Source organism: Coregonus clupeaformis, chromosome 14 (assembly GCF_020615455.1).
Source record: "Coregonus clupeaformis isolate EN_2021a chromosome 14, ASM2061545v1, whole genome shotgun sequence".
NCBI lineage: Eukaryota > Metazoa > Chordata > Actinopteri > Salmoniformes > Salmonidae > Coregonus > Coregonus clupeaformis.
In genome coordinates this window covers 46,048,844-46,316,475 of record NC_059205.1, presented here as the reverse complement: position 1 = coordinate 46,316,475, position 267,632 = coordinate 46,048,844, and the positions used below count along the sequence as shown (strand labels likewise).

The window sequence follows — 267,632 nt, the reverse complement described above, 5'->3', positions numbered from 1 at the left end:
AAAGCACTCACCCCCACCCCCGTCCCAAAGCACTCACCCCCCACCCCCGTCCCAAAGCACTCACCCCGGTCCCAAAGCACTCACCCCCGTCCCAAAGCACTCACAGGCGGCCCAGTCCTGCGCAGCAGTCCCTCCCAGCTGCAGTCAGAGCAGGAGATGTTCACCACTCCACGTCCAGACTGCAAATGAATCCCGCCCTGGCTTACATTCAGGGCGGGATGTAAATGTAGTATGTTTTTTACTCACTTTTTGTCTCTCCCACGACTTTATTTCTCCTACAGCTTCCATCACAATGACATGCACATGGGCAATTATGCAAATTTTGCAAACCCGATGATGTGTTTCTTCGCCCGAGTTTAGCGAACCAACGTCGCCATGATGAGATCACCTACAAGTGTGATCGGGAATTTCTATTGGAGAAGCAGTTTCTGCCTATCTTCATACTGTACCGTCTTTGTCAAAACTGTTCGAGAGCATCAAAACCGTTATGTATCATTGGTATATTATGACAGACTTGAATGATCTAGAAATAATATTGAGTAGTCATTTAGGATACAGGTTATTTGTAGATCAATCACTCTCAACTCACCTTTATCCCATTTAATTCAATCGTTTTTAATTACAAGCATAATTGTACGTTTTTACATCCATAGTTGTACGTTTTTATCTATACTTTAAGAGCCAGAGGTAATAATGGTGGGCAAAGTAGCCAAAGGTATGGGACTTTAAGAAAACAGTGTGATGACCAAATGATGCCAAACCAAGGTTAACATTAATCATTTTTTAATGAATATTTCTCAATGCTCATTGACCACTGTATCCTCCTTTTGAGGGGATGTTTGCAGTCCCGCATTGTCTCCACAAGACGGCAGTAGCAGACAAGTGTTGTCATGTTGTCTGCTGACAACAGTCTGAAGATAATCAAAGCATTTATGAAAATTAGGTTAATAAATCACTTACTTCAACTTACTCAAAGAAGAGTACATTATTGAAATACATTTTTTAAATGAAATATTAAAACTATCATGGCTGTAAATGTCACAATAAATAGCTTGCATATTCTCACCCAGAGATCCAACAGGGAAACCTTAAAGGCATAATGCGAGATTCTGGCATTTAAGGCCATGTTCTATTTACCCGGAGTCAGATTAACTTGTGGATACCATTTTTATGTCTCTGCACGCAGTATGATGGAATAGCGGTAGTTTAGCGAGCCAATACTAACTGGCGTTAGCACAATGACTGGAAGTCTTAAGGTACAGTAGCATTGCTATTCTAACTTCATACAGACATACAAGTTCATCGGACTCTGGGTAACCAGAAAAAGGGATTAAATGCCAGAATCTTGCAGTATCCCTTTAATGACATTTTTCACATTACATTATGAAGCTTGACTTCTGAAGTTTTATCTGTAATTTGTAAACCGTGCAAAGATGCTTGTGTGAAGTTATAGTGTGGGTGTGTCAGTTAGACGTAAGTGCACTTTTATTGCTGTTATCATAAATCACACTCAGTAAGGTCACTTCTAGAGATAAAATGACAATACATTCTGGCATTTGTTTGCTGTGGTTTGTCTAAATCTACCCTGATACTTTATGTGCATGACTAATATTTCCTAGGCCTACTGCATGAGCAGGCTCCTGAGCAGAGAGACTTCAGTAGTCTGACAATATATGCATTTTACACCCTAATGCTGGTGAAAACACAGATTTCAAGTAAGGATTTAATTTTCGGAAAATATCTCATGATATTTGTACAAGAGCCATCTTTATGGCTTTATAAACATTACAAAACTATGTGAGCTCCTTTTACATTCTCTTCCATGTCAGTTCATGTTATTGTGGCAATACACACAAGACACCTTTAGGTGGACATATACAATTTACAAACAAAGGGTCCAGCAGACAAGAGGAGCTGTGCTTTAGAGTATTGTCTGTTTGTTTCCATCCACTTCCTCCATTTCTAAGGACCAAGAGGAGACGCAGTCCAATGGCTTTTACCATGTCCCCTCCCATCATGGTGGAGGACTGTAGCGCTTGTTTAATTGGCAGTGTTCTGGGCAAATAAGTGTAGTGGTACACAATTTACCTGGTCACGGGATACTAGGGACTCTCAAGACATTTCCAGTCCATGAACCATTTGATCCAAAAATGTCCATGAACCATTTGAACCAGACATAGAATAAAATAACTCCACCATTGCCTTTTTCAACCCCTCAGTGCACTTTCCCATTCTGTAGCTTTTCCACTTTTACCTTTCCGGGAGAGCGCAGGACGCTAATGCAGCCACGGGCCATTTTATGCATCCACATGACGTTCATAATGTCTAGACAGAAACTGGGGCCCATCCAGGCACAACGGCCACCAAAAGTCACCCGGTAGAAGGGTTCCGTCCCGTACACAGCGTACATCCGGGTGTAGTACATCGGCATGACAGCTATCCTCACCAGGAAGAAGGATGCCGTCATGGCAATTCCGTTGACCATATTTGGTAATGATTTCTTTGGGTAACCAAGCACTTCAAAGAACCAGCTGAAAGATAGACACAGTTAGTACAGTTATGGTGACAGAGTGAGATGGCAGTTGAAGTTGGACTCAATTGTAATGGAGTCATGGATATCAACTGGCATTGTTCCAGTAAGATGACTCACTTTACACATATCTACAGTATACCCAGCACTTAAAGGTTTTAAGTACAATTCCTCAGGGAACTGCACCTCCCTACCTTCAGGCTATGTTCAAACCCTACACCCTAACCTGAGCACTCTGTTCTGCCACCTCTGGCCTCTTGGCTCTCCCACCCCTATGGGAGGGCCGCTCCCGCTCAGCCCAGACAAAGCTCTTCTCTGTCCTAGCACCCCAATGGTGGAACGAGCTTCCCCCTGACGCTAGGACAGCAGAGTCCCTGCCCATCTTCCGAAAACATCTGAAATCATACCTGTTAAACTAACACTCACACTTGACTCTTTTTCTACTAGCACTGACTTTGCTGATAGCTACTTTGAGTAAAAATATACTTACTATGACTGAGATATGTGGTTGTCCCACCCAGCTATATTAAGATGAATGCACTAACTGTAAGTCACTCTGGATAAGAGCGTCTGCTAAATGACTAAAATATAAATGTAAATGTTTAACAGTGAATCTGTATTTTGTCTTTGTTGGATTAAATCAGGATAATAGTATACAATTGGAAATGTATGTGACTCAAAATGTATTATTAAGTATGAAACATGTGTCTCTAATGATGTAGTTCAGACACTGTTCAAGCTTTCAGCTGGGTGTAACTGGTCTGACTCACTATAAGTAGTTAAACATTAACGGTCAATAGTGTTTCTGAAACGGTTGAATGCACTACTACCAACGACAAAAGCCACTATTCATATACTGTAAGGGCAAATAAATTGTTATTTTACGAGGTTCCCTCTACTTCCCAGTAAAAATTATGTTTGTGTGTGCGTGGGTCTATTTGACACAGAGGTTACCTACCGCTGGTTCACACAAGGAGTGGAAAGCTCTGCGACCAGACGGAAGTTAGCAAAATACGGCAACATTCCTATGCTCTAAAAGAGAAAGAGACAGAACAAAGTGCAAAGAAAATAATGGCAAGAGAAGTACCTTCAATAATATGCGAATTCATGATACATCATGATCGTAAACCTACCGTACGATCCATAAAAAATAAAAAATCTAGGTGTACTTACTGGGGTTCTGACACGGTTAATCAAGTTGGGTCACATAGAAATGTTCAAAATGTGTTCAAAAATTGGTGGTGACAATCCAGCAGTGCATGCTTGTACCTCTATGTACTGGTAAGTCCATACTGTTATTAGGCAACATGTGCTCTATGTACCACAACAGAATCCACTAGACAAGATAGGAAGGGACCCCTTCTATAGCCAATTGACCCAGGCCTGTTCTTTTTTAGGACCTTTTTTCATGTACTGTATTGTTAGCAGATTAGAGACACAAGACTGGGTTAATTGATCACACATGTAAGTGGAGGAGAGACATGGAAATAAATACCTAAACAGAAGAAAAGTGCAACTAGTGAGATCTGGCACCATTAAAAGCCCCCATCCCAACATTGAAGAAGAGAAAAAACATTCTAGAGAAAAAAAAAAAGATATGGACTAACTATGTGGATGCTGTTAATGTCTCAATATCCATTTCAAAACCTTACTCTATAATCCATTCTAACATTACCCCCAAAAAGGACTGGAAATTATCCAGTACATTTTACTAAGAAAAGTCAGTGGTGATTTGGAAAAATGAAATGAGAGGAGGACCCTGTCTTTGTATTGGTGTATAGGGTCTAGGGTCAAAAGGTCGAAACAAGCAAAAAGGCAGCATGCACCAATCACCATCATTACAGATTGAGAGAAGTAAGAGAATACATTATGCACAGAAACTCTACAGTCCGGTTTCCTGGAGACATGTTAATCGTTTTTGGTCAAAAAGACCGCAAAATATCCAGGAATTCAGCTAAAAATGTGTTTATTTTAGGAAATCTGTTCAAGTATTCCCAAAAATAAAAAAAGAGACTGAATGTAATCAAGGTATGAAATTATTGTTATTTTTTAAATACAATCTCTTTGTGGGCTTAGTTGTGGTCAATTTGCAGTGTACAAAGTTTGTCAACCATTTTCTCCAACAAAAATCGGCCCACGGCTGAATCTACTTGCCTAACCCTGGTTTACAGTGTTCTATTACTGTGTAATAACCCTAGTAAGTACAGCAAAACAACTGAGTAATAACACTTATAGCACTGTATTTATAGGTCAATAACAACACTGTAAATCAAAGTGTCTCACAACACTATATATCAAAGTGTTCCAAATATAGGCCTACACATATTGGGGATACTGAATGTAAATTGGAACCAAACTATTTCGTCCCTGATTAGCACTTTGTTATCCATTCTAACCCACCCCATCAAACTACATGGATGTTCACCCTTGGCCCTTGTCCCTTCCCCAGCTTGCCTGCACATTCTGCTCTGGGTCAGTAGGGAACTCACCAGTACATAGTAGTAAGCATACAGTGCTGCCAGGTGGTGGATTACAAAAAACTTGTCCCCTATCGCCAGCCAATAGTAACATATGAGCAGCATATCTGCAAGACAGACAAGGGAGATAGCTCACTGTATGGGTCAAGATAATCCATGGAAATATACAAAGTAATACAGGGGTTAAATATGTTTGAAGTGGAGACCCACCTGATATGAGGTAGCCACAGGTTATGGCCACATTTATTTTCACCAGTGACGGATCTCCCCTATTGGTAAGAAGGCACAAAGCACATGTGGAAAATATAGGGAAATATTCCAAATATAAGATTATATCAAGAATATCAAGAATTGCACACTTAGCAGTGACGGAGATTCTTACCAGACTGGGTCTTCATTGACGGCATTGTCAAATAGTAATATGTAGAGACAAAAAAGCCCCACTATCAAGGCGTGAAATGTAGACACAGTTCTAGAAAAAATATCACAGAAATACAGATACACATACTCATAAAAGCATACTAACTTAAACTTGACATTTGGTGGTAGCTGTGGGATTCCATGCCATGGAAAAATGCTACACAACGATATTTGAAAGGGTCTACGCTCAGAAATGTACTTTAACTGGGAAAATTATAATCCAATATGTATTCTGATAGGAGCTTTGAATGACATGATTGAATAATACCAAAATATCACTTCTCAGTCTCCTGATGCTGTACCTGGAGTTCCATTCTACGGTGTGTCTGGGGCTGAGACGGCGGTACCCAGGGCAGAACTGAGCAGAGATCCAGGGACTGACAAAATGGAACAGACACTGGAATGTCACAAAGCTGGTGGCAGCGATGGACAGGACCAGCGGAGAGAAGCTCGCCATTACCACTCGTTACTGAGAGAGAGAAAAACACACAGGGGAGTATAAGTTCATAGTAGAGATGCAAATAGGAACGTGAGATATACACCCGTACAGTAGAGTAAGTCAGACTTTTACCTACATCATGCACTGAATCATGTCAATAGGAGTTTGACAGATATTCTGCTACTGTACCTGTAGGCCTGTGAGCAGTGAGCACAAAGGGAGGAATCCTGACTTGAAATCTACAATACCAGTGTATGATTGACACCGTTTTGGCTATAAAGTAGTTAACCACTAGAGCCCACAGCAACAGACTGTAAACTGAACTTGACTTGATTTACAATGTATAGATAAAACACCTTTGTGGGTCAAAGGACAGATGTGCTGTAACAATTGGCATGCTTAGAACAGTGCTGCACGTTAAAGCATTTATGGTGTCTTTTTTAGTGTACTGTACAGTACAGACATGGTATCACCAACTGTAGATACTGTATACCCAACTATGTCAACACCTACTTCTGTAGTATCTGACCTCAGGCCAGGACCCATGTATTTACCACCGGCGGACCCATGTATTTACCACCGGCTGCCTTGCAACAGTTGGGAATATTTGTTGATTTAGTTTTATTATCACATTTTTTACATTTACATTTGAGTCATTTAGCAGACGCTCTTATCCAGAGCGACTTACAGTTAGTGAATACATTTTTTTTTTTATACTGGCCCCCCGTGGGAAACGAACCCACAACCCTGGCATTGCAAACGCCATGCTCTATCAACTGAGCTACATCCCTGCCGGCCATTCCCTCCCCTACCCTGGACGACGCTGGGCCAATTGTGCGCCGCCCCATGGGTCTCCCGGTCGCGGCCGGCTGCGACAGAGACTGGATTCGAACCAGGGATCTAGTGGCACAGTTAGCGCTGCGATGCAGTGCCTTAGACCACTGCGCCACAGGAGCTATCACGTTGTCATGGGTCAGCCAAAGTGCATGTACTACTACTACGCCCCCCCATATTTCATGCAAGGATTTATTTTGCAAGGCATTTTAGGAGGAAGCGAAACTGTATGGCAAACGGCGTTCTTCAATGTTACTTGAAATGTTGCAGTTCTAGTTCTTCTTCATAGAACAACTCTCATAAATTCTGCTCCCAAAAATAAGCTGATCCCTGCCCTACTAAGAATAACATGTCCGATTCGAAGTACTGTGTTGTTTCTTCGCCAAAATTGTGAAACATTCCTCCTAGTGCCCTTGAGAAAACGGTTGAATGAAACGAACCTCACCTTCAGCTAACATGTGTGGTGCAACCAATCATTGGCTAGTTCTGGAAAGTAAACACAACTCTTTGATCCCGTCTGTGTCGTCACTAGTTACCACAGTCATAAAGTAATACATCTGGCTAAACCCCACCTATTTCTACAATGTCTCTTCTTAAAATCAGATTTTAAACCTAACCACACTATTAACCTTATGCCTAACCCTAACCTTAAATGAAGACCAAAAAGCAAATGTTTGTTTTCATGAATTTTTACGCTAGAGACAATTTTGACTTTGTGGCTGTGGTAACTAGTGACAACCCTCGTCTGGCTCTGTGTCAAAATCACTGACGGTTTGTAACTAAATACTGAGGCACACGTTTATCCCCATACATGTCCCCACAGCCCAAACCCAAACCTGGGGGGAGCTCCAAGCTTTCCTCAAGTGTCTGGTCAGGTAGTTGTTGATCACAAGTGACCCTGTCTGAAATAGCCAATAACTGTGAGAAACGAACGTTATATCATATTGTGAAATACCCTAAATTGTTGCGGGTGGCAGGTAGTTAGTTAAGAGCGTAGTTAAGAGCGTAGTGACAGTAGCCGAAAGGTCGCTGGTTCTAATCCCCGAGCCGACTAGGTGAAAAATATGTCGATGTGCCCTTGAGCAAGGCACTTAACCCTAATTGCTCCTGTAAATCGCTCTGGATAAGAGCGTCTGCTAAATGACTAAAATGAAAAATGTTGCCAGACAGGAAATCTGAACAGCTGATCTGTTTTAAGATCAAGTATTCACAACCTACTTTTTCTAACTAAAGCATGAATAACTACTGTACAATAAAACAAGATCTCTACAGTAAACATTGACTACAGTATACTGTAGTAGTAGGTTATGATGGTAGATACTGTTTTGGCAGCATAAGAGAGTAGCACCATTGAAGTGTGATAGGCAGACAATTTTGATACAAGGCAAGCAAATTGTACATTATTGACAGAAGCATACTGTACTTACACTCAAGTCACCGACCTAGTTTCTAAGAAATTCTATATTCCACCGCGTACAGATACAAAATGTTTGAGTAATTGGCGACACTGACGCCTGCTCAGTAGATCTGGCACACCATTGCACTGGCAATGACGCCCTATACTAACCTTGCCGTCATTGTGTGATACCGAAGCGCGATAACGACAAGTGCATTTCAAGGGGAGCACCATTTCCCGAGATATAAATATCCCCCGTGATGTCGAAACCCAGCCTGTGTACAAGAGGCGTTGGTCGTTTTAAGGACAACTGTTACCGGCTACGCTACACCTTGGCTGAGAAACTGAATTGGGAAAAACGCTTAAAACTGGTTGACCGACATATTTACGCAAAATTACTCCACATTGAAACGCACATCGTAACGCAGGTCGTCTACAAGCCTATTCATTAAAACTATTCTGTTGCAAAACGTTTCTTAAACGAAAGCAAACGGAACGAAACGTGGAGGGACCTACCTGAATTTGGGAAAACGCGTAAAACTGGTTGCCCGACATATTTAGGCTAAATGCTGGAGAAATGTAAACAACCCTGGTTTGCATACAATAGTGAAGCTGTTCACTTACCTTGTTTTTCACATAGCCAATGATGCGAACGGAATGGATTTTAAATAGCCTAATCATAAAGCTGACTTTCAATATTTTAAAGAATAAGGTTGCTAAAATACAAGCTATATTTGTAATGACTATTCCTTTGTGGCTTTGTTTCCCCGAAATGATGTAAGCCTGTTTTGAAAGAAGCTATGGGCGATGAATTCATCTGATGTTTGATAATTGTAGCCTGATGTGGGAGGTACCATATGGTTGATAATTGTAACCTGATGTGGGATGTACCATTAAGCAAGCTTCTTCTTTAAAAAAACAATATGTTTTATAGTCTCTCCTTGTCTTCTCCTCCCTCCATTTCCCCCCTCTCTCTCCCTTTGTTTGTGTGTACGTGCGTTCGTGTGTGTATTGATGGTATGGTATGACGAAACAAAATTGCTAGAGCTGGGTCGCATTCAGTAGGACTCAACGTTTTGGAACGTTCAGATAGAAATAGGATATGTAGAATAAACATGCCTCTCTGACATATAGAATAGGAATCACATCGGCTCTTTTCATGGCATTTCTATCTGCAATGTTCGGAAACATTTGGCAACTGAACATGGGCCAGGATTTACTGTGCTTTGAAAACATCTCGGAAACTCGGAACCTCCGAGTTAAACATTTGCGTTGAGCTTCCTATTTGTTGACACTGATTCTTTCCAAGTGGGAAACTCTGAGCTCATCTTTCTGCCGCGTTCGCGTCTTTCGGAAACTCAGACATTTCCGACTTGCTTACTCGTAGAAAAATGATACCTGAGTTCCTCACCTGGGAAGTGTCAGAATCAACCAATAGGAAGCTCTATGCAAATAACTTAAGTTCATTTAAACTCGGAGGTCCCGAGTTTCCGGCATCTACCACGAGTTTCCAAGTCAGGTAATCATGTTTCAACTCAATTAGAACAAGTACCTCCCAAATAAATCAATTGTGTCAGTTCTTGCTCTTTGAGTTGTAGTTCCGAGTTGCCGTGAACGTAGCAATAGAGCAGGGAGGAGTGTCATACTACTACTGTATGGCGGTGTCATGCGTGATCTACAAATAATAATGAGTAGTTATTTGTGATGCAAGGTTATTTGTAGATCAGTCAGTTGGCTGTCGGCTGCTATGTCGAACAAGCCTACAGTCGTGGTCAAAAGTTTTGAGAATGACACAAGTATTGGTCTTCACAAAGTTCGCTGCTTCAGTGTTATGAGATATTTTTGTACTGAAGTATAATTACAAGCATTCCATAAGTGTCAAAGGCTTTTATTGACAATTACCTTAAGTTTATGCAAAGAGTCAATATTTGCAGTGTTGACCCTTCTTTTTCAAGACCTCTGCAATCTGCCCTTGCATGCTGTCATTTAACTTCTGGGCCACATCCTGACTGATGGCAGCCCATTCTTGCATAATCAATGCTTGGAGTTTGTCAGAATTTGTGGGTTTTTGTTTGTCCACCCGCCTCTTGAGGATCGACCACAAGTTCTCAATGGGATTAAGGTCTGGGGAGTTTCCTGGCCATGGACCCAAAATATTGATGTTTTTTTCCCCGAGCCACTTAGTTATCACTTTTGCCTTATAGCAAGGTGCTCCATCATGCTGGAAAAGGCATTGGTCGTCACCAAACTGTTCTTGGATGGTTGGGAGAAGTTGCTCTCGGATGATGTGTTGGTACCATTCTTTATTCATGGCTGTGTTCTTAGGCAAAATTGTGAGTGAGCCCACTCCCTTGGCTGAGAAGCAACCCCACACATGAATGGTCTCAGGATGCTTTACTGTTGGCATGACACAGGACTGATGGTAGCGTTCACTTTGTCTTCTCCGGACAAGGTGTTTTCCGGATGCCCCAAACAATCGCAAAGGGGATTCATCAGAGAAAATGACTTTACCCCAGTCCTCAGCAGTCCAATCCCTGTACCTTTTGCAGAATATAAGTCTGTCCCTGTTGTTTTTCCTGGAGAGAAGTGGCTTCTTTGCTGCCCTTCTTGACACCAGGCCATCCTCCAAAAGTCTTTGCCTCACTGTGCGTGCAGATGCACTCACACCTGCCTGCTGCCATTCCTGAGCAAGCTCTGCACTGGTGGTGCCCCGATCCCGCAGCTGAATCAACTTTAGGAGACGGTCCTGGCGCTTGCTGGACTTTCTTGGGCGCCCTGACGCCTTCTTCACAACAATTGAACCTCTCTCCTTGAAGTTCTTGATGAGCCGATAAATGGTTGATTTAGGTGCAATCTTACTAGCAGCAATATCCTTGCCTGTGAAGCCCTTTTTGTGCAAAGCAATGATGACGGCACGTGTTTCCTTGCAGGTAACCATGGTTAACATTTACATCATTTAGCAGACGCTCTTATCCAGAGCGACTTACAAATTGGTGCATTCAACTCATGATAGCCAGTGGGACAACCACTTTTTATTTTGATTTTTTTTTGTTATGGGGGGGTGGGGGGTGGGGGGGGGGTAGAAGGATTACTTTATACTATTCCAGATATTCCTTAAAGAGGTAGGGTTTCAAGTGTCTCCGGAAGGTGGTCAGTGACTCTGCTGTCCTGTCGTCGTGGGGGAGCTTGTTCCACCATTGGGGTGCCAGAGCAACGAATAGCTTTGACTGGGCTGAGCGGGAACTGTGCTTCCGTAGAGGTAGGGGAGCTTGCAGGCCAGAGGTGGATGAACGTAGTGCCCTCGTTAACAGAGGAAGAACAATGATTTCAAGCACCACCTTCCTTTTAAAGCTTCCAGTCTGTTATTCTAACTCAATCAGCATGACAGAGTGATCTCCAGCCTTGTCCTCGTCAACACTCTCACCTGTGTTAACGAGAGAATCACTGACATGATGGCAGCTGGTCCTTTTGTGGCAGGGCTGAAATGCAGTGGAAATGTTTTTTGGGGATTAAGTTCATTTTCATGGCAAAGAGGGATTTTGCAATTAATTGCAATTCATCTGATCACTCTTCATGACATTCTGGAGTATATGCAAATTGCCATCATCAAAACTGAGGCAGCAGACTTTGTGAAAATTAGTATTTGTGTCATTCTCAAAACTTTTGACCAAGACTGTATTGTCATTCACCCATAGCATGTCATTAAACCAGCCATATAAGGAGACAGTGCTGTGTGAACTCTATTGCCCCCATTATGACCAACATACATTCAGTTGCTCTCCTGTACAGCTGTTTATAATCACCACTAGATGGTAGGATTCCCTTTCTGTTTTTTTACTCTTGCTTTTTTTCACAAACGTTTTTCACTGATGAATCTATACACTTTCTTGAGTAGTCTCAGACAAGATAAGGCATTTTGACAATGCATAGCTATCTTATGTGGTATAATATCAGATTAAAGTACAACAACAACCATGATGTGTCACATAATGTATGATTAATAGGCTACTTTCTGCATTATTTCCTTGATCAATTAGTTAATCTCGGTTAACCCAGAACTAAAGTCTTGCGTAATTGGTCAGATGCTCTATTAAGTTCTGGGCCCATATTGCTGTGTTTAGACAGGCAGCCCAAATCTGATCTTTTTTTCACTCATTGTTTTTTGAGCAATCAGATCAGCTCTGAAAAAGAGCTGATGTAAAAAGATCTGATGTGATTGGTCAAAAGACCAATTAGTGGAAGAAATATCAGAATTGGGCTGCCTGTCTAAACGTAGCCTTTGTGTTAAGAGAAGAGATCGGAACCGGTGTTATTATACTGAGGAGTACACCACATCAGTCACTGGCTTCATCAATAAGTGCATCGATGACGTCGTCCCCACAGTGACCGTACGTACATACCCCAACCAGAAGCCGTGGATTACGGGCAACATCCGCACTGAGCTAAAGGGTAGAGCTGCCGCTTTCAAGGAGCGGGACTCTAACCCGGACGCATGTAAGAAATCCCGCAATGCCCTCCGACGAACCATCAAACAGGCAAAGAGTCAATACAGGACTAAGATTGAATCATATTACACCGGCTCTGACGCTCGTCGGATGTGGGAGGGCTTGAAAACTATTACAGACTAAAAAAGGGAAGCACCGCCGCGAGCTGTCCAATGACACAAGACTACCAGACGAGCTAAATCACTTCTATGCTCACTTTGAGGCAAGCAACACTGAAGCATGCATGAGAGAATCAGCTGTTCCGGATGACTATGTGATCACGCTCTCCGTAGCCAATGTGAGTAAGACTTTTAAGCAGGTCAACATTCCCAAGGCCGCAGGGCCAGACGGATTACCAGGATGTGTACTCAGAGCATGCGCTGACCAACTGGCAAGTGTCTTCACTGACATTTTCAACATGTCCCTGACTGAGTCTGTAATACCAACATGTTTCAAGCAGACCACCATAGTCCATGTGCCCAAAAACACTAAGATAACCTGCCTAAATGACTACCGACCCGTAGCACTCACGTCTGTAGCCATGAAGTGCTTTGAAAGGCTGGTCATGGCTCACATCAACACCATTATCCCAGAAACCCTAGACCCACTCCAATTTGCATACCGCCCCAACAGATCCACAGATGATGCAATCTCTATTGCATTCCACACTGCCCTTTCCCACCTGGACAAGAGGACCACCTACTTGAGAATGGTATTAATTGACTACAGCTCAGAGTTCAACACCACAGTTCCCTCAAAGCTCATCACTAAACTAAGGACCCTGGGACTAAACTCCTCCCTCTGCAACTGGATCCTGGACTTCCTGACGGGCCGCCCCCAGGTGGTAAGGGTAGGTAACAACACATCTGCCATGCTGATCCTCAACACGGGGGCCCCTCAGGGGTTCATGCTCAATTCCCTCCTGTACTCCCTGTTCACCCATGACTGCATGGCCAGGCACGACTCCAACACCATCGTTAAGTTTGCCGAAGACACAACAGTGGTAGGCCTGATCACCGACAATGATGAGACCGACAATGATAGGGAGGAGGTCAGAGACCTGGCCGTGTGGTGCCAGGATAACAACCTCTCCCTCAACGTGAAATAGACAAAGGAGATGATTGTGGACTACAGGAAAAAAAAGAGGACTAAGCATGCCCCCATTCTCATCGACGGGGCTGTAGTGGAACAGGTTGAGAGCTTCAAGTTCCTTGGTGTCCACATCACCAACAAACTATCATGGTCCAAACACACCAAGACAGTCATGAAGAGGGCACGACAAAGCCTATTCCCCCTCAGGAGACTGAAAAGATTTGGCGTGGGTCCTCAGATCCTCAAAACGTTCTACAGCTGCACCATCGAGAGCATCCTGACTGGTTGCATCACCGCCTGGTATGGCAACTGCTCGGCCTCCGACCGCAAGGCACTACAGAGAGTAGTGCGTACGGCCCAGTACATCACTGGGACCAAACTTCCTGCTGTCCAGGACCTCTATACCAGGCGGTGTCAGAGGAAGGCCCTAGAAATTGTCAAAGACTCCAGCCACCCTAGTCATAGACTGTTCTCTCTGCTACCACACGGCAAGCGGTACCGGAGCGCCAAGTCTAGGTCCAAAAGGCTTCTTAACAGCTTCTACCCCCAAGCCATAAGACTCTTGAACAGCTAATCACGGTTACCCAGAGTATTTGCAATGCCCCCCACCCCACCCCAACCCCCTCTTTTACGCTGCTGCTACACTGTTTATTATTTATGCATAGTCACTTTAACTCTACCCACATGTACATACTACCTCAATTACCTCGACTAACCGGTGCCCCCGCACATTGACTCTGTACCGGTACCCCCTGTATATAGTCTCCCTACTGTTATTTGATTTTACTGCTGCTCTTTAATTATTTTATTATCTATTTTTTACTTATCTATTTTTTACTTATCTATTTTTTACTTAACACTTTTTTTTATTTTCTTACAAACTGTATTGTTGGTTAAGGGCTTGTAAGTAAGCATTTCACTGTAAGGTCTACACCTGTTGTATTCGGTGCATGTGGCAAATAAAATTTGATCAAATTCAAATTTGATTTGATTTTTCACCACAGATGGTTTGTTTATGTTTCTACAGTTGTGGCTAGATGGAATAGGCATATAGCGCCATCTAGTGGTTGCGTCGGGGACAACAGTTGTTGACAACTGTAGCATTGTAGCTAAGCATAACCTTAACCCTCTTCCTAACCTTAACCTCATTCTCCTAACCTGCTATGTTAATTCACCTAACCTGCTGCGTTAATTATTTGAGCCTGCTACGTTAATTCACCTAACCTGCCACGTTAACTATCCTAACCTGCCACATTTGTTTATTTTTTATTTAACCTTTATTTAACTAGGCAAGTCAGATAACCTCTACGGGATCGGTGTCCCGTATACGGGACGGTGCACTAATGTGATTAGCATGACTGTTGTAAGTAACAGCAAACTTTCCAGGACATATGGGCAGAAAGCTTAAATTGTCGTTAATCTAACTGCACTGTTCAATTTACAGTGGCTATTACAATGAAAAAATACCATGCTATTGTTTGAGGAGAGTTCACAACAACAAAAAACGTATCACGTCAACTGGTTTGATACATTCACCTCTGAAGGTAAATAATGTACTTTCATTCAGTAATCTTGCTCTGATTTGTCATCCTAAGGGTCCCAGAGATAAAATGTAGCATAGTTTTGTTTGATAAAATCAATTTTTATATTCAAATGTAGGAACTGGGTTCTACAGTTTGAACCCCTGCTGTCTCTAGCTCCACACCCACCACATCCGGCCATCTAGATGTGTGAAAGTTAGTGTATAAGCTAATAATCCATAATGTATGATATTCCTGGGAGTGTGTAAACTTACATTTTGTATTACCATATCATTTTTGTATGTTCTCTATAGTTATGTACTTGAAAATGTATCAATTGACCAATTCGTCACATTTGGGCAGACTTCATACAAAATAGTCCAGTATTGCAATGCTTCACTGGATCAATCTGAAACATTGCACACACACTGCTGCCATCTATTGGCCAAATTTTTAATTGCGCCTAAACTGCAATATTATGTTGTGGCCTTTCTCTTGCATTTCAAAGATGATGAAGAAAATAAATACATTAGAAAACACATGTTTTTTTGTATTATCTTTTACCAGATCTAATGTGTTACATTCTCCTACATTAATTTCACATTTCCCAAATTTCAAAGTGTTTAATTTCAAATGGTATAAAAAATATGCATATCCTTGCTTTAGGTCCTGAGCTACAGGCAGTTAGATTTGGGTATGTCATTTTGGGCGAAAATCTAAAAAAGGATCCGATCCTTAAGAGGCAAGAACAAATTCTTATTTACAATGACGGCCTACCAAAAGGCAAAAAGCCTCCTGCGGGTACGGGGGCTGGGATAAAATAAATAAATATATATAAATATAGGACCAAACACACATCACAACAAGAGAGACAACACAACACTACATAAAGAGAGACCTAAGACAACAACATAGCATGGCAGCAACACACGACAACACAGCAAGGTAGCAACCCAACATGAAAACAACATGGTAGCAGCACAACATGGCAGCAGCACAACATGGTAGAAGCACAAGACATGGTACAAACATTATTGGGCACAGACAACAGCACAAAGGGCAAGAAGATAGAAACAACAATACATCACGCGAAGCAGCCACAACTGTCAGTAAGTGTCCATGATTGAGTCTTTGAATGAAGAGATGGAGATAAAACTGTCCAGTTTGAGTGTTTTTTGCAGCTAGTTCCAGTCGCTAGCTGCAGCGAACTGGAAAGAGGAGCGACCCAGGGATATGTGTGCTTTGGGGACCTTTAACAGAATGTGACTGGCAGAATGGGTGTTGTATGTGGAGGATGAGGGCTGCAGTAGGTTTTTTTATTTTTATTTTTTTATTTATTTCACTTTTATTTAACCAGGTAAGCCAGTTGAAAACAAGTTCTCATTTACAACTGTGACCTGGCCAATATAAAGCAAAGCAGTGCGATAAAAACAACAACACAGAGTTACATATGGGGTAAAACAAAACATAAAGTCAAAAATACAACAGAAAAATATACAGTGTGTGCAAATGTAGCAAGTTATGGAGGTAAGGCAATAAATAGGCTATAGTGCAAAATAATTACAATTAGTATTAACACTGGAATGATAGATGTGCAAGAGATGATGTGCAAATAGAGATACTGGGGTACAAATGAGCAAAATAAATAACAATATAGGGATGAGGTAGTTGGGCGGGCTAATTTCAGATGGGCTGTGTACAGGTGCAGTGATCGGTAAGGTGCTCTGACAACTGATGCTTAAAGTTAGTGAGGGAGATAAGTGTCTCCAGCTGTCATAGGCTGATGTGGATGCGGTGTTGGAGTCAGGCGCAGGACACAGAAGCTTAGTCGATCCGACTTTAATAGTCACAGAGGCAAAATACAAAACAACGGGCCTCAACAAACAGGAGGCGAGCGATTACGCAAACAGTGCGTAAAGTGCGAAAAGCACGAACAACAAGAAAACAATAAACCTACACCAACGGACAGGCGTACAACAACACACAACTACAAACAAAACCAAAGGAAACTTATAGATGACATAATCAATACATGATATGAAACAGGTGCACCAACCAGACAAAACCAAACAAACACAGAGAACATCAAACGGTAGCAGCTAGTACTCCGGGGACGACGAACGCCGAAGCCTGCCCGAACAAGGAGGAGGAGCAGTCTCGGCGGAATTCGTGACACCAGCTTCAGAGATTTTTGCAATTTGTTCCAGTCATTGGCAGCAGAGAACTGGAAGGAATGGCGGCCAAAGGAGGTGTTGGCTTTGGGGATGACCAGTGAGATATACCTGCTGGAGCGCATACTATGGGTGGGTGTTGCTATGGTGACCAATGAGCTAAGATAAGGCGGGGATTTGCCTAGCAGTGATTTATAGATGGCCTGGAGCCAGTGGGTTTGGCGACGAATATGTAGTGAGGACCAGCCAACAAGAGCGTACAGGTCACAGTGGTGGGTAGTATATGGGGCTTTGGAGATAAAACGGATGGCACTGTGATAGACTACATCCAATTTGCTGAGTAGAGTGTTGGAGGCTATTTTGTAAATGACATCGCCGAAGTCAAGGATCGGTAGGATAGTCAGTTTTACGAGGGCATGTTTGGCAGCATGAGTGAAGGAGGCTTTGTTGTGAAATAGGAAACCGATTCTAGATTTAACTTTGGATTGGAGATTCTTAATGTGAGTCTGGAAGGAGAGTTTACAGTCTAACCAGACACCTAGGTATTTGTAGTTGTCCACATACTCTAGGTCAGACCCGTCGAGAGTAGTGATTCTAGTCGGGTGGGCGGGTGCAAGCAGCGTTCGGTTGAAGAGCATGCATTTAGTTTTACTAGTGTTTAAGAGCAGTTGGAGGCTACTGAAGGAGTGTTGTATGGCATTGAAGCTCGTTTGGAGGTTTGTTAACACAGTGTCCAATGAAGGGCCAGATGTATACAAAATGGTGTCGTCTGCGTAGAGGTGGATCTGAGAGTCACCAGCAGCAAGAGCGACATCATTGATATACACAGAGAAAAGAGTCGGCCCAAGAATTGAACCCTGTGGCACCCCCATAGAGACTGCCATAGGTCCAGACAACAGGCCCTCCAATTTGACACATTGAACTCTATCTGAGAAGTAGTTGGTGAACCAGGCGAGGCAGTCATTTGAGAAACCAAGGCTATTTAGTCTGCCAATAAGAATGCGGTGGTTGACAGAGTCGAAAGCCTTGGCCAGGTCGATGAAGACGGCTGCACAGTACTGTCTATTATCGATCGCGGTTATAATATCGTTTAGGACCTTGAGCGTGGCTGAAGTGCACCCATGACCAGCTCGGAAACCGGATTGCATAGCGGAGAAGGTACGGTGGGATTCGAAATGGTCGGTGATCTGTTTGTTAACTTGGCTTTCAAAAACATTCGAAAGGCAGGGCAGGATGGATATGGGTCTGTAACAGTTTGGATCTAGAGTGTCACCCCCTTTGAAGAGGGGGATGACCGCGGCAGCTTTCCAATCTCTGGGGATCTCAGACGTTACGAAAGAGAGGTTGAACAGGCTAGCAATAGGGGTTGCGACAATTTCGGTGGCTAGTTTTAGAAAGAAAGGGTCCAGATTGTCTAGCCCAGATGATTTGTAGGGGTCCAGATTTTGCAGCTCTTTCAGAACATCAGCTGTTTGGATTTGTGTGAAGGAGAAGCGGGGGGGGGCATGGGCAAGTTGCAGCGGAGGGTGCAGAGCTGGTGGCCGGGGGTAGTGGTAGCCAGGTGGAAAGCATGGCCAGCCGTAGCAAAATGCTTGTTGAAATTCTCGATTATTGTAGATTTATCGGTGGTGATAGTGTTTCCTAGCCTCAGTGCAGTGGGCAGCTGGGAGGAAGTGCTCTTATTCTCCATGGACTTTACAGTGTCCCAAAACATTTTGGAGTTAGTGCTACAGGATGCAAATTTCTGTTTGAAAAAGTTAGCCTTTGCTTTCCTAACTGCTTGTGTATATTGGTTCCTAACTTCCCTGAAAAGTTGCATATCGTGGGGGCTATTTGATGCTAATGCAGTACGCCACAGGATGTTTTTGTGCTGGTCAAGGGCAGTCAAGTCTGAGGAGAACCAGGGGCTATATCTGTTCTTAGTTCTGTATTTTTTGAATGGGGCATGTTTATTTAAGATTGAGAGGAAATTACTTTTAAAGAACAACCAGGCATCCTCTACTGACGGAATGAGATCTATATCCATCCAGGATACCTGGGCCAGGTCAATTAGGAAGGCCTGCTCGCTGAAGTGTTTTTGGGAGCGTTTGACAGTGGTGAGGGGTTACGGATGCAGGCAATAAGGCAGTGATCGCTGAGATCCTGGTTGAAGACAGCGGAGGTGTATTTAGAGGGTAAGTTAGTCAGGATGATATCTATGAGGGTACCCATGTTTACGGATTTAGGGTTGTACCTGGTAGGTTCGTTGATAATTTGTGTGAGATTGAGGGCATCTAGTTTAGATTGTAGGATGGCCGGGGTGTTAAGCATATCCCAATTTAGGTCACCAAGCAGTACGAACTCTGAGGATAGATGGGGGGCAATCAATTCACATATGGTGTCCAGGGCACAGCTGGGGGCTGAGGGGGGTCTGTAGCAAGCGGCAACAGTGAGAGATTTATTTCTGGAAAGGTGGATTTTTAGAAGTAGAAGCTCAAACTGTTTGGGCACAGACCTGGATAGTATGATAGAGCTCTGCAGGCTATCTCTACAGTATATTGCAACTCCACCCCCTTTGGCAGTTCTATCTAGACGGGAAATGTTATAGTTGGGGATGGAAATTTCAGAATTTTTGGTGGCCTTCCTAAGCCAGGATTCAGACACTGCTAGAACATCAGGGTTGGCGGAGTGTGCTAACGCAGTGAATAACTAAAATTTAGGAAGGAGGCTTCTGATATTTACGTGCAGAAAACCAAGGCTTTTACGGTTACAGAAGTCAACAAATGATAGCTCCTGGGGAGTAGGAGTGATACTGGGGGCTGCAGGGCCTGGGTTAGCCTCTACATCACCAGAGGAACAGAGGAGTACTAGAATAAGGATTCGACTAAAGGCTTTAAGAACTGGTCTTCTAGTGCGTTGGGTACATAGAATGAAGGGGGCAGTTCTCCGGGCGTTGTAGAAAAGATTCAGGGCATTATGTACAGAAAAGGATATGGAAGGATATGAGTACAGTTGAGGTAAACCTAAGCGTTGGGTAACAATGAAAGAGATAGCATCACTGGAGGCACCAATTGAGCCGGTCTCGGCGTGTATGGGGGGTGGAACAAAGGAACTATTTGAGGCAGTTTGAGAGGGACTTGGGGTTCTACAGTGAAATTGTATAATAAGAACTAACCCAAACAGCAATAGGCAAGGCATATTGACATGGGAGAGAGGCATAAAGCAATCACAGGTGTTATTAGAGAGAGCTAAGACAACAACTGGTAATAGCGATAAAGTTTGGGCTGAGGCTAAACAGAATAAACAGGACAGGGTACCGTGTAAAGGAACAGTCCAGCAGGCATCAGCTGTGCAGCTGAGTGATCATAAGGTCCAGTGAACAGCAATATGTGAGTCCGAGAGCAGTTGAAATTGGTGCTTCAGCACAGCTAGCAGGGAGCACAGTTGTAGTTTGCGTGTGCTAGCGGGCCAGGGCTAGCAGATGGATCTTTGTGGTCGTCACAACGGGAAGCCTGTTGAAACCACATCAGACGATTTCGTCGGCAAACCAGTCGTGTTGGATCGGCGGGGCTCAGTGTCAACACTAGGAGGTCCCGTCCGGTTGACAGAGAGGTAGATAGCCGGGAGATGGGCCTGAGGCTAGCTCAAGGCTAACTGGTGCTTGATATGGGGCAATGGTAATTAGCCAACAACAGGTTGCAGCTAGCTGGTTGCGATGATCCGGCGCTAGGGTCCAGTGATTCCGGCAGAAAGTCCGATATGCTCTGGGTCGATAGCACGCTGTGCAGACTGGCCGACTTAATTGTCCAGGCTAGAGCTAGAGCTGGCTGGTGGATAGTGTAGGCCACGGACAATGGTGAAGACGCTAACGGTGACTAATAGCAAGTAGCCATTCAGTTGCAGCTACACTAGTTTCAGCTTAAGGTTCTTGATGAAAGTTATAAAGAAATAATAGAATCCTTTCCACGTTGGGTGAGGCGGGTTGCAGGAAAGTATATTTAGTTAAAGAATGAAAAGTAAAATTGAGAAATATATACAAAATAGACAAAAAAAACAAGAAACTGGATATTTACACTAGGACACAGAATAAAACCACGACCACACTGCTACGCCATCTTGGACCTACTGTATCTCAGATAGGGGGGAGTGAGGCCTAAGAGGGTTTTGTAAATAAGCATCAACCAGTGGGTCTTGCGACGGGTATACAGAGATTACCAGTTTACAGAGGAGTATAGAGTGCAGTGATGTGTCCTACAAGGAGCAATGTTGTGCTGGTAACGAACATCTAGCCGCTCGAGAGCACCCTTACCTGCCAATCTATATATTACGTCTCCGCAATCTAGCATGGGTAGGATGGTCATCTGAATCAGGGTTAGTTTGGTAGCTGGGGTGAAAGAGGAGTGATTACGATAGAGGAAACCAAGTCTAGATTTAACCTTAGCCTGCAGCTTTGATATGTAATAAGAGAAGGACAGTGTACCGTCTAGCCATACTCCCAAGTACTTGTATGAGGTGACTACCTCAAGCTCTAAACCCTCAGAGGTAGTAATCACACCGGTGGGTAGAGGGGCATTCTTCTTACCAAACCACATTACCTTTGTTTTGGAGGTGTTCAGAACAAGGTTAAGGGCTTGTTGGACACTAAGAAAGCTTTGTTGTAGAGCATTTAACACAAAATCCGGGGAGGGGCCAGCTGAGTATAAGACTGTATCATCTGCATATAAATGGATGAGAGAGCTTCCTACTGCCTGAGCTATATTGTTGATGTAAATTGAGAAGAGCGTGGGGCCTAGGATCGAGCCTTGGGGTACTCCCTTGGTGACAGGCAGTGGCTGAGATAGCAGATGTTCTGACTTTACACATTGTACTCTTTGAGAGAGGTAGTTAGCAAACCAGGCCAATGATCCCTCAGAGACACCAATACTCCCTAGCCGGCTGACAAGGATGGAATGGTCTACCGTATCAAAAGCTTTGGCCAAGTCAATAAAAATAGCAGCACAACATTTCTTAGTATCAACGGCAATGGTGACATCATTTAGGACCTTTAAGGTTGCAGTGACACATCCATAACCTGAGCGGAAACCAGATTGCATACCAGAGAGAACACTATAGACATCAAGAAAGCCAGTCAGCTGAATGTTGACAAGTTTTTCCAAAACTTTTGATAAACAGGGCAAAATAGAAATTGGCCTATAACAGTTAGGATCAGCTTGATCTCCACCTTTAAATAAAGGATGCACCATGGCTGCCTTCCAAGCAATGGGAACCTCCCCAGATAGGAGAGACAGGTTAAAAAGGTCAGAGACAGGCTTGGCGATGATAAGGGCTGCAACCTTAAAGAAGAAAGGGTCTAAACCATCTGACCCAGATGGTGTTTTGGTGTCAAGTTCATTATCCTAACCTGCTATGTAAATAAACCATCTGTGCCGACAAATTATCAGCATCACCACACCAGAACTAATGGTGCTTTCTAGTCAACTCAGAAACTCTGAGTTAAAATGTATGTACTTTTTTTTGCGTATAGCTTCCTATTGGTTGATTCTGATATTTTCGAAGTGGGAAACTGAGCAAATTCTTCTACAGCGAGTTTCCAAGTTGAAAATGTCAGAGTTTCAGAGTTCCGAGTTGTCTTGAAAGTGGCATAATGCTGCTCATTATCTCACGCATCCTGTTGTATCATGACAGATGATGTTTACGTAGTCTGTCCTCGAGATATTTTCAATTAGGCTACCTGAGGTGCCTCTACATGAGTGAATATGAATATGATTCGAACATGGTTTTATATCCAATGTTATGGCATGAGCTAAAGTATATGACTAGTAAACTATCTCTACATGTACCCCAGGCCTACCTGTTATTACTGTAAATGAGACCACACATCTGATGAAGTACTTTGGATTAAGTGTTACCTTAATTATGCAATTTACTCAAATTGGGTCATTACTCTGGATGTGTGTTACTGTGCCAATGTTATTGGATTGGATTCTGTCTACTATATTGTCTGTTTGTGGGTGGTAAAAAAGGTAGTCATCAGGCAACATAATCAAGTCAAAGAGAATCCATTATACTTGGGGGAGGGGAGGGGGGGCATGATCTCTCTCTCTCTCTCTCTCTCTCTCTCTCTCTCTCTCTCTCTCTCTCTCTCTCTCTCTCTCTCTCTCTCTCTCACACTCTCTCTCTCTCTCTCACTCTCTCTCTCTCTCTCTCACTCTCTCTCTCTCTCTCTCTCTCTCGTAGTAATAGTAGTAGTCGGCATGGAGCAGAAGGATGACCAGGGGAAAATAGTGTCACATTTCTAGGCTGGGTACAGGGGGATGTATTTGTCTGAGCTTTACAGTTGTTCTACTCTACATGGGTCAGGATCTCAGTAGCAGTGTGAAGCACCACATATGTCAGTGTAATCTGCTGATACAGGACCTCAGTCACCATTCTAAGTCTCTAGTTTTTTCCGCAGTCAGTTTCTCCATATTTAATAGGGATCCGAGTCCATGTTTGTTTGGAAGGAAACCATGCGTGACAGAGGGGGTCAAGATCCACAGCTGGGGAGCATTTACAATAGAGTTGGAACGAGTGGGATGGTTGGGTCACCATTATGGAGAGAGAAAGTTGGTGGAGAGAGAAAATTCCCATCCCTTCTTTCCCTAGTCTATGCAACTTGAAATGTTCAATAGGATCTGGCTCCAGCAGATACCTTCCCACACCACAGACGCTGGGAAACATACGAGATGAGACATGATGTCGAATGGTGCCAGATAGGATGGTGCGTTACCGCCACCAACAGCACAGGCAGAGAACTAGCTAGCTAGCTAGTGCAGTGTTTCCCAAACTTCGTCCTGGGGACCCCAAGGGGTGCACGTATTGTTTTTGCCCTAACACTACACAGCTGATTCAAATAATTAAAGCTTGAGGATGACTTGATTATTTGCTGTGTAGTGCTAGGGCAAAAAAAAAAAACTTGCACCCCTTTGGGTCCCCAGGACCGAGTTAGGGAAATGCTGAGCTAGTGTGTACTAGCTAGTGTGTACTAGCTAGCTAGCATGTACTAGCTAGCTATTTAGCTAGTGTGTACTAGCTAGCTAGTGTGTACTAGCAACAGTGGTTAACATAACGCCCTGGACCAGAGCTAGTGTGTCAACCGATATGTGTGTAGCACATTGACGCCATGGACCAGAGCTACTGACTCACGAGATACACTTGACCAACAAATGTCGACTTTTCAAGCGCACATACCGTTTGAGACACACGCGCATGCGCTTTGAGGCTCGCAGACCACACAGCGTCAGCGCGCATAGTCTGCAAAAAAAAATACATTTGTTGATGTGCCCTTGAGCAAGGCACTTAACCCTAATTGCTCTGGATAAGAGCATCTGCTAAATGACTAAAATGTACTGTATGATGCTCAATGTGTCACAATGGCTTTTTGGTTTCTAGTAAATCATAAATGACAGTAGGCCCAATGGCCACAGCTGGGGAGAATTCCGAGTTGGGATGGGGGTCTCACTGCATAGGAGAGGGAAACATGGAATTCCCAGAAATGTGATGACCATACAAGGGCATTTGAAATAAATCATGAGATAAGTACTTAAAGTACCAGTACTTTAATCCTAAGAAGCCCAGACATGGTCAGTACTATCTTTGCCAGTGGGAGCTATTCTCATGCTGGGAAAGATTGGAAATTGTGTTTTATTTTACTGGGTAGTATTTGACGGAATATGGCTAGTTGCCAGTACTCTACTCTGCTCTCCTCATTTTGGATTGGAGTTTGAGCACTACACACACACACTCACACACACACACATGCAAAACAAATCTCTTTCTGCCCATTTTTAACCCTCAGCAATAAAGATCCATGCCATGTATTTGCCGGCAGGACCTGATGTAGAGAGAGACAAAAATGAATGATGGACTTAACATTAAATGTATTGGCATTATGATGTGGCTTTCTGCCACTGCTGAAATAAGCCCACTGACAGTTTTCATGAGAAATGTCTTGCAGTGGCGATTTTAGCATGGGGCAAACAACATTTTTATTGTTATTTTTACATGCATGCCAGCAAAGCCACTACACAACACAACACAACACTAAACAATACATGAATTGCACTATAACGGTGACAAACGGTGCCCACAAACTGTTAGGGCCTACATAAAGCTGTCCCAAAAGCAGAGTCCCAACAGCAGTCCCAACACCTTACCACTGCTACACATGGCTATCAGCGGAGCCTTGTCTGGCAGCGAAACTGTTCATTCAGCCTCATTTACTGCCTTTAAAAAACCCATAGCTGATATGGCTGACTTGCTTAAACAAATGTGGTGTCTATTGACAATTGAGAAGTACAAACTATGGCATATCGGGATGACGAGCAGATAAGAGGCAATCCGTAATTTCGATTAAGACATTAATGAGCGAGCTAGGACGGACGTAGTCAATAAAACTATTTGTTCAGCACTTTTGAAATGTACAGCGACAGAATTCAGAACATTGGCCGTTCTTACAGTATTCTCCCTGTACACCAAGTCAGAACCGTAGGATAAATAAAGGGGGCATATAAGCAGACAATGAAAGCTCTTACAATATTTGATGATTACATTTCTCTAAAACAGTCTATAGGCTACATGTGCACCACCAAGTCAGAACAGTAGGCGACATTAAGAGGGGAAACGGGACCAAATTATTAGTGTGAGGCACATGGGCTACTAACAGCTTACTACACAACATACACTTAGTATTACTTTTTTAGCTACAGTATACATATCTCCCTGGCATATTACATAATTTATGCAGCAGCATAAAATACATTTTTGGCTCTGCCCCACTTGCCCTGAATGACGGGTCGCCACTGGATGTTTGTGATTTGGGCAAACACATTCATTTTTCAGGAAACTGAAAGTCTTAGCTGTCTCACTTCCTTCCTAAGGAAAAACACAACGGTTAACAGCCATTGCTTCAGTGTAGTGTGCCTACAGCATTTAGTAGTACACTACCTACAATACCTGTGCCGTTGGCAGTTGTTGTTGGTGAACAAAAAATTATGCACAGTAATAATTATTCAACAGGTTTAACAGGAACAAGAGCTGAATAAGATCAGTGGAATCTGTATAGTTTTACTGCTTGTGCAAACACGCAGGATAAATGACTGGAAAAAGGCAATTGAATTTCCATTCACAGTTACTTTTTCTCTTTTGTGGAAACTGTTACCTACCTAGGTGAATACCAATTCTCTCCCTTACTTGTTTTCTCTTCATCACCTAAGTAACAACCAAAACAATGGAATCATTCGCATGAATATGTTTCATGTTTCAGCATGTTTCATATACAGAATGAAAATATTAGACATACAGTACACCCTTAGAAAAGAAAGGTTCTGGATAGAACCAAAAAGGGTTCTATGCTTGCTTCATACAGTACATGTCACCGCTTAAGGTTCTATATAGAACCGAAATGGGTTTCATATAGAACCCTATATGGAACCCAAGGGTTCTATATGGAATCAATTTTGGTTCAGTGAAGAAAGGGTTATATATATAACCTTTAGGGGTGCCATACATGAAGCAAACAATATAACCTTTTTTGGTGTGTACCTTACACTCAATAAAACATGAATAATAACAAACACTTCAATATTTCTATGAGGCAAATGTACAGTGTTGTATATTTCCTCAACCTTTCAAACGACTTTTCTTCAGAAATGTAACCCAGAACTATTTCGTGAGTGTAAACAGACTTGTAGACTAGGCACTGCTCAATGGGCAGGAAACACATGGAAAGAGGAAGGGGGAGGGAGGGATGGAGGAAAGGATTTGTTTGCATTCGGCCAGCAAATGTAGAGATAGTATAGACAGAGACTAAGGTATTCTTTACTATAGGCTATTTTTAGAGCTGATCTCAGTCTAAATGGAAACTTAACTTATTGTCATTTCCCAATGATTTGTGGAAGGAAGCAGTATTTATGTCACTCCCATGCTTTGCGTTTCTATTCTAATCCATGTTTTTGAGGAAAATAGGCAGATATTTCATGACATGTAGCCTACTATAATGAAATGATATATCTTCATAAATACTTTTGATTGTTTGTCATTTTCGTTTAATTCGATTTTTGATGACATTGGGATATCAATGCAAATGTATCGAAAGGTAGGAGTGTCATATAGCCTAATCAGGGGAAACTTGACAAAACAAATTGTGAATCTGTTATTATGAACGTTCGAAGGCTTTCTTTCTAACATCCTTATATTCAGCGCTATCCATAGAGCTATCCTCCATTTAACAGTAAACGAGCGCAGAGAAAATAAAGGCTTCTGATTGGCTTACCGCAGATCTCTCTCGCGCTGCACACTTTTTTTGGGTCAAAAGAGGAGCTACTGCAACTCAAACTTTCTATGCAAACGCAGATCCTTTCTCTCTATCTATCTGCTCACCGAAGAAGCAGACTATCTCGGTTTAGGAGGTTGAAGGTTTCACATTGTTGCACGGAATTTGTTACTTTGTAACAGAGGAAACTTGGAAGAAGCTGCAACTTTTGTTGCAAATTATTGACACTGTTTTACGTTTGCAAAACAAAGGAACATGACTCAATTCAACAAGGGACCAGTGTACGGGTTGACTGCAGAATTGAGAAGCAAGGTAAGCGTGACTATTAGGACTATACCATTTTACCTATTGTTGGTGAACACATAATCAGGAGAGAGTTTACAGCACTATCAAATTGATGCAATTAGATTTTTTAAATATTTTTTTTTAGGAAACTAATTATTTGCATTCATCAAGTGACCCACGTGAAACTGCTTCGCATCAGTCGGTGCATTAATGTCCCTCTCGATACGACCTGGAACTGGTTTTCCTTTTATGGAAAGTGTGTGATGGCAAATGGCCACGTACTTCAGTAGCAAATGAATTATGCTCAATTTGTCAATCAATGTGCCCTTTGTCTTGTTGTACATTTTGACTTGAAAAGGATAGTCTACCAGGTTACAGGGTGCAGAATACTCCGCACAACACATTTCAAATAGGTTGTGATTTAATGTCTTCACCATAATTAATCTGCACTGAGAATGTCTGTTTTGGAACACTACCTTGGAAACTAGTGATCAACAAACATCACCAACTAGGCTGTAATAAAAATAATGTCCATTCTCGGTCCCCTTTTCCCAGACTTTAAACAAATGCAACCTTTAATTAGGCTACACAGATATGTGGGATGAAAAAACATATATATATATATACATTATGTACAATATTCCTTTATGATCTAATTTGATGCTACTGGTTCATGTCAAAGGAAAGGATGAAAGCTTCATGAATGAATGGCAAGGCCAACAACTCATTGTTGCTCCACATAGTGGGTGGAGCCTGTATGGGCGGTGTAGGGCCCCTATACTGCTGAGTGAAGTCTGCACTACTAGACAACATCCTCCTCAACAATGCTTTCTCCTTGTCTGACCTCACTGTAGTTTATTGAACTTTATACACAATCTAAAGCTGCAGCATTGCCTTCATTGTCAGACCTTATCTCATATGGAATCAACTTGCTACTATTAGATGTACCATGCAGCTCAGCTTGAATAGATGAATGATAGGCTGGGCCTCCTGCCAAGTTTTCCATGTTTTCTTGGCTTCTGCTTAGGGCTGGGTGATATGGCCTAAAAATTATATCCCTTTTGTTTTATTTTAAACTTATTCACGATATACAGTACCAGTCAAAAGTTTTAGAACACCTACTCATTCAAGGGTTTTTCTTGATTTTTACTGTTTTCTACATTGTAGAATTATAGTGAAGACATCAAAACTATGACATAACACATATGGAATCATGTAGTAACCAAAAAAGTGTTAAACAAATCAAAATATATTTGAGATTTGAGATTTTTCAAAGTAGCCACCCTTTGCCTTGATGACAGCTTTGCACACTCTTGGCCTTCTCTCAACCAGCTTCATGAGGTAGTCACCTGGAATGCATTTCAATTAACAGGTGTGCCTTCTTAAAAGTTAATTTCTGCAATTTCTTTCCTTAATGCGTTTGAGCCAATCAGTTATGTTGTGACAAGATAGGGGGGTATACAGAAGATAGCCCTATTTGGTAAAAGACCAAGTCCATATTATGGCAAGAACAGCTCAAATAAGCAAAGAGAAACGACAGTCCATGATTACTTTAAGACACGAAGGTCAGTCAATACGGAACATTTCAAGAACTTTGACATTTTCTTCAAATGCAGTCGCAAAAACCATCAAGCGTTATGATGAAACTGGTTCTCATAAGGACTGCCACAGGAATGGAAGACCCAGAGTTACCTCTGCTGCAGAGGATAAGTTCATTAGAGTTACCAGCCTCAGAAATTGCAGCCCAAATAAATGCTTCACAGAGTTCAAGTAACAGATACATCTCAACATCAACTGTTCAGAGGAGACTGTGTGAATCAGGCCTTCATGGTCGAATTGCTGCAAAGAAACCACTACTAAAGGACACCAATAAGAAAAAGAGACTTGCTTGGGCCAAGAAACATGAGCAATGGACATTAGACCGGTGGAAATTTGTCCTTTGGTCTGGAGTCCAAATTTGAGATTTTTGGTTCCAACCGCTGTGTCTTTGTGAGATGCGATGTGGGTGAACGGATGATCTCCGCATGTGTATTTCCCAACTTAAAGCATGGAGGAGGAGGTGTTATGGTGTGGGGGTGCTTTGCTGGTGACACTGTCAGTGATTTATTTAGAATTCAAGGCACACTTAACCAGCATGGCTACCACAGCATTCTGCAGCGATACGCCATCCCATCTGGTTTGGGCTTCGTGGGACTATCATTTGTTTTTCAACATGACAATGACCCAACACACCTCCAGGCTGTGTAAGGGCTATTTGACCAAGAAGGAGAGTGATGGAGTGCTGCATCAGATGACCTGGCTTCCACAATCCCCCGACCTCAACCAAATTGAGATGGTTTGGGATGAGTTGGACCGCAGAGTGAAGGAAAAGCAGCCAACAAGTGTTCAGCATATGTGGGAACTCCTTCAAGACTGTTGGAAAAGCATTCCAGGTGAAGCTGGTTGAGAGAATGCCAAGAGTGTGCAAAGCTGTCATCAAGGCAAAGGGTGGCTATTTAAAGAATCTCAAATATAAAATATATTTTGATTTGTTTAACACTTTTTTGGTTACTACATTATTCCATATGTGTTATTTCATCATTTTGATCTCTTCACTATTATTCTACAATGTAGAAAATAGTTTTAAAAAATAAAGAAAAACCCTTGAATGAGTATGTGTGTCCAAACATTTGGCTGGTACTGTATATGTCACAGTTCCCTCAGCCAGAACCCAGAAGCAGACCAGGACAAGGAGAGTTGAACGAAGGTGAGGGTTTATTTAGATACAACCAAAGGTGCAGAATAATCCAGGGACAGAGCGGGCGGCGTGGATGAGTAGTTGGGGGTGCAGCACAAGGTCCAGTGATGGCTCGGCAGCCGCCGACCATCAGGCAGAGGTGGGGTGAAGGTTCCGGACGTGTGACTGCAGGTGGAACAAAAACGGAGGTAAGGACACAAAAACTCAACAAAGTACAAAACAACAAAACTCACGCAAGAAACTCTAAACTGATACACAGAACACCTACTGTTCATGGCTAACGATCCGGCAGGAACTGGAGGTTTGGCCAGAACCTAAAAAAGGGTGATGATGAGGGCCAGGTGTGCAGATTGCTGACGGGATGCAGGTGCGGAAAACCAGAGAGCTCCCCGGAGCGTTCCCGAACCCTCGGGAAACAGGAGACTACGAACCCAAAACACTGGTCACCAGACAGGACCCGACTCAGACTGCCGGGATCGTTACAGTACCCCCCTCCGACGAACGCCCCCGGGCGGACCTCCCGGAGCGCCAGGATGGAGACGGTAGAAATCCCTGATGAGGTCAGCATCTAGGACCTGTCGCCGCGGAATCCAACTCCTCTCTTCAGGACCATACCCCTCCCAGTCCACGAGATACTGGAAACCCCGGCCCCGCCGTCTGGAATCCATGATGCGACGCACCGTGTAGGCAGGACCACCTCCGATCATCCGAGGAGGAGGAGGAGGAGGCGGAGGAGGCAACAGAGGACTGAGGAAGACAGGCTTGAGGCAGGAGACATGAAAGGTGGGATGGACTCTGAGCGTCCTCGGTAGTTTGAGTCGAACTGCCACCGGATTGATCACCTTCTCCACCACAAACGGACCAATGAACTTCGGTAACAACTTCCTAGACTCAGTCCGTAACGGAAGATCCCGTGTGGCCAACCAAACCCTATCTCCGATGGTATAGGTGGGAGCGGGGATCCCGGCGACGATTCGCCTGGAGCTGATACCGATCCGAACCTCTAAGGAGTGCCTTTCTGGCCCGATGCCAGGTCCGGTGGCAACGACGAATATGAGCCTGAACCGAAGGCACTGATAGCTCCCTCTCCTGAGAAGGGAACAGGGGGGGTTGGTAGCCATACAGGCACTGGAAGGGAGACATCCCAGTGGCAGATGTAGGGAGAGTATTGTGGGCATACTCAACCCAAGGCAACTGAGAGGCCCAGGAGGTGGGGTTGGAAGAGACCAGACAGCGTAGCGTGGATTCCATCTTCTGGTTGGCTCTCTCCGCCTGACCATTGGATTGGGGGTGAAAACCAGATGTGAGACTGACTGTAGCTCCAATGGCCAAACAGAAGGACTTCCAGACAGCAGAGGTAAACTGAGGACCACGGTCGGAAACGATATCACTGGGCAAACCGTGGACCCTGAAAACCTCCCTAACCAGGATCTCGGACGTCTCCGAGGCAGAGGGAAGCTTGGCAATAGGCACAAAGTGGGCGAACTTGCTGAATCTGTCCACGATAGTCAGAACGACCGTGTTCCCCTCAGAAGCGGGCAACCCGTGACGAAGTCCAGGGCCAGATGCGACCATGGACGCCGGGGAATAGGAAGGGGGTGAAGTAGTCCAGAGCTGGGCCGATTGGTACTCTTATTCTGCGCACACACTGGACAGGCAGCAACAAAACCCCGAGTATCCTCGGCCATGGCAGGCCACCAAAAACGTCTGCGAAGAAACGCCATTGTCCGAGCCACGCCAGGGTGACAAGCCATCTTGCTGGCGTGGGACCATTTGAGGACAGCAGGACGAACCGACTCAGGCACAAACAACCGACCGGGTGGACCGTTACCGGGACCGGGCTGAGTCCGAAGGGCCGCCAGCACCTCCTCCTCAATCTTCCACATCACTGCTCCCACGACGCAGTTCCGGGGGAGAATAGTCTCGGTCTTGGACCCACTCTCCTCCGTCTTGGAGAACATCCGGGACAAGGCGTCCGCCTTGCCGTTCTTAGATCCAGGTCGGAACGTCAGGGCAAACTTGAATCGTCCGAAAAACAACGCCCACCTGGCCTGACGGGAGTTGAGACGTTTAGCCGATTGCACGTAAGCAAGATTCTTGTGGTCAGTCCAGACAATAAACGGTTGCTCCGCCCCTCCAACCAGTGGCGCCACTCCTCCAAGGCAAGTTTCACCGCGAGAAGCTCCCGGTTACCCACATCGTAATTCCTCTCTGCAGGCGAAAGGCGACGAGAGTAGTAGGCGCAGGGATGGAGTTTACTGTCCGTGGAGCATCGCTGCGACAGGATGGCGCCAACTCCCACATCAGACGCGGTCCACTTCAACGACGAACTGACGGGGCCGTGTCCGGTTGAGAGAGAATCGGTGCGTTGGTGAATCGCCTCTTCAAATCCAGAAACGCTCGATCCGCCTCCGGATTCCACTTGAAGGTCCTGATACTGGAAGTCAAGGCAGTTAATGGAGCGGCCACACGGCTGTAATCCCGGATGAATCTGCGGTAGAAATTCGCAAACCCCAAAAATCTCTGGAGTTGCAATCTCGCATCGGGCTGGGCCCATTCCAGAACCGCTCTAACCTTCTCCTGATCCATCCTAATCTCACCCCTGGAGATGATGTACCCGAGAAAGGATGTAGTGTGGGCGTGAAACTCGCACTTCTCGGCCTTCACGAACAGGCGATTCTCCAACAATCGCTGCAGAACCTGCCGGACATGCTGGACGTGGTCGGAAGGTTCCTTCGAGAAGATCAGAATGTCATCCAGGTAAACAAACACGAAGAGACCGATCATATCTCTCAGGACGCCGTTCACCATACTCTGGAATACCGCTGGAGCATTGGTCAGTCCAAACGGCATCACCTGATACTCGAAGTGACCCATCGGTGTATTGAAACCCGTCAACCACTCGTCCCCCTCTCTGATCGGACCAGGTGATACGCATTGCGTAGGTCTAGCTTGGTGAACACCGTAGCACCCTGTAAGGAGTCGAAGGCAGAACTCATCAAGGGCAGGGGATACTTGTTCTTGACCGTGATGTCATTCAACCCCCCGATAATCAATACACGGTCGAAGAGAGCCATCCTTCTTTCCCACAAAGAAGAATCCTGCCCCCCAGGGGGTGATGACGAGGGACGAACGAGACCAGCAGCTAGGGACTCCTTGATGTAGGTCTCCAACGCCTCACGTTCAGGTCGGGAGATACTGTATAACCTTCCCTTGGGGTAGACAGCTCCAGGAACCAGGTTGATGGCACAATCATATGGTCGGTGGGGAGGAAGTGACAGAGCCCTCTGCTTACTGAAAACTTCCCCAAATCGTGATATGTCTCGGGAACCAGGGACAAATCTGGGGGTTTAGCCTCAATCACCTGACTGGGAACCGAATGGGGGCAGGCAGTCTTGAGACAGTTAGCATGACAATCAAGGCTCCAACTCGTTACCTTGCCCGTCACCCAATCGAACGTGGGATTGTGTTCCTTCAGCCAGGGGTATCCAAGGACCAGAGGAACATGGGAAGACGGCAGAATGAAAAATGAAATCATCTCAGAATGATTCCCCGACAACCGCATCTTAACCGGTTCAGTCCTCATCGTGATACGTGCCAGACTACTGCCGTTCAGAGTGGTCGCTTCAATGGCTTCCGGCAATTGCTCCTTGGAAAGCCCCAGCTGTTCCACCAACTTCGGCATCAAGAAAGCTTCCATCGGCACCTGAATCGATAAAAGCGTTAAGCGCTAAGCTCTGATTCCTGTTCACAAGGGTAGCCGGGAAGCGGGGTCTGACAGAGGTACTGAGAGGTTGAAACTGGCTCGCTAAAAGTCCTCCCAACTTTAGCGAGCCGGGCAGTTTGACGACCGCCGGGAACAAGTGGAGATGTACTGTCCCGAGCGACCACAGTAGAGGCAGCAGTTGGTCTTACGTCTATGTTGGCGCTCCTCCTTGGTTAACCCGTGCCGCCCCACTTGCATGGGTTCAGAATCGGGAGAGAGGTCCTCTCCACTAATCCTTAGTGGTGGAGAATGATCGACGTGTTCTGGTCCACCACCCGACCCGACTGGGAACTGAGAAGCTGATCGATTGGACGGACCCCATTGCTTCTCCCTCCTTCGCTCTCGGACTCGATTATCCACCCGAATAGACAAGGCTACCAAGCTGTCCAGGTCACTAGGCTCCGGATAGGAGATCAACTCATCCTTGAGCTGCTCCGACAGGCCCTGGTAAAAGGCCGCTTGCAAAGACTCCTCGTTCCATCCACTCTCCACAGCCAACGTCTTGAACTCGATCACGAAGTCGGCCACGCTGCGAGTTCCTTGGTGAAGAGAAAACAGACGCCTAGCTGCGTCCCCCCTCGGACGGAATGGTCGAAGAGCTTCCTCATCTCGGCCGTGAACCCCTGGTATGAAGCCATGCAGGGATCCTGTCGTTCCCCAAACGGCTGAAGCCCACTCCAGCGCTCGACCACGCAGCAACTCAATCAAAAAGGCTATCCTAGCCTTGTCAGTGGCATAAGAGTAGGGCTGTAGATCGAACACTAATCCACACTGCATAAGGAAGGAACGGCATCTTCCCAGCTCCCCCTCATACTTATCCGGCGTCGGAACCTTGGGCTCACGGAGGGACACAACTTCAGAAGCGGCAGGCGAGATGGGTGAAACCGGTAGTGGGTCCTCCACCGGACACTGGCGTTGGTTCTGGACCTCCGTCAGGCCGGTAGAAAGGTTCCGAACTGACAACGCGATCTCCTGTAGTACCATGCTATGCTGGCCCAACATCTTCTCCTGCTGGGTAATGGCATGGCGAACAGAGTCCAGGTCCGCTGGGTTCATATTTGGCCGGATCGTTCTGTCACAGTTCCCTCAGCCAGAACCCAGAAGCAGACCAGGACAAGGAGAGTTGAACGAAGGTGAGGGTTTATTTAGATACAACCAAAGGTGCAGAATAATCCAGGGACAGAGCGGGCGGCGTGGATGAGTAGTTGGGGGGTGCAGCACAAGGTCCAGTGATGGCTCGGCAGCCGCCGACCATCAGGCAGAGGTGGGGTGAAGGTTCCGGACGTGTGACTGCAGGTGGAACAAAAACGGAGGTAAGGACACAAAAACTCAACAAAGTACAAAACAACAAAACTCACGCAAGAAACTCTAAACTGATACACAGAACACCTACTGTTCATGGCTAACGATCCGGCAGGAACTGGAGGTTTGGCCAGAACCTAAAAAGGGTGATGATGAGGGCCAGGTGTGCAGATTGCTGACGGGATGCAGGTGCGGAAAACCAGAGAGCTCCCCGGAGCGTTCCCGAACCCTCGGGAAACAGGAGACTACGAACCCAAAACACTGGTCACCAGACAGGACCCGACTCAGACTGCCGGGATCGTTACAGTATATCTCGATAAAATATAAAAAGTTATCTAAATAAGCTTTGTTGTACAATTAAAGGTTTTACATTTTAGTCATTTAGCAGACACTCTTATCCAGAGCGACTTACATTGTAAGTGCATACATTTTCATACTGGTCTCCCGTGGGAATCGAACCCACAACCCTGGCGTTGCAAGCGTTATGTTCTACCAACTGAACCACATGGGATACACTGCAGTTCAAACAGTCAGCAATAATCAAATGAATTCAGGGCTTGTGAAGTTATACCTTGGCTAAATATAAGCCTTCCACAACCAAAAAGACCCACTAATAATTTAATTATTTTATCAAAATAGTTGAACCTGTTTTTTTGTGATAATCACTGATCTGGCTTTCAAGTCATCTATGAAAATGCCCTTTTTTGTAACAAATGTAACAGGAACCATTTAGCAGACGCTCTTATCCAGAGCGACTTACAGTTAGTGAAGGCATACATTTTTTATTTTCTATTATTATTATTATTATTATTATTATTATTATTATTATATATATTTTTATCAATCATGCATAATGCACATTCACTAATAATGACTAACTTCTTGTAACAGGCATTAAGCTATAGAAAATTAACACAGGTCTCATAAACAATCTCTCAAGCATAAGCCCACGTGCTAGTGAGTAGCCAGCTAATCATTATATTTCAAGTTTAGCCAACTTGGGTCAATTTGCCAGCTAACAAGGCAGAACAGTTGAATTGTTATGAGCACACCCTTCTGTCCGTCTCCAACTGTTTGAACAGCATGCCTGTCCACTTTGTTCAGATGTTGAAATCAAGTGCCCTACCTAATTTCTCAGAATGAGTTGCCGATTCTTTATATAATAGTGTTTTATGCTTATTGTACATTTATAAAACACAGACTAGACAGCTAGTATGAAAGTATTTGGCAGAAATGCTGCTAGCGGTAGACCATACTTGCTACTGCAATGCCGTGCGTGACAAACTGAGCATTAATTTTCCAGAATCAATGTTCATAGATACTCTCGTTTTAATAGTGTCTGCTCTGCGCGCAATTTGAGTAGTTGAGACATAAAAAGGGTATCGTTAGAAAGGTTAACTTCTCCTCTATTACGGTAAAATAATGTCTCAATGTGTTTTGGTGTCCATATGACCGATTCTGTTGGACCAAATGTAAAATGCAAATAGTGAGATGAAACCGCTTGTCGGAGAGTAAGAAGTGATCTCTCATCTTTGTTGGCGTTAGTGACAGGGGAGGGGCTTGGTGTGTGTAAACTGTAAACACACAGGAAGAGGTGAAGCGAGAGGTTTCACTCTTGCTAAAATCTTTCGAAAAATAAGCCCAATGCATTTCTATGGGCTTATTTTGGACCTGCACTTGTCGTCTGCCTTCCCGCCTTTGGGACAACGACTCCCATTGTTAGAGCGGAGACATGAGCATCTGTTCATTATATACAGATCGCTGGTGTAAATGGGAAGGTGAACACAGCATAGAAGGAGACGAGACCAAAAAGACAACATGAGAACAAGCGGATGTAAATGCTCATATTAATAAAAAAAATATCAACTAGATTCTTGCGATGCAGGCATTTGGAATATCGCGCAAAAACATACATTCAAATTAATCGAATTAATTCAATAAATAGCCCAGCCCTACTTCTGTTCAAGTGAGCACATTGTTCCTGGGGAGAACTCCAGATGGCCCAGAGGTCTATGAACCACACGTACAGTCTGTCCCACACATGAACTAAAGAGGTGGATCACCTCCCTTTGTCTGGGTACAAATGTACTAGAAATTATGAGTGCGCCAGGAGTTTTTCCTGACCACCTAACTTGACCCAGTTATAGCTAAGGTATATCTAGGGCCCAGAGTTTTCCGGGTCAAGCCAATCGTCTTTTTATACTGATATCCACAGCTCCTCTCCAGAGGCTTTTTGTCATTTCATTCCCTTTTTAAATGGAGCTCGAAGTGGGTCATTCCATCCATGCAAAGCAATGGTTCTATGAACTTCCATCCCTACCCCTGCTGCCTGCCAGTGTGAGCGGAGACATTTTCCACGTTGTCTGCCAGAAGATACGCTTTATTAGAAGTCTGACGGAGATATGCCAGCCCTTCAGTGGTCTGCTTGTGGAAAATAATCATGTTCCATAGGAAGTGCCATGAATGTCTCTGAACTGTCAAGCGGAGCACAAAACCTCATAGCCAACCCCCCTTGTAACTTTTTAGTATTTCTTTCTAGTGAAGATCTACGTAATGCAGTTCAGGCAAAGCCTTTGGGGCAGTTTCCCAGACACAGATTAAGCCTACTCCTGGACATAAGCATGCTCTAGTAGAAACTCCATTGAAAGTGCTTTTTAGCCCAGGAATATGCTTAAACTGAGTCCGGGAAATTGGCCGTAATAGTATAGTTAAAGCCCCAGTAGAGCCCTCCACATGGGTTCCTGGTCATGGTTCTTATGGTAACTCCTGGCAGGCTGGCACCCAGATGTGTTCCAGGAAGTAAACAGCTGATCACAATGGGAGGCTCCGATCACTTGGACATCAAAAACACAGTGGGAGCTTTGGTGTGTGTGTCACTGGCTGTCGTCAGCATCACCTTACCCAGACTTTATTACTTTGAAGGTTGAAAAGCACCACACAACATCTTCACAACTATGGCTGTATGTCAGACAGCAACAACGTAGGACATTGTACTGGAGTAGCAGGCTTGGGTGATTGGAGTCGATTCCATTTCAACTCAGTGGATTCAGGAAATTGATTATTGACTTACTTGAAATGGCATTGACATCATCCTATGTTTTTGTTAGCAGCTCGACACATCCTCTGGCAATTGGTTTGCATGTTTAGTTAGTTCTCCATGTTAAAAGGTACTGTTTACTGTACCTTTTCGCTTTTATTAGTGTGACGCACTTTAACAGTTTGATTAATTAGGAAATTCCCAGGAAATGCTTGTATGTGCTGTTTATGAATACTTAACATGCATGAGTACAATAGCGCTCTACACTACAAAGGACGTTGCTTTGTCCAGTAATTGCAACAATAATGAAAGTGAATTAGCCTACTTTGTAAATGACCCTCTCCCTGGCCTTCAGACATATTGCAAGTTGTGGCTTCCTGCATTGTGGCATCTGATACAACCTTCCAAAACGTTTCAACTATGCCAATACCTGGAATTATGAATCTGATACAGGGCTGAAACTGTTGCGGTTATAGCTTTTTCTTTAGTGCTACAGTAAAGCTGGGTGATATGGACAAAAATCCACATCGCAATAAATTGCCTGAATTGATGCGATGCAATAATTTGAACGATAAGTTTATAACATTAATGTACAACATTTGTTATTGTCCTTTTAACTACTACTACTACTACTACTACTAGTTTGATGGCTGTAGCCATCAATTGTCCCATTAACAATCACCCATATTAGCAATCTTATTTGATTTCAAACTTCACATTTCTCTAGTATAGGCTACTTATCGTACTGAACAATATCAGCCAAATGCATACGATAAATATGGTCGGTGTCGATCATTTTTGGTTTCTCGTCCCAGCTCTATGATATGTGGAGGACTCACAGCTATAAGACGTGCATTATTTTGTCATAACCCTTCACAGTGAGGACTTTAATACAGTGGTGCTGTGATGGCCTGACATCTGCGCTGGCTCGAGGAAAGGACACTTAAACCTCCAGTCCTCTAGCAAGAGAAAATAGCCATTTAATTATGAAAAACAGGCTGAAAGTATTGACACATGGACATGTGCCTTGCTCAAGGGCACATCGACTGATTTTTCACCTTGTCGGCTCGGGGACTGGCCCAACACGCTTAACCTCTAGGCTACCTGCCACCGTACCTATACCCCTGTGTAACCTACACCACTACTGAGAGATGCAGCACAGCGTTACAGTACATACAGAAGAAGTGTGCTATACCGGTACAAACATATTCACATCATGAATACCTGAACGAGGAAAGAAAGAGAAGAAGGGAAGAGAAGAAGGGAAGAGAGAAGGGAAGGCCATAGAAATGCGCAGAAAGAGAAGGGTATACAAGAACGTGCCTTCTTTCACGTGAACATTCAACGCATACTGGTTAATCTCACTACGAAGACGCAACTTGCATCATTTGCAATAAGGATGAATTCAAACCACCTTCCCTACATCTTTTCGCACCTCAAATTACTCTGGCCGAGCTCCTCTTGTCACACCGCCCTTGTATCGTACCTGCAGCTTATGTGTCTGCAGCTACATTTCTCTCCTGCTCACAAGAGATACGGCTGTGGTGAACATCATGTGCACAGTGCGCCTCATACATAGGACTTAAAATAGCTCCCCTGAATACAGTATATAGGGTTAGCCCATGTCCAGCCACACAGAACAAAGACATGTTTGTGGTGTTGGCTTGGCAGTTAGTTGTTTGAGAGAAGACTGAAGAGATTCCGCTCAAGTGTCGGGAAATATTTGCATGTAACTGCCAGGAATGATCCGACACTTGTTCTGTTTTGCATAATTGAATGTAAATGCAAAAGATTCAAGTATTCATATTTCATCAAACTGGGGGCTGTGTGTGTGCACACGTGTGTGCAAGTGTGTGGCTTCCCTTTTAATTAGCTCTACCACCACAACACGGATGGCTGTTGTGAGGGAATGTCATGTTTTTGTTGACACTGCTCTAAAGTGCTGACTTGGCCATCCTCCCTCCGTTGAGGAGGTCCCAGAGTGGCCCTTTAAACCCCACACTGACATCTCAAGGAGAACAGGAAGGAGTCTTCCTGAGTGCTGTTAAATAAACACTGGCTATAATTGCCCTTCAGGAAAAACACAGGATCGAGCAGCAGCACTTTCTGTTTGTGACGTATTGGGAGTCTTTTTCCTTTCTGGTTATTTTTATATCATCAGGTCAGGAGGATGTGTCCTAAGGATAACAGTGACATTTTGAGTCATGGCTCACTTTTGAGGATGGATAGAATTGGAAATGAGAACTTTATTGTTCACACAATGTGGAAAATGGCCACCTTCCAGCTTTAGTTGAGGCTCTCTGTTAACACGTTCGATTATGATTTCGATTATGATTTTTTTGGGGTTTAGATTATTTGGGTTGAGTGCTATAATAACACAAAATAAAACAATTAATAAAAGTCCCATGATGGTAGTGACTGCTCATTACTGCTCATCACTTATTAACCATTTATTCACATCACTTTAATACACTATTTCAGTAGTTGTGTATGTTACATTTGTTTTATTTGATGACTTTATTATTTCATGCCAAGTCATCTCATCTCTGTTGCCTATGCTGTCTGACAAAATCACTATTTTGTAGTTCTTCAAAGTAAGTAAGGCATACTTTTATGACTGCTGAATACCAACTATCAATCACTTAGATTATGTATTTTCAGGTAGAGATACCTCGCGAAACAAAAGCTGCTCTCTATATCCCCTCACGATGGCACATTATTCTCTTTTCCGTAGTAGGCATAAAATAAATACAGACCGGACAAGTAGATGCGCAGTGGATTATGGTCATTGAAGTTAATTACCATGTTTTATGCACTAAACTACACTACCGGTCAAAAGTTTTAGAACACCTACTCATTCAAGGGTTTTTCTTTATTTGTACTATTTTCTACATTGTAGAATTATAGTGAAGACATCAAAACTATGAAATAACACATATGGAATCATGTAGTAACAAAAAAAGTGTTAAACAAATCAAAATATATTTTATATTTGAGATTCTTCAAATAGCCACCCTTCGCCTTGATGACAGCTCTGCACACTCTTGGCATTCTCTCAACCAGCTTCATGAGGTAGTCAACTGGAATGCATTTCAATTAACAGGTGTGCCTTCTTAAAAGTTAATTTGTTTGAGCCAATCAGTTGTGTTGTGACAAGGTAGGGTGAGTATACAGGAGATAGCCCTATTTGGTAAAATAGTCCATATTATGGCAAGAACAGCCCAAATAAGCAAAGAGAAATATATGTAGATTATTGGCCTGTTGGAAACTACAACTCCCTACTACATCGCACAGTTCAGGCTGGATCTCATTTATCTCAAGAGAAACTGTGCATTGTGCGCTGTAAGGTTCTGTATTTTTATTTTCTTAGTCAACCTTGTGTTCTTGAACGTAGCCCTGTCTTTCATTTTTGTTCATTGATTTCACCTGTGTTAGTTACTCACCTGGTCTCATCAGCTCCATTTTAGTTCAGTTCATTCTGTTTGTGCCATTTTGACTCTACTAAGCCTTTTCCTAGCTCGTTTGTGAGAACCAGTTATAGCCTTCAGTCCTAGTTTTTGATTCTCCTGCCTGTTTGCCTACCTGTGTATGACCATTGCCTGCCTGGGACCATGATTCCTGCCTTCTGCGAAGGCGTAATAAACACCTGCCGCACTCTGCGCGTGAATCTACACCTTTTTATCCCTGAGTATTCATTACATGCGCATTGAGCTCACAGAAAAAAAACAGAACAAAATGGAATTCAAATAATTGAACCAAGTCGGTCAATTAGGTGTTTAAAAACCGAAAAATCTGTTAATCGTTCAGCAGTACAACAAACAGCACTATGACAATGGGCCTAGGGCAACATAAACAGACGTTGTAATTGTTTCTACCTCACCTCACACTCATCATCCCCGCATCAGTCCACTCCATTGAACATTTTCCAGAGCCACAGAAGGTTAATAATTTATTAACGCCTCACCAGCTGTCTCTATGGTCAAGGCTCCATTCAATGCTATTTCCTCTCCAATAAATGGATAACCAATATTTGGACAGATTGTGGGTTTTGTGGTAACATACAGTAAGAGGTTTTTGGAGGACAAAGCCTGTGATTTTTGCAACAAATGCAGTACAGTAAAGTCGTATCCATAAGGAGCGGCCCGTTTACGATACGGCGCTCTCATTCTTTTTTCAGTCCAGATGTTCTCTCCATTTCCCAGACCCATCAGGAAATGCTTCCAGTTGCGTGGGCAGGAGTGGTAGTATAAGAAGAAGGGGTTTCTTTCTATGCATGTCTGAGAAAAGAGAAAGATGAATCAATTCCTGCTTTTCTCCCCCTCTTTCCTCTCTGAATGCCTAGCTAGCTCGGCTCTGTCAAGTCCCAAGAACACTGGCGCTATTGTTGGTAGAGGAGAGATTGCAAGACTCAAACAGGAACTGTTCACACTCCCCTCTCAGTCAGCCATCCACGGGAAGTTCAGTGCAGTCAAAAAACGTGATTTTCCTGTGCTTTATATATATTTCCACACTGAGGTTGGAATAATACTGTGAAAATTATGATAATGCCCTTTTAGTGTTTGAAAAGACCGCCTGAAATTTCAGCCTGTTTTGGTGGGATGGAGTTTTGAAAGAATAAGAAAGAGTTCCAAACCTCTCTGCCAATAATGGCACATTTTCTGTTTTCCCCTCCGCACTCAGACCTCTCCCAGATAGTAATAGCAAAATTCTTGCTTGAGAAATTGCACTTCGTTAAAAAGCTATTTTTGTGTTTTTTTCAGCATTTTAAATGAAAACAGTCACAGTAAGGTACTTAATTGTTACCCAGAAATGATTTGATCTTGAAATAAAAATGGCAGCATTGGACCTTTTTTAACTCCCTGTGTGAGACTTGAGTCTCATAGCAACGGCTAGCATAGCGTAGCTTGTTTGGCACGACACAAGGTTGCGAGGGGCACTTTTTCCTTTATCTACCTTTCACGTTGACCTCTGACCCTTCCAATGTGGGATCAAAGTCTGATTAATTATTTCTGGGACATCACATCAACTTTCCCCTCCTTTTAATCCCATTAAAGACTATTTGCCCTTTTTGAAGACTGCTGGTCTTTGTAGGAACGGCTGCCATATTTCTTACACACAGCCTTTGGAGCAATACTGAAATAATTGTTCTCTCAAGTGTTTTCCCTTTTTCATCTTGATGACAGATTTCAGATTTGACTCTGTCAGGACTTGCGTGTGGGCGGGTGATGAACTATTAAACACAAAAGTCTGGTTTGTTATGTGTGTGAAGGGTGATGAACTGTTAGATACAGGAAAGGTGGGATTTGTTATGTGTGAGGTTGATGGGATTTCAGCCCTGTGTCTTTCTGAGAGAAGAACTGAAGACTTCTTTCAGCAGAGGTTAGTCTCTGTGTGTGGAGGATTAGGCCTATCACAGATGACTCTGAACCTTTGGAAAACCTCTACTTGTTTGCTTGTTTTCACCATAGGCAACAAGAGCTGCAGGTTTTGTGTGTGTGTGTGTGTCACCCAAGTGCAGCGTGTGGGTTTAATAAATTGCAGATGAGGGAACTCTTGGAACTACCTCGGCTCCTCCCAGCTAAACACACACTGCACACATTCTCAAACACACACACAGACCTTGAAGAGGGTCTGTTTTGACAATGTGGTAGCTTGACTCAGACAATGAAAACAGACCAGTAGTATTTACAATGGCTTTTTGTTTTTGAGGTTGATATAAACTTGAGGTTTAGTTACTTTGAGATATCTTTGTATGGTTCAGGTTCGGCACCTAACCTTTTATTCCATAATATTGCATGGCGATAGTCAATAGCCCATGGCTCACAATCTCTATTTGTGAAATCTTTAGTGAAATAAGAATTCATTGGGGAAAAAAAAGTATCTGAGAATGTGTAGCTAGTTTTTTTGTTACACGGCCAAAAATGTATTTATATATTTCCACACTGAGGTTGGAATAATACTGTGGAATTGTGAAAATTAGTATTTTTGTTACACAGCCATCAATAGGGTTTGCATTTTCCTGTCCAAAGACCTTGTAAGAGTCAGATGTTCTCCTTGATATCAAGGTACACTGTATGTAGAGTCTGAACCCCTCTGGTTTCCCCATGAGGCAGTCAGATCTGTGCTTGCGTGCCAGACTGATGATGTAATACGAGCTGCGAGGAAGACACCCGGTCGTTCGCTATTCCACATTCCTCCTGTATGGGGAAACTGCTGACTCCAGCGTCGTTACTGTACCATAACTTGCTTGGGCTGCTCCTGTGGCACGGCGAGGAAAAACAATACCTCCTTAGTCGATAATTAGCCCTAGTCAGTGGCGGCTCCTGAAAAAATTCTCAGGAGGGGCAATTTTTCTGATGATTTAGGTGACCTACACACATTTAAAAAAAGATATGTCCAGCAACAACATGAAGACAGGGGCAGCATATAAGTCAATACCAGAAGCATTTATTGACTGATCTCAAAAGTGTTGGCTTACCAGGGTTGGTGGAGCCCTCAGTTTCATCTTTGCCTCGCAAAGCTAACTCAAACACTCCGCAAAACTTCACACACTGGATTAGCCGGCTGAGGATGTGGCGGTTCTTGCTAATGTCGTAGTAAATATATTTGTTATAGTGAATATGGAATATGATATGTTGAGTAAAATGTTGTGCTAAGATCTATTTAGGTCAGGAGCTGGTTATAAGTTCTGTTCCTATCCAATAACAATGGACAAAAGGGTCCTATCTTGTCAGCCTTGTCAGCAGGTGGCCAAGGACAACACCCACGCCATAGGCCTCTCAGTTCTTCCAACTCACGAGTTCTTGCTCTGAGGACACACACACACACAAACACACACACACACACACACACATCATCACTGTTAAACACACACACACACACACATCATCACTGTTAAACACACACACACACACACACACAAAAATCCCCTCTCTTAGGCTGAACATTTGAAGACAGAGAACCCGACTCAGAGCCAATGCAACAGTGACAGTAGCCTGGAGGGGACCTCGCCCAACTCATCAGGACCAATCAGAAGATCAGAACTACTAGATTGAACCTACTTCATTTATTGCATAAAATGTCTGCACACAATGTTTCGGCTCTCTTCAGATAATAATAATAATAATAATAATAATATGCCATTTAGCAGACGCTTTTATCCAAAGCGACTTACAGTCATGCGTGCATACATTTTTGTGTATGGGTGGTCCCGGGGATCGAACCCACTACCTTGGCGTTACAAGCACCATGCTCTACCAGCTGAGCTACAGAAAGTGGATACTCATGGATGCGCATTGCAATTGTAAAATGTCAACACAATTGGAGACACCACGTCATTTTTGGAGACATGTTATTGACAGTAAACTATTGTAGATGCGACTGCTAACTAAATAAAACATTTTAGCTGGCTAGCTAATCATCTTAGCTAAATGTGGGGCAAACAATTCAGTTATTTACCGTTAATTTGAGGGATTGGGGTGAAAGAAATCGAGTTACATAGTGATACTTTACGATATACTGTATTGACAATATCGCAATATTTTAGCGCTAGTTGGCTGTACCTGCACCAAAACACCATTATTGTTCCTTCATAGCTTGTTCTCAATCTTTTCACATTGGGAGCCAATTAGTTTTCAGCACTTTTATTTCCATGACTGATCAAAACTCGTTCTCATGGCTTTCTGATCCCTCTGCAACAGACATATGGTGCGCAATAAAATCACAGTATCGAATCGCAATATGTATAGAATCATGAGACTCGCAATGCTGATGCATATATCTTATCGTGAGGTTCCTGGCAATTCCCAGCCCAAGTTCATTTGCCACAACAAATCTCTTCGCTAGCAAACGCGATGTCTTCTCCAAAACGACAATGTGTCTCCAGCAATGTTTACTTTTTTGACGTTCTATGGCATCTCCACTTTCCAAGCATATATGACCACATGTAATATTTTGGTAAGTGATGCAAATAGTGAACTATGTAGGGCCAGGATGTAAAATATATGTAGCTGCAGCAATTTCTCTTATCTGATATGGTAAGTAATGGGGCTTAATTTATAGCTCCCTAAGAGTTTGACGAACGGGTCCGTGAACGCGATTCCAGATATATTTACCTCTGAATAAACTGCCTTTATTACACCATATCCACATCCAGTAAACTTGTGATTATCAACACTAACCTCATCGTTGTGGCGGCGGACAGCTAGCCTGTATCCCTCGTCATCCAGTTGAGTGAGTGGCAATGTCTTTTTTCGTTTCGTACCAATTTTTGGAAAATCCTCGGGTGTAGGACTTTCCGCCTTTAGTAGAAACCTGTTGAATTATTAAATTTGGTCTGGGAGGTCCTAATTGTTTCGTTGCCAATTTATCTTAATTTGTTCGCCGACAAAAAGGAACTTCTTTCAAAGACACAATCGAGTTGGACTGAAGCCTAGCCATTTTGATAGTAGTAGTGAATTGATTGAGGCTGCTACCTGGTCTTTTCTTAGTTACGTTCATTCGTGGTTACGTTATGTATGACGAAAGCGCGTAAGTGCAAGCCCACAGACACCCATAGAGAATGTATTGAAAGCTTTGAAATTTAAAAAAAATAGATTTTACATGACAGGCTATGAGAGACTTCTGGGCGATTTTCAACCTGACTGAAATCGCCCAAAAAACGGGCGGGGCCATTTGAAGCACGACTTTAGCCTGATTTGACATTTAGTGGCTGGCAGATCAGACGTGAACACTGATAACTGCTGTTGCCGTGATATAATTTTTTTATAAATTTATAAAAAAATATATAATTTTTTTTTTTTTTTTTTATATAATTGATTAGAAAAAAAATCCCTTCCTTTTCCCGTTTGGCAGTGCGTCGCCCATATCGCCCTATTGAACAAGCCGTCCCTGGCCCTAGTGCCGTATGTATCAAGCGTCTCAGTTTAGCCTTTTAGATCACGATGAATGAGATTGTGGACAAGGGGGGACATGGGCCCTTGTTCATAAAGCATCTTAAAGTATGAGTGCTGATATAGGATCAGTTTAGCCTTTTAGATCATAATGAAAAGATTACATGGACATGGGGGGCCTGATCCTAGATCAGCACTCCTACTCTGAGACCCAGATCCTAGATCCGCACTCTGAGGTGTACATGCGGTCCCTGAGTGCTTTCTCTTGATTAATTAGCAAAAGCAGCAAGCAATGTATTTCACAGTTGGAAGCCCTGGGCTTCAACCAAGCAGCCAATGGAAACTCATTAAGATGACTGAGGGCAATATCCCTCTAATGTCTCCCTCCGCTACCTCACGTAACGTTGTCTCTGTGATGTTTTCATGTCGGTTTCAGACACTTTATTGCTCAGGACATCTCAGGAGTCTTTCTATCTTGCGTTCTGTGTGTGTGTCTGTCTGTCTTTCTCTCTCCTTCAAGTCATTGGGTAAAGCAACAGTGTTAGTCTGGACTGTGGAACCTGTGGAGCCGTCCCCTAAAGCCAGGGTTCAGGCATGGGGCAGCGGTCCATGTAATTTCCTGTGTATCTTACCACACCTGGCAGCAGGCCACACAGCAGTGATGTGGGGGAGAGGAGAGTGGAATGTTTTCCCAAAAAACTAACCTTGCAGTGTTGTCCGCACCTTTAGAATGATATGTGATAGATCGGCTTTAGCATCAGTTGAAAAGCTTTGGCCTTCTGTTGTTAGGACTGAAGCGCTACCTCAAGTGACTTTCTCTTAAAGAAAATACATTAATGGATAGAATGGATATCAGATTTTGTTTTCCTTTTGGTTTTAATTGTGTAATGCTTTCTCAGATGTTTTGTATTTAGATCAGGCTAAAAGCCTTATGAATTATTGTGCAAGTCTACCCTTTTAACAGACCTTATCTAACTTTCCCAAGGAGTGGGCCAGCTGGGCCCAATGACCATGAGTTATAACTATTGAGTGGGTGTGCTGCTCACTGCTTACTAAGCAATATGTTGAGGTTAGACTAATGCATTACACTTAACATAAACACTGTTTAAATTCTAATTTCTGCTTTTCTGTCTAGAGGCTATTAGAACTATCAGACTCACTCCCTGTGGCACACAAAGGCATAATCATTTTCATGTATTTATTTAACCTTTATTTTATCAGGGAGTTATACTGAGACCAAGGTCTCTTTTACAGATGAGCCCTGAATTACATAAATTACAGAAAATACACACATCAATATAAATACAAAATGCAAGCAGAAAGAACAATCATACCAAAAGGTTACAGAGTTTGCAAAGTAGTCTAGGTTTAGGCTTGCATTGTGGTTAAATGAAGAGCGGGTGGAGTTACATAATTCTTTTGTCTTCTCAGATCGCAGGGAAGTATGACCTGCAGAAGGAGGAGGAGCTCCGGTTCTGGATAGAGGAGGTGACGGGCATGCCCATTGGAGAGAACTTCCAGAAGGGCCTTAAGGACGGAGTCATCCTCTGCGAGTTAGTTTTTTTTTCTGTCTACACAAAGTGTAAGGGTTGTAAGCTGATGTATTCTGATGTTTTAGGTATTTATACATATTATACCATTCGTCCAATCCATATTCTTAGTTTGCATTATCCCCCCAACATGTGAATGATGTTTTGCCCTGTTCAGGTTACTGGTTTACAAGCCCTAGACTTCACCTGTCTTCAGCTCAGTTAGTTATGAGGATGTAGGGGAATACTTAGTCACATTCCTCTACAGATGATCACTCAAGTAGACTTAATACAGGATGTTATATTGTTGCCATAACAGTGATCAGGTGTTGAAAAGGTCTACAGAGGATTAGCTGTGGTCTTAATCTCTCCGGCATTCTTTTTACTACCACCAGGAACTGTGTATTATTTTTCATTGCTCTAGTTGAGAATTAGTTTTATGTTCATATCAAACTGTAAGGGTTTGCTATTTTCTTCTGCCTTAGGCTGATTAACAAACTGCAGCCTGGTTCCATCAAGAAAATCAACCACTCCAAACTCAACTGGCACAAGGTATGGGAAACAAAATAATAGATTTTAATGTATACTGTAACGCTGCCATTTCACAGAGGGAAAATGCTTTTCATTCGACGATACTAAATAATGAGACTCAACCGGAGTCTGATTTATTTTGTTGTTCTCTTCTAGCTGGAAAATCTGGGGAATTTCATCCGAGCCATTCTGAAGTTTGGCCTTTGTCCCAACGACATCTTTGAGGCCAATGACCTGTTTGAGAACGGGAACATGACCCAGGTCCAGAGCACACTGCTGTCCCTGGCTGGTGTGGTAGGTTCTCGATTAGACTCGGGTGAATGTAGAACCCTGAGTTGTTCTTGACCTTGTTATAACCATGTGCCATAACACCACACACGGTGCCATAGGAGAGCGTGACATGAAAAGGAGCCAAACAATGGTTTTTGGTTTGTTTTTGTTGTTGGTGCTGAAATCCGTGATCGAACAAACACTGGGGTTTTTATTGAAATGCTGGTGATTGAGATGTCGATGCACCACTATGTAGGCTCACAGTATAGTTGTAATTAGAGTAAAAACATTGTTATGTAAAACTGCAAACAACACTGACTTTGTTAATTTGTCTCATACCATGCAACAGGCGAAAACCAAAGGTTCAAACTCCAACTGTGACCTCGGTGTAAAGTACGCAGACAAGAAGACGCGCCATTTCGACGAGGAGATAATGAAGGCAGGACAATGTGTCATTGGACTGCAGGTGAGTCATACTAACACAATACCAACTACCACAGAGATAATGCTATCAGTGGATCTCATCCCCCAAAATATCCACTTAATAATGATATTATAGCAGTAGACAATAAAAATATATTTACAGAAAAAATACATATACTGAGTATACAAAACATTAAGAACAACTGCTCTTTCCATGACAGACTGACCAGGTGAATCCAGGTAAAAGCTATGATCTCTTATTGATGTCACCTGTAAATCCACTTCAATCAGTGTAGATGAAGGGGAGGAGACAGGTTAAAGAAGGATTTTTAAGCCGTGAGACAATTGAGACATTGATTGTATGTGTACCGTTCAGAGGATGATTGGGCAAGACAAAATACTTAAGTGCCTTAGAACGGGGTATGGTAGTAGGTGCCAGGTGCACCGGTTTGTGTCAAGAACTGTAACGCTGCTGTTTATTTTTTTCACGCTCAAATGTTTCCCGTGTGTATCAAGAATGGTTAATCACCCAAAGGACATCCAGCCAACTTGACACAACTGTGGGAAGCATTGGAGTCAACAGGGGCAAGCATCCCTGTGGAACGCTTTCGACACTTTGTAGAGTCAATGCCCCGACGAATTGAGGCTGTTCTGAGGGCAAAAGGGGGTGGGGGGGGTTGCAACTCAAGGTGTTTCTAATGTTTTGGTATACTCTGTGTGTGTGCGTGCGTGTGTGCGTTTTATCCTGTCTGTACCAAAACAATGTATACCAGTCTACTCTGAAAAACTAATTAAATTTGTGATCGATACCATTGCCAGACATAGAAGAGATTTGATTAGAGGACATTGTGACTTGAATGCTGTCTGTGTTTTTGTTCTGGGTAGATGGGGACAAATAAATGTGCCAGCCAGTCTGGTATGACAGCGTACGGGACCAGGAGACACTTATACGACCCAAAGTCACAGACGGACAAGCCCTACGACCAGACTACCATCAGTCTGCAGATGGGAACCAACAAAGGAGCCAGCCAGGTAAGAGTGTACTGTTTGTCTGTGGTGTATAAAGTACTGTGGCTCTTATGGTTCAATGGTTTCTGCTGCAGTGGATTCCTAGTCACTATAATCCCTGGAAGCAATTAGAAGTAATCTTGTATCACGGTGAGACATCAACCAACTAAAGGTTACTGTGGCCAGGTGCACACAAACAGACACACACACACACACATTCTTGCTCTCTCTCACAAACACACACACTTTTACTCTCTCATACGCGCACGCACGCACACACACACACTCCCACTTAACCACCAACCTAACCTTCCCTCCCTCTGCTCCCCTCCCTCCTCTCCCTCCCTCCTCTCCCTCCCTCCTCCCCTCCAGGCTGGCATGTCTGCGCCGGGTACCCGCCGTGACATCTACGACCAGAAGTCGGTGGGACAGACAGCAGACAGCTCCACCATCTCCCTGCAGATGGGCACCAACAAGGTGGCGTCCCAGAAGGGTATGAGCAGCTACGGCCTGGGCAGGCAGATCTACGACCCCAAGTACTGCACCTCCCCCACAGAGCCCACCTCGCCTGTTACCCTCGGCAACAATGCCGGTAGCCATGGCAATGGGAGCCTGGGAACGGGGACCAATGGATCGGAGATTAGTGACTGCGACTACCAGGCGGAGTACCAGTATCACCATGACGACGAGGAGGAGTACCGGGGTGGGTACCAACAGCAGTACAGCGGGCACTATGACGAGGACCAGGGCATCGACTATTAGACTGACTGTGTGTCAAATGGCACCCTATTCCCCTCTATAGGGTGCCATTTGATATTTTCCCTTTTGACTCTGTGGGCCTCATTTTGGCAGCTCAAAAAAATTGCGCTTGTTTTGACAACAGCGCTGCTTTATTGCGTTGTCAAAAAGTCACCCTGTGTAGCCGTAGTTCCAGTTGGCATAAGTGTAACACAGTGTGTCTGGGAATATGTAACGTTATAGTGGCCTTCTACCGGAATCGGGAGTGGAGTAGCATGTCCAAGTACCTTTACGGATCATATGAAACATAGGCCTATATATATAGTTTGATACAGTTTTGTGGGACCACATATGATTACGTTTTTTAAACTGATGCAAATTCTGTTACTCTGGTATAAAGCCACTGTAATGTAAAGTGAGTGTGAGAGAGTGATTTTGTTATCAACAGAGCAAGAATTTTACTATCCTTGCTAGCTTTAAAAAAACTAATGTTTTTTGCCCTATAAGGGAAATGTTGCCTTATCTGTCTTGCATTCCTTTTAAACTCTCTTTAGAATGGCCGTATTTTTCGACCAATCAGAATAATGTATAGAATGTGCCATGTTTTATGGGTTTTGTAGTTCTCATGGTTCAGAAACTCAACTAGGGAGTTCTGTGAGAGAAGCATTCCGTCACATCATGTTTACCTACTCCCTTCCTTCCTCCTTGTTTTCAATATACTCTATTGTTTGTCCTTTATTTCCTCTCCTTCAAATCAGTGGTGATTTTTGGTAAGAGACTTACACTGAGTGTACAAAACATTAGAAACACCTCCTCTTTCCATGACAGATTGACCACAGGTGAAAGCTGTGATCCCTTATTGATGTAACTTGTTAAATCCACTTCAATCAGTGTAGATGAAGGGGAGGAGACAGGTTAAAGAAGGATTTTTAAGCCTTGAGACAATTGAGACATGGATTGTGTGTGTGTGTCATTCTGAGGGTGAGTGGGCAAGACAAAAGATTTAAGTGCCTTTGAACGGGGTATGGTAGTAGGTGCCAGGTGCACCGGTTTGTGTCAAGAACTGTCACACTCAACTGTTTCCCGTGTGTATCAAGAATGGTCTAACACCCAAAGGACATCCAGCCAACTTGACATAACCGTGGGAAGCATTGGAGTCAACATGGGCCAGCATCCCTGTGGAACGCTTTCACCACCATGTAGAGTCCATGCCCCAATGAATTGAGGCTTTTCTGAGGGCAAAGGGGTTGAAACTCATTATTAGGAAGGTGTTCCTAATGTTTTGTATACTCAGTGTAGATTTTCTATATCCATTCTGAATAAACAAGCAATCATATTTTAGAGAAGGTTGGCAGGAGAAAAAGATGGATGGTTACAGTTAAGATGCTAATGACTGTCTAGTCCCAGTTTGACTTAAAAGCACTGGAATGATTTTGTAGTTCTGTTTGTAGTTTCTCTGCCTCTTTAAAACCTTTTACTGCAGTGGGCTAAATCAGGGTCACACAGTGTTTCTTGGTAGTCTTAAACAAATCTACTTTGAAACGAAAGTATACACCTCACACGCATAGTTATGGGGCTTACAAAAAAGAAGACAACTGTACCATGTCAGATATAGAGTTGAAATGTATTCAATTTTGAGTTTGCATCCCAGTATCACACTTCATATACATCATAGACGGCTGAAATATAACAAAACCGTTTGATACAGAAACACCAGATTTTCAGTGTTTGAAATAAAGTAATACTTATTCATTATGAAAAATATTAATAATGTTCGACCCATGAGGCCACTAGAGGGTGCTTTTGTCATTCGACTGTAGGAAAGGGTTTTTAGGACTCTTAGAAGAGAATCTGAAATGTTAGTTTCTGTCACATTATTTTATATCCCATTGATTCCTTGTGCCATAATGCCCCCTCTCTATGTGTGTAGAGCCCCATCCACTGAAGTGGTATTTATTGCCATTTGTCCCTATATAGATATGTCTTCTATTGTTTTGATTCTTTTGCATCAATAAATGTTTATTTCATAAAGTCTTACATGGTGTCTCCAGTTATATCTAAACAGAGTCACTCTGAGAACCCACAAGTGTTGTTTTACCTACTAATAACATCTGAAAGTCAAGTCATACTGACACCTGAGTCTGTCTGTGCTGTTTTGGCAGGACAATGACATAGAAGTTGGCAAGAGCACACTAATATACTGTTGAAGTCGGAAGTTTACATACAGTGGGGAGAACAAGTATTTGATACACTGCCGATTTTGCAGGTTTTCCTACTTACAAAGCATGTAGAGGTCTGTAATATTTATCATAGGTACACTTCAACTGTGAGAGACGGAATCTAAAACAAAAATCCAGAAAATCACATTGTATGAATTTTAAGTAATTCATTTGCATTTTATTGCATGACATAAGTATTTGATCACCTACCAACCAGTAAGAATTCCGGCTCTCACAGACCTGTTAGTTTTTCTTTAAGAAGCTCTCCTGTTCTCCACTCATTACCTGTATTAACTGCACCTGTTTGAACTCGTTACCTGTATAAAAGACACCTGTCCACACACTCAATCAAACAGACTCCAACCTCTCCACAATAGCCAAGTCCAGAGAGCTGTGTAAGGACATCAGGGATAAAATTGTAGACCTGCACAAGGCTGGGATGGGCTACAGGACAATAGGCAAGCAGCTTGGTGAGAAGGCAACAACTGTTGGCGCAATTATTAGAAAATGGAAGAAGTTCAAGATGCCGGTCAATCACCCTCGGTCTGGGGCTCCATGCAAGATCTCACCTTGTGGGGCATCAATGATCATGAGGAAGGTGAGGGATCAGCCCAGAACTACACGGCAGGACCTGGTCAATGACCTGAAGAGAGCTGGGACCACAGTCTCAAAGAAAACCATTAGTAACACACTACACCGTCATGGATTAAAATCCTGCAGCGCACGCAAGGTCCCCCTGCTCAAACCAGCCCATGACCAGGCCCGTCTGAAGTTTGCCAATGACCATCTGGATGATCCAGAGGAGGAATGGGAGAAGGTCATGTGGTCTGATGAGACAAAAATATAGCTTTTTGGTCTAAACTCCACTCGCCGTGTTTGGAGGTAGAAGAAGGATGAGTACAACCCCAAGAACACCATCCCAACCGTGAAGCATGGAGGTGGAAACGTCATTCTTTGGGGATGCTTTTCTGTAAAGGGGACAGGACGACTGCACCGTATTGAGGGGAGGATGGATGGGGCCATGTATCGCGAGATCTTGGCCAACAACCTCCTTCCCTCAGTAAGAGCATTGAAGATGGGTCATGGCTGGGTCTTCCAGCATGACAACGACCCGAAACACACAGCCAGGGCAACTAAGGAGTGGCTCCGTAAGAAGCATCTCAAGGTCCTGGAGTGGCCTAGCCAGTCTCCAGACCTGAACCCAATAGAAAATCTTTGGAGGGAGCTGAAAGTCCGTATTGCCCAGCGACAGCCCCGAAACCTGAAGGATCTGGAGAAGGTCTGTATGGAGGAGTGGGTCAAAATCCCTGCTGCAGTGTGTGCAAACCTGGTCAAGACCTACAGGAAACATATGATCTCTGTAATTGCAAACAAAGGTTTCTGTACCAAATATTAAGTTCTGCTTTTCTGATGTATCAAATACTTACGTCATGCAATAAAATGCAAATGAATTACTTAAAAATCATACAATGTGATTTTCTGGATTTTACAGACCTCTACGTGCTTTCTAAGTAGGAAAACCTGCAAAATCGGCAGTGTATCAAATACTTGTTCTCCCCACTGTACACTTAGGTTGGAGTCATTAAAACTTGTTTTTCAAATACTCCACAAATTTCTCGTTAACAAACTATAGTTTTGGCAATTGTTTACAGACAGATTATTTCACTTATAGTTCACTGTATCACACATCCAGTGGGTCAGAAGTTTACATACACTAAGTTGACTGTGCCTTGAAACAGCTTGGAAAATTCCAGAAAATGATGTCATGGCTTTAGAAGCTTCTGATAGGCTAATTGACATAATTTGAGTCAATAGGAGGTGTACCTGTGGATGTACAGTGGGGGAAAAAAGTATTTAGTCAGCCACCAATTGTGCAAGTTCTCCCACTTAAAAAGATGAGAGAGGCCTGTAATTTTCATCATAGGTACACGTCAACTATGACAGACAAATTGAGAGAAAAAAATCCAGAAAATCACATTGTAGGATTTTTAATGATTTTATTTGCAAATTATGGTGGAAAATAAGTATTTGGTCACCTACAAACAAGCAAGATTTCTGGCTCTCACAGACCTGTAACTTGTTCTTTAAGAGGCTCCTCTGTCCTCCACTCGTTACCTGTATTAATGGCACCTGTTTGAACTTGTTATCAATATAAAAGACACCTGTCCACAACCTCAAACAGTCACACTCCAAACTCCACTATGGCCAAGACCAAAGAGCTGTCAAAGGACACCAGAAACAAAATTGTAGACCTGCACCAGGCTGGGAAGACTGCATCTGCAATAGGTAAGCAGCTTGGTTTGAAGAAATCAACTGTGGGAGCAATTATTAGGAAATGGAAGACATACAAGACCACTGATAATCTCCCTCGATCTGGGGCTCCACGCAAGATCTCACCCCGTGGGGTCAAAATGATCACAAGAACGGTGAGCAAAAATCCCAGAACCACACGGGGGGACCTAGTGAATGACCTGCAGAGAGCTGGGACCAAAGTAACAAAGCCTACCATCAGTAACACGCTGCCAGGCACTCAAATCCTGCAGTGCCAGACGTGTGCCCCTGCTTAAGCCAGTACATGTCCAGGCCCGTCTGAAGTTTGCTAGAGTGCATTTGGATGATCCAGAAGAGGATTGGGAGAATGTCATATGGTCAGATGAAACCAAAATATAACTTTTTGATAAAAACTCAACTCGTCGTGTTTGGAGGATGAATGCTGAGTTGCATCCAAAGAACACCATACCTACTGTGAAGCATGGGGGTGGAAACATCATGCTTTGGGGCTGTTTTTCTTAAAAGGGACCAGGACGACTGATCCGTGTAAAGGAAAGAATGAATGGGGCCATGTATCGTGAGATTTTGAGGGAAAACCTCCTTCCATCAGCAAGGGCATTGAAGATGAAACGTGGCTGGGTCTTTCAGCATGACAATGATCCCAAACACACCGCCCGGGCAACGAAGGAGTGGCTTCATAAGAAGCATTTCAAGGTCCTGGAGTGGCCTAGCCAGTCTCCAGATCTCAACCCCATAGAAAATCTTTGGAGGGAGTTGAAAGTCCGTGTTGCCCAGCGACAGCCCCAAAACATCACTGCTCTAGAGGAGATCTGCATGGAGGAATGGGCCAAAATACCAGCAACAGTGTGTGAAAACCTTGTGAAGACTTACAGAAAACGTTTGACCTGTGTCATTGCCAACAAAGGGTATATAACAAAGTATTGAGAAACTTTTGTTATTGACCAAATACTTATTTTCCACCATAATTTGCAAATAAATTCATTAAAAATCCTACAATGTGATTTTCTGGAGAAAAAAATTCTCAATTTGTCTGTCATAGTTGACGTGTACCTACAGTCGTATGAAAATTTTTGGGCACCCCTGACAATTTCCATGATTTCCATTTATAAATAATTGGGTGTTTGGATCAGCAATTTCATTTTGATCTATCAAATAACTGATGGACACAGTAATATTTCAGTAGTGAAATTTGGTTTATTGGATTAACAGAAAATGTGCAATATGCATCAAAACGAAATTAGACGGGTGCATAAATTTGGGCACCCCAACTGAAAAATCACATCAATATTTAGTAGAGCCTCCTTTTGCTAAAATAACAGCCTCTAGATGCTTCCTATAGCCTCTAATGAGTGTCTGGATTCTGGATGAAGGTATTTTGGACCATTCCTCCTTACAAAACATCTCCACTTCAGTTAGGTTTGATGGTTGTCGAGCATGGACAGGCGTTTTTTCAAATCATCCCACAGATTCTCAATGATATTCAGGTCTGGGGACTGGGATGGCCATTCCAGAACATTGTACTTGTTCCTCTGCATAAATGCCCGGGTAGATTTTGAGCAGTGTTTTGGGTTGTTGTCTTGTTGAAATATCCAGCCCCGGCATAACTTCAACTTTGTGACTGATTCTTCAACATTATTCCCAAGAATCTGCTGATATTGAGTGGAATCCATGCGACCCTCAACTTTAACAAGATTCCCATTACCGGCACTGGCCACACAGCCCCACAGCATGATGGAACCCCCACCAAATTTTACTGTGGGTAGCAAGTGTTTTTCTTGGAACGCTGTGTTCTTTTGCCGCCATGCATAACGCCCCTTGTTATGACCAAATAACTCAATCTTTGTTTCATCAGTCCACAGCACCTTATTCCAAAATGAAGCTGGCTTGTCCAAATGTGCGTTTGCATACCTCAAGCGACTCTGTTTGTGGCGTGTGTGCAGAAAAGGCTTCTTCCGCATCACTCTCCCATACAGCTTCTTCTTGTGCAAAGTGCGCTGAATTTTTGAACGATGCACAGTGACACCATCTGCAGCAAGATTATGTTGTAGGTCTTTGGAGGTGGTCTGTGGGCTGTTTTTGACCGTTCTCACCATCCTTCACCTTTGCCTCTCCGATATTTTTCTTGGCCTGCCACTTCTGGCCTTAACAAGAACTGTGCCTGTGGTCTTCCATTTCCTCACTATGTTCCTCACTATGTTCCTCACAGTGGACACTGACAGCTTACATCTCTGCGATAGCTTTTTGTAGCCTTCCCCTAAACCATTCATGTTGAACAATCTTTGTTTTCAGGTCATTTGAGAGTTGTTTTGAGGCCCCCATGTTGCCACTCTTCAGAGGAGAGTCAAAGAGAACAACAACTTGCAATTGGCCACCTTAAATACCTTTTCTCATGATTGGATGCACTTGTCTTTGAAGTTCAAGGCTTAATGAGCTCACCAAACCAATTGTGTGTTCCAATTAATCAGTGCTAAGTAGTTACAGGTATTCAGATCAACAGAATGACAAGGGTGCCCACATTTTTGCATAGCCTATTTTTCACATCTGATTTAATTTCATACAAATTAATATTGCTATACTAAAAATCTTTGTCTGGACAATACCCCAGTACTCAGCTTTTATTAGAAAATGAATGGCATGCCACTGTGATCATTTTCTGTGACGACAGAGTAAATTATTATGCAGCCTCAGAGGGGTGCCCAAACTTTTTCATAGGACTGTATGATGAAAATTACAGGCCTCTGTCATCTTTTTAAGTGGGAGAACTTGCACAATTGGTGGCTGACTAAATACTTTTTTCCCCCACTGTATTTCAAGGCCTACCTTCAAACTCAGTGCCTCTTTGCTTGACATCAGGGGAAAATCAAAATAAATCAGCCAAGACCTCAGGAAAAAAATTGTCTGGTTCATCCTTGAGAGCAATTTCCAAACGCCTGAAGGTACCAAGTTCATCTGTACAAACAATAGTATGCAAGTATAAACACCATGGGACCACGCAGCCGTCATACCGCTCAGGAAGGAGATGCGTTTTGTCTCCTAGAGATGAACGTACTTTGGTGCGAAAAGTGCAAATCAATCCCAGAACAACAGCAAAGGACCTTGTGAAGATGCTGGAGGAAACAGGTACAAAAGTATCTATATCCACAGTAAAACGAGTCCTATATCAACATAACCTGAAAGGCCACTCAGCAAGGAAGAAGCCACTACTCCAAAACCGCCATAAAAAAGCCAGACTACGGTTTGCAACTGCACATCGGGACAAAGATCGTACTTTTTGGAGAAATGTAATCTGGTCTGATGAAACAAAAATAGAACTGTTTGGCCATAATGACCATCGTTATGTTTGGAGGAAAAAGTGGTTTTTGCAAGCCGAAGAACACCATCCCAACCGTAAAGCACGGGAGTGGCAGCATCATGCTGTGGGGGTGCTTTGCTGCAGGAGGGACTGGTGCACTTCACAAAATAGATGGCATCATGAGGAAGGAAAATTATGTGGATATATTGAAGCAACATCTCAAGACATCAGTCAGGAAGTTAAAGCTTGGTCGCAAATGGGTCTTCCAAATGGACAATGACCCCAAGCATACTTCCAAAGTTGTGCCAAAATGGCTTAAGGACAACAAAGTCAAGGTATTGGAGTGGCCATCACAAAGCCCTGACCTCAATCCTATAGAAAATGTGTGGGCAGAACTGAAAAAGCGTTTGTGAGCAAGGAGGCCTACAAACCTGACTCAGTTACACCAGCTCTGTCAGGAGGAATGGGCCAAAATTCACCCAACTTATTGTGGGAAGCTTGTGGAAGGCGACCCGAAACATTTGACCCAAATTAAACAATTTAAAGGCAATGCTACCAAATACTAATTGAGTGTATGTAAACTTCTGACCCACTGGAAATGTGATGAAATAAATAAAATATGAAATAAATAATTCTCTCTACTATTATTCTGACATTTCACATTCTTAAAATAAAGTGGTGATCCTAACTGACCTAAGACAGGGAAGTTTTACTAGGATTAAATGTCAGGAATTGTGAAAAACTGAGTTTAAATGTATTTGGCTAAGGTGTATGTAAACTTCCGACTTCAACTGTATCTGGGACTCAGGCTAGTGTCAGTATGCCTTGACCTTCAGAGATTATTTAATATATCTGAGATTGCCAGCAACCCTGGGACACCCTCTACAGCAGACCATGTCCTAACCACTGGGCTGAACATGTTGTAATAGACGAGCACAACCAGGAATGATGTGTATTGTGAAAATCCACTGTGGCAGAAAGTCTGGCTTGGACCCCAACTGACTGGGGAGCAACAGAACAGACTTCTTAGCAATCAACGGGATTCATGAGATCGCCCCCCTTCTCTTTATTCCCATCAACAACCTTTATGGTCAACCACTCTCGCACTCTTCCCGTCAACAACCTCTAGTCTAGTGAGTCTATGGCCAGGGGGAATAATCCCCTCTTTGTATGCTTGTGGAATTCTCCCTCCATAATACAATTAGGGAGAGTACAGGGGAAAGGGAGAAACGTTGTTACTTTGGTAACGCCTCCTTTCAGAGCGAGCTGAATGTCCAACCTTGTGGCACAACACACAGAGACTTTGGGCACTTCAACCTAATAGATAGATATACGTCATCATGTGTAATGGTTCTTAACCCCATACGGGGTCCTTGGGTCCACCATTTTTCCTGTTATCTCAAACTTTGAGTTCCATTGGTAGACTTACAGAAGCTTGTCTTATTGACCAACTTACTAACTCAATAAAGCAGATTTCATATGGTTTAAGTAACCTTTCAAAGTCCTTAAACTATTGCATTCCTTAGAGCGTCAAGCCTTCATCTTCTCAGTGGTAGTCTAATCACACGAGACAGAAGATTTAAAGAAGAGTAATACATTGGATCGTAAGGGAATTACCTTCGGTAATGAATGAGTTTGGTGCAGTGCTAAGATCCTATAGATGATAGTCTATAAAGATTATATCATCATACACAACTAAAATGCCTCTCCTTATACAACCATCCACATGAAAGCAATCGTTAAAGGGATTCTCCAGTACCTTTGTATACTTTTTAGCCAGTAGTTCTGAAAGTAGCACTCACGAGGCAAAAATGGTCCCCGAAAATCACATATGTGCAGATATATGCACCACGTCATTGCTCTCTCTCACTCTGCTGTGGGTGCATGATGTGCATCTTGCTACCTGTCACTCATATGGCGAGGGGCTGAGGTTCATTGGTTGAACTCTAATTGCTATGGGGCTAGCCCACGTGGGAGAAAATGTAGGGGAAATGGCGCAGGGCAGCTTCCAGAAAAACAGTTGCTTTCTAACTAGGGATTTAGTGGCTAATTGAGGTAAAACAGTAATTCTGCTCATAGATTATGCATGTATGAACTACACATTGACACATCCAGCGTAGTCGCCAAAGTTCCGGAGCATGTCTTTAAAGAACAGTTGTAAACATGTTTGGTATGAAAGACAAAAAAGCCTCAGAGCACAGCAGCCATACTTTCTACAGCATAGTAGTAAATAACAGGGCTAGTTTTTGTAGCTGTGCCAGGTATCCTAGTTGGAAGTGAGTCCCACAGTGACTTTATTTAAATCTCCCAGAGCAGAGCTGGGGTAAGACTGGGTGGTCTTCCCACACACAGGAACGATGGACTCACCATTCCACCAACACACCCACTCCCTGCCTATAAAGATAATTATGCATATGATCTTTTGACCTGTCTGGGTCTGGAGGGGCCTGTTCAGTAGGCCCAAAACGTGAGAATTTTTTTTGATACAGAGGCTGTTGTAGGCCTACCTGACTTTATCTAATGAAAAAGCTTGTGTTTGTTTTTCATTTCAAAATGTTTTCTCCCTGACCCTGGACATACACTGTTCACATGATTGCAGCATCGGTTGAAGTTCACCGTCTGCACCATGTGGATCCTAGTGACGTGCCATCTCAGTGTCAGTATGTTTACTGTTTGTATCACTCTACACTCACGCACGCACACATACACACACATTTAATTCATCATTCCTTGATGATTCATCAATCATTTCATTCATATATCATTCATTTATTTTACATAGGCGCTTACGAGTCAAGGCTCAGAAATGGTGTGATTAGAACCAGAACAGTGTGATTTAAAACAGACTAGTGTAGATGTATAAACTTGGATTTAGTTTTAATCCTGAGGAGTATTTTCCTGTAGGTCTCTATCTCCAGCTGAACACATTCCTCTTCCCTGTCAGATGCACCAGTTGTGGAAGGACAAGGCCTGGAAATGTTTCCCAAATCGTTCCACAAGGACAAGTTCTCACACTGGTGCTTGGGGTTGGATTTCGGGACACAGTTATGAGGAAAGTCGTGTTTTAAAAGTAAGAGTTGGTGACAGAAATTGGCTGAGTTGCCTTTGCTAGGTATTATATTGCCTCGAATTTGGGGTTATTGTTTGCAAGAACTTGAAGAATCAAACTCAGAACCCTCTAGCCACCAAGGCGACAATGCTCCACAGTCTAAACAATCATGGAAGTCATCATAGCCAGCATACCAAAGGCAGGTTTGTTACAGCACATCACAAAACCCTCATATCACTTTTTCTCAGTCATGTCTTGTTTTCAAAGCGGAGAGGAAGTAGAAATGTGGCATTTACCACATACACGACTGGGGAAAATCCACTTGAACGCCCCTCCAACTGGTAATTACAGCATCTTCGGCAGTTAAATGCAACAACATTTATTATAAAAAGCAATCTATTAGTATAGTTTTTTAACACTATAATTTGTTTGCAAGCATGATAGCTGTACATTCAGTTTATGGTTGATGCAGCTTGTTGGCCATTAGCCAACCAGCGTTTCTCAACGAGTTCAAAGCACTTGAATGCATCCAACCGGTATTTACAACTTCACAACTGGTAATTACCACCTTCCCACTCTGTCATCGATAGGTGTTACTGTAGCTCCCCGACTCGCTGCTTTTCCTCAGCCGTCAGTCAACGTCCAAACCCCCACGTCAACCCTCCAGTTAACCCTGGCTGACTGTTGTTGAACTCTGACCTCTGTGTCAGGGAAGGATGACAGAGAGGGAGGGAAAATGTCACGTCTTGTGACCAGATGTTTGCAGGCTCTATAATCCTATGGGAGAATTCCATTTTAAAGTAACTTTACTTAGACAAAATGTTCTGTACTGTAGGATAAATTGACCAGAGTTTGAGTAGTGTAAGGAGACACTGTCATCAATGTAGTGTATTATTAGGATAAACCATATTATCATGTGGTCATGGTTGATTGCTGTCCGCTGTATGCCCCAGGCCGTAAACAAGTCATAACATAACATTTGGAAATCAACTGTTTTACTGAGGTAAATAGCATCAGGATGTAAAAATTAGCTCATCAGACTTCAAAGAGCAGAAGTCTGGAGAAGCCACTGGAATGTGAACTGGCCAAACCCTCCAGTCTAGTCCAGGCCAGACCAGTGGAATTCAGGAGTAAGAAAGGGGGTGAGAGGATGAAGTCAGAGTCTTTGTCACATTTAACTCGGTCAGAAGCTGTCCCCAAGGTTAAGGACCATGAAATCCTCTCATTCCTGAGTGCCTTCGGAAAGTATTCAGACCCCTTGACTTTTTTCACATTTTGTTATGTTACAGATTTATTCTAAAATTGATTAAATTGTTTTTTGTTCTCATCAATTGATAAAGAAATGTGTGAAATGTAAGATATGACTAAAATGTCACACCCTCAGTTAAACTAATAATGTATGACTAATTAGTAGACTAGAGCTTAGAGAGTTAATCAAATGTGTTTATATCCCAGCAACAGAGTATTTGTGTCTTGTAATTAGGCAAGCAGAAGTGCAAAACGATTGAAACCAATAACAGGAGACTGGTTCCAAAAACACACAGGGAAAGGGGAGTGAAAAGGCTTGCAGGATATTGTGAGGATGGCGATAACTAAAGAATGCAGCCTGCCGAGCAAGGAGTAGACTATGATAAGAACATGTGTGTGTGTATGTATGTGTGTGTGTGTGTGTGTGTGTGTGTGTGTGTGTGTGTGTGTGTGTGTGTGTGTGTGTGTGTGTGTGTGTGTGTGTGTGTGTGTGTGTGTGTGTGTGTGTGTGTGTGTGTGTGTGTGTGTGTGTGTGTGTGTGTGTGTGTGTGTGTGTGTGTGTGTGTGTGACCTGATGGTCAGGAGAGCAGAGGAAAACGAGCACATGAGCTAAACCCAGGTGTGAGCTTACAAGATGTGTACAGTGGAAAAATACAGCCCGCCTAAAGCGGGGTGGGACTTTTCCTCTGACGTGTCGGTATAAAAAGATTGTACGACCATTTTGTTACAGAGCGCTCTCATGAATAAACATGCTGACCATTGCAGAATTGGGTCTTTGTTTAATTTATTCAAACTAAGAGATTTACAACCTTTTGGGAATTATTCAAAGATTTAAGAAGTAGTTGACTTCAACCATTGAGATAACAAAATTCTCGTGACAGCTTGGTCCTTCGAGCCGGATATCAATACCCGTCCTCTGTCGTTCCGGGGGACACCGAAAACCGTGCACGGGCGGATGATACATCCGTATAGACAAAGACCTGCCCTCTGAGATTGGGGGTTCAAATACAGGCCGGTGACATCCTGGAAACGACAGGAACGGTGACGATATCCAACCAAAATTGAGCTGCAAGAATAAGGTCAGTAATCTTTATTCATTGGATTTTGGGGGAATTGAATCTGTAACCTGCAGTAAGGATTTATGGAGTTTAAATTTGCTGTAATGAGGTTCCGTCAATAATCCAAAATGGGATCGACATCCCGGTAGCCCGTTTTTAGACATTTATCTAGAGAAAACCAAATGCGGCAGTATTCTAGATAAATATAAGACGGGGGCGGTTGTAAGATCAAAAAAGGAAGGAAGTGGGTCCGCAATTGACTCAAGGTAATAGGCCACTACCAATATAATCTAGGTAATATTGAGATTGTACAAGATACAGTCTTTACAATATAACCAGGAAGGAAGGAAGCGAACTTCAGCGTTTTTAGATATTTATCTAGAGAAAACCCAATGCGCCAGTATTCTAGATAAACTTAAAACGAGGGTGAAACTTCAAGGAAGGAATAATTATTGACTTGTGAAATAGATATATTAATCGCGATAATTAATTGTTTCAAGGAAGGAATATACGATAAAACGTATAATTCATTAAAAGTCGTAAAATAATTTGACACCAAAAATTTCATTAAAAGTGATAAGATCATTATTAGAGATTCTAAGTATAAGTTATCTATAAACCATACTTAGGCGTTTGTAAGAAGACTATTAAAACATATCCAATTAGTGAGACCTAATAATCTATCAACAGTCGTAATATAATTATTCGAGGGAGGGGGGATTTCTTATTTTTCCATTATGGGAAGCAAACCCTCCAAGGAGGTCCCGGATAAAACCGGGGATGAGAGATTTATGGAGTCAAGGGATAGGAGACACCTCCATTATGTGACCAGGTGGAGGGAGAGGTATGGTTTTGAGGGACGTCTGGACGCAGACAAACTAGAATCCATGGTAAAACAGATGCACAAGGTGTGTAAAGGCAGAGCAGAGAGAGAGCGAGTGGAAGGGCTAGATATGGCCAGAGTGTGGCTCTCGGAGTCTCGAAAGAGAGAGGAGGGTGAGAGACAGAAAAAGGAAGTTAAGGAGAAAGAAGCAGAAAGTCAGAAAGGAAGGTCTAAGACAGAACCCACAGCTCCCCCTGTAGAACAGTCTGGATCCAGATTATACCCCTCCTTGGCAGATCAGGCTTGGAGGGATAATCCAGACGATGAAGTAGTGGTGGTGAGGGGAAGGGTGCCACAACAAGTTGCTGCTGTGGAGCCCCCACCCCCTTACCTGAACCAAGGGGAAGCTGAGGGGGGGCAGGAAGTAGGTGAGAGTAAGGAAAAGGAAGAAAGTACAGTTGAGGTTCTTAAGAACCTTGTGGAACCACAGCAGCAGACCCAATTGAAATTGCAGAAATTAGAGAGAGAGAGAGAAAGACAGAAAGAAAAGGCTAAGAAAGTGACTAGAGTATTATGGTATAATAGGGGGGTTGAGGGACCGAAGGGTGGAAGACCCAGGTCCCTGTGGAGACTTCAACCCCACAACAAAAGTCCAGTCAGGAGGGAAGAACAGGAAGATTCAGAGCAGAGCTCAGGAGGGAGGCAGTATGAGTCAGAAGGTGAGGAAGGAGTAGGGGGGCAGTACCCAATGATAGCCTTACCCAATCCATTGGCAGGGAATGATGGAGCCCCAGCAACCTTAGATGTATACAGGCCATGGACACAGAGGGACGTGGCCCGAGCGGTAGAAGGAATGACCCACCCCAAAACAGGAATAGAAGGGTTTAGGATTTGGAAGGCTTGGCAGCAAGTTTAAAGTTAAACACGGGGGAAATTGAGAGAGCAGTAAGACAGATAGTGGGAAAGGATTGGGCTGCCGTTAGAGGGCAGTGGGTGCCAGGGAATGCCCAGAGGGCAATTTTGACATGGGCTGATGACGGAGATTATGTTGGGAAAATAACTGAATTGTGTAATAGCCTCAGGGAACATTACCATCGTCATGCAGACTTCTCTAATGTACATGAGTGTAAACAAGAGGATAGTGAGACTGTCAGCCAGTACTTAGAGAAGCTTAAATATGTGTTTGACGCAAACAGTGGCATACCCGAGCCAGACCAGGCACAGGGGAATGATACGCCCTACCATCAGCAGTTAAAGATAGCGTTCCTCAGTGGAATGAGACCAGAGATAAGAAGAACCATTAAAAAACTTTGATAGGGTGGGGAACGGCATCACTAGCTGAGGTTAAAAGACATGCAATCCATCATGAGCAGAATAACAGACAGGACCGAGCCAAGAAAGAGCAGAAGGGAGCAGAGTACCTAATCGCCACTCTGGGAGAGATGGCGGGTAGGAGTAGAAACCTAAGAGAGAAAGGAGATAGGGCAGATAAGAGTGAAGGCTACAACGGAGGGAATAAGTGCTTTAACTGTAACCAGGAAGGGCATTTTGCCAGAGAGTTTGAGGCCCTGTGCAAGTACTGTAAGAAAACAGGCCACAACCATCGAGACTGTAGATATAAAGGAAACGGCAAGAAGGATGACCGGGGAGGAAAGAGAGAGAAGCCTTACAGACGCCCACCCCCCGCCTTTGACATTGAAGAAGAGGAAGATGAGGCGTGACTAACCCTGGAGGGAAGGGAAGTAGATTCTAGTGAGGAAGAGACTGAGGAGCCCATTGATCCAAGTTGTGAGGTGTTTGAATTGGCTACTATTGACCTAGCACTTCAACAGGAACAGAAACCTTATTTGACATTGACAGTAATGGGTAAGAAAATTAAATTCCTATGCGATACAGGGGCTTGCAGGACAGCAATCTGTGCAGCAGACAAACCAGAGGGAGTGAGGATTGATGGGGAGAAAATCATTTTGTTGAAAGGTTATCAGCCCCAATAACCCTAAAACCTGACCAATCAGGAGGAGAGGCAACCATACCCGTCCTGATATCTAAGCTGTGTCCGGTAAATTTACTAGGACGTGATGTAATGACTAAATTGAATGTGGCCATCACTCCCACTGAGAGGGGAATGAAAGCACACATAGTCAGAGACAATATGGTGGTCTGTGGGGAAGTGGAACCATGTTATTGGTATAGTCAAGACTTGTTATGGGGGGGAATAACTGATATTCCCCAAACCTTAATTGAACTTGCTGATGATGTGGTACCAGGCCCCACTAAAATGTCCGCCGATGACCTAAACTGTACTCTCTGGTATAACCAACACCCAGGTCCAGATTCAATCTATGAGGAAGCACTATTTAAAACCACAGAAAGAACTGTAGAACTAAAATGGTTTCACTATGACAACACCCACGCAGCAGTGGAAGTGGAACTAGGGCCCCAAAGTCAGAGACTGTTAAGAGAGAAATGGAACCCACATGTGTCCCTAGCAAAGGAGCCAGCAGAGGACTGGAAAGACATGGGCCAGTGGGTATCCAAGGGTAAGAGGATTACTGATTGGGTCAACATTTAGAATGGAGATCAGCACAGCACATCCATGGATAGGTATCGTTGGAAATTTAATTGGAGAGCCAATTCAATTCCCGTGGTACATTTAGATGAGGGTACAGATTGTAGAGGATTTCCTGTGTGAAAAAAGTAATAGAAATTGGGTGATGAGAAATGTTGATTTGCATTGGTTAAGCAAGAATGGTATTAAATTCATGCTTTCTAGTTACGTGTATGCAAATATGTTATTCGTTTTTTGGTGGTGTGTGGATAGAATTTACTAATGCCAGGATTTAGTAAACGAAGCAGAGGGTAATGTGAAGCGGATGTCTGAATAGTTTGTTTATACAACATTGAGTTATGCAGACAGTTCACGTTGAACAATGGGAGATCGTTTTACTATTAGGCTGATGGCGTAGTAAATATTTTTCGTAGGTTCTGGATTTATTAAACAATAGGTTTATATTTTAATAAATTAATGCAACAGGTTTAAATCAGTAGATTACCGGAAAGTGGTTATGGGTTTGTTATTTATAGGTTTAGTGAATTTAATGAAACGTGGAGTTATCTGATGTGTTCTAAGGGGGAGTTTTTTTTTCTTTATTTCCCAGGATTGAGGAAAATCCCCTACAGTATATGTTAAGGGACAGTAGGAGACAACGTATCAATTTTTTTTAAATAGATGCCTGGGAACAAAATATCACTGCTTACTTACACGAAGTAAGGGATTATATTGGCAAATGAGTGAAATATGACATTAAGAAGGGTGACAGGAACAATATACGGGGAAACAGATATTTCCTATGTTCTTGATTACATTTTGCATTTTGGTCATTTGGCAGACGCTCTTGTCCGGAGCGACTTGCAGTTAATGAGTGCACACATTTTCATACTGTAAAGAAGACAGGATAAAGAATTGAACATGTGGAAAAAGAAAGGGGCAATCCTACGAGATAATGTCTGGCATAAGGATAAATTATTAATTTTATTAAAGTCACCGTTTTGATATGCGGAAATATTGACACATGAGTAAAGTAATGTGTCAATAGGGGGGATTGTAGAGCAGGTTAGGAAAAACTTTGGTAGAGCAGGAACAGGTTAGGAAACACTTAGGAAACACTTTGTGGCCTAGGGTATAACGAATTACAAAAAAATAATGTTTTGTTCCAGATGTGTCATCTGTGTACAGAATAATCACCAAGGTAGAGAGAGCACCCCAGGGGGAATATCCCCTGGCAAAATATCCAGTCCAGCATTTGGAAATTGATTTTATAGAGTTATCACGGGGTGAAGGGAAGAAATTGGGTACAATGTCTACCTATAGTATTGATCACCATTAGAGTAACCCCAGATAAAGATTGGTTATCCCCCTTCGAGAAGGTATTTGGGAGACCATACAGAATGCCCGAGTTAGGTAGACTAGAACAGGCAGACATAGAGGCAGAAGATACAATAGCAGAACACATGAGGAGACTGTTCGTTAACCAAACCCGTATGTCAAAGATTTTGTGCCCCACAGGAGAACTAAAGGAGAAGGTAACCCACTCTATCCAACCAGGTGTGGATCCAATCCTTAAAGAAGAAAGACTGGAAGTAGCCCCGCTGGGAGGGACCATACCAAGTCATATTGGTAACTGCCTTCGCTGTAAGAATAGTTGAGAGAGCCACTTGGGTCCACTGCAAAAAGGTACGCCCACATACCAGCACCGTTGAACACACACAGAGTTAAAGAGAAGAACTGAACCACTAGGGTTCAGGGTAAACTCTGTTAACGAAGAAACCCTACCCCGACCTTTCATCACTGTGGGGTGTTCCTAGAGGTGTGGGTATGGGGAAGTACCAGGCAGGTGGGTCAGGGATTGGGATGGCGGTTTTTGGGGATTTTGGGGGACTCTGAGCTGCATCATCGTGTTAACCATACTATGGATAAATCCAGGTCAACCTAAACAGGGAAATTATGAACAAAATAATACCAAGGCACTGATTCGATCTCGTAGAAATACTGAAACCAAGAAAGACTATTGGGGGAGTGATTATTTTATAGTTAAAGTCAGTTTAGGACAAGATGGGGGATTCAAAGTACCATTCGCCTTCTCCCATGAAGAGTTAGGAGGTTTTGGGGACATTGGTAAGAGGGGGGCGTGTACAAGAAAGGAAGGTCCTAGAAGGTATGGTAAATACATTTGCACTGGGGATAGCATATGTCCTTGGGCAAAGGTGTTTAAACATACCTGGGGAACATACTATGAGAATGGGATGGACGCAGCACACCGATGGGGAATTAAACAAACCCATGATAAATGTAAAACGGAACTGGTGATAACGGTAAAGTCAATTATGCAAGATGACATAGCAAGGAACTATTGAGTCTGTGTTGATGATGTCGGGGAAAATACATGTGTGAGGCTCATTTTTCAGGAGAGAAATGAATCTTCCACCCCTGAGACAGAACAGCAGGTAGATCCAATGTTATCACCAGAGGTATCAAAAACTAGTCTAACACCCTTTGGAAGGCCCTCAGAAGGAATCCTAAATAGCACTAAACCACCAAGGGTAGAAGATTTCCTCATGCAGGAAATGAACCAAGGAGAAGTAGAAGGAATTTCAAAAGAGAACTTCTGGGTAAAGTGGATGAACTACACAGCTAGGGTGTTGGGTCAAACTATGCCTGTTCAACAGGTAGGCCGACCCTTTTAACTGCATCTATGCCTCAGACCATGTTCTCTTGTATGATAGATTTGGGATCAAACCAAACCTCACCTAATTGTTCTGATATTAAAATATCTGCTTTTAAAAAAAGAGAATGTTAAGCCACCCCAATTCACCATGACCCCCAGAGATTATCAATGTTATAGATACCAAAGTAATGCGAATCGCAGATCAAATTGGAGAAGGGTTTACAACAACGTTTTTCTGGTGGGTTACAATTAATAAAAATGTTGACTGGATTAATTACATATATTACAATCAACAAAGGTTAATTAATCAGACAAGGGATGCAGTAAAGGGAATCTCAGACCAACTATCCACCACCTCACTCATGACCTGGCAGAATAGGTTGGCTCTCGATATGCTTTTAGCAGAGAAGGGCGGGATTTGCAAGATGGTGGGAGGTCATTGTTGTACGTTTATCCCCAACAATACAGCCCCAGATGGTACAGTAACTAGAGCACTGGCAGGTCTCACTGCATTGAGTGAAGAATGGGCTGAGAACTGGGGGGTGAATACATCATTGACCGGATGGGTTGATGAAATGTTTGGTAAATGGAAAACTATTGTTGCAACTGTTCTGGGTGCAGCTATAGCTTGTATGGGTATGCTTGTTCTTTGTGGATGTTGTCTTATTCCCTGTGTCAGAGGGTTGGTGAGCAAGGCGTTGTAGAATGCAGTAGCCCAGCTATGGGCCCATCCCCTACTCAGACCGATGGAACGACGACTTATATCCTCCCGCTCTAGTGGAGGATGCAGAAGATTTCAATCCTGACGAACCTGAATTAAATGAGACAATTTTCAATGTTTAGTATACTATCTTTTCAAATGAAGACCATAATGAAAATCTAAACAAGAAGTGTTATGGTTGGAAGTAAAATTTGGTAGCATTCCAGGCAAATTGTGTTATTATAGTGTGTTTTGTACTAGTGATTCATTTTATATGCAAATCAAGTTATATGCTTCGATGTGTGTGTTTCATTTCATGACAATGTATATTTTGAGTGTTTCATTTTATAAGAATTTATTTTAAATGTGTGTGTGAAATTTAGTCAAAGGGTGGATTGATAAAGAAATGTGTGAAATGTAAGATATGACTAAAATGTCACACCCTCAGTTAAACTAATAATGTATGACTAATTACTAGACCAGAGCTTAGAGAGTTAATCAAATGTGTTTATATCCCAGCAACAGAGTATTTGTGTCTTGTAATTAGGCAAGCAGAAGTGCAAAACGATTGAAACCAATAACAGGAGACTGGTTCCAAAAATACACAGGGAAAGGGGAGTGAAAAGGCTTGCAGGATATTGTGAGGACAGCGATAACTAAAGAATGCAGCCTGCCCAAGCAAGGAGTAGACTATGATGAGAACATGTGCATGTGTATGTGTGTGTGTGTGTGTGTATGTGTGTGTGTGTGTGTGTGTGTGTGTGTGTGTGTGTGTGTGTGTGTGTGTGTGTAACCTGATGGTCAGGAGAGCAGAGGAAAATCACATGAGCTAAACCCAGGTGTGAGCTTACAAGATGTGTACAGTGGAAAAATACAGCCCGCCTAAAGCGGGGTGGGACTTCTTCTCTGACGTGTGGGTATGAAAAGATTGTACGACCATTTTGTTACAGAGCGCTCTCATGAATAAACATGCTGACCATTGCAGAATTGGGTCTTTGTTTAATTTATTCAAACTAAGAGATTTACAACCTTTTGGGAATTATTCAAAGATTTAAGAAGTAGTTGACTTCAACCATTGAGATAACAAAATTCTCGTGACATCAATCCACACACAATACCCCATAATGACAAAGCAAAAACTGGTTTTTAGAAATGTTTGGTAATTTATTACAAATAATAAAACTGAAATATCACATTTACATAAGTATTCAGACCCTTACTCAGTTCTTTGTTGAAGCGCCTTGGCAGCGATTACAGCATAAAGTCTTCTTGGGTAAGACGCTTCAAGCTTGGCACACCTGTATTTGGGGAGTTTCTCCCATTCTTCTCTGCAGATCCTCTCAAGCTCTGTCAGGTTGGATGGGGAGCGTTGCTGCACAGCTATTTTCAGGTCTCCAGAGATGTTTGATCGGGTTCAAGTCCGGGCTCTGGATGGGCCACTCAAGGACATTCAGAGACTTGTCCTGAAGCCACTCCTGTGTTGTCTTGGCTGTGTACTTAGGGTCGTTGTCCTGTTGGAAGGTGAACATTCGCCCCAGTCTGAGGTCCTGAGCGCTCTGGAACAGGTTTTCATCAAATACCTCTCTATACTTTGCTCCGTTCATCTTTCCCTCGAACCTGACTAGTCTCCCAGTCCCTGCCGCTGAAAAACATCCCCATAGCATGATGCTGCCACCACCACGCTTCACCGTAGGGATAGTGCCAGGTTTCCTCCAGACGTGACGCCTGGCATTCAGGCCAAAGAGTTAAATCTTGGTTTCATCAGACCAGAGAATATTTTTTCTCATGGTCTGAGAGTCTTTAGGTGCCTTTTTTGAAAACTCCAAGCTGGCTGTCATATGCCTTTTACTGAAGAGTGGCTTCCGTCTGGCCACTCTATCATAAAGGCCTGATTGGTGGAGTGTTGCAGAGATGATTGTCCTTCTGGAAGGTTCTCCCATCTCCACAGAGGAACTCTGGAGCTCTGTCAGAGTGACCATCGGGACCTTGGTCACTCCCTGATAAGGCCCTTCTCCCCCGATTGCTCAGTTTGGCCTGGCGGCCAGCTCTAGGAAGAGTCTTGGTGGTTCCAAACTTCTTCCATTTAAGAATGATGGCAGCCACTGTGTTCTTGGGGATGTTCAATGCTGCATAAATGTTTTGGTTCCCTTCCCCAGATGTGTGCCTCGACACAATCCTGTCTCAGAGCTCTATGGACAATTCCTTCGACCTCATGGCTTGGTTTCTGCTCTGACATGCACTGTCAACTGTGGGACCTTATATAGACAGGTGTGTCCAATCAATTGGATTTACCACAGGAGGACTCCAATCAAGTTGTAGAAACAAATCCCACTCGAAGCTGTCGATAAAATCCAACTCGAACGTGTACACCGTTTGGGAAAAAGAGGACAGAAATATGAGCGCCCAATCGTTGCCAAATTTGCTTTTTTTAAGGATAAAGCTATGGTGAAAAGCCTAGGAAAAAGACTTGCTGGCACGAAAATAGGCATGAATGATCAGTTCCCGAGGGAGATTGTAGAAAGGCGCAAAGTTCTGTATCCAATCTTCAAGGAAAACAGATTAAAAGGGAAACGTGTTGCACTCGTGGTGGATAAACTATATATTGACAACCAAATGTTCAGAGACACAAAGACTACTCCATGGCTATTCTAAAAGTTGTAATAGAGGAGTCGAATATTGGAGCACCTGATACTAGCAATGATAGGGATTGTAATATTAAATAACATTTATAGTAAGTATATTATTTTATAAAAGGATAAAACGACATAACAAGCAGAATAATACATCTTTAAATACAAATAATTAGAACATGGCTTTTTTGGCGGGAGGTTGTTGTTTTGGCGGATGGTTGTTGTGGTTGGTCCTGTGTTCTCTCTGGCGTCCTTTCCCCCTTGCGGCAGATGTGGATGCGGGTGCGTTTGCACGCTCGTCCCATTTCTTCCGCAGTCAACCATGTGGTGTGCATTTTTGTGTTTGAAAAGGTGCCGCGTTAAGTGAGTGAGAGGGGAAATGGTTGCATATCCCAGAGCCGACCGGGGGTCTATGAGCAGGGGTAGTGAGAGAGAGCTTTCAATTTTGTGTAGATGAGGGATATACATTTTTAAATATAGTATACATCTAATCTAATTTTTCATTGTCCTATCATGATGGAAAGATCCCTAACCCTATAACTTGGACACCCACCTGAGCGACCCATACACCAAAGAGAAGTTCCCATCTCTTTTATGGACCTGCTGTGAGTATGCAGCCTAAACAGAGAAATAAATGCGGTCAGAGACCTACTTGAGCAGCACCGCACGAAGATGCTTGGGGAAATGGTTACAACAGGGGATCAGAGTGTTTGTGTCTCAGGTGAAGAGGGTGGATCTGATCTCCATCACCTAGGACTTGACATAGATTAAGTAGATTCATCAAATCTCTTATCAACTTCTGCTCAATCTGCATGCTTTCTCAATCAGCTTTAACTGTATGTGCACTCGTAAATCAAGCTATTTCTCGAGTTGGGCTCTGGGATATAGCAGCCGTTGAGTATTGGATTTTATGGTGGATTGTGGAAGAGGGAGGTTGAGTGTGTTGGAGTATGTGAGTATGTGCGTGTGTGCTTGTCTGGCATCTGTTGTGGGGGGGTGGGGATGTTGGGGGGGAGGGGTATGGGATGGACCACGGGAATTATTTGCTAGGATAATAATTGCTTGTCAATTAATTAAATGTAATAAAATGGCAATCCGGGTTATATGTTAGAATCCTACGCGTGAACTGCCGACATTATTACGCATATTAATTGATAATGATGGAAAATAGGATATGCATAATTTTTTTTAAATAGTTAAATATATATATAGAGAGAGAGAGAGAGAGAGAGAGAGAGAGAGAGAGAGAGAGAGAGAGAGAGAGAGAGAGAGAGAGAGAGAGAGAGAGAGAGAGAGAGAGAGAGAGAGAGAGAGAGAGAGAGAGAGAGAGAGGTGAAAGCATTGGAAATGCTTTTGGCGGTTAATCTGCTTCTGTTTAGTGGGTGGCACTGTGTGCTGTTTTCGATGGATGGGTCCTGGCCTCTCGGGGCCTTAGGGATCCGGAGGGACGTGGGTGGGATGCTGATCACTGGGATGACGGCTCAACTTGGGATGGGGAGGGCCTTTAGCGGGGGAATTAGTGGAGAACAATTGAAGGGTTACTCCGTAGCAATGCAAATATCACGGTACAGCTATATGGACACTCAATCATTACGGTATTTTTTATTGGTAAATTTACAAACATATATATAATGATAAATAGACTTGAAACTTGTATCTCATTATGGTGTATGGTGAAATAAGTATAGCCAGTTATAATTGTAATGGCTTAGCTGATAATAACAAAAGAAGAACAATATTTACATGGCTCAAGAGAAGGAATATAATATCTATTGTATACAGGAAACTCATTCAACAATTCGAGATGAAGTAGCGTGGATGGGGGGGAAATAATGATGATAATGGGGGGGGGGGGGTGATGATTCAAAATAAATTCAAAAGGGGTGATGATATTAATTAATAGTAATTTCGATCCGAATGTGTCACGATCGTCGGGAACAGAGGACCAAGGCGCAGCGTGGAAGGTGAACATATCTTTATTATTTGAGTAATACTATGAACAAAACAATAAACGATAACGTGACGTCCTCGGTTCAGACACAAACCTAAACAGGAACAAGATCCCACAAACACTGTGGGAAAACTGGCTGCCTAAGTATGGTCCCAATCAGAGACAACAAGCAACAGCTGATACATTTTGTTTGTTGCCTCTGATTGAGAACCACACTGGCCAACATAGAAATACTAACCTAGAACGAAAAACTAATGAAAACTCACACCCTGGCTCAACATACTAGAGTCCCCAGAGCCAGGGCGTGACAGTACCCCCACCAAAGGCGTGGACTCCGACCGCGCCAACCAAACACCACAGGGGAGGGACCGGGTGGGCACTCCGCCTTGGCGGCGGATCTGGCTCCGGGCATGATCCCCACTCCCTCTCTAACCCCCCAAAGTACCCCTGGTCCGGTCTGGCCCTGCTGACCGGAGCTGGACTGCACACTGGTGGAGCGGATTGCTCCAGCTCCGACGCGAAGCAGCTGACCCGTGCCGAACCAGGCACCGGTGGAACAGGCACGGGCTGTGCCGGACTGACGACGCACACCACTGGCCTGGTGTGGGGAGCAGGAACGGGCCGAGCCGGGCTGACGTAAACGCACCCCTGACTTGGTGCGGGAGCAGGAGCGGGCCGGACCGGGCTGACAAAGCGCACCACTGACTTGGTGCGGGGAGCAGGAACGGGCCGAGCCGGGCTGACGGGGCGCACCATTGACTTGGTGCGGGGAGCAGGAATGGGCCGGACCGGGCTGACGAAGCGCACCACTGACTTGGTGCGGGGAGCAGGAGCGGACCGCACTGCTCGGGCTGAAGCGCACCACTGACTTGGTGCGGGGAGCAGGAATGGGCCGGACCGGGCTGGACGAGCGCACCACTGACTTGGTGCGGGGAGCAGGAGCGGACCGCACCGGGCTGACGAAGCGCACCACTGACTTGGTGCGGGGAGCAGGAATGGGCCGGACTGGGCTGACGAAGCGCACCACAGGCTTGGTGCGGGGAGCAGGAATGGGCCGGACTGGGCTGGCGACGCGCAACACAGGCTTGGTGCGGGGAGCAGGAACAGGCCGGGCCGAGCTGGCGACGCGCACCGTAGGCTTGGTGCGAGTGGCAGGAACAGGCCGGACCGTACTGGGAACACACACCACTAGCCCTACACGGGGATCAGGAACAGGCCGGACCGGACTGGCAACACACCCCAGTACCTCTCGCCGTGCCTCTACATCCTCTTTCCCCCTGGTGACCAGTGACTCCCGTAACCTGGCGGCCTCCTGCTGCCCCGTTGTCCACGGCGTGAGCCCCCCCCTAAAAAATGTCTGGGCGTCTCTCCTACCCGTGGACCAGGTCTCCATGTCTCTCGCCAGACTTTCGCCCTTCTGCTTCCAAGTCCAGCCTCTCTCTTCCTCACACGGCTTGACCCAGTCGAGGAGGCGAAGGAGATCCGCTAGAGATCTCCCTGGCGATGGCTCCTGGACACGCTGCTTGGTCCAGTCTTGGTGGGATCTTCTGTCACGATCGTCGGGAACAGAGGACCAAGGCGCAGCGTGGAAGGTGAACATATCTTTATTATTTGAGTAATACTATGAACAAAACAATAAACGATAACGTGACGTCCTCGGTTCAGACACAAACCTAAACAGAAACAAGATCCCACAAACACTGTGGGAAAACTGGCTGCCTAAGTATGGTCCCAATCAGAGACAACAAGCAACAGCTGATACATGTTGCCTCTGATTGAGAACCACACTGGCCAACATAGAAATACTAACCTAGAACGAAAAACAAATGAAAACTCACACCCTGGCTCAACATACTAGAGTCCCCAGAGCCAGGGCGTGACAGAATGTGCAAATTGTCAAAATAGATACGCAAGGTAGATGGATTATTTTAAATATGTTATTGGACCATAAACAGATATGGCTCATTAACCTTTACGGACCAAATAATGATGATCCACAATTCTTTGACAATATATATATAATAAATTATCAAGCCTGCAAGCAATTCAAGACAATATTGTTATGGTGGGGGATTATAATACTGTTTTAAATAGCTCAATGGACCGTAAAGGAAATCACACCACAAACAATCACCCACATGCTCTTAAGGAAATTGTGAATGTCATGGATACATTAGAATTAGTAGATATATGGAGGCTTAAATATACTGATCTAGTGAGATATACATGGCAGAGACTGAATCAAGCTAGTCGTCTTGACTTCTTTCTTATCTCATTCTCGTTGGCACCAAAAGTAAAAAAAAAGTGTTGATAGGGGACAGAATGCGGTCGGACCATCATATAATAGGCATATACATTACTCTTACTGAATTTCCACGTAGGCGAGGATATTGGAAATTTAATCAAAGCCTATTGGATGATAATTTATTTATAATTAGAACAAAGGAATTTATAACTGACTTTTTCCAACATAACATAGGTACAGCGAATCCCCTTATTGTATGGGACACCTTTAAATGTGCCTTTAGAGGCCATGCAATTCAGTACTCATCTCGAAAACAAAAGGAATTTAGGTCAAAAGAGTTTATACTAAGAAAGGAAATCGAAAGTCTAACAGAACAGATAGATGGCAATAAAAACTGTAACATAGAGGCTCAGAATAAATTAGAGGAAAAACAAAAAGAAATTGAGAAACTTAGTCAAGAAAGATCAAGTGTAATATATTATAAAAATAAAGCAAACTGGATGGAATATGGGGAAAAATGCACAAAATTATTTTTTAATCTTCAACATAGGAATGATACCAAAAATAACTTAATGAAACTGGTTACAATTGACGGAGTCACCCATAATTCACCAAATGATATTTTGAAGGAAGAAACAAAGTACTTTAAGCATATGTTTTCTTTTCAGTCGCCTCCATCTCCTCTAACTGAAGCTAATTGTAGAGATTTTTTTTCTATTGATAATGTCAAATTAACAGCCACACAGAAAAACTAATGTGAAGGTGAAATTACAGAGGAGGAACTTCTGGATGCAATTAAAGACTTTAAGTCTGGGAAAACTCCAGGGTTGGATAGCATACCAGTCGAGGTATACCAAACCTTTTTTGATATACTAAGAGGACCGTTATTAGCATGTTTTAACCACTCCTATGTAAATGGTAGATTTTCTGACACTCAAGAAGAAGGTCTGATCTCATTATTACTGAAACAGGATACAAGTGGAAAATATAAAGATCCAGTCCATTTACAAAATTGGAGGCCCCTTACACTTCAGTGTTGTGATGCAAAAATCCTAGCAAAATGTATAGCGCATAGAATTAAAAAGGTATTGTCGGATATTATTCATTCTAATCAGACAGGTTTTTTACATGGAAGATACATTGGAGATAATAAAAGGCAAGTATTGGAAACAATAGAATACTATGGAAAATATGGGAAACCAGGCCTGCTATTCATAGCAGACTTCGAAAAGGCATTTGATAAAAATTCGACTGGGGTTTATATATAAATGCCTGGAGCATTTCAATTTTGGAGAATCTCTTATAAAATGGGTCAAAATCATGTATAGTAACCCTAGGTGTAAAATAGTAAATAATGGCTATTTCTCAGAAAGTTTTAAACTGTCAAGAGGAGTGAAACAAGGTTGTCCACTATCGGCATATCTATTTATTGTGGCCATCGAGATGTTAGCTATTAAAATCAGATCCAATAATAATATCAGAGGATTAGAAATACAGGGCTTAAAAAACAAAGGTGTCATTGTACGCTGATGATTCATGTTTTCTTTTAAATCCACAACTAGAATCCCTCCACAGCCTCATAGAGGATCTAGATACATTTTCTAACCTCTCTGGATTACAACCAAATTATGACAAATGTACTATATTACGTATTGGATCACTAAAAAATAAAAATTTTACATTACCATGTAGTTTACCAATAAAATGGTCTGATGGTGATGTGGATATACTCGTAATACATATCCCAAAGGAAATAATTGATCTCACTTCAATACAATTTAATAGAAAGTTAGCAAAAATAGATAAGATCTTACTACCATGGAAAGGAAAATACCTGTGAATTTGTGGAAAAATCACCCTGATTAACTCTTTAGTATTATCCCAGTTTACCTATTTGCTTATGCCTAGCGAACAGTTTTTAAAATTATATGAGAAAAAAATATTCAATTTTATTTGGAACGGCAAGCCAGACAAAATTAAAAGAGCATATTTATATAATGAATATAAATTCGGAGGACAGAAATTATTAAATATTAAAGCATTAGACCTATCACTAAAAGCTTCAGTCATACAAAAGTTATACTTAAATCCGAACTGGTTCTCAAGCAAATTAGTAAGATTGTCTCACCCAATGTTCAAGAAAGGCCTTTTTCCCTTTATTCTCTCACTTTCAGTTATTTGAAAAGGAAATAATCTCCCAAATGTCACTATTTCTAAAACAAGACATAGAAAGTTGGTTGCAATTTCAATTTAATCCTCCAGAAACGACAGAACAAATAATGCAACAAATATTGTGGTTAAATTCAAATATACTAATTGACAAAAAAACTTTATTTTTTGACAGAATGTTTAAAAAAGGTATAATCTTCGTAAATGATATCATCGGTAGGACTGGTGGAGTTATGTCGCACATGCAGCTAACAAAAACATATGGAAATGTCTGCTCTACCCAAAATTACAACCAAATAATTGCAGCCTTACACGCAAAAGTGGAAGAGGAAAGTGGAAGGGGGAGAAAGTAAGGAACTTGTGTGTCGGCCTTGCATTAAAGAACATAATTGGTTAAGGAAAACTGTGATAAATAAAAAAGTATATCAGTTTCACTTAAGGACCAAAGGATTGACAGCCGTCCCATATAGATTGCAAAATAGTTGGGAAGAGATCTTTGACGTCCGATCCCATGGCATAGTGTTTATGAACTGACACGCAAAAACGACACCGTATTCAAAAATTAGAATCTTTCAATTTAAATTATTATATAAAATTCTTGCTACCAATAGAATGTTATTTATATGGGGGATACAATCTTCCCAGCTCTGCAGGTTTTGCTGTGAAGAGACAGAATCATTAGATCATTTGTTTTGGTTCTGTCCATTTGTAGCTTGTTTCTGGACACACGTCCAGGAATGGCTAAAGGATTGCAATATTTACCTGGAACTAACCTTGCAGATAGCATTACTGGGTGATCTGAAAAATCATAGTCAATCAATCAATAATGTAATAATACTTTTAGCAAAAATGTTTATTTTTAATTCACAATCTGTAGAAGCAATGAGAATAGAAAGGTTCAGAATTTTTGTAAAACATCACAGTACGGTCGAAATATATATGGCAAATAGAAATCCTATATGGATGGTGTTAAGAGATAGATGGGAGGTATTGAATAGAGTTGAAGGATGGGACTAATAACAAATAACAACAAATAATAACAAAGATAGCTAATAATGTAAGCATACTGTGTCCATAATAAGTATATAGGTTGTATGTTGGGAGCTTGTGGGATGGAGCACAGTTAGAAAGATATGGCAAACCGGATGGACACCATGAAAATGATCGGAGAGGTTGAGAGTAGAAGAAGTTCAGGAGCAAAAAATAAATAAAAATAAAATATATATATATATATATATATATAATAGAATTATTGTAAAGTTAACTCTGTCCATAAGGTGTAGATAGTAAGTATAGACCGGAAGTAGAGGCCTGGGCATTGTTGTTCACTAATTTACTCCAAGTAGGGAAAGGATGGTGGGGTTGAAAAGTAATAAAGGGGAGTATATATATAAAAAATAAAAAAAAACATGGGGGATTGGAAGTGATGCAGACAATTACATTGATAGAAGATACAATCTATCTGCAATATTAAGCTGATCCATTCCCCCTAAAAATAAAAAAATAAAAAATAAAATAAAAGAATGTCAGAGTAGGGTGATTCCACCACTGCCCCAAGAAGGGATATCTCTAGGACATGTGATTATTGGGTCAGTAACGTTGTCCAGGCATTTTCCAAAGATGATCTATTATATTGACAAGATAGTCAAGTGACCGCTCTAACAATGGAAATACAGGTCCTCAAAGATGTAAGGCAGGCGGGAGGAGGCGAGATCAGGGGACCATTCTAGCCAATGAGCAGGCTGATAAGCGAGTGAACTTTATTTTTATTTTTACCCTAACCCTAACCCTTTTCCTAACCTTAACCTAATTATTCTAACATGCTCACTGAGGTATAAAAGAACTGGAGACTGTGTCCAAGATGACCTACTGTTGTTTTCAAGGTAATCTACTCACATTGGCATACGTCGATTCATGTGCCGTCTATATCCGGACGCGCACTAGCACTCAATGCGCACCAGAGTATGTGAGCGGAGTTGAGCTGTCGAAAATCCTGCTCATTGCTCATAGAGCAGTGCGCACAGCTCCGGTAAAAACCGCTCCTTGCTCAAAGGAAAAAAACTGCAGCTCCAAATTCACTGCATTCATTCAAATCACAATTTAACCAACACCCATCTATTTGTGTGACTATCTGGACCTACCACTTGGTTTTGAAGTATTGAAACCAAACCATATGATTTTAATAAAAAAGTATTTAAATAAACAACAGGAAAAGATGACTGTAATTTCAAATAGGCTACATGTCTTATTAAACAGCATATAAATACTCTAAATATGTCAGGAGCCAGACAGGTAGCCTAATAAGGAACGAAAATGAATTATTTTGGCTATATTATTTCAATTATACTGAACGAAAATATACCCCAACATGCAACAATTTCAATGATTTTATTGAGTTACAGTTCATATAAGGAAATCAGTCAATTTAAATAAATAAATTTGACCCTAATCTAGGGATTTCACATGACTGAGCAGGGGCGTAGCCATGGGTGGGCCTGGGCAGGCATAGGCCCACCACTGGAGAGCCAGGCCCAGCCAATCAGAATGAGTTTTTCCCCACAAAAGGGCTTTATTACAGACATAAATAGTCCTCAGTTTCATCAGCTGTCCGGGTGGCTGGTCTCAGACGATCCCACAGGTGAAGAAGCCGGATGTGGAGGTCCTGGGCTGGTGTGGTTACACAAGGTCTGCGGTTGTGAGGCCGGGTGGATGTACTGCCAAATTCTCTAAAACGACATTGGAGGCGGCTTGTGGTACAGAAATTAACATAAAAAACTCTGGCAACAGCTCTGGTGGATATTGCTGCAGTCAGCGTGCCAATTGCATGCTCCCTCAAAACATCTGTGGCATTGTGTTGTGCGACAAAACTGGCCATTTTAGAGTGGCCTTTTATTGTTCCCAGCACAAGGTGCACATGTGTAATGATAATACTGTTTAATCAGCTTCTTGATATGCTACACCTGTCAGGTGGATGGATTATCTTGGCAAAGGAGAAATGCTCACTAACAGGGATGTAAACAAATTTGTGCACATAATTTAAGATAAATAATATTTTTGTGGGTATGGAAATGTCTGGGATATTTTATTTCATCTCATGAAACATGGGACCAACACTTTACATGTTGCATTTATATTTTTGTTCAGTATATTTCAAGGCTATAGCCTACAAATAAATACATTGTGAAGCATTTGCGAGTGCGACACACTAGGCTGGCAGGGACATTAAGCGCTCAGCATTTAAACAACATTTAGTTAAATGTGACTTAAATATAAATTAAACGAAAAATGCCTTATTAGGCTCCATCTACAGTGCCTTTGAATTCATTTTTAGAAACACAAGTTTGGCCAGAGTCTTTGGCTTCATGCTCATGATGGTGCCTGGAGAGCAGGCCAGCAGCGGAGAATACCCTCTCAACGCTTGCAGAGCCACTGGGGATGCTACACACATTTCGGGACACACTTGCCAGGCTGGGCAGGGTTGCGTAGTTGTTTTTTTCGTTTTCTGTAGGTAGGCCTAAAGGATTTTAGGTCAAATAACCCTGTAAAAACGGAAAGCTCCTTGAAAGAGGTAATATGCCAGGCCTATTGGGCCAAAACAATGATGGCCTATTATAGATAATAGAAAGAAAATGAACTAAACTTTTAAGAGATCAGATTTTTAGTTTATAAATATTTTGCTACAATGACACACTTAGCTAGCTACCCACCTCATTCCTTTCTGTTAGCATGTGCACGTACTAAGTATACGGTCCTGGTTTCGGGATACCTGTCTTTTCAGATTCCAAAGTGATTATTTAGTTGTGGACACTATACATCACCGCACTTCCTCTCTTGCTTTTGGTCCTCCTCATCTTTGTCTCCTTGATTTTTCACCTGTGTGTTTTATCAGTTTCTTTATGAAAATATTTAGCATACTAGATCACAGTAGCTAAAGCAAGGGGCTGTAGCAGCACACAAGTAGCCTACAACTGCATGATAGGCCGGGCATGCCCTGAGCGCTACTGGAGCGAAATTGGAGCGGGCAAGATATGTTCAAGTACACTCAAGATTTCAAGAAGACAATGGAGAGATGCTCAGCTTTATATAATGAATAAGTACTGATAACCTATGAGAGGTAGTGGAAATGTGGCCATAATTTGTGTGCAATGGGTAATCCTAAAGATTCACATCTTTCAATGTGAAACTGATTTGAATTAGACCTATGAGGGGTGTTGTAATGGTTGCCAAATAATAAGATTAGCATATATTTCTAAGAACGTGAGAGTAGTGTCACTCCCCTAGCAGGTCTCGAATCCAGGCCACCAGCATCAATGACAAACACACTAACCACTGTCCCAATAAGGGATATCCCTAAAGCATGTGCTTATTCGGCCAGTATATTCAGGGTCTGTCCAAAAAAAAAACCCTAACCCCTTCTCTCTAGGCACTTGTGTAGATCTGAAACAACTGGATAGGTGTAAGCAATAGGGTGATTGCACTTTTAAGTAAATCTCAGCTCTGTTAAAAGTACACTCAAGAAAACTATTTTATTGATCATAGTGATTCAGGAGTAACATTAAAACAGTGTAAAATGCCCCACAAACATTAGACAACTATACTGAATGCCCTAAAATTGCTGAAATAAGTCAATCAAATCAATGATGAGAGAATAGTCAGATTAATTGATAATTGACACAGACATGGTGGCTAGCAAAAAGATCAGAATGCCTTGAACCAAGCGGTTGTGAGTTCAAATCCCAGGTCAAAACATGCTGAATAATAATTAGTGTATTGCATGCACAATGTAATCATGTATGTCAAAGTGTGTCAAATATGTAAGTTGAAAACACTGCATCTTAAAGCACTGTGTGTGTGTCCCTTGCCAATAGACAAGGAGCTGTGAATGGATCAGTGGTTCACCAATCAGGGCCTTGATGTGCTTGGCAACAGTAACAAGGCATGATATGTAATGAAACTTGTCTAGAACATTAATATGTTATATTCTTCATGTTTGGTGGGATGTTGATGGAATTGTGTCCTAACCTTCAGAAAACTAGACAGAGGAATTTTCTTGAAACGTTCCAATGAAACATGTCTAGAATATTAATATAGGATATTCTGAGAGTATGGCAACCACTTTCTGGGTAAATTCTGTTTGAAATTTAGGAAATGCTCCCCTAACTTTAATGCCAGAACATGTTAAACAGGTTCTCAGGAGGTTTTTGCTAACATATATAGAATGTTCCCCTAACTAACGCAAAACTGGACACACAAACATCTGGGGAACATTACAGCTATCATTTCAAAAAACGTTTTCTCTCCCTAGAATTGTTAGCTGGATCCTATAGCCTTCTTAGACTCAACAACCCTGAAACAATTATCAGCTAAAAACAGAGATCACCCAAAAATAAATATTAGATTCTGTTAAAACATTCGCGCAGAGAAAAGCACCAGGAATGGATGGCTTTCCCATAGACTTCTATTCAACATTTTGGGACAAAGCAGCCTCCCTATTTACACAAATGACAACACACATGTCACTCAATTCTGTACTTCCTAGTTCCATGTCTCAAACAGTTATTACAGTTATATTAAAACCAGGAAAATCTGTAGAGTCCCCTACTGATTATAGACCCATAAATAGAATAAATTGTGATAATAGAATAATAACAAAGCTTATAAGCAATAGAATGGAAAAAGTCTTACCAGACTTGATACATATCAAACAAACAGGGTTGATTAAAAAAAGACACTTACAAACAAATACAAGAACATGTTTTAATTTAATACAATACGCAAAAAAACAAGATATAGATTTATCAATAATGGCTGTTGATGCCGAAAAGGTTTTCGACTGAACTCACAACCGCTTGGTTCAAGGTTTTCGACTGTCTTGAATGGCCTTTTCTATTCAAAACTTTGGAAGCTTTCAACTTTCCAGCTGAAATAATAAATGTAACACAAATATTATATATATGTCCTAAAACAAAAATATACACAAATAATACATTATTAGATGAAATTGCTTTAGAAAGGGGCAGAAGACAGGGATGTCCTCTCTCCCCCTCCTGTTTGCAAAGGCAATTGAACCTCTTGCAGAAAGAATTAGACAGGACCCAAACATAACTGGTATCAGTATTGGTAAACATGAATATAAAATAAACTTCTTTGAAGATGATCTCCTGATATACCTGACCAATATTGAAAATGCAATGCCCCCTTTGCTAAAAATATTTTCAGAATAGTCTAAACTCTCAGGATATAAAATGAATGTGGAAAAAATGAAATAATGTCCATAGGAAAAATAAAAAGAATAACTCACGATCTACAGCACTCCTTTAAGAGGACCACAAAAATATGTAATACTTAGGATGCTTAATAAGTGACAACAAACAACAAATATATAAAGATAACTTTATTCCATTACTCAACAATGTGAAAGCAGATCTAATTAAATGGAACTATCTTCCCATAAATCTTACAGGTAGAATAAACCTCTTCAGAATGGCATGGCTCCCAAAGTTTTTCTATTTATTTTCGGTAATACCAATTACCCCACCGAAGAAATTCTTTAAAAAAGTATACTTGGTCAAATTAAGTTAATAGAATAAAAAGGAACGTTTTACATCTTCTGAGGGTGGTTGGAAATGTATTAACTAGCTACGCATGGATTTTACTTGCAACATACTATATGCTGTAGTTAAATGCACTAAAGAGGAACAATGGGTAGCCTACATATTGAAGATGTGCATGATTATCGCCAGAATCTTTTTACGTGTCTATTTTCAAAGGATAAAGCTAAGAACATTAACAACTTCATAGTTAAGAACACAACAATATGGTAGAAAATGAAACATATTCTACAAGAACCAATATCACTCCCTAAAAACACAACTTTATGGAACAATCCTTGGAGACCTTTTCAGAATTCACAGATAAATTGGTCCACATGGAAATTAAAGGCATAGAAACCGTAAATGACTTAGTAATAGGAAATATATGTATTTCCATTACAGCTTTAAAAAGCAATGTTGGATTGACCCATGTACAGTGGGGAGAACAAGTATTTGATACACTGCTGATTTTGCAGGTTTTCCTACTTACAAAGCATGTAGAGGTCTGTAATTTTTATCATAGGTACACTTCAACTGTGAGAGACGGAATCTAAAACAAAGATCCAGAAAATCACATTGTATGATTTTTAAGTAATTAATTTGCATTTTATTGCATGACATAAGTATTTGATCACCTACCAACCAGTAAGAATTCCGGCTCTCACAGACCTGTTAGTTTTTCTTTAAGAAGCCCTCCTGTTCTCCACTCATTACCTGTATTAACTGCACCTGTTTGAACTCATTGCCTGTATAAAAGACACCTGTCCACACACTCAATCAAACAGACTCCAACCTCTCTACAATGGCCAAGACCAGAGAGCTGTGTAAGGACATCAGGGATAAATGTGTAGACCTGCACAAGGCTGGGATGGGCTACAGGACAATAGGCAAGCAGCTTGGTGAGAAGGGAACAACTGTTGGCGCAATTATTAGAAAATGGAAGAAGTTCAAGATGACGGTCAATCACCCTCGGTCTGGTGCTCCATGCATGATCTCACCTCGTGGGGCATCAATGATCATGAGGAAGGTGAGGGATCAGCCCAGAACTACACGGCAGGACCTGGTCAATGACCTGAAGAGAGCTGGGACCACAGTCTCAAAGAAAACCATTAGTAACACACTACACCGTCATGGATTAAAATCCTGCAGCGCACGCAAGGTCCCCCTGCTCAAGCCAGCGCATGTTCAGGCCCATCTGAAGTTTGCCAATGACCATCTGGATGATCCAGAGGAGGAATGGGAGAAGGTCATGTGGTCTGATGAGACAAAAATTTAGCTTTTTGGTCTAAACTCCACTCGCTGTGTTTGGAGGAAGAAGAAGGATGAGTACAACCCCAAGAACACCATCCCAACCATGAAGCATGGAGGTGGAAACATGATTCTTTGGGGATGCTTTTCTGCAAAGGGGACAGGACGACTGCACCGTATTGAGGGGAGGATGGATGGGGCCATGTATCGTGAGATCTTGGCCAACAACCTCCTTCCCTCAGTAAGAGCATTGAAGATGGGTCGTGGCTGGGTCTTCCAGCATGACAATGACCCGAAACACACAGCCAGGGCAACTAAGGAGTGGCTCAGTAAGAAGCATCTCAAGGTCCTGGAGTGGCCTAGCCAGTCCAGACCTGAACCCAATAGAAAATCTTTGGAGGGAGCTGAAAGTCCGTATTGCCCAGCGACAGCCCCGAAACCTGAAGGATCTGGAGGTCTGTATGGAGGAGTGGGCCAAAATCCCTGCTGCAGTGTGTGCAAACCTGGTCAAGACCTATAGGAAACGTATGATCTCTGTAATTGCAAACAAAGGTTTCTGTACCAAATATTAAGTTCTGCTTTTCTGATGTATCAAATACTTATGTCATGCAATAAAATGCAAATTAATTACTTAAAAATCATACAATGTGATTTTCTGGATTTTTGTTTTAGATTCCGTCTCTCACAGTTGAAGTGTACCTATGATAAAAAGTACAGACCTCTACATGATTTGTAAGTAGGAAAACCTGCAAAATCGGCAGTGTATTAAATACTTGTTCTCCCCACTGTACATATTTTTAAATACATTCAATTTAAAAGTTTTATATCACAAAATGTCGATTAGAAATATTTTGGACATCAGAGCAATCTTGAGGGAATCCTATTTGAGTCAGAAAAGGATATTCATATGATATGTAAACTATACAAAACCTTGCAGATAGCCTGTCCAACTGACAATCTCTTATAAAAATATATATAAACATTGGAACCAATACTTAAAAAGAACTGATATTAGCACAAGATGGAGGGAATGTTGGAACATACCTAACGAGATTACAGTTAACAAAGATTTACGCTTAATCCAGTATAAATTAATGTATAGAATGTATTATACAAGAGACTAAATTCACAAATTCTACAGCACAACAACAGAGTCATGTCTGAAGTGAAAAACGAATAATGACTCAATAATCCATGCCATCTGGGAATATTATAAAGTCCAAAAGATATGGGCGGAGTTAGGTAGTTGTCTGTCAGAAGTATTACTTATAATGTAAATTTACTTTTAATCTGTCTGTCTGCATTTTTCAAGACATTGCATATGAGGATGCAGCGAGATATCCAATGGGTTAGATGATACTTTTCTCGTCAATCATCTTTAAAAAAACGCATACTTAAAAACTGGAAATCAACCAATGGAAGGGTCAAATGCTTTGTTATCAAAACATTTAACATGTTAGCTGGGATCAGGGTATCTTCTGATTCCAGAAAACAAAGTGATGAAGGTTGAGTTCCCCTGCTCAGACATTACTTGCATCAACCAATGGTTGCTTGCCACATCATCGACTGTGTCATGGATTTACACTTTGCTATAACATATGATGTGGTTAGCTGATACTTATAATACCTATCCAGGCGTTGTAAGATCTAGCATGCCTCAGCAACACCTGGGCAGAGGAATCTGCCCAATAACAGACAACTACAGGTAACTGCCCGAATAATGGGAACACTTGAGTAAATGAGGAATGCCAGATACTCTGGAAATATTGATGAGATGCTTGTTTTTCCACCCTAACAATGGGATTTGTTGTCCACAGAGTGGAACAGCGGGCTGTCAAGCTCCCGCCTATTACTCTCTTTGGATTGGTGGATACATCTCGTTATTTTAATACTTTTTAAAAATATTATATGAGGGGTGTTGACGTCAACTGCCTGTATTCAATGGAGAGTGAGAAGCTATGCTAGTCTCATGAATATGCATAGGCCGTCTCGAATTTCAAAGTTGTCAAAATGTCACATGCATCACACTTACAGTTGAAGTCGGAAGTTTACATACACTTAGGTTGGAGTCATTAAAACTCGTTTACAACCACTCCACACATTTCTTGTTAACAAACTATAGTTTTGGCAAGTCGGTTAGGACATCTACTTTGTGCATGACACAAGTAATTTTTCCAACAATTGTTTACAGACAGATTATTTCACTTATAATTCACTGTATCACAATTCCAGTGGGTCAGAAGTTTACATACACTAAGTTGACGGTGCCTTTAAACAGCTTGGAAAATTCCAGAAAATGATGTCGTGGCATTAGAAGCTTCTGATAGGCTAATTTACATAATTAGAGTCAATTGAAGGTGTACCTGTGGATGTATTTCAAGGCCTACCTTCAAACTCAGTGCCTCTTTGCTTGACATCATGGAAAAATCAAAAGAAATCTGCCAAGACCTCAGAAAAAAATGTGTAGACCTCCACAAGTCTGGTTCATCCTTGGGAGCAATTTCCAAATGACGGAAGGTACCAAGTTCATCTGTACGAACAATATTACATTTACATTTACATTTTAGTCATTTAGCAGACGCTCTTATCCAGAGCGACTTACATGAGCAATTAGGGTTAAGTGCCTTGCTTAAGGGCACATCGTCAGATTTTTCACCTAACGCAAGTAAAACACCATGGGACCACGCAGCCGTCATACCGCTCAGGAAGGAGACGCGTTCTGTCTCCTAGAGATGAACGTACTTTGGTGCGAAAAGTGCAAATCAATCCTAGAACAACAGCAAAGGACCTTGTGAAGATGATGGAGGAAACAGGTACAAAAGTATCTACAGTAAAACGAGTCCTATATCGACATAACCTGAAAGGCCGCTCAGCAAGGAAGAAGCCACTGCTCCAAAACCGCCATAAAAAAGCCAGACTACGGTTTGCAACTGCAACGATCGTACTTTTTGGAGAAATGTCCTCTGGTCTGATGAAACAAAAATAGAACTGTTTGGCCATAATGATCATCGTTATGTTTGGAGGAAAAAGGGGGTTTTGCAAGCCGAAGCACGGGGGTGGCAGCATCATGCTGTGGGGGTGCTTTGCTGCAGGAGGGACTGGTGCACTTCACAAAATAGATGGCATCATGAGGAAGGAAAATTATGTGGATATATTGAAGCAACATCTCAAGACATCAATCAGGAAGTTAAAGCTTGGTCGCAAATGGGTCTTCCAAATGGACAATGACCCCAAGCATACTTCCAAAGTTGTGCCAAAATGGCTTAAGGACAACAAAGTCAAGGTATTGGAGTGGCCATCACAAAGCCCTGACCTCAATCCTACAGAAAATGTGTGGGCAGAACTGAAAAAGTGTGTGCGAGCAAGGAGGCCTACAAACCTGACTCAGTTACACCAGCTCTGTCAGGAAGAATGGGCCAAAATTTACCCAACTTATTGTGGGAAGCTTGTGGAAGGCTACCCAAAACGTTTGACCCAAGTTAAACAATTTAAAGGCAATGCTACCAAATACTAATTGAATGTATGTAAACTTCTGACCCACTGGGAATGTGATGAAAGAAATAAAAGCTGAAATAAATCATTCTCTCTACTATTATTCTGACATTTCACATTCTTAAAATAAAGTGGTGATCCTAACTGACCTAAGACAGGGAGTTTAAATGTATTTGGCTAAGGTGTATGTAAACTTCTGACTTCAACTCTATATCAGTACACTCGTTACAACCTAAGCATTGTGAAACTTCTATATAAGCCTCAGGTATCAAAATAGCAATTCATTTTTATCGTGACAAAATGTGTCATCATCTCATTCCGCCCCATACAAAAATGAATCACTTGCTTAATAATTAATGATCTGCTTAATGTGAACATATTTTGGGCTGAGTAAACCATCTCACTTCGTTTCTTCCTCTCTCGGGATACAAGGTATATTGAAAGCAGGTGCTTCCACACAGGTGTGGTCCCTGAGTTAATTAAGCAATGAACATCCCGTCAAGCTTAGGGTCATGTATAAAAATGCTGGGAAGGCCATTGTTTTGGCTACCATGGCTATGACCCCACATGATGACAATGCCCCCATCCACAGGGCACGAGTGGTCACTGAATGGTTTGATGAGCATGAAAATGATGTAAACCATATGCCATGGCTGTCTCAGTAACCAGATCTCAACTTTATGTAGTTCTGTCCTTGAGCTGTTCTTGTCTATTAATGTTCTGTATTATGTCATGTTTCATGTTTTGTGTGGACGGACCCCAGGAAGAGTAGCTGCTGCTTTCGCAACAGCTAATGGGGATCCTAATAAAATATAAAATACCAAAACCCAATTGAATACTTATGGGAGATTCTAGAGCGGCGCCTGAAACTGCACTTTCCACCACCATCAACAAAACACAAAAATATGGAATTTCTAGTGGAAGAATGGTGTTCCATCCCTCCAACAGAGTTCTAGACACTTGTAGAATCAATGCCAAGGCGCATTTAAGATGTTTTGGCTCGTGGTGGCCCAAAGTCCTATTAAGACACTTTATGTTGGTTTTTCCTTTATTTTGGCAGTTGCCTTTATCTCCTGCATGAACCTAATGTCATCAACTCATTTGTTCACATGATCATACTTCTTGAACTGGAAATTAATCTGAGATTTGTGACTGGCTCAAAACGGGAATAATCTGGCCCTAGACAGGGGGCGTGTTTGAGTGGATCACTTTTGTCAAGTCGGTGACCATCGTTGGTCTTTCAAAGTGTGTTGCATTATGGTTATAAAAATTGTCCGACTTACATGCTGACTGCATGAACTTCACAAATATCATGTGATTAAGGTTTTTGATGGTCACCTTCATGTTGCTGCAGTTGCTTCTCACCAACAGCACCATGCAGCGATCACCTTCATTGTGGGAGACACTATTTATCATCAATCATTAGGGTGTTTTTGTTTGACCCACGTGAACATGGCCAAAGACGTGGGTGAAACAGGAACCAACTTTGTTGCGATTCTAAAGCTACAAATCAAAGTGATATTTGAGACCTCTCTCTAACCAATTAATTGTACACACATGTTTTTAGTTTGTGAATGTGTGATATGGGGGTAGCCTATAGAAAAGTTCATTTTGAAAAGCTTTTATACATAAAACTGAAAAGATTTGGCATGGGTCCTCAGATCCTCAAAAAGTTATACAGCTGCACCATCGAGAGCATCCTGACTGGTTGCATCCCCGCCTGGTATGGCAACTGCTCGGCCTCCGACCGCAAGGCTCTACTGAGGGTAGTGCGTACGGCCCAGTACATCACTGGGGCCAAGCTTCCTGCCATCCAGGACCTCTATACCAGGCGGTGTCAGAGGAAGGCCCTCAAAATTGTCAATGACTCCAGCCACCCTAGTCATAGACTGTTCTCTCTGCTACCGCACGGCAAGCGGTACCGGAGTGCCAAGTCTAGGTCCAAAAGGCTTCTCAACAGCTTCTACCCCCAAGCCATAACACTCCTGAACAGCTAATCATGGCTACCCAGACTATTTTTACTGCCCCCCCACCCCCACCTCATCTTTTTACGCTGCTGCTACTCTGTAAATCATTTATGCATAGTCACTTTAACTCTACCCACAGGTATATATTACCTCAACTACCTCAACTAGCCGGTGCCCCCGCACATTGAGTCTGCACCGGTACCCCCCTGTATATAGCCTCCCTACTGTTATTTTATGTCACAAGCTGGGCTAGAACTCCGGTCTCAGATGTGGGGAGCTGGGGGTTCTACCCCTTAGCCACAGAGGAGGTATAGTTGGACCCAAATGAAACACCCAAGGCAATACTCCAGGTAAGTAGATTTAATGTAACAAAAAGGTTCTTTGCACTTCAAAAATAGTCCAACAAAAGTTCTTCTCAGAAAGAGGTATATTAACAGAGGTAGAGTCACAAAACAGGAGGCAAAACAAAATAACTCCACGAGGGGAGAAAAACAAACTAAAGATAACTTAGAAAAGCTTACTTGGAAAGACACGGTGGAACAAAGCAGGAGACACATAGCCAGGACTCAAAAACCAAGTGAGAAACAAGGGGAAAACACACAGCTAAAATACTCTAGGGGAAACAAGGCACAGGTGACCTGGATCAAGCTAATTAGGACACACGAGGAAGAACTAAGGCAGAGGGGAACACAGATGACCTCTAGAGGCCCGGAGACAAACAGGAGGCAGGAAGCTGACAGTACCCCCTCCTCTAGGAACAACTCCTGACGTTCCTTCCAGAACACCCTGGCCTCAGGGTGCGAAAATCTCGGATCAAACCTGGGTCCAGGATGTCCCTGGCTGGAACCCAGGAGCGCTCCTCTGGCCCGTAGCCCTCCCAGTCCACCAGATACTGCAGAGAGTTCTGGACCCTCCGGGAGTCCAGTATCCGGCGGACTGTGTAGGCTGGCTGGCCGTCAATGATCCTGGGAGGTGGCGGGGGTCTGCGTGGGGGGGCAAAGGGAGAAGACAAGACAGGTTTAAGTAGTGAAACATGGAACGTGGGGTTAATTCTAAGGGAGCGAGGGAGAACCAAACGATACGAAACAGGGTTAACCTTTCTTGCTATGCGGAAAGGGCCGATGTATTTCTGGGAAAGCTTCTTGGATTCGACCCGGAGGGGCAGGTTCTTAGTGGCCAACCAAACTCTCTGACCAGCTCGGAAACTAGGGGCCGTCCGGCGCGGCGATTAGCCTGACCTTGGTATCTCTGGGAGGTCCGAAGGAGGGTACGCCTGGCCTTCTTCCAGGTCCGCCTACAGCGTTGGACAAAGCGCTGGGCCGAGGGAACACCAACTTGCGCCTCTTCCTCTGGAAATAATGGAGGGGTGTAACCGAACTGGCATTCGAAGGGGGACAATCCGGTGGCTGAGGACTGGAGGGTGTTGTGGGCATATTCAGCCCAAATGATATAGGTGGCCCAAGACGTGGGATTACTGGCCGCCATACACCGCAGGATGGTCTCCAGATCCTGATTAATCCGTTCCGTTTGGCCATTAGACTCTGGATGGAACCCCGACGATAGGCTGGCTGTGGCCCCAATAAGCCTGCAGAAGGCCCCCCAAAACCGGGACGAGAATTGGGGACCTCGGTCGGAGACCACGTCCAGGGGAATTCCAAATATCCGGAAGACATGGTTCATGAGGAGCTCAGCAGTCTCCTTAGCCGAGGGCAGCTTGGGCAGGGGAATAAACCGGGCAGCCTTAGAGAACCGGTCTACCACCACTAGGATGACGGTGTTGCCCTGGGATGGAGGAAGTCCCGTAACAAAGTCCAGAGAAAGGTGTGACCATGGCCTTCGAGGAACAGGTAAGGGATGGAGCAGTCCCTGGGGTCGCTGGCGTGTCGACTTTCCCTGGTTGCACACAGGGCAGGCCTCAACATAGACCTGCACGTCCTTCTTGATGGACGGCCACCAAAACCGCCGTCGGAGGAATTCCAGTGTGCGAGCACTACCTGGATGGCATGTCAAGGGCGACTCATGACCCCACTGCAAGACGCGGGCCCGAACAGAGAGAGGAACGTACAGGCGACCGGCAGGACCACCGCCTGGATTGGGCTCATGGACAAGGGCCTCTCGTACCCCTCTTTCTAGTTCCCACTGAAGAGGTGCGACGATCCTAGACCTCGGAATAATCGATGCCAAGGGCTTCTCTTGTACCTCGGGAGAATAGGCTCGAGACAGGGCATCCGGCTTGACGTTCTTGGTGCCAGGTCGGTAAGACAGGAGGAACTGGAATCGATTAAAGAAAAGGGACCATCGTGCTTGCCGAGGGTTCATCCGCTTAGCCTGTTGGAGATATTCCAGGTTCTTGTGGTCTGTGAGAACCTGGAAAGGATGCTGAGCCCCCTCAAGCCAATGGCGCCACTCTTCCAAGGCCAGCTTAACCGCAAGCAACTCTCGATCCCCCACGTGGTAGTTGCGCTCGGCCTCAGACAGGCGGCGAGACATGAAGGCACAAGGGTGTAATCTCCCATCCTCACCCCTCTGTGACAGGATGGCTCCCACCCCCACCTCTGAGGCGTCCACCTCCACCACGAAAGGTCTTTCTGGGTCAGGGATCACCAGAATCGGAGCAGAAGTGAAGCGGCGCTTGAGATCCTCGAAGGCCCCTGCTGCTTCCGGACCCCAGTGAATCTTGGTCCCTCCTCCCTTGGTAAGCGTCGTCAAAGGGGCTACCACAGAGCTGAAATTCTTAATGAACTTCCGATAGAAGTTAGAAAAGCCAATGAACCGTTGAACCTCCTTGACCGTGGCAGGTGTGGGCCAGCTGTGGACCGCTTTGACCTTCTTGGGATCCATCTCTAGGTGGCCGGGAGTGACAATAAACCCGAGAAACTGAGTCTGAGAAACATGAAACTCACACTTCTCAGGTTTAACGTAGAGGTGATTGTCAAGGAGCCTCTGGAGAACCCTGCTAACATGCCCCTCATGCTCCTTCAGTGACCTCGAGAAGATGAGGATATCGTCCAGGTACACGAAGACGAACAGATTAAGCATATCCCGGAGAACATCATTAATCAGGGCTTGGAATACTGCGGGGGCATTGGTGAGCCCGAACGGCATCACCCGATATTCATAGTGCCCCGTGGGCGTGTTGAACGCCGTCTTCCACTCGTCCCCTTGCCGGATCCGCACAAGATGGTAAGCATTGCGGAGATCCAGTTTAGTAAAAATGGAAGCCCCTTGAAGCAGCTCAAAAGCAGTGGCCATGAGAGGAAGGGGGTATCGATTCGAACCGTGATCTTGTTGAGTCCCCGGTAATCAACACAAGGCCTAAGACCCCCGTCTTTCTTTTCAACAAAAAAGAAGCCCGCCCCAGCCGGGGAAGTAGAGGCACAGATGAGGCCGGCTGCCAAGGACTCCTTAATGTAGGTGTCCATAGCTGCTTGCTCGGGGGAGGATAAGGAAAAGATCCGACCTTTAGGAGGGCAGCAACCAGGGAGTAGATCAATGGCACAGTCATACGTGCGATGAGGCGGTAAGGAAGTAGCCAGGGCCTTGCTGAACACTGCCTTGAACCGATGGTAAACACTGGGGACTCGGGAGACGTCAACAGACTCTTGAAACTGGGTACTAGGGGCTGAGGGACTCTGAAGCATGCAGGTGAGTTGGCAAGTGGAACCCCAGCTTAGAATGGTGCCAGTAGGCCAGTCGATCTGGGGATTATGTCTGCATAGCCAAGGGTGACCCAGGATAATAGGATACTCGGGAGAGTCAATGAGATAGAAGGTCTCCTCCTGCTGGTGTTGAGAGATGGTAAGTCGCAGGGACTGAGTCGCCTCAGTAACCTTTCCTGGTTCCAGAGGTCTGCCATCTAAGGCTGTAACTGCCTGGGGTTGAGGAAGTAGTTGGGTAGGGATCTTAAGTTCCTTAGCCAAGGTTACATCCATGAAATCACCTGCGGCACCGGAATCGATCATAGCCTGGACCCGATGCTGGTGGCCCTCCCAGGACAGAGTGGCTGGAATAGCTAGGACAGCGTTAGTAGGAGGAGCTCTAATTTTCCCCATCACAACCCTCCTGTAGCTGGGCGGGGACAGGCGTTTCCAAGCTCGGGGCAAGTGGAGCGGAAGTGGCCGGCAACCCCGCAGTAGAGGCACCGACGCTCCCTCATGCGACGTTCCCTTTCGTTGGGAGAAAGCCTGGAACGGCCTAACTGCATGCTCTCCGGGGAATCCTGGAGCAGTTCAGGAGCCGGGAAGCTCTGAATGACGGAGTCCAAACAGGAGAAACAGAGCTGCTCAGAGGAACCTGGGACTGAGACACCTGGCGGCGAGCCGTTCTCCGCTCTCTTAGACGATTGTCCAGGCGGATGGCCAAGGCTATGAGGGACTCGAGATCTCCAGCTGGTTCTCGGGTGGCTAACTCATCTTGAAGGGGGCTCAGATAACCCTCCCTGAAAACAGACCCTCAGCGCTTCATCATTCCATCCGCTCCTTGCTGCTATGGTCCGGAATTCAATGGCAAAATCTGCCGTGCTTCGGGGACCCTGACGGAGAGACAGTAGGCGCTTGGAAGCCTCCCGCCCACTGACAGGATGATCGAACACCCGCTTGAACTCTTCTACAAATGCAGCGTAGGAGTCACAACAGGCCTCCTGGGACTGCCACACCGCAGAGGCCCAGGCGAGCGCCTTGTCTGAAAGAAGGGTAATGATGTAGGCAATCTTGGAACGGTCTGTGGGAAAACTTGAGGGTTGGAGCTCGAAGGTGAGGGAGCATTGGGTGAGGAACCCCTGGCAAGAGCTTGGATCCCCAGAAAAGGGCTTGGGAGGTGGTAGTCGGGGCTCCGCCACTGGAGAAGGCCTGTCGTCACTGGGGGTGACCTGGAGGAAGGGAGAGGACCAGGGAGGCGTTCAAAGAGCTGGTGGAGGGAACTCATCATTTCGGCCAGGAGTTGAGAATGACTAGCCATCAGCTCTTCTTGTCGGCTGAGAACGGCTTCATGGCGCTGGAAAGATGCCTCATGTCGAGTGATCACCGCCACCAGGTCCTGGGAACTGAGTGTTTCTGGGTCCATGATTGACTTGGTTTTTCTGTCACAAGCTGGGCTAGAACTCCGGTCTCAGATGTGGGGAGCTGGGGGTTCTACCCCTTAGCCACAGAGGAGGTATAGTTGGACCCAAATGAAACACCCAAGGCAATACTCCAGGTAAGTAGATTTAATGTAACAAAAAGGTTCTTTGCACTTCAAAAATAGTCCAACAAAAGTTCTTCTCAGAAAGAGGTATATTAACAGAGGTAGAGTCACAAAACAGGAGGCAAAACAAAATAACTCCACGAGGGAGAAAAAACAAACTAAAGATAACTTAGAAAAGCTTACTTGGAAAGACACGGTGGAACAAAGCAGGAGACACATAGCCAGGACTCAAAAACCAAGTGAGAAACAAGGGGAAAACACACAGCTAAAATACTCTAGGGGAAACAAGGCACAGGTGACCTGGATCAAGCTAATTAGGACACACGAGGAAGAACTAAGGCAGAGGGGAACACAGATGACCTCTAGAGGCCCGGAGACAAACAGGAGGCAGGAAGCTGACAATTTTACTTTACTTCTGTAATTTTTTTCTCAACACTTTTTTGTTGTTGTCGTTTTATTTATTTATTTGTATTTTATAAAAAGAAATGCATTGTTGGTTAAGGACTGTAAGTAAGCATTTCACGGTAATGTATAACCTGTTGTATTCGGCGCATGTGGCAAATAAAATTTGATTTGATTTGATTTGATTTGAAAAGCTATGTTGGCACTGCCTTGCTTTTGGAAAACCACTACAGTGTCTGACTTTCGGCTGTCGCAGATGCACCTCCCCCATCTTCACTCTCCGACTTTTGTCTAGTGTCGGCTTTGTTTCTACAGTCGGCTTTGCTAGGCTTACCGCTCGAACACACCCATTATTATTGGGTTAATGACACATGACACTGTTCCCTGTGTTTGACCAAGCCTATATAATGCTCCTGTGATTGTTGGATTAGGTTTGCTTTACAGAATGTGTGATTCATGAGTGGAAATGAGTTTTGGTCAAACACTATGATTCTTTGTAGAGAAACTGAGGTTTCTATCATGTAGCTACTGTGGTTGTGGTGAGTACAGTATTATCGCAGTTTCTAAACCCAGAGGCCCAACATCGCAAGACTTCCGGGAATGCTTGCCAAGCAGACTGGTAGTCACTGGGCGCATTCGAGCGGATTACTTTTGTGAAGTCGGTGACAGTGTGTTGCATTATGGGGACAGAAATTGTCTGACTTCATGTCGACTGCATGAACTTTACATAAATCATGTGATCAAAGGTCATGACGTTTTGACTGCAGTCGACTGTAAGTTACTGCAGTAGCTCTTCACCAACATCATCCTGCAGCCATCGGTTGCATTGTGGGAAGCTCTATTGTCAACCGATCATTAGGGTGTTTTTGCTTGACCGACGCGAATGTGACTATTTGATTTCAGTGTGAGAGTGTGTGATATGGGGGTTGGAGGCATCAATCACTTCATCCTGTAGCCATTTCCTGCATTGCGGGAGGCTCTATTGTCAACCAATCATTAGGGTGTTTTTGTTTGACCCAAAAGAACCTGACCAAAGATGTGACTGAAACATGAACCAACTTTGCTGCAATTCATGTATACAGTGGATATGTACAAATGAATGTGATATTTGAGGCTCTGTCTCTCATCAATTGATTGTACATTGTACATGCATACACTTGAGTGGACAAAACATTAGGAGCACCTGCTCTTTCCATGACATAGACTGATCAGGTGAATCCAGGTGAAAGCTATGATCCCTTATTGACGTCACTTGTTAAATTGACTTCAATCAGTGTAGATGGGGAGGAGTAAGTATTTTTAAGCCTTGAGACAATTGAGACATGGATTGTATTTGTATGCCATTCAGAGGTTGAGTGGGCAAGACAAAATATTTAAGTGCCTTTGAATTGGCACCGGTTTGAGGGTGTCAAGAACTGCAAGCTGCTGGGTTTTTCCACACCTATTAGTTTCCTGTGTGAATCAAGAATGGTCCACCACTCAAAGGACATCCAGCCAACTGTGGGAAGCCTTGGAGTCAACATGGGCCAGCATCCCTGTGGAATGCTTTTGACACCTTGTAGAGTCCATGTCTCGGTGAATTGAGGCTGTTCTGAGTGCCAAAGGGGGTGCAACTCAATATTAGGAAGGTGTTCAGTGTATATTTTCAGTTTGTTTGTAAGTGTGTGATATGGGGGTTGGAGACATGTTTATTTCGACATTATAAAGTACAACTTTAATAAACAATGGCAACACTGCCATGTTGCACTGAGCCTTGCTGTTGGAAAACCACATCAGTGTCCAACTTTCGGCTTTCGCAGATGCACCTCCCCTACTTCACTCCTCGACTTTCGTCTACAGCCAGTTGCTTTCGCCTTACCACTCAAACCAGCCCATTGGCTTACCTAGGCAACGGTGCCATGACATCACCTACAAACGTGATCAGGGATTTCTATTGGAGAAGCAGTTTCTACATAATTCATACCAAACCATCTTTAGTTTTATCATACCTTATCAGTTGGCTATCATATTTGGCACAGTCTACTACTACTGGTATAGTCGTATAGTCCAAGTGTAGGTTAGTAGGGCTCAGAAAAAATTATCTGACCTGGAAAAACTTTTGGCCTTAGTTATAGTTTACTGCAACTACAGTTTTAAATGGTCAGGTCAAATGGTCAGGAAAAACTCTTCACTCCAGTTTCTCTCCTGTTTCTCAAAGAATCCACAGCTCTTGAGCGATGATTCCCATGTCAGCCACAAGGGGGTGTTAGAGTGTAGAAGACGGGAGTTGGACTACGGAAGAACTGGTGGACTGATTTGTTTTACTGTTAGAGAGAGGGCTAGAGAGAAAGAGAGGAAGAGAGAAAGGGAGGGTACCACTAAATTAATATTTTCCAGTTCTATGTCTATGTGTTAACCTTTCCCAAAATGCATGATGGTGATTTAATTATGATGGTGATTTAGGGAGTCAAACCATCACGGCCGCTCTAGCCTTTTGGGGGCCCTAAGTGAGATTTGGGTGGGAGGCCCCTCCACCACGTGGGACAATTTTTTTAGTGTATGTTTTGAAGTTAATTCCCTGCAATTCTACACATTTTGCCATGAGAAAATATAGCAGTTTTAAAGCAAGTTTTCTGCAGTTCTACACATTTTGCCATGGGGTGGAGAGAAAATGGAACAACTTTATAACACATTTCATGCAATTCTACTTTTTTTGCCATGGGGCAGAGAGAAATGTTTGCCGTTTTAAAACAAGTTCTCTGCAGTTCAACACATATTGCCATGGGGCAGAGAGAACATTTTTCAATTTCCAAATAAATTTCATGCAATTCTACGCATTTTGTCATTGGGCAGAGTGACATTTTTGCAGTTTGAAAGCACATTTTCTGCAATTCTACACATTTTGCCATGACTTATGCCAAGTTAGTGATATCTGAGGGAAAGTGACTAACAAAATCAATGGGGGCCCCCTGGAGGTCAGGACCACTGGGCACGACATAACTGGCTTGACTAATTCACCAATCTAAAAATTGTTCGCTGACGTGGCTAATTGAGTGATTGTCAGTGACTGACAAAACAAGAGAAAAACTGCTGATGCACAACCAAATTTCGAACTTACACCTTATGTATTCTACTATTCTAACTCTCAACAGTAAGTTGAGACCCCGACTGAGTGGGAGTGGGGGGCCCTAAGTGCAGGGGCCCTAAGTGACCGCTTATGTCGCTTATGCCTGGAGCCAGCCTTGCAAACCATCTACAGATGTCAATGATTTTTGACAACATTTTATATCCAAACCTACAGATCTCCAAAGGCCACTTTTATAGCTGGATGCTAAACTCAAAAACTCAAAAAAGGGGAATAACGTTATAATTGTGTGAATTTATTATACCCACAGCAACGTCTTTCTCTTGTTTCATCTCAAAAGAAATTGCAGCAATAATTTGAGTGTGTAACGTCAACGGGAATTCAGATATTTTATCATTTTCAGATAACCTGACTAAACACTGGTCACAACATTATCTGACTCAGTTGGTAGGGCATGGCGTTCGATTCCCACGGGGGATCAGTACGAAAAAGTATGAAAATGTATGAACTCACTACTGTAAGTCGCTCTGGATAAGAGCTTCTGCTAAAATGACAATTGTAAAAAATAAAAAGTAAAATATTTTAACACCTGAACTGGAGTGGAGTAAAGTGGTAGTAGCAGTGAGTTTGTGTTACCTCACTCTGTGGACCATGGGGGAGTTGTACCAAGCGGAGCCGGGCAGGAGGCTGTGGATGAAATCACTGCCAAGGGAACATGAGGACAACACAGTGAGACTGTACAGAATTTTCAGACCAGAACAGAGTGATGAACTGGAATGTGTTTTAGATAAGCATACTGAACTGAAGCACACACTTCAATACACATACTGTTGTAGTATATTATTTTGCTGTCTCACACACACACAAATACTTGTGAAAATAGTACCAAAGCGATAAAAAAAAATGTTTACGTAAAAATATTTTAAAGTACTACTTAAGTCGTTTTTGGGGTTATCTGTACTTTTACTTTACTTTACTATTTATATTTGATCCCTGGTCATCCCTACTGCCTCTGATCTATCCGTAAAAAATAAAAATAAACTAGACAATTGTGCCGTGTGGTTTGCTTAATATAAGGAATTTAAATGATTTACACTTTTACTTTTGATACTTAAGTATATTTTAGCAATTACATTTACTTTTAATATTTAAGTGTATTTAAAACCAAATACTTTTAGACTTTTTATAATTTTTTAATTTTTTTAAAACAAAATTAGGGGGTAGATAAGGTTAATAGTGCAGATAGATTGTAACTTCCATCAATGTAATTGTCTGCATCACTTCCAATCCCCCATGTTTTTATATATATACACATATATACATATATACATATATACATACATATACATACATACATACATACATACATACATACATACATACATACATACATACATACATACATACATACATACATACATACATACATATCCTTTAAAATATATATATTCCCCTTTATTACTTTCCAACCCCACCACCCTTTCCCTAATTGGAGTAAACTAGTGAACAACAATGCTTAGGCCTCTACTTCCAGCTTATACTTACTATATACATTTTATGGACACAGTCAATTTTACAATAATTATATTTTGTTCGTTTTTTCTCCTGAACTTCTTCTACTCTCAACCTCTCCGATCATTTTCATGATGTCCATCCAGTTTGCTTCTATATGCCATATCTTCCTATCTGTGCTCTTTCACAAAAGCTCCCAACCTACAACCTATATACTTATAATGGACACAGTATGCTTACATTATTAGTTATCTTGTTATTATTTGTTGTTAGTTGTTATTAGTCCCATCCTTCAACTCCATTCAACACCTCCCATCTATCTCTTAACACCATCCATATAGGATTTCTATTTGCCATATATTTTTCAACTGTACTGTGATGTCTTACAAAAGTTCTGAACCTTTCTATTCTCATTGTTTCTACAGATTGTGAATTGAAAATAAACATTTTTGCTAAAAGTATTATTATGTTATTGATCGATTGACTATTACTTTTCAGATCACCCAGTAATGCTATCTGCAAGGTTAGCTCCAGGTAAATATTGCAATCCTTTAGCCATTCCTGGACCTGTGTCCAAAAACAAGCTACAAATGGACAGTACCAAAACAAATGATCTAATGATTCTGTCTCTTCGCAGCAAAATCTGCAGAGCTGGGAAGATTGTATCCCCCATATAAATAACATTCTATTGGTAGCAAGATTTTTATATAATAATTTAAATTGAAAGATTCTAAGTTTTGAATCCGGTGTCGTTTTGCGTATCAGTTCATAAACACTATGCCATGGGATCGGTACGTCAAAAATCTCTTCTCAACTATTTTGCAATCTATATGGGACGGCTGTCAATCCTTTGGTCCTTAAATGAAACTGGTATACTTTTTAATTTATCACAGTTTTCTTTAACCAATTATGTTCTTTAATGCAAGGCCGACAGACAAGTTCCTTACTTTCTCCCCCTTCCACATTCCTCTTCCATTTTTGCAGTAAGGCTGCAATTATTTGCTTGTAATTTTGGGTAGAGGAGACATTTCCATATGCTTTTGTTAGCTGCATGTGCGACATAACTCCACCAGTCCTACCGATGATATCATTTACAAAGATTATACCTACGTTTTTTTGTCAATTAGTATATTTGAGTTTAACCACAATATTTGTTGCATTATTTGTTCTGTCGTTTCTGGAGGATTAAACTGAAATTGCCACCAACTTTCTATGGCTTGTTTTAGAAATAGTGATATTTGGGAGATTATTTCCTTTTCAAATAACTGAAAGTGAGAGGTTGTAATCTGAATAAACGGAAAAAGGCCATTCTTGAACATTGGGTGAGACAATCTTACTAATTTGCTAGAGAACCAGTTCGGATTTAAGTATAACTTTTGTATGACTGAAGCTTTTAGTGATAGGTCTAATGCTTTAATATTTAATCATTTCTGTCCTCCGAATTCATATTCATTATATAAATAGGCCCGTTTCATTTTGTCTGGCTTGCCATTCCAAATAAAATGGAATATTTTTTTCTCATAAAATTAAAAAAACTGTTCACTAGGCGTAGGCAAGTCCATAAGCAAATAGGTAAACTGCAGGGACGGCTTGTTCAATAGGGCGATATGGGCGACGCACTGCCAAACGGGAAAAGGAAGGGATTTTTTTTCTAATCAATTATAAAAAAAAATATATATATATATTTTTTTTTTATAAATTTATAAAAAATTATATCACGGCAACAGCAGTTATCAGTGTTCACGTCTGATCTGCCAGCCACTAAATGTCAAATCAGGCTAAAGTCGTGCTTCAAATGGCCCCGCCCGTTTTTTGGGCGATTTCAGTCAGGTTGAAAATCGCCCAGAAGTCTCTCATAGCCTGTCATGTAAAATCTATTTTTTCACATTTCAAAGCTTTCAATACATTCTCTATGGGTGTCTGTGTGCATGCACTTACGGCGCTTTCGTCATACGTGACGTAACGTTGAACGTAACTAAGACAATGGCGGCTATCAGCGTCTATGTTGCGACCTGCAGTGTGGCGTTATTTTATGTTTTTAATTTGTAGACTTAGTTTACAAACATTCTGCAAACATTCTGCTTTGGACTGATCTTCGGTTTTGGACTGATCTTGTTGATCGTGTACATACCCGCTACGAACGGACTAAATAATGAAAACGCTGCTGGCAGAGAGGTGGAGCCGGCCACCTTCACCCTGGTCAGAGCGGACCGCGATCCTGGTAAGAGAGCGACTGTACCCCGACATTGAACTGCTTTCTGTGTCATTGAACCTTACTATTGTTGATAAAACAAGTTTACTGGAGAACGGAGAAAAAGTAGAGACTTTTGGACAAGGTGGATAATTGTATAATATAAGGCAGTTTATTCAGAGGTAAAGATATCTGCAATCGCGTTCACGGACCCGTTCGTCAAACTCTTAGGGAGCTATAAATCAAGCCCCATTACTTACCATATCAGATAAGAGAAATTGCTGCAGCTACATATATTTTACATCCTGGCCCTACATAGTTCACTATTTGCATCACTTACCAAAATATTACATGTGGTCATATATGCTTGGAAAGTGGAGATGCCATAGAACGTCAAAAAAAGTAAACATTGCTGGAGACACATTGCGTTTGCTAGCGAAGAGATTTGTTGTGGCAAATGGACTTGGGCTGGGAATTGCCAGGAACCTCACGATAAGATATATGCATCAGCATTGCGAGTCTCATGATTCTATACGTATTGCGATTCGATACTGTGATTTTATTGCGCACCATATGTCTGTTGCAGAGGGATCAGAAAGCCATGAGAACGAGTTTTGATCAGTCATGGAAATAAAAGTGCTGAAAACAAATTGGCTCCCAATGTGAAAAGATTGAGAACAAGCTATGAAGGAACAATAATGGTGTTTTGGTGCAGGTACAGCCAACTAGCGCTAAAATATTGCGATATTGTCAATACAGTATATCGTAAAGTATCACTATGTAACTCGATTTCTTTCACCCCAATCCCTCAAATTAACGGTAAATAACTGAATTGTTTGCCCCACATTTAGCTAAGATGATTAGCTAGCCAGCTAAAATGTTTTATTTAGTTAGCAGTCGCATCTACAATAGTTTACTGTCAATAACATGTCTCCAAAAATGACGTGGTGTCTCCAATTGTGTTGACATTTTACAATTGCAATGCGCATCCATGAGTATCCACTTTCTGTAGCTCAGCTGGTAGAGCATGGTGCTTGTAACGCCAAGGTAGTGGGTTCGATCCCCGGGACCACCCATACACAAAAATGTATGCACGCATGACTGTAAGTCGCTTTGGATAAAAGCGTCTGCTAAATGGCATATTATTATTATTATTATTATTATTATCTGAAGAGAGCCCCGAAACATTGTGTGCAGACATTTTATGCAATAAATGAAGTAGGTTCAATCTAGTAGTTCTGATCTTCTGATTGGTCCTGATGAGTTGGGCGAGGTCCCCTCAGGCTACTGTCACTGTTGCATTGGCTCTGAGTCGGGTTCTCTGTCTTCAAATGTTCAGCCTAAGAGAGGGGATTTTTGTGTGTGTGTGTGTGTGTGTGTGTGTTTAACAGTGATGATGTGTGTGTGTGTGTGTGTGTTTAACAGTGATGATGTGTGTGTGTGTGTGTGTTTGTGTGTGTGTGTGTCCTCAGAGCAAGAACTCGTGAGTTGGAAGAACTGAGAGGCCTATGGCGTGGGTGTTGTCCTTGGCCACCTGCTGACAAGGCTGACAAGATAGGACCCTTTTGTCCATTGTTATTGGATAGGAACATAACTTATAACCAGCTCCTGACCTAAATAGATCTTAGCACAACATTTTACTCAACATATCATATTCCATATTCACTATAACAAATATATTTACTACGACATTAGCAAGAACCGCCACATCCTCAGCCGGCTAATCCAGTGTGTGAAGTTTTGCGGAGTGTTTGAGTTAGCTTTGCGAGGCAAAGATGAAACTGAGGGCTCCACCAACCCTGGTAAGCCAACACTTTTGAGATCAGTCAATAAATGCTTCTGGTATTGACTTATATGCTGCCCCTGTCTTCATGTTGTTGCTGGACATATCTTTTTTTAAATGTGTGTAGGTCACCTAAATCATCAGAAAAATTGCCCCTCCTGAGAATTTTTTCAGGAGCCGCCACTGGGGATAATACTAAAGAGTTAATCAGGGTGATTTTTCCACAAATTGACAGGTATTTACCTTTCCATGGTAGCAAGATCTTATCTATTTTTGCTAACTTTCTATTAAAATGTATTGGAGTGAGATCATTTATTTCCTTTGGGATATGTATTCCGAGTATATCCACATCACCATCAGACCATTTTAATGGTAAACTACATGGTAATGTAAAATTTTTATTTTTTTGTGATCCAATATGTAATATAGTACATTTGTCATAATTTGGTTGTAATCCAGAGAGGTTAGAAAATTTATCTAGATCCTCTATGAGGCTGTGGAGGGATTCTAGTTTTAAAAGAAAACATGAATCATCAGCATACAACCCTGTATTTCTAATCTCTTGATATTATTGTTGGATCTGATTTTGATAGCTAACATCTCCTTTTAGACTTTTACTCAAATAGTATTTTACTGGGTGACGTTCACTTTTACTTTTTCTATTAAGGTATCTTAACTTTTACTCAAGTGTGACAATTGGGTACATTTTCCACCACTGCAGACTGTGAGGAATGCACAGGATACAGCATTACTCTAACCTCTGACGTTCTCTGGAGTCTAGATTCTGCATCCCCATCATAGGTGCTATAATTCTTTCTCCAGCAGTGCTAGCCTAGAGAAGCCGAGCGGACAGTCACGGCATGAGGAATGTGGCTGTGAATGTGGATGCTTTTCTTATTTTGTGTCAGTCAATGTTCGTCGTCATTATACTCACTAACTGCACTTGCTTCCTGACTCCCTGCATTTACATTACAGAATATTGCCTCTCAGAATGGAAGCAGCAGCCAACCGAGACGTCTCCCAGATGGTTGGCGAACAAGGAGACCTACTTCACCAACACCACGATCAGCTGGCGTAACTGGGGACGGCGATGGATGAGGTCCTCCACGTTCTTCAACATCTAGATCTTCCCCAAGGGGCATCATCCCCAACAAGTGGAAGATCTTCTACCATGAGTCGACCCAGCCCCGCCCATTTAGCAGTCTGCCCAGGTCAGCGATGACCATTTGTCCATTCAGACAAATATGACGGGACTCCATCCAAATGCCGTGGCTTCCTCCTCCAGGGCTCCCTCTATTTTGCTCATCAAATGGGAGCCCCCACCACCGAGAGGTCCAAGGTTGCCACGGTTATTTCCCTGTTGTCCGGGTGGGCGTTGGAATGGGCTACGGCCGTCAGAGAGAGGAGAGGAGGAGCTGGGTTGCTATGGGAGGTTCATGGCTCTGTTCAGAGGAGTCTTCGATCATCCACTGGAGGGCAGAGTGGGAGGTGAGCGCCTACTCCAACTACGGCAGGAGGACCAGACCACTGTGGAGTACGCCCTCACCTTTCGTACAGTGGCAGCATCCAGGGGATGGAATGAGCCGGCGCTCTGCACATTATTCATTAGAGGATTGCGTGAGGAGGTCCAGACGGAGCTGGCATGCCGAGACGACACCCTCTCATTGGACGCACTCATCGCGATAGCCATCCGTCTGGATAACCTCCTTCGGGAGCGTCGGCACTCCCATCGCCTTTCTCTCTCCTTCGTTGACCGATCTGAGTCAGAGCCTGAACCCATGGAGGTAGGGGCCACATGCCTCCCCTCGGCTGAGCGACACCGTCGGAGACAACTGGGGCTCTGTCCCTTATTGTGGCCAAGAGGGACACCAGCTTCAACGGTGTCCGCTACGTTCTAACCCGAGAGCCACTAGAGCAGAGGGACGGTCCAGTAATCATCCGTCTCCTGGGGTAGGTCTGATTATTCCATCATCTTCACTCTCCACCAAACCCTTCTTAGTACCGATTTCACTAGCAGGCTGTCTCTCATGTGTTGTTTCCACAGCTCTAGTGGACTCTGTAGCCGCTGGGAATTTTATTGACCAGGCCCTTGCCTCCTCCCTGAACATAACATCATACCCGCTCTCCTCTCCGTTTCAGGTTTAATCACTGGATAACCGACCACTGGGATCTGGCACAGTCACACACATCACAGCACCACTCACCATCGCCATGGGACCCCTGCACAAAGAAAGCCTCCCCTTCCTCATCATCCATGCACCCGTACACAAAGTCGTCCTCGGCCTCCTGTGGCTCTGGAGAGGGAACCCATACTGGTTACCTGTCCTCCGGAGCGCACCTACGTTCCCACGGAGGTAAGGGATCGGCTTTTGACCTGGGCGCACACATCCCTTGCCGCTGGACACCCAGGTATCACCCGCACCACTCAATCCATCTCCATTAAGTACTGGTGGCCCACCTTGGTGCAGGTTGTCTCCCGCTATGTCAACTCCTGCTCCGTATGTGCCCAAACCAAGTCTCCCCGGAACGCACCAGCAGGGAAACTCCTTCCCCTCCCTGTGCCTCAGCGGCCTTGGACCCATCTGTCGATACATTTTGTCACTGATCTTCCCCTATCTGATGGTTTCACCACTTATGGTTGTTGTGGACAGATTCTCCAAATCCGGCCGTTTTATCCCTCTCTCTGGTCTTCTCTCTCCAGGTTGCTGAGGCACTATTTCAGCAGGTCTTCTGGCACTATGGCCTTCCGGAGGATATCGTTTCCGACCGTGGTCCCCAATTCACGTCAATTGTCTGGAGAGCCTTCATGGAGAAGCTGGGGGTCATGGTCAGCCTCACATCCGGGTACCAGCCTCAGTCCAACGGGCAGGTGGAGAGGACTAACCAGGAGCTGGGGAGGTTCCTGAGGAGTCCCTGTCAGGACCGGCAGTGGGAGTGGGCCCGGTTTCTTCCCTGGGCGGAGTACGCCCAGGACTCACTTCGTCACTCCTCCACCGGGTTGTCTCCCTTCCAGTGTGTCCTGGGGTACCAGCCTGCCCTGGCTCCGTGGACCCTGAGCCAGACTGAAGCCCCTGCAGTGGATGAGGGGTTCTGGCGTGCAGGGGAGGTTTGGGATGCTGCCCACGTGAGGCTCCAGTGCGCCGTCCAGAGCAGGCGGACCACCACCGCAGTGAGGCACCCGTTTGCCATCCTGGTGATCACATCTGGCTCTCCACCAGGAACCCCCCGCTCCGCCTGCCCTGCCGAAAGCTGAGCCCCCAGTTTGTGGGGCCATTCAAAGTCCTCTGGAGGGTCAATGAGGTAACTTACCAACGACTACTGGATCTCAACCTCTTTTCACGTTTCCCTCCTCATGCCAGTAGTTTCTGGTCCCCTGGCTGATGTCGTCGGCTCCAGTACCTGGTGGACTGGAAGGGTACGGTCCAGAGGAGCGGTGTTCAGTTCCGGTGGACGACATTCTAGATCCCAACATCATCTGAGATTTCCACCTTCGCGGTCCGGACTGGCCCGCTCCTCGTCCTCGGGGCCGTCCTCAAGGCCGGCATCGTCATGCGGCTGGAGCCGCGCGTCCGCTGGGGGAGGGTACTGTCACGTCCACTCCCCCTCCCCCTCTCCAGCGCTCGACGTCGCCGGTCTACTAACCACCGGTCCTGGCAACCCATCCTTATGCACACCTGCGCCTCATTAGGCACACCTGGACTTCATCACCTCCCTGATTACTTCCCCTTTATATAGCACTCCGTTGTTATTACCCACCGGGCAATATTGTTTATGTTTCCATGTTTAGACGCTTTTCTTGTTTTGTATCGTTCAATGTTCTTTGTCATTAAACTCACTAACTGCACTTGCTTCCTTACTCCCTGCGTCTACATTATTGTGGCCACCATTTTAAAAAGCCTAAGGGTTAGCCTTTACCAAGCACTGAACTGAAAATTCCCCCAAAATATGCCACTCTCATAGAAATTGTTGTTTGAATCCCCCCATCTTTCTGTCTGAGTGGATGACTGTCACGCCCTGGCTCTGGGGACTCTGAAATGTTGAGCCAGGGTGTGGATTTTCTATGTTTAGTTTCTCGGGGTAGCTTCTATGTTGTGTTTTCTATGTTTTGGGTTTTGTTCTAGATCATATAGATCTATGTTGGTCAGGGTGGTTCCCAATCAGAGGCAGCTGTTGCTCGTTGTCTCTGATTGGGAGCCATACTTAGGTAGGCTGTTTTCAGCTATTCTTTGTGGGATCTTGTTCTGATTTGGTTTGTGTTATACCGTAGACATCACGTTATCGTTGTTGTTTTGATCGTGTGATCATTCTAAATAAATAATATGTTCACCTTCAACGCTGCGCCTTGGTCCTCCTCTGTAGATGACGATCGTGACAGAAGATCCCACCTTGACTGGATCAAGCAGCGTGACGAGGAGAGAAGATGGACGTGGGAGGAGATGAGTGCGAGTCTGGCAAGAGGGATGGAGGCCTTGGCCACGGGTAGGAGTGAAGCCCATACATTTTTTAGGGGGGGCTAACGCCGTGGACGACGGGGCAGCAGGAGGACGCCAGGTTACGGGAGTCACTGGTCACCAGGGGGAAGGAGGTTGTAGAGGCACGGCGAGAGGTACTGGCGTGTGTTGCCAGTCCGGTCCGGCCTGTTCCTGATCCCCACGTAGGGCCAGTGGTGTGTGTTCCCAGTACGGTCCGGCCTGTTCCTGCCACTCGCACCAAGTCAGTGGTGCGCTTCGTCAGCCTGGCTCGGCCCGTTCCTGCTCCCCGCACCAAGTCAGGGGTGCGCTTCGACAGCCCGGCTCGGCCCGCTCCTGCTCCCCACACCAAGCCAGTGGTGTGCGTCGTCAGTCCGGCACGGCCCGTGCCTGTTCCCCGCACCAAGTCAGGGGTGCGCTTCGACAGCCCGGCTCGGCCCGCTCCTGCTCCCCACACCAAGCCAGTGGTGTGCGTCGTCAGTCCGGCACGGCCCGTGCCTGTTCCCGCACCAAGTCAGGGGTGCGCTTCGACAACCCGGCTCGACCGCTCCTGCTCCCCACACCAAGCCAGTGGTGTGCGTCGTCCAGTCCGGCACGGCCCGTGCCTGTTCCCCGCACCAAGTCAGGGGTGCGCTCGACAGCCCGGCTCGGCCCGCTCCTGCTCCCCCCACCAAGCCAGTGGTGTGCGTCGTCAGTCCGGCACGGCCCGTGCCTGTTCCCCGCACCAAGTCAGGGGGTGCGCTTCGACAGCCCGGCTCGGCCCGCTCCTGCTCCCCACACCAAGCCAGTGGTGTGCGTCGTCAGTCCGGCACGCCCGTGCCTGTTCCACCGGTGGCTGGTCCGGCACCGGTCAGATGCTTCACGTCGGAGCTAGAGCAATCCGCTCCACCAGTGGTCAGTCCAGCTCCGGCCAGCAGGGCCAGACCGGACCAGGGGTACTGTGGGGGGTTAGAGAGGGAGTGGGGATCATGCCCAGAGCCGGATCCGCCGCCAAGGCGGAGTGCCCACCCGGTCCCTCCCTGTGGTGTTCTGTTGGCGCGGTCGGAGTCCGCGCCTTTGGGGGTACTGTCACGCCCTGGCTCTGGGGACTCTGAAATGTTGAGCCAGGGTGTGGATTTTCTATGTTTAGTTTCTCGGGGTAGCTTCTATGTTGTGTTTTCTATGTTTTGGGTTTTGTTCTAGATCATATAGATCTATGTTGGTCAGGGTGGTTCCCAATCAGAGGCAGCTGTTGCTCGTTGTCTCTGATTGGGAGCCATACTTAGGTAGGCTGTTTTCAGCTATTCTTTGTGGGATCTTGTTCTGATTTGGTTTGTGTTATACCGTAGACGTCACGTTATCGTTGTTGTTTTGATCGTGTGATCATTCTAAATAAATAATATGCGCCTTGGTCCTCCTCTGTAGATGACGATCGTGACAATGACCCACCTTTGTGAACCTATTGTATTTTCCCTTCTCAAACACACAGAACTCCAGTGTGGGTCATCGAATGTGTCTGGCAGGAATTTTGTAAATATGTCCACTCTTGATCTATGGTAAGAGTGGACTAATTGGCACCAACCCAAAGCCTGGTGCCAATTAGACTGGAGAGTTCCGGATCTCACAGCTTGTAACACATTTGTTTTGGAATGGGATGATAAGGAGCGGGTATTATTACGTAAAGGACATCTGGGGTACCTCATATTGTTTGTTCCTGTGTATGTCAAGGGCATGGTATAATGTCTATTGAATGTTCAACTTCAACCTTATAATACCGTGTGTGTTTGAATGATCAAACACATGAAGCCTACTTCTTACAGTGTAAATTAGAAGTGAATAAAAAACATTGGAATGGGCTCTCTAAACATGAACCTGCACTCTATATTACACTACAATAAAGTTCATAAAAAGAAGGAACAAAAATTATTGACAAATGTACACTTGAACAATGTTCTCCCACTGTGTGAATAAGGTGTCTAGTCCTCTTGAAAATAAACTCTGTATGCACCAGGACAGAGGGAGTGAACAGGAATGTGTAGTGCAATCTATCAAGAACTGTAGAAAACACTACATATTGGATTAGACAAGTGAGAAATAGAAGAGTCATGGTCTGACCAGGATTTGTGGTTACTTTATCTGATAGTGAGGGCCAGAACCATTAATTATGTAAATGTTAAACCGTTGCATGGCTGCACTGTTGGAGTAGTGGAGTATTTCATGGAAAAGGAAACTTTGTCTTTGTGTATCGTGTCTGGCAGGCAGCTAAATGAGCCAATCTGTTGATAATGATCCCAAACAGTCTGGGGCCTTATCCCATCCAGCTAAAACCTGCATATACTGTATCCCCGAGAGTTAGGCCAGAGGGTCCTGTTGACAGGTGTAATTATGAGTGTCCTCCAGTGCAGATAGCACAGAACTCTGCTCCGTTTCACAGACTATTACACCCAAATTACACTAGTCACTTCCTGTTGTTGAATTTCAACAGATTTGAACAAGCTACGTGAGAGTACATTTCCTAGATTTCACTGAAGCTTTGCATATGGCTAAACAAGGACATGCAAACAATGGAGGATATACAGCAACAACGTGTCCTTCTAGATTACAAATTGTCTTATAGTATGAAAAAACTAATCAAGTTTGCTGTTTTTAGTGTTTTAAACAAAAGCTGCCAAAACCTATCCTGAACCCAATTTCGGTCTGCAGATGACCCTATAATTGCTCGCTTAGGGCCCCTAAAAGGCTAGAGCCAACCCTGCTGATACTATTCTTTGTGAATATGGGCCCAGAATTTTATTATAAGCCTGGTTGATCATTGGTCTGAATTAAAGAAAACGTTGAGAATGTCGAGAATTGTTAATGGCGAATTCCATAAAAGGTCTATGTCTATTAAAGGAGCTCCAGGTCTTAAGGGAAAGATTCACCCATTTTGAATGTATTTGATACAGATGTAGGATCTTCATTTGAGCCAGTTTGCTACAGGAGGAAAATAATCCTGCAGCAACAGGAAATGTGAATTATTATGTGGATTATAATTAGTGCACATTTTTGTAGGGGTTGAAACACTTTTCGTATGAGAAAATCAAGTCTGAAATTTCAAAGTGGAAATTACAAACTTCAGAAGCCTTTTTAAACCTCAAATAGGCCTACACTACAAGTTTGACATTTCCTGCACTGCAGGAAAGTTCTCCTTCAACAAGGTGATCATATTAAGATCCTACATCTGTAGGATGACTAGGCAAGGCTCTCTGTGGTGTGGTAATTAGTACCAGACTTCCAGTGGTTTATAGATGGAACATCCACTTCACCACAGCAGCACTCAGGACAGAACAAACATCCCTCACTCTGTGGTTTACTTAAAAGTCAAACAAATACAAACAATTTTGTCTGTTACATAGACCGCAGATGGTCAAATGCTCAAATATTTTGATTATTTGAGGCACACTGTTCCAGTGCTTGAATTTAGCCCAAGGGCTTGTTTAATTCATGTGTACTGTGTGTTTTACCAGTTTAGAGTTTTCATTACAATTCTTTCAAAGTTCTTGAAATGTTCCATATTGACTGACCTTCATGTCTTAAAGTAATGATGGACTGTAGCTTCTCTTTGCTTATTTGAGCTGTTCTTGCCATAATATGGACTTGGTCTTTTACCAAATAGGGCTATCTTATGTATCACTTCCTGTCTGCCTGCCTGCCTGCTTGTCTGTCTGTCAGTCTTTCTGTCATGACAAAAATATAGAGACAGACATTAAAAGGGATAAAAAGGGAAATCTTGAATAGGTTTTATGGTCATTGTCACAGTGTATGGAAAGTAATGAATACACACATAGAATACATCAATATCAACTAATAGGAGTAATGGAACATTTGCCACCCTGTCATGCCTTCTAAGGCCTATTTGTGTAACTCTTTGCTCTTAATTTAGGTATTTTTTGTTCCAGATGTGACTAAGCATGAGGGGGTATGCTACTTTTCATGTAACATTACAATGGAAACTATCTGATTACTTAAAGAAAGAACTCAGTCCTGACATCAGAATTGCACTAAAAGGCATAAGAATTGTGCCAGTGACAAACCTTAGATTGCAGCATCTTAGAAATTTACCTCAACCGCATGCTCTGTCATTTACATCCCATTACATCTAAGTAACTGTATTGTAGAGTAAATTACTTCCTGGGTGGATTCTAGTCAACACACAGGATATTGAGGACATTTTACTTGTATTTAATGACAACAACTTAGCCCTAGACACACAAACGATTACATTATCCAAACAGGCATAAAAAATGACGAAGTTTTAGCTGGACCAAATATCAACATCAAATCAAATGCAGAGTTTGAAAAATGATGAAAAATTAAAATAGTTATACAAAATGAATAAAATACACAAGAATGAAACTATATACAGGGAGTACCAGTACCATCAATGTGCAGGGGTACGAGATATTTGAGGTAGATATGTACATCAAGGCAGGGCTAAGGACTAGACATCAGGATAGATAATAATATGAGTAAAATAAAGAACAGAGTAGCAGCAGCATATGGTGTGTGTGAAAGTGTGTGTGTGTGTGTGTGTGTGTGTGTGTGTGTGTGTGTGTGTGTGTGTGTGTGTGTGTGTGTGTGTGTGTGTGTGTGTGTGTGTGTGTGTGTGTGTGTGTGTGTGTGCGTATGTGGGTTTGTGTGAGAGTGTCAGTGTAGTGTGTGTGAGTGTATATATAGTGTATATATAGTATTGCGAGTGTGCGTAGTGTCAGTGCAAGACAGGGTCAATGCAGATAGTCTGGGTAATCATTTAATTAACTATTTAGCAGTCTTATGACTAACCACTAACCGCCACGTTCCCACAGTCCTCTCCTTACTTCAACACCCAGGACTAATAGATGAGGTGTTGTCTACATGACACATTACAGCACTATTGAATTATCCACATCGGATAGACGCCAGGAACTAATGTTTAACGTTTTACTGCAGTGGGTTAAATCAGGGTCACACAGAGTGTTTCTTGGTTGTCTTAAACAAATCTACTTTTAAACAAAAGTATACATTTCACACACATGGTTATGGGCTTTAAAAAAAAGACACACATACCATGTCAGATATAGAGTTGAAATATGAGTTTGCATCCCAATATTACACTTTATATAAATCACAGACGATTGAAATACAACAAAACTGTTTGACATAGAAACACCAGATTTACGGCGTAAAAAACAACAACAAACATTATTCATATTTATAACATTCCACTCATGAGGCAACTAGGTCATTTGACTGCAGGAAAGGATTACTCCACACATGTTGCTTTTTAGGAAGTCTTAGGCTACCAGACGCAAACCTTTTCAAGATAGAAGAGATTGACAGAGCCATACACCAGTGATCCAGAATATAACACGTTTATTTTATCATTGACCATGGTTGTATTATAGTTGCAGTTCTTTGTTTAGCTATAAGGGTTTATTCACTGACCACTGTTCTGCAGATCCTGATTATAACTATTAATTTTCATGGCTTATTATGGACAATGCTCATTTTTGCATACTTCCCATAATGAGATGTATTACTCAGCAGTCAAGGTCAGCCAGAAGGAGAGGAGGGTGTGGTGGAGTACAAGTCATTTGGCACAATTTCCATTGCTTAGTAATGATCAAGTTGTTTTCTCAAACGGGGTAACATTTTACATTTACATTTCAGTGATTTAGCAGATGCTATTATCCAGAGCGACTTCCAGTTAGTGAGTGCATACATGTTTTTTCCTTTTCATACTGGCCCCCCATGGGAATCGAACCCAAAACCCTGGCGTTGCAAGCGCCATGCTCTACCAACTGAGCTACACGGGCCCCGTGTAACACTGGGTAGCATGCCTACAAAGAACAGTCTTAAAACTGCTAAGCCTAAATCAAATCCTTTATTTATTATCCTTTAATCCCCTTGTGAAATGTCGTATGGACCCACACTGGGGCCATCCAGTAAAATTCAACAGTGCTCTTTTGTGTCCATATACATATTAAACAGGAAACCGTTTCAGCAAACGTGTCAGAACGGCGACAGTGAAATGCGGTAGGCTCAGTCACACGCAGGACACAGAGCTACGGGAAACCGTACTTTAATCAAAGTCGCCAGTGAAATAAACAGTCTCCAAACAACGGAGAAAACTAACAACCCGCACACTGCCGATGACACAACCAATAACACACAACACACAATGCACGACAGAGGGTTAAATAGGGAATACAATACAACATAATGGGGAACAAGTGTACACAATCAGACACAACAAGTCAAACACCGAAACATAGATCGGTGGCAGCTAGTACTCCGGGGACGACGAACGCCGAAGCCTGCCCGAGCAGGGAGGAGGAGCAGCCTCGGCTGAATCCGTGACAAAACGGCGGAGGGTTGGAAAAGGTTGTCAAGAGGACAGCTAATCCCGAAGGTCCAGAGGTCTCCAGCTGGAGTCACATGTTTGTTCCCTGCCCACCAGACTACCGGACTATCCTACATGAGTAACATGTTCTTGGAGATGAGAATAGGAAATCATTTTTAGTAGATATGAGTTGATTTTAGAGTAGTGAAGTGTTATAACTAATTATCATTGTTAAAGTGCTATTAATGTTTTATGAAACCTTGACTGACACAAAAAGTGTTTTCATTGAAAAGGATTGTAAATAAGATGTCTATGAGTGTTTTTTTGAGATTAATTTTGGATTAACTTTGTGTTGAAAGGTGGGGTTGCAAAGCACATTGTGATGCATTACACAGTTAGATCAGTAATGGTGATGGAAGTCAAGGATTGAATGTATTCATTACAATACTTATTTCAAAGGTCATTAGTCAAAGGTTAAAGGTCAATAGTATCTCAGACCATATGAACCATTCAATAAAATGGCTGATTGGAGTGGAGTAAATAGAAACATCGAAATGGGTCCTCATCAAGACTGGGCTGATTAGAGTAAAGCGAAATGTCTTCATCAGTCTTCCTAATCCTTTTTCAACCCCTGTTTTCTGAAGTTATATTTCAGTTGGGGGAGAGGGGCTACCTGGGAAATGAATTATAGATGGAAAAAAGACATGGAAACTTCTGACAGACTACTTTGTTTTGTGGGTACACAGACCCACGATTCACAACAGCCCCTCATGATGAGTTCCGTTTTTTTGTGGGCCCCACCCCCATCAAAGTTGCCCATCCCTGGTGTAGGGTGATACTGTATTCTCAATTATACCACAAATTATAGTATATGATGTAATGTCATATTCAGCATATTCACGAAATAACAGTGATGGCAGAGGAAGACTTTACTTTTCCTCAATGGAACAGAGAGTGCATAGCAGAATTGTGATTAATCAACGATGAATTATACATTTTAACTGGAAGTACAGTAGGCTATGGGTAAAGATAACCACCATTCATTCTCTGAATATGACTTGAGAGATTGATCCGATTGGATATTCTCAAAATCCAAAAACCAAACATACATCAAAAGATATCAAAACGTTTTGCTGTGGTTTGGCATAGATTTGTAAAGAATAGCCCTATCAATCAAATCAATGCTAGAATATATAAATAGTCTGTAAGTATGTGGCGATGCACGTACACCAGTATCTCACTCTGTCTTTCACAATACTAATTCACCATGCTGAATCTATCCGCTCACTCTCTCAGGCACTAAATCACCCCTATTTGGCAACGTACAACTAAATATATCACAGGTTGGGTAACTTGTAGATTTAATTTATTTTTAACATTCTGAATTAATTTATTCATATAGGTGGACAAGACTTAAATATTGCTAAAATAGGTCTGGACTGTAGTCCTATTCTTGCCTTAGTAGTCAGTTCTTAGAAATGCTCATTATGTCACTGTTTCATGTAACTAATTATAACCACAATATCACAACAATCCTACACTTCAGAGAGGCCTAGCTGACTCACAGCTTGTTCTCCTAATGGATACAGATTCAGTCATCAGCAAACTCTGTGTTTCAGTCACTGCTTTGGGATTTCAGGGTTTAGGCTACTGTATCGTAATCTGTTTACAAGCATATCGGGTTTCCCAAAACATTTCAGAACCAACAAATTGCTTTCGGTTCACTGTATGCTCAGAAATAATTAGATTATATCCCCTTTATCATACTTTTCTTCATCACACTTTATCACAAACCATTTTGCAAGTACTTAAACAAAATAATGTATAATAGTTATTTATAGTTATAACACAATGTACTATTACATTTCAACTCATCATTCTAGTTATTTCAAGAACATAAATGACAGTTTCAAAAGAGGACTCTAACAAATCTTACATTGACTCAAATGTCTAAAATGTCCATGAGCTTCATGTCTGCCTCTCCATTCATGCCGCTGCTACATTATATGGCAAGCTACAGGTAACGTTTTACTATCCGGATGACCATATTTGGACAATAAATCCTTTGACAGATTGTATGGGCAGCATGCTCAGCCAGTGACAAAACCAATGATGTGTATAAACCATTGGACAAAACCCCATGCTCGAGGAGAGTTGTAAGGGAGGTGGAGCTATTGTTGAATGAGTCATAACTAAAATTCCGACCGTTCGCAACTTCAATGGGTAGGCTTTAAAAGCGAGGCAACAGCAGCACTGTGTGCAGTTATCCGATACACTTTGAAGTGTTATTTCTAGACAAATACTATCTACACTGGATCAAGGGAGGACAATCAGCGTTCATTTGTAAGAGGCTACTTACTGTAACATTTTGGATTGTGATGGATGTAAGGACTTCTGTTCACTTTGGAGTTTTACTCTTATCGGTACTATTCACGATTGGAGCATCTGGTAAGTTTTACATACAGCTTTTTATGAGTTGCATCTCAAAAACATATAGCCAACTTTTTTTTTACCCAAGGCTGGCTAAATAGGCAGGGATAAACAGTTTCAGCTGATTCTACATAAACCTTTCTGTTTAATCCCATGGCACAGTTTTTGCACTCCACATTATAATATGCACAATTACTTAGTGCTGATGCTCAGTGGGATTGCCATGCCAACAGTAAAGCATCCTGAGACCATTCATGTGTGGGGTTGCTTCTCAGCCAAGGGAGTGGGCTCACTCACAATTTTGTCTAAGAACACAGCCATGAATAAAGAATGGTACCAACACATCCTCCGAGAGCAACTTCTCCCAACCATCCAAGAACAGTTTGGTGACGAACAATGCCTTTTCCAGCATGATGAAGCACCTTGCCATAAGGCAAAAGTGATAACTAAGTGGCTCGGGGAACAAAACATCGACATTTTGGGCCCATGGCCAGGAAACTCCCCAGACCTTAATCCCATTGAGAACTTGTGGTCGATCCTCAAGAGGCGGGAGGACAAACAAAAACCCACAAATTCTGACAAACTCCAAGCATTGATTATGCAAGAATGGGCTGCCATCAGTCAGGATGTGGCCCAGAAGTTAATTGACAGCATGCAAGGGTGGATTGCAGAGGTCTTGAAAAAGAAGGGTCAACACTGCAAATATTGACTCTTTGCATAAACTTAATGTAATTGTCAATAAAAAGCCTTTGACACTTATGGAATGCTTGTAATTATACTTCAGTATACCATAGTAACATCTGACAAAAATATCTCATAACACTGAAGCAGCGAACTTTGTGAAGACCAATACTTGTGTCATTCTCAAAACTTTTGACCACGACTGTATATTGTTTTGTTGTGGTGTGGATTCCATATAAGCCCTTGGGCTTCTAACCACACCTGCACACAGTTTTGTTTTGTTGGTTTGTTTTTATCTGTGTTATTGTCTATCACTTGTTTTCTTTGGTGCAAATACATTTGACTAAACTAAACTAAATAACTAATCATGCCGTGTTTCTCCTGGGTTAACAGGTGAGGATTATTTCCCTGAGGCGCAGAATGTTAAATGGGTGTCCAATAACTTCAAGACTATTCTAACATGGGGCCCTGAACCTACCAACTACACATACACCGTTGAATTTTCTGAGTAAGTAGCCTACATCATGTCTCTGCAGTCTCAGTCTGCACTGCTCTGTTCTTCATTACACCATCGTTGAAAACAAAAGTCCTGTCCACACAAGCACAAATTGAACACTTTTATTGATGAATACCTTCCTTCATGTCAGCAGAATTAACTTAAAACTGAGTGTACAAACCGTACCTAACACATGACTACACACTACAACTTCACATTCATTTGCAGTGTATGACAGGGCAAGCACAGTTCAAAGACTGTCTGATGTGGGACTGCTTTGTTGTGTGTTCAGGGTCGGCAAGGACAGACAGAGGAACCCATACTGCATACGGAGCTCGGGGACAGAGTGTGACCTCACCAACGAGCTGCGGAACCTGGAGGAGACCTACTCTGCCGACGTCCTATCAGAACCCCTGCCTGGCGTGAACTCTGACCTTGTAGAGTTCCCCTACACCCGGGCCGAGAGGTTCTGCCCCTACAAAGACAGTGAGTGTTATTAGCTAAATTATTATTACAGTAGTAAATAAATTATTATTGTATTTATACTCACACAGTAACAACCTGGGTCATTAAGCACCTTGTTATTGCATTGTATAATAATACCGTTATAGCATTAATTTGTAATATTAAAAAGGTTGATTTCACTATAAATTCCCAAAATAAATTCTGTCTGTGGTGCCTAACTTGTCTCGTTCTCCTTTTAGCGCAAATAGGAGCACCCAGTTTCAACATCAAGCAGAGTGAAGACAAGACCAAGATGACACTCCACATCCAGGACCCTCTCACTCCCATCTACAAAGATGACCAGCTGTTGACTATCAGAGACATCTTTAAGAATGAACTGAAGTACAGTGTCGTATACAACAAAGCCGGGAGCACAGGAAAGGTGAGTTGAACAGTCATAGTCAATAGATTGTAAATGCATTGCTTATGAGACTCTACCTGTTGATTCCCACTAATGACACAACACAAACAGTGTGCGACTTGAGATAATACTGTATCCTAACTCTAAACCTCTGTCCACAGAAAGAGACAATGTCAGACCTGAGAGATGTAGAGCTGACCAACCTGGATAAAGGAGAGAGCTACTGCTTCATGGTGGCAGCCTATATCCCCTCTCGCTCTGTGGAGAAGAGACTGGGAGATTGGAGCAAGCCACAGTGCTCACCCAGAGAGAGCAAGTCCATCTTTGAGGGTATGTGACTCCACAATGCAAAGTACATGGTGTGTTGGGGTTGAGATGGGGTAGAAGGAATTGAAGTAGGGGGAAATTCAGTATATTCAGTTAAATGTGTAGTGGATGGAGTAACTACAACCAATCTATAAAGATAAACTGTAATTTGGGCAATAGCCCTTTTTACTGTAGACTACAATGTGTAGCAATTTCAAGAACTTCAATTAAATTATCATCAATTAAATTATGTATTCGTTCTCTCTTCTCTCCTCTCAGAATTCCACTTTGGTGTGATCGCAGGTGCCATCGGCATCATGCTGGCTATGTTCATCATCCTCATCACTCTAACCGTGGTGTGCTGCAAATGCTGCTCCTGCAAAAAAAAAAAAAACAGTGGACAAGGAGAACCTGCAGTTTAGTCCAGTGTAAAGGTGTGTATGTATATGTGTGTGCGTGTGTCTTATAAATAATGGTACTTGACTAAATCAACCCTTTCAGAGGGAGGGAGCTGTGCTCCCAATCATTTAGCACAAAGGTATCTAACACTGGAAATGCAAAAGGTCTGTGGTCGTGTTACCTTTTTAAATCTCATTATTAGTTGGTTCTTTTAAATGGGGAGATAATTTTTTACACTACTTATTTGTTTTATACTAATGTTGAACTAGTAAATTAGATGAATTCTTGAGAAATACATATTTTTGCCACTATGTAGAAATAAACATTTAATTACTTGGCCATTTTTATTTATTTCAATCAATGTTTTGTATGTTAAATATTTATTTTGTATGTCTAATATGTTGATGTGTAGTTCATGTTGAATAGGATTCGTCCTTATTCTGTGCTGCTGGAACATGGATTTGGTACTTTTGGATGAGATGGAAGGTTACAGCAGGAAAATTATTACTTGTGATCACTGTTGTGCATTGTGGTACTTTTTTACAATTAAATGGATTGATACGAGTCAATTCTCATGTCTATTGTCTAACAATATCCCTGTGAAGGAAATTTGATTTACAGCGCCATCTAATGTAATCTTTGTATTATGTTTGAAACTGATGAGACAAGAGGAAAGCCTTTTCAGAGTGATTGATTGTAGCTCAATGCCTGCTTATCAGCTTAGAGAACCATAGGAATACCCAGACAGAGGGGTGACACCACAGTCACATTGGCAACATGGTGCCAGAGACCTCCGAGACATGCCCTGGAGAAGGTCCAAGTCATGGATACAGCTCAATAATAATAATAAAAAAGTGACCTTAAATGTCACTGTAACCTATTCCTAGTTACCCTATATTTGTCTTGCACTGTGTTGGGGTAACATGCATCTGCACTATCTGAAAAGACAGGATAAGTGACAACATCCGTGGATGAATGAAAGGAGATAGGAAGAGGAAGCCACTTTAGAGTATTGGGATGCACAAACTATGCTCTGATATCTAACTGAAAGAGAACAACACAATGAGTAGTCTGCAGAACAGAAGACCAAGGGTCTTGAAATTGTTATATCAATGAAATATACAGTGCCTTGCAAAAGCATTCATCCCCCTTGGCGTTTTCCTATTGTGTTGCATTACAACCTGTAATTTAAATGGATTTTTATTTGGATTTTATGTAATGGACATACACAAAATAGTCCAAATTGGTGAAGTAAAATGAAAAAAATAACTTGTTTCAAAAAATTCTACAAAATAAATAGCAGAAAAGTGGTGCATGCGTATGTATTCACCCTCTTTGCTATGAAGCCCCTAAATAAGATCTGGTGCAACCAATTACCTTCAGAAGTCACATAATTAGTTAAATAAAGTCCACCTGTGTGCAATCTAAGTGTCACATGATCTCAGTATATATACACCTGTTCTGAAAGGCCCCAGAGGGGCACCACCAAGCAAGCGGCATCATGAAGACCAAGGAGCTCTGCAAACAGGTCAGGGATAAAGTTGTGGAGAAGTACAGATCAGGGTTGTGTTAGATTAATTTGGATTTTAAGAATAATGACTAAAGAATTTCACCCCAAACACAGTATAAATGTTAGAATTATCATGTAGTGTCAACCCACTAACAGAGGGGGCGTTACTAACCATTCAAGGGGGAAGGCGGGAACTGTTTAAGAAAGCCACCTAAAGGTGGGAGGAGCATAGTGTCTTTGTTTGTCAAGGGGTATAAAAAACAGGATATTTGTGTTTTTGAGCAGAGCTCTCCTTGAATAAAATTTACCGATAATTACTTGTGGATTGTGGACCTTGAATCATTGATGATTAAAACCAGAGCTTTACAACCTCTGGTAATGATTCAAGCTTAGGTTGAATTAGAGATAGAAATTCACATGACAGATTGGTCCTTCGAGCGGAGCTTAATACATCTTTATCGTTCTAGAGACACGAAATCCGTGCACGGCCGGGTGATGGCATCCGTGAAGAATAGTCCTGGCCTTCGACGTTAAGGTTATAAAACAGGCCGGTGATTACTCTTTATGAACGATAAAGACGTTAACAAGTTTGAAAAAGCATTTTAATCCAGACTGCGAGGAAAAGGTCAGTAATTTTTATTCATGGATTTTGGTAAAATGAGTTGAACTTAGTTACCAAAGTCAAAGGAAGTAATAATTATTACGAAACAGGGAGGGTCCGCAATTGACCCTAGGTAAATAGCTATTACCAGAATAATCTAGTCCGAAATGACAAGGGGTGAAGGCCATCACCAATGTAAACTAGTTTTTTATTGAGACTGTATTGGGTACAGTACTACGATAAACAGGGAAAGGGATGATTTTCGTCGTGTGCTATGGATGGACGGTTCAAAAGTCGCGTATACGGCTGGGGATTTGCTAGAACTCTGTGTGTTTCATGAAACTAGAGCAGTTACGACCTCTAGGTTACAAATAGGTTTAGCAAATGATTGTATAATGTTGTGTACGTGTGAGACTTAAGAATCCATCAGTATACGTGATAATTATTTCTAGGAAGGAGCTAAAAAAATAGGTTGCGTGGAGAAAAAATTGTTATCGACCCCTTTCATGAAACCGGAGTTTTAAATAAAAGCTCTGGGTTAGGGGTTAAATAATTTTAAATGGTTAATTACAAAAGCAAATCATACGTTGGCTCAAAAGACGCACTAAAATAATAGCTCCTAGAACAATAATTCTGGGAATTATTACTAAAGGGAGGATTTTATTTCTCCACCGTGGGAAATAAAACTTCTAAGGAGATCGAAGAAATATGGGTTATGGATCCATTTGGGAGAAGAGGTATGAATGTATTGGGCATCTCAAAGTAAAGTTAGTAGGCAGATGCATATCAAATGAATTTGAAAAATAAAACAGCGAAAGGAGGGGCTGGAGACAGCGTTTTTCTAAGCGTGAAAGTGCTTTAACGGGGACAAAGGAATATTTAACTATCGTGACTGCAGGGGAAAAGGAGGATGACAGTCAATATTTTTGGTTCAACGGGTAAAATGTTTGAAAAAATGATTCGTGTCAATTAAGAATTGGCTAAAAACACCACAAAGCGATTATTTGAGAGGTACCTATAAAGTCCAACGATGTGGTCCTCTGTAGCTCAGCTGGTAGAGCACGGCGCTTGTAACGCCAAGGTAGTGGGTTCGATCCCCGGGACCACCCATAATAAAAAAATTATGCACGCATGACTGTAAGTCGCTTTGGATAGAAGCGTCTGCTAGATGGCATATTATTATGCATGTGTCTGAACTTTCGCACTAAAACGTAGACGTACGTAATGGGTGAGAAGGTGGAGAATATTTGTGTTTTTGGTCAGTTGGCAGACGCTCTGGTCCGGAGCGACTTGAAGAGCCAATAGAGGTTTGCATGGAACTATTCTGTCGTGTTGGGCATTTGAATGGCATAAGGTGAAATATGTGTGTATGAGGAAATTCAACGGCGGGTATGAATGATAACCGGATACTACTTAGTATTTGGTTGGTTAAATGCTAAATAAAAGAGTTGAGGCGTGGTTATGGGGTAACTAGGAAGACGCACTTATTCAATAAGGAATGGGTGGAGAGAGATAGTTTTTTACGTGTATTAAAAGTTGCATTAGATAGGTCTATGAAAATATGTTATAAGTACGAATGACATTATTTCCTAAGAAGGAAGATTGTAGGGAAGTTTCCCGCGCCTCCCCCATAATGTAGGAAGAAGCAGGAGAGGGGGAGTGAGAGACAGGACATAGTTCAAATGGTAGGAATGTCATTAAGTGTATGCTGATGAACAATATCAAGCATTTGTTTTGTTGATTGGGGCCGAATCAGAGAAAACTGTTAAAGATATTGAATAGCGAGCTGAGGTGGGAGAGACAGGAAAATACAAATGGTTGGAAGATTTTAAAACGATAATTTATTTTCGTTACAGGGAAGCAAGTGGCATTGGCTGTTGTGCTGGGGGAATAGCGCCAGCCTGTGGTGGGTTCTGGATTTGTTATAAATAACTTTATATTTTAAACTAAAATGAATAGACTACAATTGGAACATCAGAAAAAGGACAATATAATTCGTAATAGTTATTATAATTATTATTGATAGTTATTGCAGTTATTATTAAGGGGTGAAGGCCATCACCAATGTAAACTAGTTTTTTATTGAGACTGTATTGGGTACAGTACTACGATAAACAGGGAAAGGGATGATTTTCGTCGTGTGCTATGGATGGACGGTTCAAAAGTCGCGTATACGGCTGGGGATTTGCTAGAACTCTGTGTGTTTCATGAAACTAGAGCAGTTACGACCTCTAGGTTACAAATAGGTTTAGCAAATGATTGTATAATGTTGTGTACGTGTGAGACTTAAGAATCCATCAGTATACGTGATAATTATTTCTAGGAAGGAGCTAAAAAAATAGGTTGCGTGAGAAAAAATTGTTATCGACCCCTTTCATGAAACCGGAGTTTTAAATAAAAGCTCTGGGTTAGGGGTTAAATAATTTTAAATGGTTAATTACAAAAGCAAATCATACGTTGGCTCAAAAGACGCACTAAAATAATAGCTCCTAGAACAATAATTCTGGGAATTATTACTAAAGGGAGGATTTTTATTTCTCCACCGTGGGAAATAAAACTTCTAAGGAGATCGAAGAAATATGGGTTATGGATCCATTTGGGAGAAGAGGTATGAATGTATTGGGCATCTCAAAGTAAAGTTAGTAGGCAGATGCATATCAAATGAATTTGAAAAATAAAACAGCGAAAGGAGGGGCTGGAGACAGCGTTTTTCTAAGCGTGAAAGTGCTTTAACGGGGACAAAGGAATATTTAACTATCGTGACTGCAGGGGAAAAGGAGGATGACAGTCAATATTTTTGGTTCAATGGGTAAAATGTTTGAAAAAATGATTCGTGTCAATTAAGAATTGGCTAAAAACACCACAAAGCGATTATTTGAGAGGTACCTATAAAGTCCAACGATGTGGTCCTCTGTAGCTCAGCTGGTAGAGCACGGCGCTTGTAACGCCAAGGTAGTGGGTTCGATCCCCGGGACCACCCATAATAAAAAATGTATGCACGCATGACTGTAAGTCGCTTTGGATAGAAGCGTCTGCTAGATGGCATATTATTATGCATGTGTCTGAACTTTCGCACTAAAACGTAGACGTACGTAATGGGTGAGAAGGTGGAGAATATTTGTGTTTTTGGTCAGTTGGCAGACGCTCTGGTCCGGAGCGACTTGAAGAGCCAATAGAGGTTTGCATGGAACTATTCTGTCGTGTTGGGCATTTGAATGGCATAAGGTGAAATATGTGTGTATGAGGAAATTCAACGGCGGGTATGAATGATAACCGGATACTACTTAGTATTTGGTTGGTTAAATGCTAAATAAAAGAGTTGAGGCGTGGTTATGGGGTAACTAGGAAGACGCACTTATTCAATAAGGAATGGGTGGAGAGAGATAGTTTTTTACGTGTATTAAAAGTTGCATTAGATAGGTCTATGAAAATATGTTATAAGTACGAATGACATTATTTCCTAAGAAGGAAGATTGTAGGGAAGTTTCCCGCGCCTCCCCCATAATGTAGGAAGAAGCAGGAGAGGGGGGGAGTGAGAGACAGGACATAGTTCAAATGGTAGGAATGTCATTAAGTGTATGCTGATGAACAATATCAAGCATTTGTTTTGTTGATTGGGGCCGAATCAGAGAAAACTGTTAAAGATATTGAATAGCGAGCTGAGGTGGGAGAGACAGGAAAATACAAATGGTTGGAAGATTTTAAAACGATAATTTATTTTCGTTACAGGGAAGCAAGTGGCATTGGCTGTTGTGCTGGGGGAATAGCGCCAGCCTGTGGTGGGTTCTGGATTTGTTATAAATAACTTTATATTTTAAACTAAAATGAATAGACTACAATTGGAACATCAGAAAAAGGACAATATAATTCGTAATAGTTATTATAATTATTATTGATAGTTATTGCAGTTATTATTATCCTGAGTGGCGCAGTGGTCTAAGGCACTGCATCGCAGGGCTAACTGTGCCACTAGAGATCCTGGTTCGGATCCAGGCTCTGTCGCAGCCGGCAGCGACCGGGAGACTCATGGGCGGGGCACAATTGGCCCAGCGTCGTCCAGGGTAGGGGGGAAAATGGCCGGCAAGGATGGAGCTCAGTTGACAGAGCATGGTGTTTGCAACGCCAGGGTTATGGGTTCGATTCCCACGGGGGGAGGCCAGTAAAAAAAAAATATATAAAGATAAAAATAATAAAAATGTATTCACTAGGTTGCTCTGGATAGGAGCGTCTGCTGGGTGACTAGAATGTAAATGTATTATCATTGATTCAGTAATGATAGGAGGGAAGTAGCGATAAAGCTGTGAGGGTTGAGTTGAGGACAAGGAGAATGATTTGTGGCTCTGGTTGGCGGGAAAAAGGAGAGGCAGAGACAGACTTAGAGAGACAGAGGAAGTTAGAGAGGGAGAGAATAAAAGAAAAAGAGAGAAGGAAACTGTTTAGGTTTGAAAAACAAGCAGGCTGAGAGACAGAGATAACAGTTTCTGGAGCTTGAAAAGCAAAGACTAACAGAGTAAGAAAAGGAACAGACGAGAGCAGAGTATTTAATGGCCACTAGGGGAAATAGCTGGGAGAGGTAGAACTCCAGGATAGAAGAGGAGAGAGATTTTACTAGGGGGTGGATCAAATAATTGATAATGGATCATTTGAATGAGATCACATGTAGCAGATTTAGAGTAATCAATTAAATAATCATTGTATACTCGAGAAATTTTGAGGGATTTTATGAAGTTAGGCAGTATTTAGGTCATAAGAGGGAGCTACCAAATTAAGTTGAGCCTAACTATCTTTGATTGTTATTTTTCAATTGGGTTTTTCAAATAAAATAAAAACACACCCAGCATGATGTTTATAAAGGGTTGTTATGTTGAATTTAGGGAATTTTCAACAGTTCATAGGTGGTGTTTACTATGCTGTGGGATGGAACGGTTTATTGGGTGATATTTGAAACTAAATTCATGGAATAAGCTGCAGTAATCAGAAGAATGTACAATCTAAGGCGAGACAACTATTGCCTAGATCATTGATTTAGCAATAGGGTCAGGTAGATAAGGACTAGAAAAAAATATATATATATTAGATGAAGAATGATGAGCTTTTTGGTAAGGATAGACTGCTGTAAAGCTTGGGTCGTCATTATGTACTGCATACGGGTAAATCAAGTGATCTTATCTATGGGAAGGCAATGGCAGCCCATGGTAAAATCATTTGGAACTCTGAGGAGGAAGAACAGGTTATGTTGTTGCTCTCTTCCCAAACAGTCTTAGCTTTTCATAAATATATCAGGGATGTTACCCAAATGGTAGAGAGTAAAGAGGGATGACATTGGTCGTGGTTTAAAGATGATGTTTTTTTTTGGTGGGCTATTAGAGATAACTGGGTTAATCACGAACATAGATGTTTTTATTCTTTGTTGCTAGGCAGAATACTTAGGTGACCTAAAAAAAAAATGGACTTGTCATGTCCAACAATCAGTCTTCAGGTCAAGCCCGGGAGAGCCGGGGTAGAACAGAGGTTGAACTAAACATAAGTGTTTTTACAAGATAAGAGATTGTTTGATTGGATTACTAATTGATTCTGAACTGAATGAAAGTCGAATTTAGCCACCATAAAGACAAAGGAAGTGGGAGGAGCAATAAAGAAGCAAAAGACAATCCCAAAAATGAAAGGCATGGCAATTGGTTGATAAATAACCTAAGGGAATGTTTAGGAAGGTGGAAAAAATTGACACATAAGCAGAACTATGTGTCAAGAGGGGGGAAGAGGCTAATTGTATTAGATAATATACGAAGGAGAGGACAAAATACTTTAAAAAAAAACATTTTTTTAGATAGTCTAAAAAGAGAATGCAGTCAGAAATTGTTACATTAATCTGAACATGTTGTGATGTCACGAGAGGCTGTGTCCTGGAGGGACGTTACATCCCCCTGAGGTGGCTGCAAACCCAGACAGCTATGGCTCCATCTGCTGGTATGGTCGGGAACTCCACCCCTCTATGGCCAATCTTCCCACGCAGCTGAAACAAATGAGGAGCTGATGAGCTGAAGGTTTGGGAAGGGAAGAGACACAGTCTCCAACCTGGGCTCTCTGGAGAACAAGAGTGCTGCACGTCCACTTCCATGAGGAATATAAGGATTTGGAGATACTTACCTTTGGGAAATACTCACCTTTGGATATATGCACCTGTGGAAATACGTGAGAGACATTTGGAAGGACTTTTTGCTGGGTTGGCCACTAGCTGCAACGTGGACTACAGTAAGGCTGGGGAAAAGTTATCTGAGCGAGTGAGAATTATGATTTTGGATGTGGAAGAGACATCCCTGAACTGTTAACCCTTAAAGAGCCACAAGAGAACAGAATTTTGTTATATTTTCGTTAATTTCCCAAGACCTATAATAAAATCCTTGTTTTGTTTGAACCTTGTCTCCTTGCACTACTTGAGCAATCCCGCTGAAAGCTGTGTAGCCTCTCGTGACGTCACAGATGGTGGAGAATACAGGCACGCTCAAGCGTTAATAGTGCATGTCAGAGGAGGATACCGAAGGTTTGATCACCCAGTTTTCCAAGTTGGCCGTAGGCTCCCCGCCCGACTGAAATGGAGGACATATTGAAAGCCCTGGTTGCTGGCCAGCAAGCCCAGATGCAAGCAAACGTGGCTCTCTTGGAGGAGCAAAAGAAAGCCAACCTTCTGAAGGCAGAGGAATTGCAGTTGCAGAGACAGAGGGTGGTCCAAAATACCCGCCCAATAAAGGCAAGTGACTTTATATCTAAGATGGGAGCTACCGATGACATTGAGGCATACCTGCATGCATTTGAGGCCACGGCCACTAGGGAAGCCTGGCCCAAGCAACAGTGGGTTGGTCTGTTAGCCCCCTTTCTAACCGGGGAATCGCTGAATGCTGTCCGGGACCTGGGCCCTGACCAGGTTACTGACTATGATGCCCTGAAGTCTGAGATCCTCAGCAGATATGGACTCACAAAGTTTGGTATGGCCCAGCGCTTTCACAGCTGGACCTTCCAACCAGACCAACCTCCTCGGGCGCAGATGCATGAACTTGTCCGAATCGCAAGGAAATGGCTGGATCCGCAGAGGAATACAGCAGCGGCGGTGGTGGAGGCCGTTGTGGTGGATCGTTACCTACGCGCCCTGCCTTATGAGGCAAAACGGGTCATCAGTCAACAGGCCTTGACCACGGCTGATCTGACCGTGGAAGCTGTGGAAAAGTACCAGGCCACAGCGGAGATGCTGAATGCTTCCCGAAAAGACCCCAGGAGTGCGGCCCCACCACAAATGGGAAGAACCCGTCCAAAGGACCCCAAGGTCTCGAACCCAGCCACGTCAGGACTTATCCCGGCTCCAGGGGGAGCCAGAAACCAGGCGGGTCCAAGAAGAGTACACCAGGAGGGGGGAAACTCGACAGTGTTACCGGTGTGGGGAGATGGGACATATCTCCTGGCAGTGTGGGAAACCAGCCGATGAACCTATGCCCACTGCGGAGTCCTCCAGCTCAGCACCCACACACCGTTTTGCCTCGCTCTTGGGAGTCGTAGATGGCGGCCCAGATCGACCCCCCACCTGCCCGGTAACTGTGAATCACCATGATGTGGAGGCCTTACTGGATTCTGGTAGCCGGGCCACCCTGGTGCGTAAGGATTTGGTGGGCCCAACGTGTCTGACCCTGGGGAAAGTCCTCCCAGTTTCCTGTGTCCATGGGGACACCAGAGAATACCCCATTACTGAACTTACAATGACCAGCACACGGGGAACCATACACACGACGGCGGGGGTGGTTGATTCCCTCCCGTCCCTGTCCTAATTGGACGAGACTGCCCAGCCTTTTACCCACTCTGGAGAGAGTCTCAGGAGAGGATAACCCGAGTACCTCGGAAACGGAGAGGCAAGACTCATCCTGGGAAGGCTCCGGTGCAATCCTCCGAGTTACTCACTCCCGCCCGGGCTCTGATAGGGATGGCAGGTGCCCAGACCGACACAGAGACGGAGCTACAGAATCTGGACAAAGAACTGTCTGGTCTGAAGGGGACCGCTGAGAGGTATCGTTTGTTAAAGCAACAGTTAGACATGAAGACAGAAGAGTTAGATATCCTCCAGGCTAAACTCCAACAGAGCTCCTTCCCTAAGCAACAGGAGGAGCTGGAGAGGCTGCGCAGGACCATCGAGGAGTGTGAGGAGACCCTGCGCAGTAGTAAGGAGGTCCAGAAGAAGGCAGAGGAGAAGTACAAGGTGTTGGAGAACAAGATGAAGAATGCGGAGGCAGAGAGAGAGAAGGAACTGAAAGCTGCTCAACAGAAGCTAAACTCTGCTAAAACCAAGGCTGATGCGTTCAGTAAGAAACTCAAGGAGAGACAACAGGAGGCTGAGTCCCTGGTCCTAGAGTTGGAGGAGTTGAAGAGAGAGCAGTCTGGCAAGCACCACGGCAATGCGGACGCCCTCTCCCGGCGTGATGCCTTCTTCGCTGCCTTTACCCAACGAGGGACGTCGGTCCCGAGGAGGGGGATGTGTGATGTCACGAGAGGCTGTGTCCTGGAGGGACGTTACATCCCCCTGAGGTGGCTGCAAACCCAGACAGCTATGGCTCCATCTGCTGGTATGGTCGGGAACTCCACCCCTCTATGGCCAATCTTCCCACGCAGCTGAAACAAATGAGGAGCTGATGAGCTGAAGGTTTGGGAAGGGAAGAGACACAGTCTCCAACCTGGGCTCTCTGGAGAACAAGAGTGCTGCACGTCCACTTCCATGAGGAATATAAGGATTTGGAGATACTTACCTTTGGGAAATACTCACCTTTGGATATATGCACCTGTGGAAATACGTGAGAGACATTTGGAAGGACTTTTTGCTGGGTTGGCCACTAGCTGCAACGTGGACTACAGTAAGGCTGGGGAAAAGTTATCTGAGCGAGTGAGAATTATGATTTTGGATGTGGAAGAGACATCCCTGAACTGTTAACCCTTAAAGAGCCACAAGAGAACAGAATTTTGTTATATTTTCGTTAATTTCCCAAGACCTATAATAAAATCCTTGTTTTGTTTGAACCTTGTCTCCTTGCACTACTTGAGCAATCCCGCTGAAAGCTGTGTAGCCTCTCGTGACGTCACAATGTGTGAAGATTAACCAGGTGAGCATCCAGTCACTAGAAGGAAAACTGGAAGCAGGCCTGTTGGGAAGGGCCCTATCAGGTTATGTTGGTAACCACCTTGGCCATTAGAATAGCAGAGAGAGGAACCTGGGTCCATGTTACCCACTGCAAGAAGGTAGGACCACATACAAGCACCGCTTAGCACACGCAGAGTTGACGAGCGGAACTGCGCCACAGGGTGCGGGGGTCATCTCTGTCAACGAAGATCTCCTACCCAGACCTATCATCACTGTAGTGTGTTCCTAGGGTGTGAGTATGGGGTGGTACCGAGCAGAAGGACTCAAGACAGGAGAGGGTTGGCGGTTTTTGGGAATATGGGTGACCTGAGCTGCATCATAGTCTCGGCAATAGTCGTGGTAGGTCAAAATCCACCACCACCTCGCACCAATTACGCTATGGCCTTACAACAATTTTAAGAAATAAAGGGAAGCGACCCGACATACTGACCGTCAAGGGCGAGTGATCTACAAAATAGGAGTCAGAGAGGGGTGGGGAGTAAGATTCAAAATTAGGATTAGGGATCTTATCAGAGCGGATAAGCAAGCAACAGGGGATTATAAGATCCCGTTGTATTTATGTTCAGCTCCCTCGGCAGATTGTTCCTGGGCTCAGGTATTTAGATATACTGGGGGACGGAGATATGAGACGGGGGGGGGGGCTGGACATCAAGATGGAGGATAAGAAGGTATAACGACATCCCCATGGAAGTGGTAGTAACAATAGTAAAAGTCACTAAAGAGGACATGAGAAGAACTTACTGGGCTTGCGCGGACGTATACGGACGGGATACTTGTCTAAGATTATATTTGATGGAGTCAAAAGATATAGAGGGAGCAGGTACTGTCATTAATCCACTAACAGCAATAGACCGAGTAAATCAGTCAAGGGATGACGGAGTCAATTCAACTAACCCGTCCACTATGAAAGATTTTCTCCTCCAAGAATGGAACAATGGGGAAGTGGCGGGGGTCCCTGATGAGAATCTCTGGTTAAAGTGGATGAAATACACCGCTAGGGCCTTGGGGGAGACCAATTGTTATGCATGCTCCATTGGGCGACCAACAATGTTGACCGCCCCAATGCCAAAGGCAATGTTTCCCTGTGTATTAGACCTGGGGTCCAATCAAAAAAAGCCAAATTGCACAGGGATTGGGCTGGCAAAATTGACATACTCGGCCAGCCCACCTAGATTCACTTTAACCCCTGGCGAATACCAGTGTTACAGACATAGAAATGGCACCCGTAACTTGGGTGATTTTGATGGCTGTAAGGAGATAATTAATGTGACTGATTTAGATAAGGAAGGAAGGGAAAAAAAATTAGGAACCTAACCATCCCTTTGACTGATGTGTGGTGGGCATGCACTAAAAAAGGGAGCATTCGGCAGACATTACCAGAGGGATGGGTGGGTACTTGTGCACCAGTATTGTTGGTCCAACCTGTAAGAATTGGTCATCAAAGACCAGTGACAGGAAGAATAATTAGGAGAAAAATAAGTCAGGAAGGAAATAGCCCAATTTGGATAGATGGTATAGGCATCCCCAGGGGTGTTCCAGACGAATAAAAAGCTATAAATCAAATATGGGAGAGTTTTACTACAAAAAAATTCTGGTGGGTGACAATAAACAAAAATATGGATTGGATAAATTATATCTATTACAACCAACAACGATTTATTGACCAGACTAGAGATGCAGTAAAGGGGATCTCTGAGCGATTATCCGCCATCCCGCTCATAACTTAGTAGAGGTTGGTTCTAGATCAGGCAGAAAGGGCCGGTGTCTATAGAAAGATAAGCCATTGTTGCATATTTATCCCTAACAACACCACACCGGATGGGACAGTCACCAGAGCTCTTACAGAATTAACTGCACTAAGTGAAGGATGAACTGAACTCAGAAGTTAGTACATTGTGGATAGGGTGGTTTGATTAAATATTTGGTCAATGGAAAACCCTAGCAGCCACCATCTTAGGAGCGATCAGTGTTTGTATGGGTATTCTTGTATTATGTGGTTGTTGTCTTGTTCCCTGTGTCCGAGGATTGGTGAGTCAGGCGTTGGTGAAATGCAGTATCTAAACAATGATGAGAGATGGACTGACTCCGGACTCTGACCAGGGGAATGTGAAAAACAATCCTCCAGGCTTGGTGGATGACGAGGATTTGGACCCTGAAAGACCGCAATTGGATGAAATGTTTATTAGTTCTGATGTGATCTCTGAGATTAATCATGCTTGTAAAATACATTTATCCTGAATGTGGGAATATTTAGTCAAAGGGGTGGATTGTTAGATTAATTTGGATTTTAAGAATAATGACTAAAGAATTTCACCCCAAACACAGTATAAATGTTAGAATTATCATGTAGTGTCAACCCACTAACAGAGGGGGCGTTACTAACCATTCAAGGGGGAAGGCGGGAACTGTTTAAGAAAGCCACCTAAAGGTGGGAGGAGCATAGTGTCTTTGTTTGCCAAGGGGTATAAAAAACAGGATATTTGTGTTTTTGAGCAGAGCTCTCCTTGAATAAAATTTACCGATAATTATTGTGGACCTTGAATCATTGATGATTAAAACCAGAGCTTTACAACCTCTGGTAATGATTCAAGCTTAGGTTGAATTAGAGATAGAAATTCACATGACAGGTTGGGTTATAAAAAAAAGTATCCGAAACTTTGAACATCCCACGGAGCACCATTAAATCCATTATTAAAAAATTGAAAGAATATGGCACCACAACAAACCTGCCAAGAGAGGGCCGCCCACCAAAACTCACGGACCAGGCAAGGAGGGCATTAATCAGAAAGGCAACAAAGAGACCAAAGATAACCCTGAAGGAGCTGCAAAGATCAACAGCGGAGATTGGAGTATCTGTCCATAGGACTACTTTAAGCCGTACACTCCACAGAGCTGGGCTTTACGGAAGAGTGGCCAGAAAAAAAGCCATTGCTTAAAGAAAAAAATGAGCAAACACGTTTGGTGTTCGCCAAAAGGCATGTGGGAGACTCCCCAAACCTATGGAAGAAGGCTTTTTGGCCATCAAGGAAAACGCTATGTCTGGCGCAAACCCAACACCTCATCACCCAGAGAACACCATCCCCACAGTGAAGCATGGTGGTGGCAGCATCATGCTGTGGAGATGTTTTTCATCGGCAGAGACTGGGAAACTGGTCAGACTTGAAGGAATGATGGATGGTGCTAAATACAGGGAAATTCTTGAGGGAAACCTGTTTCAGTCTTCCAGAGATTTGAGACTGGGACAGAGGTTCACCTTCCAGCAGGACAATGACCCTAAGCATACTGCTAAAGCAACACTTGAGTGGTTTAAAGGGGAAACATTTAAATGTCTTGGAATGGCTTAGTCAAAGCCCAGACCTCAATCCAATTGCGAATTTGTGGTATGACTTAAATATTGCTGTACACCAGCAAAACCCATCCAACTTGAAGGAGCTGGAGCAGTTTTGCCTTGAAGAATGGGCAAAAATCCCAGTGGCTAGAGGTGCCAAGCTTATAGAGACATACCCCAAGAGACTTGGTGGCTCTACAAAGTATTGACTTTGGAGGGGGAATAGTTATGCACGCTCAAGTTCTGTTTTTTTGTCTTATTTCTTGTTTGTTTCACCCCAAAAAATATTTTTCATCTTCAAAGTGGTAGGCATGTTGTGTAAATCAAATGATACAAACCCCCAAAAACTCTATTTTAATTCTAGGTCGTAATGCAACAATATAGGAAAAATGCCAAGGGGGGTGAATACTTTCGCAAGCCACTGTATTTATTTCTAGTTCAGCTCATAGTAATGGCATTTTAAATATCCTATGTTAACAAGAAGTCCCACGTCCTCGATCCCCTTTTACGAAATAATCAAAGCTTAATTAAGTATGGTTCAGAATAACTACAGTACCTTACAAAACTGAGGCAGACGCTGAGATTTTTTATATAGGAGACAAAAAAATACATATTACATTTATGTACTGCAGTTGACGTATTCGGACTAGCTATGCTTAATGTCATTTACAGTTACAGTAACTGGCTTCACGAAAGAAGAATGCACTTCAGTGTTTCAACAAACAGCACTAGACTAACATTTAAAAAAACAAAACAAAACATTAAATTTAACTCAACATCAAAACTTGACATTAAACTTGACATAAAAACTGACCATTTTAAATAATAAAAAACAATGCAATATTAATGGAAATAAAAATTTTAAACATACAAATCGGTAAGGTTAGCTTTCTTAGTACATTATTTGCTTCATATACAATTAAAACTCTCATGTACAGACACGCACGTCCTTAAAAGGTAGACTCTGCAATATGACATCATCATACACAGCGGGGCGACTTCCTGCTTCCAGTCATAAACAACAACAGAATTCAATATCTGCCCTTAGGAAGAGCCAATACGGTCAATCTCGGCAGAATTCAATTGTTTTGTTTATTTCTGTAAGCAGGAAGTGTACCCTGCTCTGTATGATGATGTCATATTGTGGACTCTACCTTTAATGTATTAAAGGTATTTCTCTCTTGACTTTGAGAGAGCTCCCATTCTTCATAATGTAGCGTAACATTTTAAGATGTTAGGACTTGACTTCTCTGTTTTCTATGCTTCATCTAGTGCAGAATTACTTAGGACCATCTCTGTGCGCAATAATTGGCTGTGGTGAGGTCGTTATGACCCAAATTCCACAGTTTCCTGGGTGATGGCTTTGAACTCATAGTTTCCCCTTCCATCCATGTGCAGGTAGTACTGGAGAAGACAGAAATCACTGGTTAGAAGGTGTTCTTTCTTAAAGGCCCTCTTAGATATTTGGAATGTATTTTAATCTATATAAAATAAAATGCTCCTACAAAATAGATGATGTAAACAAGTAAACGCTCTTAGAATTAAAAAAGGACAAAAGAACAGGGCTTTAGTATTCACCTGCATTATATTATTATATGCACAGTCATTTTATGTTTCATCATTTGGTGTGACAGGACTTACCTCATGGTGCTTCCACAAAGACTTCCTGTGAGAAACCGTGAACAACGTGATGCCCACCTGAGGAAAGGTAAATATGACATCCCATAAGCTACCATGCATCAGTTAGCTTGGTTCTTTTTCATTCCTCTTTCACAATGTGCACATAAATAAAATATTTTTCAATAATCATCAACATATTGACAAATGGTTGGGATATGGCAAAATCTTTGTACTTACATTGATGTACATTTTGTAAACTTGAATAAAAAAATAAAAAAGATTGACAAATGACCTATTTAATGTATAATCTGAATAATAGTCCACAGTGTTGTATCTTACCGTCCTGCAGTGGCTGTAGATGAAGTCCTCCACATCTACACTCACAGCACTGGTGCACTCATCCAGGATGGCAAACTGGGGCTTATGGTAAAACAGACGGGCCATCTAGATACCAGAGAGATGAGATGAGATGTGTGTGTGAGAGAAGAGAAGAGAAGAGGAGTCCAATCAATGAAAAGCTACCTTTACAGTGAGGGAAAAAAGTATTTGATCCCCTGCTGATTTTGTACGTTTGCCCACTGACAAAGAAATGATCAGTCTATAATTTTAATGGTAGGTTTATTTGAACAGTGAGAGACAGAATAACAACAAAAAAATCCAGAAAAACGCATGTCAAAAATGTTATAAATTGATTTGCATTTTAATGAGGGAAATAAGTATTTGACCCCCTCTCAATCAGAAAGATTTCTGGCTCCCAGGTGTCTTTTATACAGGTAACGAGCTGAGATTAGGAGCACACTCTTAAAGGAAGTGCTCCTAATCTCAGCTTGTTACCTGTATAAAAGACACCTGTCCACAGAAGCAATCAATCAATCAAGACTCCAAACTCTCCAATATGGCCAAGACCAAAGAGCTCTCCAAGGATGTCAGGGACAAGATTGTAGACGTACACAAGGCTGGAATGGGCTACAAGACCATCGCCAAGCAGCTTGGTGAGAAGGTGACAACAGTTGGTGCAATTATTCGCAAATGGAAGAAACACAAAAGAACTGTCAATCTTCCTCGGCCTGGGGCTCCATGCAAGATCTCACCTCGTGGAGTTGCAATGATCATGAGAACGGTGAGGAATCAGCCCAGAACTACACGGGAGGATCTTGTCAATGATCTCAAGGCAGCTGGGACCATAGTCACCAAGAAAACAATTGGTAACACACTACGCCGTGAAGGACTGAAATCCTGCAGCGCCCGCAAGGTCCCCCTGCTCAAGAAAGCACATATACAGGGCCGTCTGAAGTTTGCCAATGAACATCTGAATGATTCAGATAACTGGGTGAAAGTGTTGTGGTCAGATGAGACCAAAATCGAGCTCTTTAGCATCAACTCAACTCGCCGTGTTTGGAGGAGGAGGAATGCTGCCTATGACCCTAAGAACACCATCCCCACCGTCAAACATGGAGGTAGAAACATTATGCTTTGGGGGTGTTTTTCTGCTAAGGGGACAGGACTACTTCACCGCATCAAAGGGACGATGGACGGGGCCATGTACCGTCAAATCTTGGGTGAGAACCTCCTTCCCTCAGCCAGGGCATTGTAAATGGGTCGTGGATTCTAGCACGACAATGACCCAAAACACACGGCCAAGACAACAAAGGAGTGGCTCAATAAGAAGCACATTAAGGTCCTGGAGTGGCCTAGCCAGTCTCCAGACCTTAATCCCATAGAAAATATGTGGAGGGAGCTGAAGGTTCGAGTTGCCAAACGTCAGCCTCGAAACCTTAATGACTTGGAGAAGATCTGCAAAGAGGAGTGGGACAAAATCCCTCCTGAGATGTGTGCAAACCTGGTGGCCAACTACAAGAAACGTCTGACCTCTGTGATTGCCAACAAGGGTTTTGCCACAAAGTACTAAGTCAAGTATTTGACCCCTCTGCAAAACATATTTCCCTCATTAAAATGCAAATCAATTTATAACATTTTTGACATGCGTTTTTCTGGATTTTTTGTTTGTTATTCTGTCTCTCACTGTTCAAATAAACCTACCATTAAAATTATAGACTGATCATTTCTTTGTCAGTGGGCAAACGTACAAAATCAGCAGGGGATCAAATACTTTTTTACAGCTGTATGTGCTTGGAAAATGGTCTTAAAAGTCATGGCAACATAAATGGAGTGCAGTGCTATGCAGCTAGCAGAATTAGTCTGGCATAGAAAGAGACAAAACAACTACATGTGTCTTCACTATTCACTGTTGTTTTCTTTAGGAAATGAGCAGTGACTTACAGCCATCCTCTGTTTCTCTCCTCCACTGAGGACGTCCATCCAGTCCTGGACGGTGTCCCAGCTGCCCTCCCTCTCCAGGATGTGACCAAGCTGGACGTTGTCCAGGTACTCCTTCAGCACCTGTTGCCCAGCAGAACACACACACACACAGAAACGGAGAGACGCACAGATACGTACAAAAACGCCAGCATACCACACTGTCAGCAAACAGCGTGCATAGCTTAGTGCTATCCTCTGACATACCACATCCTACTGACAGAGGCCATGTACAGCACACTTGAGAAGCATTACAAATCATTGGTCAAAAAAAGGGCTGCTGTGATTGGATATATGGTATAGTAAAGAGCTGATGTGTTTGGATATACACTACCAGTCAAAAGTTTGGACACACCTACTCATTCAAGGGTTTTCTTTATTTTTACATTGTAGAATAATAGTGAAGACATAAAACTATGAAATAACACATATGGAATCATGTAGTAACCAAAAAAGTGTTAAACAAATCAAAATATATTTTATATTTGAGATTCTTCAAATAGCCACCCTTTGCCTTGATGACAGCTTTGCACACGCTTGGCATTCTCTCAACCAGCTTCATGAGGTAGTCACCTGGAATGCATTTTAATTAACAGGTGTGCCTTCTTAAATGTTAATTTGTGGAATTTCTTTCCTTCTTAATATGTTTGAGCCAATCATCAAGTGATACAGAAGATAGCCCTATTTGGTAAAAGACCAAGTCCATATTATGGCAAGAACAGCTCAAATAAGCAAAGAGAAACTACAGTCCATCATTACTTTAAGACATGAAGGTCAGTCAATACAGTATATTTCAAGAACTTTGAAAGTTTCTTCAAGTGCTGTCGCAAAAACCATCAAGCACTATGATGAAACTGGCTCTCATGAGGACCGCCACAGGAATGGAAGACCCAGAGTTACCTCTGCTGCAGAGGATAAGTTCATTAGAGTTACCAGCCTCAGAAATTGCAGCCCAAATAAATGCTTCACAGAGTTCAAGTAACAGACACATCTCAACATCAACTGTTCAGAGGAGACTGTGTGAATCAGGCCTTCATGGTCGAATTGCTGTAAAGAAACCACTACTAAAGGACACCAATAATAATAAGAGACTTGCTTGGGCCAAGAAACATGAGCAATGGACATTAAACCGGTGGAAATGTGTCATTTGGTCTGGAGCCAAATTTGAGATTTTTGGTTCCAACCGCTGTGTCTTTGTGAGACGTGGTGTGGGTGAACGGATTATCTCCTCATGTGTATTTCCCACCATAAAGCATGGAGGAGGAGGTGTTATGGTGTGGGGGTGCTTTACTTGTGACACTGTCTGTGATTTATCTAGAATTCAAGGCACACTTAACCAGCATGGCTACCACAGCATTCTTCAGCGATACGCCATCCCATCTGGTTTGGGCTTAGTGGGACTATCATTTGTTTTTCAACAGGACAATGACCCAACACACCTCCAGGCTGTGTAAGGGCTATTTTACCATGGAGGAGAGTGATGAGTGCTGCATCAGATTACGTGGCCTCCACAATCCCCCGTCCTCAACCCAATTGAGATGGTTTGGGATGAGTCGGGCCGGAGAGTGAAGGAAAAGCAGCCAACAAGTGCTCAGCATATGTGGGAACTCCTTCAAGACTGTTGGAAAAGCATTCCAGGTGAAGCTGGTTGAGAGAATGCCAAGAGTGTGCAAAGCTGTCATCAATATAAAGGGTGGCTACTTCGAAGATTCTAAAATATAAAATATATTTTGATCTGTTTAACACTTTTTTGGTTACTATATGATTCCATTTGTGTTATTTCATAGTTTTGATGTCTTCACTATTATTCTACAATGTAGAAAATAGTAAAAATAAAGAAAAACCCTTGAATGAGTAGGTGTGTCCACATTTCTGACTGGTAGTGTACATGTATGGTCCAGTAAAGGGCTGCTATGATTGGATAGTTAGGCTACCTTATCAAAGGTGCCCTTCCTCCTCTGGTCCTCCACTGTATCTGGGTAGATCACCTGATCCCTCAGAGAGCCCAGGGTCATGTATGGCCTCTGGGGAACATAGAAGAGCTTCCCTCGCTCAGGTTTGGTGAGACGGCCACCAAACAGAGGCCAGAGCTGAGAAACAGACACATCCATTACTACTCATGAATGTAAAACACTACAGCAACATAACAGGCTTTTTCAGCAATTGTTGATTCCTCATACCTCTCCCAGGACTCTGAAGAGTGAGCTCTTCCCACAGCCGTTGGGGCCACACACCAAGACGTTTGTCCCTGATGTCACCTTAGGTTAGCAGGGGATGGGAAGGCACAGTTCAGCCGTCTGCACTTACAGATTAAACAGTCCCTCAACCTTCATCATAAGTCTAGTCTTTAGATTTCATGAATTTTATAAATTGGTTCAGTACGGAGTTGCTCCTAGGTGGTATTGAGATACTCACCTCAAAGCTGAGGTCTTTGATAAGAATATCCCCATTGGGCGTTGCAAGAGGTGTATGCTCAAACCTGAGACACAAGTACAACATCAAACCAGGTAGTACCTACTTTCATTAAGCATATTAATCATGTTTATTGTATTGCTATAATACATGTATCTGTCAGATACATACTTAATAATCTTGTCTTTGTGGATGATTTCACCACTTCCTGGGACCAAGGTGATTCTATCTTGTAATTCACCATCTGAAAATGTGACAAAGAAAAAAATCACAAAAGCAATCATCTCGCACATAAACTAGTAAAATGTTATCCTGTTCCTGTGTTAGACTACTGCCACATGAGACTGCTATCTAACAACAATATCAGCATCAATACATTATCAGGGAACATGCAGCGGGTACCTCTGCCTCCCTGCTGAGAGACCATGGTCCTCTCGTATTTCCCAGAGTTCAGCTCTTTCAGGACTTTAATGATCTCGGTGATGCGAGCTGTGAACCTGTAGGGGGACAGCAGGAGTCAGTGAGGAGGGGGACAGCAAGAGTCAGTGAGGAGGGGGACAGCAAGAGTCAGTGAGGAGGGGGACAGCAAGAGTCAGTGAGGAGGGGGACAGCAAGAGTCAGTGAGGAGGGGGACAGCAAGAGTCAGTGAGGAGGGGGACAGCAAGAGTCAGTGAGGAGGGGGGACAGCAAGAGTCAGTGAGGAGGGGGGACAGCAAGAGTCAGTGAGGAGGGGGACAGCAAGAGTCAGTGAGGAGGGGACAGCAAGAGTCAGTGAGGAGGGGGACAGCAAGAGTCAGTGAGGAGGGGGACAGCAAGAGACAGTGAGGAGGGGGACAGCAAGAGTCAGTGAGGAGGGGGACAGCAAGAGTCAGTGAGGAGGGGGACAGCAAGAGTCGAGTCAGTGAGGAGGGTAGCTTATTTAGATCGTAGGTAGCTTATTTAGATCGTAGGTAGGTAGCTTATTTAGGTAGTTATTGTAGGTTTCCGTAGGCAATTATTGTAGGTAAGTATTGTTTACGTATTGTTTAAGTATTGTTACGGCGGAGCCCGGCGAAGCACGAGGCTAGCTAGCTAGCGGGTAGCTACTGGTAACGTTTATTGGTTATTATCTGTTTAGTGCAATGGTGGAGAGTGGTTTCCAATGTTAATGTGCTAGCTAATGTGCTAGCTAGCTAGCCAACGTTTAATTTTTTTTTGCTGCGTTATGAAAGGAACTTGACACGGACATGAATGATCTGTTTTGTGTGTTAACACACTCTTGGTATGCTAGCTAGCTAGCGGGTAGCTACTGGTAACGTTTATTGGTACTTATCTGTTTAGTGCAACGGTGGAGAGTTGTTTCCAATGTTAATGTGCTAGCTAACCAACGCTTAATTTTTTGCTGCGTTACGAAAGAAACTAGACACGGACATGAATTATCTGTTTAGTGTGTTAACACACTCTTGGTGGTTTGTTGTAACCAAGTATTGGTGCTAAACTGTGTGTTATTGGATGCTAGCATGCTAGTTAGCTATGGCGTCATAGCTAGGCATCGTGGGCTGTTGTGGTTAGTTACTGTGGGTTGGCATTGTTGTTCGGCGGTGCCGGGGTAGCACGAAGCTAGCTAGCTAGCCGTTCTTCAAACAAGGTCAACACAGTGGCCATTGCTAGCTAGCCAACAGACACGGACACGAATTATCTGCTTAGTGTGTTAACACACTATTGGTGGTTTGTTGTGACCAAGTGTTGGCGCTAAACTGTGTGTTTTTGGATGCAAGTGTTGGTGCTAAACTGTGTGTTTTTGGATGCTAGCATGCTAGTTAGCTATGGTGTCATAGTTAGCTAGCTGAATAAAGTGGGTTGAGTCTATTCCTTTAAACATTGAACCGCTGTGGTTCACAACAATTCTGATTTCTAAAGGTGGAAGTTGGTAGAGTTTTTGTTCGGGTGGTTCAGTGAAACAATTATAGTTGTTAGAAGTAGAAGTTTTTGGTGAGGGAGGCCCTGCTCTCTACTGTCCCAGATGTTTAGTTCATTTCATTCCGATCTCCTCTGCATTATTGTAGCCATTTGCTACAGCCTGTCAACTATGCCTCTGCCTATCCCTGTTCTCTCCTCTCTGCACAGGCTACACAAACGCCCCCACACCGCGTGGCTGCTGCCTCTCTAACCTGGTGGTCCCTGCACGCACCCCACACCTGGAGTTCCAGGTCTCAGGCAGCCTCTGGAACTGCCGTTCTGCTGCCAACAAAGCTGACTTCATCCCAGCCTATGCTAATCTCCAGTCCCTCGACTTCCTGGCGCTGACGGAAACATGGATTACCACTGAAAACACTGCTACTCCTACTGCTCTCTCCTCGTCTGACCATGTGTTCTCGCATACCCCGAGAGCATCTGGTCAGAGGGGTGGTGGCACAGGAATCCTCATCTCTCCCAAGTGGACATTCTCAATTTTTCCCCTAACCCATCTGTCTATCTCCTCATTTGAATTCCATGCTGTCACAGTCACTAGCCCATTTAAGCTTAATATCCTTGTCATCTATCGCCCTCCAGGTTCCCTTGGAGAGTTCATCAATGAGCTTGACGCCTTGATAAGTTCCTTTCCTGAGGATGGCTCACCCCTCACAGTTTTGGGGGATTTCAACCTCCCTATGTCCACATTTGACTCATTTCTCTCTGCCTCCTTCTTTCCACTTCTCTCCTCTTTTGACCTCACCCTCTCACCGTCCCCCTACTCACAAGGCAGGCAATACGCTTGACCTCATCTTTACTAGATGCTGCTCTTCTACTAATCTCACTGCAACTCCCCTCCATGTCTCCGACCACTACTTTGTTTCCTTTTCTCTCTCGCTCTCCTCCCACACTACTCACTCTGCCCCTACACAGATGGTAATGCGCCGCCGCAACCTTCGCTCTCTCTCTCCCACTACTCTCTCCTCTTCCATCCTATCATCTCTTCCCTCTGCTCAATCCTTCTCCCTCCAATCTCCTGATTCTGCCTCCTCAACCCTCCTCTCCTCCCTTTCTGCATCCTTTGACTCTCTGTGTCCCCTATCCTCCCGGCCGGCTCGGTCCTCCCCCTCCAGCTCCGTGGCTTGATGACTCATTGCGAGCTCACAGAACAGAGCTCCGGGCAGCGGAGCGGAAATGGAAGAAAACTAAACTCCCTGCCGACCTGGCATCTTTTCACTCCCTCCTCTCTACATTTTCTTCATCTGTTTCTGCTGCTAAGGCCACTTTCTACCACTCTAAATTCCAAGCATCTGCCTCTAACCCTAGGAAGCTCTTTGCCACATTTTCCTCCCTCCTGAATCCTCCCCCCGCCCCCTCTCTCTCTGTGGATGACTTCGTCAACCACTTTGAAAAGAAGGTTGACGACATTCGATCCTCGTTTGTTAAGTCTAATGATACTGCTGGTCCTACTCACACTGCCCTACCCTATGCTTTGACTTATTTCTCCCCTCTCTCTCCAGATAAAATCCTGCGACTTGTGACTGCAGGCCGCCCAACAACCTGCCCGCTTGACCCCATCCCCTCCTCTCTTCTCCAGACCATCTCCGGTGACCTTCTCCCCTACCTCACCTCGCTGATCAACTCATCCTTGACCGCTGGCCATGTCCCTTCCGTCTTCAAGAGAGCGAGAGTTGCTCCCCTTCTCAAGAAACCAACACTCGATCCCACTGATGTCAACAACTACAGACCAGTATCCCTTCTTTCTTTTCTTTCCAAAACTATTGAGCGTGCCGTCTTTAGCCAACTCTCTTGCTATCTCTCTCAGAATGACCTTCTTGATCCAAACCAGTCAGGTTTCAGGACTGGTCATTCAACTGAGACTGCTCTTCTCTGTGTCACGGAGGCTCTCCGCACTGCTAAAGCTAACTCTCTCTCCTCTGCTCTTGTCCTTCTAGACCTGTCTGCTGCCTTTGATACTGTGAACCATCAGATCCTCCTCTCCACCCTCTCCGAGCTGGGCATCTCCGGCGCGGCTCACTCCTGGATTGCGTCCTACCTGACCGGTCGCTCATACCAAGTGGCGTGGCGAGAAGCTGTCTTCGCACCACGTGCTCTCACCACTGGTGTCCCCCAGGGCTCAGTTCTAGGCCCTCTCCTTTTCTCCCTATACACCAAGTCACTTGGCTCTGTCATATCCTCACATGGCCTCTCCTATCATTGCTACGCTGACGATACACAACTAATCTTCTCCTTTCCCCCTTCTGATAACCAGGTGGAGAATCGCATCTCTGCATGTCTGGCAGACATATCAGTATGGATGACGGATCACCACCTCAAGCTGAACCCTGGCAAGACGGAGCTGCTCTTCCTCCCGGGGAAGGACTGCCCGTTCCATGATCTCGCCATCACGGTTGACAACTCCGCTGTGTCCTCCTCCCAGAGTGCGAAGAGCCTAGGCGTGACCCTGGACAACACCCTGTCGTTCTCCGCCAACATCAAGGCGGTGACCCGCTCCTGCAGGTTCATGCTCTACAACATTCGGAGAGTACGACCCTGCCTTACACAGGAAGCGGCACAGGTCCTAATCCAGGCACTTGTCATCTCCCGTCTGGACTACTGCAACTCGCTGTTGGCTGGCCTCCCTGCCTGTGCCATTAAACCCCTACAACTCATCCAGAATGCCGCAGCCCGTCTGGTGTTCAACCTTCCCAAGTTCTCTCACGTCACCCCCTCCTCCGCACACTCCACTGGCTTCCAGTTGAAGCTCGCATCCGCTACAAGACCATGGTGCTTGCCTATGGAGCAGTGAGGGGAACGGCACCTCTGTACCTTCGGGCTCTGATCAGTCCCTACACCCAAACGAGGGCATTGCGTTCATCCACCTCTGGCCTGCTGGCTCCCCTTCCTCTGCGGAAGCATAGTTCCCGCTCAGCCCAGTCAAAACTGTTCGCTGCTCTGGCACCCCAATGGTGGAACAAGCTCCCTCACGACGCCAGGACAGCGGAGTCACTCACCACCTTCCGGAGACATTTGAAACCCCACCTCTTTAAGGAATACCTGGGATAGGATAAAGTAATCCTTCTACCCCCCCCCCCCAAAAAAAAAATTGTAAAGTGGTTATCCCACTGGCTATAGGGTGAACGCACCAATTGGTGAGTCGCTCTGGATAAGAGCGTCTGCTAAATGACGTAAATGTGCCCCTGAGCAAGGCACTTAACCCTAATTGCTCCTGTAAGTCGCTCTGGATAAGAGCGTCTGCTAAATGACTAAAATGTAAATGTAATGTAAATGAGGGGGACAGCAAGAGTCAGTGAGGAGGGGGACAGCAAGAGTCAGTGAGGAGGGGACAGCAGGAGTCAGTGAGGAGGGGACAGAAGGAGTCAGTGAGGAAGGGACAGAAGGAGTCAGTGAGGAGGGGACAGCAGGAGTCAGTGAGGAGGGGACAGCAGGAGTCAGTGAGGAGGGGACAGCAGGAGTCAGTGAGGAGGGGGACACAGCAAGAGTCAGTGAGGAGGGGACAGCAGGAGTCAGTGAGGAGGGGACAGAAGGAGTCAGTGAGGAGGGGACAGCAGGAGTCAGTGAGGAAGGGACAGAAGGAGTCAGTGAGGAAAGGACAGCAGGAGTCAGTGAGGAGGGGACAGCAGGAGTCAGTGAGGAGGGGACAGAAGGAGTCAGTGAGGAGGGGACAGAAGGAGTCAGTGAGGAGGGGACAGAAGGAGTCAGTGAGGAGGGGACAGAAGGAGTCAGTGAGGAAGGGACAGAAGGAGTCAGTGAGGAGGGGACAGCAGATGGAGGGAAAGAAGAACAAGTGGAGTGATCTGAGACCATTAAACCATTAACCCAATGAACAATTGAACCAACAAACCAATGAACCACTGAACTAGTCCCAGATCTGTTTGTGCTCTTACCTACTCCATTGCTGTCTTTACCAAGCCAAACAGTCTGGCCTCACAACAATCTTCAAATATGAACAATAATGAGCTTGAGGAGAACAGAGGATTGGATCCTAATTCGATAACCCCCACAACTACCCTCCAATCGCAAGGGTTATGCAAATATTGGAACTCTATTGCAATAACAGACAGAGATAGCATGATAGCGCTAACAAACTGGCATTCAGGCTACCAGTGCACCAGTTGAACCAATTGTGTGATAAGAGCATTGTGTATGACTGACCCTGAGAGCCTGCTCATCTCTCTGCCAGCCAGGACGATCCTGCCCAGGGCCTGAGACATGCTCAGCAACATACGCCCACTCTGGTAATAGTCCTGGAGGAGAAAGAGAGGGAGAGAGGGGAGACAGGGAAGTTAGGATCTGATCCATACAGAACACACACACACACACTCTTTGTCTCTCCTCACCTCTAGCAGCTCAGCGTGGGTACTGTGTAGGTGGCGTGGGTGGGTACGGTTCAGGAACGGCCTGCTCACCACCAGGTACCCCACAACAGTGGCAATATCTACAGAGGTGGGAAAACCACAAGTATTTAATTCAGCTATAAACCACATCAGATGAGAGAGTATGAATAAAGTAATTAACAAACTTCAAATCAAAGAGTATTCTCACACTTTGCAATGACGCTGTCCACGAAACCAGTTGAAAAGCGGAAGAAAATGAAATTGTGCAAATGATCCACCTATGGGAGAGAATGTAACGTAAGACATTGATATGCATTGTAGTACAGATCCTCTGTGATACCATAGTACGGGTGATTTTATTTGGCCCCCAAAGTTTTCTGAGCATAAAAGACAAACCCCTAGCAAATCAGCTCCAAGTGATTTTAATTTAGGAAATCTGTAGACAAGTATTCCCACGCATAATAGAGAGATATATGTGATCGTATGCAAATGTAAGTACGGTTTGAAATTATTATGTTTTAGTCAAATGTTATATCTGTTTGGGCTTCTTGTGGTCAATTTGCCATCGACAAATTATTTGTAATTATGTTCCTGCCTCCTGATCATCCCCCCAAGAAAAAAATTGTCAGGCGGGTGAATCTAGTTGATGATCCCTGCCATAGTAAGTCAACTACCGCCACTGATAGATTTAAAGCCCCAAACCCTCTCACCAGTTTCTGGAAGGTGGAGTGAATGGTCTGTTTCTCCCTCAGGTTTCCATTGTAGAAGGCAATTTCTTCACTGTGGGAAACAAAACATTAAACCAGTTATTTTCACAGTGGAAAAATAACATGAAACAGAAATTATTTGTCTTAAAAAGGAGAAGAGAGGAACAGTAGTAAGGATAGATGTGCGACCCGACTGACCTGTTGGTGATGAGGCGTGAGTTGACGAATCGGTACTCTCCCTCGTATCTCTGCTCCATCACCGTCATCTTGCCGATGGGCCTCCGCAGACGTGTCAGGATGAGCCCAGAGAACACCAGGTAGCCTATCATACAGGCAGGACCCTGAGGGGAAAGAGGAGAGTAGAGTAGAAACTCTATTCTACTGTGCAGATGCATTGGGGATTAACATTTTCATTCTTTCAATTGAAACTACATATAAGCCTAAATGTAGGACAATTCCAGAGATCCATAGAAGGCTACATTAGACAAAGCAAGACTCACCTGTGGCCCGATGGCCGAGGTCAACTTGAAGATGTACAGACCAATGTCCAATAGAGGCTAAAGGAAGAGACAAAACCTGTCTGATTATCATCCCAGGTTCAGTGTACTGTCAATAGCAGTAGATTGTATCAGGCTTTGAGCAGCATTAGTTGTCTCTACAACAGAGGTATTTTTTAATAGCCTGGTTGAACCAGACTGAATTCTGAACTCGGCATTGTTTCATTTGAGTGCAGAATTTGGTCTAGTATAACCAGGCTATTTAAGTGCAGGTTACCTTGCTGATGTTGGAGTAGAGGTCCACCACACTGTTACAAAACTTCTCCACGTCCTGGGTCAACAGCTGGTCAGGGTTACCGATGCGGTTGTCCAGGTTACCAATCTTATAGTATGTGTAACCTCTGGAGAGGAGATGTGGGATGGGAGGATGGTGTGGTGAAAACATGAAACAGGGTTTGGCAGGTGTTTTATGTATTTTCTATCACTTTGAGTTTATGAAGTCATTGTTCCTTACACCATTGTAACAGGGTCACTACACTGTAAGTAGTGGGGCTAGGACATTTGTAAAATGAAATCTGATCAAGGGAAAAATCCTTTCAAACTACCTCTATTGCTAAAGGCTAATCCACTGAGGTATATATGAACTAGAGACAGCGTCCAAAATGGACGCTTGTTGTTTTCAGCGTAATCTACTTAAGTTTGCATTCGCTGTTTCGTAGTTGCTGCCATCTTTCTATATCCGTTTTTACTGGGACGACAACGCCTGCGCACTGGACAGACAGCAGTACCGCGCGAACATGCTCCGGGAACTCTGCCAGAGCGTGCCATGCACGTGGACGGCTACACAAACCAAACGGCACGTCGATGGCCAGCATGAATTAAATGTTTTCGTATCTTCGGCTGTGAGTGATGAAAAAGAAAAAAATAGGCCTCAGCGCCAATTATTTGAATATTTCAATGGTAGTTTCGTGCACAAAGGTGAGGACTTAAGTGTCTTATTAGGAATTTTCAAATGTGACTTCTCTATGGGGCTGTCTATGGGAATTGCCTTTCTGGGCCAGACTTCAGTTAAACTACAATACCGATGCTGTCCTCTGGGCACAGCCGAAAGCGTGCTTCCAGTCCGGAACCCTGGGACCTTGGGCTAATCTTGTCACCCAGAACCAAATCTCCCGCTACGTGATTTGGGTTAGATGTAAATGTTAACGTCTGTCACGAGACCAGCTAAGGGCAGACAGACAGATGTTCTCTTGATCTCTCAGAACTAATATTCTGCAAGAAGTAGGCTTGGGAATGAGTGATCAGCAGGACTTACTGCAGGTACTCATCATAGAGGTGCTTGGTGAGTCGAACCCGGCAACAGAGCTTCAGTTCATTCAGACCCAGCTTGAGGAAGTTGTTAACCAGTGAGATCTGAAACAGGCAAACGGGCCATAATAGCAGTCTCATTTAAAAGTAAATAATCATAAGAATCATGAACACCTCATAAAACCTCTAATAAATATAGGCCAGGGATCACCAGTCTGTTAGTTATCAGGCAGTTTTAGTATTGACAAAAAAATACAAAAACGTTCTTCCAATTGGGCACAATTCTAATCCTAACGTAAACCACCATTCCCAAATCATGAGGTTAACTGTTTTCAAGTTCATTAGCTTATTATCAAATATACTGTATTGAGAAAGTGCAATGTGTAGAATTACGCATTATAATTTTGTTTTAATATACGGGTGGTAGAGACAATTAAGACAACAAATTAACCACAAAAATAGAAGTAGGAAAGTTGCACTTACAAATGGCATGACTTTTATAAAGTTGAACAAGAGTCTCTTGAAATCTTTTGTTGAACGACCAATAATTGCACTGCAAACCAACATGCACAAAGTGAACACACACTCACAATGTCACATACAGGGCAAAAAGTGGGGTCATTCTACATTGTAAACCAAAGGTGTGTGTTTTTTTCAGTGTTTTTTAGCGTCCAGAAAACCCAACACTGGAAGAGCTGGATTGTCCGCACCTTAAAGAGCCACTGAACACGCCGATTGGCACGTGTTTTTCTCTCATTCGAAAAACAAGATTTCAGTCTTGGAGGTGTGTTTCCTGACCGATTCCGCGTTTGGTTAATGATGTTTGTCCCCCATGAGACACTGTACTCGGAAGCCTATTTGACTTCCTCAAAATCCCTAGAATGAACCTAAGATAACTCAAGAAATGTATAATTATTTTTAACGTTTTTTGCCGAGGATGTTTTAGTTGCGCAATTTTACATCTAACTATGGTGCTTGGTGCAGTATTTCTCTAGTAAAAAAATGCACGACGTGTTGTCTTATGTAAACAGTCGGAGCTGCTGAGCAGGTCTGCCTCACTGTCTATTCTATTGTATAGAGAGCAATCACCGCAGCTGTTCACCCCATGTTAGTGGGCAAATGGACATCGTCAAATCAAAACCCAACCTTTATTAACCCGCTGTGACGCACAGATGTTACAAACTCCGTTTTAGATGAGATTGACTTTATGACCCAAATTATCCTATTTACACTTTGTAGTCTAGAATACCCGCTTCTGACTCATATCGATGCCACATTTTTATTTATTTTATTTTACCTTTATTTAACTAGGCAAGTCAGTTAAGAACAAATTATTATTTACAATGACGGCCTACACCGGCCAAACCCGGACGACGCTGGGCCAATTGTGCACCACCTTATGGGACTCCTAATCACGGCCGGTTGAGATACAGCCTGGAATCGAACCAGGGGGTCTGTAGTGACGCCTCAAGCACTGAGATGCAGTGCCTTAGACCGCTGCGCCACTCGGGAGCCCAATAGGCCGTTATCAAAGGGATTAGTTGCTTTTTAAAGGCAGTCGCTCTTTAAACTGACCCAGCTAGCTGGGTGAGAGTGAGTCACTGGATTTTGCGAAAGGCTATCACCAGTACCCTGATCAATTACTGAACAGTGGAAAAAGCCACTGGTGAAAGGTGAACACAGCAGGATGAGGAGTGCAAAATAAGATAAAATAAATAAATAAATAAGTCTCATTAATAAGTTGGCCCAGTCTAGTCCTGTAGGGCTGCCAGGATCAATTTTTCCACCCCAAACACAAAATAAAACCCACTCTAGAAAATAATAACTGACTAGAAGGTAGGCTAAATACAGTATTTCAAATATTTGCAAGCCCGCAATCCTTCAAGACCAGTGATGCCCACAAATGCAATTAAACCACAACAACAATGCACAAGTGAGTTCATAAGCACTTAATCATATTCTGCTTCCAGGCACCCCAAGCAACACAAAGTAATCCATGCAAATGTAGCACTGGACACTAGTTTACCCCCGGTATGGCAGCAATATAGTAATAAAAGTGCTTCTTGAAAATATTGACATCTCTGCTAATGATTCCACTGTGGAGGAATTAAGAGGAGATGATTACAACCTGTCAAATATGATAAGTAACAATAATTCTGCAAAGCTATGTTGAAGTTGCTGCTGGCAATGTCGCTGGTGAGAACTTTAATGTTGGTGTGCTAGGGTTTTCTATGGAGTCCTACCTCTAAGGCTGGGCGATATGGCCTAAAAATCATATCTTGATTTATTCAAACTTATGGGCGATTCACGATATACATCTTTATTTTATTTTTTAACGCTTTCTCTTAATAAACTTCGTTGAAGAATTAAAGGTCAATACACTGCATTTCAAACAGTCAGGTGAGAAATAATCGAATTAATTCAGGGCTTGTAAAATTATACCTAGGCTAAATATACGCCTTCCACAACCATAAGACCACTAATCATTTTATTATTTTAGTTTAACCTGCTTTTGTTGCAATAACCACTGATCTGGCTTTCAAGTCTGTCTATGAAGATGCAATTTTTGTTACAGATTTCACCGGAACCATGCACAATGCACATCCGCTAATAATGACTAACTTCTTGTAGGTCTCATGAACAATCTCTCAAGCACAAGCCCACATGCTAGTGAGTAGCCAGCTAATCTTTATATTTCAAGTCTAGCCAACTTGGATCTATTTGCTTGCTAACAAGGAAGAACAATTGAACTGTTATCACCCTCCTGTCCATCTTAAACGGTTTGAACAACATAGCCTGTTCACTTTGTTTAGATATTGAAATCAAGTGGCCTACCTAGATAAGATTATTTATCAGAATGAGAACGTGTTGCCAAATCCTTATATAAATGCGTATTTTTATGCTCATTGCACATTCATAAAACACAGACTAGACAGCTAGCACAACAGTCTGTGGCTAAAATGCTGCTAGCGGTACGTGGTACTGCAATGTCGCACACGACAGAAACTGAGCATTCATTTTCCACAACATGTTCATTGATACTCTCGTTTTAGTAGGGTCTGCTCTGTTCTACATTTTGGGAGTTGAGATAAAAAGGGTATCGTTAGAAAGGTTAAGTTCTCCTCTACTACAGTAAAATAATGTCTCTAAGCATTTCGGTGTCCATACGACCGATTCTGTTGGACCAAACCTTAAATGCAAATACTGAGTTTAAACTGCTTGTTGTCAGGGAGAAGTTATCTTTCGTCTTTGTTGTTGTGGGTGGCAGGGGGAGGGAGTTGGTGTCTGTGTGCGAGTGGGAAGGTGCACAGTGCACACAGCACAGGAGTGAAGCAGACGAGACCAAAAAGACATAACACTCATAAAAACGAACACAAAATAAAAACCTAGATTCTTGCGACACAGGCATTTGGAACATCGAGCCAAAACATTAATTTCAATTAATTAGACATATCTCCCAGCCCTACCTACCTCTCGATCATGGTGCCATTCTGGATCATCCACACATCACAGTAGGTTCTGGCCACCAGCATGGCAGCGATGAGGAGACAGTATCCTGACTGTGGAGCAGTAGATTACAAGAAATAGGTCAACATAAGAGATTGGGAGATCTGTTGAGATGTTAAACAATACACTTCCTTACATTAAGTGAAATGTAATTCCAATCAAGATGAAAATGTTGGAGTGCATTCAAAGTCATCAAGTTTGTAGAAGAGCTCATACCTCTTTGCAGAACACTCCAGGAACCATGATCTTCACTATCTTCAGGATACGTGCAAAGAACACCTTGTCCACCACCGTCCTTTCCTTCTTAGCCTCCTGCCACACATCATACCAAACATTAATACAGATTAATGAGATAAATAAACCACATCAAATCTCACCAGCTCAGTCCTACTTGTTATTATGGTAAAGGCATGTGGATATTGACATTATTGCCAAAATGTTGTCCCTGGGTGTGGTAAGACAGGGGTTCCCAAACTTTTTCACTCTGGGCCCCCCTTCCAGCATTGGGTAAGATCCCGTGCCCCCTATTTCTATGGGCACAAGCACTGTTCATGACACAAACTGTTCTCATCCCTCTTGTTGGTGGAAAGACTTTTGCAGGTTTCAAGCTTATTTCCTGCAATTCTACACAATTTGTCATGGGGTGCAAAGAACATTTTGCAGTTTTAAAGCACATTTTCAAGCAATTCTATACATTTTGGCATATGTATTCATGTGATATTTGAGTAACAAAAAAATTACAACAAATCTATGGGCTAAAAAACCTAAATGAAAAACGTTAGCTGACATGGGCTAGCTGATCTGGACATTTCTGACAAGTTATAAATAGCTCTAAGGTATGCAATGACTAACATGACAAGAGGAACTTATGACGCACTACCCAATTATGAAATAGCACCTTGTGCATTCTACTATTACAACGTTCAAGAGTAAGTTTAAAGCCGGACTGAGTTCATATACAGTGGGGAGAACAAGTATTTGATACACTGCCGATTTTGCAGGTTTTCATACTTACAAAGCATGTAGAGGTCTGTAATTTTTATCAGAGGTACACTTCAACTGTGAGAGACAGAATCTAAAACAAAAATCCAGAAAATCACATTGTATGATTTTTAAGTAATTAATTTGCATTTTATTGCATGACATAAGTATTTGATCACCTACCAACCAGTAAGAATTCCGGCTCTCACAGACCTGTTAGTTTTTCTTTAAAAAGCCCTCCTGTTCTCCACTCATTACCTGTATTAACTGCACCTGTTTGAACTCGTTACCTGTATAAAAGACACCTGTCCACACACTCAATCAAACAGACTCCAACCTCTCCACAATGGCCAAGACCAGAGAGCTGTGTAAGGACATCAGGGATAAAATTATAGATCTGCACAAGGCTGGGATGGGCTACAGGACAATAGGCAAGCAGCTTGGTGAGAAGGCAACAACTGTTGGCGCAATTATTAGAAAATGGAAGAAGTTCAAGATGACGGTCAATCACCCTCGGTCTGGGGCTCCATGCAAGATCTCACCTCGTGGGGCATCAATGATCATGAGGAAGGTGAGGGATCAGCCCAGAACTACACGGCAGGACCTGGTCAATGACCTGAAGAGAGCTGGGACCACAGTCTCAAAGAAAACCATTAGTAACACACTACGCCATCATGGATTAAAATCCTGCAGCGCACGCAAGGTCCCCCTGCTCAAGCCAGTGCATGTCCAGGCCCGTCTGAAGTTTGCCAATGACCATCTGGATGATCCAGAGGAGGAATGGGAGAAGGTCATGTGGTCTGATGAGACAAAAATAGAGCTTTTTGGTCTAAACTCCACTCGCCGTGTTTGGAGGAAGAAGAAGGATGAGTACAACCCCAAGAACACCATCCCAACCGTGAAGCATGGAGGTGGAAAAATCATTCTTTGGAGATGCTTTTCTGCAAAGGGGACAAGACGACTGCACCGTATTGAGGAGAGGATGGATGGGGCCATGTATCGCGAGATCTTAGCCAACAACCTCCTTCCCTCAGTAAGAGCATTGAAGATGGGTCGTGGCTGGGTCTTCCAGCATGACAACGACCCGAAACACACAGCCAGGGCAACTAATGAGTGGCTCCGTAAGAAGCATCTCAAGGTCCTGGAGTGGCCTAGCCAGTCTCCAGACCTGAACCCAATAGAAATCTTTGGAGGGAGCTGAAAGTCTGTATTGCCCAGCGACAGCCCCGAAACCTGAAGGATCTGGAGAAGGTCTGTATGGAGGAGTGGGCCAAAATCCCTGCTGCAGTGTGCGCAAACCTGGTCAAGACCTACAGGAAACATATGATCTCTGTAATTGCAAACAAAGGTTTCTGTACCAAATATTAAGTTCTGCTTTTCTGATGTATCAAATACTTATGTCATGCAATAAAAGGCAAATGAATTACTTAAAAATCATACAATATGATTTTCTGGATTTTTGTTTTAGATTCCGTCTCTCACAGTTGAAGTGTACCTATAATAAAAATTACAGACCTCTACATGCTTTGTAAGTAGGAAAACCTGCAAAATTGGCAGTGTATCAAATACTTGTTCTCCCCACTGTGTGTGTGTATATATAAAACCCTGCGCCCCTCCCCCCACATAGTTTGGGAACCACTGTGGTAAGAGAGAGTGATTTCAACATTGAGTGTGGTAAGAATCTTACAACTCAGTAGTTAGTAACATTTCTTGGATACAAACACTTACATCTTTGCTCAAATGTAGTTCTGATGATCTTTTCACCCTAAACATAAAACAGGAATGAAGCCAATCTATGGTAGCCAAAGACACACAGCAAACGTAGATTACTTTGTTAGTTAGACCTTGCAATCCTGACAACCCAGCTATAACGGGCAATGCAATTATATCCCCTACCACCTCTGTGAGTATCAGTAGAGAAAATTAACTCCATAAACTACTACCTACCTAAAATAGTGTTAAAATAACATAACAGAAATCTCTGGTTCAACGTCATCATACTGCAACTAGTCAGTTACAAATGTTGTATGACAAATGCAGCGTTTAAAACAATTGGGAACTCGGACATCTCCGACTTCAGTGCGTTCAAAACAACTGGGAACTTTGGAAAAAACTATCTCCGACTGAGGAAATCGTTTAGAACGGTCATCCAACTCGGAATTCCACCTCGGGAACTCGCGCCTGTTTCTAGAGCTCCGACTTTCCGACCTGAAGATCACTGACGTCATGATTTGATCTCGTATTTTTCCCGAGTTCCCAGTTGTTGTGAACGCAGCATTACTAGCTAGCCGATGTTGGCTACATCAGTTTAGCATTATGATGGTCGTCACCAAGCTAATCTTACTTTAGCTACGAAATAGTTGTCAAGCTTAACTTAGCTACCCATTTATCTTGGCAGCATGTCTTTTCCTCTTGAGAAGATACAAGGCAACAATTGTGGCGCCTGCTATAGAGCAGTTCTTAGCTGTCAAGTATTTACTGATCGCCGCCATGTTTCCATCTGTCGACCGACCAAGGAAGTAACGAGATGCATGCTGGGGTAGCTACTAGCTACCTGGCTGGCGTGCTAGCAAAATGAGCTATATGGTGCGACATTTCAGTACATCAGAGCAATGCAATGCAAATATTGTATGAATAAACTGTTTAAGCCAAGGACAAAAAAGTAAACATGTCCTTTATCTGCTATAAATCATGCTAGCTATGTGTGTCAACATTGCATTTTTCACTTTTGTTTTCATTTCAAACTCAGCGACATTTGGCAGCAGGAGAAAGCCGGAAGCCAATCCTTCAAATTAAAAGTAGGAAGGACTCTGGCAAAAATACTACATACTAATGAAGAAAATTCTAAGTTCTTATGAACACGAGCAACTATAGAATGCTACAGCAACCTCCTTATTGTAGCGTTATTTTTCATATGGCTTTTATTTTTGCAATATGGCTAAAAAAAATCACTGAAAACCGGAAGTTCTGAAATAGTGATGCTTGTGGAACACGCGCGTAGTAGAAGGACACGGATGGAGATTCCTGATCACAAACAAGGTATGTTCTTGTTGCTGGTTGAATATAATCGTACTGTTTCTTAGTAACCACCAATAATAATTGCAGATGAATGTACGTCTTTCTGATGAATGGGTTGATCAAAAAAGTGTTGATTATTGTTAGTTCAATGACATAATGCACAATTTAGCTAGCTTCTAGCATTGTTAGCTAGTAGGGCGCGATTTCAATTCATGTTAGTAGTTAGCTAGCTGTGTACTGTATCTACTACGACTTCCGTGAAGCATCCACACTTGTATTGTTTCCTTGATTTAAATCGACTAAAATAGCTGATGTTAGTTCAGCTGTCTGTTCAACTTGGTTGGTTAGTTAGTTGCTAGCCCACACTGGCTTAATGGAAGTAACAACAAACTAGCAAGTCAGTGACTAGTAAGCTAACTTAACGTTATACAGTTGCTAACTAGTGACTGCTTTCAAGTTGTAGTAAGCTAATGTTATCCTTGGCTTGAATCCAGTCCACTGCAAACAGTGTTCATAGTCAAAAGGTTGGCCATCAAGTTAGCTAGTTATTGATGTCTATATGGTTGGAACTTGCAGAGAAATCCTTGCAGATGTCAATGCACTTAGCTAAGCATTACAGCATTGACTGTGTCAGATGGAACTCATAATGTCTGCCTAGATGTTGACTAAATTCATTTGTGAACCTATAGCTAGCTACACACAGGTAACTGCCAAAATAAAGGAAACACTTGAGGAAATGAGCGATACAAGGTATATTGAAATTAAGGCTGAACGATTTTGGAAAATAATCTAATTGCGATTTTTTGCCCCCAATATTGCGATTGCGATTTAATATGCGATTTAATTTATTTATCCTTTTTCCCCTACAAAACATAATGAATGATTTAAATATGACCAACACAATAGTATATACATTTAGTGTGAAATGTTCTTTCCCATAGGCTGGGTCTATTTGTTAGAATTAAATTCAAACATGTATGACTTGAAATAAATGACATTTTTATTGAACTGCTCATTACAGAAACATCTGTGGCTTTGCCACTGTGCATTTAAATAATTTAAACAAAGGCATGAACTTTGTAAACACTGTGTGCAAAAGGTACAGTCTTAAGAAAAAATAATTTTAAATTGTATGTATCTTACTGCTCCCAAGTCAGTAACATTTCACACAACTGAAACAAGGAATTTGCTTTGAAAATATTTTGTAAAATCAAAGTAAATAAAGTTATAAATAAAAAATGAGAAATGCACTTTTAATTTAGACAAACTATTTTTTATAAACGATTTGAATATTATAATATAAAATAGATGAGCCTCACTTATCTCAAGTACACAACAATAACACACCACACAGACTAAAGTTCACTACGAGTATGGCACTGCCAGCCATACTTATCCAACAGTTCTGTTCTCAGTGGCTCACAGGTTTTTTGCTAAGAAAACCAGAATATTGACTTTTTCTGGCTTCAAGGATGAGCGAGTGCAAGTCACAATATTCCCTCCTGTGCTAAAAAAGACGCTCTGAGGGGAGCGCTTGTAGCAGGTACACAAAGATACTTGCGTGCCATGGTGCACAACTGTGGGTAGCTGATCTTGTGCACCCTCCACCAAGCCAATGGATCATCTTCTCCATCAATGGTAGGAGTCATCAGGTAATTGTTTATCTCTGCCTCTGCGACATCTTCAAGATTTACAGGCAAAGAAGGAGAGGCTGAACTGGTCTTGAAAAAAACTGCCAAGAGACCTCTTCGTCTTTTCCCCCAAGGACTGTGCACTTTGAGGCATCTGAACAGTTTCAGTACGAGACCTCTTCTCCTATTAGATGAAAACAACAGCCATTAGTTTTCCAGTTAGATTTTACAGAAATTTTTGTTTTTGTGAAATACATAATTATTTACCCAATGATATGTACGTTGTGCCAAGTCTACTATCTCTGTCTTCAGACGAGTCTTGATAGCAGGGATGTTGTCTGTACTGATGTACTGTATTTTGAACCTAGGGTCCAGGAAACAGGCAACATCCAAAAGCTCCTGGATGTTTGGGTCTCCATATTTGTTATTGAGGTATGCTAGGACTTTGGTTTTTATTGATTTAGTCAGGTCAGTGTCCTCAGCATCTTCAGCCAGGACTGATGTGGCAAAAGGTGGAGAACTGGCTTGAGGTAGGAGATGCTTACATACTCCTCTCCAGAAAGAGCATCAGTAAACTCCAGTAGAGGATGCAGTGCCTTGTGAATCGACTCCAACACGTCAATATCCTGCCAGGTTGGGATAAGGGAGCGTGCATATCGATCTCCAGACAATACCTGAGAAATGGCTTTGGCCTGTTCAAGCACTCTGGCAATCATCATTTCTTTAGAACCCCATCTTGTTGGGCACTCCGTTATGAGGTTGTGCTCAGGGAGTTTGAGCTCTCTCTGTGCCTCCGTCAGGGCTGCTTTCTTCTTCCAACTGTGGGAAAAGTGCCCCACCAGCTTCCTGCACAGTGCTGTTGCCCTTGACACTGTCATCTTTGAGTGCATTTTCTAAAAGAAATAAAAAGTAGTGTATTACACACAATTTGAGTTTTGATACAAGGCTCTCACTATTACACACTCAAATTAGCTGTAATTCTGAAATACACACATCCACAACACATCCTCTCTCTCTCTCAATTCAAAGGGTCTTTATTTGCATGTCAATTCTCTCTCTCTTTCTCTCTCTCTCTCTCTCTCATAAACACTAAAAAAACATGTAAAAAACAAAAACAAGAAAAGAAAAAAAATGCAGGTGGGCATTCCACCACAGACAGACATATGATATAAGCAAGGAAAATGAATTTACATATTAGAAAAGGAGTGGAAGTATGAATTTATTTAATCCCATCCGATTTATATAATATCATTTATATATATTTGTATATTCAGCTTTACTAATCGACGCATCTCTCTCTCGGCTCGCACACACACACACACACACACACACACACACACACACACACACACACACACACACACACACACACACACACACACACACGATAACTTACCAATGGCAAGATGTAATCTGTGGCCAAAACATTGGAGCCTCGTCCATTCATTAAGCCGCGCAGCAAGCACCATATTCGACGCGTTGTCCGTCGTGATGCAGACGTGATTCTCCTCGTGGAGATCCCAGCTGACAAGCCCTTCTCTCAGGCCGGCTGCAATATTTTCCCCTGTGTGATCGTCTGGGAAGTAGGTAGTTTGTAGGCAGCGAGCTCGGAGGTTGAAATCTTCATCAATAAAATGGACTGTAAGACTCTGGTACGGCTCAGCTGTGCGGCTTGACCACATATCAGTAGTGCTAGCAAAAAACTCCACCGTTTTAAGTTCCGCGGCGACTTTCTCTTTGCACTTTTTGTACAGCTCCGGTATGGCAGTCTGACTGAAGTATGTGCGGGAGGGTATACTGTAACGTTTATCAAGCGTATGTATTAATGCCATGAACCCAGGCTTGGTCACCGTGCTGAGAGGCATCATATCTTTGGCTATGAACTCGGTTATTGTCCGAGTGATTTCTCCGTGCCGTTTTCAATTACGTTCATACGGAGTGACACTTTCGAACATTTCTGTCAGTGATCCCTGTCTTGAGGTATTTGGCTTGTCTCGCGCACTGATGCTCGGCATTTTGGTCATACAACTGTCATGCATTGATTTGTGGTATTTTTTTAAGTGCTGAAACAGGTTTGTAGTGTTACCCCGTGAAGTAGCAATCGGAGCACGGCATGCTCTGCACAACACCTGATGCTGCTCAGCATCTTCTTTTTTAAAACCAAAATAGTTCCACACCACCGACGTGCTGTTCCTCTTCGATATTAAAGTATCAGCTGTGTCAGTTTCTGACTGTTCCGTCGAGCAAGAGGCCATTGCGCTGGACAGCATGAAAAGTCGCGTCACGTGACCACCTCAAATCGCGCACGTTGCGATTAGAAAATCGCGTTCAGTCAAATCGCGATATTATCGCGAATGCAATTAATCGTTCAGCCCTAATTGAAATCAGGTGCTTCCACACAGGTGTGGTTGGTTCCTGAATTAATTAAGCAATTAACATTACATCATGTTTAGGGTCATGTATAAAAATGCCCAGTTGCCCATTATTTTGGCTACCATGGCTATAAGAAGAGATCTGTGACTTTGAAAGAGGAGACTCAAAGGAGCATAGGGGGTTTAAAGTGTGTGTGTCTGTCTCAGTCACCAGATCTCAACTGAACACTAATGGGAGATTCTGGAGCGGCGCAAGAGACATCATTTTCCACCTCCAACAAAACACCAAATTCTAGAATTTATTGTGGAAGAATGGTGTCGCATCCCTCGAATAGAGTTCCAAGACACTTGTAGAATCTATGCCAAGGCGCATAGAAGCTGTTCTGGTGGCTCTTTGTGGCGCAACGCCCTATTAAAACACTTTATGTTGGTTAGTCCCCTGTAGATCAGTTGGTAGAGCATGGCGCTTGCAACGCCAGGGTTGTGGGTTCGTTTCCCACGGGGGGCCAGTATGAAAATGTATGCACTCACTAACTGTAAGTCGCTCTGGATAAGAGTGTCTGCTAAATGACTAAAATGTAATGTAAAATGTGTCGCCTTTATTTTGGCAGTTACATGTACCTTTCAAGTTTAATATTGTTCTCTTCATTGCATAGATATCAATTGTGTCAGAAGATGAGTTCGCATCAATATTCACGACCGGGAATACCTCCTGGTATGGGAAAAAAACAGATTCCTGGAGGAAACACTGCAATGGTGTCTAGTAGTCAACCAAACACAATAGGTAATATCATGCAACCTGCTGAACTAACTCGCAGCAAAACTATCTCGCTTTGTATCACAACTATTTGCAGTGGTTAGTAAGTGTGGGAAATCATTGGTCAGTCAAGTCTGCTGCGTAACAATGGTTAGTACTCTAACTCTTTGTACCACAGGTGGGGCAGACGATAGCAGCCGTGACCCTCACCCAGACCACAGTCCCTATGACCGCCCAAGCGGTGGTGGTGGAGCACCGAGCTTCAAAGACGACAAGCAGGAGACAGTGGTGGTCCGGCCTTACCCCCAAGCCCAGGTCCACGGCCCCCCCCAGGGTCACCACCCAACACTACCTCAGCACCTGCCCCTCCAGCAGGGCATGCCCGTCACAGTGTCAGCCCCTCCACCACACATCCCCCAAGGCCTTCCTCTGGCCTTCGCTGAAGGACCCATAAAGGTATGGATGAGGGAGCTCAGAGTTCTGTCTGCTGCATTAGCCCTCAACCTACCTGATCTCATCTCTCACCTTTTCTTAGGTGCAGTCATCTCTGAAGTCGCCCATGCCCAGTCGAGTGATTGCCCCAGCACCAGCCAACATCTCCCTGCCACCCAAGGTGCCAAGCCACGTCACTGTAACATTGGAGAGCACTGTGCCTCCGACCCCCGGCATCCCTGTAGCAACTATCAGTGGCCAACAGGTAAGGACTGGTGTTGTTTACAGTTGTAATATACCCTATAAATAATATACCCTATTTAGGTCTACCCAATGTGATGACGTGATGAAAATTGTGGTTCCAAATCTATAATGCTTTGTGTCCATGGGCGTGGCGTTTCCAGGGCAACCCCAGTAACCTGCACCATCATGTGCAGATCATTCGCAGCAACGGCCCGCCCCTGCAGCTCGGCACCCCCCAGCACACCTTTACCTCCCATCTACCCAGAGGTCAGTTGCGTAGCCCATAGCAGATAGAAACTTTTATAATTCTGAAAATGGTCAAGGTGCTTACCATGACAAAAGAAAGTACACCATAGTGGTTGGTTCATATTTTAACCCACTCTAGGTCCTCAGCAGAAACATCCTAAGCACAGACATGTCTAACTGTTGTTCATGTGTGTTTCCAGGAGCTGCTGCAGCTGCTGTGATGTCCAGTTCCAAAGGACCCACCATACTGAGACCTGTTACAGGTCCTGGTAGTGGTACTGGCCCACCTACTGTCCAGCACATCATCCACCAGCCTATCCAGTCCCGGCCAATAGTAACAACGTCCACTGCTGTGTTGCCCACGGTGGTTGCCCCGGTAACGGCCACCAGGCCTCAGTCCCCAGTGGTTAGCTCAGCCACGCACTCCGCAGAGATGGTTCATGGGTACGACATGCTCAAAGCATTAACTTTGAACAGTTTTTTACTGTTTTATTTTGTAATATATAAACTCAGCAAAAAAAGAAACGACCCTGTCTTTCAAAGATAATTCTTAAAAATCCAAATAACTTCACAGATCTTCATTGTAAAGGGTTTAAACACTGTTTCCCATGCTTGTTCAATGAACCATAAACAATGAATGAACATACACCTGGGGAACGGTTGTTAAGACACTAACACCAAAAGAAAGATGCCCAGGGTCCCTGCTCATCTGCGTGAACGTGCCTTAGGCATGCTGCAAAGGGGCATGAGGACTGCAGATGTGGCCAGGGCAATAAATTGCAATGTCCGTACTGTGAGACGCCTAAGACAGCGCTACAGGGAGACAGGACGGACAGCTGATGGTCCTCGCAGTGGCAGACCACGTGTAACAACACCTGCACAGTATCGGTACATCCGAACATCACACCTGCGGGACAGGTGAGTTACACCAGGAACGCACAATCCCTCCATCAGTGCTCAGACTGTCCGCAATAGGATGAGAGAGGCTGGACTGAGGGCTTGTAGGCCTGTTGTAAGGCAGGTCCTCACCATACATCACCGGCAACAACGTCACCTATGGGCACAAACCCACCGTCGCTGGCCCAGACAGGACTGGCAAAAAGTGCTCTTCACTGACGAGTCTCGGTTTTGTCTCACCAGGGGTGATGGTCAGATTTGCGTTTATCGTCGAAGGAATGAGCGTTACACCGAGGCCTGTACTCTGGAGGTGGAGGGTCCGTCATGGTCTGGGGCGGTGTGTCACAGCATCATCGGACTGAGCTTGATGTCATTGCAGGCAATCTCAACGCTGTGCGTTACAGGGAAGACATCCTCCTCCCTCATATGGTACCCTTCCTGCAGGCTCATCCTGACATGACCCTCCAGCATGACAATGCCACCAGCCATACTGCTAGTTCTGTGCGCGATTTCCTGCAAGACAGGAATGTCAGTGTTCTGCCATGGCCAGCGAAGAGCCCGGATCTCAATTCCATTGAGCACGTCTGGGACCTGTTGGATCGGAGGGTGAGGGCTAGGGCCATTCCCCCCCAGAAATGTCTGGGAACTTGCTGGTGCCTTGGTGGAAGAGTGGGGTAAAATCTCACAGCAAGAACTGGCAAATCTGGTGCAGTCCATGAGGAGGAGATGCACTGCAGTACTTAATGCAGCTGGTGGCCACACCAGATACTGACTGTTACTTTTGACCCCCCCTTTGTTCAGGGACACATTATTCCATTTATGTTAGTCACATGTCTGTGGAAGTTGTTCAGTTTATGTCTCAGTTGTTGAATCTTGTTATGTTCATAAAAATATTTCCACATGTTAAGTTTGCTGAAAATAAACGCACTTGACAGTGAGATGACGTTTCTTTTTTTGCTAAGTTTATAATGTATATGCCATTTAGCAGATGCTTTATTCTAACCGACTTGGTCATGAGTGCATACATCAGTCTTTTTAAATGTTTTATGTCCGGGTGGTCCCAGTAATCAAACCCACTATCCTGGCATTGCAAGCGCCATGCTCTACCAACTAAGCTCCACGTTTTGTAAATGTATCAAGATAGTTAATTCTTTGGAGCCCTATACTATTCCAGCTATTGCAAGTGTATGTAAGACCAGCTATTGTAAAACCAATGTTAACTCTCCTCTTGCTGTCTTCCATCAGGCGTCCGGGGCTGACCATTCACCCCCCTCCAGCCACTCTGAGCATCCAGCGTCCTCCCCAATCTCGGGAGACCCCCACACGCATCACCCTGCCCTCTCACCCTGCCATTGGGGGTCAGAAACCCCAGCTGTACAACACCATGGCACAGAAGCCCATATTCAGCAATGTGACTCCTGTCGCTGCAGCAACTGTTGCCCCCATATTAGCCACCAATACTGCTCCATCGCCTAGCACTACGGGTATGATGCTACTGTTGTGATAGAGATGGGTCTAACTCATCTATTTTCATTTCAGCATCATTCAAGTTTTAATGTCACGTGCACAAGTACAGTAAAATGCCTTTCTTGCAAGCTCCAAACCCAACAATGTAGTAATCAGTATCAATGTAGTACTAAAAATAACATTAGGTAGAACAAAAACACACGAGGAATAGAAATAAGAACACAAGAAAGTAAAAAGCTATATACATGATCAGTTCCAATACCATATTTACAATGTGCAAAGATACTGGAGTGATAGAGGTAGATATGTATAGGGGTAAGGTGACTAGGCATCAGATATATGATAAACAAGAGTAGCAGCAGTGTAAATTATGATTGTATGTGAGTGCTTGTGTGTAGAGTCAGTATAAATGTGTGCATGTTATTTGTGTGTCAGTGTGTGTGTGTGTGTGTGTGTGTAGAGTCCTGTGAGTGTGCATAGATCAGTGCAAAAATACAAGGGTCAACTCAGTCCGTGTAGCCATTCTGTTAGCTATTCAGCAGTCTTATGGCTTGGGGATAGAAGCTGTTCAGGAGCCTGTTGGTGTCAGACTTAATGCACCGATACGGCTTGCTGTGCAAACGCATAGGGAACAGTTATCAAGACTAAATGTCTCCTTTATTCTGTTTTAATGGTGTAATAACCACATTATCAGGCTCAGGACCCCACCCCAACAGTAACATCGTCACCATGGCAATGCCCTCTCATTCCTCCCACGCCACAGCAGTCACCACGTCCAACATCCCTGTGGGTAAGTATCTCAATCATTAATGTTGGAGTCAAAGGCACCAGGCTACTCTCTGGAGTAACATACTCCACATTTCATGTCATGTTTACTTATCTAATAAGTAATTGATATGAGTAGAGAGGCTATTAAAAACAGTGACACATTAAATTATCAACTGCCGAATTGATAGCACCAGTCCCTAAGGAGTGGTTTTATGTTGTGAAATGAAAATTGCACCCCACTAATTGTAACCCATTCCACCTCCACCCTCTTCAGCTAAAGTGGTTCCCCAGCCGATAGCCCACACCTCGCCCAGGATCCAGCCGGAGTACCCTGGAGAGAGGGGCAACCTGATCCCCATCACCATGGAGGCCCGCAGTGACAACAGGTCAGAGACGGGGTCGGATTTATTTTTCTTTTGGGTTGATGATAATACATGCATCAACAAGATGAGTATCTGATCCCAGAGGATAGCACATTAAAACACTTAGATGGTGCTTGATTGTCCTGGGCTTCATATCAAATGGCTTATTCTCCTTATTTCTGCTGTACTTGGATTACATTTCTGGTTGGTAGTTGAAAGTTGAAAATGTTATGAAAACTTAAGCTGTATGTTTTTTATCTTATTTATTTGGTATGCATTTCCCCCCACAGGCAATCAGTGCCAGTGCAGTTCCAGTACTTCCTGCCTACCTATCCTTCTTCGTCGTACCCTCTGACACACACCTACACCCCCATCACCAGCTCTGTGTCCACCATCCGACAGTACCCAGGTACCACTCACCTCTCCCAATTTAAATCACTGCTTCCATATGACTCTGTAACCAATCAGATATTTGGAATTCTCAGGGTGTGACTAATAATGCTATATAATGATGATGGTGATAATGGTGATGATAATGCTAGATGTTGATAATAATCTCGATGGTGATAATGCTAGATAATGCTAATAATGCTAGATAATGCAAAGTACTGAACCAACTCTCACTTCAATCAAGACAAATGATCATTTTGTATTATTAAATCACTAGTTTCTAGTTCTTGCTTCCCAAGCCAGAGTCCGACCCAATTGTGAGCTAGTTTAATCTGTCTCTAAACAAGTCTCCAACCCTGTGTGTCAACCCCAACCCCTCATCTCTGTTTCCTGTCACCCCTACAGTAACCCCTCAGGCCCCCAGTGGCACGGCCATGCAGACCCAGACCAGTGTGGGCGTAGCGTCGGCGGTGCACCTCAACCCCATGCAGCTGATGACGGTGGACCGCATCGCTCAGATCAACACACAGAACATCCAGCCCGCTGCCATGGCCACGCAGGGCATCCAGTCAACCACCATCAGCGCCCAGGGCCTGCATGCCGCCACCGGTCAGATCACTGCGCAAAACATCCAACCAGCGCCCATCAACCAACAGCAGCCAGCCAATGACAACAAGACCTCAGGTGAGTTGGTGAACAAAGCTGTTTAAGTTTTGAGTTTGTGTCTGGTCTGAGATTGACATATTATGAATAGAATACATATCAGATTCTATTCTACAGATTTCGTCCACTCTCTTGTCTAAAGTTCTCATGATATTCATCTGTTATTTCAAAATAATTTAGTCATCTGTTTGAGAGAGGAAAAAACACGGTAATGTGACACACAATCCAGAGAAAGGTAAGTATGCTAAGATCAACATTGTTCTTTCTACTTAGTTGTGTTAGCAGACGGCTCCACTCTGGTAGCCAACCCCATTGGCCAGACGTTCGGCAGCGGTCACCCTCCCACCTCCGTGGGGCAGACACACCCACAGAACACTGGGCCTGGTGCTCCCACCCTAGTGTCCTCCCCCCGGCCTAGCATCCTACGCAAGAAGCCTGCCAACGAAGGGTGAGTTTAGAAAACCCCTCTGGATGCTACTACTCACAAATCCTGGTCCTGGGGAGCTACAGGGTGTGTATGTTTTTGTTCCAGCCCAGCACTAACCTGTTTCTGTTTGCCCTATAAAGGTCTGCTGTGAGGAAGAACCTGATCCCAGAGGCCATCAGGCCTGCATCAGGGTAGGACATCACAGCACCTTGTTAGTAGGCCCTGATCAGAGTAGATGCTGATTACACACGCTGGTATCCTCAGTACATGCTGATTACACACGCTGGTATCCTCAGTACATGCTGATTACACACGCTGGTATCCTCAGTAGATGCTGATTACACACGCTGGTATCCTCAGTACATGCTGATTACACACGCTGGTATCCTCAGTACATGCTGATTACACACGCTGGTATCCTCAGTACATGCTGATTACACACGCTGGTATCCTCAGTACATGCTGATTACACACGCTGGTATCCTCAGTACATGCTGATTACACACGCTGGTATCGTTTAACTACATCTTGTAGTTAAGAATTACCTTTTAAAATGATTGTGTGGTTAATATTTTTCCTGTTCACCCAGTATGAAGCACAAGCCTGATCTCCACGTGTCCCTGGCTCCACCGTTGACGTCGTCGTCCATGGAAGCGCTGCCCAGCCATCAGATCAATGAGCAGCAGCAGCAGCAGCAGCAGCAGCACCCCAGAGCCCCGCCACACCAGCACCCCTCTCAGCCAATCCAGACCCTCCTCTCAGTGTCCGCACCCCCACACTCCCAGCCTGGCCCCGCCATGTCTGCCGTTACTCCACCAATCTCGTCTATGGCCAATGTGGTGGTTCCGCCTACACAGGCAGCGGCCAGTAGCACAGCGGCATGTGGAATAAGCTCCGCCCTCCCTGAGATCAAGATAAAGCAGGAAGTGGAGCCTATGGATTCCGCCAAAGCAGGTTTGTTTGAATAGAAAAATGTATTTGTCACCTCCAAAACCTATATCGTCTGTAACACTTTTTTTTATTGGTGTCCTATTGCTGATATACAGTAGGATCGGTTTACCTTTTAAATCATAATGAATAAGGTGGCGGGCCTGATCCTAGATCATTATTCCTAGTCTGAGACACTTTGTGAATACGGGCCCTGAACATCTCTTCCTTCCTGGCCCCTCCTCTCCCTCCAGGTCCCCCTATGCCCCATGGCGGCACCCCCATGTTGTCCATGATGCCCGGTGGGGACGGGATCCCCGGGGCCTCCCCCAGGAAGAAGCCCCGGAAGCAGCAGCACGTCATCTCCACGGAGGAGAGCGAGATGATGGAGACCAACAGCACAGACGAGGAGAAGGTCCTGGTCAGACCACACAGCATGAGGCCTGAGAAACGCAAGTCGCCCCCCAAGGAGTACATAGGTAAGGGAACATCCCTTTTGGGTGTGTGAGCGATTTATTCAAGTGAACGGTAAACTAGCCTCAGTAACTTGGAAAGGGGCTCAAGTTAACTGCAGTCTTCCATAATGTTTATTGCATTCTCCTTATTTTCAGACAATAAATCATAATTGGCTAGAGTCTACTCCGGTTGTGCATGTCATGTCTAAAGATTCACTAGTCTGTAAGGACAAGACTTGTACAAGAACAGCCATATTAACCCCGTGAGTGACCACTGTGTTTCTCTGCCCTGCAGATGAGGAGGGTGTGCGTTATGTCCCCACCCGTGCTCGCCCCCCGGTCACCCTTCTCCGCCACTACAGGAACCCCTGGAAGGCTGCCTACCACCACTTCCAGAGATACAGTGACATCCGGGTCAAAGGTCAGACCGTCTTTATTATTGATAACATTCAATGATAACTGTATTTATAAAGAATTTTCATACATTCTGGGTTCTAAGAGCTTGTTGTGGCACTGAAATGTGCTTCTTGTGGGACTGAATTGCGCTTCTTGTGGGACTGAAAAGTGCTTATTGTGGACTGAAATGGAGGCTTTTTGACGTTGAACTGTTTATTCATTGTTTTGTTTGGACAATCTAAATGACACAACAATTATTACAACATCACACAAGGTTATTATTCTCACCAGAGTGCATACATAGGAAAACATTTAGCATACACACAAACCAAGAGGACTTCTTTCTATTGTGCTATGTGCACTGTGAAGCAAAACCGAAAGGAATTATTAGTATGCTATGAAAGCAAATGTGTCATTTGTTGGCATCACATCATTGTTAGAACTTTTCATTAGCAACGCTAGTGGGAGAAAAACACCAGTTCATTCCACTGTTCTGTTTTAGTAGTCTCCAGCGTTGGTTGCTAGCAATTGACCAGTCACTTTCAAAGCACAAATATTGTATGACTAGGGTCTAGAGATTTTCCTAACCACTTGACCTGACCAGGAAAAACTCCTGGCCCTAATTATAGTTAAATATTTTAATGGTGTGTGTTGTTGAAGGTATTACTGTATTATTACAGGGATTTTTCTGCCTATATAATCCTTGGGCGGGCCACCTAAATGTTTTTTCTCGGGTCGCCAAGTCCAAACAGTGGTAAAAATATTTTTCAGTGTAAACGCTTTCAGTGTAAACTTAAACGACTAAAACCAGATATAAAGGATGTAGAAAAGATAATGGACCTATATATCTTTAAATAATATAATCCTTGAGAACTAACAATCACCAAAATAAAAGCTAGACAGTCAGGGAGAATTGAAAATTCCAAAAACAATGATTTTATCAGCATTGATTTTGTTATTATGTTTGAGCAAAAGAACACCACAAGCCATGGCAAAATGCATAGAATTGCAGGAAACTAGCTTTAAAACTGCAAAAAAAATTCTCAGCTCCATGGGGAAATTTATAGAATTGTAGGAAATTGGCTTAAATGCTAAAATGTCTACACCGCCAAGATGGGGGGCCTCTAAAATGTTATTTAAAAGATCCCGCACTGACGCCCCTTTTTGATCCAGAAAAATACCTGTATTATATTATAATATGGCTTAATGGTGTGTTGTTGAAGGTAATACTGTATGATTATATTAGAATATGCCTTAACCCTATCAGTCCCGAGCCCCAAGCAAAAATCGGATTTTCATTTATCTGACTTTCATTTATGTGGATGTCCAGCCCTTCTATTTAGCTTCACAATTAAGTGTTTTACCATTTTATTTTCAGGATAACCAGGGCTACAAGTAGAACACAAAACAATTTGACAAACCGTTGCATTCATGAATTGTATTGACAAATGTCAATAAGAAAAATATCTGCCAAAGCCAAAACCTGATTTCAAAATTAATTTATATGAATGCTGTAAGTACAGAAATTGTTTGCTCACTGGAAAATCCAACTAGTCCGTGACAACTGTTTGGAGTTTGTGACAGCACCTGTGAGCTTATTACAGTATTATAGACACTATGTCCTGGGATTTCCTACAATCTTCAATGTAGAAGAACCCCTTACCTTCTAATGGCTCTTGTGTGGCTTGTGAGCGTCATAGAGCAAAACATGTTACATGTTCTTGAGTCTTTTCATAAATAGCTTTTTAATAGTTCGTAGCTCAAACCATTCAGGGATGTCTCAAACACCATTCTAGCTCAGCCCCTGTTATCTACGGATGCAGAAGAACTGGACGAATCCAATGGTACAACACGGAAGTCTGTAGCTCATTGGGTTAATGGTGTGGGACTCATTGGGTTAATGGTGTGGGACTCATTGGGTTATTGGTGTGTTGTCATGGTTTCAGAGGAGAAGAAGGGCACCCTGCAGGACGTAGCCAATCAGAAGGGGGTGGTGTGCAGAGCCCAGGGCTGGAAGATGCACTTGTGTGCTGCACAGCTCATGCAGCTGGTGAGAAACACTTCCCTTTTACGTGCAGTATGCTGAATTTTAAGCACGACGAAAAGAGAACCTAAGAGTTATGAAGTTGGAGCGAAAAGGGTTGACTCTTGAAAATGTTATCCAAGTGGATCTCATTGTCTCACTGATGGTGCTTCATGGCAATGCGTCACGTTATATGATGTAGCTGTCAGAAGACAATGAAGGGGCTCTATATATCTAAATCTTCTTATACAAGATACAGTAACTGTCCTCCCGATTAGCAGTCAGTAGTGACATCAGTCATGTTGTCTCCCCTCTCTATCCCCAGACTAATCTGGAGCATGATGTGTACAGCCGCCTCACTACCCTCCAAGAGGGCCTGATCCCAAAGAAGAAGGCCGGGTCAGATGATGACCTGCACCGTATCAACGAGCTCATACAGGTCAGAGGTCATACACGCAACAACACAAAGGAAATCCATGCACTTCTGCTGCTCATGGGGAGACCCAGAGTTTTCCCAGACCGCTTGACTTGACCAGGAAAAACTCTAGGCCTTAGTTATAACCTACAAACCAAACAGGTTTTTCTCATCACTATCTGACTGAGCACAAGTTTAATCACAATATCTAAGAACTCACTATTCCCATAAACACTGCTACTACACTCTGATTAAAACCAGGCATGCCGCCCTGTAGCAGTATTTGGTCTCATTTTTTTATCAATTCCACAGGCAGGTGTATATAATTTCTGAGGGCTCAATGGAAATTCTACCTGGGCCTTTGTTATGAATGTCAGTCAGCCATCTTGAATTGTCTCTCCCTCCCCTCCCCCAGGGTAACATGCAGCGCTGTAAGCTGGTGATGGACCAGATCACTGAGGCTAGAGATGCCATGATGAAGGTGCTGGACCACAAGGAGAAAGTCATGAAGCTAATCAACAAGAACGGCGGAGCGAAGAAAGTCAACAAGCTGAAGCGCAAGGACAAAGCCTAGAACAGAGGGGGGAGGGGGGGGAGGGGCAAAGGCTAACCACCTGTACCCTTGTCTTTCTGAGAACGGCTCTAGTCTACACCCCTCACTGATATGACCATGGACCACTGGTAGATTTGAGTCAGTATGGTGTCTGGGGTTACTCGTTAGGTGTGCGCAATCTTCCGACCACGCTTGACCTAGAACTGAGAACCAAGTGGTCGGCAGAAGGAACCGATTAGGAACAGACACGCTTCCACTACGTCCAAGGGAGGAGCTTGTCAAAGGACAGGAATGTACAAGTATTAAGCCCGTATCAGGACGTTGGTATGTTCTCAGTTGTTGATTGGATGGCTGGCAGAATTATTATGATTTCGATTGGTTGAAGGATGGTCTAGCGGGGATGCCGTGTCTGTTCAATTGATACCCTGGAACATTGTGTGATCAATATGGGTTGTTTATTAAACTATCATCAAGTACTTATTGTGTAATAAATGTGTAAATCAGTAGTGTATTTATCCATACTTCACTCCTGAAAAATCACAAGTATGCTACCAAGTTCAGTCATTGGAAATGTCACTACAGTCCAAGGAAAGAGTGTTGTATATCACAGTATTCAATAGATCTTGGGACGAATATATGTCAAATACTTTGCCATGTGCTTGTTTTAACTTTGAGTTAGATGTCTGGCAAACTAAATCAAGTACAGCTTAAGTATTTGACCCCAGGCTAAATGTATTCTCTAGTAAATACAGATTGTAAAAGAAAGTGCAACTGTCATTTGGGAGTAAAATGTTTAAGGGGTGCCTTTTTGACTACACTGTCTATAAACCCAATCAAACTCCTATCGGGACAATGTACTTTCTGGGGCGTAAGCTTGGAATGTTGAATAAGTCTTATTTTGGTTTTTTGGGTAAACGGAAAGATACTAAAACTGCAAGTGTTTATTCTTGTCAGTCTGACATTTCAAATGAAGAAATAGCAGAGAGTAGTTTTCCATCACATTATGTGGAACAATACAAGCTCTGTGCTCTGTGCTGTTCAGTGCCTTGTTTAGGTGCCTCAGTTGTCCGAGTTAACTTCTTAGGTTTAGGTCCCCGTTTTGAAAGCGCTGATGTTTCTACCGCATGGCACATTTAAATCTCCTCAATCATGCAGTATGATGCCTCTGATGGTGGTTGACTCCATGAGTCTACATAAAAGTAAAATCAAGATCTGTTGTCCTCATAGTCACTACATGTCTATTGCTGTTCTAATTCTAAGTATCTAATCATGCAAAAATATTGCTGGACAGTCAATGAGGAGTGTCTCGTTATAAAGTTATTTGCTGAAGAACACAAGTTATTTAAGGGTGAGTGGATGTTTTTCAAAACACCCTTACGAAAAAAAGATTGCAGTCTGAGTGCAGTATAACTGCAGAATGCTCCAAAATACCACAGTAGACTGCAGTTTCAAAACTGCAATCTTTTTTTGTACGGGCAATATGAACTGTGAATATATTAGTATACCCACTCATCAAAAGCGATGCCATTATTTGCACTCCCGACACCATTGTGGGGTATGGTAGTTGATTACATCAAGGTCAGCTGTAGCTTCTGAACACGATTCTCAGTGGCAGGAAGGTTATTTTGTGTGCATTTTTTAAAAGCCATCTTGTTGATGCTGTATAGTATCAACTAAATCAAGTTTTGAGTATAAAATTTGGATTAAAAACGGTATGAAACGAGCTGAAATTGTCTACATAGGCCCATATTGTGCATATACACACAATGTATCTATACATTCTTCAATGTTTTATGTGTAAAAAATAAAGTAGATTTAGTTTTCTTTGATTATATGCACTTCATTTTAATTTGACCAAGCAGGTTTGTTTGTGTGTTTTTCATGTAGCTGATAATGAATGTGTATTACATGCAGTTGGGTCTAGATTCTTACTTTCTGTTTGTGTTTCTTTTGCCATTCCCAATCACTGCAATAAAGACACTTTGTACTAAGCATATGGCATGTTATATTTGCAGTACCAGTATGCAGAAATGGGAATCCATTTTGTAACGACATATATTTGCACACTGGACGAACAGTTAAGGCCTAGATTCAATCAGATCAAGCGTTAATTGGCGATAGCCGACACCCGCATAGCTGATGTTTTGGCGGTGTCGGAGGAGTAACTGCGTTGGAGCTCTCAAATCGGTGAGCAGCTGCTCTTGATCATTGTTACGAAGCCACATCTGTCCCACTCGCGTTAGACGTTCAGAACGAGAAAGTGTGTATATATAGAAATAATTATGCTCAAAATCATTAAACAAAATTAGGATTTCTATCAGCCTAATCAAGGTGTAGATTACATCTCACATTCCAGTGTTCGAAACTTGTATACAAAGCTGCATGGGATTTCTCTTAATGTGATTCCGTGCAGCCAATGGTAATGTCTGCTTTAGGTAGGGTGGCAGGTAGCTTAGTGGTTAAGAGTGTTGTGCCAGTAACCGAAAGGTCGCTGGTTCTAATCCCCGAGCCGACTAGGTGAAAAATCTGTTGATGTGCCCTTGAGCAAGGCACTTAACCCTAATTGCTCCTGTAAGTCGCTCTGGATAAGAGCGTCTGCTAAATGACTAAAATGTATAATGCCAGGAGCTGCTTGTGGATTTGACAGCTCTAACACAGTTCCACCTCTGACCCTGCCAAAACAACCGCTATGCTGAAGTTGGCTAAAGCAGATCTGATTGAATAGAGCCCTAAGTTACAAGGGTGTAAGATGGGTGTAAGATCAGACACTCACTCACCTTGTAGTCCCTACATTTATCTATGTATTACTGGCCCAGGGGGTCTGAGAAAGTACATAGACACACATTTGTTGAAGGTATGGCTCACACCATGTCACATTGGTCGTTAGAATATAATATAGCTAACCAGGAGGGCAAATCGGGCGTGCAAGGTCCAAGGGGTTTTAAACATTAATCTAACAATTTGTATTAGCCACAGTTGGCTTTACTTAAAAACGATTCAACTATTAATTTACAGTTGACACATAAAGCTCAAACATAAAAAAGCTCAGACCCTGCATTCTACCAACCTGGTTTGCTCACCTCCATCAAATATTATTGGTTGTATTTGCAGAAAGCTCAATTCCAAATTATTCACTCCACCCTTTACCCTATCCCTTGACACCTCATATATTTCTGATAAAGGATGGATAAAGGATGGATGGTTAAAGAGTTTCAAGATAAACAGGATAATAAACTTACATTTGAGGTCTCAGGGATGTGGAATTGTATATTCTCACCTCTACCTATATCTGGACCCAGATTCAGTACTATATTGCACCTATAACAGGGTGTAGAATGAACCAACGCCTTACAACTGCAAAGCAACCATCATCAATTAATAACTCATAGATTAGAACAATGAAATTATGATTTTCAATGAACATATCGATCATTTTTAAATCAATGCAATGACTAGGGGTGAAGGTGAATCCTGCCAGCTTGGTGAAAAGAGACACTCTCTTTTTTCTCTCATTCCTTCCTTCACCTCCTATCTTTCCATCTACTTCCCCATCGTTGGGCTATCCTGCAGTACACTCCTGGCCAGACTGGTGACTTCTTCCCAGGGAATGGTTCATTTGTCCAGGCTGCGTGTGCGGGGGTTGACTGGGCCGAAGGACAAGGACTCCCTGGAGTTGGTCTGTGAGGCAAGAATACAAATGAAGTTATTGTCACTGGATCGTAAACAGTCAAATATGCACACATGCACAAACAAACACACACACACACACACACACACACACGCCTTTCTTGCACACGAACGCACAGCTACACACCCCTGCTTACAGTACACCACATGCGCAACCATACAGTAAACACACTCACACATCCAGTACACACATGTTCCCAGAGTATCAAACAACAGAGCCACTGACCTTAATAGTCATCCAGTCAGAAACAGACTCAGAGTGGGCGGTGTCTCTCGCTCTGAACGCAAAGTTGTCTGGACCAGCGGGGTTTCCCGGTCTAGGCTCACAGGGGTCGAGGTCAGGGGCGACCTCAGGGTTACCATAACTACTGCTTCCAAACACAAGGTCCAGGTCTAATAGGTTGCTTCCAGTTGCCATGGTTTGTACTGTTCCTAATGGGTCAGACGCTGTAGGATTGTTACAGTCTGACTCAGCAACACTGTTGGCTCTGCTGAGTTCCAGACCTAGGAGGTCCATTGTTGCAGTATTACTGGGTTCTGAACTATAGGGGTCCATTGATGCTGCGTTACTGAAATCAAAGCTAAAGGGGTCCCTTTTGGTTCTGTTATTGTTGTCTTTAAGGTTGGTACCATCGCCGCTGTGTAGGTCGACAATAGCTTGGTTGTCAGTCTCAAAACGTACGAGTTTGAAACCATAGGGGTCAAATGTGTCTTGGTTGGTGGCATGAGAGGTTTGTCCAAACTCGTAAGGGTCAAACTCGTCTTGGGTCTCAGGTTGAGCGGTAGGCTCAAATTCGTACGGATCAAATGAAGCTTGGTTGTCGGCTTCTTCATCACTTAGTTCAGTGCCAAAAGGATCGAGAATCTCTTCACTGTGGTGTTCGGGGCTGAGTTTGAATCCATAGTTGTAAGAAGTTTGACAACTGGGTTCATAGTTCAGCTCGAGACTGTTGTTGCTGAAGCTGAATTTACTGTTGTGTTCAGCTGAGCTGGTGAGAGGGTCCATCCCGATAGCACTGTCCAGCTCTGAATCAGCTGAGCGGTTGGAAGAACCTGGATCACAGCGTTCAGCTTTGGGAGTGTCTGGCTCTTCTACAAGGTCAGCTGACGCTCCCCCTTTGAGGCGTCTAGGTGGACGGACCGGGCGGGTGGGCACAGGAGGGCTGGGTTCAGGAAGGTCGCATCCACCTGTTCCGGCAGGTTCTGAGTCACAAGCCTGAATCCCAACAGGGTAGCTGAGTTCCACAGAGTCACACACAACGTCAAAGTCAACCCGTATAGATCCAAGAGTGATGTCGATCTCTTCTATGTCGGAAGGTGGGGATACTGCATTGATGTTAAACTCGTATCCATTGGGGTCCGATTCGGTGGAGAAGTTGGGCCCGGCAGCCCAGGTGTTGGCCCTGGATGCTTCACTGAAGGGTTTGCGTCCCGAAGCTACGCCGCGTTCATCTACGTCATCTAATTCAGTGTCCAAAGAACAGGTTTGAGCTGCGTAGATGGGCTTGAAACCCAAGCGTTCGGTCATGATCAAGGTTTTGGGCTCAACGAAGGAGAGTTCAACAGTGTCCGTGTGAACAGTGTCCAGATCCTCCCTGCTGTAACTGATTTCTATGTCACTGGATTCATCCTCGTCGGGGAACTCTGACTCAAAGCACTGGGTGCCGGTAGAGGCTTTGTTTTCAGTGCAGGAGAGGCTGTTGTCTGTCACCTCGTTAGATCCAGGTTCCAGGCGGGCAGTAGTGTCTGGGAAAGGGTCAGTGGATGGATATGGCTCCTCTGTCCCCTCTCGGAAGAGGATGTCTGCAGCGAAGGGGTCCGTGCCTTTGAACGGGTCATCATCTAGGAGAAAGGATCAGTCGCAATAGAATTAGAGGCCTGGATAATGCTGTAGCATATCATCATAATCAATCAATCATATTCTCAAAGTTTTATATATGAATGTCACTCACCAGATTTATATGTCTTGGCAAAGAGGTTATCATCTTTGAAAAGGTCATCTGGAAAAAGAAAATGAGCACCACCACCATCATCATCATCATAATCACAAGCATCATTATCTTCAGTATCACCACAACCACCACCATCATCATCATCACCACCATCATCTTCATTATCATCTTCACCGTTATCATCTTCATCCGTACCATCATCATCATCAAAGCATATGGAACAGAGAATAGATGCTCACATTCAGATTCACAGTGAATGAAGGGGTCGGGGTGGTAGAAGTCTAGATCTTCGACTGCGATGCTACTGGTGGATCGTGTCTGGGAAATATTTTCTTCCTCCTCCACTTTCTCTTCCTCTTTTCCCTTATGTATCTGCTAAAGAGGTATAGGATAAACATTTCTCACAGATGAAGGGACTTTTCCTCATACATCCAGCATACACTATAGCCCTGCATTCAAATGACCTAGTGGCCTCATGGGTGGAATGTTATTAATATGTTTCATAATTTCATAATTAATCAACATTATTTAAATAAATAAATAAAAAGATCAGGTGTTTCTATGTCAAACAGTATTGTTATAGTTCAATCTTCTGTGATGCCCCGTGTAGCTCAGTTGGTAGAGCATGGCGCTTGCAACGCCAGGGTTGTGGGTTCGTTTCCCACGGGGGGCCAGTATGAAAAAAATTTATGCACTCACTAACTGTAAGTCGCTCTGGATAAGAGCGTCTGCTAAATGACTAAAATGTCAAATGTAAATGTATATAAAGTGTAATATTGGGATGCAAACTCAAAATTGAATATATTTCAACTTTATATCTGACATGGTGCAGGTGTCTTCTTTTTTTAAAGCCCATAACCATGTGTGTGAGGTGTATAATTTTGTTTCAAAGTAGATTTGTTTAAGACTACCAAGAAACACTCTGTGTGACCCTTATACAGCCCAGTGCAGTGAAAGGTTAATTTAGTAATTCACCAGTCTCTCCAAATGATTATTGGTTTACAATACTTTACTGAGTTGGTAGTCATACCTTTGGTGTGCTTGGTGTAGGTGTCTCCACCTCCTCCTCCTCCTCCTCTTCTTGTGTATAAGACAATCCGTCCTTAGCGCGAGCCGCGCACCCAAGGTTTGCCTGTGAAAAGAGAGAATAGGCCGCCCAAACTTTACGGTTATGATGGAAATTATGTCGGATTTAAACCCATTTGTATGACACATACCAGGATTTCAGCATAGACAGGCAGTGATTGGCTCCTGCCCCATGACCTGGCTGGTACATCGGGTATGTCCAGAGTTCCATCCTCTGTCCTGAGGCTGCTGGGAGATGTGTCGTTTGACTCCACTTGCTGGTGGTCTGGCAGTGTTGCATCTCCCATCCGCTCCCCCCTCAGTGTACTGAGCGTCTGCTCCTCCTAGTCCACAGCAGACATCAACGAAAGCCACTATTTGTCAAATACATATGATACATCTCAGGGAAGTGTATATATGTGTTAGCTTTGCCCGGAACAGGAAGAGATAGAGGGAAGCCAAGTAAGTAAGTGGTTGGCCCTAAGTGCCAGGCACACGGCTGTTGAAAGACACTGTCCTTGTCTATCCAATAACATAGATCTTTTGAACTCTCTGAACCGATGACTGTTGTCTGTTTAAAGATTATCTCTGGTACATCATCAGCAAACAAAAGAAATCCAGCTGATATTATATATTGGTCTATTACAGCTTGAAGGCTTTTCTCTAAAGGCGCAGTATGATTAAAAGGAGCAAAAATCAACATGGAGGATTAATGGCACACATAACGGATCGATGTGACCAGCCTCTTCACCCTTCCAGTCCCACGGGGGGTTTGGAGCTCGTCTGCATGGTGCAGCTACCGTGACAACACAGATCAATACACTGGGGGCATGATGAAGGCTACACAGTAATCACCTGTCAGCAGGGGACTGAAATAACACAGAATCACTACCACCATCACCTGATGGTCTGACTGAGACCTTTGTTTGAACCCCAGTCGATCACACACGCATATAGTCTGATTGCACAGGCGGTTGGGAGGGCGGGCTCATAGTAATGGCTGGAATGGAATCCTCCCCTCACCAGCCTCCTATGATACTATATTCTCATATTCTCTCTGCATCCTGGCATTCTAGGAGAACCCTAGAAGCCTGGCAAGCGAGACTATCTTATTCGCTAACCCTCCCAGGCTTCCAGCTGCCATGTGAGGAGTACAACAGGAGACACAGTGGCAGGAAATATCAGAGGCCGTGGTCCAATTCTCTTAATGGGCTTTTCAAGCTTGAATGCTCTCCCTTATGACCATAGCCCAGGGCATGTATGCTGTATTTTGTGACCACTGTCCCTTTTTATAACTGCAGGACTGGATTAATGACTGGATACATGAAAGACTAGCCTATCGCAATGCTGTCATCAATCCAGTGCTTCTGTAGCAGTCATTTTGAAGGACAATGAATTGAGTTCATAGCCAGAGGGTGACATACAGTATATGGAAGGGATTAGTCTTCAACACCCACCTGTAAAATCTCATCGTATGATTGGCTGATGGACTCCTCCAGCGGAATGGTGCGTTCACCCGCCTCCTCCACCTTCCCCTGGGCCGTTCTGACCTCCATCTTCAGCTGTTTGAGTTTCCTCCTGGCCCTGGCCAGCTCCTGCTCATAGTCCTCCACCTTCATCTCCCTGGCCACCTCCTCCGCCTGCAGGGACAGGATCTGTATTGGGAAGAGGAGGCACAGGGGACAGAGGAGGAGAAAAGGAGGAGACAGCAGAGTCAGAGGGCGCTAACTTCGGAGCAGTGAAGGGTAGCAAGGATAATTTGGATGAATATAATCTTTATTCATTTGAAGATTGGAGAAGAGGCCTGAACTGACCACAAACCAACCAAGTCTGTCTATGGTTGGTAAATGTCTTTATTGTTCAGTGTCTCACCATCACAGCAGATGACTGCATAAAAATGACAAAACATGCAATAAACATTCACTGATAGAAATGAGCATTACGCATAAAAACGGTTATTTGTTATGTTTTATTCAGTAACAGCAGTCATAGCAGCTTTCATCTCTGTGTGTGTCTGACCTGCTGGCTCTCCTGGACACACTCCAGCCTGGTCAGTTTGAGTTGCTCCTCCAGCTCCCCCCTGTGCTGCTCCAGCTTCTCCAGGGTCTCCTCCAGCTCCCGGCGGTCTCCCCGCTGCTCCTGCAGCTCAACGCCCTCCTGCTGCACCGCATCCTGCAGGTCCTGGTGGGGTGGAACACACAGGCAGGTGGAGGGAGGGATGGAGGGATGGAGGGACAGCAGGGGGCAGATAGAGTTGGAGTAGAGAGAGAATGGAGGGATGGAAGAACGGAAGGACAGGTAGAGAGGGAATGGAGAGAGAGAAAGTGCGAGAGAAAGAGAGACAGAGAGAGAGGAAGAAGAGTTAAAGAAACAAGGGGCAGATGGAGAGGGGTGGGAATGATGGAGAGTTAGTAGGAGCAGATGGAGTAGAGGCAGCAGAGACAGAGAGAGGAGGGAGGGGAGAGAGAGCGAGAGAGAGAGCGAGAGAGAGAGCGAGAGAGAGAGAGAGAGAGAGAGAGAGAGAGAGAGAAGAGAGAGATCAGTGGTTACTGAAAAGCTGAGGAAATAGAGGCTAGAGACAGACAGCTATGCAAAGTCCCTTTCACTGCAGAAATAAAGCTTACTTGAGGCGATCCTTTTCCATTAATTTTACAGCAGTATCAAACCTGATCTCCATTCTAAAAAGAGGAATGATTAGAAATCCAACTGGCAGGAAGGAAAACTGCCAAGAAGGGGGGGGGGGGAGCAGAAATAGAAAGGGCAAGGACAGTGGGAAGGAGAGGAGGGTAGTGCGAGAGAAAGAGAGAGAGAGAGAGAGAGAGGCTGTAAGAGCCACAGTTCAATGCTTGAGGCACTTCAGACTTTTCTAAAGAGTGTCAAGGGCTCTACACGCATGATTATTCTGATAATGTGCTTCTCCATACACTAGAACAAGAGGTGTTATGAATGACAATGTGCTGTACTAACACGGATAAATCACTTTATATTCACAGGCAATATCAACACTTCAACCTCTGGCATGTCACACTTTGAGGGTTCTATTTTCAATGTTAAAGACTAAAGAGCTATGTAGTATATTTATAACTACTGAAAGAAGTAGAGAGGAGAGAAAATCTCACTGTAGTGACTTAGACCTGAATACACAATGAGAGAGCTGCTTCACTCAGGCACAATATGCACAGCTCATCCTGACAGTTGGCTAATGTCTGGAAAGGATTTTGGCCCTTCTGCTCAAGGTCCTAAGAGATATCACCGGGGGATCAAGTTGTGATAATTTTGGAACATTATCCCAGATAGCAAGCTGACACAGGGACTATTTAAGGCCAACTTGCTATCTTGCCAACCAAATCTGAAATTGACCTAATGTCAGTTGCTATCTTGGATGATGGGAAGTTAATTCACTTGAGTAACTTTCACAATGCTACAATGCATCTATCATGCATCTACTACCATGTATGCACGTAAAAGCAGTTCATTCTGCACTGTGAATTTTGGGAAAAATAGTGTTTGATCAAATACAAAGGTATTTTACAGACAACAGATTAACAACAGACTTTCAGCATGCTTATAGGGAAGGGCACTCAACACTGACACAAATGACTGATGATTGGCTGAAAGAAATTGATAGTAAGAAGATTGTGGGAGCTGTTTTGTTAGACTTCAGTGCAGCTTTTGATGTCATTGATCATAACTTTTGCTGAATAAACGTAGGTGTTATGGATTTGCATCCTCTGCCTTATTATGGATTGAGAGTTACCTATCTAATAGATCACAGAGGGTTTTTGTTAATGGAAGCCTCTCATGCAAATCCAGTTGAGTGTGGTGTACCACAGAGCAGCCGGCTTGGGCCATTATTGTTTTCTGTTTTTACAAATGACCTTCCACTGACCTTGAATAAAGCCTGTGTGTCTATGTATGCTGACAACTCAACAGTATACACGTCGGCTGCAACAGTAAAATAAATAACTGATTCACTTAACATAGAGCTCCAGTCAGTTTTAGAATGGGTAACTAGCAATAGGCTGGTGCTAAATATCTGAAAAACTAGATGCATAATTTTGGGGACAAATCACTCGCTCAATGCTAAACCTCATTTAGATCTATTATTGAATAATGTGGCTATTGAGCAAGTTGAGGAGACTAAACTGCTGGGTGTTACCCTAGTTAGCAAGCTTACATGGTCAGAACAAATAGACTCAATGGTTGCTAAAATGGGAAGAGGTCTGTCCATGATATGGCATTGCTCTGCCTTCTTGGCATCTCAGTCGACCAGACAGGTCCTACAGGCCCTAGTTTTGTCGCACCTGGACTACTGCCCAGCTGTGTGGTCATGTGCGGCAAAGAAGGACATAGGTAAATTGCAGTTGGTCCAGAACAAAGCAGCACGTATTGCACTTAGATGTACATGGAAGGAAAGTGTTAGTAACATGCATGTCAGTCTCTCCTGGCTCAAAGTTGAGGAGAGATTGACTACATCACTATTGGTCTTTGTGCGAGGTAATGATGTGTTGAAGGTACCGAACTGTGTGTTCAAGCAGTTGGCACACAGTTTGGACTCTCATCGGTACAACACAACACATGCAACCAGAGGTCTCTTCACAGTCCCCAGATCCAGAACAGAGGCTGGGAAACGCACAGTATTACATAGAGCCATGACTACATGGAACACTCTGCCACCCCAGGTAACTCAAGCTAGCAATAAAACCAGTTTAAAAAAACAGATAAAAGAACAGCTTACTGCACAAAGGGAACTGTGAAGAGACACAGCCATTTTATAAATATTGTATTGTAATTTGCACTGTACTATGTATTAGACCTAGATATTGTGTGTATGTACTGATATGTAGGCTATGTGTGATGTTTTAAATGTATGTATTTCAGTCCTTGACGAATAATGTTCTGTACTATGTATTATGTCATGTTTCATGTGGACCCCAGGAAGAGTAGCTGATGCTTTTGCAGCAGCTAATGGGGATCCTAATAAATACCAAAAATACCAAATACATTGCAGCTATTTGACAGCAGAAAACCCAGTGTATCAGAGAATGTATTCACAAATGACCTAATCTTAGATCCGCACTCCTTTTTTAATATGGGCCCAGTAGCATAGACATCTGCAACAATAATCTTTTTAATAATACCACTAGCTGAGAGACAGGAAATCAGTTTTTGGTGAGATCACGTCTGGGCCATCTCTCTGAAATTATATAGAGCTCCATACCAGGTTGTTGCCGGGTTACAAAAATAAAATATCATACATCACAATGACATCCCAGCAGGCAGTGGTGCACGGACAGCGTTGACAGTGTCCAGTAGTTAAAATAATGATGGTCTTTCCTATGATGCTGAAAGACGCCAGTAGACATGATCTGTGTTCTAATGGCCTGATGGTACTCTGTATGCATTTGGCTCTGTAAATACAGAGATAGCCTTCTCTAAAAACGGGCATTTAGAGATGTGTAAAGGAAAATGGAATCTGGTCATTAAAGGCTACCGATTTCCCGAAGGAATACAAATACCTATACTTTAATCTCGGCACGCCTTCCTCAACCCTCATACACAGAACCACACAACAACACAGAGGCCTCTCAGCTAACAAACATATTAAATACATACTGCATTCTCATGTGTGGTGCCATTTGAAAAACCAACCCACTGGGCAAAAACAGGTTGAATCAACGTTTTTCCACGTCATTTCAACCAAAACAATCTCTGTGATGACGTTGAATCAACATGGGAAACTATTTGGATTTGCAAAATGTCTTCAACATAAGGGCATTTCAGTCTTTTTTTCACCCAACATTTAACCTAAATCCAATGACATGGTAAAATGTTTTGTTGATTTCACATTGATTTCACGTTAGTTGACAATTCAATCAAATGTAAATCAAAATGAGATGTTGAACTGATGTATGTGCCCAGTGGGAGGTGTCTTGATCAGTCCAGGAGAATATAATCAGGCTCGCACTATCACATACACCTTATGCAGTGAAACATGAGAGCACATGCACACACACACAAACACACACATTCACAGACTCACGCACACACATTCACAGACTCATGCACACACATTCACAGACAGACGCACACACACACATATTCAAACACACACACACACACACACACACACACTGGACAATATAAGAAACGTGTAGCCTTACTTTGATTTCTCCAGTCTTCTGAATGACACACTCGTCCTGTTCCACAAAGTCCTGGTCCCTGGGGGACCAGCAGAGAAGACAGGAATGTTTGAGGAGGGCTGCACCTAACCATCCTCCCTTTCCTCCATTTCCACCTCCTCCCCCTTCTCTCTTCCCCTATTCCCCATCCTCCATTGCCACTCCATCCATTCTCTTTAGTCTGACAGTCAAACAGACGTTGCATATGGAACCAGAGGCAGGCTGTCCGTGAACGTGTGTGTCTGTCTGTGTGTGTGTGTGTGTGTGTGTGTTGTGTGTGTGTGTGTGTGTGTGTGTGTGTGTGTGTGTGTGTGTGTGTGTGTGTGTGTGGACACCAAGCAGTAAAAGAGGGAAGGAGAAGGGGAGAGAGAGAGAGAGAGAATATACCAACTGAGCATGTGCAGAGGGGTTACGTGTAGATGGAGAATGAGTCAGAGAGAGAGAGGGAGGGAAGAGAGGGATGAGAGAAGAAGGAGAGGACAGGAAAAAGAGGGGCAGTCGTATTTCCAGGGAAGCCATAAAAAGCTTACCCATCCATGACAGGAGAATGAACTACCTCTTCCTCCTCTTCTTACACCATAATTATCCTCCTCCCATACTCGATTCAGTACCGTGAACGGTTAACAATCATAAGAAATAATGGGAATGTGCCTTTCCTCAAGGAATGTTCCTTAACCATTTCCATGACACCGAATGTATCTGTCATTGCAGAGTTAATATCACAGTGCTGTGTTACACTGTACCTCGCTGTCTCTCTATGCCAATGACTGTTTTCTCCAAGCTGCAGAATGGGCTATGCCTATGTGCTGTGACTTTCCAATTTGAAGCCTAACTGCCTAGTGGAAATCTCAGGGCTCAGAGGGCTATAGTAAAATAGCCTCGTTTGAGAATGACTATAATATAAATACGACTGCAGTGTCAATTAAACACTATTGGCTCACCTGACGATTCTCACCTATCGTGCAGTTCAATACAATACAGTTCAATACAATACAATTCTATGAAAGAGTTTACTTACTGATAGATTTAAACATTCGGCCCAGTGCAAATTCTACAGTAGGCTTATATAAAAAATAATACAAGGTGCAGTTAAAAGGCTATTCAATAGCCTACTATAAATTTGTGGCATCCTATTAATCTTTTGGTGATGATCAATAATTCCATTTTAGAATTTAATTAATTCCAGTCAATTTAAAATTAACCAATTGCTGTCTGGCTGTATAAAATATATGTTATTGCAGGTGTATGTCCGTGAATATTGCATACATTGACCAGCTACTGTACATTGAGAAGAGGTGAAACACTCGCTGCTTTATTGCCTCTTACTGGCCATTCATTAGAAAAAGCATTCCTTAAAAGATTATACTGCTGAAATTGCATAGATGGGGCTGAAAAGTTAACCTAAAACACGACCTCACTCTAGTATGGATGATGGGTCAATGTATGTAGGCCTACAAGGAGATTTTCGTCAACTAAGCATTTCCTAATCCATTATCGTTACCAACCTTTCACTGCATGGTGCCCGTTGCCTTGGCGTCCGCAAGCAATCCAGTACAAAACGCATCATCTCTGCGGTCCTCGCTCTCCCATCGCATCCCGAGGTACCCGACTAGATCTTGGCTGCGGTCCCGTGCACAACGTGAGATCCCAAAGCGGTTTTGGTCATTCGGTTATCTACCTTGAAATAACCGTGGTCGACTCTGTTTTGAGTAAACTGGCGCTTCTCCTAAATTTTAACAATTTATCCTTGCCTCTTCCGACTCCATCATTTGAGAGGTAGCTGCTTTTTCATCACGTGGGGGAGTCGACCCTTGAGACTGGCTGAGTTCAGAGGCGCGGCACAATCATTTATTTGCGCTGTTTAACTTGTCACTGTGCTACATGACAGAAGTTATACAGACCTATCTTTGTAAGATGCAAAATGTATATTTATAACAGGCTATAATGCTGACGCAGATAAACCTCCAATTAGCCACATTGGACCATGAGACAGGATGCTGCTGAATGCTGGTGATACAAATACGCACTTTGGAGTGACAATAGCTACAATAGAGGAAATTAAACTGCGTGCCTTTCACACTCTCCTATAAATAGCAAGGTAATAACTCCCAACACACAGAAAGAAAAATAATTTCTAAGGAGATTTTATGAAAAGCTGTCATAATATTTGTTGTGATTAATTATGTTCTGTAGAAAAATGCCTAGAAGCATATGGTGCTATTTAATTAGCTTGGCTTCTAATTGCCTGTATCCTAAATAGTATAGTATATAGGCTATGATGATGATTTGTAACAAAGGGCACACTTTACACATGTAAAATCCAAACAACCCTCTTGTTTTACTACTGTACAGTATTTTTGCACAACAATATCTGTAATCATCATAATTTCCAAATAAGGATACAAATATATACAAAAACAATAAGGGTGAACAAATGCAATAGGCTACATTAGGAAGTATGAGGTTACTGTCTAAGACAAAATACAACAGTGCAAACTCACAATGGAGTAAACGTTTGATGACTTGGCTACAGTAGTTCATGGCTGAATGTCAGTGGAATAAGAGGTTAGTGAAAGAATGTGTCTAGGTGATATTATGGATGCTACTTCTACCTAATAGTATGTATGCCAGCGTGTGACTGAATTTAGTTAGCAAATGGAAATTGAATGGGAAACTATCGCTATGCATGTCAAGTTCGAGTTGGATTCACATGGCATACATATTCACTCAATGTGAATTAAGAAAACAAACACACAAGCCTCATTCAATTTGACTTCATCTGTAATATTTGGTGGAGCAACAGACTATAAAAATCATACAAGAAATAGGTTAGCAAGAGTTTGTTAAAAAAAAACACACAGTAAAAACATTTGTTTTATACAATAACAAAAAGGGTCAGAGTTTTTAATTAATAACGGGATAAACCAGTGAGTAAAAATCCAATAAGTTAAAATAAAAAATGTCATAGATTTTGCAGTAAAACCTAAATTACTCCTTCACCTCCCCTTCTCTCAACATTAACATACACAAAAATGTATGCACGCATGACTGTAAGTCGCTTTGGATAAAAGCGTCTGCTAAATGGCATATTATTATTAATTTGAGGCCTGACTGACTGGATGGTAAAGCGAAATGACGCATAATCCCCCCCCAGGCTCAAAGGAAGATTTGCCCCAATGAGAAAGTCTTCTAAAGTTCATCCTTTATAGAGTCTGTTTCCTCCTCTTCTTCCTCTGCTCCAGTCTCCTCTTCCTCCTCACGGTCCTCTAACTCTTCCTCCTTCTCTTCTTCCTCCCCTTCTTCTTCAGGCTCGGCTTTTGTCTCCTCTTTCCTCCCCATCTCTTCCGCCTCTAGTTTCTTCCTCTCCTGTTCCTCCTGGGACTCCTTCATCTTTTTCTCTGGATCCTATAGAACATGAAACAGAGAGACAGCCATTTTAACAAACCACAGGAATTAGCATTTTTACAGTTTGTAGTGTGCTGTTAGGCAACGTTGCAAATATGTCTTCATAAGGATCTGAAATCAACGTTGTTTCCACGTCATTTTAATGAATTACATTGAACCAACGTGGAATAGACGTTGAATTAACGTCTGTGCCCACATCATTTTAATGAATTACATTGAACCAATGTGGAATAGACGTTGAATTGACGTCTGTGCCCAATGGGTATGTATTAAAGTTTGAACCTGAGAGGTGAGTACCACTGACCTTAGTCTGACCCCAGGTCTCATTGCCAACCTCTTCTGCCAGCGTAGCGTCGTCTGTGATCAGGAAGTTATCAAAGATGGTCCCAGATTTCACCTGTGACAGCAATGAACACGTCTGAATTAGTCCAAATATTTCTGGCCAAAAATATTATTTCAGGGACGCATTTTCTCTTTCAATTAAATGGAAAGATAGAGCCTTTTAAACTAATGATCACAAACGGAATCCTTTTCAATAAGATTCCACTCTTTAACATTACTTATCAATAATTAAGGTATTGAAACGACTGAATAAGGTCCTCCACAGTACCTGCCACAGGTCCAGGCCAATGACGCCGATGCTGTCGAATCTGTAGATTTCAGAGTCTCCGCTGTATTCTGGATTGTCAATCTCAGGATGCACCCATTTGCCCTTGTAGTCAGGGTTATCGATCTTGCTGGGTTTCCATTCGCCCTGCGAAGGCAAACAAATCAATGAAACAGCTGTTCATATGACTGAAGCAGCAATAGAGAAAACGACCGTCATACTCTATGTCACATAATAAAAAAAACTAAATGTGGTCCTGCCAAGGGAGTAGGGCCAGGAAAACACTGTAGCCCCAGTTATGAAGTGTCTGACTGCTTGCCTTATAGTCAGGGTTGGAGACCATGGGTGGCTCCCATTCACCGTCCATCTCATCGTCCCAATCCTCAGGCTTCTTAGCGTCAGGGTCAGCAATGTTCTCTGGCCTATCCCAGTCCTGACAAATGACAACATTGAATCATTTACCACACATTAACAAAGCAAAATCATGAAAGACATTCTACTCATAAAAGATCAACAAAAGGGATTGCTTTTGCATCAGAGTAGCTGGCTAGATACCTGGTCAGCCAGTCTGTTTCTGCCATTGTCCTGCCAATACAATAATGTGGCTTGCTAGCGTAGCATTTTTGAATGCAGAAACAGCCATGGGTCTAGACAGACAAGGTGTCTACCGGTATCTACCCACCTCTGGTTTCTTATCATCCGGGTCCTCCACCCTCTCCCTCTCGTCCCAGTCGTCTGGCGTCACGGCCTCTGGGTCCTTGACCTTCTTAGGAGGCAGAATATCCCAGTCCTCCTCCAGACTTCCAGACTCCACCTTCTTGTTGTCAATCTTCACCTCGTACGTGTTGTCAGGATTCAGGATCAGAGTGTACAGATGAGTGTACTCATCATCCTGGAAAACAAAAAAAATAAGATTGATTTGATCCACCCGATGAGGACATCACATGTCGGGAAAAGCTCATTTGTGACATATGCTGTACCTTGCATCTGACGTCCTTGCTGATGAGGTGATTCTTGCCCTTGTAGTTGATAATGACATGAACTTTCTTGGTGCCTAGGCCACAGATGTCTGGACCTGGAGATGGGAAAAACACTATGATTAGCGATACAAATGAAATATACAACCATTTATCTAATTGTTGAATGAGGGTACGGTAACAACGAAGAGAAAGTGGTTATCAATCATATGCTAGTACCATCATTATCTCATTGGTAATGGTGGACTTTACCAAACATGATGTTGTAGTTGGAGTCTCCATGCATGTCTGCCTGGTCGAGGTCAGCGGGGAAGAGTTTGATGTAGCCTCCTCCACAGTCGATATTCTGCTCATGCTTCACAGTGAACTGGATCACCAGGGTCTTGCCCTGGTTGCTGAAGGGCTCAAATCGGGCAGAAGAAGAATAGAAGCGGGCATCCTGGCTGGTCTGGAGACCTGAGGGGAATAAGATATGTTTTGGACTGCTTCAACTTCAGAGTTGTCTCCTGCTCCACGGTGGAGAAGATAAGCAGAAATGTGTAAGAGACAGACTGATTCTGAAATTCTCAGAACAATGGTGGGGGTCACAAAACTGACTGAGCAGATATTTCATCACATGGTCCGTCATAACTTTAGCAGAATAAAAATATTGAACAAGCTTATCTTTAGCGTGCAGATTTTTTTATTAAACTGCGTGAAGCCTCAGGTTCATGACACGATAGCTACCTTTGTCTTTCTCTGGATCTCCATAGAATTTCCCAGCTGTCAGGACAAATTTCCCATAGTCAGACCTATGGCTGGATTCAACCCACCGGGTATTCCAAGCATCTGATAGCAAAAACAGAATCAATAGGCTAGCTTCATCAGTTGGCTAGGTAGTCACATTTAACTAGCCATTTTTGCAAGTGACTCGGTGTGGCTAAAATGCAAACTAGACATGCATTGTTGCTTCATCATTGTTAGATTAGCTCACGGAGTTAACTAAAATATTGCCAGCTAGCTGCCAGGCTAGTTCGCAATAGCCAGACGACTCTGGCAATAACGGCAGCCTACACGAAATGAATGGAACTCACCCCCATCGTCAAACTGCTCTTTAAAATACAGCGATGGTTCGGCACTGGCTAGTGCAATCAGTGCACTCAATAACATCGACACTCGCATGACGTGGCTTGCTAAATTTAACAAAATGAAAGCTTTGACCACCCTGCTAAATGCAACATGCACCGTTTCCCCACTCCCTGTCCGTCTGACCAATCAGTCTCTCAACAAATGTCCGATTTTCATTGGTTGACAGTGAAGCTGAGATACATTAATGTTGTGGCTGAATGTACAATAGCCTGTATTTCTAAAATGATCTACACAAATTTGCTTTCCGTAAAATTGCCGAAGAATATACTCAATTAGTATTGCGTAAGTATTTATGCTTGGCTAGAGCAACTTCCTGCACCCACCATTGATTTACAGGAACCATACTATAGTCAAATCCTCAGCAAATAAATGATTGATAATGTAGCAATTATGAAACATGACACAATTCGATTATGTACATAAACCCCTTTATTGGTTCTGGACAATGAAGTGAAACGTCAACGACTGGACTGGTTTTATTTACCAATCTGAATTAGAATACATGTATGCATTGGCAGTTTATTTTTGACATCACTCCTAACAAATCGTTAAATTATAAATTCAAGCCAGTGATTCACCGCTTTCTTCAGGACAACTGTTGAGTCAGTGGTCATGACAGTTCTTGCACACCCTCATGACGAAACACTGGAGGGAAGAAAAAAAAACAAGTGAGCCAAATGAAGTCACTGGCAGTCTGAACCAATAGGATTCAGGTGATGGGGGGGGAATCAGTATTCTTATCGTCATCAAGATCTCAGGGAGAGAGTTCAAGAATTGAATCATCATTTGCTCACCCCACAATATACATTAATCCTACAGACCAGGGGGGGGGGTATACTACAAGCTAATCTTGAAATTGGCACAGTAAAGTTCTGAATATTTTAGGCAAGATTGCAGACAAACTCATTGAGCCCACTTAAATATAACCCTCATGTAACAGATCAGACACTGAATCAGTAAGCTAGTGGCAGACTGAACAAGACACTTTCTGCCTGCAATAACATACCTGCTCAGTTTATTGTCACGTGTCTAGGGAATTTATTGCAAATTCATCTAGTCTTCCAACACCCCCTTGGAACCTGGAGTGGAAATAAGGAAAGGGTTAAGGAGCAGCACACACAAAAAAAAGAAGATAAATCCACACCATTAAAGCCTCAGAAATAAATGGAACGGTTGGAGTATAATCAGTGTACTCATATGGCAGAATCTTTTCATCGCCGGCTATTTGAACTGTAAAAGTAGTGTGGCTCAAGTCTTTACTTTTAGTTGTGGTCCATCTTCCATCACAACTTTGACATCAAGAAACAGGACCAGTCACCTTCCCATTCCGCCATGCCTGAAATTGAGAAAAATGAGTCAGGAAGAGCAGAAGGAAGCAATCTTCAAAATCAAATCTAATAACCAATACATCAGATAGGAGCGAAAGACAATGCTGATAGTTCTTCATGGTTAATCTGCTGAACTATGCGGTCATCATTGTATCAGCGGCAGTTGAGTGTTCCAGCTGCAGTAAACATTACTTACCAGCCACTTATGTGATGAGTCAGACTAAAGGTTCTGCCCAGGTGACCCCGACCTGAGGAACAAACAAAGGTCATTAATAAAATTGAACCAGGGAGAGAAAATAATCATATGATCTTATTTAACAGTGGATACATCAGACAGGAGCGAAAGACAATGCTGATAGTTCTTCATGGTTAATCTGCTGAACTATGCGCTCATCATTGTATCAAGTTGAAAATGGTGCTTGCAGCCGAAGTACACAGGACTCACCATCAATGGTTCCTCTATCATTATGGCTGGAAGGTCAGACCACGGCACTCCAACTGGAGGCAAACCTGATTAACAAAGTTTGAAGATTTAGCTTCACAATGAGGGGTGGCATTTTAGAGAAGTATAGCATACCATTTCAGTGATCTAAAATCTATTTCAGTCTCAGAGAGAGAAAAAATATCCAAAACAGCATGAAAACATACCAGGATCGAGGGATCTCCTGGTTTCTCACAGGGTCAGCAAGAAGTTAACCTGAAAGGAAAACATTCACTATTAAAATGTGTCCAGTCATAACATGTCAATCACATAGTTTAATGGATAGCCATCAGTTTGAAAATGTGTCAGAAAACACTTCTGTCCACTACTCTTATTCAAATATTCATCACAGGCGTAATATTAAATTACAATGAGTTGTCATCAATATGTGCCATACCTGATTATAAACCATTATGCTGAGACATTAGTCATCCTGGATCACGTGTATCGTACTTGATAATCTGAAAGTTTACAGAGGCACGGTTAGATATCACAGGCAACGTCTTGGTAAGTGGAATTAACAGTTCAACTCAAATCCATGTCTGGTCAGTAAAGTTGGCGTTTCCTCATATGTCTCAGATGTCCCTACCAACATGTTCTTCATCATATCAGACATGGATTAAATTCCTGACAAATTCTTAAATACTCAATACTTAAGAATTCACACACTCTAAATAAAGTAAAATTAAAGTCGGCTGTGGTGAGAAACATGTAGCCAAGCTAGTTAGTTGGTACTAGCAACTTCTTGCACACATGGCAGGCCACGCATGACCAAGGACTTGCATGGAAGAAAAATACTAATAGCCACGTGGGCCACAAAGCAAAATGTTAATTTTTATTGAATACTGTATATAGTTCTTCATGTCACGTTAAAATATCTTATACAAACATAATGGAATATTTACCCTTTTTTGAAGTGCACAGTTCGACCTCCACATGTTGACTGCTGAGTTCTGCGCGGAAGAGGATTCCAGAAGGGGTGACGATGGTTTTTGTACTGTGGCCCCGCTGGCTTGTGGGTAGAATTGGCGTCACATTACACAACGTAGAGCACTATAGTGATTTTTTATGGGGGATATGTGTGCTATTTGGGATCCTTGGGACGTCCAAACTCTGACGTTACCTCATTAAAGTTACACTTTTAAATGGTTATGGTTAAGGTTAGGGTTACGGTTAGGGTAGGGGTTAAGGTTAAGGTTAAGGTTAAGGTTAAGGTTAAGGTTAAGGTTAGGGTATGGACGTTCCAAAGATCCCAGATAGCACTTAAAACATTTTTTGTAGCTAGTCACACGCCATTCCAATCGCTGGTGTTTCTTTCTGTCAGAGAACCTTTATGGTGCTACTGGTATGGCGTCTACCATATAATGCCATGATTCTACCTAAACATAGCTAGCCACCTAAACGTGGAGAAGCGAAATACATGGTTGCAAGCCGTCAGCACTAACCAGGTAGCTAAGTGAACAGACAGTGAATGTGTTAGCTAGCTAGCTAGGTGGGGTAGCTGGTTAGAAATCTGCATGGGGTCCCACACTGTGGGGGCATTGTTTGACAGACCTGATAACCCTAACCACGGCCACAAATGAAAATCATAGCCAGGCCAGCTAGCTAACTGATAAACAATAGCTTGTTTTGAATTGCTGTTTCCTAAAGCCCTAAAAAGTATAATATTAGGAGTGTGTAGTCTATTGTTAGACAACCATTTCAAGTCATCTGTATTTATGAATTCTGAAATCTAGCTAAAGTCATTAAAAAAAACATGTTGGAAAGTTAGCTATGGTGTGATTTCAGTGCCAACAGAAATTGTATTGTTAGCTGGGTAACTCAATGATCCTTTGTAACTAAACTTACCCCCTGGTGTGTATGTGTTGTGGTTTCAGGCTGTGGAGAATAGACCTTGGGTAATGATGGAGCAGGAGGACATGCCAGACACAATTGGTCAGGCCAGACACTCTCTCTCTAGATGCAACAATAAGAGGTTAGTGTGTGCTAATGAATGTTTTATAGATGTTGTCTAGTGCTCTTCAAAATCATTACCATGTCACTCATCGCTGTTTAACAAATTGGGCATGATCTTCTCACCCTTAATTGAATATTTGATTAAAATGCCATACAGGGAGGATGGAAGGCAACGAGAAAACAGCACCGATGAGGAGGGTGGGGAAGTACAAGAGAAAGACTGGAATGAAAACTATGAATGTGACAGCAACATATCATATTTCGAAGATGAGTTGGATCGACTTTTGGACCCGTAAGTAGAATAAGTTTCACTGTTACGACTTCTCTCACGTCATTCCTTGATGACTATAGTACTGATACATATCATATAGCTAGTTGTATGTGCAAATCTTATGGAATGCAGCATACACCTCAAAATATGTTTTTGTGTTGGGCCACTCATTCACAGTAAGCATGTGGTATTATCATGCTTTCAAATTTTACATTACATTTACATTTTAGTCATTTAGCAGACGCTCTTATCCAGAGCGACTTACAGATGTTACAAATGATGTTAGGATTGATTTTAACAAATTCTCTGAATTATATTCCTAGACTATTAAAGATATTTCATATTTGCTTATGCTAGGGATGTCACAGTGAACTGATTTTGTTTCACCCGTACTCTATTTTTTCATTGATTTGTTTTCAGAGAGGAAAATAAAGACTGTTGGACAGAACCTTCAGAGACTGTAGACAGCAATGGGACAGCAGTAACAGAGACTAGAGGGAGGGAAGACTCCCTGTCCAATGGAACAGAAGTTATAGAGCTTAGAGTGGGCAGTGATTCTCCTCCCTGTAGGACATCAGTAACAGAGACTAGAGGGAGGGAAGACTCCCCTCCCAAAGCGACAGTCTCTTCACAGTCCAGAGTATGGTCCCCCCCCCCTTCCTCCTTAATAGATTCCGATTTCAAAGAAGAGTTGGATCGACTTTTGGACCAGTGAGTTGAATTAGTTTCAGTATTATAACTTGTCTCATAAAATGCCATCACTTGACCACTACATGTGATATTATGCCTTCAAGTGATGGTATGATTATTTTCTCACACATACATTTGTTCCTTGACTATTATATATTTGCATGTACTAGGGATGTCACAATTAACTGATTTTGCTCACTTTTTTGTCTTTGATACGTTTCAGAGAGGAAGATGAAGACAGCTGGACAGAACCTTCAGAGACTGTAGACGGGAATGACACCCCGTCCAATGGGACAGACTCTTCACAGCCCAGAGTAAGGGGTTCCTCCCCTCTCTCCACTGAGGCTTCAGAGTCCAGTGAGGAGGATGAAGACGACCTTTCCTTTGAGACAGAAGCCATAGAGACCAGAGCTTCAAAAAAGAGAAAAAACATTTCCAGCCCTAAAGCAGAAGAGAAAAAGGGGCGAAAGAAGGCCAGGCCTACATCCTCTCCCCTCTGGATATCCAGCCCTGCCAAATCCAGAAGGAACGCTCATGCAGCCACACCTCTTATCATTGGGTCAGAGAGGAGGTGGAGGACTGAGGATGAACCAGATCAAGAGCCTAAACTGTTCCCCTTCGAACCAGCTAGGACTCCAGGACCCCAGCTAGACACTTCAAAGAACTACACTGTTCTAGAGCTCTTCCAGCTCTTCTTCAGTAATGACGTTGTTGATACTCTCTGCTCAAACACCAACAAGAACGCCAAGAGAAGACAGGAACAGGGAATCAAAGAACCATGGAAACCTGTATCCGTGGAGGAAATGTACAACTACCTCAGCATTGTAATCTATATGGGTCTGCTGAATGTGCACACTGTATCAGACTACTGGGTCCCGAACAGGTTGTATGGTATTCCTTTTTGCCGTACAGTCATGACTATGACAAGATTTCGGGCAATCACCTATTCACTGCACATGAGTGACCCAGCAGAGGAGGAGGAAAACGATAAGAATAAGGGGACTGCAGAGTACGACCAGCTAATGAGAATCAAACCTCTCAAAGACCAGATATTGGAGGCATGCAGGGCCTTCTACCACCCATTCCAGAACCTTTCCATTGATGAGCGCATGGTGCACTCCAAGGCCCGCCACAGCCTCAAACAATACATTAAATCCAAGCCCTACAGGTATGGGTTCAAGGTCTATGTTTTAGCAGATTCAAGAAATGGCTACACATGCGACTTCAGTGTATTTGTGGGCAAGAACCCATCTGCTTCAGGAAAAGGGGAGTGCTATGACGCTGTCATGGACCTGTTGAATGTCCCTCACTTGGGCACAGGGTACCACATTTACCTTGATAATTATTTCACCAGCGCAACTCTCTTCCGTGACCTGTACAATAAGAAATTAGGAGCTTGTGGAACCATACGTGAAAACCGTGTGGGCCTCGCTGGTGTGCAAGAGAACAGCATGCCTCCTAGAGCAAAGAGAGGGACCATCCGCTGGCTTCGTGACGGGGAGCTGCTCTTCACCAAGTGGATGGATGCACGACCAGTCACCATGTGTACCACCATCCATAAAGCTTTCGCAAAGGAGCAGGTGCAACGACGTAAGAGGTTAGAGGATGGCACCTGGACAACACAGCCTGTACCCGCCCCAGAGCCGATCAAGCCATACAACAAGTATATGGGGGGTGTGGACCTGTCTGATGCCCTGATCAAATGCTACAGTGTGGCCCAGAAAACCATGAAGTGGTACAAGACCTTCTTCTACCACTTTGTAGATGTTGCTGTGGTGAACAGCTGGCTCATGCACAAGGACATGGCTGTGACAAAGAATACAAAGCCTATGGCCCAAAAACAGTTCAGGGAGAAGCTGTGTTCGCAGCTTGCTGACATTGCACTGAAAGGGGATGTTCAGGAGGAGAGGGGGGAGGAGCATAAGGAACAACCGAGCGAACAGCGAGTGGAAAAGCAGGGTGAAAAGCAGGATGAAAAGCAGGATGAAAAGCAGGATGAAAAGCAGGGTGAAAAGCAGGGTGAAGAAGAGGAAGAGGTGGAAGTTGGTTTATTGTGCTGTCCTGTGCCCACAAAAGATCCCATCACGGTTGCGTTATGTAATAAAGCTTCTGAGGGAAGGAGGCAGTGTCATTTGTGTAAGCACAAGACCATTTGGCAGTGCGAGTCCTGCAAGGTGGCACTCTGCATAATACCAGATAGGAACTGCTTCAGGATATGGCATGTGAAAAAAGACAATGACGAGCAAGATTGAAGTTAATCGTTTATTTTCGTTCCAGGGGTTAGGCCTACAGGATTTCTGAATTGGTGGGATGTACAGTGAGGGAAAAAAGTATTTGATCCCCAGCTGATTTTGTACGTTTGCCCACTGACAAAGTCATGATCAGTCTATAATTTTAATGGTAGATTTATTTGAACAGTGAGAGACAGAATAACAACAACAAAAAAACAGAAAAACGCATGTCAAACATGTTATAAATTGATTTGCATTTTAATGAGGGAAATAAGTATTTGACCCCTCTGCAAAACATGACTTAGTACTTGGTGGCAAAACCCTTGTTGGCAATCAGAGGTCAGACGTTTGTTGTGGTTGGCCACCAGGTTTGCACACATCTCAGGAGGGATTTTGTCCCACTCCTCTTTGCAGATCTTCTCCAAGTCATTAAGGTTTCGAGGCTGACGTTTGGCAACTCGAACCTTCAGCTCCCTCCACAGATTTTCTATGGGATTAAGGTCTGGAGATTAAGGTCTGGGTGCTTATTCTTGAGCCACTCCTTTGTTGCCTTGGCCGTGTGTTTTGGGTCATTGTCATGCTGGAATACCCATCCACGACCCATTTTCAATGCCCTGGCTGAGGGAAGGAGGTTCTCGCCCAAGATTTGACGGTACATGGCCCCGTCCATCGTCCCTTTGATGCGATGAAGTTGTCCTGTCCCCTTAGCAGAAAAACACCCCCAAAGCATAATGTTTCCACCTCCATGTTTGACGGTGGGGATGGTGTTCTTAGGGTCATAGGCAGCATTCCTCATCCTCCAAACACGGCGAGTTGAGTTGATGCCAATGAGCTCGATTTTGGTCTCATCTGACCACATCACTTTCACCCAGTTCACCTCTGAATCATTCAGATGTTCAAATGGCAAACTTCAGACGGCCCTGTATATGTGCTTTCTTGAGCAGGGGGACCTTGCGGGCACTGCAGGATTTCAGTCCTTCACGGCGTAGTGTGTTACCAATTGTTTTCTTGGTGACTATGGTCCCAGCTGCCTTGAGATCATTGACAAGATCCTCCCGTGTAGTTCTGGGCTGATTCCTCACCGTTCTCATGATCATTGCAACTCCACGAGGTGAGATCTTGCATGGAGCCCCAGGCCGAGGGAGATTGACAGTTATTTTGTGTTTCTTCCATTTGCGAATAATCGCACCAACTGTTGTCACCTTCTCACCAAGCTGCTTGGCGATGGTCTTGTAGCCCATTCCAGCCTTGTGTACGTCTACAATCTTGTCCCTGACATCCTTGGAGAGCTCTTTGGTCTTGGCCATGGTGGAGAGTTTGGAATCTGATTGATTGATTGCTTCTGTGGACAGGTGTCTTTTATACAGGTAACCCTTTACGAGTGTGCTCCTAATCTCAGCTCGTTACCTGTATAAAAGACACCTGGGAGCCAGAAATCTTTCTGATTGAGAGGGGGTCAAATACTTATTTCCCTAATTAAAATGCAAATCAATTTATAACATTTTTGACATGCGTTTTTCTGGATTTTTTTATTGTTATTCTGTCTCTCACTGTTCAAATAAACCTACCATTAAAATGATAGACTGATCATTTCTTTGTCAGTGGGCAAACGTACAAAATCAGCAGGGGATCAAATACTTTTTTCCCTCATTGTATAGGGAATTGTTGCGCCTATATATTGTCGCACATTGTGCCAGTAACCGAAAGGTCGCTGGTTCGAATACCCGATCAGACAAGGTGAAAAATCTGTCGACGTGCCTTTGAGCAAGACACTTTACCCTAATTTGCTCCAGGGGCGCCATACTATTATGGCTGCCCCTGTAAATCAACACATTTCACTGCACCTATCCGGGGTATATGACAATAACACTTTCATTTTTTTTATTCAAATGTATTTGTGTTCACCACAAATGTTTGCTTATGGTTGCCAATAGTTTTGTGCGGCGAACACATGGCTTGCTATAACTGCCAAAAGCTCAACAATGCTTTCTATATCACATATCAGGAATTGTTTAACAAAAAAAGTAACATTTTGCTGTCCATTAGAAAATGAGCAACTGTTTTTATTGAGCATTTTGGAAATTGTTTCTGATCATTCTGAATTTGGTGTTCACCTTTATGGTTTGGAATTGCCACTTTGGGAATATCTCAGCTTGCCTGCTTTGGTTACCAGGGTTTGGGTTAATAATAGAAAAAAATCTATAACATTCCCTCTGTATTCTTTCCATTTTATTTCATTGTTTCATTAAATTACATTTTGAAATGTATGCAACTAATTGAACTATGTTTATTTTTTTAGGTGTCTGTTTTGAAATGTATTATCTTATGTCTCCAATAATGTACCATATTATGGGGGAATAGTATTTGATGGGTTAACGACATTATCTGATAGGAACAGTATATCATTGATTCAGTTTGGACACAAATATTATGATTGACTTCCAAAATATTTATTAATAGAGAACTTACACAATCTTCTTTGACTCTTGTATGGATCCAATTGATTATCGTCCTGTTGCTCCTCGCCTCCTTGGGGTCTGTTTCCTCCTTGGCATAACTACCAGAGACATTTGTATCCGTCCCTGCTGAGTTCGGCAGCCGCAGGGCCAGTATGTTAAAGATGCAGAAATTGCTCCAGCATTTCCTGGTTGCTAAAATTCTAATAGTTTGCCTAATTTCAGTTTATTCAACAAAACAAGTATAGTGTAGAGAATAATTGTACCATCTAAACTGCTATGAAATATAAATTTCCATAACCAAAGATATTGTATTTTCATCTGTTTGAAGCTGGTGTACAAAACCGAAAGTAAAAGACGCAAAAAACTTAAGTGAAGCATAGAAATATCACACATAGAACAGATCTACTGCTTCTTAGACTTGCTTTAAATGAGAATGACAGATCTATAACTCCAATTTTTATGTGAATTTGGTCGGGTCGCCCAAAAATTACATATTGCAGCTTTAAAAGGTATTCCACCTCTTCATCACCATCAGCCTCAGCTGCTTCATCAGGCAGTGAGTTGTCCTCATTACTACCCTGGCTGCTGTGTTTGTTCTCTGACTTCTCCTACCAGAGCCTATTTCTCTCAGTCCTCTTCAGCTTGTTCTTCTTCCTGGCTCTCTTCTCCTCCCACTCTTGCCAGTGTCTTTCCAGTCTCCATCTTGGTTGCTCATCCTTGAGGAGTTTTGCCCAGTTCTCTCTCTCTCTCTCGCTGGGCACGGCCGTAAATCACCACCGTTAATGTAGAACTGATGACTTTGAGTCTCCTCCCTCCAGTATGTTCTTGCGATCTTTCTCTCATTTCTCGCTTTGAGTTTTTCGTTCACCAAGCCAATCACTTTCACTGTCACGCTGTCCACTTTGGCCTTTCCTTCATCTGTCTCATCACCATTGGAGGAACAGGTTCCTCCCTCCATATCTACATTAGTCATACCATTGGCAACATTCATAGGTGGTGCGCTGTCCTCCTCTTTATGAAAATGTATGCAATCACTAACTGTAAGTCGCTCTGGATAAGAGCATCTGATAAATGACTAAAATGTACAAATGTACTGGTATCACTAGAGCCTGATGAGATTTCCTCATCATTGTGTCTGTACCATTTCTCAATGGCCCTGGCCCCGGCCTGGACCCTACTCCTAGCCTCCTCAGCCTTCTTCTGAAACGTATGCTGGGCTTCCTCAACCAGTCAATACACCTACAGATCCATACAATTTGTATGTAGAAGAATGGAAATGTTGAATTCAGGTCAGGAATGAACTCACAATAAAACCTCTGTTCCTTCAGGCTTCAAGGAGGACTAAACTTACCCTCATGCCCACACCCTCTTCCTCCTGGAAGCAGGAGACACCCCTGTTACTCTCCTCCCTGAAGGCATAATCTTATTGTTTCCCCTGTGAGGCAACTCTTCATCCTCACACATCCTCCAGCAGCTCTATGTCTGCCTTGTCAGCCCTGGGCCTCGGTGCTGGGTCAGCCTTAGGCTCGAGTCCATGCTCAGGTGTCAGGTCTGGTTTTGGCCTGGGCTTGCACTCGATGGCCCTGCCATTTGGCACAGGAACAAGGACAGCAGGCACCCACTTTTTCTGGACCCTCTTTTTGTCCTGCTACACACTCTCCATATCTGTGTTCCCCATGTCTTCTGTCCTCTTTTTCTATCAGAATGTTCTGCCTTTGTGTTCTCACCTTGTACACTAAAATTATCTATCTCTCTCAGTCTCTCCTTCATTCCCTTCTCCTGTTGCCTCCTGGTCATCTCTGCCTCCTGCCAATTGTTGACACAAAACAGGGATGTACAGCATGGAGGTGACCAATCTGAAGAACTCTTAGGTTCTCCTAATTGATGTCATTAAATTCCATTCCATCATTCATTCCATTGTCATAATCAGAACTATACTGAACAAAAATATAAATGCAACATGTAAAGTGTTGGTCCCATGTTTTATTAGCCTAAATAAAATATCCTAGAAATGTTATTTCTCTCAAATGTTGTGCACAAATTTGTTTACATCTATGTTAGTGAGCATTTCTCCTTTGCCAAGATAATTCATCCACCTGACAGGTGTGGCATATCAAGTAGCTGATTAAACAGTATGATCATTACACAGTTGCACCTTGTGCTGGGGACAATAAAAGGCCACTCTAAAATGTGCAGTTTTGTCACACAATACAATGCCAGAGATGTCTCAAGTTTTGAGGGAGCGTGCAATTGGCATACTGACTGCATGAATGTCCACCAGAGCTGTTGCCAGAGAATTGAATGCTAATTTCTCTACCATAAGCCGCCTCCAACGTCATTTTAGAGAATTGGCAGTACGTCCAACTGGCTTTTTTACCGCAGACCACGTGTAACTATGCCAGCCCAGGACCTCCACATCCGGCTTCTTCACCTGCGGGATTGTCTGAGACCAGCTACCTGGACAGCTGATGAAACTGAGGAGTATTTCTGTCTGTCATAAAGCCCTTTTGTGGGGAAAAACTCATTCTGATTGGCTGGGCCTGGCTCCCCAGTGGGAGGGCCTTGCTCCCAAGTGGGTGGGCCTATGCCCTCCCAGGCCCACCCATGGTTGTGCCCCTGTCCAGTCATGTGAAATCCATAGATTAGGGCCTAATTTATTTATTTCAATTGACTGATTTGAACTGTAACTCAGTAAAATCATTGAAATTGTGGCATGTTGTATTTTATTTTTGTTCAGTATATTTTTGTGATGTCAGTGTTACTTTTGTCTGAAAAGGTACAGATGATTCTGAAGCAGCAATTTTTTCCTAATTTCCTGATATTATGTGTCTGTAAAGGGCATAAAAACTAGGCTGACACTTGCCCATCAATATGAAATACTACAAACCTAACCTAAAGGTTAAATAAAAATAATAATCTTAATTTTAGTTCTCTCAATTAAAGAACTTGAACATACATGACTCTGATTGTGTTTAACATCATGACTGGAATTACATTGATCAAATCTGAAAATGCTGACAGTACATTGCCACCAGACTTAGATCAAATGATGTTCTCTATTTCCATCCAAAAATATGAAAAGGCCATACTTCTCATCAATGTATTTACATATATGATATGATTGAACAGATAAACTAATTGTACAGCATTTCTCACCTCTCAAAATGCATGTTTCCTTCCACCAAGTATTGGGAAAGGAGTAAAAAGAACGCTTTTATTTTTGGACAAGGCCCATTTTGCATGTGGGTTCCACTCCCATCCTGATGGAGGCGGTAGTGTACCACACTGGTCGTTTACCAACTGCTTTGAACCTCAGTACGGGTGAAAAAGATGGCGGCGCCCTACAGTGATACGTGTAACGAGAAGATGCTGTAGATAATTATTACTGTCATTACTTTTAAAGATAAATAATACTTAGCAAAATGTTTAAAGAAACTGCACAACGTTTTAAGGCCGCAGCTCCTTTGCTTGCGCAAACGACGCTTTTGAAAGAAATAAGAATCAGCTCGACGCATGGAGGGAGCAGTGTCCACGGGTATCGATATTTCAATGTCACCTGCAGCTTATGTGCGAAGGTACCGCCGAGAAAAAAGCCGAGAGTCAAGGTGGACATACCCGGACTCGAGCGCATTACCTATGGCGATAGAATGCACTATGTCCCTGGGTTGGCAAAGCCCTCTTTCCCTACCTGGGTGCGAGACTGGAACGACCCCTCTCATTACTATGCGCCGAAAGAGGAAGAGATGCCACTCCATAAAGAGAAGCCTTGCTTCATATTTAACCAAAGGACAAACGCACTTGAAGGTATTTTATATTAAAGTTATATAAACTGCTGGCTCCTATTATTGATCCTGTATTAGACAAATGAAAGATATGCCACTAATTGTCAATCGGAGGCCAAAATATAGAAATCAATAAAATACATCGAATTAATCAACTGTGTGTATTCTCTTTAATACTTATTCCTGTGTTACAGGTGTCAGGCAAGCACTGTGGCTCACTAAATCCAAGCTGACAAAGGGACTTCCTGACAAGGTTCTGTCATTGTCTGAGAATGCAGCCAATCAGATTGAAAACCAGGATGAGCGAGTTCAGAATGCCATCAGGCATGCTCGCTTCTGGGACACCACAGAGGAACGACCGCCCAGAGAAAAGTTCTGGTGAGTAGTCCACCACTACTCACAAGCCATACAGTCTACAGATGAACGCAAACGGACTAGTCCATGACCCATAATTGTCTTTGTCTGGTGTCACAGGTTTTCATTCACATCAGAAGCACAAAATACATGGCTGGGTCGGCTTGAGTCTCTGAACATTCAAATCCACTGTGCTGACATGTGGCGTCTCTCTTCTGTCCTTTGTCTCTCTAGCGTGGCTTTGCTGAGGAGCCTGATCCACCTGTGTGGGAGCCTACAGGTTAGTCATCCTGGGCTTGGCAGGAGGATCATGGCGGAGAAATACAGTCTGGCTGCCACATGGAGCAGAGGTAGGCCTGTGACCCCTGACCTCATACAATAGCATTATGCAATAGTGGTAAATACGGTATTATACTGGACTTTGAATGTATTTGTTGGAGCAGAGGTAGGCCCGTGACCCCTGACCTCATACAATAGCATTATGCAATAGTGGTAAATACGGTATTATACTGGACTTTGAATGTATTTGTTGTTTTAGTGTTACTGAAATAACACTATTGCCCATCTCCTCATCAAGTTGTACCCAGTCCAAAATAAACCCCTATGCCCCACTAGTAGGTAACATGTCCAGGGCCCATTATTTAATATCTATGAGATAGACAAGATAGCCACAGTACATAGGCTACTACTACGCACCATTGACCAATAGCTTAGCTGTTTTATCTCACCTCTTCCTGGTCACCTGTCCTCCAGGTGAAGACTTGTTCCAGGTGCGAGGGCAGAATGGGTTGCTGCTCAACAGCATGGCCCCTCTCCCAGTGCTTGCTGGGAAAGAGGAGGTTCAGAGCACGGCCGACCACGTCCTGGAGACGTTCTACCCAATCTCTCCCACCATCGACCTGCAGAGTGTTCAGGTCTACGAGGAGCTGAACCATACAGGTAATACTACTGTCTGGCAATCAACCAGTCAATACACCTACAGATTCATACAATTTGTATGTAGAACAATGGAAATGTTGAAATCAGGTCAGGAATGAACTCACAATAAAACCTCTGTTCCTTCAGGCTTCAAGGAGGACTACCCTTACCCTCATGCCCACACCCTCTTCCTCCTGGAGGCAGGAGACACCCCTGTCACTCTCCTCCCTGAGCAGCTCCGTGCCAAGATGATCATGTTCGCCTTCGGGAACGCCCTGGCTCGTGCTCAAACACTCCACGGGGTAAAGGCTGTTTGTAACCTTAAACATAAATTAATTACATAATGGTGTAATGTCCAATACTTTTTACACAGGGGTAGTAGTTACACATTTGTATCCCTACCCACAAAGTAAACAGAAGTTATAAAAAGTGATTGAATGGGATAGAGATTTGATCAGGATGTCTGCTTGGCATGATGCACTGAAGGTTGCTAACAGTGGCAGACTTACAATTAGGCAGAAGGGGAAATTACCTCAGGCCTCACATCATCAAGGGGCCTCCTGAGCTGGGCGTAATAAAAAAGAAGAATACTAGTAATCATTAAAAAAATATATTTCTCTGCCCCCCCCCAATGCTCCGCTCGAGGCCTCCCAACCCGACAAACGACCCGCTGTCGTGGGCTTCTCAGCTCATCGCTCTCATTTCTGTCTTGCTTCAGCAGGTTGGTTCAGCAGCAGCAAAATCTGCGCAAATCTTTAAAGTTGCGAAGGAAATGGGGAGGGATGGAGGTTTTGCCTGGGCACTGTGCCCAGGTTAATGAGGCCAGCCACATTGTTGACAAAAAAGGCCAAAAAAAAGTATGTGAATCCATACAGCTGAATAATAATTAATAAAATATAAATTCTAGTTTTTCTTATAATAGTAGAAACAAGTGCCATTAATCACCCACGGACTGGTTCATAATGGTAGAAACAAATGCCATTAATCACCCACGGACTGGTTCATAATAATGGACTATTCCACCCTGACAGAGTTCCCGTGCATTGTTCCACACAATATGATTGCAAACGTGACTTTCATTGAAATTAAGCTGCAACAATGAAAACACCCTCCACCGATTTTTTTCCCCTCCACTGATTGTGGATGTGGGTCACGTGTCTGTAGTCTTGAGCGATTAACCGAAATATCTGTGATTTTTTCGGATTTTAAACAAATAATTGACCGATGTTTGTTCAATTATTTGAATTCCATTTTGTTCGTTTTTTTTCTGTGAGCTCATTGCACACATTGCACAGTTTCTCTAGAGATTAACTGTGCAATGTAGTAGAGTTGTAGTTTCCAACAGGCCAATATTCTACATAGTTTAACTACAATGACCATAATCCATGAAGCCTCTACTTGTCCGGTCTGTTTATTTTACGCCTGCTACAGAAGAGACCGAAGAATGCATGATCGTGAAGTGATATAGAGAGCAGCTGTTGCTTCGCGAGGTATCTACCTGAAAATAAATAATCGAAATGATTGATAGTTGGTATTCAGGACTCATATAAGTATGCCTTATCTACTTTGAAGAACTACAAAATGGTGATACAGTGGGGAAAAGAAGTATTTAGTCAGCCACCAATTGTGCAAGTTCTCCCACTTAAAAAGATGAGAGGCCTGTAATTTTCATCATAGGTACACGTCAACTATGACAGACAAAATGAGAAAAAGAAATCCAGGAAATCACATTGTAGGATTTTTTATGAATTTATTTGCAAATTATGGTGGAAAATAAGTATTTGGTCAATAACAAAAGTTTCTCAATACTTTGTTATATACTCTTTCTTGGCAATGACACAGGTAAAATGTTTTCTGTAAGTCTTCACAAGGTTTTCACACACTGTTGCTGGTATTTTGGCCCATTCCTCCATGCAGATCTCCTCTAGAGGAGTGATGTTTTGGGGCTGTCGCTGGGCAACACGGACTTTCAACTCCCTCCAAAGATTTTGGGGTTGAGATCTGGAGACTGGCTAGGCCACTCCAGGACCTTTAAATGTTTCTTACGAAGCCACTCCTTCGTTGCCCGGGCGGTGTGTTTGGGATCATTGTCATGCTGAAAGACCCAGACACGTTTCATCTTCAATGCCCTTGCTGATGGAAGGAGGTTTTCACTCAAAATCTCACGATACATGGCCCCATTCATTCTTTCCTTTACACGGATCAGTCGCCCTGGTCCCTTTGCAGAAAAACAGCCCCAAAGCATGATGTTTCCACACCCATGCTTCACAGTAGGTATGGTGTTCTTTGGATGCAACTCAGCATTCTTTGTCCTCCAAACACGACGAGTTTAGTTTTTACCAAAGAGTTCTATTTTGGTTTCATCTGACCATATGACATTCTCCCAATCCTCTTCTGGATCATCCAAATGCACTCTAGCAAACTTCAGACGGGCCTGGACATGTACTGGCTTAAGCAGAGGGACGCATCTTGCACTGCAGGATTTGAGTCCCTGGCGGCGTAGTGTGTTACTGATGGTAGGCTTTGTTACTTTGGTCCCAGCTCTCTGCAGGTCATTCACTAGGTCCCCCAGTGTGGTTCAGGGATTTTTGCTCACCGTTCTTGTGATCATTTTGACCCCACGGGGTGAGATCTTGCGTGGAGCCCCAGATCGAGGGAGATTATCAGTGGTCTTGTATGTCTTCCATTTCCTAATAATTGCTCCCACAGTTGATTTCTTCAAACCAAGCTGCTTACCTATTGCAGATTCAGTCTTCCCAGCCTGGTGCAGATCTACACGTTAGTGGTCTTCTGTAGCTCAGCTGGTAGAGCACAGCGCTTGTAACGCCAGGGTAGTGGGTTTGATCCCCGGGACCACCCATACACAAAAATGTATGCACGCATGACTGTAAGTCGCTTTGGATAAAAGCGTCTGCTAAATGGCATATTATTATTATTATTGTTTCTGGTGTCCTTTGACAGCTCTTTGGTCTTGGCCATAGTGGAGTTTGGAGTGTGACTGTTTGAGGTTGTGGACAGGTGTCTTTTATACTGATAATAAGTTCAAACAGGTGCCATTAATACAGGTAACGAGTGGAGGACAGAGGAGCCTCTTAAAGAAAAAGTTACAGGTCTGTGAGAGCCAGAAATCTTGCTTGTTTGTAGGTGACCAAATACTTATTTTCCACCATAATTTGCAAATAAATTCATTAAAAATCCTACAATGTGATTTTCTGGATTTTTTTCCCTCAATTTGTCTGTCATAGTTGATGTGTACCTATGATGAAAATGACAGGCCTCTCTCATCTTTTTAAGTGGGAGAACTTGCACAATTGGTGGCTGACTAAATACTTTTTTCCCCCACTGTATTTGTCAGACAGCATAGGCAGCAGCTCTATAGAGATGATGACTTGGAATGAAATAATAAAGTCATAAAATAAAACAAATGTAATATCCAGAACAAATGAAATATTTTATTAAAGTAATGTGAATAAATTATGGTTAAGTGATAAGCAGTAATGGGCAGTCACTACCATCATGGCAATTTTATTAATTGTTTTATTCTGTGTTACAGCATTCATCCCACATAATGCATAGTGCATTAATTAAATAATATATACAGTGGGGAGAACAAGTATTTGATACACTGCCGATTTTGCAGGTTTTCCTACTTACAAAGCATGTAGAGGTCTGTAATTTTTATCATAGGTACACTTCAACTGTGAGAGACGGAATCTAAAACAAAAATCCAGAAAATCACATTGTATGATTTTTAAGTAATTAATTTGCATTTTATTGCATGACATAAGTATTTGATACATCAGAAAAGCAGAACTTAATATTTGGTACAGAAACCTTTGTTTGCAATTACAGAGATCAAACGTTTCCTGTAGGTCTTGACCAGGTTTGCACACACTGCAGCAGGGATTTTTGCCCACTCCTCCATACAGACCTTCTCCAGATCCTTCAGGTTTCGGGGCTGTCGCTGGGCAATACGGACTTTCAGCTCCCTCCAAAGATTTTCTATTGGGTTCAGGTCTGGAGACTGGCTAGACCACTCCAGGACCTTGAGATGCTTCTTACGGAGCCACTCCTTAGTTGCCCTGGCTGTGTGTTTCGGGTCGTTGTCATGCTGGAAGACCCAGCCACGACCCATCTTCAATGCTCTTACTGAGGGAAGGAGGTTGTTGCCCAAGATCTCGTGATATATGGCCCCATCCATCCTCCCCTGAATACGGTGCAGTCGTCCTGTACCCTTTGCAGAAAAGCATCCCCAAATAATGATGTTTCCACCTCCATGCTTCACGGTTGGGATGGTGTTCTTGGGGTTGTACTCATCCTTCTTCTTCCTCTAAACACGGCGAGTGGAGTTTAGACCAAAAAACTATATTTTTGTCTCATCAGACCACATGACCTTCTCCCATTCCTCCTCTGGATCATCCAGATGGTCATTGGCAAACTTCAGACGGGCCTGGACATGCGCTGGCTTGAGCAGGGGGACCTTGCGTGCGCTGCAGAATTTTAATCCATTACGGCGTAGTGTGTTACTAATGGTTTTCTTTGAGACTGTGGTCCCAGCTCTCTTCAGGTCATTGACCAGGTCCTGCCGTGTAGTTCTGGGCTGATCCCTCACCTTCCTCATGATCATTGATGCCCCACGAGGTGAGATCTTGCATGGAGCCCCAGACCGAGGGTGATTGACCGTCATCTTGAACTTCTTCCATTTTCTAATAATTGCGCCAACAGTTGTTGCCTTCTCACCAAGCTGCTTGCCTATTGTCCTGTAGCCCATCCCAGCCTTGTGCAGGTCTACAATTTTATCCCTGATGTCCTTACACAGCTCTCTGGTCTTGGCCATTGTGGAGAGGTTGGAGTCTGTTTGATTGAGTGTGTGGACAGGTGTCTTTTATACAGGTAATGAGTTCAAACAGGTGCAGTTAACACAGGTAATGAGTGGAGAACAGGAGGGCTTCTTAAAGAAAAACTAACAGGTCTGTGAGAGCCGGAATTCTTACTGGTTGGTAGGTGATCAAATACTTATGTCATGCAATAAAATGCAAATTAATTACTTAAAAATCATACAATGTGATTTTCTGGATTTTGTTTTAGATTCCGTCTCTCACAGTTGAAGTGTACCTATGATAAAAATTACAGACCTCTACATGCTTTGTAAGTAGGAAAACCTGCAAAATCGGCAGTGTATCAAATACTTGTTCTCCCCACTGTATATATATATATATATATATATATAATGGAAAACCGTGATCATTTTTTGGTAATCGAACCGAAACACCTTAAAAAGCACTAATAGCTCAGCACTATTTGTCTGTTACCTCGCTCCCCCTCCCTTCAGACTAAGCCTGGGGTGCTGGAAAAGCCCATCGTGGTCCAGTCGGTGGCCACCAACGGCCGGATGTTCCAGTATGTGGTGTTCCAGCTCAACACCACAGACCTGCAGGCTGACGAGGGGGTCAAGAACCAGGTGTGGGTGGAGAATGACCAGCTGCTGTATGACTTCGCCAAGGTCCGCCCCCTCATCAAGAAGAGGGTGGTGCAGGTAAGAACTACTTTGTTTATTTCTCTTTTTCAAAAGTGATATAATCTAACAGTTATAAAATACACTGTACACCCGTATAGGGTCCCACATCTGTTATAAACAGAAATGGATAGTAACAGTGAATCCTTTTGACTTAGTAGCTTAGATTTTATACAAATGGTATTTGAAACATCAATATGACCAGGTTTTGTTCTCTCTGCTTTGCCCCCTCAGATACCTCCAGGTCTATCTGGGTACAAGCCTGAAACCTTCCAGAAGTTCCTGTCGCTCTATCTGCATGGAGCTGTGTGAACTAGCTACATAAAACGGCACCAAAACAACAATGTTCCACCATTCATAACCTTATTATTTCTACTGTCATTACTGTAATATCTGAAATTAAAGAGACCCTAGATACTCTAGCTCATCAGAGTCAAAAGTTTCATCTCTACCCTCGGCTCGGACTGCTGTGGGTTTGAATTACATCTGTAGAAGTGGATTGTGAACCATATATCTCTTATTGTTTAAGAAAATAAATAAAAAGCATTGTGAAAATGTAGCTATGTATGTCATTATGATAAACACATTCATTTAAGATACTTTATTTGTTTCCAGAACTTATTGAATGGATACGCCAAGATGGCGAAGTAGTGCAGTCCTGTTTCTGTCGTGTGTCTGTAAATAGCCTGTAAATACCCTGTTTTTTTGTATTTTTTGTACATGTTTCCCTATCAGACTTTTCATCCTTCTACAAAATATACTTTCCTGCAACCCGCCTCACTCAATGTGGAACGGATTCTATTGTTGACTTACCTTTGTCTAGAATCTCCAGTTGAAACTAGCTAGCCAGTTTCAGCTAACTAGCTACTTGCTATTAGCCACAGCTAGCGGTGTTTCACTCAGAACATTGGATTTTTTTCCGCGGGATTAATTTTAATCACTGGACATTGATCACCGGATATTCGGCCAGTCTGCACAGCGCGTTATCGACCCAGAACATATCAGTTTTTCCGCCGGGAATCACTGAATCACTGGACCTTTAACTCCGGATTCATCGCTACCAGCTGGCTACAACAAAACGGACGCTGTGGTCTGGCTAATCATCCTGAGCTAGGCCCATCTCCCGGCTATCTACCTCTTTGTCAACCGGACGGGACCACCTAGTGTTGACACGGAGCCCCGCCGATCCTACACGACTGGTCTGCCGACGAAATCGTCTGATGTGGTTACGACGTTAACCACGAAGATTCCATCCATCTGCTAGCCCCTGGCCCGCTAGCACACACTATCCGTGGCCTCTTACTCACTAAACTGAACTAGCTACTGAACTAGCTACTTGCTATTAGCCACAGCCAGCGGTGTTTCACCCAGAACCTTGGATTTTTTTTCCGCTGGATTAATTTTAATCACTGGACATTGATCACCGGATATTCGGCCAGTCTGCACAGCGCGTTATCGACCCAGAACATATCAGTTTTTCCGCCGGAATCACTGAATCACTGGACCTTTAACTCCGGATTCATCGCTACCAGCTGGCTACAACAAAACGGACGCTGTGGTCTGGCTAATCATCCTGAGCTAGGCCCATCTCCCGGCTATCTACCTCTCTGTCAACCGGACGGGACCACCTAGTGTTGACACGAAGCCCCGCCGATCCTACACGACTGGTCTGCCGACGAAATCGTCTGATGTGGTTACGACGTTAACCACGAAGATTCCATCCATCTGCTAGCCCTTACTAGCCCCCTGCTAACCCTCTTACTCACTAGCGCTTCACCACCGGACCGTATGATAACTCAGCTATACAGCTGATATCTGCTGGACTGTTCCTTTTTACGGTACTACATCCTGTTTATGTTTAGCCTCAGCCCAAACATGGTTAGTTTATTGTTGTTTCGGTTATTTCTAATTGTACTATATCACTGTAGACCCCCAGCCTAGCTAAACCTGCCTTAGATAGCTATTTTGTCCCTCCCCCATACACTCAGAGACCGACTCAATTGATGCCTCTAGAGATACTATCTCTTTCATTGTTACCCAACGCTTAGGTTTACCTCCACTTAACTCATATCCTTCCATATCCTTGTCTGTACATAATGCCCTGAATCTTTTCTATAACACCCGGAAATCTGCCCCCTTTATTCTATGTACCCAACGCACTAGAAGACCAGTTCTTAAAGCCTTTAGCCGTATCCTTATTCTAGTCCTCCTCTGTTCCTCTGGTGATGTAGAGGCTAACCCAGGCCCTGCAGCCCTCAGTATCACTCCTACTCCCAGGCGCTATCATTTGATGACTTCTGTAATCGCAAAGTCTTGGTTTCTTGCACATAAATATCAGAAGTCTACTTCCTAAGTTTGAGTTATTCACTGCGTTAGCACACTCTGCCAACCCTGATGTTCTAGCAGTGTCTGAATCCTGGTTCAGGAAGGCCACCAAAAATTCTGAAATTTCCATCCCCAACTATAACATTTTCCGTCTAGATAGAACTGCCAAAGGGGGTGGAGTTGCAATCTACTGTAGAGATAGCCTGCAGAGCTCTATCATACTATCCAGGTCTGTGCCCAAACAGTTTGAGCTTCTACTTCTAAAAATCCACCTTTCCAGAAATAAGTCTCTCACTGTTGCCGCTTGCTACAGACCCCCTCAGCCCCCCAGCTGTGCCCTGGACACCATATGTGAATTGATTGCCCCCCATTTATCCTCAGTTTGTACTGCTTGGTGACCTAAATTGGGATATGCTTAATACCCCAGCCATCCTACAATCCAAGCTAGATGCCCTCAACCTCACGCAAATTATCAACGAACCTACCAGGTACAACCCTAAATCCGTAAACATGGGTACCCTCATAGATATCATCCTGACTAACACACCCTCTAAATACACCTCAGCTGTCTTCAACCAGGATCTCAGCGATCACTGCCTTATTGCCTGCATCCGTAACGGGTCCGCGGTCAAACGACCACCCCTCATCACTGTCAAACGCTCCCTAAAACACTTTAGCGAGGAGGCCTTCCTAATTGACCTGGCCCAGGTATCCTGGATGGATATAGATCTCATTCCGTCAGTAGAGGATGCCTGGTTGTTCCTTAAAAGTAATTTCCTCTCAATCTTAAATAAACATGCCCCATTCAAAAATACAGAACTAAGAACCGATATAGCCCCTGGTTCTCCTCAGACTTGACTGCCCTTGACCAGCACAAAAACATCCTGTGGCGTACAGCATTAGCATCAAATAGCCCCGCGATATGCAACTTTTCAGGGAAGTTAGGAACCAATATACACAAGCAGTCAGGAAAGCAAAGGCTAACTTTTTCAAACAGAAATTTGCTTCCTGTAGCACTAACTCCAAAAAGTTTTGGGACACTGTAAAGTCCATGGAGAATAAGAGCACTTCCTCCCAGCTGCCCACTGCACTGAGGCTAGGAAACACTATCACCACCGATAAATCTACAATAATCGAGAATTTCAACAAGCATTTTGCTACAGCTGGCCATGCTTTCCATCTGGCTACCACTAACCCGGCCACCAACTCTGCACCCTCTGCTGCAACTTGCCCATGCCCCCCCGCTTCTCCTTCACACAAATTCAGACAGCTGATGTTTTGAAAGCGCTGCAAAATCTGGACCCCTACAAATCAGCTGGGCTAGACAATCTGGACCCTTTCTTTCTAAAACTAGCCGCCGAAATTGTCGCAATCCCTATTACTAGTCTGTTCAACCTCTCTTTCATAACGTCTGAGATCCCCAGAGATTGAAAGCTGCCGCGGTCATCCCCCTCTTCAAAGGGGGTGACACTCTAGATCCAAACTGCTACAGACCTATATCCATCCTGCCCTGCCTTTCGAAAGTATTCGAAAGCCAAGTTAACAAACAGATCATCGACCATTTCGAATACCACCGTACCTTCTCCGCTATGCAATCCGGTTTCGAGCTGGTCACGGTGCACTTCAGCCACGCTCAAGGTCCTAAACGATATTATAACCGCGATTGATAATAGACAGTACTGTGCAGCCGTCTTCATCGACCTGGCCAAGGCTTTCGACTCTGTCAACCACCGCATTCTTATTGGCAGACTAAATAGCCTTGGTTTCTCAAATGACTGCCTCGCCTGGTTCACCAACTACTTCTCAGATAGAGTTCAGTGTGTCAAATCGGAGGGCCTGTTGTCTGGACCTATGGCAGTCTCTATGGGGGTGCCACAGGGTTCAATTCTTGGGCCGACACTTTTCTCCGTGTATATCAATGATGTCGCTCTTGCTGCTGGTGACTCTCAGATCCACCTCTACGCAGACGACACCATTTTGTATACATCTGGCCCTTCATTGGACACTGTGTTAACAAACCTCCAAACGAGCTTCAATGCCATACAACAATCCTTCAGTAGCCTTCAACTGCTCTTAAACACTAGTAAAACTAAATGCATGCTTTTCAATCGAACGCTGCTAGCACCCGCCCACCCTACTAGAATCACCACTCTCGACGGGTCTGACCTAGAGTATGTGGACAACTACAAATATCTAGGTGTCTGGTTAGACTGTAAACTCAACTTCCAGACTCACATAAAGAATCTCCAATCCAAAGTTAAATCTAGAATCGGCTTCCTATTTCGCAACAAAGCCTCCTTCACTCATGCTGCCAAACATGCCCTCGTAAAACTGACTATCCTACCGATCCTTGACTTCGGCGATGTCATTTACAAAATAGCCTCCAACACTCTACTCAGCAAATTGGATGTAGTCTATCACAGTGCCATCCGTTTTGTCTCCAAAGCCCCATACACTACCCACCACTGTGACCTGTACGCTCTTGTTGGCTGGTCCTCACTACATGTCCGTCGTCAAACCCACTGGCTCCAGGCCATCTATAAATCACTGCTAGGCAAATCCCCGCCTTATCTTAGCTCATTGGTCACCATAGCAGCACCCACCCGTAGTCTGCGCTCCAGCAGGTATATCTCACTGGTCATTCCCAAAGCCAACACCTCCTTTGGCCGCCATTCCTTCCAGTTCTCTGCTGCCAATGACTGGAACGCAATTGCAAAAATCTCTGAAGCTGGAGACTCTTATCTCCCTCAATAACTTTAAGCATCAGTTGTCAGAGCACCTTACCGATCACTGCACCTGTACACAGCCCATCTGAAATTAGCCCACCCAACTACCTCATCCCTATATTGTTATTTATTTTGCTCTTTTGCACCCCAGTATCTCTATTTGCACATCATCTCTTGCACATCTAGCATTCCAGTGTTAATACTATTGTAATTATTCTGCACTATAGCCTATTTATTGCCTTACCTCCATAACTTGCTACATTTGCACACACTGTATATATATTTTCTGTTGTATTTCTGACTTTATGTTTTTTTTTTTACCCCATATGTAACTCTGTGTTGTTTTTATTGCACTACTTTGCTTTATCTTGGCCAGGTCGCAGTTGTAAATGAGAACCTGTTCTCAACTGGCTTACCTGGTTAAATAAAGGTGAAATAAAATAAAAATAAATACAGATGTCACACAATTAAGGTGGACTGTATGTCGTCCTCAAACTACAATGAAATGTGTCGGTGAAATTATCCATTCCACCTTAAAATGTGGTTTGGGTGGGAGGTGGTGTTGGCAGCAGTAGCCATTTCATGCTGCACCATGTCCTATGCCACGCTGCAAAGCAAGCTGAAACAAGCATGAGATAGTCAACACTGTATATGGTCAGAGTGCACAAGCTGAAAAGCCCAATGCGATATTCCTGTGCGTGTTATAACTTGAGGTAAGTGCATCGACAAAAGAACCATTCTGTTCTTTGTGTCCTCGTTGCTCTGTTGCAATTTTATTGATATGTTACGTTTGGCATGGTATGTATTAATTTGTGGATGTCCATCATCCATTTCGTATTATATGTTACGAATTCCAACTTGTTGTGGCTAACATTAGCTAGGTGCCTGGGTCATTCCTACCATCCTGTGCCTTTAATGTCCCCAGGAAATATCACCTCTTATTTAGTGAAAGATGTGGATTCCAAAGGGCTTTAAATATCAAGTTAGGAGTCTTTTACCATAAAAAGGCAAAGATAAGGATTGTCAAAGTGAATTTTATGCATTTTGTTTTTAGTGGATGTAGGCGTTTTTGCCATGTCCCCGGGTGCTATAAATCAATTTATGAAAAATATAAGCCATTAAATATAATGAACAAAAATATAAAAGCAACATGTAAAGTGTTGGTCCCATGTTTCATGAGCTGAAATAAAAGATCCCAGAAACTTTCCATGTACACAAAAAGCTTATTTCTCTAAAATGTGTTTACATCCCTGTTAGTGAACATTTTTCCTTTCCCAAGATAATCCATCCACCTGACAGGTGTGGCATATCAAGAAGCTGATTAAATAGCATTATCATTACACATTATTCTACAATGTAGAAAATAGTAAAAATAAAGAAAAAGCCTTGAATGAGTAGGTGTTCTAAAACTTTTGACCTGTAGTGTGTGTGTGTATATATATATATATATATACAGTGGGGAAAAAAAGTATTTAGTCAGCCACCAATTGTGCAAGTTCTCCCACTTAAAAAGATGAGAGAGGCCTGGAATTTTCATCATAGGTACACGTCAACTATGACAGACAAAATGAGATTTTTTTCTCTCCAGAAAATCACATTGTAGGATTTTTAATGAATGTATTTGCAAATTATGGTGGAAAATAAGTATTTGGTCAATAACAAAAGTTTCTCAATACTTTGTTATATACCCTTTGTTGGCAATGACACAGGTCAAATGTTTTCTGTAAGTCTTTACAAGGTTTTCACACACTGTTGCTGGTATTTTGGCACATTCCTCCATGCATATCTCCTCTAGAGCAGTGATGTTTTGGGGCTGTCGCTGGGCAACACGGACTTTCAACTCCCTCCAAAGATTTTCTATGGGGTTGAGATCTGGAGACTGGCTAGGCCACTCCAGGACCTTGAAATGCTTCTTACGAAGCCACTCCTTCGTTGCCCGGGCGGTGTGTTTGGGATCATTGTCATGCTGAAAGACCCAGACACGTTTCATCTTCAATGCCCTTGCTGATGGAAGGAGGTTTTCACTCAAAATCTCACGATACATGGCCCCATTCATTCTTTCCTTTACACGGATCAGTCGTCCTGGTCCCTTTGCAGAAAAAACAGCCCCAAAGCATGATGTTTCCACCCCCATGCTTCACAGTAGGTATGGTGTTCTTTGGATGCAACTCAGCATTCTTTGTCCTCCAAACACGACGAGTTGAGTTTTTACCAAAAAGTTCTATTTTGGTTTCATCTGACCATATGACATTCTCCCAATCCTCTTCTGGATCATCCAAATGCACTCTAGAAAACTTCAGACGGGCCTGGACATGTACTGGCTTAAGCAGGGGGACACGTCTGGCACTGCAGGATTTGAGTCCCTGGCGGCGTAGTGTGTTACTGATGGTAGGCTTTGTTACTTTGGTCCCAGCTCTCTGCAGGTCATTCACTAGGTCCCCCGTGTGGTTCTGGGATTTTTGCTCACCGTTCTTGTGATCATTTTGACCCCACGGGGTGAGATCTTGCATGGAGCCCCAGATCGAGGGAGATTATCAGTGGACTTGTATGTCTTCCATTTCCTAATAATTGCTCCCACAGTTGATTTCTTCAAACCAAGCTGCTTACCTATTGCAGATTCAGTCTTCCCAGCATGGTGCAGATCTACAATTTTGTTTCTGGTGTCCTTTGACAGCTCTTTGGTCTTGGCCATAGTGGAGTTTGGAGTGTGACTGTTTGAGGTTGTGGACAGGTGTCTTTTATACTGATAACAAGTTCAAACAGGTGCCATTAATACAGGTAACGAGTGGAGGACAGAGGAGCCTCTTAAAGCAGAAGTTACAGGTCTGTGAGAGCCAGAAATCTTGCTTGTTTGTAGGTGACCAAATACTTATTTTCCACCATAATTTGCAAATAAATTCATTAAAAATCCTACAATGTGATTTTCTGGATTTTTTTTCCTCAATTTGTCTGTCATAGTTGACGTGTACCTATGATGAAAATGACAGGCCTCTCATCTTTTTAAGTGGGAGAACTTGCACAATTGGTGGCTGACTAAATAATTTTTTCCCCCACTGTATACACTACCGTTCAAACGTTTGGGGTCACTTAGAAATGTCCTTATTTTCTAAAAGCAATTTTCTTGTCCATTAAAATAACATCAAATTGTTCAGAAATACAGTGTAGACATTGTTAATGTTGTAAATGGCTATTGTAGCTGGAAACGTCTGATTTTTAATGGAATATCTACATAGGCGTACAGAGGCCCATAATCAGCAACCATCAGTCCTGTGTTCCAATGGCATGTTGTGTTTGCTAATCCAAGTTTATCATTTTAAAAAGCTAATTGATCATTAGAAAACGCTTTTGCAATTATGTTAGCACAGCTGAAAACTGTTGTTTTGATTAAAGAAGCAATAACACTGGCCTTCTTGAGACTAGTTGAGTATCTGGAGCATCAGCAATTGTGGGTTCGATTACAGGCTCAAAATGGCCAGAAACAAATAACTTTCTTCTGAAACTCATCAGTCTATTCTTGTTCTGAGAAATGAAGGCTATTCCATGCGAGAAATTGCCAAGAAACTGAAGATCTTGTACAACGCTGTGTACTACTCCTTTCACAGAACAGCGCAAACTGGCTCTAACCAGAATAGAAAGAGGAGTGGGAGGCCCCGGTGCACAACTGAGCAAGCGGACAAATACATTAGAGTGTCTAGTTTGTGAAACAGACGCCTCACAGGTCCTCGACTGGCAGCTTCATTAAATAGTACCCGCAAAACACCAGTCTCAATGTCAACAGTAAAGAGGCGACTCCGGGATGCTGACCTAGGCAGAGTTGCAAAGAAAAAGCCAATTCTCAGACTGGCCAATAAAAAGAAAAGATTAAGATGGGCAAAAGAACACAGACACTTGACTTTTTCTTTGCAACTCTGCCTAGAAGGTCAGCATATCGGAGTCGCCTCTTCACTGTTGCTTGTAATTGAACCCACAATCGCTGATGCTCCAGATACTCAACTAGTCTCAAGAAGGCCAGTTTTATTGCTTCTTTAATCAGCACAACAGTTTTCAGCTGTGCTAACATAATTGCAAAAGGGTTTTCTAATGATCAATTAGCCTTTTAAAATGATAAACTTGGATTAGCAAACACTACGTGCCATTGGAACACAGGACTGATGGTTGCTGATAATGGGCCTCTGTACGCCTACAGTGGGGAGAACAAGTATTTGATACACTGCCGATTTTGCAGGTTTTCCTACTTACAAAGCATGTAGAGGTCTGTAATTTTGATCAAAAGTCCAGAAAATCACATTGTATGATTGTTAAGTAATTAATTTGCATTTTATTGCATGACATAAGTATTTGATACATCAGAAAAGCAGAACTTAATATTTGGTACAGAAACCTTTGTTTGCAATTACAGACATCATACGTTTCCTGTAGGTCTTGACCAGGTTTGCACACACTGCAGCAGGGATTTTGGCCCACTCCTCCATACAGACCTTCTCCAGATCCTTCAGGTTTCCGGGCTGTCGCTGGGCAATACGGACTTTCAGCTCCCTCCAAAGATTTTCTATTGGGTTCAGGTCTGGAGACTGGCTAGGCCACTCCAGGGCCTTGAGATGCTTCTTACGGAGCCACTCCTTAGTTGCCCTGGCTGTGTGTTTCGGGTCATTGTCATGCTGGAAGACCCAGCCACGACCCAACTTCAATGCTCTTACTGAGGGAAGGAGGTTGTTGGCCAAGATCACGCGATACATGGCCCCATCCATCCTCCCCTCAATACGGTGCAGTCGTCCTGTCCCCTTTGCAGAAAAGCATCCCCAAAGAATGATGTTTCCACCTCCATGCTTCACGGTTGGGATGGTGTTCTTGGGGTTGTACTCATCCTTCTTCTTCCTCCAAACACGGTGAGTAGAGTTTAGACCAAAAAGCTCTATTTTTGTCTCATCAGACCACATGACCTTCTCCCATTCCTCCTCTGGATCATCCAGATGGTCATTGGTAAACTTCAGACGGGCCTGGACATGCGCTGGCTTGAGCAGGGGGACCTTGCGTGCGCTGCAGGATTTTAATCCATGACGGCGTAGTGTGTTACTAATGGTTTTCTTTGAGACTGTGGTCCCAGCTCTCTTCAGGTCATTGACCAGGTCCTTCCGTGTAGTTCTGGGCTGATCCCTCACCTTCCTCATGATCATTGATGCCCCACGAGGTGAGATCTTGCATGGAGCCCCAGACCGAGGGTGATTGACCGTCATCTTGAACTTCTTCCATTTTCTAATAATTGCGCCAACAGTTGTTGCCTTCTCACCAAGCTGCTTGCCTATTGTCCTGTAGCCCATCCCAGCCTTGTGCAGGTCTACAATTTTATCTCTGATATCCTTACACAGCTCTCTGGTCTTGGCCATTGTGGAGAGGTTGGAGTCTGTTTGATTGAGTGTGTGGACAGGTATCTTTTATACAGGTAACAAGTTCAAACAGGTGCAGTTAATACAGGTAATGAGTGGAGAACAGGAGGGCTTCTTAAAGAAAAACTAACAGGTCTGTGAGAGCCGGAATGCTTACTGGTTGGTAGGTGATCAAATACTTATGTCATGCAACAAAATGCAAATGAATTACTTAAAAATCATACAATGTGATTTTCTGGATTTTTGTTTTAGATTCCGTCTCTCACAGTTGAAGTGTACCTATGATAAAAATTACAGACCTCTACATGCTTTGTAAGTAGGAAAACCTGCAAAATCGGCAGTGTATTAAATACTTGTTCTCCCCACTGTATGTAGATATTCCATTAAAAATCAGCCGTTTACAACATTAACAATGTCTACACTGTATTTCTGATCAACATTTTACATTTTACATTTACATTTTTGTCATTTAGCAGACGCTCTTATCCAGAGCGACTTACAGTTAGTGAGTGCATACATTTTTCATACTGGCCCCCCGTGGGAATAGAACCCACAACCCTGGCGTTGCAAGCGCCATGCTCTACCAACTGAGCTACAGGATCAATTTGATGTTATTTTAATGGACAAAAAATTAATTGCTTTTCTTTCGAAAACAAGGGAATTTCTAAGTGACCCCAAACTTTTGAACGGTAGTGTGTATATATATATATATATATACACAGTACCAGTCAAAAGTTTGGACACACCTACTCATTCAAGGGTTTTTCTTTATTTTTACTATTTTCTACATTGTAGAATAATAGTGAAACATCAAAACTATGAAATAACACACAGAATCATGTAGTAACCCAAAAATATATTTTATATTTGAGATTCTTCAAATAGCCACCCTTTGCCTTGATGACAGCTTTGCACACTCTTGGAATTCTCTCAACCAGCTTCACCTGGAATGCTTTTCCAACAGTCTTGAAGGAGTTCCCACATATGCTGAGCACTTGTTGGCTGCTTTTCCTTCACTCAGCCGTCCGACTCATCCCAAACCCTCTCAATTGGGTTGAGGTCGGGGGATTGTGGAGGCCAGGTCATCTGATGCAGCACTCCATCACTCTCCTTCTTGGTAAAATAGCCCTTACACATCCTGGAGGTGTGTTGGGTCATTGTCCTGTTGACAAAACAAATGATAGTCCCACTAAGCCCAAACCAGATGGGATGGCGTATCGCTGCAGAATGCTGTGGTAGCCATGCAGGTTAAGTGTGCCTTGAATTCTAAATAAATCACAGTGTCAGCAGCAAAGCACCCTCACACCATAACACCTCCTCCTCCATGCTTTACAGTGGGAACTACACATGCGGAGATCATCCGTTCACCCACACCGCGTCTCGCAAAGATATGGCGGTTGGAACCAAAAATCTCAAATTTGGACACCAGACCAAAGGACAAATTTCCACCGGTCTAATGTCCATTGCTGGTGTTTCTTGGCCCAAGCTGGTCTCTTCTTATTGGTGCCTTTTAGTAGTGGTTTATTTGCAGCAATCGACCATGGTGGCCTGATTCCCACAGTCCCCTCTGAACAGTTGATGTTGAGATGTGTCTATGACTTGAACTCAGTGAAGTATTTATTTGGGCTGCGATTTCTGAGGCTGGTAACTAATTAACTTATCCTCTGCAGCAGAGGTAACTCTGGGTCTTCCATTCCTGTGGCGGTCCTCATGAGAGCCAGTTTCATCATAGCGCTTGATGGTTTTTGAGACTGCACTTGAAGAAACTTTCAAAGTTCTTGAAATGTTCCGTATTGACTGACCTTCATGTCTTAAAGTAATGATGGACTGTTGTTTCTCTTTGCTTATTTGAGCTGTTCTTGCCATAATATGGACTTGGTCTTTTACCAAATAGGGGTATCTTCTGTATACCCCCCTACCTTGTCACAACACAACTGATTGAAATCATACACATACAGTGGGGGAAAGAATTATTTAGTAAGCCACCAATTGTGCAAGTTCTCTCACTTAATTTTTTTTCTCCAGAAAATCACATTGTTGGATTTTTAATGAATTTATTTGCAAATTATGGTGGAAAATAAGTATTTGGTCACCTACAAACCAGAAAGATTTCTGGCTCTCACAGACCTGTAACTTCTTCTTTAAGAGGCTCCTCTGTTCTCCACTCGTTACCTGTATTAATGGCACCTGTTTGAACTTGTTATCAGTATAAAAGACACCTGTCCACAACCTCAAACAGTCACACTCCAAACTCCACTATGGCCAAGACCAAAGAGCTGTCACAGGACACCAGAAACAAAATTGTAGACCTGCACCAGGCTGGGAAGACTGAATCTGCAATAGGTAAGCAGCTTGGTTTGAAGAAATCATCTGTGGGAGCAATTATTAGGAAATGGAAGACATACAAGACCACAGATAATCTCCCTCGATCTGGGGCTCCACGCAAGATCTCACCCCGTGGGGTCAAAATGATCACAAGAACGGTGAGCAAAAATCCCAGAACCACACGGGGGGACCTAGTGAATGACCTGCAGAGAGCTGGGACCAAAGTAACAAAGCCTACCATCAGTAACACACTACGCCGCCAGGGATTCAAATCCTGCAGTGCCAGACGTGTCCCCCTGCTTAAGCCAGTACATGTCCAGGCCCGTTTGAAGTTTGCTAGAGTGCATTTGGATGATCCAGAAGAGGATTGGGAGAATGTCATATGGTCAGATGAAACCAAAATAGAACTTTTTGGTAAAAACTCAACTCGTCGTGTTTGGAGGACAAAGAATGCTGAGTTGCATCCAAAGAACACCATACCTACTGTGAAGCATGGGTGTGGAAACATCATGCTTTGGGGCTGTTTTTCTGCAAAGGGACCAGGACGACTGATCCGTGTAAAGGAAAGAATGAATGGGGCCATGTATTGTGAGATTTTGAGTGAAAACCTCCTTCCATCAGCAAGGGCATTGAAGATGAAACGTGGCTGGGTCTTTCAGCATGACAATGATCCCAAACACACCGCCCGGGCAACGAAGGAGTGGCTTCGTAAGAAGCATTTCAAGGTCCTGGAGTGGCCTAGCCAGTCTCCAGATCTCAACCCCATAGAAAATCTTTGGAGGGAGTTGAAGGTCCGTGTTGCCCAGCGACAGCCCCAAAACATCACTGCTCTAGAGGAGATCTGCATGGAGGAATGGGCCAAAAATACCAGCAACAGTGTGTGAAAACCTTGTGAAGACTTACAGAAAACGTTTGACCTGTGTCATTGCCAACAAAGGGTATATAACAAAGTATTGAGAAACTTTTGTTATTGACCAAATACTTATTTTCCACCATAATTTGCAAATAAATTCATTAAAAATCCTACAATGTGATTTTCTGGAATTTTTTTTCTCATTTTGTCTGTCATAGTTGACGTGTACCTATGATGAAAATTACAGGCCTCTCTCATCTTTTTAAGTGGGAGAACTTGCACAATTGGTGGCTGACTAAATACTTTTTTTCCCCACTGTATATATACACTACCAGTCAAAAGTTTGGACACACCTACTCATTCAAGTATTGGCTGCATAGCGACTCGAAGGAGTCAGAGGTTCATTTAAAAAACTCTAGTCTACGCTCAACTCCGTAGATGGAATCATCGTAGAGTTGAGGTACTTAGCTATGCCCATTCATGCTGGTAGCTCAGATAGCTTAGCTATACACTTATAGTCTTTATATGAAAATATGCTGCTGAACTTTATACAACGGTACTTGCAGCTGTCAAATGGAATGAACTAGCATTGCTATTTAGCTGGCTAGGTTAGGGAAGCTCCTATACCGGAACAAGATTTTGCAGTCACTGTGCAATAATCTGTCACATCTCCTGTGTACATTTGAGGTCAGGTATGTCATGGGGCAGACAAGCACTACTATCACAGTTTTCTTTGCTATTGCTCTCAGTCTGTTTAACCCTTTGAAGACCCAGGGATTATAAACCATGCATTTATTTTTAAATGGTAGGCGTTTCTGTATTCTTCTTAAAAATGTATTAGGCTATAGCCTAATTGTGCATGGATAACATGTTGGTCACTGTTGGTCACTCAAATGAAATGCATTTTCATTGACCAACGTTATATTACCTTTCCTAGAGAGGAGACATAAGCTCTCTGTGATACTAAAATGAGCAGACCCCAAGATGAGTTGGCGGAGGAGGGGGAGGAGGTGTACAGGAACCCTACAGAGGTGAAGAAGAGCCAGATAGTGATGCCCTGCCATGCCAACCACCGCCAGGAGCTCAGTGTGGGTCAGCTGCTTAAATGGATGGACTCTACAGCCTGTCTTTCAGGTTTGTGTCTGTCTGTGTTTGTGTGTGTTCTTGTGGGAATAGGCCTATTGGTCCAGTTTTGAATTATAGATTGGATGATTGAACGATATCTCATACACACCCACATCATGCTCAGTAAGGCCTTTGCATAGACAAAGATGGCATAGTTTCTCACTATGAAACATAAACACAATGTAACACTGTAATATTTTGTGACACTGACCAGCATTTCTTCACAGATTAAAAGAGCTGAGACGTTCCTAGGACATCTGAATACTTCAACGTCACTGTCACCTAAACTTCTGGAGTAATAGACTCTGCTGATGATAACAGATTAAATATTATTTGTAGACTTGTAACTTTTGTTACTCAGTTTAGGGGGAAAATATCCAGTCAAATATGGACAGCATTTAGGGACTGAAAGAACATACTGTTCCTACTGATGTGTTGCTGTGACGTAAATGGCTGTCATGAGAAAATGACTCTTACACTCACTAGAACCTAAGCTTCGTACACAAGGCTAAGTATGTTGTAATGTTGAGCAGTAGTCCATACAGTATTAACTGTAATATATCTATTATTATTTTGTTTAAAAAAATTATGTAAAATGTGTTTTGACTTTGTTAAATTAACTTTAAATAAATTGTGATTTGACTTTAAATCAACAAATCAAATTTTATTTGTCACATGCGTCGTAAACAACAGGTGTAGACTAACAGTGAAATGCTTACTTACGGGTTATTTTCCAACAATGCAGAGTTAAAGATATATAAAGATACAAAATATTAATATTAAATAGAAATGGTAACACGGGGCCTACCGAGTGGCGCAGCAGTCTAAGGCACTGCATCGCACTGTTGCGGCGTCACTACAGCCTGGGGTTTGATCCCAGGCTGTGTCACAACCGGCCGTGACCGGGAGTCCTATAGGGCGGCACACAATTGGCCCAGCGTCGTCTGGGTTAGGGGAGGGTTTGGCCGGGGGTCTTTACTTGGCTCATCGTGCTCTAGCGACTCCTTGTGGTGGGCCGGGTACCTGCAGGCTGACTTCGGTCGTCAGTTGAACAGTGTTTCCTCCGACACATTGCTGCGGCTGGCTTCCGGGTTTAGCGAGCGGGTGTTAAGAAGAGCGGTTTGGCAGGTCATATTTCGGAGGACTCATAGCTCGACCTTCGCCTCTCCCGAGCCCGTTAGGGAGTTACAGCGATGAGACAACATCGTAATATCACGAAATTGGGGAGAAAAAATAAAATATTAACAAGGAATAAATACACAGTGAATAACGAATAACAATCATGAGTAAAAATAACACGGCTATATATACAGGGAGTACCAGTACTGAGTCGATGTGCAGGGGTATGAGGTAATTGAAGTAGCTATATACATACACCCTCTAGACAGGAAGTGACACGTCACTGTGTTCTTACTCACCACAGCTGAAAGGCATGCTGGGTGTCCTTGTGTCACCGCCTCGGTCGATGACATCCACTTTGAACACACTATTTGGTAAGTGTCTGTGGTGTTGATTCACCTTCCTCATTGGAAGTCATCGAAGTCGTTCTGGACTTGGTGGTCTTTGGGAAGAGGCCTTAGTCCTGGTGGTATACCTTTACACATACAGTAAAGAACTATAGCCACAGCTTATATTCAGTTATTATAATTTTTTACCATGCCTAGTGTGGTAGACATAATACACTAATGGAAATGTGTGTGTGTTTCTTCAGTGTTGGACAGGTGGTTAACATCAAGGCTAAAGTCAACCGAGCTTTCAACACTAGCATGGAGGTCAGGCCACGTTCAAACCCTATAACACCTTAATAAAACCTATACCAAATAAGTCCAAATCCTAACGGATGGATTTCCGACTGGACAATAGTTTAATTCCTGTGATTTTTATCCTGTGTAATGCTTTGTCTCAAGGTTGGCATCGTGGTGAAATGTGAGGACATGTTCAGCGATAGCCACTGGAGGGTGTGTCGGGCGTTTGCCACGTTTGTCACCCAGCGCACTACGGGAGGAAATGTGAGATTTGATTGTGGACATAGTGTGTGGAAGAGCATTAATGAAAGGATGCCTTTATACAGATGGTGTGATGGTGTGTAAGTGTTGATGTTGAGTAATATTGAGATGACTGTGTGTGCATATGCTTACAGGTACTATATTAACCTGGTGTGTGTGTGTGTGTGCACTCAACAGGTGCAGCTGCGTCCATTGGTCCCCCGTACCCAGGCGGAGCAGGTTGAGCACAGCCTAGCAGCTGAGAGGAGGAGGATGAGGCTGGTCCACGCTGACATCATGAAGGATCTGCTCACCAACAGGGCCTTTCAACAAGGTCAGTCGCTGTGGCAGCGACCTCTGCAAGAGGAATATCATCACTATAGGAACTGTAATGGTGCATGCCACTTTATGCTAAGTAATGTTGAGTTTGTGTATGCTGGCAGGTGCTGTAATAACCTGTGTGTTTATGTGTGTGTGTTAGTGGAGGTCCAGGAGGCTGAGAAGGCGGTGCCAGCAGAGAGGACGCAGGTAGAGAGTGTAGAGCTGGTTCTCCCGCCTCATGCCAACCACCAGGTCAACACGTTCGGAGGACAGATCATGGCCTGGATGGAGAACGTGGCTACTATCGCTGCTAGGTACCACACACATGGACATACACACACACACACACACTGTTAAACATGAACAGAAAACATGACACAAGCACAGTGTAATAAGAATGTAATTACACAGTAATGTAACATTTTCTGACACTTACTTTTTGATCCTCTGTGTTATCCCCTCCTCCTCCTCCTCCTCCTCTTCCTCCTCATCATCTTCCTCTTCATCCTCCTTCGCTCATTCCTCCTCCTCCTCCACTTCTTCCTCTGCCTCCTCCTCCTCTTCTTCCTCCTCCTCTTCCTCCCTCTCCTCCTCCTCCTTCTCCTTCTCTCATTCCTCCTCCTCCTCTTCTTCTCACTCCTCCTCTTCCTCCTGCTCTCCCTCCTCCACCTCTTCCTCCTGCTCTCCACTCCTCCTCTCCAGTCGTCTGTGTAACGCCCACCCCACCCTGCGGAGCATTGACATGTTCCATTTCAGGGGTCCCTCACAAGTGGGCGACCGGCTGGTCCTCAAAGCCATCGTAAACAACGCATTCAAGAACAGGTGAGCTTTAAATCATATACTGTATAAAGCAAAGCTATAAATTGGTTTGACAGTTTTTTGTATTTGAGTCTTTCAAATCAATGGTGATAAGGATCGGGAGAACTTGTGCTCACATTATTGATTGATTTACTGAGTCATTGATTGATTAATCTTGAATAAGTTCAAATTTCACTCATTAACTTCCATTGGAATGTTGAGCTGAGCTGAGATGGTCACGTGATTGGCTGTGTCCCTGTGATGTCACAGCATGGAGGTGGGTGTGTGTGCGGAGGCCTATCAGGGGGAGGAGCCTCTGAGGCACATCAACAGCGCCTTCATGACCTTTGAGGTCTGCGACAGGGATGGCAAGCCCTGCATTTTGCCAAAAATACGACCCGAACCTCTGGTCAGAGTGAAATTAGTGAATACATTCTTATTTAGATTTTTATTAGTAGTTCATGAACAGTAATAATTTCACAATATTGTCCTCCTGTCTTATTTAACCTATTTCACTGACAGGAGGGAAGGAGACGGTATCAGGAGGCCATCGCTAGAAATAAGATACGACTTGACAGGTGAAGAGAAGGATACTTCCTCTGAGCAACTTTAATCGTGACTGCAATGTAGCCTGCAAAGTATATGGTGCACACAATAGAATATCGTAACAGATCTCTGTGTGTCCATTCAGGAAGTACATCATATCCTGCAAGCAGACCGAGGTGCCCTTATCTGTGCCGTGGGACCTCAGCAACCAGGTAAAGGACGACGAGAGACCCTAACGTCACACAGTCCTGAATACACCCTCTGGTTCTCATTCTGGTTCTCACTCAACGTAGCAGTTGAAACAGTTTAGAATAGTACAGACGTTAGAGTTGAAATGCTGATTAAGATCCATGATTGATCTAGAATGATAAGCACATCTCAGTCACGAGTAAGACCAAAGGTCATACATGCATGGGCCGATTTTATGGGCTGTCCAATCACTTGGGCCTTGAAATCAAATATAAAATGTATCGCAAGGTGATAGTGTTAGTGCTAAAGTGCCATGTCATGTCTAACTCTCCCAATGAAAACATTGTACTTACTGTGTTTGAAGCTGAACGACTGTCAAATGTGAAGAATAATTTTCTTTGAATGTATTGTGAATGGCTGCAGGTGTACCTAAGCTACAACAACGTGTCTGCTTTGAAAATGCTGGCCGCCAGAAACAACTGGGTGTTAAACTCTGAGAAAAACAAGGTGAGCTGGATTGAGACTTTTATTTAGGCTGTCCACAAGGCATAATGGATAGGGAGCCACTGTGGGACACAGGCTATGGCCATGGGGGCCCTGAGTCTTTCTCGATCTCAGTGCCTAACTAGGCTCATGTTAAATTCAGGGCTCTAATCATGGCTTATGTAATGCCCCTCTGGCCCCCAGGTGAGCCTGTACACCCTGGAACAGAAGCAGGTGTTGAGTTTTAAGATTGAGTTTGAGGCAGACATCCCGGCTGAGAGGGCCTTCATGCTGCTCTCTGACCTCAGCAAGAGAGTGGAGTGGGACCCAAACTATGAGTGAGTATCTGTACACACACACACACACACACACACACACACACACACACACACACAGACAGACACACTAACACAGGACCCTCTCTTAAGTGACTTATAAGGCCCCAAGAGTATACACTGCAGCCTCCCGCACATTTCCAGTATAGCATGTGTCACTCTGGCTTCTCCTGATTTCATTACTTTCCCTGTGTAGGAGGTGTGAGCTGATTCATAGGGTGGACGATGATGACTTTCTGTACCGCGTGGTTACTCCCTCCATATGCCGGGGTGGGGTCAGTAGCAGCCCTTCAGGCAATCAGGGAGGGAGGGTCCAGGACTTCATTCTCCTGGCCTCCAGGAGACCGCCGTGTGACAGCGGGTGAGTGGCAGATGGACCGACAGACAGACAGACAGACAGGCAAGCAGGCAGGCATTCAGACAGACAAACAGACAGACAGACGGACAGACAGAAAAATAGAGGAGGGACTGTGATAGAAATAAAAAAAATTGTTCTTCCAGGGACCCTTATGTTATTGCTCTGCGTTCGGTCACTCTACCCACTCACCCTCCTACAGAGGGCTACAACAGAGGGGAGGTGCTGTGTGCCGGCTTCAGCATCCTGGAGGTCTCCAAAACTGTATCCAAGGTAAGAAAGTGTGCAAACTGTAACTTTTAGTTCAAAAGTTCTGTATCTGCACTCGTTTGTAAACCAAAAGGGGGGGAGGGGGTCTTGGCAAATGTAATTGTTTGCCCAATGTGTTTGTAGTACCTTGACTTACCCCTGGGAAAATGAACATGACAGATGGCAACATTAATGATGAGGACAACTCCTATCCTGTATTTGGCCCTCCTAGATCTCCTACTTCAACCAGGCGTCTCCCGAGGTCCTGCCCTACATCTCCACAGACATCGCTGGGCTCTCCTCCAGCTTCTACGGCACCTTCTGCACCTGTAGCACCTTCCTCCAAGACAACAGGGACGACCCTACCCCCAAAGACCAACCACCCTCCTCAACACTGAAAAGTACACTACTGTAACCCCCTCTCCTCACCACTCTGACCCCCTCACCCTCGATGAGTATTGTGCCGATGGATTGAACAGACTGCCATTAGATGATCTGATGATATTCAAGTCTTATTTTATTAGACTGAGTAATGTAAGGAGCCTGTTCATAGATCTGTTTGTGCTGTCTTGCCAGCTCATATGGCCATTGACAATGACGATGACCGTAGGAGTTGGTAAAACAAATCTGGGACCAGGCTAATGAAAGAGTATTTTTGGAGTATCTACAGTAAAATTGAGTGGATTAAACAGGGCTCAATCCAGTACCTGGAATGTTTTTTGGGATGTTAGCAATGCTCATGATCATCCCTAAATATGTGAAATATAAGAATTATTAGTATGAAAAACTATACTTAACATTTTTTCGGGCACTGATGGTTTTTAACAACGTTTTGCATCTCCAATTATAACTTGTGAAAATGATATGAGATTTTCAGAGAAAGAATACTAACTAGATGTTGTTGTTTTTTACTGAGAAGAGCTCAGCTAAGTTTCAGCTAAGTTACACATACGATAAGAATATCATATCTTAAACTACGGGCATTAAAAAAGTTATATATATAAAAAATCGAAACTACAAAGATGATTGTACAAAATAATTGCTAATAATTTTACAATAAATATTTTACAATTAAATTGAATAGTTGTTTTTCATTGGTTTTAAATTACTTTAAATACAACAAAATATTAGATGAAAATGTAGCAAACTGTCATTTAAGAGGTGATCATGTCTTCACATCTTAGACCAGTAGTTCTCAGTTATAAAAAACAAGCTTCTGTCTTTGCTCCCAGAGAGGTTGGCCATGATCGCCTGTGGTCCTGCTTCCTCATCAATCCCACTTTCTATCCCGGTCTCCACTGTGAGTGAGTACCATGACTGCACCTCCCGAATCCTCCTCTGTCCCTCCACAGACCTCCCTAGTTGCTCCGCCCTCACCTGCAGGGACACGGCCTGCCATGACCTCTTCAGTAAAACCTCCATGTCATCCACCATGGCCCTGGTATACCCCTCCCTCAGGGCTTCAAGAGGCCAGCTGGGGGCCAGGGTCACATAGGGGAACACCTGGTTGACTGTGTGGAGGAACTCCCTCCCAGAGATGTAGCCCTGGGTCTGGAAGGCTCCATGGGACAGAGCCATGTTGACCCAGACGGGGCGGTACAGGAGGTCGCTGTGGTAGGCTGAGCTGAGGAGGTGGAGAGAGGGTTCCAGCTGGCTCTGGGACTGGATCCTTAAGTAGATACCACAGGGTTTTGGAGAGGCCAGAACCAGGTTCAGGCAGTCCTGGAGAGGGAACTCTGGACGGGAGCCCTCCACCACTGGGACCCCAGGCTGGGCGGAACCAGATCCCACTGGAATGATGAGCATGCCACAGGCACGGTCTGCAAGAGATTATGATTCCATCAGGAGATTTGACCGCTGTATTCAATATTCAACTCTAGACAGTATGAATGTCACTGGACAAAAAACTAAAACATCTGTATAGAACCGATCATTTCAATTCTCTAAGGTTGCCATTTTGGTTACACCTTCATCATCATCATCACTCCTACCTGACAGCAGAGAAAGCAGTGAGGCTCTGTCTGTGACTGTGTTCCACTGGATGTACAGGCCATTTCTATATTTCGGCTGGAAATAGTCAATCAGGTCTCCTCCAGGGTAGAACCTCCTCTGCCGATCTCTCTGCTCTGCAGTCACACAAACTCAGTCCAGTTTACATTCATATCAGGATGGACTGGTTGGAAATACCATTTGGTTTTACTAGTTGTTGTTGAAAATACCTCATTTTGAAATACATTTTCAAGACAGGAATGTAAAATGGTAATAATAAGAAAGAATAAGCTAATGATTTGTATGACTGTACATAAGTCACTGTAGATAAGTGGTTCTCAAACCTCTCCTCGGGGACCCCCAGCAGTTCCACGTATTTGATCTATTCCAGAGCTGGCACACCTGATTCAACACGTCAACTAATCATCAAGCACTTAAATTGGTGAATCAGGTTAACTTGTTCAGAGCTACAACAAAATTCTGAAACGTCTGGTGGTCCCAGAGGAGAGATTTGAGAACCACTGCTGTAGATTGTATGAGGTAAAGGATTTGTGAGTTTCACAGGGTTTTGCCTTACTGGCAGCTTCTTTAAACTGGGACAGGACAGGTTCATAGATGTCATAGTAGACCCGCTTAGGGTTGGTGTTGTCTCTGACGAACAGCAGGTCATTCACACTGGGGTTCTTTTCCTGGCCCTGCCACAGAGTCAGACTGAACCTGTACACAGGGACAGACAGCTTATCTCATTGACCACTATTCAGAAAAGCGTAGCCTCCACCAGTGTGATTGGAAGATATGAAAGTCACGACTAGATAAATTACTGTATAGGACCTGTTCCAGTTACCTTGGTGACTGGCTGAGCAGCCAGCTGATGTGAGGCCATCCGTTCTTGGCCATGAGCGCATGGATGGGGAAGGTGACTGTCTGAGGGACATTTTTGATGATGGCGTACATGTCCCCCACCATGGCCTGTGTGTAAGTGACGTTAGGGAACTGGGGCAGATACAGAACCGCCCATCCAGGAGAGATGGTCACGTCTGGAAAACTCTGCTGGATCATTGCCAAGAACCTGAATGGAGCCAGGATAGTTGGGTATAAACCCTGAGATCATGTTAGATCTCCAAGTCAGACAGTGACATGTAATAAAGCACTGGTATCTTAAATTGAATAAGATAAATCAATCTGGTCATGATTATTGTGAAAGAAAAGGTTGAAACTAAATTGTACTTGGCAATCCATCCTGCTGGTCCGAGATCTGTATGTGAAAGGAGTTTGCTAAAGCATAAAGCAAAATACAGGTCTGGGATCTGGCTAATATGATTGCTCTTTCCTTGCTACTCACTCAGGTCCGTCGATGACAGGCCAGAAGGCTGGGACGTTGGGACCAGGGAGGATGTCAGCGTTCAGCCACACCGGCCGGTTGATGCCTTTAGTCTGGTTCTTCATGCTCAGGATGTCCAGAGAAGGAGTCACCGCCTGGATGCATTTGAAGTCCAGCTTTATACCTGAAGGAGTCATTTGTATTACAGACATGTTGTACGTAATACGAAAGTACATCAAATTTCACGTGATTATGCATAGCTTAGATCAAATCAAATCAAATCAAATTTTATTGGCCACATGCGCCGAATACAACAGGTGCAGACATTACAGTGAAATGCTTACTTACAGCCCTTAACCAACAGTGCATTTATTTTTAATAAAAAAGTAAAATAAAACAACAACAAAAAAGTGTTGAGAAAAAAAGAGCAGAAGTAAAATAAAATAACAGTAGGGAGGCTATATATACAGGGGGGTACCGGTGCAGAGTCAATGTGAGGGGGCACCGGCTAGTTGAGGTAGTTGAAGTAATATGTACATGTGGGTAGAGTTAAAGTGACTATGCATAAATAATTAACAGAGTAGCAGCAGCGTAAAAAGATGGGGTGGGGGCAGTGCAAATAGTCCGGGTAGCCATGATTAGCTGTTCAGGAGTCTTATGGATTGGGGGTAGAAGCTGTTGAGAAGTCTTTTGGACCTAGACTTAGCACTCCGGTACCGCTTGCCGTGCGGTAGCAGAGAGAACAGTCTATGACTAGGGTGGCTGGAGTCTTTGACAATTTTGAGGGCCTTCCTCTGACACCGCCTGGTATAGAGGTCCTGGATGGCAGGAAGCTTGGCCCCAGTGATGTACTGGGCCGTACGCACTACCCTCTGTAGTGTCTTGCGGTCGGAGGCCAAGCATTTGCCATACCAGGCGGTGATGCAACCAGTCAGGATGCTTTCGATGGTGCAGCTGTAGAATTTTTTTAGGATCTGAGGACCCATGCCGAATCTTTTCAGTCTCCTGAGGGGGAATAGGCTTTGTCGTGCCCTCTTCATGACTGTCTTGGTGTGTTTGGACCATGATAGTTCGTTGGTGATGTGGACACCAAGGAACTTGAAGCTCTCAACCTGTTCCACAACAGCCCCGTCGATGAGAATGGGGGCGTGCTCAGTCATCTTTTTTTCCCTGTAGTCCACAATCATCTCCTTTGTCTTGGTCACGTTGAGGGAGAGGTTGTTATCCTGGCACCACACGGCCAGGTCTCTGACCTCCTCCCTATAGGCTGTCTCATTGTTGTCGGTGATCAGGCCTACCACTGTTGTGTCGTCGGCAAACTTAATGATGGTGTTAGAGTCGTGCCTGGCCATGCAGTCATGGGTGAACAGGTAGTACAGGAGGGGACTGAGCACGCACCCCTGAGGGGCCCCCGTGTTGAGGATCAGTGTGGCAGATGTGTTGTTACCTACCCTTACCACCTGGGGGCGGCCCGTCAGGAAGTCCAGGATCAAGTTGCAGAGGGAGGTGTTTAGTCCCAGGATCCTTAGCTTAGTGATGAGCTTTGAGGGCACTATGGTGTTGAATGCTGAGCTGTAGTCAATGAATAGCATTCTCACGTAGGTGTTCCTCTTGTCCAGGTGGGAAAGGGCAGTGTGGAGTGCAATAGAGATTACATCATCTGTGGATCTGTTGGGGCGGTATGCAAATTGGAGTGGGTCTAGGGTTTCTGGGATAATGGTGTTGATGTGAGCCAAGATCCTTTTGGATAATTGATTGACTTTATAGATTGGTACTAAAGGACCAGAAGAAGCTGTTTCACTAGGCTCTAACTGATATTTAAAGTTGAATTGATATCTAAAGTCGTATTGATAGGTTTGATACCTTTCTTTGACTGGAGCACGGCGTCCAGCCACTGGTCCAGAGTGTTGTCACTGTAGACAGCAGGAGGATGAGCCATGATGGGGATGGTGGTCACGTTGACCGTGGCGTATCCCTGTACAGTCACATCAGCTTCCAGAACCATGATAGAACCTAGAGAGGGGGACAGAACAGGGTTGTGTTCATTAGCCACCAAATGGATGAAAACAAACTGAAACAGGGAGGGACTACCTGAATGTGTCCAATATGAAACACTCTTTTTCATTTTCCATTGGGAAAAGTTTTGCTACGGTATGTCCTAAATGAATGCTACTGCAAATCCTCTCTGTATACTGTCAAATGTAGACTTGATGTTTACACTTTCTGTACTATACCTGCTAAAGTTACATAGAATTCATAGAATTCAGAGAACAATGCATCTTTTATAAAAAAATAAACATTACTTTGCAGTGCTTTGTTCATCTCTGACTTGTTGTTGGCACGGTGATACCAGGTGGCGTGCAGCGCGTCTCTCTCCCTGATGTCTCCAGTTTGGACGAGGAAGTCCATCATGTCTCCATCAGTAGGGAATGGCAGGACCGTCTCAGAGGTCCCTATAGTAGGCACAGGGACAGTTATTATCTTCCAGTCACAGATGATTAGCTATCGTAACCTGTAGCCCTTATCGATATGGAAACTGTAGTTCTAGTGATAAAAATACAAGCAAGGCGTAACGTAGATTACAGTAGATACAAAGGCCATTTCAACATTATTGTAAAAAATATTGAAATTGTTATTAAGATCAACAGATTATATATTTAAATTGATTATTATGCTGATTAATTTGTATTCTGTGTTCAGTAAGTAAATAACTGTTGATTGTATATATATATTTTTAAGGATAGATTTACCTCCATTTTGAGTCAGGACAACAGAGGTAATGGTGATGATCAGAAGCAGCACAAGCAGAGCAACACCGACACACAGCATGACCAACTGTTCTTTAGTAAAGTATCCACAGTATCTCCTCGGATCTTTATGCTCTTCTTCCTTCTTTCCTTCTTCAAATGTTTTCTTTCTCAATGCATCGTTCCCTTCTGCATACGTTCTCTCTGTCCTTTCCTTCTCCATGAGATCTCTAAGCTGTGACAAGTGCAGTCAGTCAGTGCAGACAGGCAGACAAGGAATGTTGGACTGTTGTCGAGGGGGAGAAAGTGTAGTGTTTTATAATGAGTGAACACGTGTGTGTGTGTGTGTGTGTGTGTGTGTGTGTGTGTGCTATCTACTTTCCTGCACGGGCCAGCCAATGAGTGTTATCTATGGACCAGAGATCACAGTGATTACAGAGCAGATATAGAGAATACAGAGCACTATCTCACCTCTCTCATCTCATTCTTATGACTCTCTACCCTTGGATTCAGGGAGAACTAGCCTATTGTTTTTTCACGGGTCAAGGATGAACTTAGAAGATAAACGTGTGGTGGCCTAATGATTTATAACCAAATACATTTATCCAATAAGTGATGGATTAATTATTTATACACTTTTATCTGAAGATATTTATTGATAACTACAGGTGTGATATGGAGTTGATTGTCCAGCACACTGTATTCTAATGTCACTCTTTCAGCTAATCAGAACAATAATAATAATAATAATAATATGCCATTTAGCAGACGCTTTTATCCAAAGCGACTTACAGTCATGTGTGCATAAATTTTTACGTATGGGTGGTCCCGGGGATCGAACCCACTACCCTGGCGTTACAAGCGCCATGCTCTACCAATTGAGCTACAGAGGACCAACATTGTTTTTCTCCAGACAACAGGGTTGTGTTCATTATTGCATGCAATAGAAAACGTTAAAATATTTTGCAACATAAAACAAAAATGTACGTTTATAAATGGACTAGTCCAGGTAGTCCCTCCCTGTTTCAATCCATTTTCTTCCATTTGGTGCCTAATGAACATGACCCAGTGTTTCACTGATGAACCGTGTGAAGGACAGACAGTCCCATACTGCACCGACAGCATACCCACTGGACACACACTGGTTGAATCAACATCGTTTCCATGTCATTTCAACAAAATTACGATGAACCAACGTGGAATAGATGTTGAATTGACGTCCATGCCCAGTATGTATTTTGACCATGGTAAACCAGCCGTCTCATAGACTAGATGTATCATAGTAAACGTAAATCAAAAATGAGTATGATATGTTACGTTTGGTATGGTTACATAACACAGAAGGTTACAGAGTTAGGCCTCTATTCAATCAGATCCGCTTTAGCCAACTTCAGCATAGCGGTTGTTTTGGCAGTGTCAGAGGTGGAACTGTGTTAGAGCTGTCAAATCCACAAGCAGCTCCTGGCATTATAGGCCTACCTAAAAGGGACACTGCCATTGGCTGCATGGAGTCGATTTAAGAGAAACCCCATGCAGCCATGTTTACAAGTTTGAACACTGGAATGTGAGATGTAGCCTAATCTATACCTCGATTAGACTGATATAAATTATTTAGTTTAATGATTTTCAATTTGAGCGTGATTATTTCTATATATGGGTGATTTTGCAAATATGGGCCTTTTTGTGTCTCAGGGTTAGATTTTTAAGATAACATTTGTATTTTGTATTTGTTATTTCACTGACATTAAGTAGAGACTAAAATAACCTTTAACTTTTTTTTTCAGCTTCCAATATGTTTCAATTTTGTATATTTCACTGTTTTGCACAGTGTTTGTCCTTTCTCACACCCATACTTTTGACATTCTGTTATGTATTACACTTACAAAAGTCTTGATAATTATAAAATATTGAATGCACCTCAAATAAGTCAAATAAATGGAAACTATATACATATTAGATGTGCATAAGCAATTAGTTACTTTTTTTTTTTATACACAAAATACAGTCCTCTCAAAGTATTTGGGCCATTACCACCACCACAAGCAAATAACATGATAACGTTTTTTCAAAGGTTTGTGTTCTTAGTTACCATGGATATGAATAGTGAGCACATGGATGTCACAGAGGGAGATTCAAATTTTGATGCCGGGAAAGGATAGAAAAATAAAGGTAAATATGACTTGAGAAGATAATATCGTTACCAAATAGGCTATAATTTCATCAAATTATGATACATTGTATGCTAGCTGTTCAACTGGAGTTAGCGTGCTAGAATCCCTGCTATTTATGACCAAATACTGTAAAAATTACATTCTCACCACACATCATTACCACCACATAATAAACTGTGATGGTAAGGACAGAATGTGGTGGTAATGACAAAATGTATTAGTTAATAAATGTTTACTTACATTAAGACCTGAAAATGCACACAAATTACATTACATTTACATTTTAGTCATTTAGCAGACGCTCTTATCCAGAGCGACTTACAGTTAGTGCATACATTATTTTATCGAACCCACAACCCTGGCGTTGCAAACGCCATGCTCTACCAACTGAGCTACATCCCCTGCCGGCCATTCCCTCCCCTACCCTGGACGACGCTGGGCCAATTGTGCGCGCCGCCCCATGGGTCTCCCGGTCGCGGCCGGCTACGACAGAGCCTGGATTCGAACCAGGATCTCTAGTGGCACAGCTAGCACCACTGCGCCACTCGGGCCCTATGATTATGGTTAAGTTGAAATTGAACACTTATTTGCTAAATAAGACCATTACATTTTGTATTATGTTAGGCTGATTGAGTGACTTTGCCCCTCAAATGGTACCGGATTCCCCCTCCTGTTCAAACTTGAAAACCCTTAGACAGAGAGGCCGTAGAAAGGTGCAAAAAAACAGATCCAAAGTCTACAGGGATCTACAGTGAGGGAAACAAGTATTTGATCCCCTGCTAATTTTGTAAGTTTGCCCACTGACAAAGACATGATCAGTCTATAATTTTAATGGTAGGTTTATTTGAACAGTGAGAGACAGAATAACAACATAAAAATCCAGAACAACGCATGTCAAAAATTTTATGAATTGATTTGCATTTTAATGAGGGAAATAAGTATTTGACCCCTCTGCAAAACATGACTTAGTACTTGGTGGAAAAACCCTTGTTGGCAATCACAGAGGTCAGATGTTTCTTGTAGTTGGCCACCAGGTTTGCACACATCTCAGGAGGGATTTTGTTCCACTCCTCTTTGCAGATCTTCTCCAAGTCATTAAGGTTTTGAGGCTGATGTTTGGCAACTCGAACCTTCAGCTCCCTCCACAGATTTTCTATGGGATTAAGGTCTGGAGACTGGCTAGGCCACTCCAGGACCTTAATGTGCTTCTTCTTGAGCCACTCCTTTGTTGCCTTGGCCATGTGTTTTGGGTCATTGTCATGCTGGAATACCCATCCACGACCCATTTTCAATGCCCTGGCTGAGGGAAGGAGGTTCTCATCCAAGATTTGACGGTACATGGCCCCGTCCATCATCCCTTTGATGCGTTGAAGTTGTCCTGTCCATTTAGCAGATAAACACCCACAAAGCATAATGTTTCCACCTCCATGTTTGACGGTGGGGATGGTGTTCTTGGGGTCATAGGCAGCATTCCTCCTCCTCCAAACATGGCGAGTTGAGTTGATGCCAAAGAGCTCGATTTTGGTCTCATCTGACCACAACACTTTCACCCAGTTCTCCTCTGAATCATTCAGATGTTCATTGGCAAACTTCAGACGGGCCTGTATATGTGCTTTCTTGAGCAGGGGGACCTTGCGGGCGCTGCAGGATTTCAGTCCTTCAAGGCGTAGTGTGTTACCAATTGTTTTCTTGGTGACTATGGTCCCAGCTGCCTTGAGATCATTGACAAGATCCTCCCGTGTAGTTCTGGGCTGATTCCTCACCATTCTCATGATCATTGCAACTCCACGAGGTGAGATCTTGCATGGAGCCCCAGGCCGAGGGAGATTGACAGTGCTTTTGTGTTTCTTCCATTTGCAAATAATCGCACCAACTGTTGTCACCTTCTCATCAAGCTGCTTGGCGATGGTCTTGTAGCCCATTCCAGCCTTGTGTAGGTCTACAATCTTGTCCCTGACATCCTTGGAGAGCTCTTTGGTCTTGGCCATGGTGGAGAGTTTGGAATCTGATTGATTGATTGCTTCTGTGGACAGGTGTCTTTTATACAGGTAACAAGCTGAGATTAGGAGCACTCCCTTTAAGAGTGTGCTCCTAATCTCAGCTCGTTACCTGTATAAAAGACACCTGGGAGCCAGAAATCTTTCTGATTGAGAGGGGGTCAAATACTTATTTCCCTCATTAAAATGCAAAATAAATTTATAACATTTTTGACATGCGTTTTTCTGGATTTTGTTGTTGTTATTCTGTCTCTCACTGTTCAAATAAACCTACCATTAACATTATACACTGATCATTTCTTTGTCAGTGGGCAAACGTACAAAATCAGCAGGGGATCAAATACTTTTTTCCATCACTGTATGTATGAACAATATGAAGTTGGAGGCCGCGGAAAGAAAACTGAGAAAGTATAAAACAATATATGATAGATTGTCAGAGAAGATCCGCATTTTGGATTCCCCAGATCAAAAATACAACACCAAATGCGGTCAAAGCCACAGAATCTGAGAAGAATACTTCTGTTCCATAACACCATCATCTCAGAGCTGTGAGAGAAATACCAGAAGCAACAGAGTGCAAAAGACCAACAAGTGATATGCAAGGTTTTGGCTGGGAAAATACTGAAAAAGTATTGCATGGTGAAAATGGCACAAAGATAATTTGAATTCTCCGCGAAGACAATGCGGGTAAACAACAAACGGCCAACCTGTCTGCAGTACTCAAGAAATAAACATTTGAATGCAATCAGCCCAGCAATAGAAGATTAAATAAAAAGGTTATTTGAATGTGATAACAGTCAAGCATCAAAAGGAAAAAGGGACACATTGACAAGACACAATAATAAAATGCAGAAGTGATAACTGAACGACACACTGGCAAAACTCTATCAGAAGTTCAAGATAGAACTACCAGAGGTCAAACTGTCATACACAGAGCTCACCAAAAGATGTCCCTTTAGGATTGTCAATCCATCAGTGAAAGACAATATCAGACATCAGTACTCCACATTAAAAGGTCAGAGAAAACCTTAGAGAAGTTGACCTAATCCTTCATGTGGATTTCGCCGAGAACTACCTATGCATGTATGCCTCTGAAATACTGGCGGTGCATTTTGGTGACTCTCACCAGCAGACAACACTTCACACTGGGGTTGTATGCACTAAATAAGGTGTTGTGTCAGTGTGCTCAGTAAGCTCATCAATGCGTCATGACCCCTCAGCAATTTTGACACCTCTCCAAAATTCTCTCCCACCTCTGTGAGTTGAATCCATCTGCCACTGTCCTCCATGTTGTAAGTGATGGACCAACCACACAGTACAGATCCTAGAAGAATGTATTCTACCTGAGCACAATTCCACTTCAACTGGGGTTTCAGAAGATCACATGGGATTTTTTGGAGGCTGGACATGGGAAAGGTCCTGCGGATGGAATCGGTGCAGCTGTGAAGAGAAAAGCTGATTTGATGGTGGCAAAAGAAAAGGACCTTCAGAACGGAAAAGTTTTCTACGGGGAACTTTCAAAAGAGCAGTCAAATGTGAAGCTCTTTTACGTCACAGAGCAAGATATTGAGAAAATGGATCCCCTGCTACCAGATCGTCACGAGACGATCCGTGGAACAATGAAAATACACCAGGTAATATTTAATGTAAAACTATAGATTTGTAATGACAAAATGTAGATCAAATTGTAGATTTTCAAATCACTCTTTATCTTTTAATTATGTTAACACTTTTAGTAAACACTTAAATTACTCAATATAATGTGTTAGAGATTTCCTGTATGTTCATTAATTTAAGAAATATTCTATGCATTTACAGATCGTCACTGCCATCGCAGGACAAATTACATGGAGAGTTCTAAGTTGTTTCTGTTCAACTACACATATATGTGATTGTTTTGGCCTACAGACCATGATAATTCAACAGAGGCAGACAAAGCACAACCTTCCACTTCAACCTGCACAGCACCACAGCTGTGGGGCAATTAGGGGTTTCAATTAGGGGTCAATAGGGGTTTCAAACTAAACCCTATATACTGCCATGTGTCTACCCTGTGTTAAACTGAATTTATAAAAATACAAGCAAGTCACCTACCAATCCACACACTTGACAAACATTAAATAGTTTATAATGCTTTGAGGCAGGTATTAACAATAGGAAGACAGGTTGAGTAAGTGCATTGGCTGACAGATACAGTAAATATTCCATGTACATTATGAAGAGAGGTGCTTAGACTGTCTGTCACGCCCTGGCTCTGGGGACGCTTGTATGTTGAGCCAGGGTGTGAGTGTTCTTTATGTTTTGTGCTCGTTGTGTCCGTTCTAGTGTTGTATTTCTATGTTGGCCGGTGTGGTTCTCAATCAGAGGCAACGTGTATCAGCTGTTGCTTGTTGTCTCTGATTGGGAACCATACTTAAGCAGCCAGTTTTCCCACAGTGTTTGTGGGATCTTGTTTCCAGTGTGGTTTGTGTTAGACCGAGGACGTCACGTTATCGTTTGTTGTTTTTGTTCGTGTAATCACTAATAAAAAAGTATGTTTGCATTCAACGCTGCGCCTTGGTCCTCTGTTCCCGACGATCGTGACAGAAGATCCCACCAAAACTGGACCAAGCAGCGTGTCCAGGAGCCATCGCCAGGGGAATCTCTAGCGGATCGCCTTTGCAACCTCGACTGGGCCAAGCCAAGTGAAGAGCAGAGAGGTTGGACTTTGGAGCAGTGGTGTAAGAGTCTCGACTGGGCCAAGCCAAGTGAAGAGCAGAGAGGTTGGACTTTGGAGCAGTGGGGTGAGAGTCTGGCGAGAGATATGGAGGCCTGGTCCACGGGGAGGAGAGACACCCAGAACATTTTTAGGGGGGGGCTCACGCCGTGGACGACGGGGCAGCAGGAGGCCGCGATAGAGCGGTCCAGCGGGTTGGCAGAGGAGGCCGCCAGGTTACGGGGGCCACTGGTCACAAAGGGGAAGGAAAGTGTAGAGGCACGGCGAGAGGTACTGGGGTGTGTTACCAGTCCGGTCCGGCCCGTTCCTGATCCCCGCGTAGGGCCAGTGGTGTGTGTCCCCAGTACGGTCCGGCCTGTTCCTGTTCCTCGCATCGAGCCTGTGGTGCGCGTCGCCAGCCCGGTCCGGTCTGTTCCTGCTCCCCGCATCGAGCCTGTGGTGCGCGTCGCCAGCCCGGTCCGGCCCGTTCCTGCTCCCCGCACCAAGCCTATGGTGCACGTCGCCAGCCCGTCCCGGCCTGTTCCTGCTCCCCGCACCAAGCCTATGGTGCGCGTCGCCAGCCCGGTCCGGCCTGTTCCTGCTCCCCGCACCGAGCCTATGGTGCGCGTCGCCAGCCCGGTCTGGCCTGTTCCTGCTCCCCGCCTCGAGCCTGTGGTGCGCGTCGCCAGCCCGGTCCGGCCTGTTCCTGCTCCCCGCACCAAGCCTATGGTGCGCGTCGCCAGCCCGGCCGGCCTGTTCCTGCTCCCGCACCAAGCCTATGGTGCGCGTCGCCAGCCCGGCCCGGCCTGTTCCTGCTCCCCGCACCAAGCCTATGGTGCGCGTCGCCAGCCGGTCCGGCCTGTTCCTGCTCCGGCACCAAGCCTATGGTGCGCCGCCAGCCCGGCCCGGCCTGTTCCTGCTCCCCGCACCAAGCCTATGGTGCGCGTGCGGTCCGGCCTGTTCCTGCTCCCGCACCAAGCCTATGGTGCGCGTCGCCAGCCCGGCCCGGCCTGTTCCTGCTCCCCGCACCAAGTCAGTGGTGCGCGTCGACAGCCCGGCCCGGTCCATTCCTGCTCTCCGCACCAAGTCAGTGGTGCGCTTCGTCAGCCCGGCTCGGCCTGTTCCTGCTCCCCACACCAAGCCAGTGGTGTGCGTCGTCAGTCCGGCACAGCCCGTGCCTGTTCCACCGGTGCCTGGTCCGGTACCGGTCAGCTGCTCCACGTCGGAGCTAGAGCAATCCGCTCCACCAGTGTTCAGTCCAGCTCCGGCCAGCAGGGCCAGACCGGACCAGGGGTACTGTAGGGGGTTAGAGAGGGAGTGGGGATCATGCCCAGAGCCGGATCCGCCGCCAAGGCGGAGTGCCCACCCGGTCCCTCCCCTGTGGTGTTCTGTTGGCGCGGTCGGAGTCCGCGCCTTTGGGGGGGGTACTGTCACGCCCTGGCTCTGGGGACGCTTGTATGTTGAGCCAGGGTGTGAGTGTTCTTTATGTTTTGTGCTCGTTGTGTCCGTTCTAGTGTTGTATTTCTATGTTGGCCGGTGTGGTTCTCAATCAGAGGCAACGTGTATCAGCTGTTGCTTGTTGTCTCTGATTGGGAACCATACTTAAGCAGCCAGTTTTCCCACAGTGTTTGTGGGATCTTGTTTCCAGTGTGGTTTGTGTTAGACCGAGGACGTCACGTTATCGTTTGTTGTTTTTGTTCGTGTAATCACTAATAAAAAAGTATGTTCGCATTCAACGCTGCGCCTTGGTCCTCTGTTCCCGACGATCGTGACACTGTCATAGACAGGATCATTCTAAGTTCACTTGAGCATTAAGATGAAGTGTTATTTTTGAGTGATCCCTTTTTTGAGTCCATAAGAAAACCCAATTGGACAATTCAAATCTACTTATTATCGGATTTTCCTCTCCAGAGCAGTTGGCGGTCTGTTAGTGGTTTTCTCAGGCAGCACCAGTCTAATCCTTCTGGGTGAGCCTTCTGCTGAGGACAGGTACTCCTGTAGAACAGGGGCGGCCACGGGGTTCATACTGTTGTTGTTAGAGAGACTCTCTACATTTAGTGAGCCTGGACCTGAACTAGAACCCTTAGCAAGCTGAGAGATATTCTGCTCATTTAGTGATCCAGGACCCTGAGCAAGCTGAGAGATATTCTGCTCATTTAGTGATCCAGGACCCTGGGCAAGCTGAGAGATATTCTGCTCATTTAGTGATCCAGGACCCTGGGCAAACTGAGATATATTCTGCTCATTTAGTGATCCAGGACCCTGAGCAAGCTGAGAGATATTCTGCTCATTTAGTGATCCAGGACCCTGAGCAAGCTGAGAGATATTCTGCCCATTTAGTGATCCAGGACCCTGGGCAAGCTGAGATATATTCTGCTCATTTAGTGATCCAGGACCCTGAGCAAGCTGAGAGATATTCTGCCCATTTAGTGATCCAGGACCCTGAGCAAGCTGAGAGATATTCTGCTCATTTAGTGATCCAGGACCCTGAGCAAGCTGAGAGATATTCTGCTCATTTAGTGATCCAGGACCCTGAGCAAACTGAGAGATATTCTGCTCATTTAGTGATCCAGGACCCTGGGCAAACTGAGATATATTCTGCCCATTTAGTGATCCAGGACCCTGAGCAAGCTGAGATATATTCTGCTCATTTAGTGATCCAGGACCCTGAGCAAGCTGAGAGATTACCTGCCCATTTAGTGATCCAGGACCCTGAGCAAGCTGAGAGATATTCTGCTCATTTAGTGATCCAGGACCCTGGGCAAGCTGAGAGATTACCTGCCCATTTAGTGATCCAGGAACCTGAACAAGCTGAGAGATTACCTGCCCATTTAGTGATCCAGGACCCTGAGCAAGCTGAGAGATATTCTGCTCATTTAGTGATCCAGGACCCTGGGCAAGCTGAGAGATATTCTGCTCATTTAGTGATCCAGGACCCTGGGCAAACTGAGATATATTCTGCTCATTTAGTGATCCAGGACCCTGAGCAAGCTGAGAGATATTCTGCTCATTTAGTGATCCAGGACCCTGAGCAAGCTGAGAGATATTCTGCCCATTTAGTGATCCAGGACCCTGGGCAAGCTGAGATATATTCTGCTCATTTAGTGATCCAGGACCCTGAGCAAGCTGAGAGATATTCTGCCCATTTAGTGATCCAGGACCCTGAGCAAGCTGAGAGATATTCTGCTCATTTAGTGATCCAGGACCCTGAGCAAGCTGAGAGATATTCTGCTCATTTAGTGATCCAGGACCCTGAGCAAACTGAGAGATATTCTGCTCATTTAGTAATCCAGGACCCTGGGCAAGCTGAGATATATTCTGCCCATTTAGTGATCCAGGACCCTGAGCAAGCTGAGATATATTCTGCTCATTTAGTGATCCAGGACCCTGGGCAAGTGGAGATATATTCTGCCCATTTAGTGATCCAGGACCCTGGGCAAGTGGAGAGATATTCTGCCCATTTAGTGATCCAGGACCCTGGGCAACCTGAGACATATTCTGCCCATTTAGTGATCCAGGACCCTGGGCAACCTGAGACATATTCTGCCCATTTAGTGATCCAGGACCCTGGGCAAGTGGAGAGATATTCTGCCCATTTAGTGAACCAGGACCCTGTGCAAGCGGCAATATATTCTGCCCATTTAGTGAGCCTGGACCCTGGGCAAGCAGAGTGAGATCTACCACTCTTTGGAGTACTGGAAACTGGGCTGGCTGAGAGCCGATCATGGCCCCCTGGTTAAAGTTGCCTGGAACTGACTGTGACAACAGCTGAATCAGTGGATTTACAGGTGAGCTCCCTGCATTGCCTGTATATAGTGGGGATGTGTGTGGGATGTTAGTCAGTAAAGATGGCGGACCTAAACTGCCTTGTCTACTCAGACTTTGAGCCTGTGAGTTGCCACCGTAAATGGTGTTTGGTGCAACAGTGTTTTGTAATAGTATAGAGTTTCCTCCCTGGACAGCAAGGTTACTGTAACTGGAAGTCCTTTCCATTCCTTTGAGGGACTTTGCTGCTGACAGTTGTGGGCTACTCAATGCCCTCTGAAGAGTCACTCCATCGCTTAGGTAACCGGGGTGTTGGGGCACCTCAGTGATCAGTGCTTGGCCTTGTCCATTTCTGTATTGTTCCACCTGTTGCCCATGGGTTGAACTCTCACCAGCTCTGTTGAGGTATGACTGGTAAGGACTCACATTACTTGGTATAGGTGCTCCACCAGATTCCTCTGTTTCTCCTCCAGTTTTATCTTGTGAGACTTCGGTCTTCTGATCTTGAGCCGCTCTACTCTCCTTGGAATGGTCACCATTCGAGCCCTCCTGATATTTTGATTTTGAGGTTGTCTTTTTTTGCTTGGAGGATGCATTGTTTTCCTGTGGCACTGGATCTTCCTTCTCTTGATCATCATCATCTTCATTGTCATCAGTTTCTTTAGACTTAGTGGTGGTAGATATCTTTTTGGATGACTGATTGGCTTTGTTTTTGTGAGACGAGTTTCCTTTATTGGATTTGTCTGTTTTTTCTATAGACTCTTCCTGGTTGTGCCTTTTGCCTTTGGCATATTTACCCCTCGTTTTCAGTTGTTTTCGGTTCTTGGAGTCAGTTCGTTCTCTATCACCCTGTTCTAGTTTCTCGTGGCTGTTTTTCCCTGGATGGACCTTGCTTTTCTTAAGAGGGTTAAGGTTGAGCTTCACTTTTAGTAAACCATCTGACTGGGCTTTATGTTTATCCCTTTTGGAGTGGTCCTCTCTTTCAAGACCATTACTCCTCACAGATCGTCCAATGCTTTCATAGCTCAGGATCTGTTTATCACCATATTCCGCTTTCCTATAACTTTTAATCCTGTCATGTTTACCTTTCCTATCATGGTTCATCCTTTGTACATCAACGACATGCACTCCAGATCTTTCCAAGTCAAAAGTCACACTCCTCTGCTTGATTGCATGCTTTGCATAGATATCCATATTAGACTGGTTGTAGTTCATGTTCCTTCGGATGTTTAGTCTTGTCAGTGGGTTGTGGTTGGGAGAACCATCATACCCAGCAGATTCTCTTGAATTGACTTCATACAATACATCTCTGACTTTCTCCCCTGGCTGTCCGTACTCATAGGTTCTGTAACAGTTCACACAGCTGACGGTTTGGGGTTGGTAGTCAGGTACAGGTCTACCATGCTCTGATTGGAAGTCCATTTTTGACGGTCTGTAGTCAAGGCCTACGTGATTTCCAGGCCTTACCATCTCATCTTTTAGACTTTTATGTGTGGGCATGTTTCTATGTGGAGGTGAATAGTAACTGCTGCCACCCAATAGCTTATTGTTGCCATTAGGACCATCATGGCTTTTTATATTAAAACCCTGCTGGTGATAGAGTAACTCCTCCTGACTAAGAATATGGTTGCTCTGACCCTCTGGTGGCCCGACCAATAACCTTTGACCCCTTAGATCTGTGAATGACAACAGGGAAAGAGAGTTAGACAAAGCATCTGCAGTTTGTGTGCGTGTGTCTGCCTATAGTCTCATCACTGATATAATCCTAATCAGTCTATGCAGTGAAATATGAATCAAAACATGCTCACCTTCTGTCTTTGACATGAGTGTTTGCTGGGGCACATGTCTCTTCCTCTCATCGCTCTCCTCTGTCATGGCCAGACTCTCCATCTTGTTGGGCTGGCCTCCTCCTTGTCTGAGCATGTGCAGGGCTGCCCCTAAGTGTCCATCTCCTACCCCCTGTTCAATTGCAGACCCACTGACTGTAGGGCCACAATGGGGGCATGTAAAATGGCTGCCATCTTTGCCTATTCTCAGGTCAAACATGGCTCTCTCCCTGTCCCAGGGCTGAAGGTGGCTATTGGGAATCATCAGCTTGGTTTCCAGTCCCATTTGAGCCATACGTAGGGCCTCATTCTCCCTGCTCAGATCCCACTGGGTGACTGTTTGGGTGGGAGCTGTCCTCCCACTCTCCTCCTCCTTAGCTCCAGTCCTGTCTCTCCAGACCTTGAGGCTCTTGTTCATCCCCAGTTTACGGTAAACGATATACACCACAGCTAGGGTGAGTCCAACGCCACCTACACGTTATTAGCATAGTTATGAGTTACAGCTGACTGACCTAAGCTTTATGTAGTGGGATAAAATAAAAAACACACTTTATTTTACAGTGTTGATACACTTTACAGAGTTGCATGATACAGAAGTCACATTGTCCTATACAATTTCATATATTTACCACTATTTGAGTAGAGAAAAGTTACGTGTGGCTAGAAAGTGGCCATGGAGGATGTAGTTTCTGAGGTACTGACCAGCGAAGCAGAAGGCTGCAGCCAGAGCCAGGTCTCTGGTATAGCGCTGAGAGGAGATGGAGTTCTTAGCCTCAACCTGCACTGTGATGTTCTGATTGGGCGGAACACAGTTGGCCTCTGTCAGCTCCAGCACAGTCTTCACTGCCGGGTTGTCAGAACTCACACACACCATCCTACGCCCATTGAACAGTACCTGAACAAGAATGTTATTTTAGCAATCATCCTGTTACAACAATGATAACAACACACATCTACATAGCACCTTTCATACAATATAGTTTATACACCATAGATTCATAAAGCACCTTTCTTATAATACTTGCAGGCAGCCAACGTATGTGTAACCCCTAATTCAAAATAATAAAACACATTGGTAAAAAAAGGAATACAATAAATCAAAGTATAAAAAGAAAACTGAAGATAACAACCTTATCCGGAGCCTCCATATAGCTGGTGAGGAAAGACGCCAGCTCCCTCAGCTCACACGTACAGTCCCACCGGTTTAGTTCCAGGTTCAGACTAGACATCCACGACAGGTACGAAAACGCCTCTGTCGGGGCGCTCCGGAGCTGATTCCTGGACAGATCCAGACTCCGGAGCCCCAGCAGGCCCCGGAAGCTATCCCTCCCCAGATATGTGATCAGATTATCGGACAGATCCAGGATCTCCAGCCCCTGGAGGTCAGCCGAGGCAAAGGTGGTGGCATCCAGCCTGGAGAGGTGGTTCCCCTCCAGCTGCAGCGTCCGCAGGGCCCCAGCGGCGTGGAACCAGGAGCCGTTGACCTCCCCCAGGGCGTTGTTCCCCAGCTGGAGGATCTCCAACCTGGGCAGCCAGGAGAAAGTGTCCCTCCCCAGGGCTTGGCTGGAGAGGCGGTTGTGGTCCAGGAGGAGGGTGTGGAGGACAGTGAGGTTCTGGAAGGCGTCGTGGGAGATGGTGGCGATAGCGTTGTGGCTGAGGGACAGCACGGTCATGCTGGACATGTCAGACAGGAAGTGGCGGTCCACGGACACGATGGAGCCGTCGGTTAGCATCAGGGCCTTGGTGGTCTCAGGGGCCTCTAGAGGTGGAAGAAAACACAGACCTGGTTGTCAATCATTACTGCTTTAATAGGGCTGGCTACACAGATAGCTTTTGACACAAAGAGTCAGGATCTTTATGATAGCCAGACCCGTCGCCAGACCCCAGTCTTAAGGGGGGCATATGAAATGCATGGGAGGGCAGGGCACAATTATTATTAGCCTACAGTACGTATATTTAATAATAAATTCCCTCAAGTGGGGGGGCACAAGCATTTTTGGGGGCGGGCCCGGCCCCCTATGGCCCGCCCATAGCGACGGGTGTGATGATAACCATAGGCTAGTGTGGAGCAAGACATTCCAACAAATCTTGCTCAAATGAATGCCATCTTAGATCATTAGTAGAGGGCGATATTTCTTAATCTCAACTCGGCAGTCAATGATCATTCTTACCTAGGATGTTGGAGAGCTTGTAACAGATGACAGCGTCTTCAGAACACACCACACAGGAGGCTGGACATGAGGAGAGGCTCTGGGTATGTGTGATTGACAGCATCAGCATCAGGAAAACACCTGGGTTTCACCAAGGGCACACACACACAGCTGGTTAGCTTGGAGGGGGAATGGTATATCAACATTTCTTGTCGGTATATTTAATATCTTAGCTGTTCACACATTCAATAGACCTACATTGTGAAGCATTAATCCAATACCTGAACAGCAAATGTAGAGAGAGAATATACCTTTCATGTGTTGAATATTGACAAATCGGTGTTGAAATGTTACGGTAGACATACTTCTCATGGTTTGTTATTGGCCAGGCTGCATGGTGTTGTGTTGGCTCTCCCATGTAAGTGGTCTCAGGGCCTTATCATCTTGTCTCAACTCCTTTACAGGTCTGGTCATACTGCTCCTACAGATATATAACCACCGTCTTAATAATATGTAATTATTATATATTTTTTATAAAAACATATTCAGCTCAGTAACAAATACTTTGCTCATTTGGCTTGTGTTGCTAGGAGACCAAATAAACTGGGGTGAAAGCAATGGTAACAACCTAGGATTCATGAAACCTGGGATTCCTCTGTAGCTCAGCTGGTAGAGCACGGCGCTTGTAATGCCAGGGTAGTGGCTTCGATCCCCGGGACCACCCATACACAAAACATTTTTTTTATGTACGCATGACTGTAAGTCGCTTTGGATAAAAGCGTCTGCTAAATGGCATATTAAAATGAAACATGCATGATGACCCCCCCCCTGGAGTCTATTCAGTTCACCCATGTTACCTGAGTGTTTATGCGTGTTTATCTGAGTCATACATAGATAAACATGATCCAGATCAAGTCTTACCTGCAGGCCTAAATGGACCAGAGAATCCAACCATCCAAAAACACCGTCATAGACCGCTCACAGATCAGCTGCGAGTCCCATTACAGGTGAAAACATTAGTTCTACAACCAGTCCAATATAACATCATATAAGCACTCATTGTGCTTCATCATTTCAAACATTGACCAACCCAGGTTACGGTTGTCACTCCTACTGTTTCACAGTCAACAGTCTGCGTTCGTATTGGAGAGGCTGGGTAAGGTTACCTGTGCTTCTCTGAGCATGCTCAGTTCGCAGGGCTGTTACCTGAGATGGCACCGGATGGGACGGTGTCACACACACCCCTGACTTAACTTGTGTCTGACAGAGGTAAAAGATTGAGCACTTCAACGCTATTATTTACTCTGGAAAAGGAGGAATTCCCTTTGTAATATTTTACAAAAATTGCATTCAATGATAATATTTATTATTTCAAATTTTTCTTATCGACCCAATGCATTGAAATGACAACAAATTGGTTTAGAAATTCACATGATTAATCAAGAAGATCACCGAAAGTGAGCCCCACCATCTTCGTCTGTGGCAAGATTTCAAGCAATTTGAATTCCATATGCATGAAACGCATGTAAAGTAATCAGAATTTCATCCACTGTCAATCAGTAACATTTCACAGTAGTCCTACAGATGTTCCATTCACATGGTCAGTACCATCTTCCCAGAAGCCCCAGGGCAGTCTATGATGTCAATATGGGCCTGGGAGGCCATGTCCAGGGTGTACTGTTTTCCTACAGCAGGCTTCAGCCAACCAGCATCCAACCCTGCAAACAGGGCTGCGGCACACTCAGCCTTCTCTTCCTGTAGAGGTGAGAGACAGAGAGAGAAAATATAATTTAGACTATATAATGTATGATTTATAGAATGACTACTGCCTGAATGAGAATCAACATTATACTAGGAATCTAGACTCTTACAACAGTAGCGTAGGGTAAGGCAACACCAATGATGCTGGACTCTTTGGCCATGGTGTCTCGAGGGTTGATTTCAATAGGGCCTCTACTGCCAACAACCTAAACAACAAAAGAGAAAAATAAAAGTCTAAAATAAATTACACATGCTAACGGAAAGTATTCAGACTCCTTGAATTTTTCCACATTTTGTTAGGTTACAGCCTTATTCTAAAATGGATGAAATAGTTGTTTCCCCCTCATCAATCTACACACAATACCCCATAATGACAAAGCAAAAACACGCTTTTTATAAGTTTCTGCTAATTTATTAAAAATAAAATGTTTAAATATTACATTTACATAAGTATTCAGACCCTTTACTCAGTACTTTGTTGAAGCACCTTTGGCAGCAATTACAGTCTCGAGTCTTCTTGGGTATGACGCTACAAGCTTGGCACACCTGTATTTGGGAAGTTTCTCCCATTCTTCTCTGCAGATCCACTCAAGCTCTGTCAGGTTGGATGGGGAGCGTTGCTGCACAGCTATTTCAGGTCTCTGCAGAGATGTTTGATCGGGTTCAAGTCCGGACTCTGGCTGGGCCACTCAAGGACATTCAGAGACTTGTCCCGAAGCCACTCCTGCGTTGTCTTGGCTGTGTGCTTAGGGTCGTTGTCCTGTTGGAAGGTGAACCTTTGCCCCAGTCTGAGGTCCTGAGCAGGTTTTCATCAAGGATCTCTCTGTACTTTGCTCTGTTCATCTTTCCCTCGATCCTGACTAGTCTCCCAGTCCCTGCCGCTGAAAAAGACCCCCACAGCATGATGCTGCCACCACCATGCTTCACCATAGGGATGGTGCCAGGTTTCCTCCAGACGTGACGCTTGGCATTCAGGCCAAAGAGTTCAATCTTGGTTTCATCAGACCAGAGAATCTTGTTTCTCATGGTCTGAGAGTCCTTTAGGTGCCTTTATGCAAACTCCAAGCGGGCGGTCATGTGCATTTTACTGAGGAGTGGCCACTCTACCGTAAAGGCCTGATTGGTGGAGTGCTGCAGAAATAAATATCCTTCTTGGAAGGTTCTCTTATCTCCACAGAGGAACTCTAGAGCTCTGTCAGAGAGACCATCGGGTTCTTGGTCACCTCCCTGACCAAGGCCCTTCTCCCCTGATTGCTCAGTTTGGCCGGGCGGCCAGCTCTAGGAAGAGTCTTGATAGATCAGCTTAATATTGCAGATAGATTGTAACTTCCATCAATGTAATGTCTGCATCACTTCCAATCCCCCATGTTTTTATACATACATACATATACACACACATACATATCCTTAAAAAAAATATATATATATATATATATATATATATTCCCCTTTATTACTTTCCAACCCCGCCACCCTTTCCCTACTTGGAGTAAACTAGTGAACAACAATGCTTAGGACTCTACTTCCAGCTTATACTTACTATCTACATTTTATGGACACAGTCAATTTTACAATAATTATATTTTGTTTGTTTTCTCTCCTTAACTTCTTCTACTCTCAACCTCTCCGATCATTTTCATGATGTCCATCCGGTTTGCTTCTATATGCCATATCTTTCTAACTGTGCTCTTTCACAAAAGCTCCCAACCTACAACCTATATACTTATTATGGACACAGTATGCTTACATTATTAGTTATCTTGTTATTATTTGTTGTTAGTTGTTATTAGTCCCATCCTTCAATTCCATTCAACACATCCCATCTATCTCTTAACACCATCCATATAGGATTTATATTTGCCATATATATTTCAACTGTACTGTGATGTCTTACAAAAGTTCTGAACCTTTCTATTCTCATTGTTTCTATAGATTGTGAATTAAAAATAAACATTTTTGCTAAAAGTATTATTAATCGATTGACTATGACTTTTCAGATCACCCAGTAATGCTATCTGCAAGGTTAGCTCCAGGTACATATTGCAATCCTTTAGCCATTCCTGGACCTGTGTCCAAAAACAAGCTACAAATGGACAGTACCAAAACAAATGATCTAATGATTCTGTCTCTTCGCAGCTAAATCTGCAGAGCTGGGAAGATTGTATCCCCCATATAAATAACATTTTATTGGTAGCAAGAATTTTATATAATAATTTAAATTGAAAGATTCTAAGTTTTGAATCCGGTGTCGTTTTGCGTATCAGTTCATAAACACTATGCCATGGGATCGGTACGTCAAAAATCTCTTCCCAACTATTTTGCAATCTATATGGGACGGCTGTCAATCCTTTGTTCCTTAAATGAAACTGATATACTTTTTTATTTATCACAGTTTTCCTTAACCAATTTTGTTCTTTAATGCAAGGCCGACAGACAAGTTCCTTACTTTCTCCCCCTTCCACTTTCCTCTTCCATTTTTGCGGTAAGGCTGCAATTATTTGGTTGTAATTTTGGGTAGAGCAGACATTTCCATATGTTTTTAAACCTTATATAGACAGGTGTGTGCCTTTCCAAATAATAATAATTTACCACAGATGGACTCCAATCAAGTTGTAGAAACATCTCAAGGATGATCAATGGAAACAGGATGCACCTGAGCTCAATATCGAGTCTCATAGCAAAGGGTCTGAATACTTCTGTAAATAAGGTATTTCAGTTTATCTTTATTATAATTTTTTGCAAAAATGTCTAAAAACCTATTTTCGCTTTGTCATTATGGGGTATTCTGTGTAGATTGCTGAGGATTTTTATTTATTTAATAAGGCTGTAACGTAACAAAATGTGGAAAAAGTCAAGGGGTCTGAATACTTTCCGAAGGCACTGTATACTGACCGTCACTCTCCCCCCGTAGGCCAGCATCTGCAGGTCACTACTGAGGTTCACATTAGACAGCATCTCCACAATCACATTTACACCTTGCCCCTTGGTAGCATCCTGTAAAAACAAATTGCCCAGACATAACTAATTAAGACAACCTGTGTTTACAAAAGCGGCACCTCAGTTCTTAACTTATCCTAGGCTAACATGGTATGTTAGAAATGAGAAAAATTAACACCTCATCTGTAATAACAAGTGTTTTATTTTACCCACTCTGGTTTAGCAGCTACAATGTATAGCCTAGTAGTAGTCACTCACTGAAAGACATACACAAAATGTCCTTAAAATTAATTCAGGTCTAAAGGAGACCGCAACTATGACTCCTTCCCACCTACCATGATCTTGATAGTGTATCCTTCCTCTCTGTGGTTGAAAGCCTGGTGAGCTCCATTCCTCAGGACCAGCTCCAGTCCCTCTGGGGTTCCTGCTGTCCCCAGGACCCTCAGGCCCAAGGCTCTGGCCATCTGACACGCTGCCACCCCCACCTGACAAGATACACACCACCAAGAAAAGGTCACAAACACTGGGTCCTAGTAAATTAACCCCCCAAAAACACTTGTCTTTAAGCAGTGCAATAAAGGTCATTTGGATTCATTTGATCTTTATTAAATGAAAATGGGGGAAAATAACTATTGCACAGACATTAAACAGAAGAGGGCATTGATCTTACCCCGCCACTGGCTCCATGGATGAGTACTGTCTCGCCTGCTTTAGCATGTGCTCTGGATCATAAGACAATGGATCACAAGACCCCGTCACTCATCATACTGTACACGCCCCACCAACAAAGACTATTAGTAAAATAACAGACATACAGATTTCAATAATATAAAACAAAAGTCTTATTTTGCAGCAGAGTCGATGAATCTCAACTGATTTGAACATAATTTTGATTGTGATGCTGAGTCTGTTTAACCATGTCAAATCCAAAGACCTCAACCAAAGCATTGGTGTGGGAGCGGTGAGCCCTAAACACTTCTACTGTCTCCCTGCTTCTGCTCCTATCCTGTCATAAAAATAATACGCTCAGAATTCCATTCTCCTTAAACGAAACAAAAAAATGCTGGTGTCTTACTTATGGAAGAGAGCTCTGTATGCTGTGCAGTAGGGGATCCCAATGGCAGCTCCCTGTTTGTAGTCTAAGGGGTCTGGCAGCCGGTAGACACAGTCCTCAGACACAACGGTGTATTCAGCATACCCTCCTGTCTCTGTGGCAGTGGTGAACACACGGTCACCAGCCTGAAAGGTGAAACAGACCAGACTTCCACTTCAGCGCCTAATGGTATAGTCATACACAAACTCAATATGAACACATTCACACAATGAGTACTCATAGTACTTCAGTCTATATAATCAAGGAGAGTTGAAAGCAAAATGTTGGTGGGCAATTACTTTCTCACAAACTACACATGCCGCATGCGCATAGTTACCAATTACCATCAGTGATCATAATGTTACAGGTAGCCTAGGGATGGATGGTACAGTAAGATCAGCACCTGTAAGAGTTGGACCCCGTCTCCGACTGCTTCCACGACCCCTGACACGTCAGTCCCTGGAGTGTAGGGCAGGCTGGGCTTCCTGGCATAGGTCCCAGAGCGGATGTAGGTCTCCACAGGGTTCACTCCACACGCATGCACACGGATTAGCACCTGGAGAACACAGGCTGTTTCATACATAGAGAACCTTCTGCAGACCTAGAATTAAGTAACATAATACAACATAGAAAACAGCTACAGGTAGAAGTGCAATACAATAAATGTAAAAGGCATCCATTGTCTTTTGCACTTTACAGTTAGCAAAAGTAATAGTAAGTTACTCAAGTTTTTGAAATATTTTTTTTACCTGTTTCTGACCTGGATTTGGCAAAGGTATGTTGGAGCAGAGTTTCAAAACGGAGGGTCCGCCAAACTCACTCACTCGAATGGCTCTCATTAACTTGGACGTTGTTGCCATCTGCACACAAATCGAGTAGCTAACTAGTTGGCTAAAACCTTTACATGCAGCTAACGTTAGCTGGCAAGTAGTAGCGTTAGTAGAAGACACACGAGTGGCTTATGGACTTTGGGACAGTGCAGTGGCATTAGCTAGCTAACGTTACCAAACGAGCAACTGTACTGTCTGGTTACCTAGCTATCACTTCAGCAGGACGTTTGAGTACAAATACTATAATGTTTCTAAAAATACAACTAGCATAAACTTTATATCAAGGCAATGAAAGTCAAAACGGACTCACCATTTATGTAAGAAAGCTTTCAGTAACTTCTGTCCCAAAATAATTATCCTCCCCACTTGCCTCACGGTGGCGACAGCATGACATTATCAACATCCGAATTTGACACTCTCAGCCACCGTAAAACGCTTTTCTCATTTGATAAATATTGCATTTCATTCAAAACATTATGCAATGAAAAGGGTTGAGGGTTTGAATGTTGCACCAGAAGAGTCCATTGTAGTGGATAGGCCTTCACTGCAGGCTGCAGGGGTTGTCTTACACCAAGAGGATCCTGACATTTTAAAGGTTAAAAAGGTGGACTTTGTGGCCTTTATCGCAATGGTGATAAATGGTACTGCCAAGGTGGAGAAAAGATCTAGGAAGATTGAAATCATTGTGATTGCGGTGGAGCGGATCCTGGGGCTGAAAGATTTCACAGCAAAGGATTTACATGGAATATTAGCAAAAGCTGTAACACCTTCTCAGGTCCTAGAGCCTGAGAAGCGAGATATGGAGAACTAAAAGAAGGAAGAAGTGGGAGTTTTGTTTGTTTTGGCAATGTAATATCTTTATTAGGGTGGATTGTTAGAATCACTATTAAGTATGGATTTATTTATTTATTTTGGTTTCAAATCGTCCAGTTGGTGGCGGCAATACAACTTTTGGATGTAGTCCGCCATAAAACCCACAGAAGAAGAAGAAGAAGAAGAAGAAGAAGAAGAAGAAGAAGAAGAAGAAGAAGAAGAAGAAGAAACAACATTAGGCAAGAAGGGGGAAGATGGCGGAAGTGGATGCTGAGTTCGAATCAAGCAGCGCGTCAAGCAAATTTGGTGAAGACGAATGTTCTGAATGGACGACAGTAGTATCGAAAACAGGAACAAAATGGAAATTGTCTAAAATTGCAGCGGAGGATATGTGTGTGAATGATAATGAATCGCATCTTGTTGGGATGCGTTTGTTGAGTAAGGATGCATATGTGGGAAACCCGTTTGAGGTGTCAAATTGTGAAGACCAGGAGTGGTCTTATTTTGATTAATTGTATTTCTGAAGAGCAGAGGAAGATTGCAGTGGGCCTCAAAAGAATCCGGACAACAGAAGTTTTGTGTTTTGAACTTCGGAGTAGAGCACCCGTAAAAAGAGTCATCTCAGGGGTGACGACGGATGTTCAGGTTGAATACTTGAAGAGAATTCCTGGTGTGGTTGGTGCCCAGTGTCATGTAAAAATCTTCCCAGCATGAAATAGTTCCCAATCGTTCTGATCGTGTTCTGATTGTGATGTCATGCTGTAAAAAGTGTCTGACCCGCTGGGTGAATGGAGAAAAATAAGAAAGTCTGTAGGTCCTGTTGTTTTTTGATAAAGAGCAAATATCTACACATGTGAAGCTTGGTTATGTAAGATACGCCCAAACCACTGCAGTGTAAGAATTGTAAAGGATTTGGCCATGTTTCAAGTGAAGTGCAGACGAACAGAGTATACTGAAGAACGGTGTGTAGAAGGACGACAGTGTTGCAATTGTGGTGGGGGTCATGATTCTGAGTTAATGGACTGCCCTGCAAGGGTGAAGGAGATTGAGGTGGCAAAAGTTAGAGCGGTCAATCGAATCTCCTTAAAATAATTGAGAAAACAAGTGATGCTAGTGAAGATATGGTAGTGGACGCACCACAGCCTGTAGTAAATGTTTGCTGCCAGATAAAAGATACCCTGTCTGCCACAGTTATAAACTGTACAACACAAGTCTCAAAGAAGTCTAAGAAACTGGACATTATTGTAGCTGCGGCAGATACATTTTTGGGACTGAAGGATTTTACATCTGAAGACTTGCAAGGGGTACTAGCGCCAGAAGACCCACCCTCCCAGGTTCCCCTCGAGCCTGTGTAGGGATCAGATCTGTTTTGATCTGCTCCTGGCTTTTTGTCACACACAATACATGTAAAATGGGAAATTTGGTGTCTGGTTTGGAGAAGTCATGTGAAGTTTGAGCCTATTGTGCTTCATGTCCAATGCAGACAGCTTGATGAAGCGCAGCTTCTGGTAAGTCAGATAACCCTCCTGCTCTGTAGTTCTCATTGAAAATATCAAACTCTCCAGACTAGTTTACAACATATTACAGTTGCCTGTGTATCCTTGCTTATATTGAAACTACTGTACCATGAACTTTGGATTGATCTTCATTTGTTGCCAGAAAGACACAGCTGTGATTGTTCATGTGAGCTGATGTTTATTTTACAGCACTCTGTGGCAATAAACTCTGGCTTTAGAAACTCCGGATTAACTGTCAGCAAGAAGGGAAAAATCATATTGGTTTGTAATTTAGTTTTTCATGTATTCATTAATTATTCTGTATGAAGTGCCTTACTGATATGCTTGTGTAACAGAGGTGGTTCTGTGTTTTATTCTGAGTGTGATATCTCTCTAGGCAGTCCAAAGTACCCATGGTCAGGAGGTTCCACTGAGCCACAAAGGACAGTTCCTGGTCAAAGAATATGTATATACTGACAAGATACATGTCTCTCTTCCCTAACAGTGGGAGTCGTTGTCCACAAAGCGGCACGGCGGGCTGTCTAGCTCCGCCTATCCTTTCTTTGGATTGGTGGATTACGTCTCATTATTGTACTCCTTTTTTGAATATTCGATGAGGGTTGTTGATGTCAACCGCCTGTATTTTATGCAACTAGCCTCATGCCATGAATATACATAGCCATCTTGAGACAACTCAGATATAAATCGTTTTTTTCTCAAAGTTGCCGGGATGTCACGTGTCCTACTTATATCAGTACACTTGTAACAACTTAAGCATTACAAAACTTCTATTCAATCAAATAAACCTCAAGTAGCAAATAAGCCATTCATTTTTGTGATTACCAAATTCAACACTCTCTCATTGACCTCCATACAAAAACTCTTTGCTTGATGGGCGAAACAACGAAAAATCGCCACCTGCTGGAGGGAGACAGATTTCCCTCCGAGTTCGGCTTCTCTCTTCCTCTTCCTCTCTGTGCTGGAGGACTATATACGTTTCCTGGTGGAAGTAGCCAATCAGAAAATGGAGGAAAATCTCAAACGAATAGAGAGGTCAATTGTCCATTACCAACTACAGCAGCTAGCTAGATATCACTGTGTAAGATTATGATCAAAGTTAAGTTCATGACTTGATTTACAAAAAGTGCTCTGAATTTATTGGAATTGAAAACTTGTCAGACCTCCATGTTTTCAGACTCTCTGCTTCCGCATGGCGAGCGGTACTGGTGCAGGTTCTTGGAACAGCTTCCATCCACAAACAATAAGACTGATAAATAGCTAACAAAATACAGGGAGGGAATTAAGGATTTGATCCCCAGCTGATTTTGTACGTTTGCCCACTGACAAAGACATGATCAGTCTATAATTTTAATGGTAGGTTTATTTGAACAGTGAGAGACAGAATAACAACAAAATCCAGAAAAACGCATGTCAAAAATGTTATACATTGATTTGCATTTTAATGAGGGAAATAAGTATTTGACCCCTCTGCAAAACATGACTTAGTACTTGGTGGCAAAACCCTTGCTGGCAATCACAGAGGTCAGATGTTTGTTGTAGTTGGCCACCAAGTTTGCACACATCTCAGGAGGGTTTTTGTCCCACTCCTCTTTGCAGATCTTCTCCAAGTCATTAAGGTTTGAAGGCTGACGTTTGGCAACTCAAACCTTCAGCTCCCTCCACAGATTTTCTATGGGATTAAGGTCTGGAGACTGGCTAGGCCACTCCAGCACCTTAATGTGCTTCTTCTTGAGCCACTCCTTTGTTGCCTTGGCCGTGTGTTTTGGGTCATTGTCATGCTGGAATACCCATCCACGACCCATTTTCAATGCCCTGGCTGAGGGAAGGAGGTTCTCACCCAAGATTTGACGG

At 43.5% G+C, this 267,632-nt stretch overlaps 14 protein-coding genes and 4 non-coding genes across 30 annotated transcripts; 7 read left to right on the top strand and 11 right to left on the bottom strand.

Annotated features, from left to right (window-relative positions):
* Positions 1 to 766: 766 nt before the first annotated feature.
* LOC121580821 (TLC domain-containing protein 4-B) lies at positions 767 to 9,359 on the bottom strand. 5 transcript variants are annotated; one of them, XM_041895888.2, is made up of 7 exons: positions 8,988 to 9,359; positions 5,730 to 5,896; positions 5,390 to 5,479; positions 5,218 to 5,276; positions 5,020 to 5,114; positions 3,489 to 3,562; positions 767 to 2,531 (listed from the first exon to the last, which is right to left on the bottom strand). In XM_041895888.2, the coding sequence occupies exons 2-7, from the start codon at positions 5,882 to 5,884 to the stop codon at positions 2,216 to 2,218; spliced, it is 789 nt and encodes a 262-aa protein (XP_041751822.1). In that variant the 5' UTR covers positions 5,885 to 5,896; positions 8,988 to 9,359; the 3' UTR covers positions 767 to 2,215. The 5 variants fall into 5 exon arrangements, with proteins under 5 accessions (XP_041751822.1, XP_041751820.1, XP_041751821.1 ...); XM_041895886.1 differs by lacking the exon at positions 8,988 to 9,359 and adding an exon at positions 8,721 to 8,978; XM_041895887.2 differs by lacking the exon at positions 8,988 to 9,359 and adding an exon at positions 8,268 to 8,694.
* Positions 9,360 to 27,688: 18,329 nt separating this feature from the next.
* Positions 27,689 to 53,025, top strand: LOC121580822 (calponin-3). Its single transcript, XM_041895890.2, has 7 exons — positions 27,689 to 27,966; positions 49,104 to 49,225; positions 49,687 to 49,753; positions 49,889 to 50,026; positions 50,352 to 50,468; positions 51,311 to 51,457; positions 51,806 to 53,025. Exons 1-7 carry the CDS (start codon positions 27,910 to 27,912, stop codon positions 52,193 to 52,195), a joined length of 1,038 nt encoding a protein of 345 aa, XP_041751824.2. The 5' UTR covers positions 27,689 to 27,909; the 3' UTR covers positions 52,196 to 53,025.
* Positions 53,026 to 121,543: 68,518 nt separating this feature from the next.
* Positions 121,544 to 125,085, top strand: LOC121581485 (tissue factor-like). Its single transcript, XM_041896981.1, is given in 7 exon segments — positions 121,544 to 121,762; positions 122,819 to 122,933; positions 123,214 to 123,407; positions 123,626 to 123,807; positions 123,948 to 124,116; positions 124,372 to 124,472; positions 124,474 to 125,085. Coding segments are annotated over 7 exon segments (882 nt in total). The 5' UTR covers positions 121,544 to 121,692; the 3' UTR covers positions 124,525 to 125,085.
* A 14,583-nt stretch (positions 125,086 to 139,668) lies between these two features.
* On the bottom strand, positions 139,669 to 161,336 carry LOC121580824 (ATP-binding cassette sub-family D member 3). Of its 2 annotated transcripts, none has more exons than XM_041895898.2 (22): positions 161,123 to 161,336; positions 160,469 to 160,505; positions 157,976 to 158,071; positions 157,724 to 157,812; positions 156,279 to 156,348; positions 154,260 to 154,357; positions 153,222 to 153,345; positions 152,948 to 153,004; positions 152,646 to 152,788; positions 152,451 to 152,520; positions 151,949 to 152,018; positions 151,744 to 151,841; positions 151,559 to 151,650; positions 145,853 to 145,947; positions 145,622 to 145,694; positions 145,454 to 145,517; positions 145,219 to 145,296; positions 144,973 to 145,128; positions 143,003 to 143,122; positions 141,062 to 141,166; positions 140,744 to 140,800; positions 139,669 to 140,506 (listed from the first exon to the last, which is right to left on the bottom strand). In XM_041895898.2, the coding sequence occupies exons 1-22, from the start codon at positions 161,230 to 161,232 to the stop codon at positions 140,429 to 140,431; spliced, it is 1,980 nt and encodes a 659-aa protein (XP_041751832.1). In that variant the 5' UTR covers positions 161,233 to 161,336; the 3' UTR covers positions 139,669 to 140,428. The 2 variants fall into 2 exon arrangements, with proteins under 2 accessions (XP_041751832.1, XP_041751831.1); XM_041895897.2 differs by lacking the exon at positions 156,279 to 156,348 and adding an exon at positions 154,736 to 154,805 and having other exon boundaries at positions 161,123 to 161,331.
* A 346-nt stretch (positions 161,337 to 161,682) lies between these two features.
* On the top strand, positions 161,683 to 179,174 carry LOC121580823 (histone deacetylase complex subunit SAP130). 5 transcript variants are annotated; one of them, XM_041895894.2, is made up of 19 exons: positions 161,683 to 161,779; positions 166,418 to 166,545; positions 166,697 to 166,974; positions 167,060 to 167,215; positions 167,355 to 167,460; positions 167,640 to 167,883; positions 169,582 to 169,820; positions 170,498 to 170,593; positions 170,846 to 170,957; positions 171,224 to 171,342; positions 171,729 to 172,007; positions 172,260 to 172,434; positions 172,554 to 172,604; positions 173,003 to 173,367; positions 173,595 to 173,819; positions 174,091 to 174,216; positions 176,138 to 176,241; positions 176,540 to 176,653; positions 177,045 to 179,174. In XM_041895894.2, exons 2-19 carry the CDS (start codon positions 166,437 to 166,439, stop codon positions 177,201 to 177,203), a joined length of 3,057 nt encoding a protein of 1,018 aa, XP_041751828.2. In that variant the 5' UTR covers positions 161,683 to 161,779; positions 166,418 to 166,436; the 3' UTR covers positions 177,204 to 179,174. The 5 variants fall into 5 exon arrangements, with proteins under 5 accessions (XP_041751828.2, XP_041751826.2, XP_041751827.2 ...); XM_041895892.2 differs by having other exon boundaries at positions 167,340 to 167,460; XM_041895893.2 differs by having other exon boundaries at positions 167,054 to 167,215.
* A 673-nt stretch (positions 179,175 to 179,847) lies between these two features.
* LOC121580825 lies at positions 179,848 to 191,881 on the bottom strand. Of its 2 annotated transcripts, none has more exons than XM_041895899.2 (10): positions 191,574 to 191,881; positions 190,051 to 190,108; positions 185,906 to 186,067; positions 185,344 to 185,541; positions 184,039 to 184,230; positions 183,852 to 183,953; positions 183,061 to 183,196; positions 182,822 to 182,869; positions 181,096 to 182,711; positions 179,848 to 180,860 (listed from the first exon to the last, which is right to left on the bottom strand). In XM_041895899.2, the coding sequence occupies exons 1-10, from the start codon at positions 191,633 to 191,635 to the stop codon at positions 180,795 to 180,797; spliced, it is 2,640 nt and encodes an 879-aa protein (XP_041751833.1). In that variant the 5' UTR covers positions 191,636 to 191,881; the 3' UTR covers positions 179,848 to 180,794. The 2 variants fall into 2 exon arrangements, with proteins under 2 accessions (XP_041751833.1, XP_041751834.1); XM_041895900.2 differs by having other exon boundaries at positions 183,061 to 183,193.
* Positions 191,882 to 192,382: 501 nt separating this feature from the next.
* On the bottom strand, positions 192,383 to 198,988 carry LOC121580826 (calreticulin). Its single transcript, XM_041895901.2, has 16 exons — positions 198,900 to 198,988; positions 198,392 to 198,455; positions 198,162 to 198,210; positions 197,959 to 198,023; positions 197,710 to 197,761; positions 197,446 to 197,521; positions 197,192 to 197,264; positions 196,131 to 196,830; positions 195,784 to 195,885; positions 195,310 to 195,513; positions 195,061 to 195,155; positions 194,763 to 194,972; positions 194,400 to 194,513; positions 194,084 to 194,227; positions 193,778 to 193,870; positions 192,383 to 193,473 (listed from the first exon to the last, which is right to left on the bottom strand). Exons 8-16 carry the CDS (start codon positions 196,216 to 196,218, stop codon positions 193,258 to 193,260), a joined length of 1,266 nt encoding a protein of 421 aa, XP_041751835.2. The 5' UTR covers positions 196,219 to 196,830; positions 197,192 to 197,264; positions 197,446 to 197,521; positions 197,710 to 197,761; positions 197,959 to 198,023; positions 198,162 to 198,210; positions 198,392 to 198,455; positions 198,900 to 198,988; the 3' UTR covers positions 192,383 to 193,257.
* Positions 197,336 to 197,408, bottom strand: LOC121581724. The gene has a single exon (XR_006003258.1). It is a non-coding gene; the product is annotated as a small nucleolar RNA SNORD47 (small nucleolar RNA).
* Positions 197,587 to 197,670, bottom strand: LOC121581726. Its single transcript, XR_006003260.1, has one exon. It is a non-coding gene; the product is annotated as a small nucleolar RNA snR60/Z15/Z230/Z193/J17 (small nucleolar RNA).
* On the bottom strand, positions 197,835 to 197,918 carry LOC121581727. Its single transcript, XR_006003261.1, has one exon. It is a non-coding gene; the product is annotated as a small nucleolar RNA snR60/Z15/Z230/Z193/J17 (small nucleolar RNA).
* On the bottom strand, positions 198,532 to 198,611 carry LOC121581725. Its single transcript, XR_006003259.1, has one exon. It is a non-coding gene; the product is annotated as a small nucleolar RNA SNORD74 (small nucleolar RNA).
* Positions 198,989 to 199,284: 296 nt separating the features above from the next.
* On the top strand, positions 199,285 to 203,294 carry LOC121580827 (piggyBac transposable element-derived protein 4). The gene is made up of 5 exons (XM_041895902.2): positions 199,285 to 199,442; positions 199,872 to 199,969; positions 200,108 to 200,242; positions 200,642 to 200,932; positions 201,135 to 203,294. Exons 2-5 carry the CDS (start codon positions 199,896 to 199,898, stop codon positions 203,161 to 203,163), a joined length of 2,529 nt encoding a protein of 842 aa, XP_041751836.2. The 5' UTR covers positions 199,285 to 199,442; positions 199,872 to 199,895; the 3' UTR covers positions 203,164 to 203,294.
* Positions 203,295 to 208,907: 5,613 nt separating this feature from the next.
* Positions 208,908 to 216,769, top strand: mrpl37 (mitochondrial ribosomal protein L37). Its single transcript, XM_041895904.1, has 7 exons — positions 208,908 to 209,405; positions 209,578 to 209,761; positions 209,972 to 210,087; positions 210,491 to 210,676; positions 210,803 to 210,957; positions 215,988 to 216,191; positions 216,405 to 216,769. Exons 1-7 carry the CDS (start codon positions 209,024 to 209,026, stop codon positions 216,480 to 216,482), a joined length of 1,305 nt encoding a protein of 434 aa, XP_041751838.1. The 5' UTR covers positions 208,908 to 209,023; the 3' UTR covers positions 216,483 to 216,769.
* Positions 216,770 to 221,812: 5,043 nt separating this feature from the next.
* On the top strand, positions 221,813 to 237,245 carry LOC121580831 (acyl-coenzyme A thioesterase 11). 2 transcript variants are annotated; one of them, XM_041895906.2, is made up of 16 exons: positions 221,813 to 221,934; positions 230,721 to 230,917; positions 232,332 to 232,401; positions 232,620 to 232,680; positions 232,816 to 232,917; positions 233,092 to 233,227; positions 233,375 to 233,528; positions 233,917 to 234,036; positions 234,283 to 234,421; positions 234,535 to 234,590; positions 234,704 to 234,770; positions 235,171 to 235,254; positions 235,435 to 235,568; positions 235,762 to 235,926; positions 236,067 to 236,193; positions 236,402 to 237,245. In XM_041895906.2, the coding sequence occupies exons 2-16, from the start codon at positions 230,752 to 230,754 to the stop codon at positions 236,582 to 236,584; spliced, it is 1,764 nt and encodes a 587-aa protein (XP_041751840.1). In that variant the 5' UTR covers positions 221,813 to 221,934; positions 230,721 to 230,751; the 3' UTR covers positions 236,585 to 237,245. The 2 variants fall into 2 exon arrangements, with proteins under 2 accessions (XP_041751840.1, XP_041751841.1); XM_041895907.2 differs by having other exon boundaries at positions 236,123 to 236,193; positions 236,402 to 236,590.
* On the bottom strand, positions 237,196 to 242,963 carry fam151a (family with sequence similarity 151 member A). The gene is made up of 8 exons (XM_041895905.2): positions 242,230 to 242,963; positions 241,783 to 241,932; positions 241,343 to 241,492; positions 239,501 to 239,663; positions 239,003 to 239,227; positions 238,736 to 238,875; positions 238,161 to 238,295; positions 237,196 to 237,989 (listed from the first exon to the last, which is right to left on the bottom strand). The coding sequence occupies exons 1-8, from the start codon at positions 242,447 to 242,449 to the stop codon at positions 237,343 to 237,345; spliced, it is 1,830 nt and encodes a 609-aa protein (XP_041751839.1). The 5' UTR covers positions 242,450 to 242,963; the 3' UTR covers positions 237,196 to 237,342.
* A 7,841-nt stretch (positions 242,964 to 250,804) lies between these two features.
* lrrc53 (leucine rich repeat containing 53) lies at positions 250,805 to 257,539 on the bottom strand. Its single transcript, XM_041895909.2, has 6 exons — positions 257,196 to 257,539; positions 256,852 to 256,971; positions 255,811 to 256,439; positions 255,383 to 255,575; positions 254,663 to 255,151; positions 250,805 to 254,530 (listed from the first exon to the last, which is right to left on the bottom strand). The coding sequence occupies exons 1-6, from the start codon at positions 257,200 to 257,202 to the stop codon at positions 250,980 to 250,982; spliced, it is 4,989 nt and encodes a 1,662-aa protein (XP_041751843.2). The 5' UTR covers positions 257,203 to 257,539; the 3' UTR covers positions 250,805 to 250,979.
* A 635-nt stretch (positions 257,540 to 258,174) lies between these two features.
* cryz (crystallin, zeta (quinone reductase)) lies at positions 258,175 to 263,851 on the bottom strand. 2 transcript variants are annotated; one of them, XM_041896982.1, is made up of 9 exons: positions 263,762 to 263,851; positions 263,371 to 263,481; positions 263,025 to 263,177; positions 262,604 to 262,767; positions 262,199 to 262,250; positions 261,864 to 262,013; positions 261,484 to 261,585; positions 258,702 to 258,797; positions 258,175 to 258,585 (listed from the first exon to the last, which is right to left on the bottom strand). In XM_041896982.1, the coding sequence occupies exons 1-9, from the start codon at positions 263,762 to 263,764 to the stop codon at positions 258,424 to 258,426; spliced, it is 993 nt and encodes a 330-aa protein (XP_041752916.1). In that variant the 5' UTR covers positions 263,765 to 263,851; the 3' UTR covers positions 258,175 to 258,423. The 2 variants fall into 2 exon arrangements, with proteins under 2 accessions (XP_041752916.1, XP_041752917.1); XM_041896983.1 differs by lacking the exon at positions 263,371 to 263,481 and having other exon boundaries at positions 263,762 to 263,840.
* A 1,786-nt stretch (positions 263,852 to 265,637) lies between these two features.
* Positions 265,638 to 266,501, top strand: LOC121581694 (tRNA wybutosine-synthesizing protein 3 homolog; the record flags this gene model as incomplete). The annotated part of the gene is made up of 2 exons (XM_041897173.1): positions 265,638 to 265,772; positions 265,971 to 266,501. Coding segments are annotated over 2 exons (252 nt in total), but the record flags the coding sequence as incomplete, so codon positions are not given.
* Positions 266,502 to 267,632: the final 1,131 nt, after the last annotated feature.

Bases quoted from the DNA above. Each gene is read 5' to 3' on its own strand.
- cryz (XM_041896982.1), bottom strand. The intron at 263,178-263,370 runs GTAAAAAAAATA...TGTGTTCTCCAG, and splicing joins CAAATCCAGGTCAGAAACAG to GTGCTAATCCGTGTGCATGC. The intron at 262,014-262,198 runs GTAAGATCAATG...GTATCTTGTCAG, and splicing joins TCCATGGAGCCAGTGGCGGG to GTGGGGGTGGCAGCGTGTCA.
- LOC121580831 (XM_041895906.2), top strand. From the start codon at position 230,752: ATGAGCAGACCCCAAGATGAGTTGGCGGAGGAGGGGGAGGAGGTGTAC. The intron at 232,402-232,619 runs GTAAGTGTCTGT...GTGTTTCTTCAG, and splicing joins CACTTTGAACACACTATTTG to TGTTGGACAGGTGGTTAACA. The intron at 232,918-233,091 runs GTGAGATTTGAT...TGCACTCAACAG, and splicing joins AGCGCACTACGGGAGGAAAT to GTGCAGCTGCGTCCATTGGT.
- LOC121580826 (XM_041895901.2), bottom strand. From the start codon at position 196,218: ATGCGAGTGTCGATGTTATTGAGTGCACTGATTGCACTAGCCAGTGCC. The intron at 195,886-196,130 runs GTGAGTTCCATT...TTTTGCTATCAG, and splicing joins AGAGCAGTTTGACGATGGGG to ATGCTTGGAATACCCGGTGG. The intron at 193,474-193,777 runs GTCAGTGGTACT...CATGTTCTATAG, and splicing joins AGACCTGGGGTCAGACTAAG to GATCCAGAGAAAAAGATGAA.
- LOC121580823 (XM_041895891.2), top strand. From the start codon at position 166,437: ATGAGTTCGCATCAATATTCACGACCGGGAATACCTCCTGGTATGGGA. The intron at 171,343-171,728 runs GTACCACTCACC...TCACCCCTACAG, and splicing joins CACCATCCGACAGTACCCAG to TAACCCCTCAGGCCCCCAGT. The intron at 173,820-174,090 runs GTAAGGGAACAT...TCTGCCCTGCAG, and splicing joins GCCCCCCAAGGAGTACATAG to ATGAGGAGGGTGTGCGTTAT.
- LOC121580824 (XM_041895898.2), bottom strand. From the start codon at position 161,232: ATGGCGGCGATCAGTAAATACTTGACAGCTAAGAACTGCTCTATAGCA. The intron at 160,506-161,122 runs GTAGCTAAGTTA...TTTTATGTTTAG, and splicing joins CATGCTGCCAAGATAAATGG to GGTGAAAAGATCATCAGAAC. The intron at 140,507-140,743 runs GTAAGTCCTGTC...TGTCTTCTCCAG, and splicing joins CTTTGTGGAAGCACCATGAG to TACTACCTGCACATGGATGG.
- LOC121580825 (XM_041895899.2), bottom strand. From the start codon at position 191,635: ATGATGCGTTTTGTACTGGATTGCTTGCGGACGCCAAGGCAACGGGCA. The intron at 186,068-190,050 runs GTAAGGCTACAC...CCACCCCACCAG, and splicing joins AGAAGACTGGAGAAATCAAA to GACCTGCAGGATGCGGTGCA. The intron at 180,861-181,095 runs GTCAGTGGCTCT...CTTGCCTCACAG, and splicing joins CTGACTGGATGACTATTAAG to ACCAACTCCAGGGAGTCCTT.
- lrrc53 (XM_041895909.2), bottom strand. The intron at 255,576-255,810 runs GTTGTTATCTTC...ATTCTTGTTCAG, and splicing joins ATATGGAGGCTCCGGATAAG to GTACTGTTCAATGGGCGTAG. The intron at 255,152-255,382 runs GTCAGTACCTCA...AATAACGTGTAG, and splicing joins TGCAGCCTTCTGCTTCGCTG to GTGGCGTTGGACTCACCCTA.
- LOC121580821 (XM_041895888.2), bottom strand. From the start codon at position 5,884: ATGGCGAGCTTCTCTCCGCTGGTCCTGTCCATCGCTGCCACCAGCTTT. The intron at 5,277-5,389 runs GTAAGAATCTCC...TCTTACCAATAG, and splicing joins GTCAATGAAGACCCAGTCTG to GGGAGATCCGTCACTGGTGA. The intron at 3,563-5,019 runs GTGAGTTCCCTA...TTTCTCTTTTAG, and splicing joins ATGCTTACTACTATGTACTG to AGCATAGGAATGTTGCCGTA.
- mrpl37 (XM_041895904.1), top strand. From the start codon at position 209,024: ATGTTTAAAGAAACTGCACAACGTTTTAAGGCCGCAGCTCCTTTGCTT. The intron at 209,406-209,577 runs GTATTTTATATT...CCTGTGTTACAG, and splicing joins AAGGACAAACGCACTTGAAG to GTGTCAGGCAAGCACTGTGG. The intron at 210,677-210,802 runs GTAATACTACTG...CTGTTCCTTCAG, and splicing joins CGAGGAGCTGAACCATACAG to GCTTCAAGGAGGACTACCCT.
- LOC121580822 (XM_041895890.2), top strand. From the start codon at position 27,910: ATGACTCAATTCAACAAGGGACCAGTGTACGGGTTGACTGCAGAATTG. The intron at 49,226-49,686 runs GTTAGTTTTTTT...CTTCTGCCTTAG, and splicing joins GACGGAGTCATCCTCTGCGA to GCTGATTAACAAACTGCAGC. The intron at 51,458-51,805 runs GTAAGAGTGTAC...CCTCCCCTCCAG, and splicing joins CCAACAAAGGAGCCAGCCAG to GCTGGCATGTCTGCGCCGGG.
- LOC121580827 (XM_041895902.2), top strand. From the start codon at position 199,896: ATGATGGAGCAGGAGGACATGCCAGACACAATTGGTCAGGCCAGACAC. The intron at 199,970-200,107 runs GTTAGTGTGTGC...AATGCCATACAG, and splicing joins TCTAGATGCAACAATAAGAG to GGAGGATGGAAGGCAACGAG. The intron at 200,243-200,641 runs GTAAGTAGAATA...ATTTGTTTTCAG, and splicing joins TTGGATCGACTTTTGGACCC to AGAGGAAAATAAAGACTGTT.
- fam151a (XM_041895905.2), bottom strand. From the start codon at position 242,449: ATGGAGAAGGAAAGGACAGAGAGAACGTATGCAGAAGGGAACGATGCA. The intron at 241,933-242,229 runs GTAAATCTATCC...TGCCTACTATAG, and splicing joins TGTCCTGACTCAAAATGGAG to GGACCTCTGAGACGGTCCTG. The intron at 241,493-241,782 runs GTAATGTTTATT...CCCCCTCTCTAG, and splicing joins GATGAACAAAGCACTGCAAA to GTTCTATCATGGTTCTGGAA.